Source organism: Sebastes umbrosus, chromosome 1, assembly GCF_015220745.1.
Source record: "Sebastes umbrosus isolate fSebUmb1 chromosome 1, fSebUmb1.pri, whole genome shotgun sequence".
Classification (NCBI taxonomy): domain Eukaryota; kingdom Metazoa; phylum Chordata; class Actinopteri; order Perciformes; family Sebastidae; genus Sebastes; species Sebastes umbrosus.
Genome location: NC_051269.1, coordinates 14,663,150 through 14,905,103, shown reverse-complemented (window position 1 = coordinate 14,905,103; position 241,954 = coordinate 14,663,150). Strand labels below are relative to the sequence as shown.

The window sequence follows — 241,954 nt, the reverse complement described above, 5'->3', positions numbered from 1 at the left end:
ATTGTTTTGACACAAACAAATATGCTGGTTTGATGGACTGACTTAAATTTTAGCCTCAAATTTTAATAAAGCATATTTTCAAATTTTACCAACTTCAAATACATTTTAAGGCCAAAATATATAAGTTTTACAGTGTACACAGAGGATGCATGTCTTTGCAAATTAAATAAAGTATTGACTGAGTTAATCTTTGCATGTAAACTATTAATTGAAAATCAATAGTATTTTTTAGAATCGATACAGTATCACAAAACATAATTTTGCAATTTTCGATTTGTTTTCTCTATTTTCTTACACCCATATCTATAGGTAAAAAAGGAGGGTTTTCATATAATCAGTTGCTGCTTATATTCTAAATAATACGGTAGAAAAACTGTACATGTACACTCTGTACATTCACAGAGTGGGATGAGCGTGGGGGTTATAGGGGCCCAGTTGGTCATTTATGCCCTGAGCCCCTCAAAAAGTTTAATCCGGCCATGTTAAAACCCTTCTGGAAAATGTGAATAATGTTGTTATGAGGGACAAAGTGTTAATATTATCCTTCATAAAGTATTAGTTTACAAGTTAGGGCTTACTCTGCATCCTTTTGGTACTTAACTCACTCTAATATCCAAGTGCACTATAGTGAGTTTACTATATACAGTAGTGTCCATGTCCCCACCATTACAATACAGTAGTATTTTCTGCTTTAGTTAGAAATGCAGCAGCACAGTATTGCATGCAGCCAGAGTGACAGGGTGAGTGTGTCACATCTGATGGTAAAGTGAGGCAGAGGGAAGGAGGGCTGATGACACAGAGCTGGCACACACACACACACACACACACACACACACACAGAGAGAGAGAGAGAGAGACGCACATTGTACTTTGTGCTGCTGGAGGAAAGAGGACGCGCGTTGCGCCTCTCCATCACATTTCACTTTCCAAACACTGACGGGAAAAAACAAAGAAGCCAGGATGTAGAAAAACAAAACAAGAAACAAAACCTTTAGAGACGTCCACAAATCCCGCTGTACAACCCAAGTCCTGTGGTCCCACAGACCGGTTCATTCTGCTCCATCACCCGCGTCTTTGTGCGCTCTGCTCGGTGCCGGAGTCCGACCGACGAGGAGGAGGAGGAGGAGAGGTGATGCTGCTCGCTGCTTCATCATCCCGCTGGATGGATCCAAGCTCTTCTTCTCTCACTTGTAATAATAACTGAGGACTCGGTCTTTACAGAAAGTCTGATTTTTGTTTGGAAGACTTGGGATTTCGTCCCCCCCTCCACTTTTATCGGTGAGTGTCTCCATCGCTCCATTTCACTCCATCCACTGCATTTCTGTTTTAGATGATGTTGAGGTGCGTTTAAAAATTTACGTTTTGTTAGGTGAACAATTCGTGTTGAAGTTAGTCAGCTGCGTGCATGGGGAAAAAAAGTAATTTAAGGTAGACCTACCAAACGTAGGCTATGTTATACAGTGGCTTTTTTTTTTTTTAAACATGTGTAAACAGGCAGTTTACTAATGTAATTTTCCACATTATAATAATATTTTTTTCTAAACGGATTTCAGGTCAATAATATTTTCAATTATAAATGAAAATACCATAAAAATGTTGTAATAATATCTCCAGTTAGATCAATCTGCAGCCTCTTTATTCCGATGCAACAGGTTTGTGCTGTGCAGACAGTCAGCCTGTCTCAGTTAATGATGCTATACTCAGGACAGATAGGTTTGTGACTTTACTGCTTTTGTTAGTTAACCACATTGTATTATTCACTTCACATCTAACTGTAGTTATTCTATATATCTTGAGCATGTGTGTGTGCTGCAGGTCCAAAACAAGAAGTGATCTGGTCCACAAATGCAACAAAATTGGTATCAGTCCCAGTGTGAGCGAGCAAACTGTTTCAGGCTTTAATAACCCTAAATAATAGAGTATGAATTCCATATTATCTGTACGTTGAGGCGTCAAACCCGGAAAACAGAGCTGAACTGAGATTAGACTTCACCTTTTACCCGCCCGTCCGGTTGCCAGGCACTTGGGCTTTTTAGTTGTTGCCATTTATCAGCTTTGTCCTGGAAATTGGATGACATTTTGGGTGGATTCTGGTGGATTTGGACTGAAAGCAGGGGAGAGTGACTGGAAATTCAATAGAGGAGAGGAAAAGCTCATTTGGAACTCAAAATGTCACGAGCTTCGTGCTGCTTCTTTTAGTGCCATGATGGCAAACACTGATAATTTGGTTGATCATCTAGTGTGCTGCTGTTTTCAGCTTGATGTTTCATCTTTTTTGTTGTGATATAACCCCTCAGATGTTAGTTGATCTCGAGGAGAGTCGACTCTGAAGGCGAGGAGGACTTCTTTGAAGACTTCACGATGTCAGGAGTAGCAGGGTGGCTCCCCTTTGCCAGGGCGGCAGCCATTGGCTGGATGCCCGTTGCCAATTGCCCCATGCCTGTTGCACCGATGGACAACAGCAAGAGAAAAGACGAGCTGATCATCCTCAACGTCAGCGGCCGCCGCTTTCAGACCTGGAGAACAACTCTGGACCGCTACCCCGACACCTTGCTGGGCAGCTCTGAAAAGGACTACTTTTACAACGAGGAAATCAAGGAGTACTTCTTTGACCGGGACCCCGACGCCTTCAGGAGCATCCTCAACTTCTACCGGACAGGGAAGCTTCACTACCCCCGCCAGGAGTGCATCTCGGCCTACGACGAGGAGTTGATTTTCTTCGGCATCATCCCTGAGATCATCGGCGACTGTTGCTACGAAGAGTACAAGGACAGGAAGAGGGAGAACTTAGAGCGGCTGCAAGACGACCAGGAAGATAACAAGGACATGAAGCTGCCCCACATGAACTTCAGGGAGACCATGTGGCGTGCTTTCGAGAACCCCCACACCTCCACCATGGCCCTGGTCTTCTACTACGTCACTGGCTTCTTCATCGCCATCTCGGTCCTCACCAACGTGGTAGAGACGGTGCCCTGCGGCTCCACCGCCAACCAGAAAGACATGCCTTGCGGCGAACGCTACACGGTGGCGTTCTTCTGCATGGACACCGCCTGCGTCATGATATTCACGGTGGAGTACCTGATGCGTCTGTTTGCCGCGCCCAGCCGTTACCGCTTCATGCGCTCGGTGATGAGCATCATCGACGTGGTGGCCATCTTGCCGTACTACATCGGCCTGGTGATGTCCAACAACGAGGACGTGAGCGGCGCCTTCGTGACGCTGCGGGTGTTTCGAGTGTTTCGCATCTTCAAGTTCTCCCGCCACTCGCAGGGCCTGCGGATCCTGGGCTATACGCTAAAGAGTTGCGCTTCAGAGCTGGGCTTCCTCCTCTTCTCGCTCACCATGGCCATCATCATCTTCGCCACGGTCATGTTCTACGCAGAGAAGGGCTCCAGCTCCAGCAAGTTCACCAGCATCCCAGCTTCCTTCTGGTACACTATTGTCACCATGACGACGCTCGGGTGAGTAATACACACACACACACACACACAGGTGCATGCACACACTGTAAGCGTCCTTTGTTTTCCCTTCTGCTACAATGTTTTTGTATTTTTGTTACAGAACTAAAACAACAGTATCTGATGTTAATAGATGCATTTTTGTGAATTTTTTTTTATAAATGTAATAATTTATGAAAAACACTTTGAATTTCAAATGAGCATTAAGACAGCCTGCCCCCATATTTCAGTAGGCTACTGCTTATTTGAGGCAGCCAGTGTGAGTAACGGTGGGAAAGTGTGGCATTTATCAACCGGCACAATCACTCATGGCATTTTGTCTACCTCACTTAGAGTTCACCAAATAAAGACACAGTGGTTGAATACAAACAATACAATCTGGTGTTAAAAAGATGCCATGCATATTTATGTGTGCATTAAGGACTATTGATTTGGAGCTATATTTAGTGGGGTTTTTTTTCTTTTTTTAAATAATTGTTTTGCTTTAGAAATATTTTTTTTTCCTTTTCAATTTTAGCCTTTTCAGAAAATGATGCACAACCTGTAGCCTGACCTAAAGACACAGAGCAGGGCTGGACCATTAGGATTAAATTATACTGATGTCAGAAACAGTTATGGTTGGTCAGCTTAACAAATATTTTTTCCACCTCTGCACTGCGAGCATAGGAAAATACTGAAAATATTGAATATCACGATATTTTGTTTTCTGTAGGGCTGTCAAAGTTAACGGTATACCGTTTTTTGTGGTAATCGCAGTATTAAAAAACATGAAAATAGTAATATCGTGTAAATAATCCAGCCACAATATATCGTGTTTAATTCAATTCAGCTCTTGGTTTAACTGACACCTGGTTCTCCCACACGCAGTAAATAAAAGCTTGTCGCAGACATGACGTCATACATACATAGTCACAAACAGACTATAAAGTAAACACACCATAAGCAAGCGCGCGTCTTGTCTGCATGATTCTGTCAAAATGACGACGAATGAAAAGGAGATACTTTATCGCCCTGCTCAAAACGTAAACTCTGCAGTGTGGGAATTCTTCGGGTTGCACAAGAAAAACAAAGTCCTTCTTGATACTGCTCCAGTGTGCAGGGAATGTGGGGCTACAGTATTAGCCAAAGGAGGTAATACTTAAAATATGCTGCATAGTCACCTTCGCAATCATCATGCCGAACATTTTGCCACCACAGAGCGAGTAAGTTGTAATGTTAGCATAGCTATAAACATGTCAGTTGAGTTACATGAGTACAACGTTAGCATATCTTGGTTAGTGAATGACTACGCGAGCTGACTAGCTAATTTATGTGCTAAGTAAAGCACTTAATTGACTTAATTGAGGTCTGTTCAACAAGACAGTGACAGCTTGTACTTTTCTTGTAGTCAGGCAGCAGCGTCCAAGAAACATGAGAAATCATCAGTGAAAGAAAAAGGAGCAGGTCAGCTAAGCCTATTTATTATATTGTATTTGTTTATTCAGTTAAGACACTCACTGCCATGTAAAGAACACTGTTATCCGTTGTTTTGGAAAGAAAACAAACAAACTTTGGACCAAATAAAGTTAAAGATGTATTTGAAGTGATTGCGTCATTTTTTTTAATGATATCGCGATAATATCGTTATCGTGATATCTTTTTGCCATGATAATCGTATTGAGAAAAATGTATATCGTGACAGCCCTAATAATACCGCGTTAACGCAAAATGGTTTGACATGTGAATGAAAATGGGTTCTATGGGTACCCACGAGACTCCCCTTTACAGACATGCCCACTTTATGATAATCACATGCAGTTTGGGGCAAGTCATAGTCAAGTCAGCACACTGACACACTGACAGCTGTTGTTACCTGTTGGGCTGCAGTTTGTCATGTTATGATTTGAGGATATTTTTTATGCTAAATGCAGTACCTGTGAGGGTTTATGGACAATATTTGTCATTGTTTTGTGTTATTAATTGTTTCCAATAATAAATATATACAAACATTTGCATAAAGCATCCCACTCCCATGTTGATAAGAGTATTAAATACTTGACAAATCTCCCTTTAAGGTACATTTTGAACAAATAAAAAAATATGCAATTCATTTGCGATCAATCATGGACAATCGTGATTAATCGCGATTCAATATTTTAATCGATTGACAGCCCTAGTTTTGTGAATCTGTATCAATTCTCAAAAAACACTGTATAAATTTTTAATTAATAGCTAACATGCAAAGATGAACTCAATCAATACTTTATTTCATTTACAGCAAAGAGATGCGCCCTCTCAGTGTATGTGCCCTCTCAAAGTAGTGCCGTGATGTTGGATGTTACACGGACTGAGATAAATGCAAATGCAAATCCAACTGTTCTGATTGCATAAAAAAAGTGAACTCTCCTTTACTTAGATTTTATGAATATCGACTTCATTCATATGGTGGTGTGTTTTTATACTATGACAGTTAAACTTAAAATTAGGTGAACAATTCACAATATATCGCCTTGCTTACAGTATCTCAATGTATTGAATGTTAACCCCTGTATCATGATACATATCGTATTGCCAGATTCTTGCCAATACACAGCCGTACTTTGCACCCTTGTGACATTTAGATGACACAACTCCTTATTATCTTTGGATGATCACTGGTTCAGTTTCAGAAGAAAGCATTTTTTTTGTACTGTATTTCTGTATTTCTTTTCTCATAATTGGGGCCACACCAGAAGCACCATATTTATGGCCCAGGCGTTCAGTGTGGAAATGCCTTGTGAAGAATTAATTTAACTGCATTATAAAGTCGGATCTCTGTCTGCTGTGTGCCTGGAGGCGAGGTGTCCCATGAGATCTCCTCTGTCACCTTTATTACGATTCCCCTCCGCTCTTAATCTTTCACACAAGCTCACTGAGATTCGGTGCCGTGAATGGCAGGGTGAACTTGAAAGTGCTCCCGAAGTTTGGCTGAGTGAAGTGTTATGAAGGCACAGTGGAAGAATAGTTCCTAAAAATCAGTTTTTCACTCTAGCTCTCTCTTTTGTAGTTAATGCTGTATATTTAAATGCAAAACTGCCTTTTGGAATATAATGGCATGACACAGAGATAAAGTTGGTGGTTTCACTAATTCAACTGAGCAATAGATATGCATTTCTGGTGATGAATTACTGTCAATATGATAAGGCAGGAAAGCATTGAGGAAGATGGGTTCACATTTTTTTTCAAGTCTGTCTTAAAGCCCACATATACATACGTTCATTAAAAGCATTGTTGGTCAGTGTAGTTCTTCCTCCTGTCCATTCAAAGTAAGTGATGAAGACACGATGGTGGACAGAATCCACAGTGCTTGTTTTGTGTAAAAATGCATGCTTAAGTTAAGTTAGACAAATTAAGTGGATGCTTGTATTTCAAAGTTACATTCTCCAGCTGTAAATAATGATTTACATTATCAAAGAATCTATTTATATGAGTAATTGATTGGCGTAGAAAATTTCAGAGAATAGTGAAAATGCTTATCACCATGAGCTGAAGCTGATGTCTTCACAATGTAAAATTCTGTGGTAACAAAAAAACAGAATCTCGCGCCAAAAAGTCTGAAGCTTTGGAAGATATCCTCTTGATTTGTCTAACTCCATTACTTACAGGTATTGTATTAGTAAAGGGCTTTGTACAGTAGCAACAATTATATTAACTCCATGTACATAGTGTTGTGTTAGTATTGTTTAAAAATGAAAAACCTTGTTTGATACTATTTACGATCGTCACTTTCTCTGCAATAGCAATTCAATACATTTACATTCTGTATCCATACTACTTTTAATTGTCGGTGGCGAAGTCCACCCTTTCCGCACTGGATTTTAATTGCTAACTAGGACTGAAATCTCGAGGATTATAACTTTAAAGGTTCTCTGTATGATATCCAGAGCATTAATATAGCAGCAAACAATTATTTGCTATGTAAAGATATAGAGGAGTAATGTCTACCTGAGCAGAAAATGAAGTCACTCTGTGTGTGTTGTAATCCGATCTACTCACCATGTTGAAAGCCTTGCAGAGGCAATAAAAATGCTCTCAATCTTGCGTTTAGAACCTTTGAGGCTTGAAAAATATGAACCTATCCTTTAACAATTATTGAGGATGTACATCGCCCAAAAAATGTAAGATAAAATATCGTTGAAGACACTTGTTTTTAACTGATTTATCTCTCCAAATAGGACTGCGGTCTGAGAGCTTTAAAACCTGTTAGTATTGTGTCAAAAGCTCTCTATTTTCTACTGTGTTCGTTATTGAGAGGGATCTGCTCAGAGACTAAGAATAATAGACAGGCTGTCATGCTGCACCTCATTTGACCCATAACAAGATACCTAATGATGTGACCTTGTGGCTTTTTTTCAAACAAAGTATGTTTAGTTTCCTCCCTATTGTGAGTGACGTGTTTGGCTGGCAGACTTGAAACGTTCTCTCCTTTTTTAAGGTGACATTACAGTATTATTTCAGTCATTTATTCTTCAGGTTATAATCAGGGTGTCAAAGAAATGGAAACCAAATGAAAAATCAGGCATTGATAACCAGACCAGAATAGCTCTATTAGTACCTCTAGCATAAGGGCTTAAAAGGCTGCCTGACCTTACCTGTGCTACTGTATTTGTGTACTGTATGTATGTGTGTGTGTGTTGTAAGTGTTATAAGGGCATCTTTTGTATCACACATACAAAAGGATAGATGGAAATGCCAAGGTGAAAGCATTATGTAAATCGTGAACCCTGAACAATGTGTTAGAGCGTGGAGCCATTATGTCCGACACACAATAGGCAGCAGCACTGAGAGTCTATCTACAGCTCCGACAATACTGATCCTCATACTGTAACTAACCAAGGACAGTCAGTTACAGTCAGGAAAAGTCTCAATTGATGCGTGTTCAAGGCTCCCATAATCATTATGTGTGTTCAAAATCGGCATATTCTCTCCAAACAGCCACACAGGTCCACCTTTATTGGAAATGGTAAAGCCCAGCAGATGCTGTTATAGACATAATTATGTAACAGATCAAATATCTAAGAGCCAAAACCAAATCAAAGAGAATAAACTACTGTATGTTCCAGCCGATTAGACTGTTGTCAGGCTATTAAATAGGCGTTATCAGTCGCTTTATGACCCATAGATATGGGTCAGTAGGGGCCTACTACACCCACTAGTAGGTTTTATCATCTATTGACATGGTAGATCACCGAAAGAAGGTAAATGGTAAATGGACTTGCATTTATATAGCGCTTTTCTAGTCTTCCAACCACTCAAAGCGCTCTACACTACATGTCAGTATTCACCCATTCACACACACATTCATACACTGATGACAGAGGCTACTAAGGTGCCAACTTTGCCCATCAGGATCTAATCTGAATACTCATTCACACACCGATGGCTATGCCTTCGGGAGCAATTTGGGGTTTGAACCACCGACCTTCCGATTGGTGGACAACCTGCTCTACCCTCTGAGCCACAGCCGCCCCCTATAATATAATGTAAGGTATAAAAGAACACGACAACGACCTCTAGCGACCGTAGTAATTACGACAGGAGCAGACGCGGAAGTCAGCTGCTGCACTATAGACAGCGTGAAACTCCATAAGTGGTAGAAATCGGGGACGATGAAGATAGATAGGACACAGAACACAGTACTTTTGCCCAGGAGACTGGAGTTTGCATCCGGTGTGAAACCAACATGTGTAGTTGTCTCTGTGTTTGTAGTTATTTGAACCCAAAATATGACATTATCCCTAAACTTAACTGTTTTTTTGCCTAACCCTAAAGAAGTTGTAGTTTCGTTGCCTAAAGCTAAAGAAGACTTTCTGTTTGTGTTCAAAACTTAACTTTTTATTCAGTTTTACAACATGTGAGATTGTGTTGCTTTTAAGTTTCACTCTTACTTTTAAAATGAAGTAGGCCCCTATTGACCCACATCTATGGTGCTTATTGTGGCTGATAATGCCTCCTTAATGGCCTGATAAAAGTCAAATCGGGTGCATGTTCAGACTTTCTGTGCTCTTCTGGTGCAAAGATCTGTTTTCTGCTTTTCCAAACATGAAGTGACCACATTTCTTTGAGACCCAGAGTGCAAATGGCAATAAACAAGAGGAAAGTTCAGATTGTTTGGGATTTTATACACACAAAAATCAATAGGGATATTTTAAATTGGCATTTAAGAAACGGGTATCATTCTTTATCTGTTTCTGTACTGACAATCTGAATATGACCTGCACAGTACTCAGCTGTTTGCAGCACCATGCGCTGTAACCTCCTTTGATCCAAACAAACCAAAATCACAGGCGTCCCCCCCACAAACTTAGAATAAATATATAAAAGACAGAAACAAACGCGTACAGTCTTTGTTATGCAGAACTCCAGCCCACGCTAACACAACAAAAGCATGTAGGTGAAAATAAAATATATATTCAAATAGCGTACTGGTGCTTAGTGCAGTACGTGCCCCCAACTTCCTCTTTAATGTGCAGTAAGAAAGGCTAATCTGTGCATAATTACAACTGCAAGTGAACAGCCAGCATCTTCTCATGAGTCAGTGTTCCCTCCTGCCTGTCGCTTGTCGACCTGTTCACCTGCTGAAGGGACATATGCTCAGGTGATGAGGTCACCAATATCCCATCTGTCAATGCACATAAAAAGCCACAGGGGGGGGAAAAATCTCAGAACTGCAGTACATACATACAGTACAGTACATAAAACAAATCCCAGTGATTATATCCGATTCAGTTTTTGCTTCCTTATTACAAAACCCTGCAAGCTTTCATCAGATTTGTTATTGATGTACACAAGACGCTAGAGTATGTTTTTGGCTCACCACCATATTTCTTTTAAATATTTTATTTATATTATGTTTTGATGTAAATCCAAAGCATTTGGCAACAAACACATTCACACCAATTTGCTGTAGAACACTTTGCATTGTCTATCCATCATTGTTACCCCAACCCCAGCTGATGCATCACCAAACTTAGACGTTGCTTTAACCTTTGCCTAACCCAACTTAAAGAGATACTCCACCAATTTAGTGTTGGACTTTAATAAATTTAGTGCTTATGAGAGACAGATTTGAAAAGGATAGTCAAAACTGACGCAGCAGAGATCGAGATATTTGGACTTAAAGTCCCTAGTCTAGCAAACACTGGATCCCATAATGCAATCCAAGCAGAAACAATTATGGCAACCAACTCCATTCACATACGGTCATGTGGTAGCAACCTGTCAATCACAACGTTCAAGGCTCTTTCATTGTCATTTGTCCTTTCCAGCAAAGCAGTCATTGGCAATGAAAATCTTTGGTCTCAGGTTCCTTCAACAAAGCTCATAAAATATGAATATACAAAAGGGGAAATAAAAAACTCATCACTCTCAATATAAATATCAAAGTGTAGACAGAAATGTAGTATGTATAGAGAAGTAATATAAATATATATATATATATACACACACAGAGGTCTAACAGTTTGTAAAACAGTATGTAAAGTATACAAAGGTAAAGGTAATAAAGGTAACGGTAAAGGTAGCCATTACTAAATTAAGTGAACATCATGACGTGTTGAATAAGACTTGAAACATGCGATTGAGACCATAAACTCATGTTTACGATGCTTACTGAATTAATAAAGTGAGAAGTAGGGTCATTTTCTCATAGACTTCTATACAACCAGAGGAGTCAGGTTTAAATATAGCAGGGAGTAGCGGAACATAAGGAAACAGCCACAGTGAGCTGTTGGATTAAGAGTGTGAAGCCACAGGCGGCACACCTCCAACTCCTCAGCAAGGTAGTTAGAGAAGCCATCCCTGTTGAATGGGTGTGTACTCCATTATCTGTGTCCAAATGTGGCCTCTGACAGAAATACACACATTCACAAATAAACAAACACACATTAATAAGTCATCAATTTATAGGCCTGAAAATGGATATCTTTATATGCAGTACGATGTAAAAAAATATAAACGCACTTGAGAAGACATTCTGCAACAATAAACGTCTGACAGCTGACAGTCAAGCCTGTCAACATTTTGATCAGATGAATATATATTCCCAACGAGCACACACACACATTCATATGCTGATTCATTCACACACACACACACACACACACACGCATATAGTTATTGCCTTTGATCTTGTCTCGCCTTTATGTCCTGCCTCTCTGCGTCCTCTCTGTGTCTGCGTGAGCCCAGACAGCGCAGCAGTTCTGGGTAATGGGCTGGAGCTGAGGGAGATGAGGAGGAGGAGGAGGGGAGAAAGGGACTGACTGGCTTTATAATCAGCCGCTTTCACTGTCCAGGAACAGGGGTGTTAAATCAACCTCAGGTGGCTGATAAAAGGATCTGGATTGAATCTCAGCGAGGTGCGCTCCCCGCGGCTGCCTGCCGGTGCTCGCCGCTGTTGGAGCCGGCCGGATACTCGGTCATTGGCATCAGTGGGACAGGATCCAAAAGATTGATGAGGAAGGAGAAAGCCCTCTCTCTCCCTCTCTTTCTCTCACCCTTCCTCCTCTCATCCCCCGTGAGCCTCCCAGGGGAACGGTTATTTTGAGAACAGGCTTCGTGTTTGAAAGGGAGTTATCTGTTTTAACTATAATCTGAAACACGATTCAGGCACAATGGATGGTCGTTTTTTACCTGCGTGACAGGTGCACTGGAAGCGAAGGTTCGCTGGCACGCCACCGGCTCTCCCAAGTCTCCCACGCCTCTAAAAACATTATTAACCCAATAATGAGAGAATTATTAATGAGGTGTGCATTGGAATCTGACTCTGGTGTTATAATTAGAGTGATTCTCCCAGTTGTAGAGTCCTGGTCCTGGACGGAGGCTAGCAGAAAGTGAGAGAAAATGTTGTTATGCATGTAGGTCATGTTCCCATCTCTGCCTTAATCAGTGGCTATATATAATCTGCTTCTTTCTTCAGAGAGACTTTTAGCTCGCTCCCCTCTGCGTTCTCTGCTCAACATCTCTATTAGTCTGTGTGGACTTGGCCCAGGGGCCAAAGAGGGAGGTCAGATGAGTCGGCTTCACAAGAAGGGTTGGTCAAAACGAGAAGGAAGTGGCGAAGTGGAGTGAGAGGGTTAGGGTTAAACAAAAACAGAACTTTCTTTCTTTGACTCTTGCTTCAGTTTTGTTACAGTTTCCACATTCATGAACCACACGCCTACTGTGTGCACATGCTGCAAGTACTTTGTGCGTTTTCCTACGAATGTCCAGCAACATTTGTCAATTTCTGCTCGTTACATACATACAGTCTTTTCAAAATAAGCTGCTGTCTTCATAGGAAACAACTTGGTTAGGTTTAGGAAATGATCGAAGTGGCGTTACTTAAGTACGTAAGTTACGTGATAAATCAATGTTGACTTCTGGTTTCACACTGGATACGAACACCGATCTCCTGACCGAAAAGTCCACCCAACCACCCCGACCTCATCAATACACAGCGTTTGTCGCTCTTTAACCTGGTTCACGATTATGCAGATTACATACAAATTGATTTTATGGGATATATAGCAATTACAGTGCATTGCTTTTCATTGATATAGCTTAGAACAGTGTATGAGAACAGCCTGATTATTTTCATAACAATTAATCTAGCAAGTCAATCAATCCATTAAGATAACACGTCTGTGTAGGCAGACACCCAGTGTAGTATAAACGGAAGACACCGTCCTAAGAAAAACAGCAGCATCAGCAATTTTAGCAAATGCCCTAAACCACACGTTTTACGTTCAAGTGACGAGGCCTTTCACCTGAAGCAAAGCCGGAAGTAATGTTGTGTTGTTCTAGTAATTTGATTGGAAGGTTTTGGAAGGGACGGACATATGATGTTGTCCTGCTGATAAAGGTGTCAGTTCAGAAAGCACTTTACAATGGAGCTGTTAAGCAGAACCTTGTCCGAGTCGTCTGTTTCGGAATTTTCAATAATAATAAATTTTAATCAATTGTTTAATCAATCTTCATCCACGTTCAAAAATAGTGAAAAATGCCCTTCACAAGTTCCCCGAGCCTAAAGAGACTCCATCAAATGGTTGGTTTTATTTAAACAACAGTCCAAAACCAAAATGTATTTAGTTTACAGCAATACGAAACAGAAAGAAACAACAAAACTTAAATAAAGTGAAAGAACACCGTGTTATGTTTCTTATCACTTTAACGTTTATATTTAATTGCATTTATTTTATTTTTACAAAACAAATATTTTTGTTGGGCTAAGTACTGTAAGTACTGAAACATTCTGCTCATTGAGTATGTAGTTGTATAACAGCTAAAAAGGCTTTTGAAGCTGTTATTAAAAAAAAAAACTATTTTTCATGTGAAAGAAGGTTATATTAAATGTTGTTTCATACATTTGTATGAATTAATTGAATTTGTGCTCATTCAAAGGCAGTGTAATGAAATGCTGAAGGACTTTAAAACAGCTCAGTTATTTTTTTTATAATAAAGAGGTCTTTGTTTCCCTGGCACAAAAGGGGAATAAATAACAGCAAAAACTAAATAAGCAACAGCAAAAGCATCAGTATCGGCATCGGCTATCGGACAAATTATTACTTTAACCATCGGTATCGGCCCAGAATTTCACAATCGGTGTATCCTTAAACTTTACATTTGACAAACTGTGAATGTTCGGCATTTGGCTTGAGGGATAAATCAATTATCGATTTTATTTTCTGTCAATTGACAAACCATTTCAGCACTACATACAGTATGTGCTTAAATTAGGGCTGTCAAAGTTAACGCGATAACGCATTAACGCAAATTTGTTTTAAGGCCACTAATTTCTTTAGCGGGCTCAGTTTTAAAGCTAAAGTGAATATACTGGTATCATATGAAATTATAGAAACTAAGGAATCCATTGGTACCAAGTCAACCATGTCATACTAGCTTGATGTGAAGGATGTTAAATAACGCTCCATACCTGCGCTAAATTTTGGCGAGAAAAAACTGTCATGGCCATTTTCAAAGGGGTCCCTTGACCTCTGACCTCAAGATATGTGAATGAAAATGGGTTCTATGGGTACTCACGAGTCTCCCCTTTACAGACATGCCCACTTTATGATAATCACATGCAGTTTGGGGCAAGTCATAGTCAAGTCAGCACACTGACACACTGACAGCTGTTGTTGCCTGTTGGGCTGCAGTTTGCCATGTTATGATTTGAGCATATATTTTATGCTAAATGGTTTCTGAACAATATTTGTCTTTGTTTTGCATTGTTAATTGATTTTCAATAATAAATGTATACATATATTTGCATAAAGCAAGCATATTTGTCCACTCCCATGTTGATAAAAGTATACTTGACAAATCTTCATTTAAGGTACATTTTGAACAGAGAAAAAATGTGTGATTAATTATCACTATGGAGAATCATGCGATTAATCGTGATTAAATATTTTAATCGATTGACAGCCCTGGTTTAAATGCAGTCAAATATGCATCCACATAGAGACAGTATACACACACACACACACACACACACCGACTTTTTTTTCATCTTGTGCGTCAACACTGCTGCTGTTTAGTTTGAACTTTTGGAAACTGGCATCTTTCAACAACTGATAAGCTGAGATCTGTGTTTTGAAGTTTGTGTTCCTCAATAATCCTCATTTTAGTAAATAAGGTGAATTGTCTACCTTGTCCATTGATCTCCATGGCACTGGGAAACTACAATAAGAGTGTGGAGCAGTGAGGTTGGTGACAACAAAGGAAGCAATAATCTCAGGCTTGGATTTGATGAAAGGAATTCTTAACTGCGTTCTTAGCTCGACACCCGGCTCTCAGTAAAGGGATTAATTAACACTGGCTAGAACAAAGCAGCTCATGTTGGGAGTTAATCAATAGTCTGTTTGAATATTTTAGGTTTTAAAGCGTACATGCGATATCTAAAGTATGCTTTGCCTGTTTTGATCAAAATGTTGTATCTCATTTTGTGAGAAAAAATGGATTGATGTGTGTTTGCCTTTTGATTTGCTTGATATGCAAATGATTTTCTATTTCCCTAGTATGTGTGTGCTGCATGTAATGTGTTTACAGTTAATAATGGATAATTGGTAACAGAAGTGAGGCGTTTTGATGGCCAATTAATTCTGGAATGACATACATTGTTGTGTTAATAATTCAGGATCTTTGCGCCGCGCTGGAACAGAACTGGGATGTCAAGCCGCATAGTTTGTAAGTGGGAATGCACAAATCACCAGAGGTTGCATATTGTGCTGCTTTTTCTATGGCAGCCTGCTTTCAGATAGAATTAATGGGCTATTTTGCTTCCTTGCTGAACCCCTGGGGTCAAAACGAGTGCAGCTTGTAGGAAATTAGAAATATTCCTGCCTTTATCGGGCCAATATGCTCTTGGAGCCAATTTCCCAACACAAGGCTCTTTAATAGAAACCTTTCTAATGATAGCTGTGGAATTTAATTTAGCTCCAACACGGGTTCATTTAACACCTAAACTCATTTAAAAAGAATTAAACTTGCAAAGGATAGTGGTGTCTGGAAAGCTTAACGACCTCTGTTCCTTCTCGCTATTTCCCTCTCTCTCTCTGACTGGTGTGGTAAAATGACGAATGCTGTATCCCAGTGTATCATGTGCTCTCTCTGCTGATAAGGCTGCAATGCTTTTTATTGACAGTGACCTGCATCAGTACTGCCGTCAGTTACCCTTTTTGGGTCGAGCAGCAGTGCAACATGTGCACGAAAATCACCTGTCGTATCATCAATTCGGGTGCCTGCCTCTGCATGAACCCTGATGTTGACACAGTGGTCTCACTGACAGCAGTAGCTCGGATAGCGGCACAAAAAATATCGCAATACTCTGGCCTCAGTTCAGCCTCTCGGGCTGATGTATTTTTGGCAAACAAGTCTCCCTTAGAGCACTATGCAAGTGGTATCATCTTCTTTTTATGGTGATAAAGCAATTTTTCCAAGGTGAGTAGGGGATGTGTTGACTTACAATGATCAATTAAATACCACACACACATTTCATTAAAGCAACAAAGAGTATTCCAGCATGACAAGTCTAATCCAAAAACATCTTATGGAGCATTTTCTGTATACAAAGTTCAATATAATCAATGCTTTGAGGCGCCATTATTCTCCATCAGACCTGCTTGTCAGATGGTCATGGTGTCTGATAAATATTTATTAGTCACTTCTCAAAATCCACATGAACCCCTCTTCACATTGGCATAAATTAGATCCACCACACAGCACTTATTTAAGAAAATATGTCACCTTCAAAGCTGGTTTGTTTGTTACTTCCCTTATTTCCTTCTTCCAAAACATTAGTGAAGGACACCGGGAGTAAATGCCAGGAGTTGAGTTTTTATTAAAACAAAATAATGACTGGTGTGTTAGGTGCATGCCAAATTAACCAGAGCACACAAAGCCAAAGCCTCCTAAGTTACCATGTGACTGGTTGCTGACAAGCAATGTAGCATTGGAATCGCTCAGCAAAAAAACTCAGAATCTGTTGGCACGTTAGCGTGTTGTTCACTACTGAGCCTGTATGACCTAACCACAGACGCTTGCCTTCTTCATGGACTCACGCTAGTGCTCCGCTGCATGAATATAAGGGAAACACTAGAGTGAATATTTGACATTATTTTTTACATTACTTTTTTTTTTCGGCCAGACGGGGGTTCCCCGTTGGCAACAATTATAGGGGAAACACTGAGTAGTTATCATTACATTTTAATTTTCCTCAAAGCAGTATTAATTGAATTTGTTTCATCACTTGGGGGCAGCAGAACAAGCTGTAAATGCCAAATTGACAATATAACCATATAAAGTTGTTATGGTGATGTTAGCAAACCGTTGCTTATTTACATATCCAGCAGACATGGAGTAACATTTGCACTAATTTGGAGTTATGTTTCTGGCTACCTGATGAATCAAAGTCCAATATTCACTCTCTTTTTTGCTCTGGTTTGGTCTCCACCAACGTCTGAGGGAAACCTCTGGCTCTTTAGCTGCTAAATGCTCAACTATGTTCATCAGCTGGGACCAACCATGTCATACTAGCTTGTTGTGAAGGAGTAAATAACACCATCAATTTTGGCAAGGAAAAACTGTCATGGCCATTGTCAAAGGGCTCCCTTGACCTCTAACCTCAAGATATGTGAATGAAAACGGGTTCTATGTAGAACCTGTCTGATGCTTGGTGCTCGGCAGGTAACATACAGTGGATTTATCAGAGCTCTTTTGCTGAAAGCAGCTACCTGAGGCCTGTACTACGAAGTGAGTTTAACATATCCAGGGTATCGTCTCGTTATCTGGCTTAACTAACCCTAACAAATGTGATCCCGCTACGCGGTCCTACAAAGCTGGTTATAAACTCTGTAAATCAACCCAGGGCTTCTCCATCTGGCTATGAGCGCATTCACATGAAAGGGGCGGTGTTTGCAGCATGTGACCAATCACAAACATGGTCTACAGACTTGCAGACAGACAGGCAGAGCGGCAGATTTTACAAACGAAGAGCAAACTATATCAGACAAATATGAAGAAGTTAAACACATAATCCAAACTAATAGTAACACAGTTGAAGCTGCCAAATGCAGGAAGGACAGCTGGCAAAAGAAAAAAATGCCCATGTGTGAATGCATAAATTAGCAGATTTAATAATTTAACGGAATACTCAAAAGTCAGATATAGTCGTCTAGATGAGGCAGTGGTATTATAAAGAACTTTCAGAAGTGTAATGGATGAATAGACTACACTTCACTAACTATGCCCTTTGGTAATGACATAGTATTTCAGCCTTCTTTTACCTGCGTCCCCGTCTCCAGCGGTGTGAAACAGACTTGAGAGCAAGTAAAAAAAAAAAATATATAAACATAATTCAAAGTGGTAAGCACCCACAGCATACAGCCAGCTGTCCGTCCTGTATTTGTCAGTTTAAACTGTGTTGTTTTTAGCCTGGATTATGACTTTAACTTCTTGGTATTTGTGTAATATTATCATACGATTCTCGCACCGAGCTGTGATTGGTCAGTAGGCAGTGCTTTCATACGAGTTGATCTCTTATCTGGAACATAACCTGCTCCGGAGCAGGTTAGCTGTTCAGTATAAGTTACCATGGTGATCTACCCCGGTAAGAAGTGAACCACCGTCGTAGGACTAAAAACCAAGGTCAACCCTGAAGTTACCTCGCTAACCGCAAATCTTGCTTCGTAGTACAGGCCTCAGCTGTGGCTAGAAACAATGCTGATGAGAACAGTGAGACTGAACTAAAACAGTGAAGTTGTGAGCCGTAAAACCAAAACAATGAGCTGAAGTCAGATAATGATTTGGGGTTTGTCACTACGAGTGACACCTTAAACATTACACAAAGTCATATAATCTATTGTTAATACAAAAATGTATAAGTGCAGCTTTAACCACTATGACATTTATAGAAATAAATAATGAAATTGCAAATTAACTTGTGCACCAACTAATTTCCCAATGGATCTTCTCTGAAGGTTTTTCCTTTTAAAACAGTTGAAGTTTCACACCATCAGTGTAATAGCTTGTGAAGTTTTGAATTAATTTAGTGAATTCTTTTATGTTCACATTCATCTGAAAACAAGCAATTCCGGCATCAATGAACAATCCTTTATCCATCTTCAGAGCGATCCAGCTTGAAACGGCCGAACTGTTCACTCTCTCTTCCTGCAGTCACTGGACTCCAATTTTTTTTTCTTTCATCTATTTTTCTCTTTCTAACTCTAATTGTTTAGGACTTTCCTTCTGCCAGCAAGGTATAATGATTGTTTTTCATAATTGACTTGCAACACACTGCAGACTGTACAGTAAACACCAGCAGCTTCATTTGAAAATGTTCTCTTCATACTGGGGCTGTCAACGTCAACAAGATGATAATGCGTTAACACAAATTAGTTTTGAGGCCACTAATTTCTTTAAAGCATTAATACAACTTGCAGTTGTTTGGACTCAGTTTTAAAGTGTAGCGTGAAGATACTGGCATCATATGAAACAAAACAATTTAAGGAATCCATTAGTACCAACCATGTCATACTAGCTTGTCAAGAAGGAGGCTAAATAATGCTCCAAACTTGCGCTAAATTTTGGTGAGGAAAATCTGTCATTCAAAGGGGTCCCTTGACCTCTGACCTCAAGATATGTGAATGAAAATGGGTACTACGGGTACCCACGAGTCTCCCCTTTAAAGACATGCCCACTTTATGTTAATCACATGCAGTTTTAGAGAAGTCATAGTCAAGTCAGCACACTGACACACTGACAGCTGTTGTTGCCTGTTGGGCTGCAGTTTACCATGTTATGATTGTTTGCTGTGTTATGTTTCGAGCATATATTTTTTATGCTAAATGGTTTCTGGACAATATTTGTCTTTGTTTTGTGTTGTTAATTGATTTTCAATAATAAATATATATATATACATTTGCATAAAGCAAGCATATTTTCCCACTCCCATGTTGATAAGGGTATTAAATACTTGACAAATCTCCCTTTAAGGTACATTTTGAACAGATAAAAAATAAGCGATTAATATGCGATTCATTTTGATTAACTATGGACAATCATGCGATTAATCTCGATTAAATAATCTAATTGATTGACTGCTTTACTTCATACATGTCTGAACATAGCAGCAGTGGGACCTGTGCTTTGTTTTATAATAAACCTGTTAAAGTGTCTTCTCTTTTTTACCCCAAATCACTTAGTGGTCCTTTAATTGTGATTCTGTCATATAAACAAAACTATTGGTGAGAAGACTAGCAGCCTCTACATTTTTTGCAACTGGGTTGGATTTTGTTTCATGTCAGTTTACTTGCCGAAGTTTTTTGGCTGTAATCAAGAGCTGTTACCGACTTTGATCTCTCTTTTTGCTTTCCACATCAAACGCAGAGACGGAGCTGCTGGTGTGTGTTTGACGGAGGATGCCAACTTTGAAACAAGAAAACAACAGGAAATTGTATTTTAAGGAACCACAAATCGACACATATAAGCAACCTTTAAACATACTGCTTTTCAAGTTTGTCTTGTTTGGTAACACTGTTTGGTTGCTTGTTTTACATATATCTGAAGTTGTCCATGACATTTTTCCTTAATTTCTTCATCTTCCTTCGAGAGAGTAGGCTGTTAGCAGAGTGGCCTTGGAGCGGAGGCGCCGAGACTCAGATGAGTGTGCGAGGGTGCGTTTGTGTGATTTGAATGAGTAACGCTAAGGTAGACAAAGGGAGGAGAAGTTAAGAGGGGAGATGATGTGAAATGTATGAGGGAAAGTCAAGAAGAACAAAAGAAAAAGAACATGATATATGATATAAATATATCTTTACAATGTGATAGTGGTAGGAAACGGGAAGAGATAGAGGAGAATGAAGAATGGCAAGCGAGTAGTAGGAGGGAGGTGAAAAAGAAAAGGAAGTGAGTAAACGTCAAATTAAAAAGAAAAGGAAGGAAGCCAGTGAGGAAGACAGAGGACGTGATGCTATCTTATACAGTTTCCAACATGCTATCTCAAGATGTTTGTATTGGGGCACAAAGGAGAACCTTGAATGACACGGCATGCTCTGTACCCCCGAATGAGCGGGTTATTTTTAGATACTTGGCCCTTATCTCACTACACAGCTGGCAAGGGTTTAGCTGAGAGAAAGGTAAAGAAAATGTACTAATAACCTTCAGTGAGCTGTGAAGGAGGATACAGACGGGGAGTGGAACTGTTACAGTTTCTGAGAGGACAGTCAAGGTTAGGTTGATCATATAGTGAAAATGAAATGAAGTTTATGAAAACATTGAGTGAACCAAAAGAAACTTTTGATTGTTCTGTTTTGTCTAAATTCAAACTGATATCAAATTACATGTAAATGCACGTTTCACCTCCTCTACCTATCTAGCCTTAGGGGTGCGTATGCCTACCTGACATCATAAATAATACCAGTATGTTTATGTTTTCCATTATGCTCCAGGGTATAGTCTCGTGCCTTCCTTTTCACCTCACCTTTAAATATCAATTTATATGCAGCCGGAGTTCCTCAGATGTAAAAAAAAAAAATGTAAAGTCTATGTTTTCTTACATTTCTTTGAATCAAATATTGATTCCCCTCCCTCCAATATCACAACTAAAAGTGATGATGTAGCTATTTTTCATTCAAACATTCATGAAGCAAGAGATGAGATCCATTAACCGAAATGAGCTTTGTGATTGGATGGCAAAAGCTATCAACATTTGTGAGTTTGTTGTAATGAAGGCACTCAGTGCATTCATATTCATAATTTATATTGGGTCATCATCAGGGAATGACAATGGAGAGGTTACTGTGATTGCTTGATGGACTTGAGCTGCCGTTTGTGGTGTTAATTCTGCATTAGACTGGCATCATAAAACATTATCATATCATAATTAGACCCTAATAATACTTTTTTTACCTGTAGTTTGTGGTTTGATAAATGGGGAGAATGTTTTTATGGAGTTCAGCTCTGAACCAAAGACAATTGTAGTCTAAAGAACAACTTTATAAATGTTGTTGGTATGGCTGTCGCAATATTGCAACCCAATATCACGCCAAAGCATGTAATAGACCTGCCTGTCCACCACAGGACAGCGTGTCAGTGTCACGTTTTGCCTCACAGAGAATTGAATATTACAGGCGTGTATGAATATGCAGTACCAGCCGGGGGCAACAAAACCACTCACTTAGGGTTCGGCAACAAAACCAGGTTTTGGGAAAACATCATGGTTCAGCTTAATATAAGTACGTAAACTAAGTAAAGACGTATGGTACTAAGTAATACCCGTCGGTACGGAAACACGTGACAAACGTCACTAACTTGCAAAACAAAACACTGGTCTCGATCACAGGTTCTCCGCATGAAAGACCTGTGTTTGTTGGACCCATCCACCTCCCCACCCGCGGACCCTTAAGTGGTCTTTCTTATTTTATATACTACGTAGTTAGCTCAGAAGTTAGACTTCCATCACTACAAATCACGCGACAATCGTCTTGTGACAACCATCACTACAAAACACTGCACCTTCATGCAGCCGTGTAACATTCACGTCTTGACAACACAAAACGTGACACTGACAGCTTTCTTCAGGTTGCTGAGACTTGAAAAATGTTTCATTCATCATTCATTCATCAATCACAATGGAGGAGGGGCGGGACAAATATCACAAAGACCAATCGTCATATAGGCTACAAGTGCCAAACAACAACATAGGCCGACGGGTCCGTCCTCTCTCCCTACGTGGTTCGGCCTTCCCTTCATCCAGAGCAAGTACTCTACCTTGTACCATCATTTTTACTTCTGCAGATATTCAGTATTATAGCAATCAGATGCAGCCAAAGCACAAAAACACTGTACCTCATTGCCCTTCTGTGTCTTGCATTTAACAAACAAGTATTTTTGTTTTAAAACTGTCATCTTTGTCATTTAAAAAGCAAATATATACCTAATAATAGCCTAAAAATAAAGCTTATTTATATAGCACTAAAATCAGGATAAATGACGTAACTTGTCAAAAAAAGGCAATAATATTGTATATTGCACTGTTGAGCCGGTCATTATCACCGCAGGGGAAATCCATTCACTGTCACAACCATATTGTTGAAGCTTTGACCGTTTAAAACAATTTTTCTTTTCCATGCCTCTTGGAAGTAGGTGAAGTTTTGCCAGAAATCCCTACTCTGTCATGTCAAAATTAGTAATTTGTTAATTTTATTAACAGAAAATCATGAGGAATCACTCACAGATTTAAGCTTTATGTTTCTGCCTGTTGCAACAAAGGTGGATCATAAGACTATATGATGATATGTGTGAATAACATGTTTAGGTTTAGTCACAGTGAGATACTGAGAACCTTTTTTTTTCTTTTTTCTTTTACTCAAACTGATTAATTAATTATCAAAATAGTTGGCGATTAATTGAATAGTAGACAACTAATCAATTAATCTATTAATTGTTGCAGCTCTACTGCCCAGTAACGACTATCTCAAATCAATATTTCTAAAGACACAGTCAGTGATGGAGAGAATTATTATTATTACTAGCTTACATTAAGCGACAATATGTGACTGACCATGTAGGCTATATCTTACCCAAGGTAAACTGATCTTATAATGTGTAAGGCACCAAAAGATGTGAATGTTGACACATAGAGTAGAGCAGTGGTATAATGACTGTCCTTAGTGCTGAAAAGTGACATCTCTCGCCCCCAATGAAGCCAACACACTGCTGCACCTAACAGGAGAAAGCATTAATGTGCAAACTCTCTCATGAATCTAATAATGGATATAACAACCTGCACTGTTTAAACACGCATTTTTAGAAGCTGAACTGTCCGAGGCACAGTGCAGATGTAGCAATTAGCGTCACGAACAAGCTTTTTTACAGTTGCCATAAAAGCTAGATGACTGCCCAACTGCCTGACCTGAATTTGATGTTTCGTGCCTCCAGCTGTGTAAAAAAGAAAAAAGAGCAACCTTTTTTTTGTGAGCCAAATTGGAGAGAACAATGACACTGCTTTTTCAACATGAAAAGCACTGACAAGTGAAAAGCTACTGAGGAATGAAACAGATGTGTCTCTCAGATGTGTTGCTGCTGAACCTGATGATTGCAGAAAAAACCTGGTGACCTTGAATGCAACATTTGGAAAGATGAAATTCAAAGATAAATTGGGGTAGTGTAGGAATAAGTCATGCTGTGTTCTTTGTGTGGTTCAGCTGAGTATTCGGTCGTGGCTGTGGACTATTATATGAGCATTAGTAATGTAACTAAAAAAGACCACATTATAAACGGTATTTCAAGTTATTTAGTCCCATGTAGCCTTGAATCTTATAAAAGCAAAAAACATTAATGTAAAATAGATTTCTTGCAGTTGAATGATGTTGAATGATGAATGATGAATTTGATTCTCTTGTATTTCTCGCATGATCAGCATCTCATTTGCATTTTCTTTCCATTTTTCTATGGAAGCATCATGTGGTCTTCACAAGAGGACCTAATTCACTGTAAACGGCACTGTATCTTCTTACAGCAGGAAAAAACTCAGTTTTTTTTACATAACCTGTATAATATCTGTTTTGTCTCTATTCCTAAAGCAGATATATTGTATATAAATACAACTTATTTCTACATTGTAGACATTAATGTCTGAAGGCACGATGTCAGTAATCAAACAGTCCATGATTATATTAGTTTGCGGTGTCGTGATTCACTGACAAATGTCTGGTGACACTGATGCCAAGTGTTTTCTTGCAGTGCATCGATAACAAAAATTCAAAGAAAAAAACCCAAAAACAAAACACTAGACTTTCACTGATTACCATTCAAACAGACCCAATACCTCCATGAAAAGCTCCATGATTGTTATCCTCATACAAACAGGCCTGCAGCCCCATTCTGGGCCACACTCAACCTGACACGTTGCTCTTGAACAGCTCTAGATGCCAATTATGTTGACATCTCTGGGCTATGATGACCTCTCTGTGTATTCGCAGAATAAGAAGCTTTGCCAAGGCTTGTTATCCTCACATGAGCACGGTTACTGTCTTCACAATTGCTTTTGTGTTTAGAGTACAACCATTGTTTCTGAATAGAGAAACAGTGAGAGAAGCTGAATGTTTCTGTTTAGCCACTTTTGGAGTTAAGGGCGGGTAGAGCGGGTAGAGCAGGTTGTCCACCAATCAGGAGGTCAGTGGTTCGATCCCCGGCTCCTCTGGTCACATGTTGAAGTGTCCTTAAGCAACACACTTAACCCCAAATTGCTCACGAAGGCTTAGCCATCGGTGTGTGAATGAGTATTTATGGGCAAAGTTGGCACCTTGTATGGCAGCCTCTGCCGTCAGTGTATGAATGTGTGTGTGAATGGGTGAATGCTGACATGTAGTGTAAAGCGCTTTGAGTGGTCGGAAGACTAGAAAAAAGTCCATTTACCATAAACTTAAAGGAATAGTTTTGGTGTTTTGAAGTGGGGTTGTATGAGGTATTTATCCATAGTCAGTGTATTACCTAGACGGCTAGCACGCCCCCAGTTTGGAGAAACTGACAAGAGTTACCGCACGGGAGCAAAGCAATGTACTGCTGTGGACGGGGCCGGCAGCAAAACGTATTTTAGCCACCTAAAAGAAAGACCCACCTAAAAAAAATCCAATATAATTTAATTTAATTTAATTTAATTTAATAATTTAAGTGTACGCTCTATTTAGAATATTTTCCAACTAAACTGAAGTGAAACATATCTGCTGTATATTGTTTTTGTCAAGTTGGTGGCCTTGAAGAGAGCATAGATAAGTTTCACTTTCAGTTCCCCGTTGGAAAGGGCTGTCTGACGGCAAGATAAAGCGGTGAAAATATTCTAAATATAACGTTCACATAACTGATATTGATTTCTTTTAGGTGGGCCTTTCTTTTAGGTGTCTAGATTATGTGTCGCTGCCGTCCCCGTCCACAGCAGTACACTGCTTTGCTCCCGTGTCGGTTCTCCCGTCTGTTTCTCCAAACTGGCGTGCGGACTGTCATCTAGGTAATACACTGACTAAGGATAAGTACTTCATACAACCCCACTTCAAAACACCTGAACTCTCCCTTTAAAGTTTGTATTCCTTTTAACATTTTGTTCACCATAAAGAGGCAGGTTTGCCGAGGATAATAATGGTCCACATTAAAATTATGAGAAGCAGTATTAATCTCACAGTCAGCTGGAAAACATTTGTCACATGAGTTAGGGTTAATATTTGGTGCACAGATTCATATTTGATTTTAGATTTTTGATATTGTGAGGTTTTAGTTCTTTGCCTATTCATCATGATACATTTTTGATGTGAAAACCTTCACAGATTACACAAACCTCACAGGCATTTTACAAATATGCCTTTGAAAACCCCTCATTATACTTTCTTTTAGTTTTAGTCTTTTACTTTATTGTTTGAGTAATTTTCAGTCAGTGTTTCTGCACCCATAAAATACTGTAAAGTTGTAATATTGAGAAGCTGCTATTTTCACAGAAAGTTAACGTTATTATCGTTCAATCTCGCAGTATTTAAACACCCACACTCCCTGACGCTCAACATCTGGAAGTCCTTTTATTGGATTTGTATGTAAATTGTTCATCATGTTCAATGATTTTTTTGCCATAATCTTCTTTATTGATTTGTGCTGCTGTTGATGCATGCCATGTGTATACGAGATGTTTTCATTTTACTCTGGTCAAAAAATAATTAATTTATAGACAAGCTGGAAAAGAGTAATCACAGCTCCTGTTATGGATGAAACCGCCCCTGTCACAGACACCTGCTGACCACATGTTTACTTAGAAGATGATGGCTCTTATTATGTCAGAACTCTGAGATCCATAATTGCATTTTTCGTTATACTCTGCATATACTGTATGCATGTTGATTAGAACAGCCATTAATCTCTTTCTAGGGTATAGACATTGATTATATTTAAATCCAGTGTTAGTGACTTAGTGTCAGTGATGCTTATGACCAGGGCCTGTGACACAGAGTGAGATTATATGTAAACGTACCTTATAGGGACGCACCGATACCAATACTGGATCAGATATTTGGCCAATACTAACTCAAATAGCTGGATCGGGTATCGGTGACATTCGGGCCGATCTATTCAATCCAATTCTATGTTTATATACTATTAAACATTATATATTGGAAATTCAATTGCTGTTTAAGTTTTTACCATTTTGTTGCTGTATTAAAAAAGTTTAAACTTGATTTGTAATTCCTGTTAATTTTGAAGATTTTTTTCCAAGCTGCTAGTGCAGGATTTAGTATTTAAATAATAAATAACAATTCAGTATATTTACTGTATATCTGTGTATTTATGTGTTACATTTTGTTTTACAAAGTTAGGAAGTAATATTTAAGTTAAGCCTGATGTTGCCTTACATATAAAAGAATGACCCAGTCACTTCCACACAGTGAGGTATAAAGTTTATTAATTAAACACTGGTATCGGATCGGTGCTCGGTATCGGCTGATACCCAAAGCCCAGGTATTGCTATCTGTATCGGGATGGATAAAGTCAGATCGGTGCATCCCTAGTTATAAAGGAAATATAAAGCTTCAAAGCTTCAAAGCTTTCCGACCATCCAACAGACACTTCTGAAGAAGCATGACCAGCTTTAGAGTGAGTCACTGTGGTGAACGCTGTCACGATACACGTGATTGTAGGTATCTTTTACCTTTACTGTCTCTAATGTCAGTCAGGTAATGACTTGAGTTTATTGTGATGTCTAGAGAGATTAGACAAAAATTAATAGAGCTTCTCAGGAGGGGATGAATAATGCCGCCCACATGCTCAAATTCCTCTAATGGCCAAACTTTTGACAAGTATTGAATGGCATCTATTGAATTCAGCCTGGTAACTTTATTAAATCCATTTAGATAGTTTAAATGTCAAGCTGAAAAGCTGTAAAAAATGTAGCTAGAAGGATATTAAATCTCCCACAGGCAGTCAGTTTGCCCCAGCCCAGACCTCAGATGAAACCAAATGGCTCGTCTTTACAGCAGGAAAATGTTTTATGCTGCTCTGTGAGCCACTTTCAGTACTCATCTGTGCTGAAATCCCACACTGGGTTGAACTTGGGTTTACTTCTGGAAACCTAAAAATATCGTCCCACGAGAGCTGTTCTTTTCAACGTTCTCACGTCTCTTTTGTTGCCTTATAACCACAGCAAATATGTATTTTACCCAGCCAATAATCAGCCTTGCAAACTGTATTCAACAAAGAAACATTTGTGTGTCTGTTTCGATAGGTTTGGTCTTGTGTTTTCCGTAACCATAGCATGTGGAGATGAATTTGGAAAAAAAAATTAGGAAAATGAGACAATCCACAGAAATTACCGCAACCCTTTCAAATTCATTAAAACGTAATTGTGCGGTCGACTGGAGATAATGACAAACCAACTGGAGGAGTAAATTGACCAAGTGAAGTGCATATCAACTTTGGATTTAAAAGAGCTCCCTGCATTTCTGAGTAGTTCATAATAAATAACAGCTTGGGCCGGCAGATTGGTTCTCCTGTGAGCAACAGATTAATCATGTGCCATGACTGTCCAGTGCATTCATTTTAAATATCACAAGCCAACAATAAAATGTAAAAAATAACAGGTTTTCACACATCACGTGACACTGATGGTCTTTTGTGTAGCTGCAGAGAGCTGGATGATGTAACAGAATGTCTGAAACGTTGCATGATAGTTATCGATTATTACACAATAAAAGCATCCAGTGTTAACGCCTGATATATTTATGTATAGATTTATGCTTTATAATGACTTTATATTGTCATTAGCGATTTTATATTTTATCATTTTGGGTTAACATTACTCTATTTTGGAGCGAATACTAGTATCTTATTTGTTTTGTATATAATGACATAGGCAGAATTCCATTTCACAGCAGTACAGAAAAGTATTTTTCAAATGATTTAATCCAGAGATACGACAACCAACTATTAATATGTTACTTTTCCAATTATTAGCAATAAAAACAGATTATACTATCTTTCCAATATTTATATCTATACAGGATTCAACATTAATGTTTTTTTCTGAAATATACTTGCCCAATGTAAATTTTTACTTGCCCCAATACAAATTGGTTCATTATTAGCGGTTATCAAATAACAACAAAGACTAAAGTTAATTGTCATGTTTAATCTTAATTTAAGTAAATTAATCTGGAGTTTCGCCCACATCCTCTAAAGCCTAAAGTGTGTGTTTGTGCAACGTTCGCAGGTGCAGCATTGCTGGAGGCCTCGTGCCCGCCATTGTTACACACATAGGGTCTGTCAACACGGCGTGCTTTAGCGAGTATCCGACAGACCAGGTGTGTGTGTGTGGCGGCAGTGAGTGTGGGTTTGCCGGTGGCGTTATAGCTGTGAAAGTAACTGTGCAGTGTGTGTACAGTTTATTTGTCGGTGAAGAAATGCTACAACTCCTCCGCTCAAGCGAGCTCAAGACCGGAGCCAACTTCCTCTATCCTGCAACACCGGCTCAGACTCACTTAAGGTGGGCTGTTAAGGTGGACCAGCTTTTTTCTTAAAGCGCCAAGCCGCTCCTCTAAGTTGTGCTCAGCTTTTTACTTAATTATTAATATTTCTTTTAACCGTTTACCGATAGCGTTAATCGGTTAAAATTCTTAATGTCGGTTAACGGTTAAATGGTTAATTATTAACATCCCTCATATACGTTCTTTACTCGTTGGCTGCTGCTCCCAGCTTTCAAACCGGAACCAACATTGCGGCTCATTATGAAACTTTCAGCGCCAGAATTCCCTGATTTGCATGAAGTAGTCTAGACAACAACTCACGGCCAATAGAGCCCTGTCCCTCAAATTGCGCCAGCGCACTACCATAATGCATTGCACGACTGCTAGACAATGAATGGGAAGCGTGGAAAGGACAGAAGCTATAGACGTGTACCATTAGTGGATTTAACAATACAGACATGACCACTAACTATTTGTATAAAAATTTAGCCACAAATTCACAGACTGACCTTACACAGTCCCGCCATATATACTTGGTTTTGACCGAGTCTTGTTTTAGCAGTGTGCGCTGCTGTAGAATATGTTAGAGGTTCAGAGGTCGAATTTTAAAAAGCATCCTTTCCTTTCTCTTGCTTTATAGCCCTCAAATATCTTTCTGTTGTTTGGACTAGTTCTGTACTATCTGCCTTTCACATGATGGCTATGGAGTAATTTTAGGTTTCATCACTGTCTCTTTCTTCTCCACCCGATGTTGTCACATAACACTTTTAAAGCATAGATTATTTGCGGTGCCAATGATTTACAGTTGTTGTTTTCACCTCTGAAATCCAGCACTAGAAATAGACTTGGTGCTATTGAGGGCACAATAAAATGAAACATAGTTAATTTCCTGTCATTCTATAGACACATTTTTTAACTATTTAACCACACTTTTCTTGTATTTTTAGACCAGTGTCCAATTACGAAATCGTAATACTTCATGTACTTCATGGTGTACCAGTAGGCATACATAACAACTCACACCAGTAAAATCATCAGCACTTTGAGTGAACCCACCCAACTTGCATCGTGTAACTGCTTTCTAGCTGTACGCTTCTGTCTCATCAAAATGCAGAAGTTCATTGACCTGGAGAGGCGATATAACTCCCATATTAGTCTCAGGTTTTTGCTTTCAGGGCCATTACACTTCTTATTAGTCTCATTATATTATTGTGTATTCTTGATTTGCTTGTTTGGACACCACTGTGGTTTCTGATTTTGTCTAAGTGGCCGATAACGAGGCACCAATGTCAGTTGCACTTTTGGCTTAATTTAATGGCACTTTTTAGTGGCAAAGGGTCAAATATAAAGAGCTCACAGAGTGCGCAGAGTGCCCCGCTGCTGCTGCTCCTGCTGCTGCTCATGACATTGTGTGTGTGCACAAGCCTGTTTTACTTCCATTTATTCTCCACATGGGAATTACTGTTTGTCAATTCTTCATAAAACTCTTCAGGAGATTGCGTGGATTTGTTTTCCGCACGGCCGTCCCCTCACATCTAACAATGATTGCCACTATTGATTTCTTGTTTTTCCTTCCTCGGGAGAGCTCATCTCTGCTTGTTGTATCTGAACCTTGTTTTGTTTTAATAATTTAAGACGGGGGATTCGAAAGATGAAACTGAAGTTTATTGAGGAGTAATAATCGTGGTGGCAGATGTCACTCAGTTTATGAAAGATAAAGTTTAGAGTTTAAAAAGTTTTTGTTGTCCTTCACATTAAAGTTAAAATCCATTAGATTTCAATCATACACTAAATGGCTATTGCAAATGCAGACCTTCTGAAGACACAATTATTAACGCCACATATACAGTATATGTATCTCATGTCATTCAGTGTAGCCAGACCACAGACTCAGCTCAGCAGGCCTGTGACATGAGAGTTTTTTGGCACAGCAGACATTGGAAGAGATATCAGACATGCATCAATCACTCACTCATAAGTAAATGTAAATAATTAATGTGCTAATAATTGTGGCATTGTGAGTAGCTATCAACTATCAGACTGTGATGGACTGTCATGACATTTTGTACACACATGCATGATCCCCAGAGGATGAATCCTAATGATATTGGTGATCCCCTGATTTTTCCTCTAGTACTACCAGTAAGTCAAATGTTAAATGCGTCCAATATTTTGGTTTATGACCAAACATCAGCAAAATGACTGACATTCCCAACAGACTCAGCTGTACTTTATGTTTATTACTACTTAGTAAGGCTGTCCAAAGACCAAAGAAATTCTTAGTTGGCTAACACTGGTACGATTTTGTTGACTGACTTGACTTGACTAATCGATTGATTTAATTGACAGATCTGTAAAACTGAGTTTCTCCACAAAGAATCACACAAAAGCACCACTTTAAATATTGTGTTTACCAGAGATGTACTCATTTCATACGTTTCTTAGAAATAAGTCATTCAGCATTTATTTCATTTTATTTTACTTATCTTATTTACTCATTTTACTAAATGTATCTTACTTAATTGTTATTATTTTAGGCACTGGTGCTAGAAATAGTACTTATTATTTTATACACTTGTATTTTATACACTTGAACTTGTTGTAATTTTGTTGTAATTTTCAGTAATCTCTGGCACAAGAATTTCCTTCGGGGTTAATAAAGTTCTATCTTATCTTATCTTATCTTATCTTATAAACAAAAGCATAAAAACACAGACTGTGTGTAAGAGGTGGATGTAGTCACCGTGACGTCACCCATTGGTTTGTGGATTACAGTTTTGAAGCTGATGTTTTGAAGTTGCCATCTTGGTTATTGGCCGTTGCCATTTGTTTGCAACCAGAAGTGACACGAGAGGGTGGAGCTAAGTACAACTGAATGCTGAATAAGACATTTTCAGGCGACTAAAAAGGTTATAATTAACTTTCATAAACTGAAAACACACTGTGAAAGGGTTAACGTTGTAAGACAAAAACACGGACAACTCCCAGACCGGACAACGCCGTGGTAGCGACCTGTCAATCACAAGGTAGCCCCGCCCTAAAGCATACCCTGCTTTATGACCTATTTGACTCTAATCGGAACCATAATTTACCAAATGAACATCATGCTGTATTGAAGAAGACTTGAAACTACTGATTGAGACCATAAACTCATGTTTACAATGTTTACTGAGGTAATAAATCAAGTGAGAAGTTCATTTTCTCATAGACTTCTGTACAATCAGACTACTTTTTGCAACCAGAGGAGTCGCCCCCTGCTGGCTATTAGAAATAATGCAAGTTTAAGTCACTTCTGCATTGGCTTCACTTCTCATAACTTCATTAAATAAATGTCTTTTCCACAACATGTTTTCTTTTAATATAGTTTCACAAACATTGCTTACTGTGTCCACATAACCCATAATACATCCAGTGTAATGTGTAATTAACTGCACTTATTCTCTCCTGTTATTTATACAACCTTCTCTTAAAATGCATATGCAGAAAGGACATCTGGGTACTCCACTGATAGCACACAAAGTGTGCCTCAGATGTCTCGTCAACTGTGCTTCCAGGCTGGTGTGTCTGTTTGATAAATAAAGCACACAGAAGGGGCAGAACACATCTAAAACAAGACTTAGTCAGTCTGGGGCCGTACTCACAAACATCCGGAGAATACTCTAAGAGAGATCCTAACTTAGCCTAAACATTTATAGCAAGGAGTCCTAGCTTCGGAGTGATTTAGGAAACCTCTCAGAGCAACTCTGAGCAAAAAGGGACAGAAGCTTTTATCTTAGTGAGGAAGTGGGGTTGACGCTGTCGCTAGGTATGATGCATTCTTTTAAATAGGTATGATGGTTGATCAAACAAAAAAGAAAAAAAATAGCCAGGAAAGCCATTTCCACTTTCACATCAAGGACGACACAAATATTAGCGTTCCGTGCATTTCACCGAAAATTAAAGTTTCGCACCGTCACACAATCATTGATATATAACTAGTTTTGCTATAATAAACCCACACTCAACTCTACACACTGGAGATGGGCTCATTATTATTCTAAGTGTGCAGGTCTGTGTAGAAAAGTCATAATGTGGTCACATTTCATGAAGCATGTTATTGTAACGAGTGTAAATGCTGAGTTTATTGCACTGGTTTTCATCATTCATGACTGGACTGCATCATATGTAGCCTATGTGTTTATTATTATGTGATACATGCATGGCTTACAGTTTACTTTCGGGGCTGTGTGGATTTCTGAAGGAAAGACAGTGAGTTCATATGCTTCCATTGATGGTAATAACAATAATAGACTAGTTTGAAGTATTGAAGCTTCATTCATAACCTTGACACTGTAATTATACTAACTTACAGAAACACTGCGTGAAATAGTCCACCTTCTCTCTCCCTCACATACACAGAGAGCAACTTGTCGGCTGGCACACACCTGTAACGGGGCGGTCTAGTAGCAATCAGCTCCATAAAACAGAATTATGACATCGACATCCGAGAAAATCTATTGATCCTGTGAGCAAAAGTCATTAGTTTGTTGGGTGGTTTGTTTTTATCGGCACCTGGAATTCACAAAAGTTTTGGATTCTGTGTGGATAGGCTCATACAGATAATGAAGATAGGTTCGGATTTTTAAATTGATGTTTGATGTATTCGCACAAATTATTCACATTTGGTCTGAAAAGAGCTTTACTGATCACATTTATTTACCGTGCTGGTAATTTTAGTATTTAAAGTATTTTATGAACTCCTTGTCATTCAGCATTTGGTGAATATTTCTCCTACCTCTTTGTCTTTCCACCATTTTCTCCTCTGCTTATGAACCTCTTAAGCCTTTTAAAAGTCCTCCTCCCTACTCCCAACAGCTTTTCACTTTAGGAGCCCTCTTAAGGGCTTTGTGAATAACTTTTATCTTTACCAGGATCTATTCTTAACTGTGAAAGGAAATTCTTAGAAAATGTCATAATTCTAAGGATTATCTCAGAATTAATTTACTGGAGGAACTCTTTGTACTAGGAAGCTTTATGAATAAGTACCCTGGCCTTTATTGGGCAAATTAAGGTAAAACTACACTTTCAGTTAGAGAGTATAGGATGCTTAATGAGATAGGATAATAATTTTGAGGTTGCAATGATGATCTAATCAACCAGTAAACATTGCTCAGATGTAACTCAGAATTTTCTTAAATAATGGGTAGGCCAATTAATGTCATGCAGTCATTGAAACAATCTGCTCAATATAGCGTAGCATAAAGTCTGGGTGATGTGCATCATTTAAAGCGCCCCACCTGTTGAAACAGTGACCTGTGAAGACTCCTTCTTCTCGTTTCTGGAAATATCTCTCCTCCTCATCCTGTTCTCCTCGGCGGCTTTGCTCCTTCATCCTGGAAATCCTTGACATCCTTTTTATGAGGTTACATGAGAGCTTCACTCACCTCTATATTTAGCTGATGCTATAATGACAAATCTGTTGGGCTGACAGAATTCAATTACATAAACATAGCGTTTTCAGAAGCAGTATATTCTCCAGAGTGATTTCTCCAGCTCTCAGTAGCTCTTACTACTGATAAATCAGGACTCTTAGGATGGGAAGTTTGTTGTGGCAACACAGTTTATTCTGTCATGTGGTCCTCACCTTCAAGCATCCCAACTAAATATGTATCTATTGTGCTCTCAGAGACATCGACTTTCAAGCCATTCCCTTCATCTGTTACATACTGACTTAAGTCTCAAATGTTAATGTAACTTCACTGAGGAGATGCAGTAGTTGGTACATAAATGTACCCAATTAGTACCCAAGTTGTCTCGCTGAGCCAGACTCACTCACTGGTCCACAAGCTGAGGGGTCTTCACCATTGGGCAGGGAGTGTGCTGACTGCAGTGAGTCCGTAGACAGAAGGCGTCAACATCCCAGGCAAGCTTTAAAAGCTTGTAGCTACCCAAACTGTTTCTTTATAAAGACTTGCTTGATGCTTTAAAACAGCACTTAGATCCAGGAGAAATACCAGAAAGAGAGGCGGGGGAGACGAATAGTGCAAATGCCAGAGCATAGTCATTCCACACTGAGCTGGAGAGTTAAACAACGCTGAGAGTCTACAGACATGCTAGAAGCTTTGTGAGGCTGTACTTGGCCAAAGCAATGCTTTGAGCTGGGCTCATACTTGCCAACCCTCCCGATTTTCCCGGGAGACTGACGGTCGGTTTCATCCCGGTGTCACAATTCTGCTGCAATTCTCCCGATTTATTGCACTCTTTCACATCTTTTTGTCCTTTTCGTCATCTCAACATGTTTCTGGCACTGTACAGCGTGTATTAAGCCATAAGCTCTACTGTTTCAACCAAGACGCCAGTAGAGCTACACCAAATGTCTTTTCCCGGAGGAGGAGAGCTGCTCGCGACACTGTGCTGTGGTTTGAGCTGCGCTCGCAGCACATCACAACTTCACAACAAAGCCGGCGTGGCGCAAGCCATTGGAATTAACGTGTTTCAGAGCGCAGTGGTGCCATTGTCGCATCGTGTCTTAAAAGGGCCTTCAGTGAGTGAGAGAAGGAGAGAGAAATGGAGAATAATAAGAGAAAGAAATAGGTCTACTCAAGCAGGGGCAACAAAATGAATGAATGAATGAAAACTGATGAATATTAGCCTAGTTTATACCAGAGATTCACACGAGTTCACACCAGGGGGGCAAATTATTCAGTTTTCTTTCCTGAGAATTATAAATAAAATTAAGTGATAAAAAAAACATTTTGGTTTTGAAATCCTCCCTATTGTTGAGGTCTCAAGGTGGCAAGTGTGCCTGGGCTTTGGGTATCGGCCGATCCGATACGAGTGTTTAATTAATAAGCTGTATGCCTCACTGTGTGGAAGTGACTGGGATCATTCTGTTATGTGTAAGGCAACATCAGGCTTGACCTAAATACTGCTTTACCAACTTTGCAAAACATGCTGATGTTTTGTAGGTATAATGTTTACCAGGTTCACCTTGTTGTTCATCTTAGTTTAGCATATAAGCATGCTAATAATTGCCAATTAGAATATACATGATGTACAGCAGAGGCTGATGGAAATGGATCATAAACAAAAGTATTGGACATATTGCAATTTTGACCTCGATGTTTTTTTCAGCCAAGGATCCATTACGAAATAGAGAATATAGCGGGGACCCCTTCATGTGTGTCCCTCAGAATAGGTCAACATCCATAATGTAGCCTATTTTGTACACTTCTATAGTGTAGAGAAATGCATTAAAAAGATATTAGACATGTATTAAACATATTGTAAGAGTTATAGATTTGTTAGATACGAAAGTTATCTATGAACTATTTTATATATAGATTTAAAAATTATTATGGAGCCTTTTGTAAAAGAAAAACAAAAACAAACTTTTATACCATGATAATTTAAACCCCTTGTTATTGTGCCACAAACCCCACTTTGAGAGTCACTGCTGTAAGAACAACAACATGAATATCTGTACCAAATTTCTCTGCAATTTATCCAATAGTTGTCAAGGCATTTTACTAAAAAAGGAAAAAGTCAACCTGGTGGTGAAAAGAGGAAAAGTAATGGGATCACCAAATTCAGTAGGATTCACCCTCAAGGGACCATTAATCCAATAGTTGTTGATTTATATCTATCTCTGGACCAAAGAGATGAACTGACAGATCACCATAGAGCCACATCACTAGCATGGTCAAAAAAAAATATACAACGAGGATGCTTAATAATAACACAGCATATTTCTATATTTGTAGACTCTGCACTACCTAAATTTGAATGTATGGAGATACTTCTTTGAGGACAGACCTTTACACATTTGAGGGCATATAGGATTTGAAGAAGGGTGAAAGAGTGAATGGAATAGAAAAATTTAAATGCACATGAAAATACAGTGGAGCTGCCAGTGTGCACGTCAGTCAAAATGTGCCTACAGGCAGCTGCTGCCTCTCTTCGGCCTTCACAACTGAAATACTCATACTGAACCATTTCTTTCACTGGGCAATGCCTCTCCTAGGACCACAGTAGCAAGGTAACCAAATGTGTTATTTCCTCCCAAGGTCATTTAATTCGAGGTGTTCATGTACATGCGTCAAAAAGACCGGCTGCACAAGGACATCGTTTTCATCTTTGGAGAAGTGCACTGCTTTTAAAGAGAGGAATGCTCATGACTAATGCTCTGATAATGTATTCCTCCTATCCCCACACGTCTTTGTCCACAATCCTACGATAAAGTCGTTTGCAAATTCCCTATGGTTGAATCATAAAAAGAGCACAATGAAAGTTCAGCATTTTTTATAAGGTCTTTGTAATCTTCAGTTGCTGTGACAAATCGTACGGCAGCTAATGGGGTTGTTTTTGTCAGAACTGCCAGAGAAAAAATTCACCTCAAACATTCAAGGAATATGATCACTGGATTCTTTTCTAACATGTTTCTTTTCTAGAGTTAAAGTCAAGTCTGAATCACTATGCAATTTGACTGCAAGTGCATATACCTGCTGTGTGCGTTCCCATTGTCATATATATCTCTTTGGAAATTGTTTCCACAACTGTAATTTCAACACTGGAAGCAAAGACAGTAAATGTATTGCTATTTGTGCATACCGTATGTAAAACATCGGAATAGAAACACACTGTCACATAGAAATAAATCACTTCCATTTCTTTTAGAACAATGTTAGACACCATAAATATAATAACTGATCATTTGCAATGATGAATTCCTGAAACCGTTTACATCAGTTTATTGCAACTATTGTGCAAAGAAACCTCACATCTTTCTTGTATGGTAATCTGCTTCACAAAACCTCCCAACGCTGTAGAATGATCCCTTTATTTATATATATATATATATATATATATATATATTATAATATATATATATATATATAATATATATTATAATATATATTATATATATTGTACTTTATTCAATTTAGAAAAAAAGTGTAACGTTTCAAACCCAAATTGTTTCTTTATCAGGTACTGATGTATCTTCAATTTTCTAAGGTATCTGATGATTTTCTTATTCAATTTATTGCAAATGTAATTAGGATGTTGGTATAAGATGTTGGTATAAGGTTATCTTTACTGACTACACCACTAGCTGTGGCTAAAAGAATAAACTGTAAAGGTTTGTGGAAATGAGTTCATTTAAATTGAGTAGACTAAACTGCACTAACGTCACCGCACAACTCAAGATGTTTGTACGATTTTTGGCAAGAGTTTGTCATGTAAGGGTTACAAATACCTTAAATTGACATTATAGCACTATATTGATTTACTCTGAGTTTAATTAACCCAATGTGTTTGTTTTTAATCACCTTTTCACAACCAAAATATCTAAGAAAATTGTAAGGAATGGATTGAACAATGTGTTTGTCTGGTCTAATGTCATTCACTAACGTTAGCATGCCTGGCTACAGCAGTAACCGGCGCATTACTTCCAAGGCCAACACTCAGGATTTAATTAGCTAACTACCTCAAATTCTTTTCTATGTAATGGTGAAACATATATTTTTTTAAAATACTAATGAAGCATAAATCTGACCTAGGGCTGTGCACAGGGCCGCCGCTCCCACCACGCGCATCACGCGCTGTGTGTGTACGGCACCAAGTGCCAGAAGGGGCACCACAATTATGATCATCATCATAATAATCTTAAAGACGAATTATTTAAATTTAAGATGAAGCACAAAGGCACAACTACAATTGGCATCATTAGACTATTATAGGCAATACAAAGTTACACACATTTACTCGAAAATAAAAATAAAATTAATTATGGTGCCCCCCTCCTCCATCATCCTGTGGTTTGTTCAATTGAACCTGACAAACTCGAGCCGGCTTGTTCAGACCGCCCGCGTGAGCAGCGTGTGGCGGCTGCGTTACCAGGTGTTTTTTATTTCAGCGTCCATGTTAACAGGTTCGAGCAGCCACACTGCCCATCTCACGCGCGGCTCGGCTGCGTGTCAGCTGCGTCTCTTCTAGAGATTCGAGATTCGCCTATTTTTGCCGCGAGCCGCGAGGTTCACAGCAACAACAGACAGTGAAAGTGATCGTTGGCACCACAAAGCAATTACACCTAGGGCACCCAAATGGATAGCAGCGGCCCTGGCTGTGCAATGTGGCCAAAATATTCTATCCCGATATACGTCATTTCATATCTCTATAACGATATATATCACGAATCATCGCATGTTTTCTGGTAGTTCAATGTATAAATAGTCTTTATGAAATAACTACATGGTAAAGCCTATTTTTGTATACTCCTGTGTGAATTAATAAAAAAAATACAATAATTTTTCTCATTTCATTCAAGAACTTTAGTGCAAAATGAACATAGTAGAGAGAAAGAGTAGAGAGAAATATATAAATAAATAAATATGGCTTAACCTAGACAGCAAATGTAATATGAATCAAAAACTGATAAATGCATTTTACACGAGAGGTGGCAGACATTAAGGCCAATAATGATTTATATAAACACATCTTGGTCTGAATCAACTGCATGTAAGGTGTATAAAGCCTCCATAACCTAAATGGTAAATGGACTTACATGTATATAACGCCTCATTCACACACCGATGGCACAGCCTTCGGGAGCAATTTGGGGTTAAGTATCTTGCCCAAGGACACTTCGACACACCGGACCACCAACCTTACACTGGTGGACGACCTGCTCTGAGCCACAGCCGCCCCGACCTCACTGATTATTATTATATCATTGGTTCATCGGAATCTTTGCCCAATGATGCCAAAAACATGTTGCCTACTGAGGCTTTAATGGCAACAGGTAGCTTGCACTCCAAATATGTCTGTAATGGAGACCGGCGTCACGGCTTGTAGCAAACTTTGTGGAAGATGGTTTCTGGTCCGTATCAGACTTTTTGTAGCCAAACGACAGAAGTTTTATGTACTTTTACGTACAAGCTCTTTTTGTTTTGGTTGGGCTGAGTCTGAGATATGTTGTTTACGCATGTTGTTTCCTCTCCATATTAGTAGAACAGTGCCTCTATGGTTTGCTCCAGCATCGCTTCCACTTGCAAGGATCAGAGAGTCCAAGTGAATGAAATATTGCCATAACGCATTTCAGCCGGTGTTTTTTTGACATTGCGATATAGAAAAATATATAGGCTACAATAGACATTTTTATATTGTCATATTGCCTAGCTCTAATATGACCTTGTTGTTGTCTATCCAAGTAACCTATATGTATTTCTATAGTGAACATCTGAACGGTATTATGTTAGAAAGAAATATCACTCTGAATATGTGCTGTGCTAGATTGGTAAGCTTGTCAGGCGTAGCAACCGTAACTAAGGAGGCAAGACTTAGTGAACGGAGCACGGGGACACCAAAGTTCATTAACTATTTAGTGACAGAAGGTATTAATTGACAAAGATTAGGGAGATGTAAATCCATCTGAGAAGTGTACACAGCCAAAATAAGCTGTGGTGGTTTGGATGTGTCAGGGCCAAGATTTTAATGTTCCAGTAACTCATGGTGATCCCAATAAGACCTCATCATTTCGAGGCTTTGTCTATGCTTAGACTTTGTTCAAAAAAATATCTTGTTAGCACCAAGTCAGACTGGAAGAACCAGGGCAGCTCTTCAAAGTCAGGAGTCACCATGGAGACGAACCGACTCAGTCTAGATTGTCTCCCGTGGCCTTTTCTCTTCTGTCATTGTCTCTTCAGACGAAGCGGCAGCACAATGCTTCATTCCCTTGAGCTGTCAGCAATGTGTTCCTCTACTGTCCTCAACACAATCGACAGGCTGTCTTGTTTGGTGCTCATCCTGGAAAACCTTGTGACTGTGGGAGCTTTGGCTCAGATACAGTAACACCATTGCCATAAGAAATGGTCTTTTAGACATCAATTTTTAACAGAAAATTGGCAATTATCTAGTGCTAGGGCTTTTATTGTGAAAGGTAAGAACGGACGGAGTGGATCCAGTCTGCACTACCTTTGTCAAGGTTGAAAGGAGTAATAAACTTTGCCGTCTTGGTTCGGGCTACGGAGCCTCCATGTTGTTGTTTCATAGATAATGGTGCAACTCAACCTGTTTATCTTGATTAGTTGATGCCTTTATTCGCGGTGTGAAAGCTCAGAAAATCTACCTAGTTCCCGCAAAAAATTGTTTGTTTTTTCGCCGTGTAATATTTGTGTTCTGTGTATGATACAAACAACGGTTCGGAAAAGACATATATATATATATATATTTATATATATTTATATATATATATATATATTTATATTTATATATATTTATATTAATATATATTTATATATATATATATATATATATATATATATATTTTGGCGAGGAAAAAAATGGGTTCTATGGGTGCCCACGAGTCTCCCCTTTACAGACATGTCCACTTTATGATGATCACATGCAGTTTGGGGCAATTCATAGCACACCGACAGCTGTTGTTGCCTGTTGAGCTTTAGTTTGCCATGTTATGATTTGAGCATATTTTTTTATGCTAAATGCAGTACCTGCGAGGGTTTCTGGACAATATTTATCATTGTGTTGTGTTGTTAAATAATTTCCATTTCTATTTTGCAAGGCCACCATCGCTGCATTCAGTGCTTGGCGTCGCCCAAGACGATTGTGATTGCTTTAAAGAAATGCAAACAAGTCAAAGTGTTTTTCTTTCTCCTTATAGCAGAATGATAATGTGTTGAGCCAGACCTTTCTTTAGTGCTGACACAGCGCAGTGGAGATAGGTCTGGCGCCACAACCCGATATCATGCCAAAGCGTGTAATAGACAGTGTATGAAGGTTCAGTAGGCTACCAGCAGGGGCAACAAAACCACTTACTTAGGTTTAGGCAACAAAATAACTTAGTTAGGTTTAGGAAAAACATCATGGTTGGGCTTAAAAATACGTAAACTAAGTGAAATACGTATAGAAAAACAACGTAACATAATATAAGTACGAAACACACATCACAAACGTCACTAAAAAACACATCACAAATGTCACTACAAACATGTGACAAACGTCACTAACGTAGCTTACAAAACAAAACACTGGTCTCCTGGCTGAAAGTCCTGTGTTTGTTGGACCCATACACCTCCACATCTGCCCGCCATAAACCGTCTTTCTCCCTTTTTATTATACGTCACTAGCTCTGAGCGTAGACAATGCATGCGGATGCATTTACATTGCAGTCAGTACAGACTACATGGCATGACAATGACACACCTAAAGCAAGAACGGCATTCACATTACACGCTTTTGCCTTGCGCATTATCGTCTCATTCACATGCCTTTTCATGCGGCCGGGCTGGGCTATGCGCGATCATGTCTTGATCCTGTTGATGTATCAAGCCAATGATGTTGACAGCACCTCACTTAGAGTGAGCTGCAAAATGAGCCATCTTTTCTCTGCATACCATTCCACCATTAAACACACCAGGAGGATACATAAAAGGCTCCTCTTTGTGCAGTTTTCTTGTGTTGATAGCCGTCCATGAGACTCTGGGGGATATTTAGCAAGGCTGACGCAAATTACTGCCAGGGGTGCAAAGTTTTGTCAATGCAATTGTTCAATTTAGCAGGGTTTTTATGTAAATGAGCCCAACAGCAGTTCATCTGGAGGGTAAAATAAGGCATTTTCTGCTACTGAACCTTGAATATTGGTTGTAAAGACACTTTTAGTTGTGAAATTGAAAGTATGTATTCATCATGGAAGAGGAGGGCAGTTCAGGAAATAGCTGAATGGCCTCATATCAGCTCAACAATGTGGGAGATTTTTTATATACTCTTTTGATTAGATTATTGCTTGAAAACTATGTAACAAAACTAGTCAATAAGTATTACTAACTGCTTCAATCCTAGCAGGAGGCCACTGAAAGAAACAGACAGGTAAAATCAAAATAACAGGTTGTTGCATGCAATTTAGTTTTGTGGTGCTAAAAAAAGAGCTACTTAGAGCAACAAAAGTGAGTGACTCCCGATAGCTTCCAATTTTAATCTGTGATTCATTACAAAGTGAGAAACTTCTGTTGATTTATGTTCTTTGATTTGGGAATATAGGAAACAGATTTTGACTTTCATATCCTTTCTCACAATAAGTTATAACTCAGTATTTTTATATGGGTTTGTCAGTTTCAAGTGTTTAATTATTCAGAACTCAGTTTCGGTGACTAAATGTCCAACAGATTGCTTACTTAAAGCTGCAGTGGTAGAATTAGAGCAAATCTGAAAACAAATCATGTGCCTCTGTGTCCTCCTGTGTCCTCCGATTTCCTCCAGTGTTCTCTGGTGCTCCTCATGGCATCTGCAAGATTTCACAGACCGGAGGAACTACGAGATATTTCTGAAAACATTTGAGGATAGATTTTTTTATGAGGAGGTGCAGAAGTCTAGTTTTCTCTCAGAGCACTTGAATTACAATATGCTGAAAGGTTATTATGGAATTTTTGCCCAATGATGTCAAAAACATTCTGCCTACTGCAGGTTTAAATCATTAAATTGTGTTAATTAGGAACATTGTATGCTAATTTGCATATATTTCCCAGCATGCATTGCATTAAGGCTGAAATTCTCCAAAAACCCTTATTTTTTTGGACTCTTGCACTTCAGATACCTCCTGCACCCTTGTCATGTAAGGCACTTGAGTCACAAGGGTCATATTGACTGTTTACTGCCTAAAGAAGGGATGCAAATCCTTTCATTCATCCACTGTAATTCTTTTGAGTACATATTCAGAACACTCAATGGCTGTGGTTTGCATCATCCAGGCCACTTCAGTAGGGCCGCACATGTTGTTTGTTAACGGTCCTTCATTGTGCCGTCTCATTTGATACAGTAAACCCCACCTACAGTATCTGGTGCTTAAGTGCGTAATGGTTAAGTGGTTGATGATGATGATGGCTTGGCCCTTTTTATAAGTGAGCCACAAGATGACCACTCGAGCACAATGAATGTTCCAGGCTTTCAAATGAATGAACTCGTTGAGCCCACCAACTCCCAACTCTTCACTCTGTCTGTCTGTCTGTCCATCTCCCTGCCTCCCACTCCTTCCACTCCTAATTCTGCAATTACACCTAATTTACTCTCAAATCATGTATCATCACGATGAGCCAGTGGTGCAACAGACTATAATAAAGCGGCCGATGTTCAGAAACACATTAGATCTGACATTTAGCCTTCCATGAAACTACAGAGGGCCCGTTTCAAACAACAAAACAACAGCAGGGATATTAACTGCTTCAGCTGTAGATCTAAATGATCTTTGCTGTATTCGTATCCACTCAGACAATTTAGTATGTGGTGCAGGGATCAGGCAGAGAGCCCATAATCCTTTGAGCCTCGAGTATGTACTGTATGTCATGAAATGCTAATGCAATTCCACTTAAGGGAAGAGTTAAACTTAACAATGCCTGGTGCCGTCACATTAAAACAGTGATCCGGAGAAGGACTTTAATGATAATGATTCTGTGTGTCGACATCATTGATGGATGTCCACCCACATCCAAACAGGTGGCAGCTATCACAACCTCATCAATAACATGTTTGCTCTCTAATAATGTTTGCATTGCAGAATGAGATAGAAAGATGGATGCACTGTGTATGTATTCACAAAAACATCACCATAAATCAAACTAAAGTTCCAACCACACAATGTAAACACAAATTAGGACCACTGCCAGGCATCACACGCATTTTTAAGATGCCACAAAGGCTGAGATCCTAAAGAGCAACAGAAGCTGTTAACGCCAACAGAAGCAATTAATTCTGTGACCTTCAGGCAGTTGTGTTGTGTTGCATTCAAAGACTTGTGTGGATGAGCTGAGACCATCAGGGCTTAGCTAAATATGTGTGTGTGTGGTTTAATGTTGACATTGTTTCTTTTGATTTTAGAGTGGATATACTTTGGTTAATTGAAAGTTTCAGTTGGGATATAATTAGTTATTAAAGTGTACAGCGACATTTATAACCTCAGGGTTCACATTTGCCCATAGTCAACAAGGTCCACAAAAGCAAACTTAACGCCGAATCAATTTTTTATTTTAGCCAGTGCACTTGGAGTTTAAAACATAATGAACATAATGAAATAAAACAAGACATAACGTGCAATCAGGGCTTAGAACTAATGACTGTTTTTTTTTGTTTTTTTGCTTTTTTACAACACAGCAAGTTAATTGGCTCTATAATAACAAGAACAAAAACAGAATATAAAGAATAATTGCCTTGCTGAAGAGCAGAAGTTGTTTTTTTAGGCTGATTGTATACCCCAGGTCATGCTTATGTGTCTCTGGTACCAGCAGAGTACAACCAGGCTCCTCACTGCTTCTAATAGAAAGAAAATGGGCGTTGGTGGATATGACTGCTTTTTTCACACTCACAATCCACTTTCTCCACTTATAATAGACCACTGTGGATCATTGGTATATATAGTACCATACAGTATGCAACCAATGGAATGAATTTGCTGTTTTTCCCTCTGCACAGAGCGAAAGTATACACGATATATACTAAACTATCACCGCATTAAGTGGCCGTTTTTGATTAGGGACTCTTTGTTATCAGTTTGATTGCTTGATATGCAGTTTAAGGGTGTATGCAGCAATGTTGAATATCTAATGCTTTGAACAGCACATATACTATCAGTGACTGCCTGAAGAATGTACATACATACATGTATGTTGACAGGTGAAATACAGGATCTACTTGATTACAAATGTCACCAAAAATCTATATAGCCTAGTCATTATAATCTAATAAGAGTTTTCAAGAGCTGTGTGGATTTGCACATGAAATAATCAGCACAGTATAGTTTGCCCTTTTAATGTTTAATTTGTGCACTTTTTAAATAATTTGTTCATGATAACACAGTGCATATTGTGGGAAACTGCACAAATTATTTTACCTGCAATTGGTGGTGTAGTTTGTTTTTAAACCTAACGTTGGCTTTTATTTCTAGCGATTGCATTTACACTTCAAAAATCATAAATGGTGTTCATTTGTGGAGATTATCTTGCTGAACAAAACTTGTAAGTATCACAAACGTTTGTTTGCCACATTATTTTTTGCAATAATCCAAAACCCAATGGAAATATCCCATTGGCTTTTTGTCTAGGGAACCAGGGTGATGCTAACTTCTGGGTTGGCCTACAAAAATATGTCATCCCTGCACTACCCTACTGCTATGATGATAAGAATTTTGATACAAAATAAATGTATAATGTGCATGTATAGTGTAGTAGAGTAGTACTGCACTATTATGCTTTACTTTTAGCAATGCAATGATTCCCCTGTTTCCAATAGTAAGGAAGGAAATAATGAAACACCATATGTGCCCTAAATTTCAAAGCTCATCTTGAATTCCATCAGGTCAATTACAATCTCAGGGGCCGTATTTGGAATCAGCCATAAGCAGCTGCAAAACAACCCTCCATATGACAACAAAAGATACTGAAATTTAGTTCATGGAGTGATCATAGAACACAAAACTCAATGGAAACCGAAAAGCCTCATTGCTGTTAATTAAAGTGCTGCAGCCAAATAGGCCATCTGTTAATGTGATTTTAACTCTGCGGTGTACATACGCTATCATGGTGTTAACACAAGGCCTGTGTCCCCTGGGCTGCAGGCAGAGGGCTGAGCCAGATGAGTGCCTGATCGCACTGCTCAGTGGTCCTCCAGAGACCTGCATGAACACTTGGAGTTCACATGAGTCCAATGTGGTCGGAGTTTCCATGTGCACTCGGCCGTGACTGCTTAGACCGAGCGCCTCGACTCCTCACGAACTCCACGTGATTCAAAACCCAACGGGATGTTACGTGTTAAAGAAATTAGATTCATAATCCTGTGTTCTTGTAGTTAATATCACAGCTCAGCTGCACATGCTTCAGACAATAAAGGAGAATGTAACCAGTCATATATAAGGCTTCTGGCTGAAAGTGAATGAGATACTATAGCAGTCTCAGATATGCTGTGTAATCTGATACAGAATATACTGTACGCTGCAGGATAGTGGAAGTTATGCTCAGCTTTTGAATAATGAATGTAGGCTGAACTCCAAAACCTAAAATCAGTCTTTGCCCCATGTGTGAGCAGACAGCAGGCTGCTCTGTAATGATTACTAAAGGATAATATTCTGCTTGACCCATCTGGTCAACTACATTATGTATGTATTTATCATAAAAAAAAAGTGAGGGAATACTTATCATTCAAACTTTTGTCTTAAGAATTTCTGAATAGGTACTATAGAATATCTGATCTGGAGTTGCTTGCAATAGTATAGTGCCAATCAATACTTGGAGAAAACTTGGACAAAGAACTCTGGAGAATAGAAACTCTTGTTAGCTCTAATAAAACAGAAAAGACTAAACTAAATCAATGTGTCTTTATTATTTAGATGATATTTAATAAACTACTACATTGTTTTTTAAAAACCTTGATGCGGTGGCTTCCTCCTATAGAAAGTACCCAGTCCGTTTTAAGCGTAAGCAGGCGTTCAGACCGTAAACAGCCCTGCTTTAAAATAATGCAAGGGGGCTGCGCTGGTGGGGGCATGCAGACTGTATAAGAAATGGACATAGTCACCGTGACGTCACCTAATGGTTTGTGGACTGCCGTTTCTGAAGCCTCGAGTTCGGATGTCGCCATCATGTTTTTTTGCAACCAGAAGTTGGTGGAGCTAAGGACAACTGAACACTGAATAAGACATACTAAGGCAACCAAAATGTTACAATTAACTTTCATGAACTGAAAACACATGTGAAAGGGTTAAAGATGTAAAACGAAAACACGGAGAACTCCCAGACCGGACAACACTGTGGTAGCGACCTTTCAATCACAAGGTAGCCACACCCTAAAGAATACCCTGCTTTATGGTCTTTTTTACTCTAAATGGGACCATAATTTACTAAATGAACATCATGCTGTATTGAAGAAGACTTGAAACTAGCGATTGAGACCATAAACTCATGTTTACAATGTTTACTGAGGTAATAAATCAAGTGAGAAGTAGGAACATTTTCTCATTGACTTCTATACAATAAGACTTCTTTTTGCAACCAGAGGAGTCGCCCCCTGCTGGCTATTAGAAAGAATGCAGTTTTAAGGCACTTTAGCATCGGCTTCATTTTTCAGAACCGGAGTTTGCCCACTTGGGGCCTGTCAATTCAGGTACTGGTGAGACACAGTTTGATCAGTACAATGAGTTCGAAGGCTTATCAGACACAACACAGCTCTGAGATAGAAGTTTACAACTCTGGGAAGTCATCATGGTGGCAATTTTTGTATCTTTCCTGTGGAAATACATCTTATGAAGTAATACCAGGCATGTGTGCTTGCACTTATTTGATTGGCCAGCGCCGGTTGACGTCACCTTGCAGTCTGGCAAAAGTTGTGCCGGGTTCAACTTTTTTCCCAGATAAACCTGTGTTTTTTTAGTGCAAGGCTACATCACCATCTGTGATGATGGTCGTGGTCCGGAGTCCCACAGACTAGAACCTCTCTACCCGTATAGTGCTACAATACGTCAACAAGGTTTTATCTCTTGGACTTGTTTTCCATTATTTTATAATAGAGCAGTGTGTATTTATAGTATGCAGAATGTAGGGGCGTTTGGACCTTTTGCACACATACACACTGGAAAATAGAAATACTGGAGAAAGAACCGTTTCAGAAAGTTAATAATCTTGACCACCACATTCATCTGGGGAATGTCTTGTATTAAAAGAAAGAATGAATTGAATTCTGAGAAGAGATATGCAGGTGAGAAAAAATGTAAAGATTATTTCCCCTATGACTTCTACCTCCTCTGTACCGTGTGTGTGCTGAGACTAATTCCTGTTGCCCTGTGTATACAATAACCAATAAGGTATTCATTCCTCATCCTTTGCATCCACTAGAGCCTTGATTTAATTGTGGCACGTTGCAGAGTTTTTCACCTGCCCAATGGAGAGAGAGGCGCAGTTAAGTGGCTGGATGTAATTTGTGGAATCTGCAGTGCTTCTGCTCGCTCTGTTTGATTGCGGTAAACAAACGTCTCTTTCAGTCGCTGACAGCTGGACACCAAAGACGCCCCCAGACAGCAAAACAAAGGTGATTTGTAAATTACAGGGCCTTGTTCTAGGTGGATTGCACTCAGTACTTGTGAGTGGTGGCAAAGGTTCACCGAGTTATTTGATTTCTGTGGTGGCCGCATGCCTCTCAACAGAGCGTTGAACAGAAAGTTCAAATGCTTTTATTGGATGCCATTGCCTGTGACAACAATGCTAAGCCCTTTGTATTGTGTCATCACCACTGGCGGAAAGGGTCTCTCTGTGTTTGTGTATTTGTAGAAAAACAGTAATTATCCCACAATGAAAGCCTTCATTTAACAGGAAAATTTACCAGTTGTTCAACTTGAACTAACAATTGGGTTGCTTAGGTAATATAGTCTATGGGTGAGGTCGGTCCACCGCTTTGTTCCAGACTGAATTATCTCAACAATTATTGGATAGATTGCCATGAACTTTTGTACAGACATTCATCACACCTAGAAAAGGAATCTCACTGACATTGGTAATCTCCAAAATTTTCCTTTCGCACCAACATGAGGTTTTTGGTTGTAGTGAAATATCTTGGCAACTAATGGATGGATTTCCGACAACTTTGGTACAGGTACCAATAGCACCGAGAGAATTCATCTAAATTACTTTGGTGATCCCCTGACTTTACCTCTAGCACCACCATGAGATTCACCTTTGTGTTTTTTTGGGAAATGCCTCAACAATTATTGGATGGATTGCCATGAAATTAGGTCCGGATATTCATGTTACTCTCAGGGTGAATTATAATAACTTTGGTGATCACTTCACATTTCATCATTAGAACAAATTTTAAATTTGAACACTTTGGTGTATGACCAAATACCTGTAAAACTAATGACTTTCCCATGAGCCTCAGGTGTCAACAATTACAGGTTGTGAGTGAATTCAAATATTTTGGGGTGTTAATTGTCTCCAACCTCTCCTTTAGCTCACATGTCGGCCGATACAGAGTAGCCATCCGTTACCAGTGTTTAATTAATAAGCTTACTGTGTGGAAGTGACTGGGATCATTCTTTTATGTGTAAGGCAACATCAGGCTTGACATAAACATTGATTTCCTAACTTTGTAAAACACAATGTGCCCAATAAATACATATATATATAAATGTATCTAATTGTTCTTTATTATTAAAGTAATAAATCATACACCAGCAACTCGGTAAAAAATCTTCTAAATTAGCAGGAATTAGTATACAAACATAAAATTGAATTGAATAGATCGGCCCCATTGTCACCGATATCCGATCAAGTAGCGGTATCGGTGCATCCCTAAAAAATTCTGCTTCATCAGAAATCTTGTCTACAGAGGCTGCTAAGATGTTTCTATATTCTAGGATTTTCACTCATCTGAACTAATGTTTAACAAGCTGGTCACAGGCCAACCATAGTATGCTGAAACTACTTAAATCACTAAACAAACAAGCACTTAAACACTCAACAAAAAATCTAAGCACTTCCATCACTGCCGGATTCCAATAAAATATGCAATCTTGTGCTTGGTTTATAAAGTCATCCATGAATTAGCTCCACCACCACTTGTAGCCGATATAAACAGAACAATCAATACTAATCGTGTCACTAGGGGGTCTATAAGAGGAGATTGCTCTATTATGTTGCAGATAAGTGCCTTTAGCCAGTCAGCCTGGTCTGTCAGAAGTTCAGGAGAGTGGAATATAATTCCAGTTCACATCAGACAACTAAACACTTTTAGATTTATCAGTTACCAATTAAAACAATAGATGATTAATACATGCACATGTCAGCACTAAACTCTCTTTTTGCTGCTGCTCTCTATACTGTATGTCCTTCTTGTCTGCAATGTTGCAAAGTGTCACTACTGCGTCTACTGCTTTTAACTACTGCGTCCTCTTCCAACCTTTAAACATTTGTTTCTGTTTTTATGTATTTTTGTCTCATTCTGGCATTTTTTATACTGTGTGTATTTATTTATGTGCATTGTCCCTTCTTTCAGATAAACGAAACTAAAAAAAATCTTTCTGTTTACTGCTAATTAGCTCATTTTATCATGCTAACATGCTTAATTTAAACATGGTAAAAAGTCTGCTAATTGTCAGCGTGTCTGTCATTGTGAGCATTCAACGCGTTCTCATCCCAGCTCGTCACATACTCTTTTTGTCTTCTCGCTTTGTCAGACCCCTTGGCGTCAGTTTTCGGTCGCGGTAAGCATGTGCTTAACGTTGAGATTTAAACTAAAACACTTGCTTAGGTTTAGGCAACAAACCCACTTACTTAGATTTAGGAAAAAACAACAGGGTTGGGTGTAAAACTACTATTTGTGAAATGTAAATGAGACTTAACGTTGTGAACACTGGACACAAACAAACAGCTGATTGTAATGTGAAAGTGAAACTTAACACATGGGACAGGAACAGCGGTCTCCTGAATGAAAGCCCTTTGTTTGTTGGACCCATTTGTTGATACCATGCTAAATTTAACCATTTTTTACCATTCGAGAATTGATAAAAATGATCAATTATCCCTTCAAAATACCACATTAAGCCACCAAGACCTTGAGGAACACCATAGAAAAAGCCATGCTGTGATGTGGTATCAAAAACTTTTGACATTTTGAGATTTCTGCAAGAATCTGTTCTGGAAACTGTTCAGAAACCAACATATTGTCAATCTAAGTAGAAAAGCCAGACATCCTCTGAATGTTCTAGGTCTCTAGTTTGTGGCTGTAAAGTTTCATGAGGCTGTGATTATCCTAGAGAACAGGTCATTTTATACAGTGAGGTCAAGTTTCAAAAAATGGTCTCACTACAATTAAATGGCTACTTTGGGGACTAATATCATCACACATGAATATAATTGGGCTCAGCTTTCTAGTGATACCCAATTTATGTAATTCCAAGACTGTTTAGGGACCCCAGTATGCAGAAATATTCAAATACACGATTTTTGAATGGGCAAAAATAACACATTTATACTATATGCAAGAAACTGCATGGTTTTTGCCCCAAACTGCATGTGATAATCATAAAGTGGGCATGTCTGTAAAGGGGAGACTCGTGGGTACCCATAGAACCCATTTTCAGTCTCATATCTTGAGATCAGAGGTCGTTATTTAGCGTTCTTCCCGACAAGCTAGCATGACATGGTTGATACCAATTCCTTAGGTTTTCTAGTTTTACATGATATCATTATCTTCCCTCCACCTTGAAAACTGAGCCCGCTACAACCTCTGAAAGACAGAATAGTGTCTGGGCCTGCCGGCGGGCCATTAGAGTTTTAAGGAGTTAATATTGCTGCGAATGGGTATACATTGTAGTTAATTGAAAGCCCTGTGCATTTCCTACAGGCGCTAAAGGGTGCCTTGTGCATTGGTATCACACATCGATGAGCGTGACAAAGCTTCGATATTTTACGCCCTGGGGGCATTTTGCCATGCTGACATTAACATTTTGCTCAAAACAGCGCTGTGCCTAAGTAGAGTCTCCCAGAGCTGCTAGCATGGCTGTACGCTTTGTTTAACTTGCCATTGCGGTCAAAATGCAGAGTACATTCTGACCAGAACTGACCCCCTGCTTTCATTGACTGCACTGAAAAACATTTTACTGATAGAGGCTGTAGTGGAAATGCAGAGAAACGGGGATCTGTGCTTTTCTGCCTGCTGCTAAAGGTTGAGGTCAGTTTGAAAGGTCATGAGGTGAAGCCTCAAAGTCTGAGAGGGACTGGGGGGTAAGTTGGGCTCTAGACTCCCCTGCTGAGGAGCACAGTGGGTGGAGAGCTCTGAATAGCTGGAACATGTTCTGCTCTCTCTCACTAACCCCAGACTCTGTGAGATGAAAGCCGGGGGATGATGGGAGAGAGTCGTGGCTTAAGTACGGAGCTTCAGAAGGATCGATCACAGTATAGTTCTGACTGTTGTGCTGAAACGTGTGATTTTTGTTTCCTTTTGTTTTACTCTTGGCAGTCGGGCCGGGCCGTGCCAACATTTTGCCGTGTTATACATTGAAATGCGTGGAAGTTCCTTTATCTTTTTCCAGGCTTATTATTTCTATCTCATATCCGCGTGCCTCCAGCTATGGCGGAATGGATTTGATCAAATCTAGTCTTCTACTCACTTTTTTCTTTTAGCCCCTTCTCTTCATAAAGCATCACCTGCATAGCCTTCCAGTTCCCCAACTTGTCAGCGAGTAAGGACTGATCTCAAGAGACAAGAATGGACACCTTGTTCCCTGTCACACTTCAAAACAGGAGTCTGGCAGGGTGCCAACTGAAAGAGGTTTTTTTTGTATTTCTCCTCACAAGTACCTCAGAACTATAGAGCTCCAGTAGCCTGCAGGCTCTCTTCAAGAGTCTCAACCTATCCATATTTGAAGGACTTGGTGCAAACTATAGAGTGTGTGGGTTTTCACTCTCTGATCTCAACCCCGGGACCATCATTACCTGACTGTTGCTCTGTCAGTACAGAGAAGAGCAACTACTGAGTGGACAGCACTGCTGTTCCTGTGAATGCTGTGAACGAAAGTTACAGTCAGTGAATAAAGGTAGTTATTAACGCCATGATCCATGTGGAAAAGAGGATGGTGCAGACATAAAGTTAGATTTTTGTCTCGTCTGAACATACTACATACTTCCAGTAATCTACAAGCTTCTCCAAATGTTCAAACAAGCTCTTCTGGCAACAATACAACACACCCTGTTTGGAGGAGAAATGGCTCTGCATGTGACCCTAAATATACCACACCCCAAGTACGGAGGTGGAGGCATCATGGTATGAGACTGTTTCTCTTCTCATGGTACCAGCAGAATCCAAATTATCAAAGGGAAGATGAATGGAGCCATGTATCGGGAAATTCTTATGAATTTGTTGCCACCCACCAGGATGATGAGGATGATGAGGATGATGAGACGCAGGTGGACCCTCCAGCAGGACAACGATCCGAAACACCCTGCAAAGGAGTTCATCAATTGGTTTCAGAGGAAGAAAATGTTGTTGTTGTTGTTGAACATTGTGGAAGAAACTGAAGATGAAGATTCACCAGCGGGCCCCCTGGAAGCAGGTTTAAGGAGGCTTTTCCATCAGGGCCCCGGGCCTGGATCTGAGTGCATTTGACCCCTAAATCCAGTTGGTTTGATTAGAGTGCACCGTACTCTGGCACGGTTTGTCGATCTGTGCCCTGGTCCACTTGAAACGGTGGTTTTGAGAAGGGTTCATGTATACTCAGGTACGGTTCACATCAGGTGTGAAAACCAACTGTACCAAAACACAGAAGTAGAATGCTATATAACACGAGTTGAAGTCAGCAAGTAGTTTTGACAGGGCAGGCTTTTTTCAACGCAGCCGGTCTCCTTCAAAATATGCGTATGTGCGCAGTACTCTCCAAGCTCATCCTCTGAACTGCACGGCCATGGGTGATAAAGCAGGATGGCAGATTCGTTCTTGTCTCCAAAATATAAACAATTGTTGGCAAAATGCAAAAGTGGACTCGCATGGGCTTGGGATCCCGGATTGGGTAGTGCTTTTCTTTACTGTAGCGACAACGTACATGTCACATAGACGATGACGCAATTGTACCTAGGTATGAACAGTGTTAATTTCATTAACGAAAAGTACGCCCTTTTTTTTTCCATGATGATGATGACATGGCACCGACGTCATTAAACACTAACGGTGATGATATCAAACATGCAATATCGTTGACAAAAAAAGACAAGACTGAAATGTAGTTTCAAAAGTTAAAACTTTATCAAAATCTCTTTATCAAAACGCGCTGTGGCGGCAGCGCTCTGTCCGTCTCTGTCCTTCCTGTCTCAGACCTCAGTTCTTACAATTGTGCTACTATAATGCATAAAGTTGGCAGATTGCGGGTCGTTCGGGTTGTTGGGCAGGCGGATTGGCTCTCATAACGGACCGGCGGCTGCAACTGGAACTCGCATCATTAATGAGCGCAGTCAGGAGGACTCGAACTAACTGCAAAGCTACATTCATAATCATTCAACCTGTGTTTTTCATCAGATAATGACAAGATACAATTTTGTGTGAAATAAGTTTGACTAAAATGACATAAATGTCTAATATAATCTGATGACTAAACAGGACTAAGATTAAATAAAAAATAGCTGACAAAATTAAGAGAGAAAACATTTTGACTAAAATCAAATGACTTGTCGGCGACTAAAACTGGACTAAAACGGTTTGAGCTGTCGTTGACTAAAGCTAGACTAAAATTAGACTAAAACTATATAGGATAAAAATGACTAAAATGTAACTAAAACTAATATGGATTTTCGACTAAATCTAAAATAGCTTCCAAAATGAACACTGGGTTCGCTGAGCGGCGGGGGAGTGGAGAGTGGGGGGGCAATCACACTCGGGCACTCGGGTACAAATCAATCGTACGTTATATGAAAACGCCCAAAGACCTTCTGTGTGGAAGAATGGGCCGAAATCCCACCTGAACACTGTGAGAAATAGTTTCTTCGTACAGGAAGCGTCTTAAAGCTGTCATTGCAAACTACAGTAAGGCTTCTCCACCAAGTATTAAATAAATACTTAAAGTTAGCATTTTTAATACTTTTTCCTGTGTCAGTCCACTCTATTGCACATTTTTGTGCAATAGAGTGGAGTTGCCGATGTCTGGTGTATATTTCATGTGGATAGCGGTACTAGAAATATGTTTAATGAAAAAAATGTTGACATGTTGACTACATACTTCCCCCCTATCTAAATTCATAACACCCCCACAGTAAGCATCAGGCAGGTCTTATCCATCCCCATGGTCTTCATTGTTTGTGGGTCTCACTCTGATTTTTACCCTTCATCCTGTTTGTATCCGCCTCACCTTGCCTGCATTCCTCCAGGTGCCTGCAGAACACATCATGATATGTGACCTCTACATGATGACATTATTGGATATAATCAGTGTGAGGCTGTGCAAGCATGACTCACGCTTGCACAGGTGCACACACACTCGGTATGTATTCTGCAGGGCTTTAAGGTTACTGCATTGGCTGATACAGTAGGAGTAATTTATTTAAGAGACATACATTGTGTTGTATGATGGACCTCATTCATCATGTGTAGAGGCATCTCCTGACATGCTCTATGATGCTGTTTGTTTGTCATACTAAGTACAAGTAAATAGATTTAGTAGGTGGTTTGTCTCAGCTGGGAATTTCAGGAGAAACTGTTGTTGGGTTTGTTCATAACAGAATACACACATGGTAATGTAGTTTTATCTGATCCATTGTGGTGTTGTTAGAGTCAAGCGAAATTGTGAATTTAGTTATTGGTTGTTGTACTCCATCTAAAGGAAATTCGTAAAGAAAGGTTCAGGTTAGCTTTGTTTTTGATCGGACAGGCAGAGGATGATCTGAGCCTGTTAAGTTTATTAAGATTCACAGTCTGATTATGATGAAAGTTCCTTCAGACATGATTCAACAAAGGCCACATCTACTGTAGTGCATTGCATATTGCTTGAGGCAAGGGCACTAAGTTTAGTAGAGACTGGGGCTACTTATTATTTGATGGGGAGAGTAAAAAAATGTTTTGGCTGGCTTATGAAAATTTCAGAAACATCTTGTAGTGTACTGTTTAGCTGTAAAGGTTAACACGATAATAAGGTGTTAATGCAAATTAGTTTAAACGCCACTTATTTCTTTAACTTCTTTAATTTATTAATACAATTGATTGATGCTGGCATCATATGAAACTAGAAAACCTAAGGAATCCATTGGTACCAACCATATCATATGTTTATAAATAACGTTACGATGTTACGCTAATTTTTGGCGAGGAAAAACTGTCATGGTCATTTTCAAAGGGGTCCCTTGACCTCTGACCTCAAGATATGTGAATGGAAATGGGTCATAGTCAAGTCAGCACACTGACACACTGACAGCTGTTGTTGCCTGTTGGGCTGCAGTTTGCCATGTTATGATTTGAGCATAGTTTTTATGCTCAATGCAGTACCTGTGAGGGTTTCTGGACAATATTTGTCATTGTTTTGTGTTGTTAATTAATCATATTTGCCCCATGTTGATACGAGTATTAAATATTTGACAAATCTTCCTTTAAGGTGCATTTTATCTGCTAAAAAATGTGCGATGAAATATTTAAATCTATTGACAGCCCTATTATTAATATTACATTACATTTCTGCCAATAGATCCCCCGAACTTTTATACACCGTTCTTTTAAAGCTACCCCTAAAGTATGTACTGTACATAAATAGAAAGATATAGGCCTAAAGTAAAACCGGAGAAGCAGACATCTTTATTCCACACATGTACAGGATCAAATTTACATCTTCTTTCCTGGTTGGATTGCTCACATTTCCATGCTATTACATATTGCTCTCACTTTTTTTTGGCAGTTGGATGGACTCATAGGGAGAGAGTGATTGCGAGGTGAAGAGAGTGAAATGAAATACAAGGTGTGAGACCAAGTCAAGAGAAATGCTGACAATCATAATGACACCAATAGGAAACCCGACTGTAATTATATTCACAATTGAGTTGTAAGACATCATGTATAGACCTATAGCTGAGCAAAAAAATAGAAATCAACCAGTATGCAAATAATACAAGAAAATAAGCAATGTTTTCTGTTGGCACAGAATTATCACCCTCATGGAAAATGTCAAATATAATTTATTCTGCCTCTTCCAGGTAGCTTGGGGAAGCTTTGCTGCCTAATATTTAAAACCTATCGCAGCTGAGCAGATGTTTGCCCAGGGAAACAGCAGAGTAAATATTGTTTGTTTAAAGGCCTAGTACACGGAGAGACAAGCACAAACAGATGGTAATAGTCTTGGAATTACCTAAATGTACGCCTAAAACTGACATCATAACAAAATCCATGTCTGGGGTGCAGTTGTTGTGCCTCACAATAAGCTGGCTAATGCATTTGTTACTGATTTGAAATGTCTGCTGCTATCACTGCCAATGACCCCATCTGACTATGCAGGTTAGGCTCAGTATCCGTGAAATATTACACTGCTCCAACTGTCGTCAGGAAAATCACTCCGTCTGATTTCTCAGTGTTAAGTTCAGATATTGAATTTCAGATGGTCTAATGTGATATATTTAGATGTTTCATTAAAGTTAAAGGAATCTGAGAATAGGCTCCAGCTGCTGGAAAATCCAATTTGTTTTTTCTTTATGACCGACTGTCCGCAAGTTATCAGATCAGATTCCAGGCATCAGACACAATTAACCTACACTGTCTGCATTGATCGCTGTGGGTAAGATGATGTGTATGTACATACTTACACTAGTGATGTGTTTTCCTACTACTGAACAAAAACGGCATGATCCAAACTAGAAGAAGAATGACAGAATGAAGACATTTAACACAAATATCTGCTTCAAACATCAGTAACAAGAGAGTAAGGTTGGGCGATATTGTTAAAATCAGTATCACAATATTATGTGATATGTCAAATGTATGCAAAATTGCATATACAATACTCAAACAAGTGTTCAAAGCAATTGACTCTACATATTTGTCAAACAAATACTTCACTAACATTGGTTGGATTTTAATTGCTGTAAATCATTAATTTGGACAATTAATTAATATAAAATGGTAACATGACATGTCTACCCTAAGTGGGGTGGATAAAATATCAGAAACACAGTATAACATAATACAATTCAACAGCACCACAAACTAAAGCCTCCAAATTGACCACAACTTTGAATCAGCAGACACCTCTCTAAAACACTTTCAACAAAAACTGAACATTATAACCTGTCTCTAAAGATGTACGACGCGTCTCCACTTCCTCCCACTGGACAGAAGTGAAGCCAAAATGTCTCAGATACGGGATCTGCCATCTTGAGATTTTGACGTCATTTGGAGCCAGAGTCAGCGCAGTAGTGATCGGGGGGCTGGAGCCGCGGTATCGAGGTCCCGCCCACACACCCGCCTGAGCCAATCATGAGCCGAGCACGGTCGCAGCTTGTTAGCGGGAGAGAATTACAGCTGCCATTCATTACGTCTCACCACCTTTTTATCGCATCAAATAACTAATTAAAAACAAACTTATCAGAAAAATTAAGACTTGAACATACATCAGCGTGATAAGAAGAACCTAAAATGACAGAAACCATCTTTGGAAAAAAATTATTTGGCACATATCCCATCCACTAAGATGGAGGGGGCGGGATTTATGACCTATATTGCAGCCAGCCACCAGGGGGCGATCGAGATGTTTTGGCTTCACTTTTAAGGAGCTGTCATGTCGTCCATCTTTATATACAGTCCATGGTACCTATAGTTTTCTGCCTGAATGCAACATGCCCCCATTGACGGACTTTAGCCAGACCATCCATCATCAAATTCACCCTCATACTCTCCCATCTGATCCCTGGCATATAGACCACCTTTAAGCTAAAGGGCTGACACCCCTAGGTGTCACAGCTAACGCTAGTTCAAAGAGACAAAATCCTGTGGGGGGGCCCGGAGAACCCAGGCATCTGCTCCATCTCATTCTCTTTCATCCTCACACACAAACATGAGAACCAGTTAACTCTACATATCCAAATAATTCACATGAATTGTTAAATGTCCTGTTCAACAGTTTACATTTGTAAATTTACCAGTGGTTTCCAAACTTCTTCTGCCGTGTCCCCCTTTGGAAGCCACAAAATTTCATGCGGGATGGAAGCACTATATTTTCAATCGAACAATTTTTTTTCCTCTGCATGTTAATGAGCCTCATGGAGCCACTAGTTTAGCTATAGACTTTTAGTCTTGTTAATTACTAATGAGAATATGTTTCTAAGATAAGGTGGGACTTAATTGATACATGTGGGGTAGATAATATTGCATCAGGAAAAGTAGAAATACAACACTTAAGCTATAAGTCAAAAGATTTCAATAAAATAATGAAATGATAAAAATAAGTCGAGCAATAGTAGAACATTCATAACAGTTATGTTAAATGTGTGCAGTAAATTTCAACAAAAGAGTGTAAACTAAATCTGTATTCTTAGTAAAACTGGACAGTCAGATAACCATGTTCGGAGAGGTTTTAGTGTGGGGAAAAAAATGTGAATTATGCCGCTGTGAAGAGTGTAGATTTACTCACATTTATAAATGTTTCAGTTTTATACTTTAATAAGGGAAAAAATGTCCCCAGTATGCCCAAGTGCTCGCACAGTACATGTATGTTAGTAAGTCTATAAATATATAAATGTAGGTGTATATATCAACATATATAAAATATTATATATATAAAATAAATAATAGGGCTGTCAATCGATTAAAATATTGAATTGCAATTAATTGCAAATTAATCACACATTTTTTTATCTGTTCAAAATGTACCTTAAAGGGAGATTTGTCAAATATTTAATACTCTTATCAACATGGAAGTGGGCAAATATGCTTGGTTTATGCAAATTGATGTATATATTTATTATTGAAAGTCAATTAACAACATAAAACAAGGACAGATATTGTCCAGAAACCCTCACAGGTACTGCATTTAGCATAAAACAATATGCTCAAATCATAACATGGCAAACTGCAGCCCAACAGGCAACAACAGCTGTCAGTGTGTCAGTGTGCTGACTTGACTATGACTTGCCCCAAACTGCATGTGATTATCATAAAGTGGGCATGTCTGTAAGGGGGAAACTCGTGGGTACCCATAGAACCCATTTTCTTTTACATATCTTGAGGTCAGAGGTCAAGGGATCCCTTTGAAAATGGTCATGATAGTTTTTCTTCGCCAAAATTTAGCGTAACTTTGTTGCATTATTTAGCCTTGTTCGCGATGAGCTAGTATGACATGGTTGGTACCAATGGATTCGTTAGGTCTTGTAGTTACATAGTATCTTCCCTTTGTAAAACTGAGCCCGCTACAACCTCTGAAAGATCGATTGCTTTAAAGAAATTAGTGGCGTTACAACGATTTTTTCGTTAACGCGTTATTATCACGTTAACGTTGGCAGCCCTAATTAATACCCATAAACCTGAGCACAAACAAAAATGTATGCAGACTATAATAATATAGTAAATATAATGTGGAAAGAATATTGGTTGTGAAACTGAAGAGGCATGGATACATTTCTCTTATATTTGGTTCTCCAGATTGAAGGTCTGTTAATGAAAGCCTAGTTGGGCTGTGTATCTCATAGAATATAATACCTTTTAAGAAAAGAAGAAACATCTCTATTACACACTGCAGAGGTAAAATGAGTATCCTATCCAGTGTGTCCAAGAGGAAATATCGTTTTTGTTGCTGTTGTTAGCTGGTACTGATTCTGCTACCACTTTTGTCTTCATGTTCAAAAGATCTACGCAAGGAGTGGAGGCCTTGTGTTGTTGTTTTTTTTCATCTTTGTATGAATTCAATCAGCCCGGGCGCACGATTTACTGAACCAACAAAGGGAAACAAAGATGTATTAATTAGGAACATCAGAGGAGAGAAAGTCATTGCTGTTGTGAAAGAGCTGAAAGGATGCCTGTGGGTGGGGTGCACTTCTTTATTAAACCTGAGTGATGAAAAAAAGAATTTGTTCCACACACATCAGAAAAGGTTGTGTTCGTACTCTAATTACACATGCAATGCTCAAATATCTCATTAAGCAGTAGAAAAGACCAATATCTGAATATCTTTGAACCACTTCTTTTTGATATCCCGTCCATGCACGCTATTCATCGACTGTGGAAAATCCTTTGACAGTGCTTTTTTTGGCGTTTGAAGCAAATAATTTTTTTAATATTAAATGAAAAAAGCACTGAAATACTACATATCTCGGATAGTATGCTCAAGGTTGACTTAATGATGAAATTTCTAGCAACATTTTTTTATGTATTTTTTGACCCCTGTGGAAGAAATTCACTTAGTGATATTTTTCATTCATGCCTAAAAAAAAATTATATTTCCCTTTCTTCCCTTTTCTCACTGCATTAGTGGACCCAAATACCAGCATTTTTTATTTTAACAACACATTTTTCAAGCTAGTTTGTTGCCTTTTAGTTGTACTTAAAGCAGCAGTGGGTAGAAATGGAGCAAATACAATTGGAAAAAAAAATATTTTTATAAAATGGTCACTATATCCTGACAGTAGTGCATGAGACAGGTGAAAAAAAAAGCATGTGCCTCTGTGTCCTCCGGTGCTCCTAATAGCATCTGCAGGATTTCACAGACCGGAGGAAAACAACCAATCAGAGCCGAGCTGGAGCCTGCCATCTCTGAGCAGCTGTCAATCACTTGCGAACTCTGATCAAACGATTTAGATCGATTTTTTAAAGCCTGAAAACAGAGCCATGAGGAGGTGCAGAAGTCTTGAACTACAATATGCTGATAGGTTATTATGGAATTTTTGCCGAATGATGCCAGAAACATACTGCCTACTGAAGGTTTAAAGTGGAACAGTGTCTAAAAGGAGTTTTAAGTAGTAGGGATAATTCTGTTTTGTTTATAAAGCCGCTGTTGTTTGTGCTGTTCAAGCACGATGCTCTCATTTCTTTGTAGACTTCTGTTCCCTCATTAGTTTTGTCCCTCATGAAAAAAAACAACAACTAAACAACTTGTACTGTTATCATTTAATTAGATCCTATCTTCGTCTCTAGACTTTAATTAAGATATCTTGTTCTTGGACCTCTTCTCTGTTTTGCTGAATTTTGTTTGGGTGCCTAGTAAAGTGAAATAGAGGTGTCCTAAACAATCCCGTTGATAAGTCCAGGATGTCAGTACTTACGTCTTATCTGGATTACTGGCTTTATAACTTCTGTTACCTAAATGTTAAATTGTTTGAGTGTTTTTCTGTCTAATGACACATTTACTACGTCTTTCTCTCAACAAAAGATGATTCGTCACAACTCGCCCCACATTTATAACGTATAGCAGATAGTAGAGAGACGAAGCAGATTGAAACAGAGTGATCACACAGTTAACCTATCCCGCTGTGCCGCTTCTGGCAAGACGTATAGTTTCAGTCATGGGTGAGCACAGAAAAAAATAAAATTAATTTAAATGTATTTCGGTGAGTCATAGTTTTTAGCACTTTTACCAGCATTGTTTGAGGAAGTGATAAGTGTTACTGTGGCAATGACATCTCCATTTATGCTGTCAAATTCAACATTTACATGTACACAACAGCAATAACAACGGTCCTCTGATGGTTCCGTCTCTTTTTTCAAAATGCTAAATTTTTCTGTCAAATGTTTGTAACAAGCCTGGACTTAATTTACATAACGTCTCCAAGATTAACTTGCATTTCGACTGCAACATTTGTATCTCTTCTTTATATCAGTTGATTTTTAGTTCCACTTGAATCCAAAGCAATACATATTATACATCTAGGTAGTATCAATGCTAATACTCTACTTAAGTATAAACTGAAGTAACTGTTGTTGAAACAGTGTTAAAGGGACTCAATGTAAGAAATTGCTTGTTAACAGTGACACGAACGAGCATCGATTAAAACAGTGTGGCAGCACACACAAGAATGAACGTGATTGACAGGCATCATGTTGATATTGATCGTAGTTTTGGTCTATGCTTTATGCTCACTTCAGTAGTATTTGCACAGTAGTATTTCTCCCCCCTGGCCCCGCCCATAGACTTTACATTGTGATGATGTCACAGATTTTTAATTCGCTTTTCTTGGCTCAAGGAAAGTTTTACAGATATAAAACCTCCATGGATCAAAAAATCATAATAAAAAGAGTCATAATTGACCTTCTCTGTAGTTCGAGGTGTTTTACAGATGTCTCTTTTACAATGGTGGACTATGGGGAAAATGCTTTTTGGGTCGCAGGGGGGTTTATCACTGCAATACCGCGAGTGACCACCGCTGAGCAGCGGCACTGTATCCACATACTATTATACATCCATGATCCACCCAGACCTACTCCCTACGTGAACTGCATTATGTCACCTGACTTCCTCCTTTGTTACTGTCATAATGGCTACAGCCACTAGAGTTCTTTGTCACTTCAACATAAACATATGTCGTTTTGGGGCACTAGCTGAAACAGCTGTTGTCATCCTTCTCGGTAGGACAGTCAATTTGTTGCATGTCTAGTCATCTATCTCTTTCCAAGTTTTCTGTCTGTATCTCTACTGTCCAAAAAATGAAGCTGTAGTTTTATTTTCGTCATTTCAAATTCTGCCCGCCTGAATATGCAAAGCCGGTCCAAAAACATTTTCATTATATGAAGAAGCAGTCGAACACAACCAGTTGCACTGAAACGAAATACACCTAAAGAGACAGAGCAGAAGTATGCATACCGGTATATGTTTATGTACCGGCACTTTTTTTGTTAAGAGAAAAAAAGTTACCAAAGCAGGTGACCGTCACAAGGCATGTAAGATTGTAGTGATACAGTAAGAGGACACATTCATTACTTACAATTAGTAGTTTCTCTAAAATCCTCTTGACATCTTGGGTGGATGCTAATCAAATAATGAGAAGTCTGTGATTAAAGCTATCAGTAAAATTACATATTTCATGCAATCCTGCTACATAACAGCATGCATCTGCTGCCCCACACATAAATCTATTACAAATTTCATACTTAATTATAATTTAATTAGTGAAGATTACTTCCTCTTATATAATGACAAAATTAAATTGGTGAAATTAGCCACAGCAAGAATTAAATGCTGTGAATTTAAAGGTGTCTGAGAGATGTTTCTCAGTTTTAAGATACTCTAAAAAGAAGGATACACGAGATTTATAAGCTTCTCCCACTTGTTGGAATATTGAAGTGACTTTTAGTTGTAAAGGCTGACAAAGTTAGTTACAAAAATAGTTTCTATTTAAGGGTATTTCTCTAAAATTGCCCTTAAGGGAGAATAATTATATTTTTGTGGCTGTGATATATGTGTGATATTTCACTCCAAATGAAAAAATCCATAATAAAGCAAAGTTGGAAGTGTTTTTTATCCATCCATCCACATGTATTCAGTCTAGAAGCGTCTCAGTCAAGGCTTTGCTTATGCCATCGCCCCACTGTGAATGATCCCTGCGCTCCAGGATACATTTGAGGCCAATCACTCTTTACCTGCTGCATTATACAAATACCACATTTGTATCCATCTTTTCATGCGGACTCCTGAAGTGGTATGCCACTCCTCCTGAGTGATACAACAGTAGCTCCTTTGGTCTCTCGAGCCTTACTGGCAGCCTACTTTCTCCTGTAACCTACTTAGGAGGCTTTTTAAAAAGATCCCAAAGAAAGCTTTTTCATTTCTGTTCTCTCTCTAATGGAGCCGGATGGAGAGACAGCTGATTGGAGGTTGGACGTGAGGAGGGATATATTGTAAGAGAGGTAGACACGTGGGAAGGTGGTTAGTAGAGGTACAGTATGTGATTGGACAGTAAAAATGTAAATGCAATGGCTCTCTGCTAGGGATCTTGTCAGCTAACTGGAGGTCAAATGCAGGCTGTTCTCATACACTGTTCGTAGCTACACCTATGAAAAGTGTAATCCCACAAAATCAATTTGTATGTAATCCACATAATTGTTAACTAGGAAGTATAAAGAGAGGCAATAAACCTGATTCTGATTCTGCAACAACAAACTTTTCTTGCTCACTAAACCAGATGTCTCATCTTCTGTAAATCCACTCTCAATCATTAAATCTTGGCAGTTTAACACATTTTCCTTTTGCAGCATTGTGCATTTCAATTAGCACTCGTCTCACAGTGATTCTTTTAATCCTTTATTGCGTGTCACCTTACAACTGTATACTAAGAGACAAACAATGTTATAGCTTTCATATTATTTTAATCCTCTGTTTAGGTTTGTTGACGCGGCCCGTTAACGTCCTTAGTTATGTTCAGAATCTTGTATTTTGAAGAGGAAAACTTGAGCAGCTGTTTGGAGAGTCTTGTCCAGAAGGCTGGCTGTAATCCAGTAAACCACGTCTTACTCGATACTGATCAGCTGAGCTGCGTCTGGTTGACCATCTGTGGTGGGTAACAGGTCCCTACTCTCTGACTTCCGTCCTCCCATTTTTTTTTTTTTACGTTTTCCTGCCAATACTTCTCTACCCTATGAGTCAGCGGAGTTGTATCTTGTATTAATGCAGCTACAGTGGCTGCCTGACAGTAGTCTGGTAGTGGCACAGGAATATTTTGAAAGAGAAGCTTGATAATTGAAACTTGAAACGTCATAACACAGTTTTACCTTGACACCCAAAGGTAGTTGATAATAATAATGATAAGAAATGTAGCACTTTTCTGGAACTCAAAGAAGCTTAGTAGATAATAGGGTGCTCTTTTGAAGAGTATCATTGCAGCCTGTCTAAGAGAGAAATTGAAGGTTGTTGGTTTGAGTCTTTAAAGCGAGCGTTTTCTTCAAAAAACAATTTTGTTATATTTGTTGAAATTCTCATTACACCCCGGCAGCAGTCAATAAATGAAATGCTGATATCTTGTATCTGTGACTGTCGCTGGACTGTAATAATCCCATCTAAACGTTTCATTCGACCTGCATGCGTGTCTACCTGTCTGCCTGTGCGTACCCTGCTCGTAATTTTGGGGGAGTGGCTTTGGAGGGAGGCCTGAACTGACGGACTGTCAGTGCTGCGACATTCTTGCTAGATTTAGTGACTTTTGGAACAAGTACTGCTTGCTACTTTAATAGGAAAAGAGTTGGCAACACTGGCTGGGTTTTTTGGTTTTATTATTTTCTTTTAATTAAAAAAAATAATTTGAAATCTACTGCTAGGTTCACACCAACCCTAGATTTAAATTGGCTCAGAAAAGGGTGAAGTGAATCAATGACCCACTCGTAGAGACAGATACCACAGAGACAGAGCATGACAGAGTTGTGGGATGACCTTGACTTGCTAGCTTCTCTCTGCCATAACAAGGAAACATCTGTTGCTTTGGATACTATTAGATGCCTTAGTTGTTCAGCTGTTTATTGGTGCTTTATGTATTGATTTCTTGTAAATGTATCATTATGTAGAAAGACTTATGTTTTTAACCACACTAACCATTTTGGTCCAGACTGAAATTTCTCAACAACTATTGGATGGATTACCATGAAATTTGGTATAAATACCGATGATACTCATAGTCCTAATGACGTTGCTGATCCCCTGACTTGTCCTTGTCCTTGACTTGACCTTCATTGTAAGGTTGACATTTTTTGTTTCAGTGAAATGGATTGCCATGATATTTGGTACAGACATTAATGTCCCCCTCAGGATGAATAATAATCATTTTAGTGAAACATGCACCTTTTTATTTGTCCAATATTTTGGTTCGTTTGGATCAGCCTCAGCTGTAGTTTGTGTTTAATGCTAAGTAGCAAATGTTACCATGCTAATACGCTAAACAAAGATGGTGAACATGGTGAACCTTAAACAGAGTGTCTATTTGCACCCGGGTAAGAATAGTCACACAGCAGCTATCCAGCTTTTTACACTTGGCCAACTTCAATACTAATATATAGTAATAGTTAGCTAGCCGAAGGGCTTTCTGTCTAAAAGATTTAGTAGTAGTAGTCGTAATAGTAGTATTTATAGGGAGGAGGTTGTGGTGGATGAATGGGTCAAACTCTCAGTTGACTTATTATTTTCTGTTTTTTAATATTATTATTTTCAGTTTTCAGTTGCAGTTTGGTTAGGTTTAGACAACAAAACGGTTAGGTTTAGGAAAAATATACATACAGTACATATACACTATCTAATGTGTGCTTGAGTCAGGTGCAAATAGTATTGTTGGCTACTGACACCTGTGTGCTAAGCATCAAACCTGCTAAACATCAGCATGTTAGCTTGTCAATTATCTAGTCCCCGGGCAGTAGAGGATAACAAGTCAACGTCGTTTGAGCCATGCTTTATTTTTTATTGTCCATTTCCACTCCACACAGCTGGTTTGGGATGGCCCTTAATATGACAAATGCGCCATTCAAACACATAAACACAGCCGGCGTTGATTAAGCTATGTCACACTAACAGGCATTCTAGCTGGCATTAGGCTTTCCCTCAAAATGCAATTGCTAATGCAAAATACTTGCATATCAAAGCAATTTGTAGGACAGTGGGTTGGCATGTCATATCCAGCTGTCCTTTGATATTATGTCAATTTAATCTGGCTCCTGCACAGTCAGTGCAGAGTTTGTTATTGCTCCGGTGACGGAGCTCAATCACAGAATTACCAGATTGGCCCATTAGGGAGGGAATGACAGGACAAGCACTTCCTGCTTATTAATTGCCACATTTTCATTTCCTTGCCCCCGATACGACACAGGAGGCAAGTCCCCCAGATCCACCGCTAATTGTGTTGCAATCCATCACATCATGGTTGAGGAAATTCGAGAACCATTGATCAAGAGCTACAGCTCCTTCCACTGGATACCCCCGTTTATTGGATTTCAGGCCAGGAGAAGGAGAAGCAGAACTCAAGCAGAGATGAGAAACTAATTAGTTGTGGCTTAAATCATTGGCTGAAATTATGACTCCTTTTGTCCAACATTAGACTCACCAGATGTCACATGTTCTCGTGTTGGAAAGTTCACAATTAGAAGGTATAGAGTCCACAATAATTTATCACTGGGTGGGAATACTTCCTGACTGTAGGGACATTTAAAGGGACTGTTTGTAACTTTTTACACGTATAAATCTACCGGGTCGGGATCCCATGCGCGCTCGTATGTGCGCGCTCCCGTGTGACTGGAGTCTCTGCTCCTCTGCCTGCTTGCCTTCACTCACACACACCGCGCGTTCTCACTGTCTCGCTCCGCCTCTACACGTGCATGCGCGCTCACTCCACACTGCAGAAGAGTTAGTTGCTCTGAGAATATCTAGTGAATGTTCAGTGGACGTTTGTGCAGAAATAACTGCTGCAGCTGCTCCAGACCAACAGAGGTTTTCCTTGTCTTCTGAAGTGACGGGGCTCCGCAGCGAGAAACGTTATTGTCTCCGACCGTGTGCTGGTGTCTCCCTCCGGCCGTGGTCGGGAGACGATAACGTTTCTCTTCCTGCTTCAGCCCCTGCACCGACCCGCTTTTCCGGGGCTGAAGCAGGAAAAGCCAACACTAGGATCAGCATTGATTCACGGAGAGACCTTCGCCTGGTCAGCTAACATTACTGCCAAGCAGGTGAAATATAGAGTGATATTGTGGTTTTAGCTGACGTGTGTCGCCTCACTGTTTTGAGCGATGCTCGTTCATGTCTATTTAGAGCGAGCACAAGCGCGAGCCCGACGCTGACTTTCGTTGACTTAACGGCCACAGGTGTCGCTGTTAACAACATTTCTGAAAGTTACAAACAGTCCCTTTAAGGTGGAAAGGGCTCCTATGTGTGTGCACTGTATACAAGAATGATCATTGGTAACCAGATTTCATTTTTAAAATGTTTTTTTAATGATGTAGTTATTGAAGGAAAATGCCCGTTGGACCATACAACAGGACCGTTTGTTTCACAGTGACAGAAAGATGTTTACACTGAAGTCAAATGATAGCCTTTACACTAATAATAATCTGGGTTTCGTAGATATGCGTGCCTAATATACATGGATAATATAGGCTATCAAGTCCCCAGCTATAGAGCCAAATAGACTGGGGAACGATGCTGCAGTGTGTATTTGAATGTAATGTGATAGTACAAAGGAGACCACTGACAATATATCTGATTCAAAAGGTGAAGAAGTTTTGTCCCGAAAGGATTTTCTCTCAAACAAATCAGTTTTTGATTAAAGCATTTACTGAGTCTTTGCAAACATTTGGTCAGTTTTTACTCAGTATTTCATCATTTTGGAAACATTCCAATCCAAACATGCAGAAATATAAATTATTCAGCCCAGATAAGTCCTTCTGCCGTTCACTGCAGTCATATACAACGCAGTAAATCCTCTGTTCACCAGGAGGAAGAATGAAGCCTATTGAACGATGCTGTATTTTATAGCTGTGTTTGTAATGGACTCCGGCAATAATCTGTTATTGTCCTCATCCATTGAAATGCAAGGTTTAGCAGGCTTAAGGTTTCATTGTAGTCTTTTTACCACAATAAAAAAAAAAGTCAATACCATTTCTGTTGTCTGGCTCAGCGCTGATACACAATTGTTCCTGAATGTTTTGCTGCTCCAGCACTTCTCTGAGTTGCAAACGCTGCTACGTCTCTGCAGACGAGTGAAACACAAAAGACAAATATGAATTTCCTGTCACATCCTCAGGACACTATGCTTCATTACTTCTGATGATTGTGTAGGTGAAATTGTCAATAAAACCTGTCTGACGTGAAGAAGCCTGGGCTGCATTGACAAACAGAGGCAAAGAGCAGAAAGCACTGATTCAGAGTTGGATTAATATCCATGGGGGTGGTGGGGAAATGAAAATACATGCAGCATTTTACAGATTTAAAGTTGTCAGACTGATGTTGTGATCACTTGATTAACAGACATTTGCCCTCATGCAAGAACATTTGTGACTGTCAGATTCAGCAAGTCCTGACAATAACTGCACAAATTAGCTTTTTATTCCTCTATGGTATATTTATTTGACAGCTATAACTACTAGTTATTTTGCAGATTGAGATTTTACATAAAAGCTAGGGCTGTCAAAGTTAAAGCGATAATAAAAAAATCGTAAGATGCGTTAAAGAAGTGAGTGGCGTTGACACAAATTTGTTTTAACACCACTCACTTCTTTAACGCATCTTTAGGTTGTAGCAGGCTCAGTTTTAAAGTAGAGTGAAGATACTGTTATCATATGAAACTAGAACACCTAATGAATCAATTGGTACCAACCATGTCATATTAGCTCTTTGAGGCTAAATAACACTCCAAATAAAACAACATTTTGACGATGAAAAACTGGCATGGCCATTTTCAAAGGGGTCCTTGACCTCTGACCTCAAGATATATGAATGAAAATGGGTTCTATGGGTACCAATGAGTCTCCCCTTTACAGACATGCCCACTTTATGATAATCACATGCAGTTTGGGGCAAGTCATAGTCAAGTCAGCACACTGACACACTGACAGCTGTTGTTGCCTGTTGGGCTGCAGTTTGCCATGTTATGATTTGAGCATATTATTTTATGCTAAATGCAGTACCTGTGAGGGTTTCTGGACAATATTTGTCATTGTTTTGTGTTTTTAATTTATTTGCAAAAGTAAATATATACATACATTTGCATAAAGCAAGCATATTTGTCCACTCCCTTGTTGATAAGAGTATTAAATACTTGACAAATCTTCCTTTAAGGTACATTTTGAACGGATAGAAAAAATGTGCGATTCATTTTCAATTAAACGCGATTAACTATGGACAATCATGTGCTTAATCACGATTAAATATTTTAATTGATTGACAAATTTTCAAAGCTTAAACCTGAATTTTCAAACCTTTTCGGCTTAGTAGTAGTTTAGCCTTAGTATTTTTACTGTTGATACTTAAGAATATTTAGCTAACAATACTAATACTTTTATTGGAGTAACATTTTGAATGCTGGACTTTTACTTGTAGTGGAGTGTTACAGTCTTTTATTGGTACTTTTACTTAAATAAAAGATCGCAGCACTTTTTCCACCACTGGGAATACCACCTGTTCATTTGATCATTTGCATAATCAACACCCGTAAAATGTCTATGTGAGTCTACCTTTTGTTATCCATTTGTGGGCAATATTCATTCATAAAAATGTCAACCAAATATAGAGATTTCTTACTGCAGCAGAACTAAAAGACCTGTTGCAGTTTAGCCGTGTCAGTAGTCGTATTAGGGGGTTTGGAAAAAATGAGAAAATATTACAACAGCTGTCAACGCTGTGTCAGTGCAGAGCCATAAGGTCACAGAAATAAAGACAGAACAGTTTGATACGGAGTAAGATGCCAAAAATGTCTTGCTAAAGCAAATCGGTCCACGACTTAAATGGGAGGCGGTGGACGGACGAGAAGATATATCGCATGATGTTACACTGGTGGTGCAATGAAGACTTGCATTAAGACCCTGAGGCAGCTGTTGGAGTGTGACAACTTCTGAATCGTTGCCATGCTAAAAATAAAACGTTTTAAAAAAGACTACTGCCATTAAGATCTATAAAAAAGAACATTGTTGAATCTGTCAGTAAATCAGTTTTCAGAAACATTTAAACTCCAAATTAATTCAAATTAAGGCGATATAATTCTCAAGTCAAACAAGTGTTTTACCCCTGGCAGACTAATTTGTACATGACTCATACAGTACAGACTTGATCACCTGAAACACTTCTGAATGTCGTTCGTACCGAAGAGAAAATTCTAAATTGGTGAATGTGACAAGTACTTTTAAATCTCTCCTACGTGCCACTTAAGAACAAATCTGTTCAGACGAATGGTTGTATTTTTCAATTTTTTATTTAATTATATAAAACATCAAACCATGACAGATAGGACCTAACAGGACACGACAAGACAGAAACACAGACAAATTAAAACAAACAAAAAAGACAATTACATACAACATGGGAGTTCCAACATGAAGTGCCGTTTCCAAAGTGTGCAATATCTGAAAGACTTTGTCAAACTACTTTACTGATCGATAGGCACATTAAAATAAACAATGATCAATGTTACACTTACATACCTGTAACTGCAAATCAGGTTATAGGTTAAAGAAGGCAAATTTGTCAAGGTATTTCCTGGCTCAGAATGGCCCTTGGGGGTGTCAATGTACGACAGTAAGCATGACCAGTCCGCATACAGTAAAGTCTGTATTCCTTAATTGACAGCAATCTATGCATTTCTCTCTTATTTCTGACCATTTGATAAACAAAAATGTCTATTATGCTGAGTAAATGAACCCCAAATTAAAGCTGAAGTCTGTAACTTTGAGCACATATGATAAAAAAGTTATTTAAAAAAAACAAACAGTCACTATATCCTGACAGTAGTGCATGAGACAGATAATCTGTTAAAGAAAAGCTCCTTTGTGCCCTCCGGTGCTCCGAATGACATTTGCAAGAGTTCAAGGGCTGAAGGAAAACAACCAATCAGAGCCGAAACTAGTGAACTCTGATCAAACGGTCAAACTAGGCAGCACTGATCAAATATTAATCAATATTCTGTTACTGTAATGACTATTTTCTCACCTCAAATGTTTTCAGAAATATATTGTAGTGTACTGTTTAGCTGTAAAATGAGAGAGTTTTTTCCGGCCGGTGGGAGGTGCTTGGTTTTTGCTCGACTGTTTCGAACATGGCGGCCGGATCACAAACAGCTTAAAGAGCTGGACAGCCTGACTCTGGACAGTAAAACAGAGATATGATGGGTGGGTGGAAGGGGAGGATGGATGGGACAAACAAATAGGGTTTTAATACCGCTGTCCGTGTCCTGTGTGAAACCAACAATGTGTTGTTTACAAACATAGTTATTGTAACCCAAACCACGATCTTTTCCTAAACCTAACTAAGTGTTTTTGTTAGAATTCACAACGTTAATTACGTGATTACTGCGACCATAGTGGAGCATCATAGTTTGATGCACAAGGCTACCTAGTGCGTTAGAAAGTGAGCCACCTCCCCTCCCCAAAAGCCCAGTCTGCTCTGATTGGTCAGCTGGCCCGCTGTTGTGATTGGTCAACCGAACCAAACTCTTCGGACTCCTCTCCAGCTCCGCTCCAACTTGCTTTGTTTGAGGGCGTGTCAAACTAGCCGCTAGGCAGGTATTATGCAAATGTGTTACTTGGTGATCACTACACTACGGAAGAAAAGGCGGGACTTCAATCAAGGCGTTTCATGCAGTTCAGGAGCAGTGTTTTTGTGGGGGAGAGTAACTTCCTTTGGTGTGGACTTTGAGCTTTGTAACTTTGAAGACCTTTTCCATGCATAAAAAACGCTATAACACACTAAATGAAAAGGGAAAAAGCACAAAAGCATAATAGGTCCTCTTTAAGCAGGGAGCTGAAAAGGCTGTATGCTTGCGGAACCATTTACTGGATGAATAAAGGTTAAGAAAAATAACCTTCATTCACTGTTTTTATTTTCTGCTGTTGTGCAGCTATTGGTCTCTCATACATCATCCTTCGGCCAACAGTGAACCTCAGTTAAACAAGTTTTATGCATGTTTTTGAATAAACTCACTGCTCTGAAGGTCACGGTCTAACCTGCCCTCTGTGGCAGGTTCAGCCTTGATGTTAACGCTCCCTGTTGAGATAGTCCAGCTTCTAATTTAAACAGCAGCTCACACAGGTCATGATGGATGGTGCTTTCTTTCCAGTGGCAGCAGGTCACACGGACTAATATCCCACATCCCTCGTGAGCCTTTGTGTGTAATAACAGACATCGGGTTGTGTCTTTTCCTTGTGTTTAATCCAAACCCACCCCCTCGTTCTTTCTTCCCTCTTGTTTCTGTGTTTTTCTCCCCTCTCCTGCTCTCCTTCAGTAGAAAACAGAAAGGTGAGATTGTGTGTAAATATCAATACAGCAGGTTGTGTACACCTTGCAATCCCCCAGGAAAGATGGTCAGGTCAGCCATGGCTCATGTTCACTTTCTTGAGGTTTAGTACAGCAGATTGGTTTCTGTGTTGGCTCGTTGCAGATGAGAGGAAAAGAAAAAGTCGTAAGAGCAACAAACAAGACCACAGTGGTTCTGCAAGGGGTGTTTGACCTGTGAACGCTGCTTTACCTGCAGGGAAAGGGAAGTGTATGAAGTGATGTTTAATCTTACTCAAAATCCAAAGGCAGCAGCTTTCAATATAACTATAAAATTCATGTGACTTTGCACTCAGTTCTAACTCACAAAGGCCTCAAATGGTGAAAAACAAAATCAATTAATAATGCTTTTAACAAACCCCTTATTAGCCAAATTTATATGGAAGAAGAAATGAAGGTGAACTGTCATAATATTGTAAGCATCCATCGCAGTGTACAGACAGACTTCCTGGTTCAATTTTGATCTACTGTGATCAAAGTTTTTTTTGGCGCACAGTTCTGGTGGGAGTAAGGGATTATTACTAACATGACAGTTCATATGTTCAGATTTACCCTGAAATTAAGTGGTTTAAATAGAGACTCTGCATGTCTCTTGCCCCATCGAACTTTGCTGTAGCAATGTTGCAATCTTCCAGGTACCTTGTTATCATGATAGGTAGAAATTATTGCAAAAACTACAAAACATTACACCCATGTTGTAATAAACTGAAATTGTCTGATCTCGGTATTCACAACTCTCCTTGCCAACTGTATTTTAAAATTAAAAAAAAATAATAGAGTAAAGTAAGAGGAATAAAAGATCAACTAAATGACAAACAATATGAATAATTATTATAATTTTATCAATAATTTAACATGAGTTTAGATTATTTCCGTGTATTTAAAAGACATCGCAAATATCTGCTCATTGCCAATTTGTTGGGTGATTTGTTTGAGTGCCTGGCAAAGTGGATTGACATTCTCCAAACTCTGCACTTGTATCTACAGTATAATGGGATTAGCCCACACTGATTCTCGTAGCATACTATCAGAGCCATTCAGATTCAAGGCAGATTATGTAAACATCATGCTAAGAGATCTCCTATTTAACCTGCAGTGTCACACAGCAAGCATCTCCGACAAAAAGCAATCAGGATTCAGCAGCTTACAACATATTCAGGAGATTTATATGAAAGTGTTTTAGTTAATCCTGTAAAGACATGAAAGGATCATCTATCGTTTAGCAAATGGCTACTTAAACTTTACATGTGCAACTCATTCACCTAAATTCATTGTTGTTTCCTTGTTTGTTACTTTGATGAATAAATAACCAATTAAATTAGTTTTTTCAGATCAATTTAACCTCATTACAGCAAATATGTCTTAATTCTCACAACACCAGTACGATAAGAGGAAATTTGGATTAAGCTGTCTCTCTTTATTCAGCAAAATCCAGCTGAAAAACAACGCATGAGTTGGTAGAATCCTTGATGACCTAAAGCAATAAATCCAGCATTTTGTTGGTAATCTTTAAATCAATTGCACCAGATGGACACCAGAAGCATTTAACTGTTGAGAAAGTGTAATGACGTTGAAGAGTAATGAACTAAAAGTTGGTACAAATGAACATAAACTTTTTGAACATAAGTTTTTGCTCTTCACATTCTTGCCTTAAAGTCTTGCGTTGTATTGAAGCCAGTGGCGTTTTGTGATGGTCCAACAGAAGTTATAATTCATAATGGATTTTAACATATACATTGGATGCTTAAGCTAGGTTTATCCCTCCCTGTTGCGAGGTTGCGCAAGCAAAAAATGACATTATTATGAACGAACTGCCCACTGCGTGCATGGAACTTTTTAGACATGACTGCCACAAAAACTGATAAAAGCAAGTTATTTGAATTAAGAAGTAAAATAATAAATACATTCTTACTATTAATATGTCTCAGGATTGTAGAAAGACTGACAATTAATTTTAAATTGCTTTAAAAAAGAGTAGCTCTTAAAAATCTACAAGTAAATATTTTGCCAGCCGAATCAAATTATTTACAGGATATTCATCATTTCAACTTCTGTTACATTATAATTGGGCTATCAATTGATTAACATATTTAATCAAAATTAATCGCATGATTATCCATAACTAATCATGATTAATCGCAAATTAATCACACATTTTTTATCTGTTCAAAATTTACCTTGAAGGGAGATTTGTCTTGTATTTAATACTCTTATCAACATGGGAGTGGGCAAATATGCTGCTTTATGCAAATGTATGTATATATTTATTATTGGAAATCAATTTACAACACAAACAATGACAAATAATGTCCAGAAACCCTCACAGGTAACAACAGCTGTCAGTGTGTCAGTGTGCTGACTTGACTATGACTTGCCCCAAACTGCATGTGATTATCATAAAGTGGGCATGTCTGTAAAGGGGAGACTCGTGGGTACCCATAGAACCCATTTTCATTCACATACCTGGAGGTCAGAGGTCAAGGGACCCCTTTGAAAATGGCCATGAGAGTTTTTCCTCGCCAAAGGTTAACAAGAGTTTGGAGCGTTATTAAGCCTCCTCTCCAACAAGCTAGTATAACATGGTTGGTACCAATGGATTCTTTAGGTTGTTATAGTTTCACATGATGCCAGTATCATGACTTTAGCTTTAAAACTGATCCCACTACAACCTCAGAAAGATTGATTGCGTTAATGCGTTAAACAAATTAGTGCCGTTAAAACGAAGTTGCGTGAATGCATTATTATCACGTTAACTTTGACAGCCCTGATTATAATACATTTGTTGTTCCAAATATTTGACTCCTTCCTTTACAGGGAAAGGCGCTAAAGTATGTCCATAAATATTTGATATTATTACAGTTAATTGCAACTCCTACTCAGCATTGAGGAGTTGGAAGTTTTGTTTATGGCGTTCTTTCGGTAACACTCGTTGACTTCTTGCTTTTTTGCTGAATATTTTGTTTGTACGCCCCCTTGCGTTTCTGAGAATACTACAATGAACAACGCGTTGAGCATAAACGCCATTATGCGTGCTCGTTGCTCATGCGCCAAGGCTTTACATTCCTGTCTTTCTTGTTTTCTTTAACTTGTCTTCTCTTTTCACATATCTTTTCAAAATGCTCCGCTTTCAATGCGTCAAAGTGTAGTTAATTTGTTATGATGTCTATCCATTAAATCAGCTCTGGGACCCATCTGTAGCATTAGCAGCCGGCAGTGACCCTCCATCTTCAATCACAGCTGCTTTCTCCACCGATGTTATCATTTGATGTTATCCAGCTGTTTTTTGTTTGTTAAAAGACCATGTTGCACATTTTTTTGTGTTTTCTGGATGCATCCATAATTAACGCATTAGCTATTAGTTGACCCATGCATTATTGTGCATGTCAAATACCAGCTGGTAGGGAAAATTAAAACATATTTGCACAAAGTTAAGTACTGTAAAAAAAAAAAAGTCACCGCGTAGACTGCAAAGAATAACACTAATGTGGTTTGACTGTCTAATACGTTGTACTACAATAAATTTATGCACGAGGATGTCAATATTGGGGAAAACATTAACACTTATACAATATAAATACATTAAAACACTGTTCAATAAAGCTGCAGTGGGTAGAATTGGAGCAAATATGATTAAAAAAGTATTTTTTTAAACGATCACTATATCCTGACAGTGGTGAATGACACAGGTAATCAGAAAGAAATCATGTGTCCTCCGGTGCTCCTAATGGCATCTGCAAGATTTCACAGACCGGAGGAAAACAACCGATCAGAGCCGAGCTGGAGCCTTGCCGTCTCTGAGCAGCTGTCAGTCACTTGCGAACTCTGGTCAAACTAGGCCGCGCTGATGAAATATGAATCAATATTCTGTTACTATAATGCCTATTTCTCGCCTCAAATGTTTTCAGAAATATCTTGTAGTGTACTGTTTAGCTGTTAAATTAGAAAGTTTGTGACCCGGCAGCCATGTTGAGATCAGTTGAGGAAATACCAAGCACCGCCCACCAGCTGGAGCACAGCCAATAGGAATGCTCTCTCTCTCTGAAATGACCTGTGATTGGTCAAAGTCTCCCATCCCGGGCTAGATTTCTTAAAGCCTTAAAACAGAGCTATAAGGAGGTGCAAAAGTCTAGTTTTCGATCAGAACTCTTGAATTACAATATGCTGGAAAGTTATTATGGAATTTTTGCCCAATGATGCCAAAAACATTCAGCCTACTGCAGGTTTAAGTTAAAATATCTACTTACTGTAGACATGTTGATCGTTTTCTTGGCATGTCCTCTGTAATTGGAGTTCATATTCAAAACTGTCTCAAGGACTGGATGGACAAAATCCTACCAGCTCTCGAAACATTGTGTAGATTTTGTGTGTGTTGATTGATGACTTGCATGTCCAGTAACGCTGGTCGATTATGGGTTTTCTGAGCATTTCCAGGTCATACAGGTGATCAATCTTCAAGAAATAAGTAAAAATGACAAATTACAGTTGTTAGATCTTAACACCTGTCAGAGCAAGAATAGCACAGGCCCCCCTATGATTAAAAAAATATTTTTGTCCTTTAGCTGCTCTCGTGTTAACAGTCTTTAATGTACTTCATCACAGCTATAACAACGTTTGACTTTGACGTTTGATTCTGCCGCTTCCAATTCTACTTCCCATAGCAGAAATCATTCAGCCAGATTGATTGCTTTGGTTTCACAGTGCCATTTTGATGCAGCACGTGCAGTCCAATAGCCTACTGTTTTTACTTCTTGGCCCTCACAGATCTCTCAGGAGCACGCTATTCCTTTCACGTGTTGTGGAAGCTACAGCTGAGTTTCTTTTAATGAAGAGCAAAACAAGCAAGAGATTGGAAAGGATAAAACACATGACTGAATAAAATCCCCTGCAATTGATTTTTCCACTCGCTTAGGCCTCTTTTTCAAACTGTGGCAGATGGAAACAGCAAAGTAATGAATCCCTGTAGAAGACCATTTACCGGGGAAATAGCCCTTCTGCTGTGTTTCGTGCCTTGTTGTATCGTTTAACTACTCTTTCAGGCTTTTACTGAATAATTCATTGTTTACTTAATTTACTCTAGACTTGCCTGTTTCTCAAGGTAGATCATATCAGTGTATTGACTTGAAGAGGCTAACATCTCCTGTCCTTTCATCAAGACAAACCATATATTCACTGTATTTGCTTATCTGGGAGACAAGCACCTTCCTGACCTGCAGTATTTTGCATTATTTATACACAAACACATTGACTTCCTAATTAATCCTACACATATTTGAATGATTTTCTAACTTTTGACATTTCATACTGCAGCTGCCCACTGCTGTGTGAAACTGATGCAAATTTATAGATCTGTTTATGCAAAATACCGCCATGGGATTAGCCCAAATGCCTCACGAAACACTATAGAATGCTACAAATACATAAAAGATATAATAGTGTTGTGGTCTGGCTCGGCACAACTTGGAAACAATTACATATACCACATACACAACAGCCGTAAAGGGCATGACATATAAGTAAAAAAACAACAATAAATAAATCATTTTTAATTGGGGAGTTGAGGATATCCATGCGAACAGATGAGTCATGTGTGTATATTTGGCAACAGGGAGTCCATATGGACACCATGGGTTATTAGTTGTTTATTAAACCATTTGTCACCCAGCTCCTAGGGATGATCCACCTCATGTACAAAACACATGGACTATTTTTTATCCTTAGATCCCTGCATCAAATTTTGACATGAGTTTTTTTAATGATGTATTACATTGCTGAACTCTCCCACTGCTTTGAAAGCAGGGGGCACCATCATTTTAAGGTTTTAGTTTCATTCTGCTGTGTATTGCACTTGGATTATTTTCACGAAAAGACGTTCATTTTGAAAATCAACACAATGACTAAAAAGACGAGTCTAATCATTCAATCCAAATATTACCTGTTCATTTTCAAGTAACTTTTCTTAATACCAGCAGTCTGTGAAACCTCAGTGCTAGCACTGTTTATGTAAATGCAACTTACCTGTTTTGACCAGACGCTGGTATTGTTTTCACTTTGTGAGTCTGTGTGTGTGTGTGTGCGTGTGCGTGTGTGCGTGCGTGCGCGCGCGTGTGTGTGTGTGTGTGTGTGTGTGTGTGTGTGTGTGTGTATGTGTCATCATGGTAAAATGTGGTCCTGGAGACACCTACTGTAGGGAACTACCACAGAGGCGGTTTTGTATACTTTGCCAGTGTTTATATTTCTGTCTGTCAGACAGATTTTGGTGAGACTTAATTTTACAGGTCCGCAAATTTCATGGTGATTAGGTGATATTTAGTAAGTAACCTATTTGAAACTTTTTGGAATTACTGCCAAATTACCCCAATATTTACCTCAAAATGTATCAAAAATTACTTTATTATAAACATTATTTAATAATTGTATGCTGAAATAGCATATAATGGTTATAAAAGGGCCCTTAGGCTTGAGAAGCGGCTGTGCGCTGCTCTTCATAGGAGGTGGAAAACTAAAACTAATTGTGGTCCAAGTAAGGGCGCTGGAAGTAGGGGGGAAGGAAGTGGCCTTTACATCCCTGGCCCGATTTGGTATTATGGCTGGTGTGATCTTATCGCATGGTCTGTAATTTATAACGAGTATTAGGGCCAAATAATAAAAAAAAAATCTTAGATATCGAGAATGAAGTCATAATATAACGAGAAAAAAGTTGGAATTTAATGAAAATAAAGTCATACTATTTCAAGAAAAAAACCCGTCATAATATAATGAGAATAAAGTCATAACTCCACAAAAGAGGCAATTTCCTCTAAGTCTGTGTGGTTCCTTCTTTGGAATGAACGCAGTTTCTTGCACAATTTTTCCAGGTCCTGATACTTAAGATAATGTGGTGCTGATGTGCCAAAAGATTAAGTATTTTGTTTTTTTGTGAAACTTTCAAAACCATCACAAGATGCTCCACATTCCTCATTTTCATACAGCTGCTCCTCTATTTCCCTTCTAAAATAACACGGAAAATTATTACTTTATAATATTATGACTTTATTCTCATAATACTACGACTTTTTTCTCTTAAACTTCTGGCTTTATTACCTCCGCCAAGGCCGAAGGCCTAGGAAGGAGGTTATGTTTTCACCGGCATTGGTTTGTTGGTTTGTTTGTTTGTTTGTCCGTTAGTAGGATTACTCTAAAAGTCTGCGATGGATTTGAATTAAATTTTTTGTAGTGTTGGGTTGTGGCGGGGTTGGGTGATCCGAATCATAATCTGGTCAGGAATATTTTTAAAGATTTCGATCAGCCTGAGCATTAAAACCACAGGGTATAACACATGCACAGTGTAACTGATGATGCGTTCATGACGCGTCACCCTGCCTCTTTCCTTCTGCCAGCAGAGAGAGAGACAGAGAGAGCGGGGGGTGAAGGGAGGGGGGGGGGGTTGGACACCTGTATATTAACATTAAACTCGGTGAAATTACATATTGAGTTCGGCCAAAACACACTTGGTGATTGTTGAAAAGAGTAAAGATGACGGTTTAGGTGAGTTTTATTTAGTTTCTGTCCAGTTTGAATGAAGTGTTTTACGATGCTCCGCTATGTACAGCTGATCTCAACATAAACAAAAAGACACGGGGATGATGGCGCAAGCTGAACGGAGAGGGGGGCGGAGGTCTGCGCTCTCCGAGTGCCATTCTAGTTCTCATAATATTACGGCTTTTTTTCTCGTAAACTTATGACTTTATTTTCTTTATTCTCAGATTTATTTACTTTTCCTCAATGTGGCCCTAATACTCCGTCGTACTAGTTGTTTCATATTCTTCTTTTTATTTTTATAGGCTTCTTATTTTTTTTTTGTATTTTCAAACTGACTTTGTTTCCACTTTTGTAAATACTGGCATTTATTTGTCGTTTTAATTTGTATTTATTTTCCTCTAATTATTTACTGCTTAATTTGTATTCATTTAGTTTAACAGTGTTTACTGGTTGACTGATTATGAGACAGTTTGTGCTCTAAAATTATTGACAGATGTGCTACAATATTTATTTTTATATGCTATGAGACAACTCTAGAGAGTTATTGTGGCGGCAACAATCTTTCGTCCCAAAGATCGCCAGCTAAACAGCAGAAATACTGCGTTCACGTTACAAAGTCATCTACAAAGAATGTGCGCTTGCACGTATTTTATTGGCCAATGCAGCGTCTTGTCGTGTGGCGTTGCGTCTATGTGGCATGGTGCAAAGGTTCAGGGAATGGCAGATTATTTTTCATCATAGAAATGATCAAATCAAATCATCAGCAATTATGTGGCAACAAGTTAAGGGGTGATAATAATTATAACTCTTTTAAAGAGCTGTAAAAAACAACTGTCTGGTCTTCATTAGTGGACCTTTTGATTACATGGTGCATTTAAACTGTATAATGAGAGAAAGTGGTTGCTCACAGACTGTGAATGAAGGTGCAGCTCCAAAATGACCTTCGTTTCTGTCTACATAAATCACAACTAACTATTCATCAATGAAATGATTTGGCGTTCCTCCATTTCATTTAAATACGACACCCTGTTGTGAACTTACTCACTGCAAAAAGCAAAGTTTTGAATATCCCACCGTATCACAGTTGTAATGATGTTTGACACATCACAGTGAGTATGAAGTGTCAAACCTTTTTTTCAACAAAGCAGTCAGAGACACAGCCAGGAGAATGTCATCTCTCATCGGCTGACAGACAGCGAGCGGAGCGAACTGTGAAATCATTTGTCTGATTGTCTGGCAGCCAGGAGTAGGACTCAGCAACAATAACAACAAGCCCTGTGGTCAAATCTCCATCGCTTGTTAATAATCCGTCATATTTCTTACTCTCTCCCTTCTGTGCTTGCAGTTCACATCAGCCTGCCTGCTATGAGCTTTCAAACAACACGAATAAAAATTTTTACTCAAAATGGAGTATGAGTTTTGTGTATTAGGAGAAAAAAATATATATTTTTTTATTGCTGCAAACATGATCAATAACTCCAGAGAGATCCATCATAATTGTCATTTTCCAATTTGTACTTTTAAAGCAGCAAAGGGTAGAAAGTTTGAGAAAGTTTGTGACCCCGCAGCCATGTTGAGATAAATTGAGGAAATACAAAGCACCGCCCACCAGCCGGAGCAAACTTTCTCATTTTACAGCTAAACAGTACACTACAAGATGTTTCTGAAAACATTTGAGGCAAGAAATAGGCATTACACTAACAGAATATTGATTCATATTTGATCAGCGCTGCCTAGTTTAACCGTTTGATCGGAGTTTGCGAGTAACTGACAGCTGCCGTTGAATGAACAGCCAATAGGAACGCTCTCTCTCTTTGAAATGACCTGTGATTGGTCAAATTCTCCTGTCACAGGCTAGATTTTCTAAAGCCTGAAAACAGAGCCATGAGGAGGAGCAGAAGTCTAGTTTTATCTCAGAACACTTGAATTACAATATGCTGAAAGGTTATTATGGAATTTTTTGCCCAATGATGCCAAAAATATTCTGCATATTGCAGGTTTAAGGGTATTTTTTGCTGGAGATTATTTCACTGGGATCAGTTTAAGCATCATTTGCCCAACGATGACAAAACAATGTTGCCTACTGAAGCTTTAATTCTTTGTCATAAATAGGAAAAAGTTGAAACAGCATGTCAATTAATAGCAAATCATTAATTGCGGTACTGCATCATCTGTGCTCCTCTCTACTTTGTAAGAAAAAGGATTTGAGCAACATCACGTTCCTCCCTCTCACATGTATTTGTTCAGGCAGAGCAGAAGGCTGGGTGTGTGATAATCCCCCAGCTCCTCAGTTTGTGGGTAGTAAGCAGGAGGTAAGTCTAGCGATTATAGCGCCTTTCAGCATGGAGAGTAGGAGCTTTGGGCCCAAAAAAAACAAAAAAAAACTGAAAGTGAAAAGCACCCACCCACGTCTGGGCAGAGAGCGGCCCTCAAGAGACACAGTGGTCAACAGTGCATGGGGCTTACCTGTCAAGAGTCTCGTTGTGTCGAGAACGCAGTGGAGGGGAAACTCAGTGGAGCCAAAGAGGCCAAACAGCCGGAGAGGAAGAGAAAAAAGCGTCGTCTGACAAGAGCACGTGTTTAACCGAAACTTTGAGGATCAAAATCACGTGCTCGATCCGTTTTTTAAAGTGGCCCTTGAGGAAATCGGTCTGTCGAGGCCTTTGGTTCTAAGAACAGTGTGTTATACAGAATATGCACTCATCTATCCTTTTTGTCTTCCTTGTTCAGTGTTTCTTTTATATTCGGGTGCACTGCTGCAGAATTAGGAGTGCTGCTGCTAAAATTTCATACATTAATCATTAATAATATCCTCATGTTGTCGCGTTTCACAGAGTGCAGGGCTTAAGTGGTGGACACACTACCCGCGTCAAGAGCGCGTGGCGGCTGCGTGGCGTGTTGTTTCTTATTTCGGCATCCATGTTAACAGATTAGAGTGGACACACTGCCCGCATGAGACGCACGTCTCGCGTCCGTCAGACGCGCGTCTATTTTATAGAATAGAAGGCTCGCCTATTTTTCACGCGAGCCGCTCGCGTCTCAGCTGCATGTCCCAGCAGCAACAGACAGGGAAGGTGATCTAGTGACAGTAAATTAACATCATATCAGCTACATAATACAGTTTCCATGTCTAGACATCTGTAGAATATGTCACAGACAGTGAAAGTGATCTGTTGACTGTATATAAACTTCATACCAGCAAGACTTTACTACAGTTTCGAGGTCTATCTGTAGAATATGTTACTGAGATGAAAAAAAGTAAAGACTTATTTTTAAATCAACACTTCCTGCTTTCATTTCAAAATAAAAGCCCTCAGGCGTTTTTTCTATAGACAGAATCCCTTCATTTGTTAACACGAGGCTTTTATTCTGAAATATGAGCAGTCAGTGCTGTGGAACATGCAGTCACTTTGAGAGCTCCAAGAATTGATAAAGTTTGGAGTTTAAATCAACACTTCCTGCTTTCATTTCGAAATAAAAGCCCTAAAGCGGGTTTTCTTTGCACAGAATTCCTTCATTTGTTAACACGAGGCTTTTATTCTGAAATATGTGCCGGACAGTGATGTGGAACAAGCAGTGACTTTGAGAGTTCCATGAATGAATATAGTACTGAGTTTTAATTGTGGATTATTACTATTATTTACTAATTACCACACGTTTCTGAACCTTTCTCTGTCTAAAATAAATATAAATTACATTTATCATGAAGTTAAATGGCCATTAAAAGGCAAACTCTACGCAGAAAGAAAGGGCTGACAGCAGCAGCAGAAACACAGCAGACACACAGCCGACACGCAGCCGACACGCAGCCAACACGCGTCTACTGTGAACACCAGACTCCTGCATCACGCAGAACACCACGCGAAGCACCCGCCACGGGCTCCTGACGTTGGTAGTGTGCCCATGGCTTTAGCCTCTCCACACACACTGAGTGCAGCAGAGCAGAGACAGGTGAAGTGAAAAACGTTGTCGGTAGCTTGCCGGAGTAGCACTTGGATTCAGTGTTTTTGTGTTTTTAGCCGTGCTAGACCAGAGAATATTTGGTTAAAACAGATTGGTGATGCTGTTTTGCCCTCATTGTTCTTCGTGAAGTTTGCTGAAAGTATTGTAGTAGCCTCGTGCGTTTTACGTTGAGTGATCGCTGCACCGCAGTCCGTTTAAAAGATAGCCTTTTAATTGCTTTTCAGCAACCGGTCACATGGTAAGGTAGGAGGAAGTTTGGCCTTGTGTGCTATGATTAATTTGGCATGCACACACACCTGTCATAATTTTGTTTTTACCCAATTGTGCCCAAAGACTATAATTACTATGATGAGGAAAACATTTGTTCTGATTGGGCAAAAGTCTTGAAATTTGGTATACAGGCATACTTTTGGCAAGTATCAGTACGACTTTTACATTTTTAGATCACATGAAAAAAATCACACTTTTATTTATAGTAAAAGTCAGGATTTAAAAAGCTAATATTGTGTTTATTAAATGTTTTCCATATGAGATATTTCTTCACACTGCATTTGTGTGCATATCTTTGATATTCAACTTGTTATGAGTTCATAGATACCAAATACTTTATTGTGATCAGTGTAGTTTTTGAGATACAGACATTTTCTTATCATACTATATCTAGTATTTGGGCACATTTTTCTTAAAATATAATTACACCAAATTAAATTAAACATTTTTTAGTTGCGGGCACAAAAGGGTTAATGAAAACTCAACTCCTGACATTCAGTCCTTTGATTCTTCACCACTGTTTTAGAGGAAGAACGTACCGGGCGATCCAGCCACTAAGTAGTCAACCTAAGGGAAACACTGATCTAATCACTCTGTTTTTCTCTCAAAATGGCACCTATCATGCACCAGCAAACATTGTTTCCTATTGCTTCACATCACACTACTTGAACTTGATGTCAGCGGCCTATACAGGAGAAGATATCCGTGTCTTTCCCCACCGCTTACAAGTTCGTCCTGGAAGTCTGTATTTTGAAATCAATTTGTTCCACTTAACGCCATCCTGGCCCATGGCTTTGGCCAGCGAGTCAACCTTGGCTTCTTCCTGGCCCCGGATCCCACTGGCATGGCTTTGTTATCCCCGGTCTGAGCTGCATAGATAGCAGTGGTCCTATCTCTCTACCTCTGGCCACCTGTTACAGCAGCCAGTCACCTGTGTAATCGAATTATCGGAAGGCCAAAGGAAGCTGAAAACAACAGGAGTTAAAATATGGAATAAAAGAAAAGGAAAGCTGCAAAGGCTAACACTGTCTGTAATCACTTCCTTATTCACTCATTCACTAGTATCTTTATGAAAGAGACTTAATAGTTGCTCTAATTAATGATAAAGGTGATATCAGTGATTTCTTTACAGCTTGTTTCCGCTGCCCACAAACAACCCAAAAATCACTAGATGCAGGTTTAACTTAGTGAGCAATAAATTGAAATTGACTATTTTGTGCCCTCACTGACAGGTGTAGTGTGTCATAACTGTGATTTTTGCATTTATTAAATACAGTTGTACAGTGGGATTGTTGGCAAAAACATATTCAAATAAAATATAACAAAGTAAATACAGTGCTCTAAAATAGGGAGTGCTTTCGGACACGTAGCCAAAGTCAGATCAGGAAGAATACTTTTGAGACCTGCTGGAATAATTCAACCTTGCTGGTTGTGTATGGTGATGTACAGCCAGTAATTATGTTTCCTTTAAAACTGTATAATCGTGTTTTTAAATGAAATTCAGAAATTTTGGCAAAATAAAATCTGTGCATTTTTCCACACTTTGTATATTAGTTTTCATATAAAAAAACATTTTGTATACAAAAGTACAGGAAAACATAAACAACATATTTTTTTGTTAAGGAAACAGACAAACAAAATCTAGTATAATAAGATAATCCCCATATTAAAATAATAATAATATTAATAATAAAAAAGAATGATAATTAAAAAACAGACCCCAAAAAAAAATCAACAACAAAAGACAAGGTGTGTGTGTGTATCTGTATGTGTGTGTGTCTTTATGTGTGTGTGGCGGTTTAGAGTAAATTCTATAGCAAATGATGAAAACAAACCATTACAATCTCAAAGCTGCTCAAGCAGATATGTTATGTGCATTTTTCTTTTAACTACCTTTTAAAGAAACTAATTTGTCATCACATTCTTTCTTATAAGAGGATGTGACACGATTACATAATGAATTGAGCACCAGACGCTTTGATGCTTTGATACATGATGGCAATTAAAATTGTCTCTTCTGATCCAAGTCAAGTTAATTTAGCACGTGCAACAACAACCGGAACGGACCAAAGTGCTGTAAAGTTAAAGTGAACAGCGAGTAAAATATCAACAACAAAACAAGAATAGGTTGCAATGGGAAAATACATGGAAATATTATAATATGTGCACAAATCTACAACAGAATAAAACGTTTAAGAGCAATTTATAAAAGTTTATAAAATACTAAAACATTTCAGTATTAAAAGCACTAAGAGCAACCAAAGGCCATTGAAAATAAGTACGTCTTTAGTTCTCAATTTCAAGGTAATTTGGTTTTGTGTTGTCAATTGCCTGTCAATGTGTGTTAATGGCAATAAAATAAAGTATTTTCAAATACCAGTTAGAAGCTTTTCACCACAGAGTTGATATGTTCATCAAATTTTAAAAGTTTTTAAAGTTTTTCTTGAGTTGAGTGCCGAGTCAAAAGATGACACCAGGAGGATGGACCATGTGGACCATCTGTACTTGGAATCGTGGCTCCAACTGTCACCGCCTCTTTATTCCTGGATTTTTCTGATGAGAGTCAAGCAGCATGAAATTAATGCTTTGTCTACAGTCTGTCTAATGTCAAGGTGTATTCCAAAACACTCTTTTTTGATATGCCAGCTTGTCTGCTTCATCCACCGTGCAAAGATTTGTATTCTCTCTTGCATTTCCACTCAGGTTCTTTCATGCTCAAATTGTAAATGGGCATAACAACAAGTGGATGGAAACATACCTCGCATATCAAGTCAACACCATGTATCTATTTCAGCACCTTGTCTAACCTCGTCTTTCTCATTTCTAGGTACGGAGACATGGTGCCAAAGACGATCGCCGGGAAGATCTTCGGCTCCATCTGCTCCCTGAGCGGCGTGCTGGTGATCGCTCTGCCCGTCCCAGTTATCGTCTCCAACTTCAGTCGCATCTACCACCAGAACCAGAGAGCAGACAAACGCCGCGCTCAGAAGGTAAAAGTCAGTGTCGTTAATTAATTCCATCTGCTCCAGCAGGGAGATTCATGGGTTATGTGTGGGTCAAATAATTGTTTACGTTGTGCACATACATATAGCAGTGCATGCTTTCGATTTTCAAAAGGCCAAAGTACCACAAGGTTATTAGATAGTATTACGTTGATGAGAATCAATGGGAGTTTGACGTGTTGAGTAGAAATGCTGGCTCGGTGAATACTAATGGTTAAACCTGAAAAACCCTCCTGAAAGATCATCAGATCATTAAAGTAATGACAGAGTGTTAAAGGATCTTGATGACCAATGATTTCGTTTTTTTATCAAAAAGACATTTTACCAACTTAAAAAAGGTGATAGTGAAAAGAGTTGACCCCAATTAGGAATCGCTGTCCTTTAACCTACATCATCCCACAGTTTCCAACACCATCAAACACACACACACAGAACATTTTTTGCCCTTCACACCCACATTATTCAACGTCCTTCCACACATGCACACACACTCCCTATCTCTCTCTCTCTTTCTCTCACACACGCACTTTAAATCCAAGTACTAAATGTTCGCTATCCACTCACTACACTCACCCAGTGGCTTGACCTTTCTGCGGGTCTAGATAAGAGCGCTATTAAGTTAGAGAGCAGCTGCTGATAGCTAATTGAGGAGGGAAACGTCTGGTTTGAATCCATGACGATATACGACTCGTAGGTGTCTGGTTTTTCATTAATATATTGCTTTGAATCAGCAGAAGTGAGGAGGAAATAAATGGTAAATGGACTTTATAAAGCTCCTTTCTAGTCTTCCGACCACTCAAAGCGCCTCACACTACATGTCAGCATTCACCCATCCACACACACATTCATACACTGATGGCAGAGGCTGCAAAACAATAACAACAAACAAAAAATCAAAGTAGGTTTGGATACCATGAAGAAAAAGCACATTAATGACGGTATTTGTTTTACACATGGTTTGACAGTAATCATGAAAGGCTACACAGCTGCATGTGATGGATGGAAATTGTTGGATAATGCACTAAAAACAATTTATTAAATTGTTAATGCAATCAAATTAAGTTTCCCACTTTTGAAGAAACTTATAGTTTTAGTTTTTTTTAGGGTAATCACCTAAAAAAGAAGTGCGAACAAGTGTTGTAAATCACACTGCAAATAAGATGTTTTTTTATAATTTTATTTTCCAAGATGTGAGGCACCATCGTGACGTATATAACCAAGGTAATAGGTAAGAAAGAAAGAAAGAAAGAAAGAAAGAAAGAAAGAAAGAACACACAACCACATAAAAAAACCCACTATTAAGGTTAAAAATATTATATCAGAAATAATAAAAGCTAACGTACAAAATACACACCTTCATGCCCTCCAACCAACGCACAACCTTCCATCCATGTATACTTTCAAATTCATATTATTCACAGTTCTCTCTCTCACTTGTTCCATCACTGACTTCCCTCCTCCGGTCGCACAATGGTACAAGCTGGATAACCTTCAGTATTGTATACCGTTGGGGAAGGGTGAATTCTAATAAATAAGAAGCAAGGATACAAGTTAAATGAACAAACAATAATTTTATAAACATAATACAACTTAGAGGAGAGAAACAAATCAAAATAAATAAATAGGTAAATACATGATAATAATGCTGATAATAAAAAAAAAGGAAATTGGTTGTTGACTCCTCCCAATATCTATTAATCCATTAGCAATATATTGCCTATCTGAATATCTGGATTAGTGTACTTTTTATAGACTGCTACAGGAATAAAACCCAGGAATGAATTAGCATTTTAGCACTTCCGGTTCCCTCGTCTCGAAGTCAATGGGGTTTTAGAATTAGATGCCTGAAATAAGGTCTGTGGTTAACACAAGCTTAAGAGATTTTAACGTTTTGTTCTACGAAATATAATACGTCAGTAAATATCCAACTCTTGTCTTGAAAAAGGCGGCTGCTAACAAGCGGCTAAATGAGACTACTAAACGCCTTCACGCCGACTCGTCCATCGTTACAGCCTCGTTGTGTGTGCTCGTGTTCATGTAACCGTGGTTTGTTTATAGCCCAACGTTAGCTTTTTCCTCTGGCGATTGCATTTACACTTCAAAAATCATAAAAACAATGTTCATTTCTGGAGATTATCTTGCTGAACAAAACGTGTAAGTACCATAAACGTTTGTTTGCCACAAAGCTTATTTTTTGCAGTAATCCAAACCCCAATGGAAAAATCCCATTGGCTCTTTGTAGAGGGAACCAGGGGGATGCTAACTTCCTGGTTGGCCTACAAAAATACATCATCCCTGGAGCGCTGAGGTGCAATATCATCTTATTTTGTGTTGTCAATATTGACCTCCACTTTGGTCCACAATGTACGTCCATGATTTCCTCTGGTTTTATATGTTAACTGCTCCGTTACTTTTACTTGTTCCATTAGATCCCTCCATTTCTCTACACCAGCGCTTAGTTTCTGAAACCAGTTTTTTCCTATAAGTTTAAGAGCAGTTATCTTCATTATTCTCATTAGGTAATTGTCTTCAGTTCTGACTATCCCCTTTGGCAATTTCCCTAACAAAATGAACTCATGATTCATTTTGAGGTCCATTTTCAAAACAGATGATATCTGTAAAAATATTTTAACAGGACAGGACCATAAAATGTGAACAAATAAGATTTCCACATAACTTGCTCTGTGACGCCTTTAAAACTTGTAACCTCTTCATTGACTATTAAATATTGTTTTGATATCGATATTTGTACATCGGCATTGATGAACTGTTGCTTAGCAACAGCTACTGACAGCAGGAGAGACCAGCAGAAGTGCTGGGAGGACAGACATCTGTCTGAATAATATATGAGGAGGCTGTTGAGTTTTATCACTCATCTTCTACAAAACAACAAGTTAAGCCAAGAATATTATTCAATTGCTGAATGATGAGCATCACAGATGTTCTTATATTGCAATATATACTATATAATCTTGAGTTGAAATAATTCAACAGCAACAAACAGTTTTGTTCAAGAGAGTTGCATCTTCGCTCTAGCAGCATTTACGTTGGCCATTTACTCTGTGCATGTTTCACAAGCTATTGTTTGATGTGGATCTGAGGATTTTCCCTGAAGGACATTTTTAATTGTCCTAATTTTTAACAGTGGTTTAAAACATGTTTTAAACCACGACGGGACAGTGAAACTCTTCAGTAAGACTTAATGAAGTTCTTTTAGAGTTAACGTCTCCTCTGGTTTATCTGCCTCATTAAATTAGTGAAGAGAAACTCTGGGAAGGCATAACCCACTTTAACTGAGGAATTAATTTATAAAAGCATTATTGAGACGTTAAATGAAATCAAAAAGAAATTACGTTTGAATGCAGCTTTTTTTGCTGCAGTCATGGGGACCAGAAGTGGAAAACGCTGATGCACCAGTATCAACATTTTTAAGACCAACACTGGCCGGATGTGTTTTGCAAACTAATATATTAAACTTAACACTAATCCCTGGTATAGTTCTTTGAAACAGTGGGTCAGACTGTAGCATTTACTCAAACAGATTAGTGCATCTTTGTTCTCTAGATCATGCAGTGGTTCCCAACCATTTTCCTACGGGACCCCTTTTTTTAATCATTGAGTAAACTGACGACCCCCGACTAAGTGAAATATTTTATGGATATCTTATATTATATTCAATGCGTAACAATAACAGTACAGAACAACTGATAAACTGTACAATTAAGCCAAATAGTAACGCAATAACTGCAGGAAGTTTGTGTAGAAGAAGCAATTTGGATGAATTTTGAGCAGATTATTTCCTGTAAATATGCATCAGAGATTAGTATTCATGTAATTTTTAGGGACTTTTAATACAGTTCTCTGTATTGTGTATTTTGTTTTAACAATCATACATACTTAATAGGCTTCTTTCTTGACATATTCAGTGTTTTCTGCTCCCTGACGCTTAGTCGTTCTTCTATCAGTTCTTTGTTTTTTTTTAACTGCATACTTTTCTAATGCAGGACGAGGCTGTTTAACAGAGAGGGAAGGCTCTGTGAATATAGCTTGTGTATTCCTTGGCTTTTGGCTCGGCATGAGTGTTGCCTATTTTAATCCTTTTTCCTTTCCTATTTGTCTTTATGCATTTTAATTTCCTGTTGGTTTTAAGTTGTTCTTAGTGTTTTATTTTGTTTTTGTTGTTTTTATGTTTAACTGTACAGCACTTTGGTCAACTTTTGTTGTTTTTAAATGTGCTTTATAAATTAATTTTGATTGGATTGGATTGGATTTTGATTGGATCCTGTGAGATTTGGTTTATATTTTAAATAATAATCCAAACTTTAAAAATATCAATTTAATTTAGTTTTCTTTACAGAAATGAATACATTTTTTGAAAAAAAAAAAATTTTGAAATTGTCTTGGACCCCTTAAAATCAAGAAGGCCTTGTGACCCCCCCAGGTTAGAAACAAGTGCTCTAGATTCTTTGTAATCTTCTTACACAGCGACAATGCTTTGCCAACCCAGGAAAGTACAATACATTTAGTTGTTTGTTGGTGGAAAACCTTGAGCTCAGCGTGCAGGAGTTGCTTTGTTGGATTGGTCTGTGTAATTTTCTGTTCTTACCTTGCTTTTATGCCCACAACTGTAAAAGGTTAGCGAGTCACCAACACATTTACTGTGCACCTGTGAGCTATTTTTCTTCACCACTGCACAGAAAACCCCTATTATAGCCACATGTGCCCTGTATTTTTCCCTAATAGAATGAGAACAGAAAGAAAAGGAAGAAAAGATTTCTTTTATATTAACCCTGTTCATCTGTCTTTCCTCCTTCTATTACTCCATCTCTCCTGGCCTTTCCTTTAGGTCTCATTCGTCTTCATTGTTCTCTAACAACAGGCTGCTCCAGGCTCCCATTACAATTATGTAGTCAACTGGGGATTTGACTTTACAAAAAGGTCTTCTCATGTACCCGTTGTAGCTCCACGGTCAGAAAATAGAAAGTAGAGAATCTAAATTGGATTTAATGATAGTCGTTCCCTGCTAACTACTGCATAGTGAGGGCCTCAGTGCAGAGTGCAGTGTCTCCTCTTCATGTTCAGTCACCCACGGATTGTATAACTAGCAGGAGGAACAACCCCTGATACTAATGTGCCTAATTCCCGAAAAGAAAACTTCCCCAGAAGAAGAAGAAGAAGACAGTTTTCTTTTTTTATTACAGCACAACAAAGCGGTGCATCGCAGTCACCATCAGTGTCGGTGAGTGTCGAGGCAGTAAATGAACTGAGGTCACACCGGTAATGGGACAGCAAAGTCAAGTGGAGTCGCACTGAGACATGGCAGGATGTCGAGTTAAAAAAAAAAAAGACCAGAGACGTGAGGGCAAAACAAGACGGCAGGAGCAATAGAGTAAAGGGAGAAGGAGGTCGGACATGAGGGCGAATGAGAACACAAAGGAGACGGTTGGAGAAAGCCGAGGGAGAAGGTCTGAAGGAGAGAGGCTGATTGGGGTAAAAGGAAAGAAAAAAGGGAAAAGGTCTCTATATGCAGTAGTCTGAATGCTCACTTGTCTGAGAGCTGAACATTTCATGCCTTTTTCCTCTGGACTGCTGCAGTCTGACTGTCGGCTTGTGGATGGTAATGTTAGAGCATATAGGCTTGATTTGCTCAGTCAACCAAGACCACAGATACAAAAAAGTAAAATCACTAGAATCCATCATCACTGGGTTCTGGACAGAGTGTCGAGGAGGCCCATTAGACCCGTCTCTGAACAGACTGTAATTTTAGAGTAATTTACCTCAGAGAAGTTCTCTAGCCATGAAATACTTCCTCATCACCCTCAGTTGTAGCCCAGAAACTTAAAAAAAAAAACAATGAGACACACAGTTACACTTGGTGACAAGTTTCTTCATTATGAACATGGGTACTGTGGTTTATTTAAGTCAACACAGACACCATCTTGCTGCCGTGAATACTCACTAGCACCGCAAATGTGTATTTATCCACAGGTGAAAATAGTCCCCCAGAAATGCACTTTACTCCTGTTTGAGTAACAATTGCTAAAAACTACACTGCCCAGCTGTAATGCCCAATATTACACATAAAGGTCAGTTTACTCAAAAATAGTTGTATAATGTATTTTGGTGCTGGGGGAAGTTTTCTAAAGTAAATGTCATAATAATAATAGAAAACCTACGTTTGAAAGACGAGGGAAATACCAGGCAGGATGGGTCTAACTTAAAGATGCTATTGGTTGCATAGGAAATCTATGATCCAGAGTCTTTGGAGCTAAACCAACATCAGGTAGGGAGTAGGGACATTTTGGACTCCCCTGCACTGATTTTGACCATTTTCCCAACTTTATTGAATGTAATACAAAATTACTGGAATATCCCTTTAAATTGACCTCTTCAGTGGGAATGAATGGGCTTTGGGCTGATAGCTACAGAAAGGGGAGACAAGTAATAATGAATTGAGAGGGACAAACTAACCCATTGTTGCTTTTGTTTTGTTCATGTTTTTTGACAAAAAGAGAAATACACCAGCCTTATCCTTTAAATTTTAACTTGAGACTTGATGATGATATGGCATGACTTGACTTGGTATAGAGAGCCCCTTCCAGTGGACCCCATCGGACCTTATTTCGGAACAAATATGAATGGTAGTCAACGGAGAGACATAAATATCTTTTTATCCTGAATTACGCCACAAATCACATATGATGTTTGTCAATTTCTCAGTGAACTACATCTCTCGCCTCGGACAATATACGTCACCAGCCAACACTAGCTAGCTAGTTAACGTAGCTATGACCTGGCACAAATGAAACATTATCTTATGTGTTTAATCCAGCGACTCCTGGTCTTTTTATCAGCCAGGAAGAGAAATAACGATCAAGACCCGTTGCTTTTGTGAGTACATCCCAGTATGAAACACAAAGGCATCGTAGCTTCAGAGAGAGAGCTGTAACTACGTGACTTTTGGGTGTGTAGTCTTTCTAATTACGTATTTTCACAGTCTTATACTTCAACAGTTTTACAACAAACTTTCTTGACTTGCAAAATTATGTTTTAAATTGAAAAACATCATATGTGTGATTCATGGCGCAATTCAAACGGCATCCAAAAAATATTTACATCTCTCCGTTGACTACCGTTCATATTTTTTCCGAAATAGGGTCCAATGGGGTCCACCGGAAGGGACGTGACTTAGGTTCTCTATTACACTTGTGACTTAAAGGTGCTCAATACGAAATTCAGAGCGCATCTATTGCTTCCACACAGCTCTCAACATGGTGACGGCTGAGCCGGCAGCTAATGTGACTTTCTGACATTGTCTGCTGAGGATGCCATTACTCCTCTATATGTTCACATAGCAAATAGTTGTTTGCTGCTATATTAACGCTCTGGATATCGAATTTAGCACCTTTAAAACTTGTGTCTTAAGACTTCACTAAACTCGCTCACACCTCTGGACTCCAAACCGATTCAGAATTTCATCAGCTCAGAGTAAAGTTTCCGTAGACAACCCTTTGGGTTCAATGGAACTTCAGAGAAGAGGAAGTACTCATCGCCACATCAGTAGGATCAGAGTTATTCTTTCATATTCTTTCCTTTCCTTGTGTCAAGTCGAGCTTTTGATCAACAAGAAAAGCAGGAAGGACTCGACAGCGCTTTCCCTTTCAAATTCATTCACGCTTTAGCGGAAGCTACTGTAGGTAGAAAGAAGACGGTTGTGTCTCCCCCCCACCCCCCACCCCCCTTCTTCATTTCACACACTGTGCACGTACATACACAATCATTATTATTACATCTTCAGTCTCCAGCATTCCTCACAACTTCACAGGTACCTACAGTCTGACGGACAATTTCTGAGGCATCCAAACTTAATTCTGTTACTTTTGATTTGCGTCTGGGAAGCAGATATTGCTCTGCCTGTCTCCTGTTTCTGAAATGCATTTATCGGGAAGAGAGAGAGCAGCAGGACAAGGTTAAAGAAATCTCTCACCTTATGTGTCCAGAAGCACTTGAGGCAGCCGTATAGAGTCGTCCTAATATCCTCTTCATTTTAAGAAATCCCCAATACCATTTCTCTCTCATTTCCTGTCTGCCTCTCTCTATCTGCCTCACTCTGTTCAGTTATCACATCTATCTTTTGGAGGAGTTATCACATTTATCTTTTTGCTACATCTCATTGTACTGTAGACAAAGAGGAGGTGGAAAACCGGCTTTGAAATTGAACGTGATTTTATATTCAGCTGACGCATTTTTGTAAACTCCTCAGCATCTTATGGGCAGAATCAGCACTAATGCAGTAAACCGTCCACTGGTTGCGTCTCAGTTGCTGACAGACTACATCAGCAGGTGGGCTTTGCTTCAGTTTGTGGTTATATATTTCTTATTCTTTTTCTGATGATTTGTTGTTTAGGTTGAATCTTCATTATCCTATTTTGAAAGGATGAAACTAAAATCTTTTGGAGGCGTTCTTCATTGTTTTTATTCGGATCCTCATTAGCTTCCACAAAGTGGTTGTTGGCCTTTACTGGAGTGGATAGAAATAAACGGCAATTTAGAATAATGAGAACAGGCAGAACAAATCCAATAATAGCATCAGGAAATACAAAGACTGACTCTACGGATGAAGGGGTAAACAATGAAAAAAAATAATTCAATGAAAACAAAAACAGTATTAAATCACATCTAATTACATCTATGTGAGATTCATCTGCTTTTTGTCTCAGTGAGTTTTTGAAGGAAAATCTGCTTTTTTCCATTGTATAATAAATCTGATACCTTGTTCTCATGAGGGCTGCAACTAACAATTACTTTTACGATCAATTAATCTTTCTTTGCAATTATTTTTTTTTATATTTCTTTTGTCTTTGACAATTAATCAATTGGTTATTTTGTATGTAAAATGTCAAAAATAGAGATAAAAAAAATCCATCACAAGATATTCAGTTTCCTAAAACATAAGACAACAAAACGCAACAAACATTCACGTTGGACAAGTTGGAACCAGAGGATCAGAGAATGTTTGTTTTTTTTATAACATACTGTATGTGCTTTTGCTAGAAAAATAACTTTAACGATAAACCGATAAGCAAAATAGTTACGAGTGAATCCCGTCCACATACTTTTGGCCAGTGTATGTTGATGAGTAGAGTTCTGTTCTCATACATAAAGAACTTCTTTGTAAAAACACTCTGATATTGTGGTTGTAAAAGCAGTACATTAGTAGCTGTGGAAATTACTACAGAGCTTGTGTGATGAGTTGGCAGATTCTCACCATTAAACACTGCATTAGTCATTTTCTGTGACCTCCCGCCCACCCTGTCTGATGCTGTGACCTCTTCTCTTCTTCCCACGCCCAGAAAGCCAGACTGGCCAGGATAAGAATATCCAAGTCCGGCAGCGCCAACGCCTTCATGCACAGCAAACGCAACGGACTGCTCAACGAACTGCTGGAACTGACGGTGAGAATAACCTCTGACCCTCTGAATGCCAACAAACACCAACAACAAAGTGGGCGTCATGATTACTGGGAAGTGATTTCAAATGTGTTCATTAAAAATGACACGAAATGTCATCAGATTGTAATTCAGTATGAGAGATTAATCATATTGTTATTTGTCAAACACCCTTCTACTAATTATTTCAGTTCACTGCAATTTCCCATCTGCAGTAAACACACACACACAAACATCTACACACTCAAAATGACAAACAATTACTGCTATAATTAAGCAAAGGACAATTTAGAAGTCATTTAGAAGCTATACAAGAGCAGCAGAAGTTGGAGTCATCACATTGTGGTTGTTTTAGAGGGCAGAGGTGATAGCAGAGGAGTTATGCCTATAATCCCCCATGCGGGCGTTATCAGTGTAATCTCACAAAGCACTTTCTTTAGTTGTCTTTCAGTCCTAGACTTAATTTAATCCCCGTCTGTAAAACTGGCAAAGTCAGACAACAGAGGTTGTTTTTACTTTCATTGCTTGTTGTGTCACTCTTGGTGATAATTAGATGGTTAGTGCATTAAAAAGAGAGGCTGAAGTAAACTTCAAAATTGCAGATGTGAACAATGAGGAAGCGGAGGACACTTAAATCCCACACTCACCCAGACTCCTGTTCCTACAAAAGGTGCAGACTGTTTCTGTCTGTCCTCCTCTCTATGATTATAGACAACTGCAGTGTTGTTACATTCTTGTCTTTTGTCACCGCCATACTTTAAACCTGCAATAATTGATTTTTGTGGCGACTCAGGGGTAGCGAAAACAAGTTGTAAACACAACACTTAGAAAGTTGATATATGGTGACGTTGTGAGCAAATAGTTGCATATTTACACATCAGCAGCAGACACCGAGCAACATTAGCATTATTTAAAGTAGAGCAGGACCTGGATTTTTGGGGCCGTTACCGATAATAGGGAGTATAAAACTTCCGATATCAATATATTGTCCAACAGTTCTAAAGTTAGAGTGAAGATACTAGCATCATAGGAAACTAGAAAACCTAAAGAATCCATTGGTGTCACAGTAGCTTGTCGCGAAGGAGGCTAAATAACTAGACTCCAAAGTTACGCTAAATTTTTTGCGAGGAAAAACTGTCATGTCCATTTTCAAAGGGGTCTCTTGACCTCTGACCTCAAGATATGTGAATGAAAATGGGTTCTATGGGTACCCACGAGTCTCCCCTTTACAGACATGCCCACTTTATGATAATCACATGCTGTTTGGGGCAAGTCATAGTCAAGTCAGCACACTGACACACTGACAGCTGTTGTTGCCTGTTGGGCTGCAGTTTGCCATGTTATGATTTGATCATATTTTTTATGCTAAATGCAGTACCTGTGAGGGTTTCTGGACAATAGTTGTAATTGTTTTGTGTTGTTAATCGATTTCCAATAATAAATATATACATACATGTGTGTGTGTATATAGCTAGCTCACTAATTAACTCATTATATCTCATTTGTTATTAATTATACACAAATATAAAAGTGACAAGTTGTAGTTTTACGGGGAGTTACCTGAGGTTACCATGAAATTGCCAAGCAACGAGGAGGTCTCTACCAAAAGATACAGCATGTAACTCCCCTTCAAACCATAACTTATCATTTTTATATTTCAGTTTGTGTATGGATTCAAATGTATTTGATTTTAGATATTAACTTTAGAGTATTTTGAACTCTGAACAGAGCCAGGCTAGCTGTTTCCTCCCGCTTTTAGTTTTTATGCTAAGCTAAGCTAACCTCCTCCTGGCTCTTGCTCCATACTGTACTTAACACACAGACACAAGGGATTGGTCTTCTCATCTAACTCTCTGCAAGAAAGCAAATAAGCATATTTCTTAAAATGTCCAACTATTAATTTAAATCACGTCTTTCTCTTTATCTCCACTACTTGCAGACATCAACCAACTTTCAACTTTTTAATGTAAGCCTCCACCACCATGTTCTCCTCCATTTTTTACTCAGCCCTTTTTATTTTATTCTCGTCAACGCCATGGAAAAATGTGTTTGGTAATGCATGAGCAAATTGCCTATATCCTTCCCATCCAGTCCATCACTCTTGCTTTCAGTGACACACTCCCCTCCTTGCAGATGGTTACTAAAATGCATTTGGATCTAATCGAGTCCAGTGCGAAAGCTCATGGGTGTCTGGAAGTGGTTAGAATTATCATATAAATGCCATCTGTGAGTGCTGAGCGACCCACATCCCTCTGCGTGTGTTTGATGAGGCTGCCAGAGTCCTGCCGCATCAAATTACGGTGGTGTCACTGCTGTCAGTCAGTCAGTAGCGCTGCGTGGGTCTGGGGTGGGAGTGAGTGGGGATATATGACAAAGTGACTCTCTCAACCTATAGTTAGATTAGAAGTTCTGGTCTGCTGGTCTTTTTCAGTTTTCCCTGAAGGCTTTTCAATTTTCTGACAGACATTTATTTGTTACCCAGATCACAGGCTAATTATCATAGAGGGTGATTTATTGATAATCCTGTCAAGTTTTATTATAACCTTGCATAGAAAGACCTTACAGCTCTATCCCTTTATGTGCTGTTAATTTAATTTTCATTTTTCACTTTAGAGTGACAGGATTTATTCCAATTTGCCCTCGTGGTTATCACCCGATCACTGCTCATATCGCTGTTTTTTTGTTTTTTTTCCAGTGATTCAACTTGTCTGGTGAGAAAAGTCTCCTCCATTTAAAGGGACTGTTTGTAACTTTCAGAAATGCTTGTTAACAGCGACACCTGTGGCCGTTAAGTCAACAAAAGTCAGCATCGGGCTCGCGCTTGCTTGCTCTAAATATACCTGAACGAGCATCGCTCAAAACAGTGAGGCGACACACGTCAGCTAAAACCACAATATCACTCTTTATTTCACCTGCTTGGCAGTAATGTTAGCTGACCAGACGAAGGTCTCTCCATGAATAGATGCTGATCCTAGTGTTGACTCTCCCTGCTTCAGACTCCGAGGCTGAAGCAGGAAAAGCAGGTCGGTGCCGGGGCTGAAGCAGGAAGAGTAACGTTATCGTCTCCCGACTGCGCCCGCAGGGAGACACCGGCACCCGGTCGGAGACAATAACGTTTCTCGCTGCGGAGCCCCGTCACTTCACGAGACACGGGAAACCTCTATTGGTCTGGAGGAGCTGCAGCATTTATTTCTGCACAAACGTCCACTGTACATTCACTAGATATTCTCAGAGCTACTAACTCTTCTGCAGTGTGGAGTGTGCGAGCGTTCACGTCTAGAGGTGGAGCCTTACGTCTAGAGGTGGATCCCATGCGCGCTCGCATATGCGAGCGCGCATGGGATCCCGACCCGGTAGATTTATACGTGTAAAAAGTTACAAACAGTCCCTTTAAGTCAATACAAGCCATGTAAAAATCAAAGATGGCGGATCTGTGACTAAAATGTCCGAGCTCTGGGAAATAATCATGCATGATACGGTTCTGGATACAGGCTATTTGATGAGGTACCTTGATTTGTCAGGTATTAATAACTGGTTGAGCCAAAAAGAGACAGTCCCATCAGGTAATTATGTCTATAATATAAACTTGAAATTTCAGAAATGTGTCTATGCCACAATGTTTATCTATAATGGAGTATAAAATGACATATATATGATACATTTTATCCATATCACCTTCTCCTACTCACAGCGTTAGGAGAAATTAAAGAGCATTCTCCATCAGTTGAGTAAGCTGACTTCCTCTCTTCACTTAAGATGTAATACAAGATATGAAGAGAAACTTCCTCAGTGAGGATAACACATTTCAGATGGATTCTATCAATGAGCTTCTTCCGTTACATGAAAATACCCTTGAACCTTGCCACAGGTCTCAATCTCTAGCTATACGATGTATCTAACAGAGCCTCTGCCACAGGGCTGATCCACACATTAAGACATCAGAAGGCGTAGTTTTCTCATGCCCACATCACTGTATTGTTCATGTGTCTGGAATCTGAATGAGAGTCCTTGGGCTGGATCGCCACCCACCTAAATCCTTTGAGTAACAATGTGCGCCGTGGGGAGGGAATTAATTTGTTTTCAGTTTTCATGTTTTTTGGCAATTGTGATTACTTTGAGACTAAGCTATATTGGAGCCGGAGCTTTGAAACCAAGTCCCGTTTGGAGAAATACCAAAAAAATGGTTCCATAAGTTTCTGTTTTTCTCAACTCTTCTGTTTTTCCTCTATCTGATGCTTCATACATCAATAACTGTTCAGCTGCCTGGAGCATCACATGGCGCTCAGTGGTACCTACTTAGATAATTAAGTAAGAGAGCTGGCAACAACACCGCTTTTGGATTTTATTAGTTCAGTAAATTCAAAGGGGGAGTTATTTTTTCAGCTTGCTTACACAAGGAACCAAACTAAAGGCAATTACAGTATTAATGGCACAAAAGATGCACAATAGAGACAATTAATTTTAAACAAAGCACTTGCCAAGGCTGAGGGATCAATTCACACCGAGCAGAAATGTGGTCCGTTATGTAACTAATTTGCTAGTAAGTTATTTAAAAGCAAACAGCAGGAGTTGTTGGCTACCTGCTCATAATGGAAATGAGAGTGGAATCAATGAGCACGAACCAAGATAGCCCAGTTTAAAATGGGAGACACGAAGCAGAACCAAAGTATCACATCTGACTTTTAATTACTGATGACAAAGTTCATATCAAAGAGTCATTTTCTGCACAGAGTTAGAGGCTTTAATGAGTGACGAGGATGCACCAACAATGTAATTTGTCAACATTCATCAATTTTGTGTGTGTGTGTTTGTCTGTGTGTCTTACTAAGGATACAGAAGAGGATGAGCAGAAGCTGGCTAAGTCCATCTCTCTGTTAGAGAGCCAACACCACCACCTACTGAACTGTCTGGAGAAAACCACTGTGAGTACACTCCAACACTTCTCTATCTTTGATTCACCTACATTAATGAGGTTGAAATGATATGGTAATTGTCATTTAAGTATTGAATCATGATAATAACGTTTTATACCAGAGGAAAAAAAGACAAAAAAAAAAGCTTTGCGCACAACATGTACAGTACTGCCGGGTCAGAGGTGCTGGCAACTGCAAGATAAACGCAGAATAAAAAAAAAATTAACCACAAGTGTTTGTATAGAAACTGCCAGTGGTAAAGGAAGTACTCAGATCCTTCACATAAGTAAAAATACTAATACCAACCTCTAAAAATACTCAGTTACAGGTAAAAGTCCTGCATTGAACATTTAACTTAGATAAATGTATGTAAGTAAAATCAGAAAACATACTCAAAGTATTAAAAGAAAAATGACTCATATGACAGTTATACTATTATATCATTAGATTATTATTATGCGTACATTAATATAAAAGCATCATTTTACATTTGAGTTGGTTGAGGTAGAGCTAACTTTAACTATTTCATATAAATGACTGCAACTAATGATTATTTTCATTATGAATTAATCTGCTTATTATTTTCTCGATTAATCGATTGATTGTTTGGTTTGTTAAAATTCAATAAATGCCCGCAGAGCCCAAAGTGACACCTTCACAATGCTTTGTTTTGTCCAACCAATAGTCCAAACCTCAACATTATTAAAAATAAATTCTAATTATTAGAATAATTAAAAAAAAAGGAAATGCAGCAAATACTCATATTTGAGAAGCTGGAACCATGAAACTGTGATTTTTGCATGACTAAACAATTATTAAAATAGTTGCCCGTTAATTTTCTGTCAAAGAATTACTCGATAATGGTTTCAGCTTTACTTGTACATTTTTATATGTTTGTGTGCAAAAACCTTAAATCTTAATCTTTAAATGAACTAGTAACTAAAGCTGTCACATAATTGTAGTGGAGTAAAGAGTACAATAATTTCCCTCTGAATTGTAGTCAAATTATAAAGTGGCATGAGAAGAAAATACTTAAGTACCTCAAATTTGTACAGTACAATGTACAATACTTGAGTAAATGTATTTAGTTACATCCCACCTCTGGAAACTGCACAGTCAACGCGCAAAAATGTTATGATTATGGGTATTTCCTTATTTTTTTATTAATAACTCATATAATGTGTTTTTTTTTCCACTGTATTTTGTGTATATATATATATACCGTGTATATATTTTCATTTATTTTATCCTGTATCGATTGTCTGAGATACACACCTGTATGCCATCAGCCTAATCACTGCACATACTGTGTTGGTGTGAAGTCAAACCTTTCACCCACTGCACGATACACATTGCTCTTGTCAGTGTCAATAAAAGAGCCTTCACCATATTTTTGCGGGTTGAGTGACATTTCCTACCACTCCCAAAGTTGCTTCATCAGAAGCTTGTACTTGACACTGATTTTCCCGGTAGCTCCCAAATCCTCCAGAGCACATCCAAGAGAGTCTCCAGGTAGTTTCATTGCTGTCAGAGATGTCTATCGCCGTGACAGTAATGTTTTCCTTCTCGTCTAATCCTTGCCTCGACATCAGTTGGATGCAAGACACAAATTCTTGGCAAAAATGCCTCAATTGTTTACATAGCAGTTTGATAAGTTTCAGTGGAGATTTTGTGAAAGTAGAGATTGATCCCAAGTCTGCACAGTGATTTGAATGATATGGACGTTCTGTGATTCAGTGTACTCTTTTAAGAGCTGCTGTTTTGCAAAAGGTTTTTGCGTCAAAATACATAGATTTGTATAGAACAGTGACACTGGATCCACTCTCCATTCAGCAAATATACTAAGTTTTTTAATGTACTCTTAGTTTATTATTATAATCATTTCTTTAGTGTATTTATTTGTAAAATTAGAAATAATATCACTAAGGCATCGTCTTTTATTTACTTCATAGTCTGTCTCCTCTCTGCACCAAACCCTCCCTGTGTATTTAAACCACCATCCTGTTTCTTCTCTCCAGGCTCATGAGTTTGTGGACGTGCAGATGTTTGAGCAGAACTGTTTAGAGTCGGCGTTACAGACCTACCCGTCACGCAGCCCCTCTATATCCAGCCACGACAGCTCTGTGGGTACCTGCTGTTGCCGCAGGGCAAAGAGAAACACTCCTCTGCCCAACGCCAGCCTGCCCTCCAGCCATCCCATCGCAACACACCAGGGCCCCCTGCAGGAGCTCAGTGCCATCCACATACAGTGTGCTGGCCAACCGTTACACACCGCCAGGTAAAACTAAAGGAGAGCAGAAACACACAGCAGCAGCAGAGGGAAGGGGGGAGGCTTTGCATCCAGGTTGTTCGCTGAATTCTAACAACTTTGTGAGGGGCAAAGAGTTTACAATTTAGCTGCTCACAACATTTCCACTTAAAGTGTAAGTTCAGGGGTAGATCCATGTAGATTGTTTTGCTTTTATGTGCCAAGGTTTTGAGATCCAGTATCCTCTGTTCGCCTAACCTGACCCTGTCAGATGTTTTTTTTACACATAACCATCTGAGAAACCGTCATTGGAAACTGTTTGAAAAAGGGCAGGCACTTTTCAAAAAACACTTGGCAGGTGATTGGATGAACCTTCTGTCAATCAAACTAACCAAAGCGAAACTAGTTCCGTACTTTGCTCTTCTTTCAATGAAGAAGTACTCGCCAGTTCTGATATAATTTATGCTATTGCAACATTTGCGCTAACTGGTCTCAGATCTCACACACATAAGCCACACCCCTAGCTACCAGTAGCTCCTCAGAGGACGCTGATTGGTCCGTTGTCTGGTTTGCCGGACACTAACACATTACTTGAAGCCTGACAAGATGGATTTTCGTGCAACATTTTGATCCCGCGATTCTCACGTGACAACGCAAGAATGCTGTGCAAGGTTAACTGCAGACCTCCAAAGCATTTAAAAGTCACATTTGAAAACCTTATAGTAGTTTTTTTCAGAAACAACATCCTAACTCTGGATATTAAACTGTATTTTTTTTTTTGACTCACAATTTCTGAGAAAAATCCCCTAAGATGGTTACTGTGGAATAGTGAGTTAACTCAATGAACGTCAGAGGATAGGCAACATCTGCTTGTCTACCCTCCTTTAATTAAGGAGATGATGAATGAAATTAAAACAACATCCCTGTATAAGACACACGTCAGCACACCTCTCTGTGCATTCAGAGAAAATTACATTCACTTCCTTTTTTGGAGGGGGTAAACGGGTAAAAAGTGTGTTATTTCCAGAACAATCAATAGGAGGGGGGGGGGGGGGGGGGGGGGGGGGTGGGGGCGACTGTAGAAACCTTGTACAATATCATCTGTTCATATTTTTACATAGTCTTCGTCTCTGTCTCAATTTTCATATTAAATTAGATTTATTAGCTAATGATATGTTGCCTGAACTTGCATACTACTATACAACTATTTACTTTTAAAATAAAAAAGTAAACCTAGCAACTTTATTAATAATAACAGTTCATGATATGTTAATTAAAACTATGACACAGTAATATAAAATTTCACACAAAATGGTTCACTTTCTTATCATATAGGTATGTTGAATATTTGTTTTTCAATTATTAATTAATGGCTCAAATGTGACGTGTTCGTGGAATAGTCTGGGTGAAGAAGTATGCCTGTTATGTACTTCATCTTGTAGACAGTGGTAACTCAAACATTACTCTATGCACTCTGCACATGGCCTGGATAGATGAACATTCGAAATTTGTACATAGTTTCGGTGTTTTTCCTTTTTCTCTAGTCGTTTGAACCTCAACCAGAAAACCAATGAAAGTGGCTGGATCAACAGCAAAGGCAGCCGGATTACCACGGCGATCATCAGCCTCCCATCGCCCCCCGCTCTGGCCCCTGATAGCGATGGTCTCCGCGGGCCCCCACAGAGGAGGCCGCCGCCACCTCCAGGTCACCCTCCTCCAAGCATCCAGACCACAACAAGCTCAGCTGGCAGCAACATTGTAAAAGTCTCTGCTCTGTGACTCTCTGGACGACAGATGTAACTCAGCTCAGCAGGAGGAAAGAAAGGAGGAAGAAGAAGAACAAGAAGAGGAGGAGGAGGAGGAGGCAAAGCAGGTCACACTACCTTTATGGACGCACCATGTCCCGTATCAAAGGGTCAGCAGGAAGAGCGCTGTACTCCAGAGGAGTTTAAAAGAAGACAGATGATGAGGAGCCATAACTGAGGTAGAGGATTGTAGATAATGTGAACCGAGAATCACGCACTCGTCATGTCGTGTATGTACTGTAGATACGGACAGAGTCGCTGCATTTATAATAGTTTCTAACAGCAGTACAGGTGTTTTACAGCAAGTGCTGTGGAAAAGATTGAAAGACATTGTGCAATTAGCATATCCGTACATCAGCAGATGCTGTTCGACGTACCACAATTTCACAGTAAATTTAAAGTGAATTCACAGTGAAATAGTGAAACGGATATTTTGTCGACTTTAAATGTGTTTGAAGAAAGACGAAGTGTTGAGTGTCTTTACTTGAATTTAATTGGTCTCGTTTGTGTTATGTGTCGTTTGTCTTAAGTATTTTGAGGGAAAAAAACAATTGAACTTTTAGCTTTTCTTTACAGCATCATTTGAAAAGTCACGGTACCGACGATGCTGCTAATATCATATCGCTGAAATGTGAGTTTGATGGGTTTGAGACTGCAAAGAGTGTTTTTTTTTGTTGGAAAATTGTATCTATTCATTGTGTCAAAGAATCAAACCAAACTGTGCTTTTTAGTTGCTTCGTGTTTAAATGTCTGACTGGAGATGGATTGCAGGGAGTGAGGCTGACCTGACACTGTCTTCATGACTTACTGTACAGGCTTTCATACTGAGATGAGACAGAGCAGTGGGTCTCAGCTTGAAAGTAAAAACCCTCCAGATGACCACAAAATGACTTTCAAGTGAAGGTTTATGATTAAAGGACAAGGCCGGTGTTATTCTATTTTTTTTTTTTTTTTTTTTGTCAACCACTAACATGAAAAGAACAAAACCAGCCGTCTGTGTTAGTCTGTCTCTCAAAACTTTCTGATTTTCGCACCCAAGACCCAAGCCCATTTGTTCCTACTGAAGACACAAATTATAGAAAGGCATCACAAAACAGTTTTTTTAAAACAGCTTAGCAACACATGGCCATTGCAGTTTCTAGCAAACGTTACTCAAACAGGAGTAATAGTGCAGTTATTTAGGACTATTTTCAGCCGCGGATGAATACATATTTGAGTTCAAGTAACAGCAGCAGGACGGCGTATATGAGAAATAAACTGCAGTGCCCGTGTTCACTGTAATGAAAGAACATGTCATTCAGTGAAGCTTACTGATGTGTTGTTATGGAGGTCTACTGCACATAGGCTTTGGCTGCCCAGACAATACTTGTAAGTAGGATTGATTCATTGTTGATTTTGGTGTTTTCATTGGATTTGTTGAGGAAAATATAGACTATTTCCAGTAATGAAATGATATCCAGTTTATATAAATGTGATTGGTGGTTTTTGTCCCTGTGGAATAATTAAAAGTTGCAGCTGTTATGCTGCCTCTACTCGCCGAGTGTCGTGGGCTGAGAGGGAGACGAGAAAATGATAATGTGCGTATTCATTGTGAGCATGAGTGGGCATTTTAGGCATTGAATACCAAAAAGGTTGAGCACCACTTTCATATCAAGCAACCAGTCCTAGAACATTACAGGAAGGAGGCCAATTCATGTTCAACCCAGATTTTTCAAACTAAAACTGAAACTAAAAAGCTACATGAAAGCTGATTATTTGTAGAGCTTTAAAAAGGAGAGAACAAGGGTACAATATGCAAATGTAAAAATGTTTTTGGGAAATCCAGTTGCTCTTCTTTTGGATGAAAATTGTATTTTGTCATCTTCTCTCTCTCTCTCTTTTTCTTTGAATAAATTCTAACAAAGCAGAAAAAAACAACATTGGTTGACTTCAGTTGTACCATTTATGTCTTGAGTTAAACTATCAATGAAGAGATGCTGTTTCACAGCTGACTACAGCGTGTTCATGAGAACTTGAAAATATCTTTTCCTTTTTAAATAATTGTGACAGTTTCTAAGTTTTAAATGTACTTTAAAACTTTTAAGTTTACATGTTTTAAAGAAAGCAAGTAAATGAGAATACATAGGAATACCAGTTTGACAGAATAATCCCAACTCAAGGTCCTCTTTTCTAGCTTTTCCAGAGCTTTTAACTGTATAGCACTGTCTTTCATTAACAAATTAGCTTTTGCTAAGTTGTCATGGAGACGGATATGTTGACATGCATAAAATGTGCTTTTCTTTTTAAGTCAACATGGATAAGAAGTACTAAAAGTGCTGTTGAATTAAATAACAGCTACAGCGCATGCAGAGCCTGCACTGATGAAGACCATGTGATGTGGTTGAAAGCCTCAGCAAAAGGCATTAAGAGGACCTTGAACTGGCTCTGTTCTATCAAACCATTTCCAAGGTCAATTAAGAACTTTAAAGCTCAAGAATAGGTGATTAATAAGCAGCTCAATCATGATAGTCTCAAAGATGATCACAAGATGGCAGAAGTGATGCAACAAAATGATGGAAAATTATTCCAAAAAGATTTGTTCTAATCCGGCTCGGAGCCCTTCTGTGTGGAGTTTGCATGTTCTCCCCGTGTTAGTTTGGGTTTTCTCAGAGTTCTCAGGCTTCCTCCCACAGTCCAAAGACATGCAGGTTAATTGTTGACTCTAAATTGCCCGTAGGTGTGAATGTGAGTGTGAATGGTTGTCTGTCTCTATGTGTCAGCCCTGTGATAGTCTGGCGACCTCTCCAGGGTGTACCCCGCCTTTCGCCCAATGTCAGCTGGGATCGGCTCCAGCCCATCCGCGACCCTAAATAGAATAAGCGGTTACAGATGATGGAGGATGAAGATTTGGTCTGGTTTATGGCCTTACTCCTGCACTCATATATTATTTATTTTCCGCTGCACATTGTTGTTCATTTGAAGTTGATAGACGGCCTGGTGTTTGGAATAGTTTGTGACTACTTGCCAAGTGTGCTCTGGTTATCTGTATCAAATAAACAATGTGTTTATTTGTTTTTATTGTTTTTTTGCTAAAGTGGAAACTATGATTAAACTGTAGTGTTTTTTCGATCATGAAGCACCAAGTGAAATTGTTTTGGCTGTATCGGTATACTTTGTGTTGCATTCCTGCATTTTGTTCTCATTTTAAAACGGAGGTGAACGTATTTGTGCCAAAAGGGTCACTTTTCCATCCTCTGTAAGAACAACAAAGTAGTAGTACACTTAATGCTGCTATATAAAAAAATTACAAACCCTATAGATCATTTTTCCTCTCACTGTTAATGCTGAAAATAACGAGCGTCCACTCCGTCGTGGTGTTCATAGCTTGGATCTTGGTTTACACAGTATCTACACATTAAGGCTTTTTGCCGTATCATAGATCACCACCATGCTTCAACAACAGAAAGCACTTCTCTCACTGATGATTACTCGTTGTCATTATATGATTCACTTGACTTCAAAAGGCATTGTGGGGGTCAATTTTTTAAAAGTCTTGGCATTGCTGTTTGTGTAGTTTCTTATCTTTTTATTCTTTTGAACTGAGCTTTTCTGTCTGTTTGCTGTTTACCGTATTCTGTCAGTTTATTTGTTATAACAGCTATGAAGTGTCAGATGAGAATTAAAATCTGCCACAGCAATCGAGTGTCGTCTTTCTTCTCGCTCCTGTCACTGACGTGGAAACGTTTGCATGTATAAAAAGGTCCCCCTTTTTAAGAATGGGCACCACCACCCAGGCCCTGGTTTCCACAGGCACTGTCCCCGACCTCCTAAAAAATAATAATTTAATGGAAAAAGAAACATTTCAGGGTGTTTAGCCTGTGCTTTAAAAGTCCACAAATCTTCGATGAGTAAAGGAGTAGATACCCTTAAACTACTATATATCTGCTTCACATAGACATCATATGTACTGTAGAGTTCTGTACAATACTGTACTAGCCCTGAAAACTATTATTTCAGGTTTTTTGTTGCAACATTATGTCCCACATTAGAGGTGGTGGAATGTAACTAGTATATCATGATTTCTTTTTTTCTTTTACATTTTTATGACGTATACCGTGATTATTTTTTTATGTTATTTTATGACACACTATACTATGATACTATACTACTACAATGTATTGTTTTGGGGGTTTTTTTATGACATACTGTACTGTGACTTTTTTATGTTGTGCGGCATGCTGTCGGGATTTGGGATGTGTCAGGAATCGGAACACTGTTGGGTGTCAGGTATGCAGTCGGCACACCTTGGGGTGTCAAGGACACTGTCAGGTGTCAGGGACACTCTTGGGATACTGTCAGGTGACAGGGGGCTCTTGCAGGAAGCTGCTACCGCTTCAGCGTTGACTCCGCTTCAACCATACCAGTTCTCCATCCAGAACACTGTGGCTGACTTCTTGTCTCGCAACGTGGTTGGCGAGCCTGCCGGAATGGGTGAGAAGTTTGAGGGAGCTGGAAAGCATCCCCCTCACTCAGGTGAAAAAGACACACACATACACATTGACTGTGTAAAATGTGACAAAACAGACTAATACAGGAAGTTCATGTTTGTTATGTTGTTGCTTTTATTTTGGGGAACTACTAATCACTCTCTTTGAGGTCTACTTCCGGGGGCGTGTTTTCATGAAGTGCACACCTGAGAATGTAGCCACAGAACTCAAGCTGATGTCAGTTACCTTGTTACGTAAGTAGTCAAGGAAGAGAGAGGTGAGTGGGTAGAGTGTTCTTCGTTAAATTTGCTATTGTTTAGAATTTCTTCAATTGATTATGCGTTTTAGTTCATTTGTATTAAGCAATAATCATGTGTATTTTGTATATAGAAGTATGGTATGGGTAAATTGTAAATATATTTCCTAAATTGAATGTGGAAGTGTTCATGTGCCAGCTGGTAGAGACCATAGCTGGGGATATGACAGCTGGGAAAGCAGTGTATAGTGTCAAAGAGAGAGGGTGCTGCTAGAATCTGCTACACCTCTGAGGCTGCTTTTGTTATCCATCAGTCTGCTACATGTAGATGAGAGCTGCTTTACACCTGCTTTACACTGCAATCCAGAAAGCTTTCATTCCGTTTGTAATGATATATGACTGATGAATAATACATTTTTTTACATTTTTCGACATATTTTATTGCTTTTTTTTTTTTTCCTTATAGATATACTACCTCACAAACAGAAAACAGTTTGTCACCATCAGAGACTCCAGTTCCACCCCATTCAACCATGGTGTACCTCAAGGCTCTGTGCTGGGACCCCTCCTCTTCACCATCTACATGCTCCCCCTTGGTCAGATCATCCCCTACCACGGTCTCAGCTTTCACTCATATGCTGACGACACACAACTGTATCTTAGCACCAAACCATCCACCCAGCTCCCCCCCACAGTCATTTGTAAACTGCCTGCATGCAATAAAAATCTGGATGTCATCTAACTTCCTAAAACTCAACAGCAACAAAACCGAGCTCATGGTTGTGGCTCCCAAGGCCCTGCTCTGGAAGGTTGGAGATCTACACCTGGACGTTGACGGCTGTTCTTTCTCCCCATCCTCAGAAGTCCGCAACCTGGGTGTCATCCTGGAACCCAACTCTCTCATTCCAGTCTCACATCAGGTTATCCCACCAAATCCGCTTTCTTCCATCTAAAAAACATCTCTCGTCTCCGGCAATCACTCTCCGACTCCGTGGCAGAAACCCTCATCCATGCTTTCGTCACCTCCCGTTTGGACTACTGCAATGGAGTTCTGGCCGGGGTTCCTAGCAAAGCCCTATATAAATCCAAGTTATTATTATTATTATTATTATTACTACTATACGGTGACTTTTTTAGACATACAATATAATTTTTTTTTTTTACATACTATACCATGACTTTTTTATGACAGAATTATGCCGTGATTTTTTCGACATACTATAACAGACTTTTTTTTTTTTACATACTACTGTATGCTGACTTTTTTTCAACATACTATACTACAATTCTTTTTCGACACACTATACCATGACTTTTTTCGCCTATTTCCGACATACTATACTATGAATTTTTTGCGACATACTATACTATGAATTTTCTTTCAACGTACTAAACTATGACTTTTTCAACATACTTTAGTAGGACTTTTTTTTCGACATAATATACAATGACTTTTTTTTTTTTACATATTATACTATTACTTTTTTTTGACACACTATACTATGACTTCTTTGACACACTATAATATGACTTTTTTGACACACTATACTATGACATTTCATTCAACATACTATACTATGACTTTTTTTTTGACATACTATATTATGACCTTTTTTTTTACATACTATGCCATGTTTTTTTTTCCGACATACTATACTATGACTATTTTTTGACTTTTTATTCAACATACTATCATACTATTGGGGCAATTATCATAGCCAAAATAATTCATAATAACGATAATATGTTTTATATTGTTTAATAAAAACAAATAAAAATAATGTTGTCAGTCAAATTCATATTTGTCTTTGTTTTTTTGTGCGTTTGTTTGTGTTTTTCTTGGAAAATGCATTACACTCAAAATATGAGGGTAGGGAAATGGAAAGAGATTCTGTGGCCATAACAGTAAAATATAAAAATGGCATACTATACTATGACTTTTACGCTACATACTATACCATGTTTTTTTTCAACATATGATGCTATGATTTTTTTATATGGCTTGGAGGGCACACAATAAATGAACATGTAAGTCATACTTTTTGATACTGCTAATTTTCTGACAAGCCATATATTATATGCATGGCGCATGTGTGACTCATACTCGTGCACGGGCTCCTCTAATTCAATGTCCTACTGATCTTTTACATGAGAAAATTCTTCATACAGTTCCAGCTTCGTGATTTCAGCTGCACCGAGAAGTTTCTCCTCTGAATGCACACTATATGTAATTCGCAACAAAAGGTGCTGTAGTGCAGTTCCCAGAGTAGTGTAGAACACTGTCACATATTTCTGCATAATAACTGTCCAAGACCTCATAGTGGTTAAATAAACATGTGTGTTGGAGCTGGCTTGGATGGTCAATTTCACAGCCGTTACACTGTTTTTTTGGCCACCTCCCATGCAGCATCCTTGAGACATCTCCTCAAAAAGTCTTTTATCACATCCAGACCCTTTTTGGATAGGCGCGGTTCCTCATGAGGGCTAGCTGGGCATGTAGCAAAATGTTCACCCACAGCTAGTTCACCTTGAGATCCAGTTAAGCCTATCACAGCTGGTGTGGACATCAGCTCCACAGGTCCATCCACAGCAATTTCATCTTGGGGCCAGTCAAGTCTATTACAATCGGGGTGGCCGACAGGATACTTTCTGAAAATCCATATTGCGTCTCCTCATCGACCCAGGTGCACAGTTTGACATCTAAAAAACATCAACATTTGTATTTAAAAACGAGAATAAAATATACACACAATATATAATTGTAAAGGAATACACACAACCTACCATTTGTTATTAGTAGTCGACATGTCTGATGATTTTCGGTCTACACATGGCAGGAAGGAGAGCAGTTTGCAGACCAGTCGAAATATCCTCAAAAACAAGGCGTTTTCTAATACTTTCATAAGCAGAGACAAATCTGTTTCTTTTGATAGCTTCGTCAACTTCACTAAACATCCTTTGCATAGTCCGCCAGTCACACCACTGAATAACATTTTCAACACAAGACTTTTACTTATAATGGAGTATTTTTAGAGTGTGGTACTAATAACTACGAATTTGTACTTAAGTAAATGATCTAAATAGTTCCTCTACCACTGCACATTAGGAACCAGTCGATATAAAGTTACATCCTTGAAAGTAGTACACAGTCACAACTATATGGTCCAACAGTATCTGCACTTATGTAGACGTCTCACTAGATGGCAGCATGATACACAATTCATATTTTGTCTAGGGTACAGGGCAATCTGAAATAAACACATTACACAAGCTTTTATTTTATTGTCACTACTGGGTCCCTAGCTATTCAAACATTAAGGTCAAAGGGAGAGTTAATCAGTGATTACATCCAACAACAATGTGTCTCAATAACTAGCATGCTGGAATGCTACTTTTTCAAGATAATAATTTCTATTTACATACATTATTAGACATTGGCATCATTCATTACATTTGGACACTATGTCAAGAGTAATATTTAGCACAGTAAGTTTATGATTGTTTAGCACAGGGAGTTTTTTGGTAAAAATTTAATTATTTTGTTCCAACATTTTATTTTCCAGATTTATAATAACAAAAAAAATATACACAAACACTGACAAGGCAGGACAGGTTTGTGTTGGTAAAATAAGAATTTGTGTATACTCCTATTTATCCCTATAAGTTTATAAAAAAAAAATGCATGTAATGTATTGAAAAAAGTTTAACACAATCTGAACTTTTTATTATTATTTTCAGTGTGAAACAGAATCCAAACTGTAGTCCCAAAATGATGCCACATTATATGACCAACACAAAGCTTAGCAAAGGACAAGTAAAAACAACATCTAAATGTTGCAACATAAAATGATGCACAAAGTCTAAGGGGAGTTACGTTTCTGACACACTTCAACACTTTCATGTATTTAACCAGGTGTTTCACTGTCAGGTCATTCCTGGCCATAAAAGTGACACCGATCATTCACAGCTTGTTATCCATCATTAGTGGTTGTCTGGCTCGTGTCTTCTTCACACGGAAGGACTGGATGACTCAAAAAGACTATGACTAACTCAGTTTGGAGCTAAAAACCCACACATCAAACTCCCTCACAAATTAGCTTCATTGTGGGAGATATTATTCAAGCAGGGCATCAAAATACAGCTACTGTAGATTGTTTTTAATTCTTGCTCAAAGGATATACTGTATGTTCCATATCTCTGAACGTCTATAACCTTAATTAGTTGCCATTATAATAAAATGCCTAAAATTTATACAATTAGAGTTTTTAAAAATGTGAAAAGCCAAAAAAAATATTAAATTAGACTGATGTGTAATGTGAGCATGTTTGACTCAAAACTGTCTCTCTGCCACTAAGGGCTTTCAATCGATTAAAATATTTAATCGCGATTAATCGCACGATTGTCCATGATTAATCGTGATTCATCGCAAATGATTCACACATTTGTTATCTGTTCAAAATGTACCTTACAGGGATATTTGTCAAGTATCTATGCAAATGTATGTGTATATTTATTATTGGATCATTTAACAACACAAAACAATGACAAATATTGTCCAGAAACCCTCACAGGTACTGCACTTAGCTTAAAAGATATCCTCAAATCATAACATGGCAAACTCAAGCCCAACAGGCAACCACAGCTGTCAGTGTGTCAGTGTGCTGACTTGACTATGACTTGCCCCAAACTGCATGTGATTATCATAAAGTGGGCATGTCTGTAAAGGGGAGACTCGTGGGTACCCATAGAACCCATTTTAATTCACATATCTGGAGGTCAGAGGTCAAGGGGCCCCTTTGAAAATGGCCATGCCAGTTTTAGCCAAAATGTATCCCAAGTTTGGAGCGTTATTTAACCTCCTTCATGACAAGCTACTATGATATAATAATTTTTCAGGTTTTCTAGTTTCATATGATGCCACTATCTTCACTCTAGCTTTAAAACTGAGCCCGCTACAACCTCCGGAAGATCGATTGTATTAACGCATTAAAGAAATTAGTGGCGTTAAAACAAATTTGCATTAACGCGTTATTATCTTGTTAACTTTGATAGCCCTAAAAAAAAGCATCACAAACTACTGCCACACTGTGTCACAATGCAATGGAATTGCAACTTTTTTATGCCTCGATTTGAGAATTGACAGTAGAGATGTGACAGCATGACATGCATGAATGTCCCAGAAATGACATGCAACTGAGGCCACCGGCCGGATTCAAACCCAAGACAGGCAGTTCATGGTCAACACCTTTAACCTATAGGTCACCGGGATGCCCTGAAAAAGCTACTTTTAACACAAATTACTGTAGGTCCTGTGCTGACACATCCCGACCTTTAGGTGGCAGCGTGCCAACGTCTTTGGCAGACAAAGACTATTAAGTCTGCTTAAAAAGAGACAGAGTAAAAAACTATGTTCATATCAAAAGATCAATAATCAATACATATTGGCTGTATAAACATAACAGTCCATTAGAGCCACATACAGTACAGATATAGTTATTGTTAAGCTGGTAATGCAGTCATTTTCTATACTTTATTTACTACATTAATTATGTCATTACTGAGTTCATAACCTCCAATTCATAACTTTTTAACAGTTGTAGGTAAAACAGCGTGAACTCTATTTATAAAGAGAAAATAATGGTAATAGAGTTTAATAAGAAAAAAATAATCATAAAAAGTATGTCCTTAGAACATTTCCTCTTACATTTAAACAATGCAGGTGAATTATATTGTCTGTATTCCTTCCTCTTCTCTTTCCTTCTTTTCATTGCTGGATAATGTAATGTCTTCTAAAATTAAAATGAATATGGCTGCAACTAACAATCATTTTTATTATTGAATAATCTGCCAATTATTTTCTTGTTTTATCAATTAATTGTTAGTATATTCATTTGGTAATTAATTAATTATTAATTAATTGGTCTATAAAATGTCAGAAAATTCAGTTTAATGCCCATTGCAGCCTCTCAGAGGCAAAAATTATATTTTTTGTCCGACCAACGGTCAAAATCCCAAAGATATTCAATTTACTGACGTAAGAAAACCAGCAAATTTTCACATTTCAGGAGCTGGAACCAGTGGATTTTTTTGCATTTTAGCTTAAAAAATTACTTAAACAATTAATGAAATCACAAAAATGTTGCAGATTAACTTTCTGCCGTTTGACTAGCCTATTGCCACCTCATAAATGGTAAATAGACTTGCATTTATATAGCGCTATTAGTCTTCCGACCACTCAAAGCGCTTTACATTACATGTCAGCATTCACCTATTCACACACACATTCATACACTGATGGCAGAGGCTGCCATGCAAGGTGCCAACTTTGCCAATCAGGATCTAATGTAAATATTCACACACCTAATGGCTATGCCTTCAGAAGCAATTTGGGGTTAAGTGTCTTGCTCAAGGACACATTGACACAACCTTCCGATTGGTGGACGACCTGCTCTACCCTCTGAGCCACAGCCGCCCCAAGGAATTAAATATGTCTGGCTGATGATGTAATAGAAAGTACGGAGTAATAAAGCAATAACTCAAGTTATTGGATTCCTCATATTCTTTCCATTATCATTCATCAGTCTCCTTGTGTGAAGCGTGAATAGTTGCTGGTTTATGTAGCAGGATAACATAAAAGACGTCAGGAACCTGATATTTAACAGTTTAGGAATGACTGTTATTACATTAACTGGAAGACATTGCATCACCACAGTGCCAGGTCCTGTTTCTCTTAAATCGAAAAACATTAAAGCATCAAGTCATCTTCTATTCAGTTATTCTCAATATTACAGTACAGAGAAGTGACACAACATCAAGGGATAACTGCTCTCACATGCAGAGGAAGACCATTAATAGACCTGATGCATAATTTACATAAACTTTAAACAAGGTTGACTAGTCCTGAAGTCACAAGTAGGGCTGTGTATTGGCAAGAATCTGATGATATGATATGTATCATGATACAGGAGTTACAGTTCAATATATTGTGGCGATATATTGCGTTTTTTTTAATCTAATTTTGGGAAAGCTGTCATAGTATAAAGAACACACCACCATATGCATGAAATCTGAGTAAAATAAGTAAGTTTTTATGCAATCAGAACAGTGGGATCTGCATTTGCATTTATCACAGTCCCTGTAACAAAACCACAACACAAAATGAACCACTGTCTGCCACACATCTTTGCATGTAAACTATTAATTAGAAGTCAATACGGTGTTTTTGAGAATCGTTACATCACAAAACATTGCGATACCAAAGTGTATCAATATTTTCTTACACCCCTAGTCACGATTACCTCTCAGTTCGCACTGATGGACCTGAGCAGGTGAATTCATATATTACTTTGTGATAAGGTTCCCAAAAATGTATCTATCACTCAAAAGCGATTTGCGAGCATTGCCTACGCAAACAACACAAATAGTGGCAGCATCACGTGCCATCACAAATGATAGTCGCTTGCAAATTGAATATAAATGTGCGAGTCCTACAGAGCTCGTATGTTGTCCGTTTGTTGTTTGATTTTATCAGTGAAACTTGTAAAAATGAATGAGAGGAAAATATCTCATACTACAAATCACAGCTTACATGTTGCAAATTTGGTGCAATGGGACCCACATGCAACTAGTGGTGGCAAAGTACAAACTTTCTTTTTAAGATTTCCAACCCAGAGCGTTGTTTGGGATGCTGAAAAAGCAGCCGAACTGATATATAGCAGAGGATAGTTTTACTCTTAGACAAAAGAGTAATTTCATTGTTTCCCAAACCTCATAGTTTAAATTTAATCTTCTGTTATTTTGTCCAGACAGCAGGGATACGTAGCAGTTTCTGTTTACAGCCAAAACACTGGCATTGTGTGTGTGTGTGTGTGTGTGTGTTGGAATGAGATCTATGATAAAAACACAGCACGTCATCATATCATAGAGAGGTTTCATTGCAAGGACAAGCTTCGTCTATTCTTGGTAGTTTGATTCATTTTTGGCCTGAACACAAAAACATGAGGATAACCAAACAAGTCATAACATACATGAGTTACATAAAGAAGATAATACTACAGTGTAGTGTGTATGTATGTATATCTATATTGAGAGAGAAAGAGAGTTGGACAGTTGCTGCTGGTGCATGTATGTTTCAGTGCTGAGTGATCTGAGGAGACACTTCCTAATCCAGTATGTGCACATGCTGACAGCTGGGAGGAAGCGGACACATGCAGGAGAAGCAGCTGCAGGTTGGAGGTCACATTTGGGATTAAATTGTTCCGAATCATAAAGCAGCCTGCTAAACGTTACATTAGACCAATGTGTCATCATATCACTCCTGACTGATAAAGATACAAAGTACAGGGTCTTCACACTCAAATGGGCTGATTTAAAAAGGTACAGTGTGTAACATTTAGGGGGATCTATTGGTAGAAATGGAATATAATATTAATAAGTATGTTTTCTTTAGTGTATAATCACCTGAAAATAAGAATCGTTGTGTTTTCATTACCTTAGAAGGAGCCTTTTATATCTACATATGGAGCGGGTCCTCTTCAAGGAGCCGGCCGCCACGTTTCTACAGTAGCCCAGAATGGACAAACCAAACACTGGCTGTAGATAGGACCATTCACTTTTTTCACATCGGCCAAATGTAGTTCTCCTAGATGCTTGGCACACGGGAGAAGTTACATTCGGTTGCAATCTGCAACCTCACCGCTAGATACCACCAGATCCTACACACTGCACCTTTAAATCTAGCTGAATATGAGATTCATTTATGTCTGCAAATAATATATTTAATTTCTGCATGAATTTGTGATTGTTATGTTTTCAAGCTGTTCTCATACACCGTTTGTAGCTATTGCTAAGGAAAATGATGCACTGTAATTCATTTACATCCCATGAAATCAATACGTAAATTTTAATCCATGTAATTGTGAACCAGGAAGTTTAAATGAACGACAAACGCTGCATAGGGAGGAGGTCGGGGTTGGTTGGGTGGGTAAAAAAAATACCAGGCTTTCACCCAGAAACATTGATTTATTTGTCCCGTAACTTCTGTACTTAAGTTACGCCACCTTCTGAGTTATTCTGACCCAAACCACAATCTTTTCCTAAATCTAACTAAGTTGTTTTGTTGCCTAAACCTAACTAAGTTGTTTCCCGTGAGGACGACCGTTGATTTTGAAAAGACTGTATGTATGTAACGTGCGCAAATTGACACGTGTTGCTGGACATTTGTAGGAGAACGCACAAAGAATGAGGAATAACTTTTTGTAAGATATCATACGAACCGTTGTATAAAAGATAGAGAATGTGTTCGTGAATGTGTTATTCAATGGTTAGTTAATAGTTAGTTAAACATTAGTGAATGCGTCATTGAATGTGTTAGTGAATAGTTAGGTACTTTCTTGGCTAGATAGATACTTAGTTACCTAATTAGATTATGGAACTGCTTTGAAAAGGAGCCCATCAGAGATGGTTTAATGCCCAATAGTTGGTCAGCTCAATATGCTGCTGTGTTGGTTGGTTGGTTATACCATATCCATGAAAGAAGTTCTTTAGCTGCAGTAAAATTGACACTGAACAAACAAAGAGTTATAAATCTGCTGTACGAACATAGCAGAGAAGTCTTTTAATATTCAAAGTGCTGATATGATAATAAAGGATAACCAAATAAATCATACAAGTCTCTTTGTCTCTATGAGCAGCTAAGTTATGCTAAGATGACATTCATTTTCCCAGTTTCATTGCTTTTGGAATCTGAATTAGATCTATTTCTCCTTCTCTTTGCTTCTGTCCTTCCATCTGGGATGCATCACCAACATCAGGCCTGATATGAAATTTTCCAGATGACAGAAGCAGGTCAGAGGGCGCCCGGTTTCCTGACTGTCAGCTAAAGGTCTTCACTGGACAGAAAGCAACTGGTAGAAAAGAATACATTTGGATTTTGTCATGTATGTGATGCATTTAGGGATGCTAATTTTGAAAAATGTTCTTAACCGATAACCGACCCTCGTTAACCGATTATTAACCGTTAACCGACAAGATTTTTGCCTCGCATGAAGCGGTGCGCCAGCTGCAGTGTATTTTAACCGATAGAGTTAATTGGTTAAAATGCTTAATGTCGGTTAACGGTTAATTATTAACATCCCTAGATGCATTATGTAACGCTGTACTGGACATTATACAGTCTTACATGTATTTTTGCTTTATAAAGCTGGGTGTCTTTTGAAATTGTTTGATGTAAATGTCAATACGATAACAGAGTTTCAGTTTTTATAAAGGAGCCAAAATTCTCAAAGTCTATATGTTGTCTAAACACAAGCAGGCATGAAAGGGCAACATTTTGAATCAAATCTTTAACTATCCGATCAAAAAACTAAACAAGATTACATTCAATGCTCGGCCAATGCTTGACACCCCGTTGGGCTTTTCTGTGAATTCACCTAATGCTGCAGGGACATATAGAGAACAGAATAAAATAGATTACATTTTCATAATGTAAATATTGTAGTTGTTTGGATTATTTAAGGAGTTTCCCTTAAATGTCCTTCCTTCCTTTTCCTTTCAGCAACACAATCATTTCGTGGTAAAACAGGCCTCATATAGTTTCCTGGACATCTTCAGATTGGAGGAGATGCTGTGAATGTTATATACACTGCATGTGCTATACCTTTCACAAATGTCAAATCTATATTGCGAAGAAGGGAGTGATAAACAACTTCCAGATGGGTTCCTTGTATCTGCAACCTCTTCCTTCCCCCTTGCTAATAAAGCATTATATCCGTTGTCACGCAACAAAAGCCTGTGGTTCAGGTGTTTCCTCTCTGACCGTTAGTGACGGTGGCCAGGAAACTGGCCCTATGGCTCGTTTCATAACACATATGGTTTCTTTTAGACACATCCTCCTTAAACTTCCTCCTTCAGTCCAGTGAGCTGCAATAGTGGCTGCAGAATCTATTGGGTCAGTGTTATGGGATAGAGCAAGGGTCTGCAACCTGCGGCTCCGGAGCCACATGCGGCTCTTTAGCTCCTCTCCAGTGGCTCCCTGTGGATTTTTTTAAAAATTAGTGGAAATGAATAACTGTTTTTTTGTTTACATTTTCAATTTTATTTATCATTGTTGTAGGTCTATGGTATGACGGAGTATTCAATTCAATTTATTTTTATATAGCGTAAAATCATAACAGAAGTTATCTCGAGACGCTTTGTATTAGGGCCACATTGAGGAAAAAAAAGGAATCTGAGATTTCGAGGATAAAGTCATAATATTATGAGAAAAAAGTCGTAATATTATGATAATAAAGTCATAATATTATAAAGTAGTAACTTTACGTGTTATTTTCTTTTTTTCTCGTAAAGTTACGACTTTATTCTCCTAATATTACGACTTTATTCTGTAAATCTCAGATATTTTTCCCCTCAATGTGGCCCTAATACTCCGTAGTACATTGTCTCTTTGGCCCTCACTACATTAGACTTATATACTCTATACTTAGACTATAAACTGTGTTACCTTCATCACAATGCTCAAATGTTTTGCAGCTCCAGACAGACTTTTTTGTTTTTGCCTAACATGGCTTTTTTATAGTAAAGGTTGCAGACCCCTGCAGAGACATTTACTTTTTTATGCTCTTTCAGTTGCCCCAACTACCTATATAGTCTTTCAGATTCAAATATGTCCAGATGTTTTCTCTCTTCATGATCTCTGTGAAATCATCACAAGCTGCAGTGGACAAATCTAGGCTACTCGTCCATAATAAATGAAGGATTCCCAGTTTGAATGAGGTTTAGTGTGTCCTGAGAGGCTCACTCATTGGAGGAGATTGGACGAGCAACGTAAGCGCTCCTCTTGAATGGGAAAATAGCAGAGGGGGAAAAACCACACACACACACAGCAGGCTGACAGTCGCACTGAGACACACACACACACACTCACACACGGACTGAGTCTCCTGATGTAGCCACAAGAAGAGGACCTCATTATCATTTTTGTGGAGTAAACGCATCTTCGTCATCAGGAGTTGTTTTTTAATTACAGGATCCGCGTCATCTTGAGCCGTGCGCGCATTCCTCAGCAGGATCCAAGCATCTCCAATCGCACATGATTTCTGCTCTCCACGAGAGCGTTGTTTATTAATTTCCCTCTGCCCAGCAGAAAGCTCTCATAGTCATGCTTGAGCGGCGACTGGCGAAGCGTCTCATCTGAAATTCTTGTATTTCAAAAAAGAAACATGGACCAACAGCAGCTCTCCAAACCAGAATGCAAAAACATGGATGCGTGTCTGAGGCGACTGAAGCAGGAGCTGGTATGTTATGTTACTGTACTTCTACTATTGCAATCAGCACTGAAAGATGTCCTTCTCTACTCAGTTAATGTGCATATTACGCATTTCACTGTGCCAAATTGGCACGCTTATGTGCGCGCAAAACAAAAAAAATATAAATGAATATCTCATAAAAAAACCTCAGATGTGGTGCTTTCTTTGCATATTAATTGTCTTATATTCTAGTTTTTTTTAGCTTCAGTTGGGGGTTGCATGTGTTTTCAATCGCATTAATCTGTGTATAGGCTTAAAGCTCTGAGCAGGCATGTGTGTAGCCTACATATCCTTCTCTCTGTCCACAACATCTGGGACAGATGTTTTAGGCTTAACAGTTTCTCCTCTTCTGTCAAAGAGGACAGCACTTAGATGTCAGATGGTTCCAAAAAAGAAATATGTGTAAGATTTGTAGTGAATTGAATCATGTGTTGCAATGGACTGGAGCTGGAAAGAGAGATCCAGCAACTATTTTTGATAGTCGAATAATCGTTTGATTTACTTTTAAAAGAAGAAATGCCAAAGAGTTTGCTTTGAATGTGAGGATTTGCTGCTTTTTATCTGTTTAATATCCTTGTAAACTGAATATATTTGGATTTTGGACTGTTGATCGAATTAAACAAGACATTTGAAGACCTCACCAGGAGCTCTGTGGGAACAGACAATTTAAACACAAATCAAAATAATTGATTAATCATGAAAATAATCAACCGATACAGAACATAATGGTTAGTTGCAGCCCTACAACATACTACTGTGAGGTCTTGCTTTAGTGGAGTGAGGTGAAATTGGCAGTCACAGTGAGTTTCATCACATTATTATGCCCTAAATTAATCTGTCAGTCTCTCTTATTTAATGTGTTCACACATCTCCTCTCCTCTAATAAACCAATGTGTTTGACGGTGGCACATTTAGAGTGCTATATCTCTTACCCCATCCTTGAAATTTAAAAACAAAATCTGGAAGCTGCACCCTCACACCCAAATCATTTGGCAGTGACACACCACAGACCCATTTTTCAAAGGAGCCTTAACTGGCACAGACTTCATTTGGAATCATCTTCAAAGCAGACACAGATTTTTTTGATTTTTTTTTTCAATCCAGCCACTGGCCCGCAGAAAAAGCCTCGCATGGCTGCGTGTTTTGCAACATGATCTGCTCTGTGACTTCTGTGAATTTGCATCTCCAAATTAGCCACACGTCTGTGAAGTGGCACTTGAGATTATAGGGGAGTAGAAGTCGATGCCAGGAGGACATGTTGTGTTATATCTGCCATATCGCAGTTTGGTAACATAATGGAAAAAAGTGTCGCGCCATGCCGGGGATCAAACAGGAGAACAGAGAGCAGATGCCGGATAAAAAGCCGAGGCAGTCTCCCCCTGCAAAGGACCATGTGGGATGCAATCTGTTGTTCAGAAAAGCGAGGGGGTGTCTATGCCAAGGTTGTCACTTTTCTTTCCACTGTGACGGATTTTTCATCCAGTGCCCACTGGAGAGCGGTAAACCGGCTCCATCTGCAACGCAGAGATCACAAACATAACAACCAACTAACACCTGCTGCAGGGTCGAGTGGTTCTTCAATATCACTTGTGACTATAAGGTGTAATTTGTAGTAAATGGTCTAAAACGTGCAAAACAACTGGGACGGTCATTTAAAACCTACATCACAGTCTTTGAAGCATTTTGCAAACCAAGCTGCTGTGTTAAAGACAATTTTCCAGTTTCAGGAAGCCATTGGTTTCCATTCGTCTCTATTGTATGAAAATCAGTTAGCAGACTGTTGAAATGAGCTTGAGTATTGTAATCCATCATACTCCACATCAAGTCTCAGTTAATTTTGTCAAAGATACAGTACATCATCGTGATAATGCAGCTTAATTGCAGATTGATTTGACTGCACTACATTACCCAAGCCACAATAACTTTGACAATAATTAATGCAGACCTGATGTTCAGTGTAATAACTGCACAACTTAGGCAAGTTTCTCTGAGCCTGATGATGAGACTGAATTGCCATTTCATTTCACTGTATTAATCTATGTGTGTTTATGTTAGCCGTTTTCTGTTTGGGAGGGTTTTGCACTAACCTTGCCTTAATCAGTAGTAGTAGTAGTGAGTGACGTGTCCATCCAGACGATGTCATTTTTACTTAGCAAGGAAGCTACGGTATTGGTCTCTAGGCAGTTTTTCACATCAATCAAAGAAATATGCAGCTTTTAAAAGTTCTATACGTTTCCATATAAAGAGCATCGATATTATCCATGCTTGTCATCTTTTTATGGCAATTTTTCCATCTCTATATTTCCTGCTGTTCGCAAAAAGATGATGTCTTTATTCTTAAACCCATTTTCAATGTCATTAATGAGCACAATAACAAACCTCTTGGAAACTCTTAAAAGGTGCTAAATGCAAGATTGGGAGCATTTCTATTGACTCAGCATGACTAATGGCTTGTAGCCAACGGTGCTAACAGCGCTAACAGTGAAAACAAAGGCAACACTGCTGACAGAGCTAACAAGAGGAACTGGCATGCATTTGAAATGGTTACCAACTTTGTGACGCACACATTGTTTAAATAAGGAATGGAAACTTGAAAAAAAAAAACTAGTATGGTCCTTTAAATGTTCACCTTGTAGTTTAGTTCACAGAAATGTGAGCATGGCATTCAAAGCCTGTGTAAAAGTCACGTAAATTACAACTGTGAACGCAGTGCCCCCGCAGTTCACACCCTGAAACCCAATGCACCATCCGCTCTAAAAGAAGAAGACTGTCATACGAAAGTGTGAACACCGTGTCAGGGGTCGGGGGGGTCAGTCTGTGTGGGGTAGTGTCAGGTCATGCTTGAACATTTGACCCTTGACACGACAAGGTCTGGGGCTATTTCTCCCGACTGCTGAGCACATCCAACACGCCAGTGATGCTAAAACTCAAAGCTGGCAGATTACTTTCCAAGTCAGTTCAAACTGTATCATCGTTTTTCATCTTTGTAACTGAAAGCAGAGTTTGTTAACAGGCTTGTTGGCTCCCATTTGTTCCTATAAAAAGCACAGCAAGGCTCCATAGAAATCCTGAGGATATAATGGTAACAATGACATATTTTTAAGCTCACGCAAGACTCATTATCCACACAACAGACAAAGAGTCATGAAACAAAAACATAAGCCCTTCCTGCCTGCTTAAAGTCGAAGAAACAAATACTGACATGCCTTTGAGTCATCTTGTCTAAATGTAGGGCTCACACCTGCATTTCAGACACTAAAGCATAAGTCAAACCTTTTGGTGTCATCACTATTGAAGCTGATTCGATATGAATCATACTCCTTTATCCCTCTCGCACCTGAGGCACATTTCAAAAACATGACTGTCAGCTTGGAATTCAACACCAAAGCCAGCAAGTGTGAGGTCATGAAATCTGAGAAAAATAGTGTATAGTGTAGTGTGGAAAGCTCGTGTGCCTCAAAGTTGCATGTTCTTTGTTACCTTTAGGGTGTGGGATCAGAAAACTGCACACAACACAAAGAAGTGTAGTGGTATAACTTTAATCTCGTTTGTTTGGTGCTTCCCTCATGGCTCCTGTTCTCCAACCTGCCCTTCCTTCCTCTCAGCTAAAATTGGCCTATAGCTCTTGGTGGCAGCTGAGGGGTTTTGCCTGGGTGATCATTGTGTTTGAGTTATAACCACTAACCTTTTAACAAAGCCTGTTTATCATTATGAGACTGCGCGCACATAACCTGCTTTGTCACGGTTCACAGAATGGAAATCACTGCTGTAGACGTTTAGGATTTACTGTTTCCAGATACACTGGAGTGGTTAATTATGCTGCTGCTGCTGCTGTAACCACACGTGACCCCGCTGGTCTGAGATCGAGTTGTGTCTCTTCTCTCCTCTGTTTGCTTTCATTTGAAGAAATATGTGGATTATTTCTCATGGGGTGTCGAGGTCTAGGTCAATATTGTGCTCTCTCTCATGTTCTTGTCTTTGGGCCTTCAAATGACATTTATCTGACGTTATTGCTTTGTCTGTGGCCAGAAGAAATTGGATTTTTGAAATTGTTCCGCTACCAAAATGGAAGATGTGTTGTGCAATGCATTAAAGCAGCAATAATTGATTTTTTGGCCACTTGGGGCAGTGGAACAAGCTGTAAACACAGCATTGACAAATTATCACTGTATGAGTTGTTTTGGTGAACATGCCATCGTACAGATTGCCTTTTTATACATCCAGCAAACACAGTTACATTAGCATTTATATGGAGTTGTGTTTCTGGACAGAGTCAAATATTCATTCTCTTTTTAGCTCCGTCTTTGGTCTCCTCTAACTCCTGAGAAAACTATCTGGTTCCTCAGCTGCTAAATGAATGATCCATGATGCGAATGATCCATACTAGGATTGGAACGGTACGTGTATTTGTACAGAACCGGTCGGTATAGGACGTTCGGTTCGGTTCGCGACATCCTTTCGGTATGCCGTTAGCCAAACAGCTGTTTATGTCTACTACTCGCAGGCACGGAACAGAAACTCTGGAGCGTGAGTTTTACTCTGAACGTTTTTGGCAGATCACCATGAATGGTAGCAGCGTTGTAAAGGCGCAGTAGCTCATGATGTTCGAGCTAATCTGACAACGATTTGTGTCAAACTGTACGCCGACACTGTTCAACTGAAGTCGGGTTTATATGTGGACACTTGAAACATTTAAATACGACGACATCACCCGAATGTGTCGATTAGCGGAGCGAAACAAAAGCAGACTGGACGGAGAGTCCGTTCCCCCACAGCGATCAGGCAGCTTCCCACTGCAGATTCATACCGTGCCAAAGTCATATCTCATGCTGTAAGAGTGTTTATCGCTGCATTTACGACCACACTCGATCGTAAACAATACAAGCACTGACACAAGTAGTGAGGGATTGGAAACTGGAGAGGGTCAACAGCACAATCCCTGTAATGTGTTTTATATTTATTAATTATTCTAAATAACACAGTGGTACAGAAATCCAACCGTATTCCTTTCCAAATACTGCACTTTTTGAGTGGAAAAATTAATCCTTCAATTAAGAGCTGATAATCAGGGAATTGAGACATACTGTTTGTTATACTGTTGTTGTTTTTTTTGTTTGTTTTTAGCATAGTTCTGGTTGAGCTTATGCTTCAATTGATGGCCTGCCAGTTGATGGCCTTAGTCTATAATTACATCATATTTATATGAAAATAAGAAAGCTGCATTTTTGTTTGCACTAATTACTGCAGAAGACCTATTCTTTCAATTAAGATTTGTCAATGAAGAAGTGTTTATGTTCCTTATGTAAGCCATACTTTTTGTTAAGGCAAACATTTATCTTATTTTTGCCAAATAAATGAAAAGAATTTTGAAATCAGAAAATGACCTCCTCGCTGTATCATAAATGTACCGAACCGAACACCGTGATCCCAAAACCGTGATATGAATACACAGACAGAGATTCCTTCTTTTATAGATGGATGATGATGCTGCTACAGCGACACCTATTGCCCAAATGGCACCAAATTTGTCATGGTCACAGAGACAGACAGCACAAACTTCAAATTCCAAAATGCTCTGTATTCCACACTGAACAATTGCGCATGAGCACATTACGGCGACATGTACAGTATATACATGACACATTACTGAGTTTCATAATGCATTAATGGAGGCCCACTCACTCCTGACAAATCCCTGAACTCAACGAGCTTTAAAATGCTCACAATGCTTCACAAAAATCAACCCACTCATCCTGAGAGCTTTTGATGTTAGACTAAGAAAGTATCCGGAGTTTCTGCAAAATGAACGTCACACTTGATGCTACAACTGTGGGCTGGAGAATTGACCGTGCACTTTCACTGCCCACACACCAGGCGCTGACGTCAATTGCTGCGCTATCAAAGACCTGTCTAATGATCATTGCTTCCACTGAAGATATTCAGCCAGGAAGATAACAGATTGGGTCCCAGATTTTCTCCAAATATCATCTGCTAAAGATGATGATATGGATCCTAATCATCGTGCGTCTGCCACAGCAGCATCACGTAAATGAGCTCTGGCAGGAAACGAGCTATTAAACCACCTCCCATCTCTGAAAAGGCCGTCAGGGAGTCTTTGCTGGGCAGCAGGTCATAGAAGCAGTGATAAATTTGGTTTAAATATAATCTGTTTTAAAAGGGACAGTACACCTAATTCTCCATTTCCACTTAACTCTGGCAGATAGTTTGGGTTTTATTTGCCAAGCGCTTGGTATATCTGTCTCTGGAATTTCTGCTGCTACCCCAGTACAACAGGAGGTGAATGCAATTTTAATCTCTTTCCAGAAACAGTGTTCCCGTTGCGCTGGTTAACCCACAGGACTCTGTGTCAAGAGTTTTCACAGGGACTTTTTTTTTGTTAGAAAGTAGTTGCAATGAAAAGTGTTCACGTTGAGGTCTATAGATTATCCAATCCTTGCTTTTAAAAATGACCTACATAAGCAATCTTGGAGTCAATGCCTCTTTCGGCAGGATGGCATATAGTTCGTCAGCGCCTTCCAAAACAGTTACAAAAATTGCTTGTGCAACTTTAACTCTGACCCTTTAGGTTTCCTAAAATTCAGGAATTTATAATGAATCACAGTGTATACTGTAGCGTGATTAATGCTAGCCGTATCCGAGAGGGCAAGTGTCCGCACGGCCTAAGTGGCATCACATCATCATACACGGTCGGTTTTTGCCTGTCTGTGCACCAAGGCTGACCGATGAATCGTATTTTCATCGTCATTGCAATATGAACGTGCGCGATAAACACATCGCAAAAGGCTGTCTGAAACGCGATGATTAAGAAAAATCCGTGGCTAAAGACTAGTATTTATTATCACGCTGCATCCTCTCTCTGCTGTGTGTCGGAGCTCTCCACACACACAAACAGCGAAGTCAGTGAGAAATAGTGACACTAGAGCAGCATATCAACATACTGAATATAACGGGTATAAAAATTTGGGTTCAAATGTGGATGTCTACACTTAACGACCAATTTGTCATGACATCATTCAGGAGGTTTTTATGTCCCTCACTCTTTCGTCAAACATTATTCACACTTCTTCCTCTCCTGAATGTGACCCTGAGGACATTTGGACCAAACAGAGTCACCATGTAACCTTTTTGTGAAAAGAGGCATTCATTGCCGTGTGCACAGTAATTTATTTCTCTCGGTGAATGCTCCACAGCTTTATTGCCCTCTTGATCGCGACCTCGGGGCTGTCCACGGCGGTCTGTGGCGTGTCCAGCAGCTCGGTCACAGAGACCCTCTCTGTATCCCCCGGACAAGAGACCCCATTCCCGTCCTTGACCCACACAGCCCACCATTCATTTTTAATTAGGGGGTGGAGGTGGAGGGAGGGTGGAGTACACACTAGCTGCTGCTGCTGGCCAGCTCCTTCTAAACAGGAAGACCTTTTGGGTCTGATAACCTTGGCCTCACTGTTTCCTCCCCCTCCAGCCAACAACAAATAAACAACAACAGTCAACGGCCAGTATTTTTTGTTTGTGCGTTTATTTCTCACCCAACAATCCAGTTAATGTATATCAGTGGACACAAGTGCACCGGTACGTGCCTTATAAAAAGACACTGACTTCATTCAAGCGAGGCGTGTTTGGACATGTGTGGATGTGTGAGCTCAGTGTGTTTGCACAGTGAATTTATTTTTTCCCCTCCATAACTGAAGGAGGTAATATCGAGGCTGAGGCAGAGAGCTCGAGCTCCACAGACAGCATTGATTTATTTATACTTTGTGGTATTTAATTCACTTGCATGCATATTGAATTGTATCTGGATGCACCTTCACAGCACATGGATCTTGACATGAGGTTATAAAATAAAGAAATCACCAATCATTTTTTTTTCTTTCTTTAATTATAAAATGGCCAGAACTTTTTAATAAGCCTCCATTCAACATTAATTCAAGACTGCCAGCCATTGTTCTTAAACTTTGAAGCATTCAGCCTTTAATTGGCAATTATGTCTGGTTGGCTGGCATCACTGCAGAAGAAGAAGAAGAAGTAGTGGGGGATGAAGGGGGAGAATCTGGACAGCCCCCGTTTGTCTTTCTTTCATTCATTCAGCAGATTTTCACTCCACTTGCTTTTTTCAAAAATAATCTTTTTATAGAAATACACGCTTGATGGATCAAATGGCTGAAATGGTTTGGAGGCTTGAGTTCAAAAAGGAGATTTAACTAAACTCAACAAGACTGGGTTAATGATGCCAGTGTTTCTGGACGGTATAGAAATTCCCTGCAGTCCCAATTTCATCCCAGTTCTCAATTAAATTAGATTAGACAGACTTTTTTTTCCTCGTCTACATTTTATTCTCGGTTAAGACCTTAAGGTGCTCGTGTAGGTCCTGTCAGGTCTGCATCCTCTGTGTCTCTGCCCTAATGAGGCCCTGAGCTGATTCACACATTGTAGAAGTGACACATCTCAGGATGAACAACATCTGTGTTTAAACTAGAAACCGCCGCGGGACGTTATTTTAAAGTTGAGCATCCTGAGCAGACGGCAGAATGAATGTTGAAAAGGCTGACATATTTGGGCCACAAAGTTCAGCCTTGAAATGGCAGCGGCGGAGTGCCTGGAGTTAGTTGGCATGGTAAAGGTGGAATAATAGGGTTAGTTTACCGCTGTTCTTCTGTTTGTTCCGCAGGGCACAATATGAATTATTAATGTAGCCTTAGAATAGAAACGCCAGTAAACAACTCAGTGTGTTTTAAACAACCAGGGGGAAAACGCCTGCGCTTTTGAGTATAACGGAAAAGTTGCATGTGAGTGTTAAATTAGGGTGTTTTTGGTTAGCATGTGCAAACAGGTGCGGCCCTTTTAGGCTGCAGATAATGTTTCAAAAAACAGATTTAATACATTTAAGTGGTCCAGATTTCACCAGCAGTTCAGAGTGAGGTAATCCCTCAGCTGATCCCTGCATACACTTCACCAAAGCCACATTCAGCCTCTGAAGATGGAACGACAATACATAACTCAGCACGTCATCTCGTCTTCAGACTTGTTGACCTTTGATGTGGAGGAAAGTAAACCCGTAATTATGCTGTGCTCTCTCCCAGCCTCTCTCTCCCAGCCTCTCTCTCCCAGGACACAGCCAATTACAGCTAATGAAGTCAGCCATATGTTGAAGGCACAAAAGACAAGAGACAACCTGATTGTGCTAATTACACGTACCTTCGCTGCCTAATTTAGCGAACCAACGGGAAGCTCAAAGGCTTTTGTTCCCAGCATGTGCATTGATAGGCTTATTATCTGATCTCAGAGGCTGTTCACGCCCCCATGCACGTATTCAGCCATATGTTAGTGAGAGTACAGCGTTTTAACCCAGGGGTTTAATGTTAATGGTGCAGCAGGGTATTGGATAAGTGTCAAGGTACAGACCATGTGAGTATACAGCGCTGAATCGATTAACAGCAAATGAATCAACAGCAATGCTGATGATCAATTTAGTAAATTATCAAGGACGAATGCCAAACATTATCTGGTATCAGCTTCTCAAATTTAAATATTTCCTGCTTTTCTCTCCATTTTATATCATTCTAAATAGAATATCTTTGGTGTTAGACAATTATCTTTTATAGGTTAAATGATTATTATTATTATAATTATCTGCAAAAAAGTCTAATGATTTATAAAATTGATCATATTATTATTATTATTATTATAAGAAAAAATAAAACATACATTTTGCCTTGCAGAACACGGGGGTAGCTGGTCTACCGCTGCCTCGATTGGTTAGTTTCTTTGTGCTATTGTTTGACTTTGGTGAATTCGAAATAACCAAAGTCGCACATAACGCAAACAAACCAACCGATCGAGGCAGCGGTAGACCAGCTACCCCCGTGTCCTGCGAGGTAAAATTACAGTTTTTTCCCGATTGAGTCTGGTTGCTTTGGCGAAATCATAGATAACGTCAGAAACATGGACTGTATAGCTGTCTCACTGCAAGGTAAACCAGTGAAAATAGTCAAAATATAGCATACACTTAAACTGATATTGATTGTTTTAGGTGAGCCTTTCTTTTAGGTTTATAAAATATGTTTTGCCTTCGGCCCCGTCCACAGCAGTACATTGCTTTGCTTTCGTGCGGTAACTCGTGTCTGCTTCTCCAAACTGGGGGCCTGCCGACCATCATCTAACGTAGGTAATACACTGACTATGGATAAGCACCTCATACAACTCCACTTCAAAACACCCAAACTATCCCTTTAATTCTCAAGGGCACATAAATGTCTGCACCAAATTTCATGGCAATCCATCCAATAGTTGTTGAGACATTTGACCAAAAAAACAGAAATCTTAACCTCATAGTGTTGCTAAAGGAAACGTTGGGCAACAACCAAAGTCAGTAAGCTTCATTGTCGGGGGACCATGACTGTCTGTGTAACATTTCATGGCAATCCATACAATAGTTGAGATATTTCAGTCTGGACCAAAGTGGTGGACCGACACGACATTACCATCCCCAAAGACACATTTCACTTCAGAATTCAATATATTTAAACATATTGGGAGGCTAACAATAATTTTGCAATATTTGCCTGTTATCTTATGGCTAGATTTTTACTTTTTAATCTAAATGTAGCCCAAGAATTTTTGTTATCGACGACATTTGTCTGTTTTCCCAGAAAACCCTCGTTCTGCAACAGTCTCTTCTCTCACGGTGCTTATAGGTTGCTTTGTTTATGATGCTGTACTGTCAGTTGTCCAACGCAGCTTCTTTTCCCACCCTTGGGGTCAACACAATCACTGCTCCCTCAAGATTAAGTATCACAGCCTGGAGATGTTACACCAACCCCCCTCCCTATATAACACCCCTCATGTGTTCTTATGGCATCATCCATAATTAAATACATCAACAGTTTTCTCTTCGACATCTAAACATATGGCGAGGGATCCCTCCCCTTCTTCCATCCCTACTCATCCGGCTGACTCTCACCGTCCCTCTCACTCGCCGTCTCCCCTCTCGCTCTTCTAATTGTCAAATCTGTTTCCGCCCGAGTGACCCCACCCCCCCACCGTTTGGGGATTATAGTCTAGACGGGCAGCGCTGATTGGCTGTCACGCCCAGCGGTGTCCCCCGATTGGAGAGAGATACATAAAGACCGAACTGTTTGAAAGGTGAGAGACAGTGACAGACTGGCAGAGGTGCAGACTGACAACTACAGGGAGACAGACAGGGATATATTTACCTCTGGCTTTGTGACAGTTTATAGAAGGTAAGGCGTGGGTTTCGATTTCTAAAGACTTATATTTGTTTTACTTAGTAAGGCCTGATTTATGTGCAATAAACTGCAATTATGTTTAGTTGATGCAGATTAATGACATATCCTGACAGGTTTAGAAGGAAAAGAAGTGTTGATCAGTGTTGTCAGCAGTAGGCGTGTTTTAGAAATTCAAAACCAACGGCTTCCCACAGACACCGGCACGTTTTTCAAAATTCCTTGCATACTTCCTCTCGTCTTCCCACGGACGTTTTTTTTTTTTTTTTTTTTTTAAAAAGGGAGGCCTCCCGGCAGGTTTATTCTTCAAATCAGTTATTTGCCAATGTGAGCATGTTCTTGAATGAAGATAAACCTGTTACATCAAGAGAACGATTCAACGGTCTGGGTCAAATGATTCAAGCCTACAAGTTAAGACACAGGTTAGGATGCTGCCTCTGGGCTTTCTGTCTGCCTTCAGGAGAAGACGGTTAGCCCAGATCACATGACAGAGGCTCTTAGACAGATGAGAGTAGAAAGAGAGAGGAGGAAGAAGAGGAGGAGGATAAAAGCAGAGTGTATGATTACTGCTCCACAGAGGGAAGTAAGAGTGAAGACAAAGAGCTCGGAGGAGAGAGCAAATATAGATTAAAGTAAATGGATGGAAAAGGGTGATAGAAAGAGTAAAAGACTGAGAAAAAAAAATGGAAAGCTGGTCTGTTTTACAGCTGTCATAGGTTGGATCCTCGTACGCAGGCCATATGGGAGCCAGGCCTGTCATCCAAAACTAGGTCACATGACCCATAATTAAACAAGGTGCGCAGCCTGAAACACAAAAAGAGAAGAGTCTAACCGACACAGAGACAAACAGCAGGACTATTACGGTGATATTTATTCATGAATACATGGATTTAATGCCTTTGATACTGCCAGTTGATGGTGTTTAATAGGATTTTTGCTGGTGCTGGGATAAATGATGAACAAGAGGGGGGGTAAAGTGAGGAAATCACTCTTTGATGGATGAGATGCAGGACGCTGAGGAGTCAAATGATTGAAATGACGACCTCTACAAGGTCTTCAGCTGTTAAACCGAACAGGACAGTTTCGATTTTTTGTCGCTCATCATCTCTTTATTAATCTCTTCATCTCTCTATCTCTCTGTCTCCCTGCAGCTGTGTATGAAAGAAGCTGGAGATGGCCTCCACGCTCAGATGAATTCAATGATGGGAGCCCTTCAGGAACTCAAGCTCCTTCAGGTCCAGACAGCGCTAGACAACCTCGACATTTCTGGTCGGCCCATTAACCGAGGACTCCCACATCCAGCTCCTCCAGAAGTATCAGTCACAGCGGCTTCAACCTTTAGCCAAACCATGCACGAGGAGCCCAGCCCAAGCCCGAGCCCGATGACAAGTTCAAGGCCGTCTCTGGAGAGCAGAAACACCTTCAGCCGAGAGGACAGGAGCCTGTCTCGTAACAGAAGCAGCCTGGGAACCTCATCTTCCTCGGCATCCAGCCTCGAGAGTGAGAGCGAGGAAAGTGAAAGAAGCGCACGGAGCGCGAGAAGCGAGAACAACCTTGAGTCTATACCCAAGAGGTGGTCGGGATACTCTGCCCCGCAGGTGGATTTCTACGGACCAATGGTGGGAAACCCTCCACCGGAGGCCTACCCTCAGCCACAGGCTCCCCGTCGTGCTCAGGCAGTGGACCTGCCTGGGATCCTGTACAGCCTCTCCAGAGAAGGCCCTTCATTGGACAGTGACTACTCCCAGGACAGCACAGATGACACCAGCGACTGGACTTCTTCTCTCATGAGCCGCAGCCGCAACCGTCAGCCCTTAGTGCTGGGCGACAACGTCTTCGCCGACCTCGTGGGCAACTGGCTGGACCTGCCCGAGGTGGAGAGGGAAGAGGGGGAAGAGGAGGAGAGGAGGAAGAGGAGTCAGGAGAGCATAGCCGACGGAGGGGCTGACAGGCCGGACACCCCAGCTCACCCTCTTCGCCTCAGTCGCTCGCAGGAGATCTGCAGGAAGTTCTCGCTAACCACAAACATCTTCAAGAAGTTCCTGCGCGGCGTCCGGCCCGACCGGGACAAGCTGCTCAAGGAGAGGCCCGGCTGGATGGCTCCTGAGCTGACAGAGGGAGACCTCTTCAAAAGGCCAAAGAAAGCGGCTCCCAAAAGTTCAAAAGGCAGCTTCTACCTGCCCTTTTGGGCAAATGGACAGCAGGGCAAAGGCAGGCCGTGTCCTCATCTAGCTGAAGCAGAGAGGAACCACCACCACTTCCCCCAGGTCCACCAGCAGCCATTTGCTGGGATTTATTTAGACAGGAGACAGCCAGAGACTGGTCTGGAGAAAATGCAGCCCTTGTTTGACTACAACACAGCTGTGTGGGTCTGACAGGGAGTCTCGGGCCAACAGGCTGCCAGTGATGCCAAACTGAGTGAGTGACAGGTGCTGGGGGGATTTGGGCTGTGCTGGAGGGGGAACGAATGAATGACTGAACCAGAGGCTTGGATACAGTTATCTTCCAAAAATGAACCGATGAACTTCACACCCACAACGAGATTATCAGGGCAACATTTTGTCTGACAATCCTAAACCTTGTTTGCAGTGTGTGTCTGGGTGTGCGAGTGTGTGCTGCAGAGTGTCTGAGACAGACATTTTCAGAGAAACCTATGCTGCAAGTTTTGTATTATTCAAATTTCTTCTTATATGTGTGTGCATGTATGACTGCGTTCTCTGGGTGTCTTAAAAGACGGTACTTTGACATCTTTCTCAGAATGTCGCCATCATTACAGATCTTTATAAAAATAATCCACGGACTTTTTTCCACTGCTATGCTGCAGGACTCTCATACATCTCACTTCTTTGCAACTATGAATAGAAACACCAACTGTTGGATTGCATGGTTACCGTTTTTTATAAGTGATGCTACAAACAGCTGTTACTGAACGCACTGCCACTAAACACAGTCATAAGCTCACTTTTGTTTCCAACAGGCCTGGACGCCTTGGAAACTCAGGTTTAACAAACTGAACCCGTCGGTCTCATTCGCCTTTGCTCAGGGAATGAATGTTACACAGGAGTAAAACTATGAGACACTGCCGCATTTAAATGGGTTTAGAGAAGTCTTGCCTCATCTCATCTCGCCTATAAAAGACGTAACAGCAATACAGTGCATGTCTAGTTCAAAGATTGCACATTCAACTTTGAGATTTGTCCCTCGTAATCAGCAACGTTGTGCTTGCCGTCATGTTAGAAATGCTCGTTTTTTCTTCTCTGCCGTGTAGACATGGCACATGTTGAGTCAACTGTCAGTCCGCAGAGAGAGGAGGGTAAAGATGGCACAGCCAACCATGAGTACTGACTGACTGAATGCCATCTGGTACCCGGTCGTTATGTAAAGCTCGTTCGCCACGGCCTCGAAGAAGATGCAAAACGGGCTCGTTTAATCCCAAAGCGTTGAGGATGAACTGAATTATGATGTTACATACTGTATATACACACATACACATACATCACATGGCTGTAACAGTGATGAGACAGTTGAGAGTGGAGGTAAAGACCCGTAATCTCTATCAGACAGGATCAACGTACAGAACATTGTACATATTCTTCATCAACCAAACGGCAGCAATAACGAACATTTACTGTAATATCCAATCGCATGGTTTCATTATACTGCACAGATAAATACGTCATAGTAACATTACAATAAACAATAACGCCACATGTGTTTTTAAAATCACAAACCGATGAGTTAAACTTACAGTATCTATTCTCTTATATCATAATAAACAGTTTCAGTGTTTTTCATTTCAAGCAGCATCATAACGTTAATCAAGTTAAAAAACAAACTACAGCTTTCTTCACTTAAATATCAGGATTCCCTCAGGATTATAGATGACACTGCCCGCTCTGACCCAAAATACTTTGTTTTTATAGAGGACCACTGTTATGCAAGGACAATCTGATACTCTAACTTATTATTGAAGTGAAAAAAACACAGTTAATTTCATTCAGTTTTCAATTGGGATCCCAGACCAATCAACTTAACCAGCAGGGATTAGGCCTGAGGTCTTTTGAGTGTCTTGGCCATTCGATTCCATATGGTGTTGTCTCAGTATTCAGGTCAATACATACTGTACATTCAGAGGGTCCAACACACACAGACAGTTTCTGCTACGATGAGGCACAGTCTGAGATGTCATCATACAGTGTGTGTGTATGTAAAATGTTTATTTCTTCCTATTTACAGTTGTCTAAGTGTCATTTTTCAGCACTGTTGTTGATATTTTTCATCAGGGTTCTGCGAACCCTCAGTAGTGATTCTATGTCATGTGCACTGTAAAACTGTCACTGACTCTTTGTAAATTAAATCGGTTTTCAAAAAGAAATGTTGCTCTGCGTCTTGACTTTTGTTGTTTTGTGCATCAAATGGTGAATCTGTTGTCGCTGTTGCTGTTAGTTGTAGTAATGTGGAGCTGAAGCTTTACAATAAGCATTAGACAAACAGCATCCTGGTAAATATGTTACAGCAAAGAGGTCAAAATCAGTCTCACAATATTAATATAAATAGTTTCTCAATTTACAGGCATATCATGATATGGAAAACGTATACTCACATTAGGGCTGTCAATCGATTAATATATTTAATCTCAAATAAATCACGCATTTTTTATTTGTTCAAAATGTACCTTCACAAGGAGATTTGTCAAGTATTTAATACTCTTATTAACAAGGGAGTGGACAAATATGCTGCTTTATGCAAATGTATGTATATATTTGTTATTGGAAATCAATTAACAACACAAAACAATGATAAATATTGTCCAGAAACCCTCACAGGTACTGCATTTAGCATAAAATATATGCTCAAATCATAACATGGCAAACTGCAGCCCAACAGGCAACAACAGCTGTCAGTGTGTCAGTGTGCTGACTTGACTATGACTTGACCCAAACTGCATGTGATTATCATAAAGTGGGCATGTCTGTAAAGGGGAGACTCGTGGGTACCCATAGAACCCATTTTCATTCACATATCTTGAGGTCAGAGGTCAAGGGACCCCTTTGAAAATGGCCATGCCAATTTTTCCTCGCCAAAATTTAAAGTTATTTAACCTCCCTCGTGACAAGCTAGTATGACATGGTTGGTACCAATGATTTCTTAGGTTTTATAGTTTCATATGATACCAGTATCTTTGCTCTAGCTGAGAAAACTGAGCTCGCTACAACCTGAAAATCGCAAATTACATCAATGCGTGTTAACGCGTCATTATCGCGTTAGCTTTGACAGCCCTAACTCACATATATTAGAATCACATTCTTGACCTCACCACAAGGTGCATTGGGGATGCTGTTCTGTAGCTTTTGATTGTATCAAGCGATCTGCTGCAGATGACATTAAGTCATCACCAGTCACCATATTTACACTTAATATATTCATAACACAAAATAGAGTAAAAATAAATAAATAAATCAACTAAAAAGTCAAAAAGAAAAGAAATAAAGCAAAATGTCAGACTCTAGCAGCCAGCACTTGCTTTCAGCCGTAGCTCTCAGTCTGATTTGTTTCTGCTGTGCTCTGCGTCCTCGCTACAGTAAAGTGCTGCTGCATGACTAATAGGTTCATTGAGGGCGAAGCCAGCAAGTCACTCACTGCCTGTGCATCAACGGTGCTCTAAATTGATTCTAAATCTGTACAACAACTCCATCAGGGTCTTCAATAAATAAATAAAAGCAACGTGAACTCTGCAGCCCTGCAGTTTATCACAGGCTCTTCATGACATTCAATCCCTGAGATGCTTTTTATGTGATACACATCAAACCACATCAGTCAGTTCATCTTTCTTTCCTCCAGCACTTCGTACTAGAAAAGCAAGTAATACCTACTGCAGAGGTCGCGGGCTGTTGTAAAAGATATCTGCTCTACGGTGTAGAAATAACTCCCTAGCATGATATGCTGTGGCTCTTTTAGAGCGGAAACAATTAATATATTAATTGATTAATCAATCAGCAGACAACTCTAACTATTTTTATAATAACTTAAAGGCTTACTTCAGTATTTTTCAACCTTATTTCCCCATGTTTTTGTGTCTAAGTGACTGATGGGGACAACAATTTCTGAAATTGGTCCAGTATTGAGGGCGAATGCTGCAGACAGCAGCTGCTCACAGGCTGCAATATGGTGCTATGGGGGCAAGCTGGCACCACCATTTACGTCCATTAAAAGTGCTTGTTTTTGCCATGACAGGCTCTGATATTATCATAAGTGTCTGACAACATATGGAAGTTTGTTTCGTGGCTGCCAGTTACAGCGTTCTCCATCAATACTGGACCAATTTCAGAAATTGTTGTCCCCATTAGTCTCTTGATACAAAAAAATGGGGAAATCAGGTCCAGGTCCAGTTTGAAAAATACCAGTTACCCTTTAATAATTTAAGTCATTTTTTTCTATATTCTACTTTTTTTTACTATTTTCTGACATGTTTTAGACAAAGTCATTCAAGAAAACAGATTTTAATTAAAAAAATTCAATAATGAAAACAATCATTAGCTGCAGCCCTAGACTAGTTTCTGTTGTTGCTACTACATTACATAATCTTATTGTATGATTGTTAGTTAGACATAAGTAGGCTTTTAGTTCTGTGTGAGGTCATTTGAGACATACTCAGTCAAAGAGATGCATAAATAAATCAACTTGATCTTGGAATAAAGAGGACGAAAACAAATCTGGTTTTAAAACAAAGCCTTCCCTGCTGCAGTTTGCAGGGTTTGTAGAAACTGGTGTTTCTGTAACATCAGTATTTGTAACTCAGACTGAATCAACAGAATTCAATGCTGATACTCAATCATTTCTATTATTTTTCAAATCGGTAAAAATGGCAACTTCTCAAATGTGATAATGGTTTCAGATCATTGTAAATTGAATATCTGTTGACAAAACAAGCAATTAGAGAATGTTTTCATTATTTCCTGACATTTCACAGACGACAGAATTCATCAACTACTCAAAACAACATTCAGCATGTTAATCGATATTGGAAATAAATAATAGCAGCCTAAATTCAAGAATGAAAAGCCATAACTAACGTCATATTCTGTAACCTATGTGTAAAGTGAGGTCTAACATCCCCCCCTACACACACACACACACGGTATACTATAATATATATAATACTATTTATCTGCTGCCAAAATGTGTTCAGATCAATATTCTCTCAGCTTTAACAGCATCTCAGCAACACATTACAACTTTACATAACGCTGCACGAACAGGTCAGTGAGCATTCAAGATTAGAAAAAAGAGCTAAGAATAATCTGTGTGTGTGTGTGTGTGTCTGCGTGTGTGTGTGTGTGTGTGTGTGTGTGCGCAACAACAGCTGCAACTGTAGTCCCTTCTCTTCTGGCTCAGTTTCCCCGGGGTTCCCAGTAGTGGACGCTGACTGCTGTCTGACCACCGCCTCCTCCTCCTCCTCCTCCCCCCATCCGTCCTCCCTCCCTCCCTCCTCCTCCTCCTCCTCTCTGGTCCCAGCTAGTCAGCTGTCGCTCTCTCACAGCCTCACAACACTCCCAACCCAAATCTGGGGCACGCAATGTCCGAGTGCAGCAGCACAGATGTACAACTTTACAATTCAGAGAGTCTGCAGAGCTCAGGACTGAACACAAAGACCGGGTCGTGTTACGATTCAGCAGTCAACTGTGACTTATTGCCTGAACGTAATGATAGTGGGCGCATGTGACGATCATATAAAAAGGGATCATTATCATAAGTGGGGGGAGGTGAATAGGGAATGCAGTGCATGTATGTGTGTGCATGTACGTTTCTGTGACCCGTCTGGGTCCCACTGTAGGCTAATTTCCCATTAAGCGCTCATCTTTCAATAAGCCCTCAGCTGTGTAGCCACACGGCTCTACCTTGGCCCTCAGGAATGCGCTCACATTTCACTTTTTATAATCGTCAGCAGCTAAAAGTCTAGAATCGTCACTCCCGGTGCGGCTTTCTGCGAGGAGTTCCCACAGGAAACACGAGACCTCTTCCCACACGCACTCACACATGCTAAAGCTAGCAAAAAAACCATAGGTCATTTGTAGTAGCACATAAACACCCGCACCCTTTTTGGAAATGAAAGGCTACATCTTACAAAGCCACAAAAGCAGAGACAGATTTGGCAGCGAGATAAATGCAAGAGTTAAATCTAGGGCGAATTATTTGGGATTGAACATCTGGCCTCTTTGCGGTGCGATGCTTATCGTACGAGATAAGTCTCACACTCTCTTGTTCTGCTAATGCATGCAAAGTGGAACTTCACTGACACGAAACAACTTTGCATTAAACATTATTAACCCACGCTTGCAATGACAGGTGAAAGGGGGGCGGCTTTACACCAGAAATGCATTAATAACGCTTTAAAAAAGGTTCATCGCATGAACATAAGCTCTTAAGTCATTATTGCATGTACAGTTAAACATGTTACACACGTAAAATTAATGTGCCAGAAGGTAAGATTATGAGGGTATAGTATATGCATGATGAGATGCATGTAAGTTTGTAGATTAATAAGAACATGCAACAAGAAAATTATTCTTCTTAGATCAATATATGGCAAATTTATGCAAAATTATGTAATTACAAATAAGATAATAAAATGATCGGCAATGCAATGAACTACCTCTTTGCATTACATCCGGCAACGGTTATTCTTTTGATGATTGATTTATCGTTTGAGTCATTTTCTCAAGCAAAAATAGCGAAAATTTACTGGTTCCAGCCTCTCAAATGCATGGATCTGATGCTCGTCTTTGCCTTATATCACTGTAAACGGAACATCTTTGGGTCAACATGAATGCATCACCTTTGGCTGCAGGTTTTTTAAAACTATATTCTGACATTTGTTAAAGAAAACTATCAATTGATGAATCCATAGTGAAAAGAATCATCAGTTTAAAGACAATATAACATGATAATTATTGAGTTACTGCACAGCCCTAATTGATATTCTTGTATTATAATGTGCACAGGCATCTTTTTGCCATTTAAACTAACATTACACAGGCAGTGATGCGAGTAGTTGTACAGTGGATCTGCAGTATGTCTTGCTGGACTGCCATTTAGTGAGCAGGATGCACCCGTTGACCCTCAATCAATACGATAACATGCACCAGAACTGTTCTCTAATGTTCTTCATGAGTGGGAAAAAAATTCTTATCATAGAAGAAGTTGAGTTTAGAGATGGATCCCTGCAGCGCTGAATATTTCAACCTGACAGAAAACAGCACCAATTTTTTTTCCGTCCGACTGCAACATGAAGCTCCCTGCGGAGACCACCCTCCTCTGAAGCTATGATTGATGTCTTGAGGTACTCCGACAGGTGAACCTAATACACAGGAATGTTTCCACGCTTTCATCTCCTTCCTGCCTGCCAGTCTTTTGTGAATCTGAGGAATTCAACGTGTATTTGTACAAATGCAGTCTGACGTTGCTCTAACTCTACCGCAGACTGGCAGAAGTGCTGTCGCTGCTGTTGTTTCAGCCTCTCCGACTCCTGCTGTGTCCTGCCCATGTAATCTTCTTGGGGGGTGAAGTCAGACACAGGGATTGGTTTGCAGCTGGGGTTTATTCTATAGGTGAAACACTTAGTTAATTCATTGTTTAGTGGATAAACAGTAAATTAATTGGCAAAAATGTTGATGATCTACTAATCATTTAAATCATTTATTAAGGCATAATGACAATCACTGATTGCAGCTTGTCAAATGGGAGGATTTTCTGCTTTTCTCTGTTTTATATCATTGTATCTTCACTGACTGTTGGTCAGAAAAAACAAGCAATCTGCAGATATCACCTTATATGCGAAATTGAGACAGACACCATTTTGAATAATAACTCATTTTGATTAATCCAAAAAATTACAGAATGATCAAGAGGAAAATAATCATTAGTTGCAGCCGTAATGTAATGCTGGTTCACTTGAAAGTGAACTAGTTTGCACATTAAAGTTAATTTCAGGTGGTGGCTAATAGTAAAAACAAGGGGCAGCTTCTTCAGTCTACTTTTGTTCCACTTTAATAATAAACTTGGACAACAACTCTAACGTGAGCGGTAATATACAGTATTACAATACATCTAGTCTGATTCCCCGGATGCAGACTGTGGGTAGCCTATGAGCCTCCCATTGGCTGCCTATTTCAGCCGGCATTTCTCCTTCTCTTCTGCTATCTGCGCTTTTTGCAAGGGCATCGTCGCTGCATCCTGTGCTTAGCGCCGCCCAAGACGATTGTGACTGGTTTAAAGATATACAAACAAGCTATAGTGTTTTTTTCCCCCCTATAGCAGAATGATATTGTGTGTGGAGCCAGACCTTTCTTTAGCGTTGACACAGCGCTGTGGAGATAGGTCTGGCTATAAGAGACTACAGTGCATCACCCTCTGCCAGGCTAAACCGTTACAAACATCCATCCATTATCTGTAACCCCTTATCCTTAGAGGGTCGTGCTTCCTGCTGAGATTGGACGAGAGGCAGGGTCGTCAGTCAATCACAGGGCTGACACAGAGACAGACAGTCACACCTACGGGCCATTAACATGTCTCTGGACTGTGGGAGGAAGCCGGAGAACCAGGAGAAAACCAACGTTAACATGGGGAGAACATGCAAACTCCACACAGAAGGGAACCAAGATGGCCAACGGGTACAAACCTGAACCCTCTTGCTGTGAGGCGACGGTGCTAACCACTGTTACAAACAGCTACAGGCAATGTTACAGTATGTTGTTCCCATTTTATACTAGAGTAGAGCTGAAACAATTAGGAAATAAATCAATTAGTCGGTTGACAGAAAAATATTTGGCAACCATTTCGATAATTTATCAATTAGTTCAGTTTGTATGTTGGTATTTTTCTTGTTTTATCTTTTAAACATACTTTAAAAACTTATTTAGAAATGGGGTTTCATCATGACAGTTGAACAACAATTCATCATGATCAGCGATGGATCTTGGGTCCATAAATATAAGGATTTGCTTTGTAAATTGATTATATTTTGATTTTTGGTGATTGGCCAAAATCTCCAATGAGCACCCAATGGTGCCAAAAACATGCTGCCTATCGCTTTAATCTTTAGTTGCACCACTATAAAGATTTAAAAAATACAGCTACCATCTAAGCTCACATTAGCTGCAGTGACAGTGTGGGGAAAAGACGGCGACTAATTTGTTTCTGTTTATTCCATTTCTGTCAACGGTAGCAGCGTGAAGCCTGCCGTCTCCCACACTGACAACATATCATTAAGTGCCGTTTCCATTCGCTGCTTCTCTGCGATAATTTAGGAGATCATCTCATCGCGGCGGCCTCAGATCAAGAGAGCCTGCAGAGCCACGGCGTGGAGCTTTTTCTTCCCTCCCCCTTCTTCATCAGCGTCAGATCGTCCGTCATCATTAAACAGGAGCTGGTTTCCTGCCGCCCCAGTCAGAGGGGAAGACTCTGCCACCTCCAACATGATCAACATAGACTCAGATTAGAGGTGACCACCCGCTAATGGCTCAGCGGCCGTCGTTTAAACCTCGCCACCCCCTCGGCAACAAAAGCATCAATTTTCATGAAGCCCCTCCAATCCCCTCCACTTCTCTTAAACCCTTCAAACAGTAAATAATTGAGCTTTGTACTCAGCCGGTCTTATCTCTGCAGGGTGTTGCTCTCATGAAGTGGCTGTTTGCACTCACACTCATTTAAACACCAATGGATAAGCTAAACACACACACACAGACACACAAACTCCCTCCACCCTCCACCCCTTGCTCTATTAATTTCTTCCTTTCTCTCTATTCCTGTCATTCCTGCACACACACACACATCGCCCCAGGGGGTCTGCCTCTTCCCTGCTTTCATTAAATCATAAACTGCGGGCCAATGGGAGCTCTTCGTCATCATTAATCCAGATTAAACACAAATCTCCAGTCCTGACTCACACCCACAGACGGTTATTTAACGCCGTTACTCAACATAAGTCATCATCAGCGGCCATATTGTACGTCTGTTATTGGGGACATCTTTTTAGAAAATGTGTTTTTTTCCACAACAACTCAAGGTTTTTTAAGGTCTGTCCTTTTCCACCGTTTGCTCATAAATTGATTCATCTGACATTTTGGAGAGAAACAGTCGCTCCAAACCCAAATAACCAGTCTGTCCCTGCTGTCTCCCCACATTTTCCTCCACGTCTGTCTCAGTGCCAGAAGAGATTTTTTTAAAAGATAGGAATGTGTAGTGTGGGAGAGAGAGATGCCTGTAGTGGGTTACTCATGTTAATGTATTTCCAGGCTGAAGCAGATTGTTGCAAAGTCTCTTTGGGTGTATCGACAACAGCAGTCTGCTTCATGGATTCATTATTAGGTTGTAGGGTTGGAGTTTACTTTACACAGGGAACTTTAGACATGTGATAATGGACAGATAGCTTGGAGAAACAGACAGGAGCACAGCACTAGAACAAAGACATGTACTGCTGTGGACTGGGGCCGGCAGCAAATCATATTTTAGTGTTGTTCAAATACTATCTATCCGCTATCTGTGGCTGTCACAGGACTGTTATACGTACGGCTGCACAATTAATGGCAATTTTATCGAAATATGACCTACTTTCGAAGTGTCGAAGGCCAAAGTGTAAAACTAATATTTTGTGTGTGACAAGACCATGTTGGGTGTCTGGTGTGGTAGCCAGTATTGCAGAAACATAAGACTTCTCTAAAGCCGATAAACAATATCACCTCTACTGTACACCTGGTTTACAATGTGACAGTAGAAAACCAACCAAAACAACTCAACAGCAGTCCAGCACATAATACTCTATAACATGAGTATTCACATTTCACCACTGTGTAAAATCAACAGCATGGAAGCATCATAGCTCACTGAGCCATAAATAAAAACATAAACAAAATACTGAAGCAGACAGCACATGCTATTAAACAAGCAACAGAAAAGCAAAAATTAGCAGCCAAGAGAAGCCAACACATCAGTTTTAGCAGCCTCATACAGCAGCTGTGATATCAACAAGTAGGCCTGGCTACACAGCACACACTCACCTGAGCACCAGCAGCTGCTTCTCACCTATGAGAGGTGAAGATCAGCAGCAGCAAACACAGTTATTCCTGCACAACATAATGCCGAAGCTTCATTATCAAAGCATGTCAGCATGTTAGCTCCATCAGCAGCATCAGTAGAAGCAGCAGCAGGTGTTTCTCAGGTGTGCAGCAGCAGGTTAATAACAGAGCAAGGGGGGCGGGGCTCTGACGCTCTGAGATCAGAGGGGGCGTTTGATTTATGTCTCAGCAGGTAGAGGAGGTCATGTGCAGAGTCTAGTTCAAGTTGTCTTCCAGTTTAGGTTTCATCAGTGGTGGAATTAAAGTAGGTAAAAGTAGCAATACCACAGAATAAAAATAATCCATTACAAGTAGGCTAAAAGTAAAAGTACAGAAGTATAAGCAACAAAACTGTAGGCTACTTAAAGTATCAAAAGTGCTAAAAATCCCATAATGCAGATTGGCTACTGTGAGTTGTCTGTTATAGGGCTGTCAATTGATATATTTAATCGCCATTAATCGCAAATTAATCACAGTTTTTTATCTGTTCAAAATGCACCTTAAATGGAGATTTGTCGTGTATTTAATACTCTTATCAACATGGGAGTGGGCAAATATGCTTGCTTTATGCAAATGTATGTACTTGTTTATTATTGGAAATCAATTAACAACACAAAACAATGACAAATATTGTACAGAAACCCTCACAGGTACTTCATTTGGCATAGAAAATATGCTCAAATCATGGCAAACATGGCAAACTGCCATTTTCATTCACATATTTTGATGTCAGAGGTCAAGGGACTCCTTTGAAAATGCCCATGCAAGTTTTTCCCTTGCCAAAATTTTGCACAAGTTTGGAGCATTATTTAACCTCTTTTTCGACAAACTAGTATAACATCGTTGGTACTAATTGATTCCTTCGGTTTTGTAGTTTCATATGATACCAGTATCTTCTCTCTAGCTTTAAAACTGAGCCCGCTACAACATCCGAAAGATTCATTGAATTTGTAGCCAACAGAGAGAGAGGCAAACATCATTCTTTGTACTGCTTTGCTTTTTCCTTCCATCCTCTCCTCTCTCACCCTTCATGTGGCCTCAAGGGAAGGACTCACTAATCATGGCCCCAATTCTGTCTGGTATCACAACCACATCCTTTTCCTCAGGACTGTGTGGCCCACAAAAGTCCAAAGTCTTTCCCATCATGCATACTGGAACGTTGGTTCTGCAACACAGACTCTCCTCGGAGAGGGGGATGAGGAACAGAGAGGAAAAGATGAAGAAGGGAGAGAGAGGAGGGATGGATGGACTCCTTGGAGATCCCAGGTGTTTAAACAAGGCAAAAGTGATACTGTATCTCCGCTCACTGCTTGACTAGGGTAGGGCCAAAGGTTTTACCCGTTTGGAAAGATTTTAAAAATGTTGGCCACCCTGGACTTCTAACCCCCGAAAGGCACAACTAGACCACACTGTCAACCATCAGACCAATGAAGTTCCTAAGTTAAATAGTTTTCAAGTTCTGCTCTGGAAACGAAAGTGTGACACGCGGACGGACGGACGGAAGGACACTATATACCCCCGACTACGTTGTCGCGGCGGTATAAAAAGGTGTCTTATTACACACAAATACATACAGCTTAGCATCAGGAACAGAAGTGAAGACATCCAGGATTTTAAAGCAAAATAAATGTTTTGCTTTTTAAGAAGCCGGTTCAATATTTGTTCAACATTATTCTCCTGAAACTCTCTTACCTTCGTTGTGACTCAGCAGTTGTGAATCAGGTTTATTCATTCACTCTGCCCTCTTCAGGGCCAAATGTGGGGTTAATAATTCATAAAGGTGGAAGACTGAATCAGAGTTTTAAAGTTTCAACTCTTACCCGGCTAAATAATGAACGGGTGGTGCGATTTTAAAAGCATCCAGAGACAAAATATTCTGCTCCTTTTTTGGCCTTTTTTAAATTCACCTTAAGCCCTGCAGCTGACCCGCCTACACTATGCACACCTCCCTCTCCATTGCTTTCATCTCCCATCTTTTACTTTCTCCTTCCCCCCCTTCTTTCAATTCATCCTCTTTCCCTTTATGTCCACCCCCTTCAATTTCCTCCTGCAGTTACTCCTCTTTTCTCTGTCTCCGTTACTATCTCTCCTGTTCTTCATCTCGGTGACGGACCATTGTGCTTGGCAACACGGTCGCCTCGAGTCAAAACAACACACACAAAATGTCTCGGCTGCAGTCTGATGAGCACTGATAGTCACAGCTGAAATGTCACGGGTAGAGCCTGCTGCTAACTCTCAGCACATCTATTCCTCCACACTCCACGCTGATAGAAAAATTAAATTGAGAGCTTAGAGTATCATCCGTCTGCCGTGTCAAGTTCTGTCTCTATTACATCCAAGTATTTTCATGCAAATGATGATGTACCAAATTAGAACAGCTTAGTGGAAACTGCACAGTTTGATAAAAATGTCTTTTATATTCCCAAGAAGTATTTTTAACATGCTTAATGCTGAAGCAGACGTCTTTGTCTGCAAATGGTGATGAATACACATTAGTGGTATACTTCTTCATGTTGTCTGTCGGGGGAGCTGCTATAAATAAGCCCATAAATATGCTGATAACGGAAAAACATCTACATTTCTGTACTTTCTTGCAGTTTTTAAAAAGTTTTTCTCCCCAGTTGGATAAAACCGTGGAGGTTTTGTATGGTGCCATTAAACAATATCAAGGGTCTGAATTCAACTAAAACCTGTGTTTTCATGTCTCTCTCCATCTGGACTATACAGTACATAATCTAAAACGTCAACTTTAAGAATTATGGAGAACAAGGGAGACAAACGAGAACAGGATAATTAGGGTGACTTTGTTGATAATACAGTGATACAATAAGAAAACATTCAAGACCAGGGCCAGTGCAAGGACGAAATACAAGACCCACCAGCAACATTTTAAATATTTTTATTATTCTATCTATTAAAATGTATTCAACAACAGACCCTGGTGGGGAAATATGCAATGCCTGTTGTGTGTATTGTTTTTATGCTACCACTGTAAATTCTAGATTCAGATTGGCGGAAAGGTATGGATTAACTTTTAGTAACCAGACAGTATAACCTGACACCCATGATGTACGTGTTTGTTTGCAGTCCGTGCCCATATTAAAAGGAGAGTTTGGGTGTTTTGAAGTGGGGTTGTATGAGGTCCTTATCCATAGTCAGTGTATTACCTACACTACAGGAGATGACGGTCTGCACGCCCCTAGTTTGGAGAAGCAGACCCGGGAGCAAAGCCATGTACTGCTGTGGACGGGGACGGCAGAAATTTTAGCCACCTAAAAGAAAGGCCCACCTAAAAACAAAAATCCAAATCAGTTTAAGTGTACGCTATATTTAGAATATTTTCACCGCTTTATCTTGCCGTCAGACAGCCCTTTCCAACTGGGAACTGATCTGTATAAGTGAAACTTATATATGCTCTCTTCAAAGCCACCACACTTAGTTGATAAAAACAGTTTAGATAAGTTTCACTAAATATTACTTATCGAATATTGTTTTTTTTTAGGTGAGCCTTTCTTTTAGGATGCTGGAATACATTTTGCTGCCAGCCCCGTCCACAGCGGTACATTGCTTTGCTTCCGTGCGATAACTCTTGTCTGCTTCTCCAAACTGGAGCATGCCGACCGTCATCTACTGTAGGTAATACACTGACTAAGTACCTCATACAACCCCACTTCAAAACACCCGAACTATCCCTTTAAACTCTATAACAGCGAGGTGTGGCTGAAGAGCTTGGAGCTAAAGGTTTATTTTGCGTAAAACTGGTAAATAAATGGTCAATGAGAACCTCAACAATTTGATTTCAAACATGTTAAATATTTGCTAGAGTCTGGACGTCCAAATCAACTTAAAAATATATGAAGCTTTTGGAAGTAGCTACAGTGAAGCTGATAGCCTGCGGGTCTGGGGGACAGCTGCAGGGGGAGAGGAGAGAGGGCAGAGACACACAACAATAAAAATAAAAAGATGTGGAGGAGAAGTCTCGTGTAAGAGAGGGAAAGAGTCAGCGATAGAGTGCTAGCAAGTTTAAATCAACCGCATGTAAATATATTGAACATGGAATCTGCCTGTAATATACCATCATGTTAGTAGAAACAAAACACATTTTTTCTAAAACCAATCAACAAATAATGAATTATATAAAAAAAAATTAATATGGTTTCCATGCACCCGTAGCACAGCGTGAGTGTGTGATTGTGAAAGAACGGCTTCATTGCACTGAATATCCTCATTGCAGTCACTGTGTGCAGACGGTCTGGGTATGATTGACGTATTGCTAATAAAACGTTTGTGTTGCATCAGTTCAGAAGGTGAGAAACAGTTTGCAATAATGTCGTGAACTTTCGACTCTTTCTTTCTTAAAATTGTGATGTGCCGGGTTTTTTTTGACCATCTCTTCCAACCTGCTGTACCATTTAGCGAGGAGTGTAAGCAGAAGCAAAAGTGAACAAAAGGAGTGGGAAGAGACGGAGGGAAGCATCTCTGCCCTTTATTTTAGTCTGAATACGAGGAGGGAGAGGAGGAGGAGGAGGAGGGAGAGGAGGGTGATGGGATGAGATGAGACATCCAGCACTGCCCTTGAGGAGGAACAGCAGTACTGGGGAAGCCTGATGAGAAGTGGAGGGCAGAGTGTGTGTGTCACTGAATGTGTGTATAAAACCTCACCCTATTCTAAATTTCATTTGCACACACTAATTAAATTAATGAGACTAAATAAAGCACTTCAAATTTGAAGTGTGCACACGTGATTTTCCACATAGCATGTTAGCAACATCAGTATATGCATGCATGCACACATACGTGTGTTTGTGTGCAGAGAGCAGGGTAATGAATGACCCTCAGTTTACCTCAGCTTCTCTCAGCTCTGTGATTAACCACCCCAGATATATCCCAAATTAAAGATGTGGGTTTCAACTTTAACCCCCATGGAGCAGCTCGGCACGGCACGGCCAAGCCCAGGGCCTGGTGCAGCTGTTGCGGCCTGGCGATTAGAGGGCACTTTGATTTGATCCAAAACAAACCCAGTGTGGTGAGCCTGAGACTAAAGTAAGAGACGGATACAGCTGGCGATGACCCCCAAAATAGTCGTAAAACAAGATTCCAACACACTGTTCGACATTTTCAATACAGTTGCACGGATGCAAAAGCTTGTCATATAATTAAGTAACATATTTGCTTGTCAGTGAATGCGACTAATATTTTCAACTTCGTAAAATTGAAATGAGGTTGTGTTTTTCCTGATTGTTTGTTCCTTTGTTTGCAAAACTTACTAAAGGAAATCAGCTGGATGGAAAGCCAAATAAATAGGGACCATTTTAGATTTTGATCCGGATACGGGATGCCCTGATGGTAAAGTCTAATATTGTTTGATTTCCAAGTCGGCTGGTCAACCTTGCATTTCTGTGCCAAAGTCAAACATGAGGGTTTGACTTTGGCTATGTTAATATACAGATTCTGCAGCTTTGCAAGTTGAAACTGTTTGTAGAGGCCTTCTTGTATTTCAGTAGCAACTGTATTTTGTCAAACTGCTGAGAGGAGCTGCATCTTTACAAGGATATTCTATTCTAGTTTATCCTGTTTTGAGTAGAGCAGTGGTTCATTTTCACATGGTCAAATTCCATGCTGTCAAAAACATTTTCTGGAGTGAAATACTGGACCTAATATATACTGTTCTGCCTGAGACAAACATTATAAAGTATGTAGTCCTGCTCCGACTTATATAAGCTGTAATAATTAGGTTCTGATCCGGATTTAGGGGGTTTTGGCGGCATAAATCATGGAAAAGTCTAATATTCTGGATGTCCGAGTTGGCTGGTTTACGAGCTACTGTGTCAAAAAGTCAATCTTAGTTAACAAATAATAAAACACATGAACTGTTACAGAAGCTGCAGCTTTGCTGATTGTACATGGTCATTTTGAAAACTAGTCTATTTTGACGATGATTTTTGGATGAATATTTCTTTTGAATCTGTTTCTTTGCCAGAAAGCTTGATGGCTCGAGACCATCCTGTAATTTGAGACTCGTCGTTTCAATCAGCTAATGTGAGTTCACTCAAAGGAATACGTCCTGTCAGAGTAAATAGCCATACAGCTCACTGGAAGTTGATAAAAGCTTCAGCTAAATGCTTAAAATATGAATGCATCTTGTGAGAAATGTATTTTTCATTTGCATGCACGGTTAGATGTAGGCGATATGAATCAACCCATCGTACAGTATCTGGTTTCTAATATTAACTCATATCACCAGTTTTCAGCACAGCAGATCATCAGGTTCAAGTGACTGAATGGTTTCTCATATTGTTTAAATCAAATCAAGTTTATTTATGTAGTCTAAAATCACAATTAGGTCTCTGTCTTTGCAATCTATGCAACATACTGTCCTCAGACCCTTGATTCAGATCAGAAGTTGTAGCAGCGTGTAACTTTGAAGCTTTAAATGTTTGATTGACTTAATTACCCAGAAAGCATGTAGCATGACATCAGTAAAGAGCACAATCCTTCAGGAATCACTTGCAGTGAGATTATTTGGAGATTCGCTAATTAGCTTCAATACATACAGTATCTGCCTATGGACAGAAAAGATTCAATGCTAATTTAAGGTCTTATTATTAAAAATTTTGTGTGGACAAATCATTTAAAAATAATACATCCACAGAGCTTTTAGAAAGGTGCTGAATAAAAGTATGGCTTTTCCTGAAAAAAAAAAAAAAATGATGATTGTGAATTAATCATTTAAAAAAATTTGACGGGTCCAAAATGAATGTTTTGTTTATCTCCGTGGAACATATCTGATGTTTGGTTCCCTCTTCTAACAAGGCTTTTGAGCCAATAGTAAAATGACGTTGGTATCTCGTGGTGTCTCTGGGTCGTCAGATAGTGTAAAAACAAACGGATAGATGGTTGAGATTGACAGTAAGTGCCTGGCAATGACTTGTTGTGAAGTAAATGCAACGGAACTCACTCCAACCAACTGGGTGAGTTTGTCATGTCTCAGATCAGTTTCCCTATTGCAGCCCCAAAATTCATATTAAGCCCCATGTGGCTTATTGTTCTGTGTCTATTGTGTATGTATTTATTCAGAGACCATTTACAGTATGCCATGTAAATGTCCACCATGTCTCTTTTTCAGCTTCTTCCATCCTGTCCTTTGTCCGTCCATTCACCATGAAAGTTCAGCACAGCAGCGGCCATTAAACATTTAACGGCTGACTTTTACTAGTTTCTCAGAGCAACAAAATCCTTTTCCCTCTGCACATGAATATGCAAGGAGACTGTGTCAGTGCATGAGCGATATGAAGGCAGACCAGGGCACGGTTACAGTGCTGGCTGAAAGCCGCTGTTGTGTAGCCTTACATCACATCATCTCCTGGTGCAGAAAGGCACACTACTGGAACACTAACCCATTAGGCTACAATCTCTGCTGGCTCTTTTTTCTGTGTCACGGCTTCCCTTTCTGTGTCATCAGAGCTGGAACGCATGCGGAGGTCCCCAGATGGGTGAATCTCTCGACTTGGATGCAGAAATATTGGTATTTCTGTCACTGCAGTCCAACACTCTGCAACAGTGACAGGATTTCCAAACAATTCTTGGTGAAGCTGCAAAGACCCGCTGAACTCTAGATGTCTTTTTGTTTCACATCAATGCTGTGTCTCCCGTACCGCTCAGAATTTTTTTTTTTTCTTACAAGGTTTTGTGCAATACGATGTGACAAGACATACTGTAGTTTAATATAAAGACATCACAACAAATATATCACTTTTAAACTTAATGTAGCCTCATTTTAACCTATATGCCTAAAACCATTTAGATCTCTTGCCCAGTAGTATAGTAAGCATGTAGGATGTATAAAGAGAATCGGATACAGCATTTGAGGCAGGGCCCTGTTCATTCCTATGAAAGTTGCTGTGGCACATGAAGCAAAAAACGTTTGACTTCCGAGTATAACATTTCTCAGATCTTCCGGTGATCTTCAGCATCCATTGAGCCCATAGAGCAAGCGCAGTAGCGTTTTCCTTTAACTCCACCTCCCAGCCCTCGGTGCCCTTTCCCAATATGAGTCTATGGGAAAAAGTATTTTTGGGCCCAATGGGATCACGTCCACCGTTTGGCCACTATGTAAGATTTGCTTCAAAGCCCGGCGCTCTTCCTGGGAGCTTGAGTCGGACGAAGAGTCTGCAGCCATGCTAGCAGCTCTGCAAGGCTGTGTATCTGTGCTTTGAGCTAAATGCTAACATAAGCATGCTAAAATACTCAAACTGACAAAATATGCTGATGTTTAGCAGGTTTAATGTTTAACATGTTTACTGTCTTAGTTATGATTAGCACTAAAGTACAGCTGATGATGGGAATGTCATTAGTATTGCAGTATATAAACTTGTGTTTGCCGCAGAGCTTATTTTCTGCAACAATCCAAAACCCAATGGAAAAAAACCCATTGGCTTTTTGTCGAGGGAAGCTATCCAATTCTAATTTTCGGGTTGGCATACAAAAATAGTCATTCCTGCAGCACTCTAGTAAATATATTATTGCTGTAAATTTTCAAATTAGAAGGAATTAAGCATTTGTAGGGGGATTTTTGTGCTAAAATACTCAAAATGACAAATTATGCTGATGTTTATCAGGTTTAATGTTTAACATGTTCACTATCTTAATTTAGCATGTTAGTATGCATAGTTAGCACTAAAAACAAAGTACAGCTGAGGCTGATGTCATTGGGAATGTCATTAGTTTTGCAGTATATGCTCATAAACCATGATGGTGCTAGATGAAAAGTGAAAGGATCGCCAACTTCGACCTTGAGGGGAACATGAATGCAATCCATCCAATCTGACATTTCACTCCAAACATTTCAATCTCATGGTGGTGCTAGAGGAAAATTTGAGATGAGGATTTGGATTCATCATATGTGAATCATGAACTACTAGGCCATCCAATTCTTGTCCAAAGTGGTGGACCGACCCACCGACTTTGACATCCCTAGAGCCACACCGCTAGCCTGCCTAAAAGTCCAAAGAAATACGAATTTCATGCTATATCAAGACAATGAAAAGCCCAATTGATATATTTACAGTACCAAAGAGTCTTGTGATCAATATAGCCTATGGACTGATGGCGCTTTACAAAACAGATCAATGAGTTGGTTAGACTAATCCATCAGCCACGAGCTATCACGAGAGTCAAATGAGCCTCATTGAGCCACAGATACACAAAAACTGTAAACACACAGAAATCATATGAAACTACAGGACAAATTAAGGTCAGTTTCAAACATTAACCGATGGGAGCAGTCCAGCAACATCACAGTGCGTTACTGTTGTGTGACTTGCTCAGAGGCACAACAGTAGTATTCCCTATGGGAGAGCATTACTCATTCATACACTCCCCCAGTTTTTGCCAGTTGGTGTATACATCTCCGTCACAAGCCCACTGTTCTAACCTGTGGGCTTATGTTGCCCTATTTACACAAGAAAATGAGTCGGAACATTTGTGTTTTTGCTCGTAGCTGAATTTAATTAAATAGGCCTATATATGAAAAGCTGTGTGTGTAGCTGTCATACCAGTATAGAGCCACATGACAGCAAACTCAATGCCACAAAGAAATGAAATTACAATGCAAGATTTTAAATGTAACCTAATAACTTTTGTGATCCCTTTACTTTTCATGTAGCGTCACTTCTGGTTCCCTCGTCTGAAAGTTAATGTGTTTTTTTAATCGCTTTTTTTCGTTAGATGCCTGAAATAAGGTCTGTGGTTAACACAAGCTTAAGAGATTTTAACATTTTGTTGTTCAGTAAATACCCCACTTGTGAAATTTCAAGATTTTATATCTTATAAAGAGGCGGTTGCTAAGAAGTGGCTAAATGAGACTACTAAATGTCATCACGCCGACTCGTCCGCCTTTACAACCTTGTTGTGTATACTTGCGCTCATGCGACCGTTGTGTCATGGTGGTGTATTTTGGTTATAGCCTAACATTAGCTTTTTACTTCTGACGATTGAATTCAGACTTCAAAAATCCAAAAACTGTGTTCATTTGTGGAGATTATTCTACAGATCAATGGAAAAATCCCATTGACTTTCTGTTGAGGGAACCCGGGTTGGTCTAGAAAAATACGTCATCCCTGCACCACTCTATATTATTTTGGTAAATTTTCAAATTAGACGGAATTACACATTTTTTAGGAGGGATTATTGTGCTGCACTAACACTCTAAGGAGCCAAAAATAGCAACATCAGGCTACCATTTATTAATAATGGATAAAAGGCATTTTTCTCAGGAGTTGGCGGGAATCTTAAAGAGGTCAAACACTTTGATTTCCAAGTTAAAATCTCTCGCAGGTGTAGGCTTCTTTTCCCTATACATCACTTTAAGCAGGTTTTTGTCTGCATCCTTTTGTGAGCTAAAATAGAAAGATCCAGGCCTCACCTGGCCTGAGATGCTCCCCGCTGCTGTGTGTGAAGAGAGAGAGAGAGAAAGCTTTATACACACTTGCTTGCCTGCATGCCCGTGGCTGTATGTCCTCATAAATGTGCAAGTACACGACCATGTGTGTGTTTGTGTGTTCACTGCATGCCCATGTCTCTCTGTATGTATGTGTATGTATGTATGTGTGTGTGTGTGTGTGTGTGTGCGTGCGTGCGTGCGTGCGTGCGTGCGTGCGTGCGTGCGTGCGTGCGTGCGTGCGTGCGTGCGTGCGTGCGTGCGTGCGTGTCGGTGGAGGAATCCGGTCCCCGAGGGGCTCGTGGTGTTATAGACTGTCCTGCTGCTTTTATTAACCAGTTGCTCCTCGGGGCCACATGAAAACACAGTTGAGCTTGTTTTCAGCAGACGGAGCGTCACAGAGTCGCTGATGTCCGACCCTCGAGGGTCTCACCGCCTCAAATCATCGGTCCCCAGGGTCAAGTATTCATTTTTATATTGTATTTTTTAGATATCAGACACATACAGTTGCTTTCATTGGAGGCCCAGGTCAACCTCAGTGGGGGAAAACACAATTATTCAAGTACTGTTATCAGGCCACTTTATACTTAACATAAATATTCTATACATTTATTTGACAGCTATATTTACTACAGTTTTACATATGAAACATAAGATCAGCTTAGTAGTAAGATTGATAAATTCTTAAATATTGAACTACCCAACTATATGTTAAGTAGGCCTAATTAAAGCTTAAACACTTAGTTGATTAATCAGTCTATCAACAGAAAATAAATCATCGTTCCATCTCGACCAGCTGCAACATTTAAATGCTGCTTACTTATTAAGGCATCAACAATATTATAATAAGTATGAAGTACGAAGTACAGTATGAAATGGACCATTCTGCAAAATTAGTACTTTATCTTTAAGTGCGTTGATAGTATTTATGTATTTGTACTTGGGTAAAATTTAAACGCAGGACTTGTAATTAAGTATTTTTACATTGTAGTAGTTTTGCTTCTACTCTAGTAAAGGATCTTACCAGAGCTGCAATGATTAATCGATTAGTTGTCAACTGTCAAATTAATCGCCAACTATTTTGATAATCGATTAATCAGTTTGAGTACATTTTTAAGAAAAAAAGCTTCTAAAATGTGAATATTTTCTGGATTCTTTACTCCTCTGTGAGAGTAAACTGAAGATCTTTGAGTTGTTGACAAAACAAGACATTTGAGGACGTCATCTTGGGCTTTGGGGAACAACGCTGATCAACATTTTTCACAATTTTCTGACATTTTATAGACCAAACAACTAATCGATTAATGGAGAAAATAATCAACAGTGAAAATAACCATCGGTTGCTGCCTTAGATCTTACTACTGTCTCTACTGTCAACTTCGTATCATCTAACATCTACTAAATATGACACCTAAAAACAAAGTCCTCCTGATCTATGATTGATTGTTGATGCTTTCGTTTGTTATCCTTCCTCTCGCCTTGCTGTGTTTTTTATTTTTTAATACCCACTCCATCATTGGTGAATCTGTCTGATATCATTTATGCATCACATTTGGATGCGGTGGCAGATGGGGTGTTTTCAGTGCTCATCATGTCTCCAGCAACACTGGAGCAGAGAAAGGCGATTGCAGCACAAGGTGCAGGAAGGACATGTGACATGTGAGTGTAAAAGCGTCTCCCTTCCCCCCCTCGACGCTCCTCCAGCCTCTCTGTCTGAATTAAATGGGCCTTGTCTTCTCCTCCTCATCGCTGTAAACACTGTAAAAATGAATGACAGACGCACATTATTCTTCACCCTGAGAGCTCCCTGTTGTGCAGACAACTCTCGCAAAAAAATGTTGTGTCATTTTGTCATTTTCGGTCCAAAAACAATTACTTAGCAGAAGCATACGTGTTAATAATAACAGCAGGCTGACAGATGTAATTGTTGCTATTAACATTTTTTGTTTTGAAAAGGAGGCACAGAGTGTCTTAAATATGACAAGTCCTCTTTGACTGGATACACTGAGCCTATTTTGGTGCCTGTCTGTGGAATGATTTCCATTATGTTGCAGAGAAGCCACACACACGCACACAAAGCAAACCGAAAATGCTTACATGCACACAAACAAACTAATAGACACATACGTCAACTAAAACATTAATTAGACCCACAAAAATGTCTCAAACTCCACTCGCATGCAGATGCACAAGCACAGATTCACATTCATTAAACACACAAGCTGAAATATTCCCTTTGGTGAAGTAAAAGCAGAGCAGCCGGCTGTTTGGTGTTTATTTACAAAGCAGGAACCCGGGCCATAAACTCAATGCCCAGAGGCCCAGAGAAAATGACGAGGGATCTGTGTTCGTCCAAACCTCTTTCATGTTCACTTGTATTTAACGAGGCAAATACCAAACGAAGGTGGTACTTCAGGCGAAGGAGGAGGAACCGGATGGTGCGTTGCTCTCTTTCAAGCGACGAGCTTGTGGTCGGCGATGGTCCCGGCGGCGTTTCGCTGTGCTCTGATGATTTTACCAGATGACACAGTTTTAAACATCAGTGCATCTTCAGCAGAGACACACGTGCACGCATTGAAAGGCGGGGAAGCATTCATATGCTTATTTGGGCCACTAAAGCCAAAAAAAGGGGGGAAAGAAATCAAGTTTCTTCTTTCATGCCCATCGAAGCCAATTTGCATTTGTGAGCATGGAGAAGAAAAAAAAACGCTCATGAGAACACAGACACCAATCAAGGATTTCCCCCAGCAGAGCCTTCTTCATGCTTTAACATTCAAATGAGCTTACAACTGAACTGTCTGAACAAGAAGATGTCCATTTCCCCTTTAAATCGCCCTCAGCGTTTCCAGTGTGCTCCCAAAGTCCCACTAACATTTAGTGTGTGTGGACGAGCAGCAGGGGTTGTCTCTTGCTTTTACATTATTAAGTGAGTCTTCAGCTTCAGGAGAAATGTGCTCTTGCAGTTGCAGATTGAAATGCAAAAGGAACGAGTTGTGTTTGATTCTACATTAGTATTTTGAAAATGTTGAAAATGTTCTAAAATCATATAAATTCAGTGTCTTTACATGTAGTAGTATCTTTGTTATCATTAGCAGTCGGTCCACCACACTGATACAGACTAAATGGCTCAACAACTACGGGATAGATTGACAGGACATTTTGTACAGACATTTGTGGTCCTCAGAGGATGAACCCTACTGACCTTGGTGACTCCTGACTTCTCCTCTGGCGCCACCAGCAGGCTGACATTTGTGGTTTTGAGGGAAATGTTTTGACCACAATTGGATGGATTCGAAAAACATTCATGTTCCTTAGAGGATGATTTTTAGAGGATGATTTTTTTGGTGATCCCTCAACTCTTCATCAAGCACCACAATCAGATCAAAATGTTCAATTGTTTGTTCTAATATCTACAAAACTAATGACATTACCATCAGCCTCAGCCGTACTTTGTGTTTAGTGCTAGTTAGCATACGTTAACAAAGCTAACACACTACATGATGAACCTAGCCCCCCAGGAAGAGCACCGGTCATTGATCCCAATTTTCGTAGTGGCCAAACGGCGATACTACAACTTCTGTGTTCGTCACGTGATGCCATTGGGCCCAAAAAGACTTTTTCACATTGACTTACATTGGGAAAGAGATGTCTGTAACTCAGCGGCTAATTTTTTTCTGGTGAATCAACTTCCCAGTATGAACACTTATAGTCCTTATTTAAAGCATTAGGTCCTAAAAGTTGTAAAATGCAGTAATAGCTGAATCCAGAGTTATTTCCCTTCCTCTGTTCATGTGAATGAGACCCAGACTGAGGCTGGAGCGAGGGCTGGGAGGCAGAGTTAGCAAGCCGTGACAACTCCGTGACGGTTGTGACCCCGTGACCGAGCCATGTGACCGAGCGGACGTTACTGCGCCTGCTCCTTGGGCCCAATGGATGCGGAGGATCGCCGGAAAAACCAGGTACTTTTCCACTCGGAAGTTGAGCCATTTTGGCATCATGCGCCACTGAGCAACTTTCATAGAAATGAACGGGGCCCCGCCTCCAACGCTGTATCCAGTTCTCTTTATGCATCCATGTGATGAACGTAATAAACATTATACTAGCAAAACATCAGCATACATGGTGATAGCATGCTGAAGTTAGCATTTAGCTGACCGGTGTAAGTACAGCCTCACAGAGCTGCTAGCATGGCTATGGCTGGTTCAGACTACACAATATCAGCCCGACTATAGCCCGACACTAAAGTCGTAGGGTGTCGGCTCAGATTGGGAACGACAATGAGTGTTGTGCGTGACAATTGATCGTTTTGTCCCGTGTAGTGTGTCATAGTAGCAACCAACTCCGCGTCTGGGATGCCTCATGACGTGCCAGACAGAAAGTCTAGCATGTTTGATCTTTTTTTGCCTTCCACAACGTATTCCGTCATGGTCGTGACTTTGACCAGTAGGAGCACAGCGCGCTCTTCCATGTAAACTTCCACGCACTGTAAACAATGGCGAAGCGAAAAAGGAACGATGTTGGTGCTGGGAGGTGGAATTGTGAAATGGAGGAAAGATTTGTGGAGCGATGGCAATAACACCTCAGTCTTTTTGACTCTCGGTTTGACAGTCGGTTTGAAGAACCTGGAATATGATGTTAACATGTGCGGATAGGAACCAAGATATCGTGACATGAAAACACCTTACCCATCATATGAATATGATAAAACGCAGAAGAAGACTCAGAATTGGGATACTAATGTGAATGTAAATGTAGTTGTATTGAGAGTATTAATTTAATGAATCTCCACGCTCAGCCTATTAAATAGGTTTAATAGCTTTTCAGAAAATGAAATAGCACAAAAACATCATGTAGTGAGCAAAGCAGAAATGCCATGCAACTGCTTGTGTGTGTGTGTGTATATGCATAAGTCAATGTCTGTCTGCTTAGTATACCTTCAGCCTCCACAGAGCACCGTATCTCATCATTATAAAGATAAAGACGTGATAGGAGAAGACAGATTGACAGGAAGCCCTGAAGGCTCAAACCAGCCGGTATCGACCTTCAAGCCACCGAGTAGGAATAACAAGCTCACCTGAACCCACACACATCTATCTATCTATCTATCTATCTATCTATCTATCTATCTATCCATCTACATATCTATCTATCTATCTATCTTATATTCCAAGCAGTTCCATATGTGATTAGTAGGTTCAGCAGTTGTTAAACCTAACATGCCACACACACACACACATCCCACTCATCAGTATGCATGAGTGCACACTGCAAGCATTTATGCTATTGTACAGCGACACACACAGACATGCACACACACACTCTGCACAGCAGGGATCTCCGGAGGTATTACACACTCAGAGAGGGAGGTCTGATGTAGGCAGGTCCTCTCCAGTGGAAGCAGATTTGCTGCACCTCGATGCAATACGTCCAAACATTCAGACAGCATGCTGGGCTCTGATATCAAGGCTGGTCTTCCACTAAGTAACTGAGAGCCACAGCAGGACAGCGGGACACAATAACAGCATCAACAGTATTATGCAATCCAGTGCAACAGCCCTGCAACAAGTAGTACTCCGACTGTGAGGTTCATCATGGTGAATATTTGTTGTGTCAGAGAGGATTTGATTCTACTCCGTCTCTCTGACTGCTGGTGGTCTCGTTGTTTTGGAGAATATTACATTCCATATAGGTATTCCTTTTATTTTGTCCACCGTTTATGTGTGCCCTGAATGAAAGCAGCATCATCACCTGAAGAAACAGGTGGCCTTATGCAAACAAATGACTATGTATTTGATATTTTGGGTCAAACTCAACTTATATTTGCACATTAATGGGGCAGGTTAGGTTTTGTTGATCGCGTCCAGAGACTCAGACCAGTGATTACTTTTTCAGGTGTTGAGATTTCGAGCTTTCAAAAATCATTTGAGGCCCACAACTTCAACTTTCTTTCCCCTGCTGTACACAGATGTGAGTGTTTTTTTGTATTGTTAGCTGCTCAAAACACGGTTCTACACAATGAGCGAATTTTTTCCATGTGAAATTTATTGTGCAATGTCACAGTCTCAGGCAGCGCTGATATAAGCTAAAGGATGGGAAGCTGTTTGCATTTTCACCAAACGAAAAAAGAGGAAATACAAAAAACAAACCAAATATAGCAAACAAACCAACATCAAACCAATAGGGTGGACTGCACAAGCGTAAGTATAGTGTAGCAGGCAGTTGGACCAGGTGAGCTGACTCTCGCTGATGACCTGACTCCGCCCTCGAGACTCCTGCAGGAGAATCGTCACAAAAGATTTATTATAGCAAAATTCTTGAGAAAATTAAATACTGTATTGGCCTGAATAGAAGACACAGACTTTCTTTTCTGGAAATTAGGGTATTTCACATTTTAATAACTTGATTCAATTTGTCAGTGCCTAATGCTCAATGTTAAATGATTGCATTGCTGAGTGAAACCACTCACTTAACTCACAACTGGGATCATTTTACGGTGAGTTGAAACAGCTCAAGAGTGATCAGCCATGAAGTCATGTTGTGATCAGGTGGCTTTACGTAGGATTTTATCAACCTTAACGTATTTTCTATTTAATGTTCATCTTTTACATAATTTTTTATGCATTTTAATTGCAGTGCACAGTCTGTTAATTTTTGAAAGCCTATCTAGAGCAAAATTACCCGAGGCTGTGAATGGTTTTGTGGTCTGTGTTCAATACCTAATATCACACTCATACACACACAAAAAACATGTAATAATATTTTGCATCATGATATACCAACTCTTTTGTCACTTTTTCACAATATGTATATTTTGATTTGATTTGATTTGATTATTATTATGTCATGCATAAATAATATGCCCAGCCCAAACAGGCTTACAAGACACCATTATTTAGAAAATAAAGAAAAGACTCATTATAATGTCTGTTGAATAGAGTTACTACTATGAAAATGTGACTTTATATTTGTTACAGGGCATTGCACACAGTACACATATAATGCACTTCTTTATTCACTCATAGTTGGCCTGTCTGGACACTGGTGGTCTTTATATGGCTTCAGACCTGCACACATGTGTCATTCACATGAGGAAACAAATACATAAATACCGTCATTTTTGGACACGTTTTCTTAAACTGCGTAGGTGTTTTGCACATGTAGTATTGTGTATCCATGTGGTCTGACAGTGCAGGATCATCTATCAAAATCATTCCCACTCCACAGCTCCTAAGTGACTATCCAGCAGCATTTCATCCAGTCTTTGTTACATTGCAGGAAATTAGGGCCACTCAGGCCACTTAATGCAGACAGCAGCTGTGGATACTCCGTTCTTGAGAGTCCCTTTTGAAAGAAATATCAACCTGCACCATTTCAATAAACCCCAACACAGCCTTTGAGAAGCCGGGCGCTGTGTTCAGTTAGTTATTGTTGTGGGGAAATGGCTGTTCATCTGGGTGATATTTAGCTGTGGGTCCTTTGGTGTGTAATCATGCTCCAATAAGCAGCTCAGTATTCAGTTCAGTCATCTCTGGTTGGGTAGTAGAGAGCCACATGGGGACGAGGAGATGATATTCTCATTATTGAGAGAGGGAGAGTGTGTGTATGTGTGTGTGTGTGTGTTTGTGTGTTTGTGTGTATGTGTTTGTGTGTTTGTGTGTGTGTGGTTGTGTGTGGAGGAGTGGTGATGAAGACTGAGCTCTGTGATGAGAAGCCAGTTGGCCAAAACCTTCCTCTTCCTCCCACCCACTGACGCACGGTAGAGACACAAGAGTCCAGTGACGGATTTCATATAAACGGATTTCCTTTCTGATTTTGACAAAAAAAAACACAAAAGAAGTCCTCTTTGTTTTATTGTTCTACTGTCAGTTTAATCTGTTATGAAACTCAGTTGTTTTGTACTGCGTCACATCAATTTTCTATCTTGAAAAGTTTTTTTTTTTTTAACGTAACCTGCAACCCAACAAGACAATGTAATATTAAATGCTCCTTGGCCTTGGAAGTAACGATCGTCGGGAAGTGAAGAAGAGTTCAGTTGTATCGTTAGTATATCCAGCATTCAGCAGCAAAACTGAAGAGCAGCAGTCTGCCCGATGCAGACAACATGCTGAGCCTGAAGTCCCGCCCCCACTGCTGAAGAAAGTGCCGTTCGCTTGTTCATTCAAAGATTATTAATATTTAACATGTCACATGTCCAAATTGCACCAAATTCGAAAAAGCACTCCCTTGGGTTCCCAGCAATACACCCGCCAAGTGTGACGTCGATTGGATGAATGGTTCTTGAGATATGCGAATAACACAAAGACAAACAGACAGAGATTCCTCGCTTTATAGTTAGATTAGCACATTAAATGTGGTGGATCTGACAGAAAAAGGCAAAAGCACTACCTGAAAATAATCTGAATACTTTAATGAGTGTTAACTAATTAAAGAGATACTTAAATAGCTTCTCATTGAGGAATATTTTCCTAGAAATGCCTTAAATTTTGAAGGGCAAACACTCTTGAATCAATTTTCCCATAATGTAAACATATTTTTTCACTGCAGGTCACATTTTCTGGTGTTTTTGTTCCTATTTCACCAAAGGCACAGTGTAACTAAATGGCAAACCCCAGGTGAGGACTGGATGTGTGAGCAATTATACATCAAAATGATTTTCTGGGGGCTGATTTATCTCCACTGTGCACTCCGAGCAGATTATGAAACCCAGTCAGATCACAATAAATCCTCTATTACACAAGCAATGAATCTCATCAAGGAGTAGAGCAGGAAGAAAAAAAAAAGATCCAACCATCCATCCGTAGAGTCGTAGAGTCTACCTTGTGTTGAGCCGAGGCTGAATACAGAGCAGCCCAGGGAAACCTCCACAATCCCAGGCAAGATATTCATTACAGCCACAAACCTTCAAGTCAGCAGAAAAGGAGAGTAGGATTCAATGAGAGAGCAGCCATCTCCAGTGGCTCTCATTTCATGCTCCAAGCCGCATTTCCCCGGTTGTGGAAACCCCCCCCCACCCCTCAACCCCCACCCTTGTTTTTCCATTGTTCCTGCCGTTTTTCCCCTCGATGTCGGCCCTCGAACGTGACTGCATGCAGAGAGTGGCCATCACACTCAGGGGGGTGAACCTCTCCTCCATGAGCTGCCAAGAGGAGAGGGACAGGATTTTATCACCTCACAAGAGCTCTATTTGAGGGTGTGTGCCCTTAATGTGGTTTCATCCATGAGGAAAAATGCTCCTGTATCTCTATGATATAAAGCCATGTAATAATACGAGGTCCCCCACCAACCCCCCGCTCTGCTGTTAGGGTTTTAAATCAATGGCAGAGTGCTCTGCAGCCGTGACTCCAGTTGAAGGTGGATAATGGCTCAGAGATTCAACACACGCAGTCAATTTGCTATCAAATTTCCTTCCTTTCTTATCCTGTTTTGTTCTAATATCTTGATGGTTTAATGGCTGAGAGCTCTTTATATATATACGACTATATGACTAATAAAGAGGGAAGCATGTTAAATGTGTACCGACATGCAGACTCCATCTTCAGACTCTCTGTCTGCAAACAGCCAGATGTCAGCAGCTGCCTCATCATGAAGAATGTGTTTCTGTCTTTGAGTACCACCTCAGGGTCAAAGCTCATTTATTGTAGAGCCCGGCTGGTTATACACGCGTTCTGCAAGACAAAATACACGTAATGCACGGAAAACCAGAAACAAAAAGTCTACATCAACGAGTGTTGCACCAAGAAATAATCTTATAAGACCAAAAGGAGAGCACACGTTACGTCTATTTTAAAGTCTTTATACTGGTTAGTTTTCATATTGATTTTTTAATTATTTTATTAGTTTATAAGGCGCTGCATGGCGCCTTATAAACCAGACTACCTCTCATAAATGCATTTGGTTTATGATCCTCTGGTTCTTCTCTTTTAATTGTTCCACAAAGCAGAACAAAAAGATTTGGCGATGCTGCTTTCAGCCGTTGTGCTCCCAGCCGCTGGAACAGCCCTCCAGTGGATCTGAGAAGAGCTGAAAATATTGATATTTTTAAACGTTCAGCTATTTAGTCTGTCTTTCATGTAGCGTTTTACAATTTTAGCGGTTTTATTATTTATACTTTTTTTATACAGTATTTTAATCATTTTGTTTTATCAACATTTAACTACTTTGAGTAACTGTGGTTCATTATGACATTTTTCAATGTATTTGTCAATCGCTTGTAAAGCACTTTAAAGTCCATTTGATTTGTTCGAAAGGTGCTATATAAATAAAGTTTGATTGCAAAATGTTTTGCCTCGATACAATTTAACATGGCATCTGATGGTGAAGAGAACCGATTTTGATTTTCGGTAAACGCAACTCTCCCACCCGTTATACAATAAAGATATCTAGGAGATTACAGAACAAGGGAAGACATTCATAATATATGCATAAATAGATTGGATTATAAAACAGATCTGAACCCAATTAATCCCATTGATTAATAAAGACACATACACAACAACAACCGAAAACATAAAGGAAAAACACTTCTGATTAAATCATGAATAAATGCAGTGACAGAGGATATTTATTAAGTCTCCTCCACCACCATGAATGACTATGCAGGCCAATGACCTGCTACTATATCACAGAGGGGGGGGGAGACAAGGTCAGATTAGCAAAGAAGAGGGGACAGCAGAGAGTGGAGTGAATTGATATTGAAACATCACTAACACCATTGCAGCCACCGCCTCGTCTCTAATGACTAGGCACATGCACACACACACACACTCATTGTGGTGTGTAACATGTGGGAGCTGGTGACCAAGAGGGAGAAAATGAGGTAATGATGACACCGAGAGAGGAGAGCCCTCTTCTAATGAGCTATTGACATTTTCAGAGGAGACACGCTCAGCAGCTTGATTGAAAAACATCTCATGAATGATTTTGCATTTAAAACTAAAAAAGATCGTCCAAACATTGGCATCCAAATACAGCAGAAAAAAAAACTGATTACCCTGACAAAAGAAGTTGGGACGTTACAGACGATTGAAGAGATGAAAAAAGCAAAAAAAAAAAAAAAAAAGCAGAAGATCAGGTTGCAAAAATGCAATGCTGGATGGATCAATAATGAAATCATGCACCCAGGAGGAGGAGCGGCTCCATCAGATGGTGTTAGTTTGTACGAGATATGATTTGAATCCCAAATCTTTTCAAAAGACAACATCAATAACTGCACAGCCTTGAGAATTCCCATAAGGGCCATTTTTATGCCTCTACAGTAAAAGCATGGAGATGTCTTGAATAATCATACAAAACACAAACTGTATAATCAACATCAGTGATGTTGTTTTGTTATGAAGTGCTCCAATTTAATGAAGAAGAAGAAAGAGGTTTGCGCACAGTGTGTACGACAGAGCCACATTTTCTATAATTATCACTGCAATCTGTGTTGTTTGAAGTTAAGCCTGATTACAAACATTATTAGTTAGTGTATGAATTGATTTGCCCTCTTTGGAAACTTTTTGCTGAGCGTGTTTCACGAGTCTGATGAATTGCTCAGCAAAATATGTTGTTTTGGGCAGATGTTGCTATCAGATCATTGGTCAAATATGTTTTTGTGGTTTTGTGGTTGTTAGCTGTGCTAGCAATGTGACTCTATGGAAGTCAATGACGGTCTTCTGGTCTGTTGATTGGGCCTCCACTTTGGTCTAGACTGAAATATCTCAACAACTGCTGCATGAATTGCCATGAAATTTTGGACATTCATGGTCCCCAGAGGATAATCCTATTGCCTTTAGTGACCCTCTGACCTTTCCTCTAGCGCCATCATGAGGCTCACATTTGTGAAGATTGACATTTCACAACAATTATTGGATAAAATAGTCATAAAATGTGATACAATCATGTCCCTCTCAGGATGAATTGTAATAACTTTAGTGATCCATTAACTTTTCATCCAGCGCCATCATCAAGTCAACATTTAAATTTGGTTTATTACCATATACCTGCAAAACGAATGACATTCAGCCTCATCTGCACTTTTTATTTACTTCTAGTTAGCTAACATTAGCATGCTACCACGCTAAACTGAGATGGTGAAACATGGTAAACTTCAGTTTGTAAGCATGCTGACATTAGCGTTTTGCACAAAGCGCTGCTGTACAGCCTCACAAACATGTCGTAGCTGTGGACTCTTTTAGTCTTGTTGAGTGTGCAGTCACAACCACAGACATTTGTGGTTAGGTTTTTTTTGTGTCTTGTGCTGTAATTTGATCTTTTGGTGCATCCAAATGCTTGTATTTGTGAGTAATCGTCCACTTTTTCTTAGAATAACCATCAGAAAATACTATCACATGGCCCTCATCAGTCTTAGAAGTCTCCCACTATAGCCTAATTACTTCCCTTTGTGCTGTGGATGAAATCATAACAGCTGCAATACTTGCAATTCAAAACAGATCCATCTCCATGGCAGCTGAGCAAACTCCATCAGCTGATGAAGACTTTGTGATACGGTTTAAAGCGCCGTAAAAAGCCAGGCTGGAATTGTTTTGTCAAAAGGTCGAGAATGAACTCATGCTTTCCAAAAAAAAGTTGTTAAACTTGCTAAAAAGAACTTGTTACAGTCATGTTGGCGGGAGGAGGCAGTAGTGATAGAAAAAAACGTTATAGTATCAGCGACAGCGTTATTAAAGGTACAGTGTGTAGGATTTGGCAGCATCTAGTGGTGTGATTGTAGATTGCAACCAACTGAGTACCCCTCCGCTCAGTCCTCCTTTTCCGAGACTGCGGTAACGTGAGCCGCTGAGTGCAAACCCATGGTAACGGCGTTCGCCTCGCTCAGAGGTCATCCTTACTAAATAACAGTACTTTAGGAGCCACAGAAGTAAGACGACGGCTGGCGGTACCACGGTTTTGCACTTACGCTAATGTTGCTTGCGTTACTGCAGTTTCACAAGTGTGTCAGAGAACTACGGTGGCCTTCAGGTAACATAAAAGCGTGAAAGGCTGTCTGTAGAGCCAGTGTTTGGTTTGTCCGTTCTGGGCTACTGTAGAAAAATGGCTGACTCCGTGAAGGGGACCCACTCCCTTTGTAGATATGAGGGGCTCATTCTAAGCTAACGAACACACAATGATTCTTCTGTTATTATCTTATTCACATGTGGAGATTCTAATGCCAGGTGTGAACAGAAGTACTTAAAGCTGTCCACTTGTGTTCGGATCATTCAGGACACCTGTTAACGCCATGTCTGAACAGGGCCTTGGTTTCAAGTGATTATACACTAATGAAAACATAATTATGAATATTATATTATATTTCTGCTAATAGATCCCCCAAAATGTTACACGCTGTTCCTTAAGGATAAAGTCAAAGGCTTGTGTAAATGTGTAAATATTATTTATTGTATTATGTTACATTTATGTTGGTTGGAAAACCTCTTTTATGATGGATTTCAGTCTGTATGTTTGTTGAATATCTGTATAAATAGCAAAAAAGATATTACTCATTAGGAGGCTATAACCAAAAATGTATATTCTGAATACTTTATTTTTTGTGGAAACATCTCAGCATAAATCCCCTCTAGTTTAAATTGGCTTTCACCATGAATAATCGCTGCATCTGTTTGTCTGATGATCGTGATGAAACCACCTCTTGAAGGTGAGACGATGGGAGCCATTTTTCATTCACTATCAGAGGCTGTGATGCATTAGTTCAATCTCTACACAGACACACAGCGGTGCGGAGACGTATCACTAAGAGTAATTGACTGGAACTCAAGCCAACAGACAGGACGGTCCCTGAAGAGCGGCCGCCACTCTGGTTTTTAAAGACATTAGCATTGATTTTTCAATGTTCTTTTGTCATCACAAAGTGTACAGGCCGTGAATCAGGACGCTTTGCTGAATGATGCTTCTTTTACAGGTGAAATACTTTGTGAGGTTTCATATATTTAAAAGATTACTTGAAGTGTGCAGCATTTCAAAGGGTAAAAGAGTAACTGACCAAATTAATACAGTAGAGTACAATTAATTAAGTAATTATAGTACATTTTATTTAATAAGAGATCAACGTCTCTTTTTCAAGAAGGACCTGAGAACAAGATGCACACAACCAGCATATAAAAACAACAAACCCAGACACCCAACCACAAAACTAGACTAGCAAAAATACTATTCATAAAAACAGCATGGTAAATCTTTAATATCCAAGAGAAATCAAAGAATCTAGCTTGAGGGCAGTTCAGAGTTCAATCAATTAAAAATGTGCAGAGTATCTGAAACCAGTTCTGCCAAGGTTAATATACAGTACATATTGAAAATCTAAGGTTTGGATCATGTACTGTAGTTAGTACAGGTTGGTGACCAGCATGAGGAGGAGGTGCCAGGCTGTTGTGGCTGAGTATGGATCTTCCACCGCTACTGAGGCTCCTGATGGTGTATTAAATGAATAAAGTGTAAAATAGCCAATATGTCTTGTTTGTTCCTTGTTACTGATAGAGTTCAATCATCCAATCCACCAAACAACTCAAAACAAGAGTCAGTACCAACAGGAGAATACGCTGTTTACCATTGGCAGAGCATTTTCGCAAATTTTTCATGGGCGCTACCCACATAATCAGCTGTGCTGCTCATCCCACAAATGCATGATCCTTTCAAGTTGGACATCATTGTGAAGGTAAATATGCCAATTAGCATTGTAACAACAGAGAACTAATCCACCAAACACAAGTTTCCAAACTTTTTTTCCCGAGTTTACATAGTCTGCCATAGAACGCAATGATTGACCAATTAGAATCGAGTATTCAAAAGCGCTGTGTAATAAAAACAATTACTATGTAAAAGTACAACAGGTTAAACTGTTGCTTATCAGATTTTAAATATCTGATATAATATCAAGACTGAAATACCTCCAATTGTCCATACACCAGCTGTCAGAATTAAAGAGTCACACTGCTGTCTAAACAGTGAAGCCTCAAACCTGTGCAGCTATATGTGTGAGTGTAAACACAGACACAGACGGCCTGTGTAAATACAGGTGGAGTTTGCCATGAACAAATTGCCTCTTATTCCTTTAGCAAACATAAAGGAATACCAGAGGGAGAAAACATCATCCATTTTCAATTAGGTGCCACTGCTAATGAGAACTGAAGCCCTTTATTTTAATTACAAAACTGCATGTGCACAATCACAGGCAGGCAGACTATCCATGTTAATAGAAAAATTATACATTCAACAATTTATGGAGGGAAAAACAAAGATATGAAAAGTATTTTATACTGGAACACACAGATGTGTTAACATAGCAAAGATATACTGTATATGGGATAAACTGTATATTTAAGAAAATGTAGACCAGAAGTAGTACCATCTTGCACATAAAATGCATATTTAAATCCTCATTAATTTGAGTCAGTTATGAAATACATACAATGAGCTTTCTTTAAGTCACAGAAGGTAATATTATAGACACGTAAACAACAACAAAATGAGCAGACAAACACAAGAAATGGTTGAGAAAAACAGACAAAAGGAAGAGAATGTTTCCACATGTGCATCACTGTGAAACATGCAATATGAAGAAGGAAAGGCAAACCTGGCATTAAAATATATGGAATATTAGAGAATTATATATATTTTATATTACCTGAAACATCAATACAGCATCAGCCTACATCATCAAAATAAATAAATTACAGACAGGAAATGGCAGATGATGAATCCTCGGAGGGCAAACGTAACCTTGCACTCCAAACTGTCAATATTCCCCTGACGGTGAAGCTCATGTTCACTCCCTCTCCAGAAAATGCATTAGACACAGATGATATCCTGAGCCCGGGCCTTCAATCTATCCCACACAACCACTAATCTGTTAATTGATCTGGCGAGGGGAAGGAGAGAAAGGGTGTGTGTGTGTGTGTGTGTGTGTGTGTGTGCAGGGGAAAGGGGGATGACATTACAGAAGAAATATATAATCTTTTATAATAGGTTCAGGGACCTTGAGTGGATGAAAGCTGGCTGTTGTTCGGAGGCCCTCTTTAAGAATTCATCCATCCAAGTTTTATTGTTGCAAAGATCGTTTTATGCTCCCATTTGACAATAAAGATCTCAAACTGTGTTGAAGAGGTAATTCAGCTGCTTAAAGGGGGGAATTTTTTGACAGATAGTACCACTTGGAAAACAATATATTTGACAATGAAGAAAAAGTGTTCAGAAGACACTGCATACATCACGCATTATTTGGAGTTAGTACAGTTGAGGCTGATTAGAATGTCATTCGTTTTTGACCAGATGATGGCGCTAGATGAAAAATCAGAGGTTCACCAAAAGTTTTTACCATTGGGCTACCTCCTGGTCTGAGAAGTGAAGCCAATGCTGAAGTGCCTTAAACTTGCATTCTTTCTAATAACCAGCAGGGGGCGACTCCTCTGGTTGCAAAAAAGAAGTCAGATTGTATAGAAGTCTATGAGAAAATGAGCCTACTTCTCACTTGATTTATGACCTCAGTAAACATTGTAAACATGAGTTTATGGTCTCAATCGCTAGTTTCAAGTCTTCTTCAATACAGCATGATGTTCATTTGGTAAATTTTTGTCCCATTTAGAGTCAAATAGACCATAAAGCAGGGTATGCGTTAGGGCTTGGCTACCTTGCGATTGACAGGTCGTTACCACGGCGTTGTCCGGTCTGGGAGTTGTCCGTGTTTCTGTCTTAGAACTTTAACCCTTTCACAGTGTGTTGTCAGTTCATTAAAGTTAATTATAACCTCTTTGGTCGCCTGAAAATGTTTTATTCAGCGTTCGGTTGTCCTTAGCTCCACCTTTTCGTGTCACTTCTGGTTGCAAAATACCAAGATGGCGACAGCCAAAATGCTGAATTCAAGGCTTCAAAACAGCAGTCCATAAACCAATGAGTGATGTCACAGGGACTACGTCCACTTCTTATATACAGTCTGTGGTTTTTACAAGTCAACCTGAGGGGGGGCAAGAAAGTCTGTACCACATTTCATGGCAATTCATCCAATAGCCGTTGAGACATTTCACACAAAACCAGAGGAAAAGCCAGCCGGAGGATCCCCAAAGTCATTAAGATGCATCCTCTGGGGGACATGAACCTCTCGGCATTTCAATCCATCTAATAGCTGTCAGGATATTTCATATGTAATGAATGTGCTGAACATCTCAATCTAAAACCATGGGCGTTAATATGCCGTTATAATAATCTCCACTCTTGCTGCAAGTCAGCCACAAGAGCATGAATGAGGTCGGGCAATAAGGGTTCCAGCTCTACCCAAAGGTGTTTGATGGGGTTGAGGTCAGTTTTTTTAAACCAGGAGATCCACTGTTTATTAAACCTAGGCTTCTGTATAAAAAGGAAATTTACTCCATAAAAGACAGAGGCATTGTTGGAGTTTCATCCTTCATCAAGAGCAGATAGAGGCATCAGGAAACAACAGCTAACACACACCAGGTGTGATGGCTTTAATGTAAAAGAGAAAGCTTGAAACTGCAACAATGCCTCAATCCTTTTTGGAGTGACTCTGCTGTTACAGATGAGTCCTTCCACACTAAAACCATCTCTTTATGAACCTCCCTTTGTTCATCGGGGTATAGAGTGCTCAAGGGATGACATATTTTGTAGGCCAACCAGGAAGTTAGCATTGCCCTGGGTTCCCTGGACAAAAAGCCAATGGTATTTTTTTCCATTGGGTTTTGGATTATTGCAGAAAATAAACTCTGTGGCAAACAAACGTTTACGATACTTAAACGTTTTGTTCAGCAAGATAATCTTCACAAATGAACATCATTTTTTATGATTTTTGAAGTCTAAATCTAATCGCCAGAAGTAAAAAAGGCTGTAAGCCAACTACACCACGGTCGCAAGAGCGCGAGTATACACAACAAGGCTGTAAAGGCGGAGAGTTGGCGTGATGACGTTTAGTAGTCTCATTTATCCACTTGTTGGCAACCGCCTTTTTTAAGACACATTAAGGCTTCAAAATTCTTGAATGGGATATTTACTGATGTATTTTATTCTCTTGAGCTTGTGTTAATCACAGGCCTTATTTCAGGCATCTAACTAAAAAAACATTTAAAAAATCCCATTAGCTTCCAGACGAGGGAACCGGAAGTGCTAAAATGTGAACTCATTTCCGGGTTTTGGGACTCACTCCTGTAGCACTCTGTTATCATGTTGAAACAGTTAGAGGTCTTCCTAACTGTTGCTACAGAGTTGGAAGCACGCTAAAATATTATTGTTTGCTGTAAAATTAAGATTTCCAGACTACAAAGGAGCCTGTACAAATCATGAAAACAGTTCCACACCAAAGTACACAAACAGGGCTGTCATTTACTTTTGGCCATACAGTGTAAAAGCATGTCAAATATGAAGCGTATTTTAACATGTTTTATACAAGCTCCAATAGCTGTGTATACTAGTGAGGATCATATTTTGAAAGATCCAGAAAGAGAGTGCTTTGATTTGACTGGAGCCCACCTGGTACCAAACAGCCTTCCTACTTTTCCGAGGGGACCTGGGAGAAGCTGAAGAAAACCTCAGACCGGGGGAGTGTGAAGGATGACGGCAGGCATTATTTCACAGAGAGGATAATGAATGCAAAAGTGTTTTGGTATTACTCCGCTTCTCAACCACTAAAGGGATTAAGGGCCCGATCAAGGCTGCAGTGTAGGTGATAAGAGTCGAAAAAACAAGAACAAGAAGTGAGTCACACACTCTAATCCCTTCTCCACCGTTCTCACCAGCAGACATTTAGCAGCATCCTCCTCTGCTTGACACGTCCCCCTCGGAGACATAAGGAGCTTAGATGATGCAGCATATTTCTTTTTTTTTCGCCTCTAGGCCTAGAAAAAATGTTTAAAAAAACTTGAAGACGTGCTCATGCTCATGGCCTGCCTGCTTATTTTGACTCCCAGACACTGGTGGTTGGGGTTGCCACTTGTTACCATACGATATATATGATATGATATACATTTACCATACCATTTGAGGTAGCTATCTCTTTAATGTCTATGGCTACATTAGATTATTGTAGGCAAAGTTGTGAATCAATGAGCACTTTTATGATCTTTGCAAGTGCCTTGATTTGTCATGTATTTAATTTGCTAGAAAAAAAAAATGTTGTGAGGATTTGCTGATTTCATTAGCCTATCTTATGTGACCGTTCATTTAATATCTATAGGTTTTAGACTGTTAGTTGGACAAAACAAGTGATTTCAAGACTTCTTACTATATTTTATAGACCAGGCGATTAATCAAGGAAGTATTTGGCAGATTAATTGATAATGCAGCCCTACATCATTTTTACACCATAGGCCTATAACGCAGTATTTTGATACAAAATGAATAGCTAACTATTGCGTTGTCCACCCTTAACAGGCAGTTACAGCACCTATCGATCAATAATTTAGAAATATAACCTTTAAAGCGAGACTATATAACTTTTGATGAACTGCAGCCACTGTTGTGGCTACAAGTGACAATCTTAAGCTTATGTTAAATGCAGCATAGTGTAATAACATTACCTAACTTTAACCTACCGGTCATACCAGACAAAGTGAGGCTGTATTAGTAAAGCCTCTGATTGTGTAGAAGTGAATAAGGGTGTTTCACTGCTTATGACCTCAACTTTTCATTTGTAAGAGGAAGAATGTCTCTTTCTTCTTTCAAAAAATTACAGTCTTGCTTTAAGTGTAACTGTAAGCACATTTGCATATCCTGGTATGAAAACACAAGTTCATAAGTGATTATGTAATACAAGTTGAATATAACAGTTATAGTAAGCCTGTTATCTTATGCAGTTTAAGCTGAACTCAAACTCAATTCATCCCTGCTGTTTAAGTGGTACGAGCAATTAACTTCTTTTTTATTATTCATTATTCAAGAATAACGATTGTTATTTCAAACAGAAATCATGTTGAATTTATTCAAGGTAGCCTTCAACCTTTCATCTGTTCTTATTTTTAAATCCCCCCCCCCCCCCAGCTTTCCTTTGCATTTTGCACTGGAAATCAGTGAGAGAAGATTAAAGAAAATCCTGTCTTTCAGGTGAGAAACTAGAATTAATCCAGGCTGTGGGGGCTCAGTGTACAAAACCCCAGAAACTCTGTGGGGTTTGCAGGCGATACTTTATACCATCCTTCCGTCTTTATAGGCTAATACCCACAGTGTTTTTGAATAAAGACGAATTATCATAAAAAAGATGCACTAATTTCATTGTGATTGATTGTCCCATTATTCCACATTATATAACTGAGTAGGATGGAGGCTTTGAATCACTGAATCTCACTGAATGTGTGAAACATTTCTGTTCAAATACTGACACCTAGTGGTCATTAAGAGTAAGGCAAAACATTATGTGTAATATGGAGCATCATACACTTAAATAGGCTAGTTGTACTGTAACTGTACAGTGCATATACTGTAATACAACACTGTCTTCTCTATGCCATCTGTTGATCAATGAAGAGACTAGTTTCACTGTATAAATTAAATTCTTAATAGCTGACTAAATGTCCCCATGTTGTTCCATATAAAGTTTCCAACCCTTTAAAAAAAAAACACCTCTTAATTTCACTCTTCTCAAATGAGTCAAATCTGCTTTGGATAAAAGTTTAATTCACAAAAATACATTGACCAATATAATGAAAATGTACTAAAATGTACTTTAATAATCCATAAAAGCTGGAACATCATTGACAGAAAAACACAAGAAGCATTATTAGAGTTGGTTTAGTATAATATATTTCAGCTTCAAGAGACATAGAAATCAATCCGTATTTTTCCCCATATTTCTTCTATAAAAGACCCATTTTTTTCTGAAGCATTAATATGCAAAAAAATGGCATTAGAATATATTATGGGAGCTATGAAATCCCAGTGACTGAGTATAAAATTAAGTCACATCAGAGAGAGATATTCGCAGAAGAGAAGTCCATGAACAACAGGGCGAACAAAGAAAAAATATATATAATAAAAATAATAATACATATTATAGACCTTGATCTATCATCACTGACATGACAGGCATGGAGAATAGGTGTATGGCTATAAAAAAATTCTCACTTTTCCACTTGATTTCACTTGAAAACATCTACACTTAATAACTGATGCATTTTTTTCATGCTCGTTTTTGAAGAATATTTATAATCATACAACTAAAAAGAGGTCAACTTCCATGTCTTTCAAATACGATATTGATATTGAAAAAGATGAAAAATACTGAAGTTCTAACTTTGTTTTCCTTCTTTTTAAACGCTGTTATTTTCTTTTTGTTAAACTGTCAAAAAATAAAAATAGGGGGGGGGGGCTGCTCTCTGGCCATGTAGGCGGCTCATGGGCGCTTTTTTTTTTTTTTTAAACTTTCAGAGGCTTTTATTATCATCATCATCATCATCATCATCATCATCATCATCATAAGTTTGTGGTGTTTGTTGGTGCAGAAAATGGAGACTGTCCGTTCAGGGTTCACACTGAAACTGAGACACAGAGGAAGGTCCTCGGAGGTGAGAGACCAGAGTCTTCTCGCTCTTACTGTCTTTTCTTTCTCTCTCTTTACTCTCCATCTCTCTCTCTCTCGCTCTCTCGCTCTCTCTCTCTCTCTCTCTCTCTGGTGTAGATCATCCTCGTCTTTGATAGGAGCAGTTCAGTCAGCTGATTCACCGTTTATGGCTGATGGAGGAGGGGTTCGGGGTGGGGGGGGTTGGTGGGGCTGTTGGAATGCTGGCACGTTCCAATCAGGGCAACAGTTCTTCATTACAGCATTTCTGCAAGACAGCACAGTGGTTTAGTCTCATTTTATAGCCTGACTAGGAGTTCCACAACACCATCTACATGTTGCCAGTGCCCTCTAGTGGCCAGTCAGTGATATTACAGTTGTAGGAAGAGTAGGAGGGAAACGCAGTAGGAGAAAACAGAAATCAGGTACACTATTTATATATAAAGCAACTCAAGAGTAAAATTTAGATTTTTAAGCTGCCTTCACATGATAAGAGATTTGCTCTTCGCTCACCGTGAGGTAGGGCACAGAGCCTTTTTAGAGGCAGCAGGTGAAATATCTCCCCGAAAAGAGCGCAAGGAATGCCATTCACCATTTCTAGGCAACAACAGTTGCACCTGTTCTCATGGGTTGTGCTTTGAAAGGTCAGCGGCAGCCGAGGTCAAAGTTGACATAATTTGAACTTCGAGCGCAGCGCTGCAATTTCGAGTGGTGCGCCACCACAAGGGCAGCGCTTCCGCCTAGTCGGCACCGCTTCCGCCTAGTCGGCACTAGTCGGCACCGCTTCCGCCTAGTCGGCACTAGTCGGCACCGCTTCCGCCTAGTCGGCGCTAGTCTGCACCGCTTCCGCCTAGTCGGCGCTAGTCGGCACCGCTCTCCCCATCGGAAAACAATGGCACAGTCAGCGCAGAGCGATATTACCACTGATCATGTGTAGACAGCTTAAGGGCGAAAGATGTATTCTTAATTCTTACAATCAAGATTAAGTCAAGTCAATTTCATTTACATAGCCCAATATCACAAATTTGCCTCACAGGGCTTTACAGTCTGTACAGCATATGATACCCTCTATCCTTAGATCCTCGATTCGGATAAGGAAAATCCCCCCAAAATCCCCTTAAACAGGGAAAAAAATAAAAGAAACCTCAGGAAGAGCAACAGAGGAGGAATCCATCTTCCAGGATGGACAGACAGGCAATAGATGTCATGTTTACACAAGATGGTAAACCTACAGTATTGACACTCAATACGACCAATTTATAGATCGATTGTAATAGGGCGGCAACTAACCATTGTTCTCATTATCGATTCATTTGCAGATTATTTTCTCGATTAATCGATTTAATTATTTTGTCTATAAAATGTCAGAAAATAGTGAAAAATGTCTATCACAGTTTCTCAAAGTCCAAGGTGATGTCCTTAAATAAGTCCAAAACCCAAAGATATTCAGTTTAATATGATATAAATCAGAGAAAAGCAGGAAATCTCCATATTTGAGAGGCTGAAAACAGCATTCTCTTCCATTTTTGCATGAAATTGATTAATCGATTATCAAAATAGCTGCCGACTATTTGTCTGTTGATCGACGATTAGTCCACTAATAGTTGCAGCTCTAGATTGTACACAACATGAAGACTTGAAGACTTGGAAGAGGTACCAAGCATAAATGTCCCTCAGTGTCAAGACCTGGTCTCAGCTTTCAGATCATTAAAGAGGACTCTAGGGGTCTCCTGAATCATTTACCGACAGAGGCACCTTCCTTTTGGACTTGTATGATAAGTGTATAAAAAGATACAAGGTCTGCGCTAATACCCACACTACATCTACACAATGTAAAAAAGTTCATGACATGATGGATTCAGCATGTATTCATATTAAGTGTGATTCTTTCTAATGTTCACATCAACTGCACTAATCTACATCAATTACAAAATGTGCACTAATTATTGTATTAGCTGAGCAGAGACATACAAGCATTTTATTGAGTTTGAAAGACAATGAATAACAAAACATAAACAGGATTGATTAAACTGATTCTAAATATATTAACTCGTCTGCAAATTTTAATGAAAATGTGTAATTTTTAGGTTATGGCCTCCGGTTTTTACCAATAGCAAAGCCTGAGGGCAGAGCAGAGACAACAGTCCTGCAAGTGCATGTCCAGCTGTCTCTTTGAGTGGTAGGCCTGCTATCATCAAACTGGACAGCGAGGGCAGTTGACTTGTCTCAGGGTGTCCAGGTAGAGCTCTTTCACAGCAGACATGTTGACTTATTGTCATTAGCAAGGTTAACGATAGCTGCAGTTCCAAGGCCATGCTGTTATGCGCGCTGCTGCAGCTCACTGGCATGACCAACTGGAAGGTAGCTGTAACTAATGCCAATGGTTTCACCTGTGCTTTTGCTGCTGTGACAGTCTGCTTTGAAAAGAGCTAATTGCTGAGTCTGTTAAGAGAATTACATACAAAACTCCCAGCTGGAGTAACATCCGAGTTAACTTCTAGATTTCAAAGTTTAAAAGACAACACAAAGCTCAATTACCAAGTCTATAAACTCCTCATGGCGTCTCTAAAGTGGCGCATTGCGGTGATAAAACAACATGTGGGCACATCTGACTCAACTCTGTGCACAGTTAAAACACCGAGGGACAAAAAGGACACCTGTTGCTGAAGGTGCCTAAACGAGTCTGAAAAGATGCCTGTATGATCTGTCCAGATTTGTCTCAAATACATAGTTACACTTGGATTTTTGAGGACACACTGTGTCTTTTATAACCCCCCTGTATCCAGCATGTCCTACAAAATCCAGTGTTGGAGCCAAATGCTTACTTTAAATTTGTTAATATAATATTAGCAATATTTTGGTTTTGTTTGTTAATGTTAATATATGAATTATCGCTATGGAAAGTGTGTTTTTCAGTTATTATTTTAGTGATTATTAGCTAATCAATGCCAGCTGGTTGGCTTGATAGACAAGTGACTGCAGCGCCTTTGTTTTATCAGTTCATCAGGGCATTGAGGGCGAGAGGGTTCTCAGGTATGCAACCATACAGTTTTAGACTGCTGCTAAGCGCCAAATATGAGATGAAAAGTGTCTGATTGCACGGCAACACACCGGCCTCTTCCTCTGCTGTTCCGGTAAGGCTGATCCGTTTTTCTGTGTGGAAAATCTTGGAAAATGAACAGATGGAAATAAGTAAAAGTTGTGACTCTTTGGATGCTTTGGGCACGTCAAACTCTAGCGCATATCGTGTAGAATCATAACAAAACTACGCAACTGCAAATACTAATAGTCTGCATCTTCAGAATCAATATACTATCATATCAGGTATCAGCTCTCTGTCAATTTCTGTCTGTCCCAGTGAAAACTGTGAAAGCACACTGGAAAATGCCCATGTTGTACAAAGTCCCATTAACTCACTCTCTCTGTCCTGTCCGAGGCTGGCACTGTACCCCCTCTCTTTCTCTCTCTCTTACAGTGTATTGTGAGCAGTGGAACAGTGGGGCTGTAATCCCATTAGTGTTGGTTCATTGGGCTGGCCAGCGTGTGAAGGGGGGGGGGGGGGGGGGCAGACAACGCCCCGGGGCCTGCTGACAGAGGCCCTACTCTCACACACTGGACCACTAACTGACCAACACAGATGGATTCAGATGAGGAACGCAGTGGGTGGTTTAGTGACCCTGATGTCTGGGCCAGGCACAATGGTACTGTCTGTTTCACTAATCCTGCGTTATCTGTAATATCAAAGTTTTATCCCTAACCCCCCCGCCCCACACACACAAACGCCCTGCAAGTTAAAAAGTGAAGGTAGATGTAAAATCTCTACCGTTGGCTGGTTTGGCAACACAGACAAAACTTTTGTAAACTGTGAGTTGTTCAGCTACACCCACTCTAATTTCTAAACAACAAAGAGGCTCCGTTACTGACACCAAACACACACTTTTCTATGTTACATCTATACACTTTTAATGAACTGTTTATGCTTTATATTCAATGCTAGCACATGGCACAAATACCACACAGTCTACTATAGAATGTATTACTCATCTGTTTTGATATTAACTGGCTTGTATGCTATAGGGATGCTGACGCCAGATCTTAGAGGATGAATAAAGTGATCAGAGGCAATAGTCTTTCTCCTGCAGCAAGTACTGATCCAGAAACAATACAGGAGATTCAGCAGAAGAGGTTCATGTTTAGATACTGTCAGCAGAAAATATAGTTATTATGATTATGTGATACTGAGATCCTTGTAAAGAAATTATTTGTCCACTTAGATTAAGAAAAAAAGGGGGGGTCAGCAACAGGACAGCAGCCCTGGTAAAGAGTGAGCATCTAGGACATTTCTTCAGCATGGTTGACGCCCACAGAAATGACAGCTTGTACTGAAGTCCTCCATTCGAAGGACAAAGTCTCCCTACTCATTTTGCCACCCTGCTGGACAGCAGTGGGTGTCAAACAAAAAGCTTAAAAAAATTCAGGCAGCAACAAATGACGGACGAAATGATGAACTCGAGGCTTCAAAACAGCAGTCCACAAACCAATGGGTGACGTCACGGTGACTACGCCCACTTCTTACATACAGTCTATGGTTGAGTTGAGTCAAGTCGAACCATGCAGTGGAAATGAGGAATTAGTTACAATATTTGTAACTTTCCACTGACAATCCGACAATCACAACCCCAGACATGGCTTGAACTTCTCTGTCAAGCTCCGTTTCTATTCTTCACACAAAAACTTCCTTTAATTTTAGTGTGTACATCCAAGTGCAACACCATGAATGCCTTTGAGGAGACACTGTCCAGCTCTTCACCCTGTCTTAGAGGAGTGGACATGAGGAACAGTTCTTTCCAAGCAAAGTGACCCCTTCAGGCTTATATCTTCAATGTATGGAAATACTGAGGCCCAGCTTAGTAATCTCCGTCTGAGGCGGGAGTCACATCATGAGATCTCACGAGATTTGCTCAACTGACTGAACCTCAACTCATCTTTCCAAGAAAACTTTCCACATCAGGGTGGAAACATTCTTACTGTGACTTTCTAAGTGGGCGAGCGTTGGGTTAAATCTTATCAACAGCTTCATTGGGTTTTTGGTTAATGTGACCAGCAGCTAAAATTAGAAGTGGCCAATATGAAGATATATACTGTGAGATAATAGATTTGTCTCCCTGGTGAGCTACAAGTCAAAGCTATTACGGTCAATGTTATAATTCAATGATGTATTGTAATTTTGGCTTTACGGGAACCTTATACCAATGTGATGAGGTACCTTGATTTGATCAGGTATTTAAGTTACTAAATGATAAAAAAAGACATATATAAGCTATTTCGTTATATATACAATATATTTATAATAGTTTCTCAGCTGAATTTTCCAGAAAATCAAGATACATAATGGTCTGGGATTCCAAGTAGATGTATCGTGACATTGCCAACCTCCAGATGAAATAGCATGCATATTTAAGACAATTGTAGAAAAATGTCCTTATAATTACAACAGAAGTGGAAAAAAAAATGCAACTAATATAATTCTAATAATGCAACTACCAATGTTTACAAAAAGGGCTGCCAGGATAGTAGCTCTAATGTATTATTAAGCTGCAATCCATCACCTAGTATGGATGAAGATGAATTATTGCATCACATACAGTAAATATAAGTAAAGACCAGTCTAAAATTAATAAACTATTTTCACTGTTTAGAAGGATTGACGGGAATAAGCAGCCTGGTTTACGGAACGTGTCTGTTTGCAGACTTCCTCATTCCCGGGTATCCGGCCAAACTGTAAAAAACGTGAAAAAAGAAGAAGCGATTCTGATTTTCCTGGGAAACAACCTGATGACAGATCTGGATTTCCTCAGACTTAACCAGCTGCTGCAGTCTGCTGAGGTCCATGTTTAAATCCAGCCATCGTACAGTGACTCATTCATTCAACAGCAATGAAAAAATTGCTAATGAAAGCACTTTTCACACTTTTGAAGGCTGACTCACGGGACGTTAGCCTGCCCCAAAACATTTAACTAATCGGCATCAAAGAAATGACAAGTGCAGTCATTTTTAGAAAGTGACAAGACGGACAAGGGACATGTCCCATACATACAAGTTATGAAAACGATGTCTGACTGATCTGTTGTCATGAGGAATAGTTTCTCTTTGGACAGTGACTACATGTTTAACCCAGGATAAAGAAGACTTGCACTGTTCAACACCAGATGCACTGGAATAAATACACACAAAAAAAACTTTTTAATATATATATATATATATACTGGGTCCAGTTAGATGAATCCAGGTCAGGTGTTAATTAGGGCTGTCAAAGTTAACACGATAATAACATGTTAATGCAAATTCGTTTTAACGCCACTAATTTCTTTAACGCAATCGAGGTTGTAGCGGGCTCAGTTTTAAAGCCAGAGTGAAGATACCGGCATCATATGAAACTATACAACCTAAGGAATCCATTGGTACCAACTATGTCATACTAACTTGTCGCCAAGAAGGTTATACAAGGCTCCGAACTTGCGCTAAATTTTGGCGAGGAAAAATCTGTATCTGTTGCACCCCCATCTGCCTGGAGGGGGGGCTCTCTCTCTGAATTGCACCTCAAAAGGTTTCTTCAGTTTCACTTCTGTGCTCTTAGAGAGCTCAATAAAGGACAGTAACCCCTGCTGACACAATGTAATATCGGGCTGTACAGATTAATGTGACTGCAGGCAAACAAACTCATAATAGACTGTGATGAATGATAAACTACAGCTGATGTCACCTAAGATGACATAGAAAGATCACTGCTATTATGTACCACTAATTAACCTGACAGCCGCCTATGAATCATGACCTCATGATGAATAGGTAAGCTGCTTTTAGACACACACACCTGGCTCAGAGCTGCTGCAGGGGCTGGAGGGGGGTCTTTAAAGCAGGACACAGTTGGATTTCTTTTTCGCCTTCTTCTTTTCCACTGGCGTTTTCCTATTTATCTGTCTGACCAGGTCATAGAAGATCTAAGAAAGACGACAACAAACAAAGGAGAAAACTCTCAGTGATTAAATGTGACTTAATGCAGTGGTAAAATTATCTCTCCTCTATTATTCTTACACACTGTGGAACCTTCACTTGAAGCCTCATCACTTAATGGACTGATGCAAACGTTTACACACAGTAGGTTTAACAAGGATAATCCAGTTGAGCTCATTAAAAACTGCATCTTAGATAAACCATACTGGCTTTTGTTAACACAAAATAAAACTTTGATGATGTCACTCTTACAATTAGGTCAGCATTTAAATACATCCCTGAGAGATAAATGTAATATTGTGGCTGGTTTTTGAGGACTAGTTGTTGACAGACAACATGGGCAGGGTCAACAGTGGTTTGTTCCTGTGTGTACTCACATCGAGGACGTTGATCTTTGACTTAGCAGAGGACTCTAAAAAGGCACAGTGGTTCCACTGTCTGGCCAGGTTCTGGCCCTGCTCCTTCCCCACCACACGCTCATCCTCCAAGTCGCACTTGTTCCCCACCAGGATCATCGGCACCTGAGGACAAACACAAGAAAAAAAAGTTTGTGATTTTATGTCATAAAATAAAATAAACTTGACTTCACACATGCAACCAAAATATAGCATTCTCTCTTTTAAAATATTTAATTTAGAGAACATTGTGGCAAAATGAGTACATTAATAAATACAAAACTGTCAGCACCTAAAAGAGGAATTGAAGCAATGAGAAAAGCTAATCAAACACAGATGTGTCTGGCATTTATTGTGAGTGGTAAGCCCAAAGGTTCACAAGTAAGCCCATAAAAAATAAATAGAGAAAAGGAAGGAAGAGGGGGCAAGTAGAGAGGAACATTTGGTAAAAGAGGAAAATTAAGAGTTAGATGATAGAAAGGAGAATAAAGAAAAGTAGAGGGGTTAGAGCAGAGAGTGAAATGGGTGATGGAACAATGTTAGTGGGTAGGGGTGGGAATCACCAGAGCTGACAGTGACAGTTTTGGCAAGGTAGCATTTGAAATATTTTTGACACTAGCACCAACACGATACTAAAGTTTCAGCAAAACATTCCCAAATTATACTTTTTAGATAAACCTTTGAACACATTCTATTAACAAAATGATCCAAAATCTGCAAATGCATCAGAGTGCATGTTTGCATTCAATGGCTTTAATGTGCATTTTGAAGTTTTGCATAAAAAAAAAAGCCAGAGCGGAAAAGCCAGAAATTCGACATAAAGCTTGGAAATTGTCTTGAAGGGAAAAGGTGGTATATCAAAGTCAAAATGCAATACAAAGTGATGGAAACGGATTTGAATAAACAGGCACTGCAGTGCCTGCTGTGCTTCTGTAGACAAAACGCTTTAAGTGGTCAGAAGACTATGCTCTATAAGTGCAAGTCCATTTACCATTTACCAAAGCTTTGAGTGGCATTTTGTTGCCACTCATCTTCATATGCCTCTACATATGAATATCAGTATGTTCAATAAATTTGTTCCTTCATTGGTTGCCACCTACACCTTAAAGGAACAAATATAACCTCGTAGGCACAGTCCTACTCACACATGTTTGCTGAGCATACTGGTGACATTAAAGTCTGTGAGGGTCCAGTGCCAACGGTGGACATTGGGACTGGGACATACTTGGATTTCCCTCGGGATCAATAAAGTTACTATCTCTCTATCTATCTAGTGAGAGTAATAGCAACACAATATTTGTCAACTAATGCTCAACTCATGTGCATCCTCCAAGTACAAGAGTGGAGACATGATTATTAACAGCTAAGCAGTCTACTCATTTCAATCTGAAGCCTGGATTACAGCTTCACAAATACAATCAAGGAAATCAATCCATCCCTGTGGGAAGGCAAAAAAAAATCATTTAGGTTCCACAACAGTGACAAAAGAGATTAAAGAATCAATATGGACTTGCAATGAATGCAGTTTCTTTTGGTTTTGTTTCTTTAGAAACGACATCCTAAACTGAGAACACAACCATAACCACTGACATGAAGTGCAGCTGTTTGTGGAATCTCCCAAAACACCTAACACTTCTTCTTTTGTGCCCCGACTCAGATATTTTAACAGCCAAGGTCAAAAAAACAAAAAACTCTCTGAGGAAGAGAGAATATTGTGGGCCAAACTTCTGCCCTGACTGTCACAGTGGGCAGCGTCGGGGGCAGTCAGGGTGTCGGGATGCGTCTCATCCTGCCTGCTGTTTCCTGACCGTCTATCTAGGGAGCACGCTGGCCCGGAGGAAGTCGTGGCAGCCCCGCCCAGCCAGGATAACATCGCTTTCCTTCCTGAATGTTTTCGAACATTTCAGCTGGATTCCACGCTCGGGCTGCTCTCTGGAATTACATGATAATGTGAGACTGTGTGTCTGGATTGCGTTCATTCGCCGTTTTAACTTGGCTTTACTATAACACCCACTGTAAAACTGTATGACAACAGAACAAGGCTCATGTTTAAGGAAGAGTTCCGTATTTGGTCTCAGTTTTTTTGAAGGGGGTTCACAGGATATTTGTGTTTGTGGTGCAGCTTAACAAGCAAAGGACATAATCAACTAGTGGAAAGTTTTTGCAGGCAGCACAACAGGCGCCAATAATATATCAGCTGGGGAAATCTATTTGTGGTGGGGACTGCAACAAATAAATCCATGCATGGGAAATTCTGACTTCGCTCCCATATCCTGGTCCAGAAACAGCACCCAGACGTGCCTTGTTGATCTGGAAAAACTGGATATTTGTAAGCAACATGGTAGTACCCCGACATGTGGCAACTTGCTTAAACTTGAGACCTTCTTCCACCCACAAGTCTACTGTTCAGAGGTCGTTTTTGACAGTGGTATGGCCACGCTCCTCCAGAAAAATGTAATACTTTTGAAGGCATAGGATGGATATTCCAGGGCCCTTTTTTCTTTTCCTTGCTCTCTCTGGGCTGTGGGGCAGACGACAGGAAACTGCGATGTTTAGATTAACCCCATGGAGGTTGCTGCTTGATGTTTGATATCCAAACAAGCCCTCGCACTGGACGGCTGAACGACATTTCTCCCAGGGGTCCTGGGAGAACCGGTGGTATGCCCTCCTAACACAAACTCTGAGCCAAGCTGGGATGAAAAAAGGATGGAGAGAGGGGACGGTAGAACGGAGGTATGCAGGGAAGAAAAAATGTTCAGTGTCAGCAGCACACAGGGCAGCATTAGCATACTTGAAGAATCCACAGAGAATCTCTTCAGACGCTGTTAACATGCTACAGACAGGTCTTGTCCCGCCCACAGTGGTATGATCGGATTGTGGGGAACACAGAACAGGAGAGTATAGAACAGGGGAGTATAGAGTAGCTTAAATGAATGGAGCCAGTCGTTCCAAATGGAGCGGTGACGCATAAGCATGGAGTCAGGCATTAGTACCGTCCGAGTCACACAAGCGAGAGACGGAGATGGCCCAGAAAAGTCATAAGACCTCTCTTACATAAGAACTGTGGAAGGAAGTAAGGGGAGTGAGCTTTTCATACACTGCTGACTGCTCACTCACTTTATTCTTCTCTCCTATAACAACATTTTTAAGGAGATGGAGTTTGGCCCTACTGTGTTCAACGTAGAGTCATTAGAAGGTTTGTTAATTGAGCTTGGCGTTATCAAGTGCGTCTGTACATTTTGCCAGCTTTGCAGTAAATGATGCATGGAAGAGCTGAGAATGAGAACAGCTGCAGCAGCAACTTGAATGTCTGCTTTAGCGATAGCTTGAACGCTTTCTCCAAATAAGAAAACGGTCCTCTTGGACGGAAAAAAAGAAAACATGTTAAGCATTTCCTTTGGTCGTGCAATCCTGCAAGGGCCAAAGAAAGATAAACAGATGTCACGGTCATCGTAGGTAAAAGGGATGAATCACCAGTGGACTGATAGCTGACAGTAATACTCAGATAAGCACAAACTGGGGGATATATTCCGAGGGAACGCAGTTAGAGAACAAAAGGACGTCAACTGTTTTCTTGCACGTTGAGGAGCCACTGATCCTGCAATCCATCTGTTAGCCTGAGGCTAACCTCAGTTCCCAAACCACGTAGGCTCTAATGAAGCACCGCAGCCTCACGATCCAGTGTGTTTTTGATGAGCTGAGGCTTTCCTTGCACATCATCCCTGACAGTCCAATCACACGCACAGAGTGCCAGACCACAGGAAGACCACAAGGAAGGCCATAGAGAAGAGAAGAGGAGGGGAGGCACAAAGAGGAACAGATATAGAGGAAGGAACAGAAAGATGGACAGAAAAGAGTGGTATGAAACTTCTGCGCCAGGCTGCAGAGGGGCTTTTTAGATGGTTGAAGGGGAACAGCAAGAGAGCGAGGGAAGGAAAGAGTGAGAGGGTTATGGTAACATTCATTCCCTCCAGAGATCACCAAAAAAGGGCATCTGAGATCCCGCTGACGCACTATCTGGCCTACCAGAGAGGGGACGGAGGGCTTACTCACTCTGCAGCCTCACAAGTTACCAGATACAGAAAAATGGAAATGTGTTTCTAACAAACAGCAAACTGGGAAAAGAATGACATAACACATCCTCTTTTTATTTGCACTGTTATAGATCCAGGCTGAGGGGCGGAAAACCACATCGTATGTGTGTAAAAAGCAAGACTATGGGTTTAAAATCCATTAATGGGGCAAAGACATTCCCCTACTTTTTACTGGACTCTTAGCTAAGTGGGGACTTTGGCTCCATGTTAAACAGATGAAGTGATCAAACCACAGGGCCTGCGGGACGCTAATGTTGGCTAATGTTAGGCTACGTACAGTACACAAGTTTCACTAAGTGCTCTCTCATTGTTTTCACTCCACAGGCAACACAGAAATGGCATTGTGACACCATGTGCATTATGTCGAGGTAATACAAATTTGTAATTACTGGCATAAGATGCAGTGATTATTACAGTGTTAGATGGTATCCATAGCAACAGTGCAATCAGGTCTCGAACAATGTAGGCGGCTGAGAACACAGAAGTGGGGAGCTTGTAACCTATCTGTACTGGTTTTCAATATCTGTGTTTCTACAACCCGTTAAGCCACGATATGCAAAATAGAAATAAAATGAGAAAAAGTTGGGAATAGCTGATGTGAACTTGCTTGTAAGACGCTGTATACTTACATCCTCTGTGTCCTTTACTCGTAGAATCTGTTCTCTCAGGTCCTGGAGGTCGTTGAAGGTGGACTGTGCTGTGATGGAGTATACCAGGGCGAAGCCTTGGCCGTTCTTCATGTACAAGTCCCTCATTGCCGTGAACTGCTCCTACACAGCGGGAAAAATAAGAGACCATGAGCTCTGTCATGTGTTCTCAGGCATTTTATAAACATTTATTGTAAAAGTCTATTACATAGAACAGAAAATCACAATGTTGCTGAGATTCAGTACAAATAGTGACAGATTTAATTGCTGGATCTCTGTCAAGTCTTCCCACAGCACACTCACACCATTGTGCAGTGTGGGTGATCTATCAGCACCCTTTGATTTTCCATTAGAAACAAGCATGAACTTGTATGTTGCTTCTGCACCATTAACATACATACAAATACCTTACACACACTCTGCTAGCATACTTGTGCTGGACAAAAGAGAGAGCCATTCCTGTGTGAAGAAGACTTTGAGTCAACAGCTTTGCTGTGAGGCTGGACTTAAATGCTCAACTTCATCATGATAACACGCTCATAATGACGATGCTAACATGCAGCCATTTAGCAGGTATAATATTTAACGTGTTCACCATCTTAGGCTACAGCCACACTAATACGCTTTCGTTTTAAAATGCATAACTTTTGCTACATTTAAGCATAGTGTCCACACTACTCCGGTGTTTTAGAGCCCGTACAACGGAGACGTTTGAAACGCTGCTGAAGTGGGGGTCGGGGTTGCGTTTGCGTCTGGACAGGGGAGAAACGGAGACCTTTGTAAACGATGGCGCAGACACCCACGTTTGTTTCTTGATACGGTCTTATAAGTCACGATGTGTCCTTACCTGATTCGTCACACCCCTATCACGTGACACTTTTCCAGAAGAAAACAAACAACATCAGCTATGATTACTGCTACTGCCAGTGGTTAATTCAATATGGACCTTGTTGTCTATGCTATCAGCTGTTGTGCAGTTACATTTTTTCATTTTATAATGCTACTACTGCCTACATGCTCAGGAGGCACGCTGATAATAGAGCAATTTGCGAACGGCGTGTCCAGCAACTTTATCTGCCCTACGGAGCAGACGCTTGAAAGCACAGTTTGTGGCTTCGAGGAGAGCGATGGACATAAAACAAAGGGCTTTCCTTTCGTTATCCATGCTTAATTTGTTCTGCACAATTATTGTGAAGTTCACAAATAAACCTGTAAATGAACAAAGCCTAAATGCTGCTCTCCAGTATGACAAGGACTTCGAGCCACCCGGCAGAGCTACGAGTGTGATAACAGACACCAGCAAAACCGAGAGGAAACAAGTGAGACGTGTGTTGACCAAACTTTGATTAAAAACGCAGTTTTAAAACAAAAACGTATTAGTGTGGATGTAACCTTAGTGTGGCGTGTTAATGTGCTACCATTAACTAATGAGCACTAACTAAAGTAACATACAGCTGAGGCTGATATGAATGTCATTAGGTGTGCCGTTATTTGGTCATCAACCAACACCAACCACACCCAAGTTTTGATGCTAGATTAAATATTAAGGGCTAAGATAAATGACATTTCTGTTTTCACTCAAAATAAATTTCTGTGGAGTTTTCCACCACCTGAAATGTCAGTGTTCAATACGGGGACTCAGGGGTCCTTCTACACAGCAATACAGGGTATCGACAAAAATGTCTGTGGTGTGGAATTCACTTACTGTGCCTGCTGTGTCGAGAATTTCAAGCATACATTGCTGCCCATCTACCTCCACTTGCTATAAGAGAAAAAAGAGGCAACAGATAATGTAAAGCTTCATTTCAGGTCAATGAACACATCATATTCCATATCTAAATAATACTGCATACAATAAAAACCAAGAGAGACAACTAACACAGAGGAAGAGTTGAGATAGAAGCAGGATATTATAATGCATGTAAAGTCAGAGACAGAAAGAAATGAAAAACAGGAGGGAGAGAGAGAGAGAGAAATAGAGAGACGAACTGAGTTAGACGAGACAAAACAAGAGCAAAATATCATGACGTGAACCTGCAGAGCAGCTGCTAACAATCAGCTCATTCCTATCCGGCTCTCTGCCTCCCCCTTTCTCCCCTCTAGGGACACTCACCTTTCTGTACGAGTCTTCTATTGTAGGGTCATATTTTTCCACAAAGATTCCCTGTACAAACTGAACTGTCTGTAAGAGAAGACACAGAACAAGCCGACGTCAGATCAATGTGACCTCCTGGCCACAAGAACAAAACATCCAGAGAGGCAAAAGTGACATGTGTCCTTGCTTGTGTTATCACAACAACTCGGTGGGGCACTGAAGAGGAGGATGCTCATGATGTTGCCAGTCAGACCAGCCAGGATGCAAGAAAAAGGCTGATCATCTTACAGGCTACGTTCACATTACAAGCAAATGTGGCCCATTTCTTCTGCTAAATTCGGCATCATGTTTCACTCAGTAGAACACTGATTTAATTAATCAAGAAGATACAACAATAATAACTTACAAAAATGTGTAAACTGCGTCGTCAAGGCAGACGAGAATTATCTGGGAAACATCACGTTTATTCACTTTACATGGAGCTAAAATTATTATGTTAAATCGTGTTCGCCAGATGAGTTCATTTCTCTTTATGAGTCGTAAGAAAACATAAATTATCTTTTAATAGGAGTAGATGTTTGTCGGTAAGCTTCGCTACGTTTAATTTAACAATATGTCAACGGAGGTTTTCCTCCAACAGTAGGAAACAGTTGAAGACTTTATTTGCCTCGTTAGTCATTTAAAATGTAAATTAACTGACAAACACACGTTTCACAATTCAGTCAGTTCCTCTGATAAATTCGTCATGTTTCACAAAGCAGAGCCGTGCCGCGAAGCTTCGAATACCTTCGAATATTTCTCCCCAAAGCTTCGAGAGCATTAAGCCCTGTAATGTGAACGTAGCCAAATACGCACGTGACATACATATGCAAATAAAGAGGTCTAAATAAGGACTGTGCTACATTAAGCACTGTGCTTAATGGAAGGTTTACATTAGGGGTATACAGAGTTCAACTGATAATGTCTTAACGTCTAAACATGTCAGCCTGCCAGTTTGAGGGATTAACCTGACTTCAACACCTGGTCGAAGTCAACTAAGCAGGGCATGCAACATTTCACAGACATTTATGATCTTCGGACAAACCTTGTAATGACAACAAGATACTTAAAAGTTCAAGATTTTGCTGTTCTACATCAAAATAGTGAAATTGGAAAATTGGAAATTGATTTCCACGTCTAGAACCAATGGCAAGCTTAGAAATGGCATGTACTGTATGTCAATTCTTGACAAATAGATGGGAACTATAGACACAGACAAGCTTGCAGCACACATAGCTAATCTGTCTAAAAGAACTGTATAACACTGGGCTACAGGATGGTAGACCAGGACACTTTGTCAGGAAACAAGCATGTTACCAATAAATAAATAGTTATAAGAAAAGCAAAAAGGGGAAACAGACAGTTTCATCTGTGGTGTTGTGGCTCCCCGTGACAAAAATGCCTTAAATTATTTTTACAACATAGTTCTCTCCAAAGCAAAATCTATTTTTTTTGCAGCTAAAATGACCAACAAAGAGTTAAGGAAACACACTTCAGAGGTGTTAGATGTGAGGGGGGGGGCAAGAAGGGGTTCAGGAGTGAATACTCACCAGAGCGGATTTGCCCACACCTCCAGAGCCTAACACCACTAGCTTGTATTCACGCATGGCGGGTTTGCTTCACCGGACAGCCCAACAGTCTGCACTGGACAAATGGGGAAAAGCAAAATGGGACAGACAAGATGAGAAAGGTGCAGAAATAGATAAAAAGCAAAACAAAAAACCAAGATCTAACTTTTGAAGCAAAACAAAAGGATTTTTTCCACTTCACAAAGGAAGGATTCTAGTCATTCCTGGAGGTTATGGACAAGAAGCAGCACAACAATGGAGGGAACACCCATAAGTGGAGCTGCTTCAGGGTGGAGGAGGTGAAAAGTATGTGACCCCTTCTCTAACACAAACCAGCTGTGGTGTGTACGAGCGTAGGGGGAACTGAAGGGGAGATGATGCATAGATCTGGCAGATATTCCTCCTAATGACACCATCATCTGGCCTTCACACACCAAAACACACCCTGCTGTAAGATGTTTTAGTCACTCACTCATTCCTGGTATTGCAAGACAGCAACATAGTTTCAGTGTTTTTGACTAATGACAGAAAGCAGCTGAGGGAAGTGGAAACTGAGATGGGGAGGAATTGTGAAATTACTGGAATATCCCTTTAAGGGATGCAGAGGCTTCAAATCATTGGCACACGTTGTGGCGTAAAGTCAGTTGGGTTAGCCAACTGGGTCACTACGAGTTGGGCTACAGCGACGGAGAGACTGCTACACTGAGGGTTAGTTGTGGCGGGGTGAAGTGGGGGATTTCTGACTCTTTGTTAACTTTCTGGCTTTACATCAAATTATATTTTTTGTAAAAACTGATGCTCGACAAAAGACAGATTTAAACTACAAAACCTAAGCTTTCCAAGAGGTAAGAAAAACAGCCCTACTCTGTGACGATTTAGTTTAAGAAATAGGAGAATTTTCTCAACCCATAAAGAAACGCTTAGTCCTTCAATTTAGAGCTGCAAAGATTTGCAAATTAATAGGGGTGGGGGGAAAAAAATAGATACAGTATAGTATCGCAATATTTCATGTGGCGATATTGTATCGATACATGGACTTCAAGTATCGATCTTTTATTAGCCTCTTAACAATCCAATGACCGCTATTCTGTCTGTCAGACGTTGCAGCAGGCTCAGTCTGTCATGTTAGCTAATAACATGATAGACGCTCCAAAAGTTACACTAAATTTTGGCGAGGAAAAACTGGCATGGCCATTTCCAAAGGGGTCCCTTAACCTCTGACCTCAAGATATGTGAATGAAAACTCTGAGACGAACAGAGTGATAATGAGGCCCCACGTGGGGCCTCCAATTAAAGCTGATGTAGGCAAGATTGGAGCAAATATGATTAAAAAAGGTTATTTTTATAAAACGGTCGCTATATGGTGACAGTAGTACATGAAACAGGTAACCTGAAAAAAATCATGTGCCTCTGTCCTCCGGTGCTCCTAACGGCATCTGCAAGAATTCACAGACTGGAGGAAGACAAGCAGTAAGAGCTGATCTGAGATCTGCTGCCCATCTGCTGTCTATGAGAGCCAGCTGTCAATCACTTGCGAACTCTGACCAAACGGTCAAACTATGCAGCGCTGATCAAATATGAATCAATATTATGTTACTGTAATGCCTATTTCTCACCTCAAATGTTTTCAGAATCATCTTGTAGTGCACGGTTTAGCTGTAAAATGAGAAAGTTTGTGACGCCGCCACAATTGTGAAATCTGGTGAAGGAACGCCAAATTCCGGTCACATGACCGGAGCACAGCCAATAGGAACGCTCTCTCAATGAAATGACATGTGATTGGTCAAAGTCTCCCGTCACGGGCTAGATTTTCTAAAGCCTGAAAACAGAGCCATGATGAGGTGCAGAAGTCTAGTTATCTCTCAGAAGTCTTGAATTACAATATGCTGAAAGGTTATTATGGAATTTTTGCCCAATGATGCCAAAAATATACTGCCTACTGCCACTTTACCCAATTAATCAATTAGCTGATTGGAACAATTTATTTTGATGACCCATTAATCGTTTTAAGTCCGTTTTTAAGAAGAAAAAATGCCAAAAATTCAAGTCAAGAAAATAATTATTGGAGTAATCAATAATGAAAATAATCATTTTTGAACTTCAGTTCATATGAAAAATCCCTAATCACCAAAGTTGGATGGTTCTTTACTTACAAAAACTGTCATGCATTTCTTTTCAATTTTGTGTTGAGATCATTTCCCCCGTTAGTATAGTTCATAATCATTTTTTGTGCCTGTTCCTGCACTGAAAATTAAGATTAGCAGATCAAAATCAAAACAGAGTAATACTAAATCACAGTGGACTCAGGTAAGGTCGGCAACACCATCATTTTGGGAGCTACAGTAATCATCATCCTTATGCCTAACTGTACCACATTTACCAAAATACTGATAAAGGATGTAGCTGTGGCTGTACCCAAAAATTCTGAGGGAAAAACTGACTCTAGGTTTCAGCGGTACATCAGAGGAATAACTGGCCAATAATTCCCAAACCAAACAAAAAAGATACAGCTCGTCATGGGTTGAAAAGTGCAGTATGTTGGCATCAAGGGCTGTGTAAAAAATCAGAAAGTGGCTTCAAGTTAAAATCAGGTCTCAAGGGAGAAAGTATAGCCTCGCTTGATAATCAACCCTTTTTGCAAACCATTAAAAAGCTAATCGTCGGCAGCCATACTGGGAAGCAGATGATCCCCTCCTACACTGTTCTTTTTACAGCACACTCCATCGAAATACCCAGGGGGGTGGACAAAGAAACTAAGGACCTCCAACTTCAATCACAAGCAGTGACCATGTGGGATATGAAGCCTGGACTGTGAATAATTCATACTCAGTAATCCTCTACACACAAAGAGAAGTTCTCCTTGCACGATTAGGGAGGAGCCATAAAGAAAGAGACCAGGGCTGCACGAGTGCTAATGCAAACAGTCCCTGCGGCACTCTCATGTAAACATTCAAGTTCAGAGTCAAGTGCATGCACAGTGTCACACACACGATGTCATACAGACAATGTCACACTTAGATTTAGGCAAGGCCTCACTCTTCAGCTATCCACATGCCATGCTTCTTGTTAGGGATGTTAATAATTAACCGTTTAACTGTTAACCGACAATACGAATTTTGGCCGATTAATGCTACCAGTTAAAAAGTTAAAAGAAATATAATTTTTTTTTAAAAAGCTGAGCAAAACTTGTCAGTAGAATAGCTGGTCCACCTTAAAAGTTAGCCCACCTAAGTGAGCATGAGCCGAAGTTGTTGCAAACTTTGGGGCTAACGACATTTATTTTAATGAGCAGGTAGCTGGCAAGACACAGGAACTTGGCTTGGGTCTTGAAGAGCTGCAGCATTTAATCACTGACAAATAAACTGTGCACACACTGCACTGCTACGTTCACAGCTATAACGTTACTGCTAACTTCATAATCATCTCTCTCTCTCTCTCTCTCTCTCTCTCTCTCTCTCTCTCTCTCTCTCTCTCTCTCTCTCTCTCTCTCTCTCTCTCTCTCTCTCTCTCTCTCTCTCTCTCTCTCTCTCTCTCTCTCTCTCTCTCTCTCTCTCTCTCTCTCTCTCTCTCTCTCTCTCTCTCTCTCTCTCTCTCTCTCTCTCTCTCTCTCGACCGGACACTCACTAACGTTACGCCGGGATTGCAAAACACTTGTGGAAACCCTGACAGAGTACACAGGCAGACCCAAAGCTGACAATCTCACAGCTAAACTAATTGATGTGGTGGACACTAAAGTGGCTGCATGCATCCACGACAAAGCACACAACATCGTGGCTGCTAACTCTCCCGGACAGGTGAACTGGGGACTCAGTTATCTGTTTTTCACATACAATACAGCTGCCGATAAATGATGGATTTAACCCGTTTGTGCATCGGCTTATCGTTTCAGACCTGATCGGCTTGTTAGGCACTTCAACCCCAGCACACCTGCTTGCAGCACACTAACCTTGTGGGTTAACAGTTCAGGATCAGTTAACGAAAGTCGGCTATGACTCAGAAGAAGAAAAAAAATGTAAATTAGCAAGCCTAGTTCTTGTGTGAACACTGTGGACTAACCCCAGCTAAGAGAGATGACGTCCAGAACCCGCTCCATGACAGATTACTATGTGACTACTTCAGAGGTCGTTATGGAGGACGTCTGCTCCTCCAAAAAAAGTGCAGTCAAATTTTGTCTGTGCTTAAAAATGCTCTGAGGTGTGCGTCTAGGATTTATTGTTTTCATTTTTTACCACAAAAATAACTGAAATTTGAAAACTAAAGGACTGGTCCCGGTTTAAACAGATTCATCTCCATTTTACAAGAAATTATTATAAATTCAATGGTTTCTTCTCATGTTAGAGGTGGCACTCTTCCTTTCAGGAGAGGCTGGGTGCCACATGACAAAATGATTGGGAACAGCGACATTCATTACATAAACTGGTGTACTCTCCCCTTCTAGAGCAATACTCATTTGGGAAATGAACGTCAAAGTTAGTTGTTTTGTTACCAACTTTTTACATAGCCATGTCACCCTCTGTTTGTCACTGTGTGAAGATTAGCAGGTAATGTGCTGGTAAGCTGACGATGAAGCTCAACTTTTGCCGACAAATAAAGACAATCAAGTTAAAATGCATCATTGAGCATTAACCACTTACAAAGGCAAGACTGTAAGTGGGCTTATGTCTTACTGTGCTCGAGTAGAGGGAAGGACAACATTTCACAGCTCGAGTGTGTTAATTCGTGTCTCGAGAATGGCAAAGTGGACGACGCCTGCCAAGACACAAATACCATTCTCCCAAACTCAAATGACATTACTAATCAACACTCAAACTAATTCTGCTTCATATTCAATGAGTGAACAACACCTTTAAACTCTGTTCTTACTGAGCTTCCCACTCACAACCGTAGCATTTTCTACAAACGGCAGAAAGGATGCTCTTGCTTTGACACATTTTCTACAAACTTTCATACCAGGAAAAAGTACACACACCGCTGCACTCTCTCAACCGCCTGCCTACACACTCACAACGCACACAAACACACACACACACACACACACACACACACACACACAAGGCCATTTAAGGATATCTGCCTTTTAAAAATCAAACCTCTCCCTCTTTCCACTGCCCTCAACTACACACTGTCATTCCCAACAAAACAAACACGCCGCTGCCGTTCCTCTGCTCTCGTAGTAACCCCAGCAAATAAGGAGCGAGGGAAAGCCACATGCCACAGAAAACATGCTCCACCATGACATCACTGCATCACTCACCCTCTACAGCCAAAGGTATGTATCCATCTAAGGCTGAAAATTGGATGAGGTGGTGCCGCTCGCAAGAATATGCAGCGAACGTGTCTGGATGCACTGCGTCTCGAGCTAGAGGAAACTGAAATTAGGGAGCAGGAGGCTTCACGGCTAAACTACAATATTCAGGATGCATTATTTCCTGGAGTAGTGACGCTAATCCAACAGCAATGAAGCTGTCATAGCGCCTGACTCAGCAGGGCCGTGTGATTGACAGCTGCCTTCTGTATCTTCCAGCCAGTGCGGATGGTGAAAATGCACACATCCGTTGGTTAAGCTAGCAGCAAGATGATACCGACTCGTGTGTCATCTTCTTATGTGCTTGCTTGTTGACCCACATGACAATTACAGGAGCTACACTGATAAAAAAAAATAGCCCCTTGAGGTTTTTTTTACGGGTAGAAAAAAACAGGGTGAGATAATAGTAGCTCTGGTGGAGTGTTTTTTAATGTTGATAAGCTCCTGGTTACTCATTACCTTCACCACAACCACAGTTCACATCACTTGTTCACACTGCGCTTAGCATAAGAAACCCACTAACTTTAGGGGAATAACCCAGAAACTACTGTCAGCAGAAAACCTGTCATAGAAAGGGTTCCAGTAAAGAAGACAGAGTGCTTTACTTTACAGCTAACTTATTTACCAATATCCTAATAATGTCTTCAAAATTTCCGGGAAAGAACTACATTATAAGTGCTAATTATAGGGGGAAACGAGACTATTTTAGTTAGTTTCTGTTGAGTTTAAAAACAGCTGTTGAAATTCAGAGGAATTCCCCTAACAGTACTGCTCTATTTTCAAGTTGATATGTATTCATTTTAATTAAAATGTATTATTCAATTAAATTTGATATTAGTAAGGCTGTCAAAGTTAACGCGATAATAACGCATTTACGCAAATTTGTTTTAACGCCACTAATTTCTTTAACGCATCAATGCAACTTGCGATTTTTAGGTTGTAGCAGGCTCAGGTTTTAAAGCTAGAGTGAAGATATCTGGTATCATATGAAACTAGAAAAACCTAAGGAATCCATTGGTTCCAACCATGTCATACTAGCTCGTCGTGAAGGAGGCTAAATAACGCTCCAAACTTACGCTAAATTTTGGCGAAGAAAAACTGGCATGGCCATTTCCAATAGGGGTCTCTTGACCTCTGACCTCAAGATATGTGAATGTAAATGGGTTCTATGGGTACCCACGAGTCTCCCTTTTACAGACATGCCCACTTTATGATAATCACATGCAGTTTGGGGCAAGTCATAGTCAAGTCAGCACTTTGACACACTGACAGCTGTTGTTACCTGTTGGAATTGAGTTTGCCATGTTATGATTTGTGCATATTTTTTATGCTATAAATGAAGTACCTGTGAGGGTTTCTGGAAAATATTTGTCATTGTTTTGTGTTACTAATTGCTTCCAATAATAAATATATAATACATTTGCATTAAGCAAGCATATTTACCGACTATATTAAATACTTGACAAATCTCCCTTTAAGGTACATTTTGAACAGATAAAAAATATGCGATTAATCGTGATTAACTATGGACAATCATACGATTTATCGCTATTAAATCATTTTATCGATTGACAGCCTTAATTATTAGAAACTTTAGTCTTCATATGTTAAACTGCATGAATGCCCGTAATCAAATTGCACATTTTTGCATGTTCAGCTGACCTGTTGTGCGTTAAATAACTAAAACAATAGCAAGTAGTTAATTGGAATTAATTATTTGGAAGTATCCCAATTGAACCCCGTCTCTAATTAACCTATAATTAGTGCCAAACTACATAGTTCTTTCTAGGAAACTTCCGAGTAAATTAGGAATTTACGAGCCTATAAAATAAAACCTTACCACCAGTGCTTAAAAAACGAAATGCTGTGATTTATTAAGAGCTGATCTTCACATGTGATAGATAACACTACATTAACATCTTTCAGGTAGGACTGTCATTCGATTAAAATATTTAAATCGCGATTAATCGCATGACTGTCCATAGTTAATATCAAGACTTATGAGGATGTTTCTGATGTTAACCTTTACGACAATTTGACATTTACTCATCTCACTGAAGACAAACTTCCTGCACAATCTTCTCAATCAAAACTATGCCTGATGAGGAAAGAACCGAAAGCTCCCGTTATCTACTCTCATAGCTCTTACATCTCTTTTCAGGTCCGCTACAACCCTGAATGCCCCTCATGAGTCAGAGCAAAACTGCGCCCTGGCACACAAAACTTTTGCTGTGACTTAATTATGACAAAGATCTGTATAACTGACAAACACCATCAGCAGAATACATCTGTGTCGCTGGGGCCTTGACCTGTAACCACATCCTCTTTCCAGAGCACAAGAAGGCTTCATGCTGATAGGATGGAAAAGGAGTAGCTACCTAACTAAAATAGCCTCTTCCAGTCTCTGTTCCTGTTCAAGACCCCAGACAGAAAGGCTTGGTTATAGAAGTAGGGGAGGAAGTGGGTTTGTAAGCCTGTATCTCATCATCAAACCTGGGCTATATGAAGACATTAAGGGTACAGGATGAGGCACATGTCTCATTTCAGTTAACACAAGATGGAAGGGGAAACAGGTCTACTTCACTTCACTTTTGATAACCTATTAGATAGAATAGAATAGAAAGCTTTAATGTCATTGTATTAAATACAACGAGATTCACAGTTGCCACTTCTGGTCAGTGCTTTAAAACAAATACTTGACAAGACTAAACGAGGCAGATAAAACATATAACAGGTAAAAACACACACAGTTATAAAGCAAATAAAACAGGTAAAGAAGATGTAATAAATAAATATAAACAGAAGTGTTACACTAGAAGTATAAAATTAAAAAAAAATAGATGTAATGTAAACAGAGGTAATTGCACTTGTAAAATAGGTAGGGTAGATGTAATAAATAAATATAAACAGAAGTGTTACACTAAAGGTATAAATTATTAAGTAGATGTTATGTAAATACAGGTAATTGCACTTGTAAAATAGGTAGTGTAGATGTAATAAATAAATATAAACAAAAGTGTTACACTAGAAGTATAAAATTAAAAAAAAATAGATGTAATGTAAACACAGGTAATTGCACTTGTAAAATAGGTAGTGTAGATGTAATAAATAAAATGTAGACAAAGGTAGTTGCATTTGAGGTGTATATTGCATCAAGGATATTATGCCCAGACAAATGTATTTCACATTCAGTGTATTAATATTGCACAGATTTATTGTTTGTTCAGTGTCCGTATGGCGTATTATTATATTATATATTATAATATTATATTATATTATTATATTATCTGTGTGTTTATAGTTTTAAGGATGGAGAACACACCAGCAGTAGCAGAAATAACCTGCAACAGGCTGTGACATAAAGCATGGCCCCAGACAAGAGAAAGTCATTAGAGGTTATCTCACTGTGAATCTACCTAATTTGCTTACAGCAGTGGCATAATGCTTATCACTCCAGGTCATGCTATAAATCCCTGCAATCTGTGTCTGTGACTGACTACACCACAGAGCAGCAACTAACACTCCCATCGATGCATGATTATTATCATTACACCCTTTAGCTTCCATAACATCAATAAAACACCATAACCCGCTTACAGATAAACACTTAATCTTTAATCCAGGCAACCTAGACCAGCATGAACATCCATAAACAATCTGGTTTCACACCAGCAGCAACTACACCACTAAGTCCCGTTATCAAAGCTCGTTAGCATAATGCGGCTAACTAGCTAGCTTTAACTAGCCAGTGAACAAGGCCTATGGAAAAGAGGCTGAATCACGCGTCATCAACGCAGCATATCTCCGGGGCGTATTGCGCATGCGTAGTAAAAATCTGTCCAATCGAAGCGCAGCTTGAGTTACACTGCGCATGCGCAATACACAACACAACAATGCCGTGTCCCAGCCTCCTTCTATAGCCCGTGCCAGCGACGGGCCGCCGACACTTAGCAACCGTTAGCTCATTAGCACGTATGCTAACACATTCCTCTCCTTAGCGTATAAAACACACAGATATGTTGTCATAAAACACAGCACATTTCACAGCTCAAACGTCAAGCTTGGCAAGGCTTTAAATGAACCCTTATCACGATGTACTAGCTGTGTAAAGACGGAGTTGTTGCTAACGTTACCTGCCCTTCCTTCCTTCCGCCTGGTGGCCTTGACTACTAAAATGGGAGTGCACTCTCTCCGGTTTAGTACTTGCGGTACGATTTCTCCTCGTTTATCCGACACATGCCGTGCACACCCGGCTGTGTCTGCTCCTTATCCCGTTAAGTGTCGACGCGACGTGCTCACACGCTAATAAGCTTATTATCTGACCGCGTTTTCTAGCCTGTATGTAGTAAAGTTTGGCCGTTTTCCACTCACCGTTTCTCGCTCGCTGTCTTTCGCCGCTCCGCAAGTGTCAGTTCTCCTCCGGCCTCTCGCTCTCTCTCTCGCGCTCTCTCTCTCTCTCGCTCTCTCTCTCGCGCTCTCTCTCTCTCTGTGTGTGTGTGCAGCAGCAGACGTCACTCCAGACTATTGCTCATTTTTCTTAAAAGGGCATGACACAGACACACCGACCACCAGACCATGCAGCATCATCTGCATGATAACTAACTAACGGGGCTGCTGCACGGTGAGGATGATGAGAGGCAGGAGAAACACACACTGGTTGTATTCATTATTATTACTAATGTATTGCAAACACAATTCATCCAGTTGAGTTGTATTTTAAACAATACAAAAAAATGATTAAATGATTAAAACTACATAGTCAATGAATAAGAGCTGTTTTTTTTTTATTTTGTTCAAGTCAAAATCAAGTCTCAAGTCATTGAGGACAAGTCCTTGTGAAGTCACAAGTCATAAAGCAACTTTCTAGTCAATTTCAGGTTTCACACAGACTAGACATTATTTCAACATTTTCCTTTAAAAGCTGTTAATATTGGGGTTTTTTTTTGCTTATAGAGCTGAAAAGATTTGTCCATCAATCAAATAGTAGATAGATCTACAGAAAATGTATGATAACGGGGCTGCACGGTGATGATGAGAGACAGGAGAAATACACACACACACTGTTTTTTATTCATTATTACTAATAATACATTGCAAACACAATTCATCCAGTTGAGTTGTAAAACATTGCACATTCTTCAATGATGAGTTACTTTATTCCTTTCAAAATGCAAAAAAATACTAAAAGAAAAAGTATTTTTTGTATGTGAAGTGATATCACTGATCATCATTGCATTACCCAAGATGGTTAAAACTACATATTCAATGAATAAGAGCTGTTTTTTTTGTTGTTTTTTTTTTGATCAAGTTAAAATCAAGTCTTAAGTAATTGAGGACAAGTCCTTGTGAAGTCACAAGTCATAAATAAAGCAACTTTCTAGTCAATTTCGGGTTTCACACAGACTAGTAGACACTATTTCAACATTTTCCTTTAAAAGCTGTTATTATTGTTTTCGGGCAATTAGGGCTGAAAAGATTTGTCCATCAATCAAATAGTAGATAGACCGACAGAAAATGTATAGACTTTAATGATCCACTAACTGCAAAAAGATGCCCAAAAAGTCATAGGTTCCTCTCAAATGTGAATATTTGCTGTTTTGTCTTCGTTTTTTAGTTATTATTTTGTCATATCAAGTCTCAAATCCTTGGGGGCAAGTCCAGGTGAAGACATAAGCAACTTTCTAGTCAATTACAGGTTTCACACAGACACACCATTTCACAATTTTCCTTTAAAAGCTGTTAATATTTGGTTTAAATACAGATTCAAAGATTTGTCTATTAATATTTGGTTTAAAAATAGTCGATCAACAGAAAATTAATCAACTTTGTGTTCTTTAGACCTCTATGATAGCATATTAATTATTTTTGAAGTGTTGGTTTGATAAATTTAGATATTTAAGCATGTCAGATTAGTTGAATCGTTTGGGGCCGGTCCAAATGTCTCAAATCAAGTCTCAAGTCCATGAGAGCAAGTCCAAATCAAGTCTTTATACGAAACTTTCATGTCAATCTCAAAGTCTTCACATAAGGTCTCTGAATACTGATCTTTAAAATGGCGAAAACCCTTTGAACAGTTTCCTTTCAAAGTTAGTGTTTATTATATACTTGAAGTTCTTTGAATGTATGGACCTACTTAGAAGTGACACAATTGGGTCAATTAATCAACTAGTCTACCAATAGAAGATTAAATGGCAGGGATTTGTATCATCGATTGATTGTTTGATTATTTTTAAGTAAAAATGCCAGAAATAATTGGTTTTAGTTCCTCAAATATGAATATATGATGGTCCACTATGATGGCATACTGAATATTTTTGCATTTTAGTTTTGAAGTGTTGGTTGCACAAAACAAGCACTGTCAAGATGAAATTGCCAATTGGGAAACAATGTGCGTTTTTCTCAATTTTTTGACATTTTAAAGACTAAATGATTACTTGATTATTCAAACAATACTAATCGATAAAGTCTTTTAACGGTTAGTTGCAGTACCTGACCTTACAATCAAGTATCCGAGATGTATGTCTTACTGCATTTATTCTTTATTTTTCTGGATTTCTTTTTCTGGTTAAAATATTGGGACTTGATTTTGCAGTCAAATCTCGTTTAATTTTTTTTTATTTTTGTGACTTATACTCTACTAAAGTCCCAAGTGTAAAGCTCTGCCATGAAATAAACAATCCCTGACCCCACATCAGCAAACTGGTGACGTTGAAGTTGCATCACCCACCAGTGTCCTTCACCTGTCACACACAGAGTGAACTTCAAACAGATAACAGAGGTGTGCGTGTGCGTGGGTGTGTATGTGACACAAACGTGCAAGAATGTGAGAGGAAAGTGTTCCCTTATGCGGCTTTTGTAAACACATCCTAAAAGAGTCAGTTACACAATTTTGGTCTGGTCTGTATATGCTTGTGAGGACTACCCTCTAGTGGGGAACGAGCAGTCCTGCCCAGGCAGCATGCATTATGGGTGATTGTAGTAAAAGTACAGTATTGACATCCTCGTTCATTATCTGCTTTTCACAAGCCAGACCAGAACTAATGGTATACACTATTCAACACACACTTAACAACTTATTTCTTTATTGTACCATAGTCTATCATACAGATTTCATACAGTATGGATCGATCCCTTGCTCGAGTTTCTCCATTCATTTTTACTGCCTAAGCCATCCTTTGTCATTTTTCCACACCTTTGTGTTGAATGTAAAAGCACTGTCACATAAAATAGGACAATCTGGTACAACTCTTTACAATCTACAATAAATAAATCACTTTAAAACAAACCAGGAATAGCATGGTGTCTGATTGGTTGTTTGCCTTCATAACCCTTATTAAAATCAAATAGAAAGAAAAAGGCCAGCCAAATGTCAGTGGCCAGCCCAAGCAGGGGACAAAATGTAAGGCAAATAAAGACTAAAGTGAATACAAGCAGAAATCCTTTACTGTATATACACATAAGTATACCATACTTATAATTAATGATGTTTCATGTGTGACGTGTTTTTGCGAGTTTTAACACTGTCCAGAGCTCGTCAGTCTTGACCTCCCACTTGTTGGGCTACATGCAGTACATACTGTTTATGAACAAAACAGAAAAGCACACCTCGTCCCCACAAACAAACAAATCTCACCACGTGTCCGAATTTAACCAATGTAAAGGTGAAACAGATGCACAAGACAAGGCTGAGAATGGCAAAAGGCAGATCTGTACATGGCTCCTGTAAGAAGGAGAATGAAGATGTATTTTGTCCTTCACTTCTCTGACACAGTCCATAAAGTTGGGTGCAGTTGCTATTGTTTGATGTATGGTATTTTACATCTCCATCTCTTCTTCTTCTTCTTCTTCTTTGTAACTTCAGCAAGGAATTCAAAAAGGCCTAGAGGATAAGAGGTGGGGGAGTCCTCTCACTGGTATTGTCTGTAGTCTCCAAAGGGAGGTGAGGGCATGGGAGCAGGAGCTGGTTCCTCTGCAAACTGGGGCCCTGGAGAGACAGAAGAAGTCAACTTCAGAGTGAGAACAGCTGTTAGCAGTTAACTAAGTAGGCAATACTATAATTTACACCTGAGCGGAGTATCAATTTCATATCACATACTAATTCGAAGCAGATTTTTACTATATTGTGTAGCGCTGCAACGAAGGTTTATGCTTTTTATCAATAAATCTGCAGAGTATTTTCCCTTAGTGCATAAAACCAATCAGAAAATAGTGAAAAATGTCCATCATGAGACCCAAGTAGTAAATTGTCCAGACAACAGTCCAAAGCCCAAATACATTCAGTTTGCTATCACAGCAATAACACACATTATAACCAGCTAGAACCTGTGATTTTTTAGAATATTTGCTTTAAAAATTACTTTTTATTAGTTATCAGAATTGATTAATTTTGTGTGGATCAATTTTTTTTGATATAGGAAAAAAAGAGTTATACAATTGAGTATACTCGAAGAAGTGAGTACGCATGCAAACACTTGAGTTTTGAGTATGATGTTGACGTTAACTATTGTCCCCCACATGTGAGGGACAGTGGATATGGAGGAGCTGCTCATAGCTGGAAAACGAAAAACAACAAATTGTAGGTGGTAGTGCTGAAAGAGCTCCATGAACATCAGAAAACAAAAAATATATATTTTAATCTTTAGAACAACACTCACTGTCTCAGTAAACAATTTGGGACACGTTATTGGAAATGAACAAACCTCTTTCACAGCAGACATTTTGACTTGTTGCAGCAGAACATGCAAAGGTGTAACTAATAACATTAACGATGTCTCGCTGTCCTAGATAGAACACACTCGTTATTAATGTTAATGATTACACCTGTGCTTTTCCTGCTATATGTTTAAATGTCTTGCATAAAAAAAAAAACATCTTAAAACCCACTGGTTAAACTGAAAATATAAGGCGGTTAAGCTAAAAACTTTTACTCAGCTTGTAAAAAAATAGATATTCAGTATATCACACATGTATTACAGCTGGTATTAATATTGTTATGCATTGGGATTGGATGCGTTTTTTTTCTGTAAAGCACGCCAGCAGGTGGAGAGGTGACTAATGTGTCTACAGTTAAGTCAACAAAGACAAACTACAAGCAGGTGCATGGAAACCAGAGGTGAAATTGCTGTTACAGCCGGTACTTTTTCTTTGCCACAGCAGAGGTCATCTTTCACAGCTACGGGAGGCATTTATACCTGGCTGACTCACTGAGCTCTGATCTTTAGGTTTTAATAGCTGGTGTAAAGGAGGTACATTTATTACATACAAGCTGTATTCTCTGTCTATACAGTATCCTTTATGTCTCCTTCAATCATTCAAAGACACAAACATCTAATATCAGAAGTATTACTCACCAGTGGGGAACTGTGAAGAGGCGAACCTAGTGAGCAAGATTCCAGCACCCTCTATCAATGCCAGCAGGATACCTCCCATGGCTGCAGAGCCTACCATGGCTACTGGTCCGTCTAGGAACAAGAAATATTCATATATTAACATAGATAAGACATAACAACACATAAGAAGTAGATTAAATGAGGAAGTTGAGATGTTACTGTATACTAAAGATCACCCCCTGTTCGATTTTGATCACTTTTTAAACACACAAATGTAATGTGTAATAAATATGTATTTAATTTAGGTGGAGCCTTGCTGGGAATTAGACAAGGCCACCAAAGTCCATGTACTGATAAGGTGTTTTCCTGCCTCAGCAAGTGCAACAAATGAACAGGACAGTGAAAAAGATGTCAACAATTCTGATCTGTGTACTCCCAGAGTCCTGAGAAGAGTTTTAATCAGACAAAAAAAGTGAAAACACCTGTGTGAGTAGATAATAGGTGTGTAGGGTCTAATTAGAACTTAACCCAAATGAATCAATATGGTATACAGTATATGTCCTCACATGCAGCACAGTCTCAATACTGGACAACTCCCGTTACTCTTATTCAATGAGATTAATCTTCATATTGCCAGTTTAAATACTGCAAACAGGCCAAACTACTGACTAACAGCAGGGCAAGAATCCGCAAGATTCTGCTGAAACTCTAAAGAGAGCCGGTCAAAATAACACTGCTATCTTATAATCATGTGTGGCGCCGGCTGTACGGTTTGTGTAAAGTTTGATTATTTGTTTATTGGATTAAATCAAGTGACAGAAACAAGAAAACGACTAGTATATTCGTTTCGTCCTCCCCGCCACCAGGAGATCGCCGCGAGGAGAGCGTATGACAGCTCCGGGAGATGGACCTTGAGTGGACCCGAAGAACAAGTGAGAGCTGCTGCTCAGCAAGCAGCTGCTCAGAGACAGCAGGGAAAAACAGTGTGTAGTGTAAGCAGTGCTGGCGGGGCGCGCCGCACACACCTGCGTGAATATATCGGCAATCGCCGGTTGTTGGGCTGATGCCGGCCGGTTGGAAAACTTTTAACATATCGCCAAACCCTAAAGCAAACACATATCCACTCTTTCCTAAACTGCAGCCATTGAATAATCTCACCGATACCTCTTTGCACACTCTGTAGTTTTGATAATTCAGTAGGTTTACTTATAAACTGTGTTCAGTGTACAACAGCAACAACCCTGATTGCCTTTTGCATGAATGTGCCATCTGTTGACTGTTAACTGCCAGCGTCTTCTAATCTTACTCACTTCTTGCAGCTAGGATAGCTCCCGTCATGGCCCCACTTGTGATTGAGTTCCAGGGATCCTCCTTCCCTCGTACTTTTACTAAACCACAGTCAATCATGGAGAAGAGGCCGCCCCATACTGCAAAGCTTCCTGCAACCCAAGAAAGATTCACATAAGTTCAATAAGACACAGTTATAGGCGATGCTTCGCACTTTGTTAGGGCTATTTTGCCATCATTGTGAGTTATACCTGACCCAAAATGTATTTCTTTAGTATCAAATACTCAACACCTGTAGGCTTGAACAGTCATCAACATGATACCAAGCTGATTACAGCCCTTGTTCTTTGCAAAGGAGAAAACAGAGAGTGAATGTTTGATACTAATTATAAGTTTTTTCACTTTCAGGTAGATACTATTTAAATTCAGCAGTTGTCCTCACCTCCAAGCTGTGGGGCTCTGGTCTTGATGGCAGTCATGCTACCTCTCATTCTGTGGCTCATTCCCTACAAGAGAAAGCAAAACAAAACACAGCTCAATGGAAAGTCCTTGTCAACTCAGGATGTATCTACATTCTTGATGAATGCCAAAACTGCAGATTATAACAATTTAAGGCATGAAAAAAGCAAGTTCCCTTGTAGTGTCACTGAAATCGCTGAGAGGATACCACACTGCTAGAGTTTAGAAACGTGTTACACCAAATAAACAGATATCTTTTAAATATGTACTCTGTATATTCCAATTTCACCTGTGTTAAAAAGCCATTTTTCTGTTTAAGACAAACACAGACTGTGGTAACATAATATTAGTGCATGTGCAGGACACGTCTGTGGTTGAGTGATTGTAACAACCACAGCGGACCTGAAGTGTATTAAAATCACTGGTAGAAGCCATAGTTGTTGAGGCCTGTGCATATATTATTTCAAATTATGCTATATACCAAAATACTAGCTATATTCCTATGTGTGATACTAATCTATAATATATCTTCAGCAAAAAAGGGTTAGAAGCTCATTGGCCTGGAAAAAAAACATTAATTTATAAAAAACACAATCTTGGTTTTAATTTAAATGCCATTCATTTTACTGTTCTTGTTGTTTCTTATGTGAATTTGTGTTTTAACATCAAGCCTTTTAACATTGCATTTCCTCTTATTGTCGTAACTTGTTATTAGTATAAAACCTAATATGTTTTAGTTTTACTATAGTTCCAAGTGAAGTCGAAGGGCAGAAAATGTGCCACCACTTTGGCTGACAACAGAGGTCGATAAAAGTCATTGATTATTTAGTACACTGATCAAATCATGTAAATGTTATCATACAATAAAGCTGCTAAAACAATGACATCTACAGAGAGTTGGATGTGCCGTTAATCATCTGACACATGCATGCTCTGACCAAATGTCAAACCAGTCCCATGTCATATGATCTGAATAGCGAAGTCATAATTGTTGTATTTGATTGAGACAATAAAGCAAAGAACAGTGTTAAGCTATATGACTGAACTTACCGAGGGTGAATTTCTGAAGCCTTTCACTGCCTGAAATATTCCTCCTCCAATAGCTCCCATGGTGAAGGCTCCCCCACAATCGTCCACGATCCTCCAGGGGCTAAAAGCACAAGACAGCCATTGTGAGAATGTACAGTACATAGTATGTAAATGCACTGACATGTTCCAATATCACGATCCCATAGATCTCTGATTGCAGGTTTAGTCTTGATATGCCTCAGGAGTACGGATTGGAAGCCAAGGGTTATTGTAGAGAAACAAGCACTCTCTTATTATTGTTAATAAGGAAAAAAAGTTATACAGTTTACTTGTATCGTTTAATTTGGACAAAGGATTTTTTATAACAATATGATTATATCACAGTTACACTCAATAAACAAACAGATAACTAACTACAGGATATCTGTCCTCGCCGTTTACTTAGTTTAAAAGGCATCTCTTCCTATTACTCTTTCTGACCTTAAATTTGATGTCTTAAAGGTCCCATATTATGTTAATTTTCAGGTTCATACTTGTATTTTGTGTTTCTACTAGAACATGTTTAAATGCTGTAATGTTAAAAAAAAACTTTATTTTCCTCATACTGTCTGCATGTATATACCTGTATTTACCCTCTGTCTGAAATGCTCCATTTTAGCGCATTTTGACAGAATTGCAACATAATTGCATTGCTAGGCGTCAATGTGTACTTCCTGTCAGCTGATGACATTCATATACACTGCAACCAGGAATAAACTGGGACACATTTAGAATGTTTACGTTTAAAAATGTGTCAAGGGTTTAAATATTGTATATTTGTGACATCACGAATGGGCAGAAATCCTGACAGCTTGTTTCAAATGCAGAGTTTCTGAATACGGGCTGTGTGTATTTCCCTGTGGATTGAGTGTTTCGATACTTTCACAGTATTTATATAGGACTTAAGCCTGCTTTATAATAAAAGAAACATGAAAATCTCACTTTTTTATAATATAGGACCTTTAAGTCACCACCACATAATGAGCACACACTCAACAATTAAAAAAGCAAAGTAAATTGAGAATAGTTACATTTTAATTTATTTTAAAAAGCTACTTGTTACATTAAAGCTGCAGGCTAAATAAAAGCAGTGCATAAAGTCCTTTCTAGAAGATGTTTTTATTGCCTGGTTGTTGCACCATGTACCAGCTGGTCTGGTGATCACTGAAACTGTATGATACCACACCATGGGTATAAACCACTAATGCTAAACACTGGCAAAATAAATGATCTTGACTCCACAACGACACAGTCAATGTCATCTACTGCTGTTTCAGGATGAACTGGAGTCTCCAGGTCTCCTCTCTGCAGCTGTTGTGCAACACTAGAACAGATGTTAGCACACAGGTGGCTAACTCAGCTAGCTCACCCACATGCTAAAGCAACATTAACTGAGACACTGAACAGATTAAAACGCCCCTTTGGAGCATTGACACTCACTGTATATTATATATCACCTTATCCACTCTGTGACTGGACTCAATGAACTCAAGGTAATGCCATGTGGGCGAGTAAAGCTACAAGGTCACACACTAACAACGTGAGTTAGCATGGATGGTCTGATGCTAGCTCGCACCGCCATTACATCTCTATGTAGAGTTAGCATCGATGCTAACGACAGGTTAACTAGCCGGATTAGAGCTGTTTCCTGTTAAACCACATGCTGTAACTTACATATAGTTATACACACTCACAGTGGTAGCTACTTTAAAGAGAGGACTTGGTAAAACACGGGGTGAAAATGATGATTTATGTGGTTTATAAGACTCACCATGGTTCTCTGGCATACTCCTCCATCTTGTTCTTCTGCTGTTCCCTCTGACGTAACGCTGATCGGCCAGCTGACGTAACGACAGAACGTGATGCCGTAAAGGAACGTTCCATGTGTTCTTATGCAAAGTGACACTCACATGCTGAAGAGGTTATAGCTGGAGGGAATAAGATGTTACATTGATAGAGATATTTGCATAAAGCAATCATATTTGAAGAAGAAAAAATGGTCAGGAACTAAGCCAACTTTCCTGCATTTTATTAATTAATTCAAACAATAGATAGATAGATAGATAGATAGATATATAGATAGATAAATAGATAGATAGATAGATAGATAGATAGAAACTTTATTGATCCCGAGGGAAATTCAAGTTTCCAGCATCACAGTTCCATAGTGTAAAACATATTAGTAAAAAGGCAGGAAAAAAGTTAGTAGTGCAAAGTACAAAGAAAACAAATTGTACCAGATATAAAAAAAATACAAGGAGATGAATAAAACTGTTAAAACTGAATATAGTGCAGGGTAACAGCTGTGATACAGGACTATTAAAAAATTGAATGTAGTGCAGAAGAGACTGTTAAAAATGAGTATAGTGCATTATTATCTGTCCAAATAGGTTATTCTGTGAGTTTTAGCATTAAAAAAAAAAAAAAGTGTTGGGACTTCGGGGACTCCGTACTCACCAGCAGTTGTTTATTCTGTGGTTAACTACTGGCAGTTTATCCTGGGGGTACAATAGCTATATCTAAGTAGCAGTTAAAGGAGGTGAACCGGTATGTTAAAGGAGGCACGCTTTGCTGAAAGTTTCTATCAGAGATTCAAGCAAGAACTTGTCAAAGCAGAATTTACAAAGAGCTTTACAGGAGGAGAAAAGAGACGGGGGAATAAAGTGGACAGAGAAGACAGTACGCAACATTTAAAGATATAAAAATCCAAAGAAAACAAATGGTTTTTATGATTCTTTTTTAAAAGTGAGCACTAATTTGGACCCTTGTGGGAACCTGTTCCAGAGTCAAGGAGCAGCAACAGCAAAATAACAGAGATTAATCTATAATAATAATAATAATAATAATAACAGCAGCAAGAAATAAGAAGAATATTTTCCTCAGTCTGTGATAGATGGATGGCACATGGAGAGGAAAGCCAGGGATCTCTGGTACTGCACAGGAGGTGACTGGTTTTACATTTTGAGCTACAGAAGCAACAACATCACACTGATTGGAAAAAAAATCTACTGTGAAATGAACTAGGGCTGTCAATCAATTAAAACATTTAATTGCGATTAATCGCAAGATTGTCCATGATTAATCTCAAATTAATTGCACGTTTTTTATCTGTTCAAAATGTACCTTAAAGGGAGATTTGCCAAGAATGTAATACTCTTATCAACATGGGAGTGGACAAATATGCTGCTTTATGCAAATGTATGTTTATATTTATTGCTGGAAATCAATTAACAACACAAAACACTGACAAATATTGTCCAGAAACCCTCACAGGTACTGCATTTAGTATAAAAAAATATGCTCAAATCATAACATGGCAAACTGCAGTCCAACAGGCAACAACAGCTGTCAGTGTGTCAGTGTGCTGACTTGACTATGACTTGCCCCAAACTGCATGTGATTATCCTAAAGTGGGCATGTCTGTAAAGGGGAGACTCGTGGGTACCCATAGAACCCATTTACATTCACATATCTGGAGGTCAGAGGTCAAGGGACCCCTTTGAAAATGAACATGACAGTTTTTCCTTTTGTCTGGAGCGTTATTTAACCTCCTCCTCCGACAATCTAGTATGACATGGTTGGTACCAATGGATTCCTTAGTTTTTTTAGTTTCATATGTACCAGTATCTTCACTCTAGCTTTAAAACTGAGCCCGCTACAACCTCCGAAAGAACAATTGCGAAAGAAACAAATTTGCGTTAACGCGTTATCGCCCACCAGCTCACTTTTGCCCTGGGGCCCCGTAGCAGGTTAATTCGGCCATGTTACAGAGAGGAAGTCAACTTAAAGGGACTGTTTGTAACTTTTTAAGCATATAAATGTACCGGGTCGGGACACATGCGCGCTCTCCTCCTCTGCCTGCTCGTCTTCACTCACACAGCACGCGCGTTCTCGCTCAGCTCGTCCACCTCTAGACGTGAACGTGCGCTCACTACACACTGCAGGAGAGTTAATTTAGCTCTGAGAATATCTAGTGAATGTTCAGTGGACGTTTATGCAGAAATAAATGCTGCAGCTCCTCCAGACCAACAGAGGTTTCCCGTGTCTTGTGAAGTGACGGGGCTGCGCAGCGAGAAACGTTATCGTCTCCAACCGGGTGCCGGTGTTTCCCTCCGGCTGCGGTTGGAGACGACAACGTTACTCGCTGCGGAGCCCCGCTGCCTTAGCCGGGGCTGAAGCAGCGAGGCTAAGACAGGAAAAGCCAACACTAGGATCAGCATTGATTCATGGAGAGACCTTCGTCTGGTCAGCTAACATTACTGCCGAGCTGATAAAATATAGAGTGATATTGTGCTTTTAGCTGACGTGTGTCGCCTCACTGTTTTGAGCGACGCTCGTTCAGGTATATTTAGAGCGAGCAAGCGCGAGCCCGACGCTGACTTTCGTTGACTTAACGGCCACAGGTGTCGCTGTTAACAAGCATTTCTGAAAGTTACAAATAGTCCCTTTAAAGACTAAACTAAACTACAATATACCTGATGTAAACACCAAACAAACAAATGTGAATATAGAAGAATATCCACTGAGCTTCTTCCTGCATACAAATAATCACCAAGTTGTCCTCAGATCTCCTTTGTTGGCGCTGAACAACCAGTAATCTCAACATTTTCATTCCTTCCCCTCTTTTTCCTCCATCTGAGATCAGTGCCGTCGGTCAGGGGAGCAGCTCCAGCCGAGAGACAGACCGCTGGCCTGCAGCCCATTATTAGGAACGAGAAAGGAATGAATTGCAGAGCAAGCTTTCATTGAGAAATGCCCAAATATAGGCATTTCATGGATGCAGAGGCTGAGGCAGGGAGATGGAGACATTAACTGGCCTGCTGATGCTGGTTGGTGGTGGAGCTGTTCTCAGGATGATGGCTGCCTCACCAGCTGGAGGATAGACGACACGACACAGCTCCCACTGTTTCTTTACAAGTTTAAACATGTAATGTAAAGAAATGTTCTTGATTTCTGGTTGCAGAAGCACCGGCATGTAAATGAGTATAACGATGGAGAGATTCTTCAAATGAACTTCAGTTGTCAGGATTCATATGCAGCATTACAGGAGTCCTTTACATCTATTATATATGCTGCAGGTTAATTGTTGACTATGGATACATATCTATATATAACTCTGTGTATACTATAGATATACAGTATGTGCAGTATATATATATATTAATACCTTGATTTATCATACTGAAAAATATTGCAAAAGTCAGTTTCATTTGACATATACTGTACATACTCTCCTTAATGATATCAGCCAGGCATAACATCACACTTGTGACTTGCTGTTGCAAACGTACCAGAATCTTTTATTGAAGACATACAGGCTCCATAAGAAATGCATGTGTAATCAGATATGACAGAGAATCCTTTATTACACCGTGCACACATGAGTGCCCCTCTCTGATTTTTGTTTATCACATTTAAGTTCCTTTAGAAATGACATTCACTTAAAAGTACAGGAGGGTTGATATAAGCCAGTAATTGTTTTTACATATCCCCCTAAGGGTAAGACATGTGGATGTATTACATTACACGTTATGTAAGGTATTCAAACACCCAGGCTAGAATGATTCTGTACAAAATATAACATCAGATACTGAAGGACAGACATTTGCACTTCCTGATAAAAATGCATGATGTAATTATTTCCGTGCTTAAAACTCTTTCGTCATGCACCAGGATTCCTCTGGGCTGCTTTCCAATCCGATAAACCCTGCCTGAGATGTCTTGAGATTTGGCAATGAGACACACAATCAACCCACCTTGATTTTCTTACCCAGATTTTCTTAAGTCAGGCCGCCATGTTTGTTAATTCCCTGATATTTCCGCCATTTCCCAGTTTGAACAGATAACTTATGTATAAGTATAAGGTGGATTCCCTCTCCACAAATAAATAAAATGGTCAAATTAATGTCCACTACGTAACTGATAAACTTTTTTTGTATATTAAAATTTTATAAAGAGTTATCTGAATGTCTTATTAAGAAGCTCATCGCTCACGCCCGCATTCAGATGCATACACGAGCCAACGTGTTATATGATCGGCTTCATTATTATCTAGTGCAAATAACCAGCAAAGCGGCAAAATGTACGGAGGACAAACAATGACAAAACTCAAGCCCCGCATCACTCATTCTCCACAGAGTCCTTTTGGTCCAGTGTTTGAGGGGAGAACTCATAGTGAGGGCTGGTCATCCGACCCGATGGGCATCTCATGTTGCACTTTCTCCATCCGTCCCACAGCGCAGTTCTTCGACTGCATCCGGGGAGCGTAGAGTTTATCTCCTCTCTCTTCTTTATCACTTCATATTCCAACACGAAACATTACTGCAACCACTTTGGCACCGGCACCTGTGGGAAAAATAAAATGCAAGTACATGAGGATATATCGTGGCGGAGCTAACCTGTCCATAAACCCATCTTACGTACCTTCTTGAGTGCTTTCTTATCGCTTCCTCTGATCGAGTCAAGCAGTTGGTCCCTTGAGTTCGTACTACCGCCTGGGCTTTTCCCGTCCATCTTCCTCTTTGACACCGGGGTCAGAGAGTTCCTCAAGGAGTCTACATTCAGCATAGGAGGCGGAGGAGGCGGAGGTCCACCCCCGGGAGGAGGCGGAGGTGGCGGTGGAGCTAGACCTCCAGATCCTCTTTTAGGAGTCAGCTTTGGTGACGGCATCGGTGACGGTATGGGAGAAGGTTTGGGGGACGCTCTGGGCGAGCCTCTCAGAGATCCTCCGCCGCCAACCTTGGGTACCTCCAGCGTCCCCTTCTTCTCCCCGTTGGCCTGGGCCAGCTTCTGCTCCTGCAGGCGCTTCTGCCTCTGTCGGTCCATGTTGCGACTCAGTATGTTTGTCGTGGTCATCCTGGGTCCGGCCAACTCAAAGTGGTAGCCCAGTTTGAGCAGGGTGGTGTTGTCTTTCAGGATTTTGGTCATCTCCATCTCGGTCTTCCCGCCGCAGATGTGACGCTGGTTTTGGAAGCGCAGCTCGGTCAGCGTGGAGTTGTGCGGCAGCGCCTGGATCAGAGACAGGATGCCCTTGCCGGTGAGATGGTTGGAGTCCACGTTGATGCTGGTGATGGTCTTGTTGGCGCGCAGTGTGCCTGCGATGGCGTAAGCCACGTGGTCGTCGGCGCGGCAGTTCGCAATAGCAAACTTCTTAATGTGGGTGTTCTTGTGCAAAGCCTCCGCAAACTCAATGAGCGTCTTCGTCTTGATGACCTCCGAGTTGTTGACGTTGAGTTCGATGAGCGAGGGGTCGTTGCTGCGAACCTGCTCCATCAGCTCATCAAACATGCTCGAGTCTTCGTCCTCCTCCTCTTCTTCTTTCGCCTTGCTGTTTGGGGAGTTCTTGGCCACACAGTTGCCAATTTCCTCAGGTTTTTTAACTTTTCCTTTACTCTCCTCTTTGTCCTTTTTCTCCTCTACTTTCTTCTCCATGCTACTCTTCTTCTCCTTCTCTTTCACGTGGTCGCTGTGGTTAACCAGCTCTTCTCTATCTGTTCTCTTCTCAGCCTTGTCATGCTTCACCTGCACCTCGCCCCTCTCTGACGGTTGTCGCTCAAGTTTGGCATCGGGCTTGTTTTTATCTTCAGCTTTTTTCTCCTCTGCTTTAGGGTGCTTCTCTTCTGATTTACTCTCCGGGGCCGGACTTTCTTGCGCCTTGCTCTGCTTCTCCAACATTTTAGAGACAAGTCCTTGTGTCCTGAAGCCCTCAGATCTTCTCTCTTTTTCCTTGGGCACGTCCTTCTCCTGTTTCTCTCGCAGCTTCGAGATAAGGTCTTTGGTTTTGCTCTCGTCTTTTCTCCTGCAGTCTTCTTTCCTCTCTTTGCCGTCGTCCTTTTTTTCCTGTAGTTTAGAGATCATGTCCTTTGTTTTGCTGCCTGTGCTCTCTCTGGCTTCTCTCCTGTCTCGTATCCTACTGTCCTCCTGTTTCTCTTTGGTCTCCTCTTTCACATCAACCTCTTTGCTTTCCTGCTTCCTGAATCGACTCGAAAGCCGACTTCGCTCCTCTTTCGAACTTTCAAGGCCTTTGCTGTTTTTGTCGTCCACCTTGACATCTCTGTCACTTGAAACGCTGGCTTGTCCCCGTGGCCCTACTGTCACATCGTCATTCCCTTCCTGGCTCAGGCCCCTCTTCCTCAGATATTCCTGCTTCCGGCTCTCCTTCTTTGGGTCACCCTGCAGGAGAACGAATATGAGAAGTATGAGTAGCGTTATGTCAGACATTTTTTGGGAGTATCTGTACTTTATTTGAGTTTTTATATTTCTGTCAACTTTCACTTTCATTCCACTACATTTCCAAAATATAATGTATACTTTTACTCCGATACATTTCCCCTAAGCATCTTCGTTACTCGTTACTATTGTAAGCAAGCAGGTTTGTCGAATCAATGATGGGCAAGTGCAAACAAAGTGCTCTCAAAGCCATAGTTAACATTTGATTCCCGCTCAAGTCCAGGCAAGCTGCATGTCAGATCATGCTATTTGCTACTTCTGACTACGAGGGAAGGAAAAACTGGATTTAGTTTTTTAAATCCTTTAAGTTGTGAAGACATTTTTCTTCAAGTGTAATGTAGCCTCCATTAAGGTGATGTTATGTTAAGAGGAATAAACTTCATAAATCTCAAAATTCTGACTTGCATGCTTTTTTATTGACAGCATTTACTTGTACTTTCAATACTTAAAGCTGCAGTAGGCAGAATATTTTTGGCAGCATTGGGCAAAAAATCCATAATAACCTTTCAGCATATTGTAATTCAAGTGTTCTGAGAGAAAACTAGACTTCTGCACCTCCTCATGGCTCTGTTTTCAGACTTTAAAAAAATCTAACCCGATGGGAGACTTTGGCCAATCACAGGTCATTTTGAGAAAGCGTCCTATTGGCTGTGCTCCGGCTGGTGGGCGGTGCTTGGTATTTCCTCAACTGATCTCAACATGGCTGCAGGGTCACAAACCTTCTAATTTTACAGCTAAACAGTTACACTACAAGATCTTTCTGAAAACATGCATTACAGTAACAGAATATTGATTCATATTTGATCAGCGCTGCCTAGTTTGACCTCTGATTGGTTGTTTTCCTCCGGTCTGTGAAATCTTACAGATGCCATTAGGAGCACCGGAGGACACAGAGGCACATGATTTCTTTCAGATTACCTGTCTTATGCACTACTGTCAGGATATAGGGACCGTTTTATAAAAATATATTTTTTTAATCATATTTGCTTCATTACTACCCACTGCAGCTTTAAGTACAGTAAATACAAACACTTCAAGACTTCCACCACTGGTTAAATATATGCCAGTACCAAAAACAAACATTTATAGGGTTTAACCAAAAAGCAGTGTCAAAGGATGTAGTGCACTAAACCACCGTCTCTTGTTCTTACACACATACAGTATATAATGCATGGCATGTATTGCATGATGTAATACCTAATAACCCATGAAAATACTGTATTCCTTTACTGTCAAACAGCTCCTCGTCCATCTGCTTGCTGTATACACACACACTCTCCCTGACACAAAATGGCATGCGTGTTTACAGTCAGCGAAAGGACAAGGAGACATTTTTTATAGTGCAGTGGATACATTTGCAGTGCGAGTGTTTGATTTGTGAGTCTCCATCTGTTTTGCCGTGCGAGGCCGTGGCCCTGGCAGATGTATCCTTAAAAGGCAGTGAGCGTAGGAGCAATCAACCAAGGAATTCCATCAGGCCGGGATTAAGGAGCTCCGCAGGGCCTCCGCTCCATCGACTGAAGTGCCTCTCCTTTAAACACACGAAACTGCAGGAAACCCTGACACTCAAAGCAAGGAGGGCTCTTTTATAGGAATAAATGAAATGGTTTGGTGTTTTGTCTGATGCTTGTGAGAAGATGATTAAGAATGTGAAACGCATGTAAGCAAGCCTCAGAGGGGGACAAACAATATTTCTTGGCACAGAAGCCAACTCTGCACTATTTATGAGCTGATGGACTCAGGGGGCATGAGGTCCAGTTGGTGCTTTGCTTCAAGCAAAATGAAAAATAGCACATGAAAGCTCTCATTAGAATACCTCAGGGGACAGTGGATGTTACATAATGCTGTAATTTATCAAGTCACAAGTGCATACATTGTGGTTTGATCATCTAAAGTCACCCAGCTGCTCATTTTTAATAAAAACTGGTCAAATACAAACATCTTAAGAGAATAATGTGTGTTAAATCAAATACAAAACATAAAGATTCAATTAGGCATCCACAAACCTCAAATGACTGCTCCTTCTCACTGAGCTTCCCTTTACGGTCAGTCTCCCGTCTGCCGTCCAGCTTAGCGTCCCGGACGTTGTTGCTCGTAGATGGCTCCCCCTGGTCGACGACCTTCCCATCCTCCGGCTTGATTTCTGGCACTTTCATCATGTCCTTCTCCAGCTCCTCCACCTCCTCGGGGGAGAGGGTGGACAGCAGGTTGTCCAGGTCCGGGTCCTCGCTGACCTGACGACCCGTACGGGTCAGGCCTCTCACCTTTCTCCGGGACATGGTTGCCTAAAAAAATATCTGGGGGAAAAGGCTACGCCTGTGAAGAAGAACAGAGGAATTTCTTTGGAGGTGCTGATGGTGTTAGCACAGTAAATCCCTTTATTTCAATTCTGATGTATTTTTTCTTAGTATTCCCATAGGCCAAATCTGTTGTCCTGCTGTCCAGTCGCGTCCCGCTCACCAAAAAGCCACCAGAGGCATCAATCCTGGTGCAGAGAGGCTGGACTCTCAGTCCTGCAGCGAGGGGTACCAGTGATGAACTGCAAGAGCCTCGCATCATCAATGTGGACCGAGAGGCTGGGACATTCTTCAAAATCCTGTGAAAGTGCATGTCCATATTTAGTTCAGGGTCCACACTCCTTTAAAGGTAATGGGAAGGGCTGGAGTTTACAGAGATGCCAGAGCAGAGTTACACAGACTTCCCATTACACAATTCATGTTTATATTGAGACCAGGTCCTAATTTTTTGTTTTGTAATGAATCTGATTGTAAGCGTTTAGAGTTTCACATTCGATTTTATGCCACAGTGAGAACATCAGTGTTTCTGTTTTTTCTAGTGTCTTGAATCAACACATTCCCAACATTTTGGCAGAAAGAGAACAAGTTACAAATATAGTTTTGTTTTCACAGGAGCTTAATATAACACCAGTGGGCCAGTCATTTAGGGGGAAACAGATGAATTATGTGTTAGGTATCATACTTATGAGGCTGTGCTAAAAGGCTGATGCACAATAAAGGATCATATCTGGCTGTTTATTACATAAATGGCACTAAAATTCTGATGCGTGGTAGATTTTAAAGCCACACCAATCACAAATGTATTAGATTAAAAACAAATTACTACCTGAAAGTATCCAAAAAGTTGTTTAAAATTACAGACTGTGAAGGTGATTCGAGAATAATATTCTGTGAAAGGGACTAAAATAAATAAATAAAAATTCAAAACAAAATGCTAAATAATAATAATAATAATAATAATACAAATATTAAAAACAAAATAAATGAATTAAATAAAAGAAAAATGGGTAAAAATTAGAAAACAAAATATAACGGATATAAATTCAAAGATTAAAAAATATATAAACATATGTAAGTATTGAAATACTAAATGTATATTGGCCTGGTGTGTAGATGAGCTGTGGAATTTCTCAATATATAAAAATGTAAAATGTACATATGTTACAGTTGTAAGGCAAATGATACATTACAATCTTGTATAGCTTGAGCACAAATATGCAAATGACAAATAATAATGTGTTAATTACAATCAGTATATTAAGGAGCACACAGTTCCTTTGGATTCGATGTTAGTTGTGATAATGAAATGAATAAATTCTGCCAACCATGTGAACATATTTAACATTGTTCGGAGGTTAATATGGACATCTAGTGGTCAAAATGATGTCAACACATACTAAATGGTGAACACATACTTACAGCCCTTTCAAATGTTTTATAATTAGATTTTTTGATGACAAGAAGACACAGCAGACGGTTGTATTTTTACATTCCAAAGTTAAAACTTTATGTTAATAGAAATAAAACCCTTTTTCACTCACTTTATATTACAATGTCATACCATCCATATGACGACAGATGAAACGCCGTATATCTAGACAAGCTTATTTTGCCGTCAGTTCCAGTAAACACACTCATGGAGTTGGTTTAGAAGCACAAATTAACAGAAACATCATTGAGCAAATGTTATGTCAAACTACATATGAAAGCATCCTACAAAGAAAAGTCCAGTGTTCTCTTTGTGCTTTACAAAGGCTCAACAAATCTGTACAAATGGACGTCGCCATCGGAGGAAACAATTTACGCTGTAAACTAGCAGTAATAGTTCAAGATACAGCGGTAAGTCTCGAGGAAAAGCTCAGACTTGTCTGATCAATCAGCATGATAACGGTGTTTTTAACGTCCAGATACATTACACCCGAATAAAGATAATCATCACCTATTAATAGTTAGACAGCTAACTGTGCAACACATGCTGGTCATGTTTTACAGTTCATACATTTTACAAAAGGGCACAGGGCTGATCCAAAATTAGATCCAATTACAGAATCATTACAGGTTACAGGCCCTGACCTCACTGGAGCCCAAATCTGTACGTGTACATTTAAAGGAATAGTTTGACATTTTTGGGAAATATCTGCTTTCTTGTTGAACAACACCAGATGAGAAGATTAATACCACTCAAACAGCTAGAATTGGTATTGATCTTCTCTGTGAGGGGTAGAAGTCACAGAAATGAATTGATAAAAATGGAGGTGATGAAAATGCATGTGAATTGAAAAATGGAGTGATACATTATCAAGTGATTTGATTCATTTAAATCTGATTTGACTAAAACAGTCGTGATACGATGAAAACTAAGCCTTGTTTCACCATTTTCACCATCTTACATTCATCATTCACAACACTAAATTTTGATTTATCATTTAAGGAAAGTGGCCTCAAGGGTGGAAGTAACAAAAATAGTTTAAGAAAAGGGAAGTAGTGATGAAAATGCGTTTGAATTGACAATGGAAGTGATGAAAATGTATTGAAAAATAGAGTGATAAATTGCCAATTGATTTGATAAACTTGATTGAAACAGTGCTGCTCTGATAACACCCAACTGACATTTTCTCATTTACAGCAAACAATTTTTGTTACTTCCGCCCCATCAAAAACCCGTATTCTTTAAACATCCATGAGCATTATCACTCCATTTTGCATTTCACATTCATTTTTACGGCTCCATTTTTAAATTCACATGCATTTTCATCACCTCCATTTTTATCAATTATTTGTTGTTACTTCCACCCCTCATACTTCTCAGTAACGCTCAGCAACAAAGCAAATATATTTCCCATAACTGCAAAGTACGACTTTAGAGCGCAAAATCTACTTTTCCAACAGTAGTGATTTTTGGCGTTGTAGCTAGTCCACAAGGTGAGAACCCATTCACAGTAAAAGGTAACCTCAATAATAGTAATAATAAATACCAAATGGAAAGATGCCAAAACGTCATATCTTGTGTTACAATAACAATACATTATGTTTAAAATAACTTGTTACAATATCATAAAATATTCAGCTGAAGAACAGATTTACAAAATATGTATTTAAATAGTTAATCTCTTTTTTTTTCTCCTCCTTCATAGTTAATTATTGTAAGGCGGGACATTTTGTTTGAAACCGAGCAGCATGACCTGCAACTCCCCTGACCTGATATGTTACAAGAATATAAACATTTAACATGACTTTCACTGGAAAAAACATCCTACCTGGCATTATGGTATTAATCTAATTTCTAATTCATTTAAAACCAGAAAAAAAGAAGAGTGAGAGGACAGATAACTTTGACTGGGGTAGCATGCTGAGATGTTACATTAGAACGGTGCAGCTAATATACTACCATGAAGTAAATTAGTCGAGTCAGATACAAAAAAAGAAGAGAGAGACAAAGTTGAAACTAACGGGTGACTAAAAGGCTTCTTACACAGAATTAGGAGTACCATAAAATACTTTAGGCCATCTGAAAGACAGCATCCCACTGCCTTTGTCACCTTTATAATCAAACATGCGGTTTGTTTTTCACTTTAGCCTCTACCACATTACAAAAAAAAACATCAAATACAGAAATAAAGACATTATGTAATCATATTCGGAGAGTGTGGAGAGTGTGTGACCTGGAATGTAGCCTTAGGCAGTTGTCAATTTAATCAAATTTAACAAACATTTTTCCCTCTAATAAATAAAAAGGAAGTGCGTTATAATTTTTTTCTGACTCCTCCTCTGTAAGGTAATGAGCCCTGTCTTTATAGGTGACACCCTGTCATTGAGGTGAGAGTGTTTCAGAGCACAGAGAGGCAGCGCAGAGCCAGATACTTCCTCATTTTGGGGATCATGGTGTGACGGCCTCTGCGAAACCAGCCGGGAGCAACCAGGTGTCAGGTTGCGGAATATAATTTGACTTACGTAAATACTCCAGAAAAGTAGGACAACATTGTAAATGAACAGAAAAAAAACCTTAAAGTGCCTCCTGCTAGTCGAACTGTAGTGTTTATTTGAGTGTTTGAGTGTGAAAGAGAGTGTTGCTGCCTTCTCCTTTTGAAGCAGTCCTTTCTCTCAGTCGCTGTTGTTTTCCCACTGTGTGTATGTGTGTGTTGTGTGTGGTGTGTGTGTGTGCGTGTGTGTGTGTGTAGACAAGCCCATCAATGACCAGGATACTGAGGTGGAGAGTAAGGTGGAGGGGCTGAAAAAAAGGAGATAAAAACATAAAATAAAGTCAGAACTTCATACTATGACGACGATATGTTAAGAATCGTTTACAAAGAGAATCATCAAATTCAGTATGGATTCATACGATGGCGTATTAGGGCCATTGTAAGTAAAAATATAATTATTATGGAGCCGGGGAGGGGAGTAATATTCAGAGAAGAACTCTGACTCTGTATTAAAGTCATACATTTATGTGAAAAACTTTAGATATTCTCTGAGATTGACGTGGCAAATTTACGAGAAAAAACAGAGCGAGGCGAAGGTCCTGAAAGATACATTTACGTTTTCTTAATGTGTTCTTTTATGAACATAAGTATTAATATTATAGAAGTTACAGGAAAGTAGAGACAAATAACTTTTATCTTTGACTTCCCGAAAGCGTGTCTTTTATTTCAGCGCAGTTAACACTAAAAAAAACAACCGTGGAGAGGATGTTATTCCAAACACACTGCGTTACCATAGTTACACACTGACATTTTTAACTGTCACTGTCATTGTGAAAGGAAAACAACACAGAAAAGGCACATAACATAAGTGCTTGTGTTGAACCACAGATTATGGTGAATTATGTCCTTAGAGTTTGCTGGGGAGAGGGACGTCTGGTATACCCTGCTTAGCCTGCTGCCTCCGCTAACCGGCCCCGGATAAACAGATGAGAATGGATGGATGTCCTGAGAGTCCGCTATAAAATATAATGTAGGACTATATGTGATATTATTACACGGCTGTGTTGAATACTCAATTCTGATTGGTCAATCACGGCGTTCTACGGTCTGTAATTTCTTTATAGCAGACCATTGCTATGTATAGCAGACCGTTGCTATGGGCGCAGTTCTGATGTCGGACTCTGTCAAGTTATTGATTTCTTAAGTAAGTAGCAGTGTAATAAGCGGGTTAATGTACAGCTAGCGGGTCATTGTTGTGAAAGAATCCCCTTCAGGGCGATGAGAGACCCCTCCGCGGAATGACCGGCTCGCTGTACATTATCCCTTATATAATAATATATTTTGCGGCTCACGTTACCGCAGTGTTTAACGGTGGAATGAGTGTTGATAAAGTTGATCCAGCCTTGCAAAGGGAAGCGATGTGGTTCTTAACAAAAACAACCCACTATTTTTATTTACCACGGTTTTGTATTCCACTATTTTCAGAGATTTTTTTCTCGTAAATTTACAACTTTATAATCTTGCATATTTCTGAGTTTTTTCTCGCCAATTTAGGATTTTATAATCTCAGGGAATGTCCAAGTTTTTTTCTCATAAATTTATGACTTTAGTCTCTGAGTTTTTTTCTGTAAATATCACCCCCCTCCCCGCTCCATAATTTTTTTTTTTTTATCTACAATGCCCCTAATACGCTGTCGTAGGATTCATCCTCAAATTCATTTCACAAATAGTTGTTGAGATATGGACTAAAGTGGTGACTAACATTGCCATCCCTACTGTCTTTAGAAGAATCATTAGAATTAAAAGGGTTAATGCCCTTTGCAGCATGAAATGTGGAAATTCCACAAAATTTCACGGCAAAATGCCTTTTAAATCACGAGATATCTTGCATCAAAGTTGACCTTTTCAGCTGCTGGTGGTGCTAGAGGGCTGAGTCCAACATCGAGAGCCTTCACCTCTGAATGTTATAAGTAAATTTCATGGCAAATTGCCTATTAGTTTTTTATATTTCTTGTGAAAATGGACCTGATGTTAGGTGCTATGGGGAAGATCATAGGGTCACCCAAACGCCCTGTGGAAAATTGAATATCCTCAATAGATTTTATGGCAACCTGTCCAGTGGTTGTTAAAATATCTTGTTCAAAGGCCTTAAACAAACAACATCTCCATCCACCATTCTCTGCTGCTGCAGGGCAATAAACACAAGAAGCACTATTTGTCTTTCTCCCTGTGTATCTTGGCTCCAGCAAGGGGTTTTGTCATATTCAGTGGGTGGATATTACACGAATAGAGACACTTCACTTTCCCAAAAGTAGGTAACACAGTTTGTGTTACATATAGTATACTGGCACATTGTTTGTTTGCATTGATTTATGTGCAAAAAAATAGTTTTTTTTTTGCTAGTATCTAAAGCTACTCTTACCCTGACTGTATGCAGGATCCATCAGGTGTGGCGGATAATGTCCAGGCTGCATCATCGGGTAATGTGGAGGCATGCCAGGGTACACGGGCGCCATTGGATAATGTGCATACTCAGAGGGTCCCAGTGGTTTTCCGTAAGCGTCGTACATTGGCTCCACTGGATAGCTGGCCATGGGGATCTGCTGGGCTGTGGGCCAAAAAGCACAGACTGCTGTGAAGCAAACTATAACCCTCATGGTTGTCTGCACAAGAATGGCCATTAAGAGCAGAGGTCTCACCATCGTAAGGTGTCCTGCCCCTCTGCTGCCTTCTCTGGTAGAGGTAGCAGCAGGAGCACATGAAGCAGCAGACCATGGTCGCGATGATCGCCACAAACAGGAGGATGGAGGAAGCGATGCCGGCTAAAGTGGTGGGGCTGAGAAGAGAGAGACAGAGGAGGACTCAAGTTACAAAGCATGTCTTTCCTTACTTTGATCATCTAGCCTCCTGCCTCAATCTCGCTAATTACAGAACGTCTCGCTTTAGAGAGGGTTTAAAGCAGAGATGGCTCTGAAGCGTTTGATTCAGACACGGTATTTACCACGGACTGACCCTGAAACAGCCGAGTTAATGGCATACTGTACACCCTATATCTCTCTCTGTCTCTCAGACAGACTCCCAGATTCCATCATCTCACAGTCTCAGTGAAGCAACAAAGCCCTCCATTTCAGCTCAGCCTCCGCCGCCCACTGATCTGATCTCCCGCTGGGCTTAATAAGCTGCAGGTTGTCTGCTCGCTACTGGATAGTGATGGATGGTTTCCAGCGCCGTGGAGGGAAAGTGCCATGTTGCATTCTCTCTCAGGTACAAGCTTGCTTATACCAGCATTATTATTGACTAATGAGAACATAATTTACGCTGTGGGGACCAAAGCAGGGTCATTAAAGAGTAACTAACCCCCAGAGCTTTAGCTGAAAAGCCTTTATGCTGGAAATTCAAAAAAATGCCTCGAGAACGTGAAAAATATTGCCGCGTCTAACGTCGTTGTGTTTTATGGATACAATAATATAAAATCTTTTGGTGTCGAAATCAGTGATCTCTTAGCTCAGTAAATGTGTAAACCTTTTATTAGAGTGAAAGTATTTTATTAAGATATTAAAGCATTTACGCTCAATTTAAATTCTATTTGAGAAAGTTTGTTCTTAACCTCGGGAACAGCATACGCAACATTTTGCTTCCACAGTCGGTAGAGAGCCTCACATAATTACATACTGTAGGCACATAAATACATTATACACCACAACATATCTGTGAAAGTATAATGTATATAAAGTATAATGTGTACTTTGTATGGATGGATTTATGTTCATAGATATTTGAGGATGCTTCTGATCTGTGCAGACTGTGGCCACAAATGTCCTCTAGCAGGATGTTAAAGTATCTGTCTGGATATGTGATCCTGCAGCGACAGCCTTGAATTTGTGAACACATACACTGACTCTTGGTGTCCAGTAAATGAATAAATAAGTCATTAAATTAAAACCCTGCTGCTGCTACTGCTGCTGTTGCTGTTGCTGCCCCCACCTGAACTGGTAGAGCATGCAGCGTTTCTGCTCCCTCTCTGTGATCATCTTGAAGGCGTCCAGGCAACAGTAGCGCCGGTGGCAGTTCCCACAGCAGAACGTGATGAGAGGGCAGTCGAAGCCGTTGTGCCAGGTGCCATTTTTATCCACGTACCACAGACAGTCCTCGTTCGCACCAACTGCAAATTAAAATACATATAATACAAAAGTGTGAGAGGCGGGATGACACTACGGGGAGGATGATCAAAAAAGAAACAAAGAAGCAGCAGGCCATCCTTACGATACCTCAGTTATACCGACTTGCTGTAGTTTCTGTTTTATCACACATTTTCAAAGTGAGAAAATTCTTGATTGTTCACTTACAGATACTGCTTTGTTCTGCCTTCAGGAGAAAATAAATATTTATTTTGAACATGTACTGGCTCTTTACAGCTTCCTTATTCCAGGCCAAACACAGTCACAATGCATTATTTATTTACTGTGGCAGAGGTTGAAAACTGATAGTAAGATACCTAGGATTTAAAGGGGTTGCATGTCTGAGATTAAAAATTAAAAAAGGAGTCAATTTATTAATTCTAGGACTTCAGGATCATTTTCATTATCAATTATCTGAATAATTTTGTTCTATGAACCAATGAATCGCCTAGTCTATAAAAGCATCAGAAATGGTAAATAAATGCCCTTCATAATCTCCTACAGCCCAAAATGTTTTTTGCTGTCCGTCCAGTCCAAAATATTAAATATATTATGATGTGAGACAAAGCAAAGCAGCAAAATTCTCACATTTAAGAACCTGAACCCATCTATGTTTGGTATTTTTGCTTGAAAAATGACCTAAATGATCAAATCCATTATCAAAAAAAGTTTCAGATTTATTTGCCACTGTAGAGGACAATTTAATCAACACTTGTACACATGATCAACTTTTGTTCAAAAGCTAGAAATGAAACCAAACTCAGATCTGTGATGTTGTAGTTCTGCAGTCTCTTGGGAGACTGAAGTTCACATACTGACTGAGAAACATTCGGCCTACTGTCTTTCATAAGAATAAATACATAGTGAGTCCTAAATTGAGTTGGAAGGAGCTGGTGTGATTATGTTTTCCCATAACATAGAATTTAAAGGCACACTAAATTACAGTCTGGTCACAACAGCCACATGTGAGCAGAGCAGGCTGCTAAAAGTCACACCGACTTGTACATTTTACAGGAGTGTTCTTACGTCTGGGAGAACACTGATACATAATGTATCTTACAATCTGACTGAATACTGTAAATTACACCATATTTAACCTCAGAGAGCTGCTCTTCCTTGTTGGATTTCTCTAAGTGTACTAAAATGATCCATTAGAAGATGTCTGCAGTGAATTGTTGAGCAAAGATCTGTGTAGACTTGGCTCCTGAAAGACTAATTTTGGATGATGACCTTTGAGAGTTAGCATTGAAGATACTTATTCTGCCATTTGATATAAGCCTTAATATCACAAAATCTATCATTGCGTAGTATTAGTATTGTCTGGTTGTTTACATTACTGTCTTAAACTACTGCTTGACTCTTAACTTGTTGAATAACAGTTAAATAAAAACAAAATAACAAGAACTATTTGTGTGATATTATTGTAATATTGTGTTATACATATTGCCTAGCTGTAATTTTTATGAGAAAAAACTTGGTGCTTAAATATAAATTAAAAAAAAGCAGTACTAAAATATATGCCTCATCTTAATAATATAAATTGGACAGACCCTCTGCAGATATACACCAATTAGTTTGCTGACACCCTCTTTTTTTTAATTGTATTTATTTATTTTTTGTTAATACATATATATTTAATATTGTTATTTATTTAGTTATTACTTTTTTTCTGTTGTTAAGAGTGTTGGTAAGACACACTCCTCTGTAAATTGTAAATTTGTACTATCTCTCATGTGGAGAGTTGTGTTTTGCAAGATAAAAGCATAATAAAAACAGTGTTCAAAAATAAATAATATAGATAATTCTCTCTTTTTTTGCATTAAGCTCTGCTTGTTTAACTGTTATTGCCAGCTTGTCAGACACATAATATAAATGACTTTTAAACTGAAATAACCTATATAAAAGTGCTATAGAAATACACTTTGATGGATTGATATAAGGCTTGAATTATATATTGCAAGTTGTTAAAAGCATAATAGAAAAGTGTTAAAAAAATTAATAATATAAATAATATTAATCATTCTCTTTTTTTTTGTATTAATCTCCAATTGTTTACTTATTGCCAGCCTGTCACACACATAATATAAATGACTTTGAATTGAAATAACCTATATAAAATACACTTTGATAGATTGATATAAGGCTTGAATTATATTGCAAGTTGTTAAAAGCATAATAAAAACAGTGTTAAAAAAATAAATAATATAAATAATATTATTCATTCTCTTTTTTTTTTTTGCATTAATCTCCAATTGTTTAACTGTTTTCTTATTGCCAGCCTGTCAGACACATAATACTAATGAATTGAAATAACCTATAAAAGTGCTATACAAATTACACTTTGATAGATTGATATAAGGCCTGAATTGTATATAAACTGAGTTTAAGATATTTTTGTAATTCTTTAATTTAAAAAAAACAAAAAACAAAAAACAAAAAACAAGGTATTAACAATATTAGCTAGATAGCTAATTTTACCTATTTTTTTGCAATTTAAATAAATAAATAAATTGATATAAGGCTTGAATTATATATAAACTGAGTTTAACATATTTTTGTTATTATTTAATTTAAAAAAAATCAAAAACAAAGTGTTAACAATAATTATCTAGTAGCTAACTTCACATATGTTTTGCAATTTAAATAATGATCTTGTCAACACACAAACAAACAAACAAACAAACAAACAGAGAGGCAGTGAGACATGTTGACATGTTGACATGTTGACATGTTGACATGTTGACACACAGAGGACAAACAGGCTGCTAGCATCATCATGGCAACAGTAACATGGTGACAGTTAACATGGTAACCGGGTTAGAACCGTTAACAGTGATCAAGGCCTGCACATCAACATGGAGGTTACCCGTTACCCGTTAGTCCCGTTAACCGGACAGAGAGCAGCCTGGCATCACGGTGACCGCCGGGATGCTGCGGGCCGGTGCCTGTACCGGCTGATAGATAACGGATTAACCCGGTAGCTAGCCGCTGGAGGCCTGTATCTGTATGTAGATCAGTGTAATCTTACCGGGAGACGAGCAGAGGACGACGGTCATCAGAGACAGAGACAGAGACACCGTGATGAGGGACATGTGGCCCGCTGGAAGCAGCAGCATCCTCATCTCCTCCTCAGTTATAAACCAAGATACACGATGTGTTAAAAGAGAGCAGTGACTGAGGGAGGATAACCGGATTAACGGAGGTTCACAGACATTGTTATCTGTCCCGGTAACAGTAGAGGAGACGAGCCGTTATTCATCCGTCAGTGACACATCTCTGTGACGCTGCTCACAGGGATGAGGAGGAGGAGGCCTTCACGGACCGCAGGAAACCTCGGAGACAAACAAGCTGTCTGTCAAGAAAAGCCATTAGCTTTTGGAGATCATAGGCAGTGGTGGAAGAAGAAGTAGGCCTACTCAGACTCTGGTAGAGGAACAATGGTCTAAAAATACTCACAGGGGGTCGTTAAGGGGAGATAAATGTGCAATAACATGCTGATCACTCCGTGCAATAATTATATGATGCTGTGCAATAATTATGTAATTATCTGACGGATACTTTGTGCAATAATCTGTCAAAACTGTCATCTCATCAATATACATATTGTATTTTTATATTTTATTATCTTTTATATTTATATTGCACTATCTCTTTTTTTATTGTATTATCTTTTTTAGCACCTATGGGATTGTCACAATCTAATTTTGTTGTACTACACGATGACAATAAAGGGCTTGAATCTTGAATCTTGAATAAAAGGTCAACAGTAGGTGTCACATAGAAGTGGTGTGCGTCATCTGAAAGCTGGCAACCTGAAGATTAATTTGAAATGCTGCTCAGCACTGTGTGTCAAGTTGTTCTAGTAATTAATCAGAAATATCAACATGAATTAATGAATTAAAATAAATTGTAAAAGTGTATGAGTTTAGAACATTATGATGGAAGTATATGATGACTATTCCCATGCTCTATTATGTCTCATAAATTGTTGCAGCAATTTTTTGGGATTGATATCATTTGTTATACAGATTTGGTGCTAAATTTAACCTTTTTTTATTTTACCATTCGAGAATTGATAAAAAATTCTCAATCCCTCCAAAATACCACATTAAGACACAAAGGCCTTGAGGAACACCATAGAAAAAGCCATGCTGTGATTTGGTATCAAAAACTTTTGACATTTGGAAATATCTGCAAGAATTGTATTTTTCGGCGATTCGATGGCGAGCACTTCTGTTCTGGTAACTGCTCATAAACCATCTTATTTTCAAACTACATAGGAAAGCCATCCATCCTCTAAATGCTCTAGGTCTCTAGTTTGTGGCCTGAAAGTGTCATGGGGCTGTGATTATCCTAGAGGTCACCACAGGTCATCTTATATATTGATGTCAAGTTTAAAAAAACGGTCTCACTACAATGAAATAGGGCAAATTGGACTCATAGGATCCACAAGAGTCTCAACTATACCGTGATACTCAATTTATGTAATTCCAAGACTGTTTAGGGACCCCAGTATGCAGAAATATTAAAATAGTGCTTTGACTTGTTTAAAGATGCAGACACTCATTTCTAGAACATGTTAAATATTTTAGAGACAAGTTGAAATATTCAGACTGCACTGCAAAGGATTTAGTTACAGTCAGACACGTCTTTATAAATTTGGAGGTTTTTGCAGATTAAACATTATAACAGTGTCTTCAGTCTCCTGCCATCTGGGAAGAGATACGTACCAGAGCCTGCTCCACCAGCCTGGGTAACAGCTTTATACATCAGGACGATGAACTCTCTCCCCTCTGCTACTGCAGTAGATTTTGAAGGCTGGACTGGACTTTTACTTGTACCAGAGTATTATTGTAGTATTATTTTCACTTTAGTAAATGATCTGCATAATTCTTCTACCACTGAACTCTGGTACCAGGGTGCAGGAAACATAATATCTGTAAAAATGTTTAAAACAAGAAACTATTACAACAATTTATAAAGGATTTATTTATATTTTGGGACTTCGGGGGGCTATCAAACTACATCTAATAATATTGAGAAATAGGTTTAGGTGTGATGTTGAAATGGTTATGTATATTTGAATGAAAACTGAGGTGGTTATTATTTGTTTAGCTGGCCTGTAGGTTAGAGAGTCACTCATGTTTCCGAGCAGCAGTGAATGCATCTTGAGAGGTCAGAGCGCTCCCCTCCCTGATGGAGACAGAAGAGTCTGGATGTGAACATGATGCAGCCTGATGAAGAACAGTGAAGAGGAAGTGTAAAGGCACTTCCTGTGGTGGTAACATCGTAAAGACAATACATTTAAAAAAAAGAAAAGAAAAATTGTTTAAAGGTAAAAAAATAAAAAATATTGTTAGGCATCATTTGCCCGACTTTTACAGGTTTGACTGTTAAATATAAACGCACAAACACACTTCCAATCAGCTTTAAGGCTATTTCTGAGACTTTTTTTGAGTCAGTCCATCTCTGTATTAAGGATTAATGATGCATACAAAGAGAAGCAGGCAGCTAACAGCTCCCTCTTGTGGAAAGTCTGTTAGGGCTACATTGAGGGGGGAAAAAAATCTGAGATTTTCTAGAATAAAGTCATAATATTACTAGAAAGGAGTTGTATTTTAATGAGAATAAAGTCATACTATTTCAAGAGAAAAAAAGTTGTAATATTACGAGAATAAAGTCAGAACTTTACGAGAAAAAAAGTAATTTCCTCCTCCACAAAAGAGGCAATTTCCCCATCAGGTCATTGTGGTTCTTTCTTTGGAATAGACGCAGTTTCTTGCACAATCTTTTCAAGGTCCTGATACTAATGATAATGTGGTGCTGATGTGCCAAAAGATTAAGTATTTCATTATTTGTGAAACTTATACTAAAGTATAATTTCGCAGGATGCTCCACGCTCATTTTCAAAAAATCACTACTTTATAATATTATGACTTTATTCTCATAAACCTATGACTTTACTCTCGTAATATGACTATATTTTCAAAATCTTAGATTTCTATTTTTTTCCTCAATGTGGCCCTAATACGTAAGCGACACCTTTATCATAGGTCATTTTTAACGTCATTTTGACTCATCATAGCAGGAAAAGCACAGGTATTACTTAGGGCTGTGTATTGGCAAGAATCTGGCGATACGATACGTATCACGATACAGGGGTTACGGTTCAATATATTGCGCTATATTGCAATTTTTTAAACCTAATTTTAGGAAAACTGTCATGGTAAAAAGAACAGCACCATATGCATACAATCTGAATTTAAAAAGTCTACTTTTTCATGCAATCTGAACAGTGGGATCTGCATTTGCCTTCATCACAGTCTTTGTAACATAAAACATCACAGCACTACTTTGAAAGGGCACATACACTGAGAGGGTGCATCTCTTTACAAATGAAATAAAGCATTGACTTAGTAACTTGCATTGACTTGCATGTAAAAATCGATACTGCATTTTTGATAATCAATACAGTATCACAAGACATATCGCAATATTCAATATTTGCTTACACCCCTGGTGTTACTGATAACACTGTTGTATTAAAGTGTGCCTGTAAGTCATGACAGTGAGGCAGCGTGCACAATATCAGGACCCTGAAACTGAGGCAGCTAAATGGAATTCAGCCATCGTTTAATTGTATTATTTATACCTGTGATTTTCTTACCGTGACATGTCACAATGTGTTCTCTGTAAAAAACAATTCTCAATGAGTTCATGGAGCTTAATGACCTCATACTATTTTTGGCACAGCTCCTCAAACTTCAACCGAAGAACAAGAGAGGTCTAATTAGGCAGAATAAGTGAAAAACACCTGTGTGGTGCGTTCAGGATCTTTAAGACCCATGATTTAATGAATCCCTTTGATTTTCAAGTGAGACATCGAGGCTCTGCCTTGAGTATAAACTGTTACAACTTATTTTGGGTACATTTGTATAAGTTGCTTTATTCAGTGTATCATGCAGTTAATGTGTTTTTTTGTATTTTGGCCACTTTCTGCTAACAAATGTTACCATAAAAGATTAAGGCTATTTCCACTCATGCATACCCTTTAACTGGATATTTCAAGTGGTCCTTTTACTTCAAAGGTAGATTTATACCCCCAATGCTAAAATGTAGCATTATGTTCAAGCTTAAAACAGCTTTATCAGTAAATACATATATACACTATAAAACAAAAGTATCAGCAAATTATTCTATTGTATGGATTAAACTTTCACTGCAGTTTTATCATTCAACTAACAAAAATGCTTCCATCATGCAAGTGTTAACATCTGTCCCAATGATACATCACACCAGGACATGAACACTTTAAGCATTATATAAACATTTATTAAATGGTTTATTATAAGTAAGGGATAATGTACAGCGAGCCGGTCATTGTTGTGAAAGAATCCCCGACAATGACCCGCTAGCTGTACATTATCCTGCTTATTACACGGCTACTTACTGAAGAAATCAATATTTTTACACAAAAACGGTCCACCAGAGTCCGACATCTGAACTGCGCTCATAGCAACGGTCTGTTATACATAGCGATCGTCTGCTACACATATCAATGGTCTGTTATACAGAAATTAAAGACCACTGTGATTGACCAATCAGAATCGAGTATTCAACACAGCCGTGTAATAACGCACTATAATGTACTTGCAAGCAAATTTAAGTGTTTATTAATGTATTTTTCTACAACTATAACTCCTCCTGTGTGCATCCATAAGAGGAGGCTGCTGTATAAATGACTAATGAATGACGTTATACAAAATAAAATACAATTTTAACTAGAAAATGCATTTCCTGCTGAAAATGCGTGAGAATGCTGACAGCTGAAATTAATTGCAAAGCATTGCTGAAAATACAGAACTGAATTGTGAAACTGGCAGAGTTGAAAGCTGAACTGCATGACCCAAAAAAAGGTAAGAGCTGAAATACATTGCTAGAAAAGCAGGAAGCTAAACTGTAATACTGTCAAAGGAAGTTGAAATTAATTATCTTGTTAGACAGAAAGTCGTTTTGGGGTGGAACAAACCTTTAAAACTGTAAGTCATTAGACACAAAGTAGTATATTGCTGGAATAAACTTTTAGAATTATAGGTACTTGGACAGAAAGTAGTATATGGGTGGAAAATAGCAGTAGTAGCTGAAGGAGCAGGAGCAGCAGCAGCAGTAGTAGAGGCAGTAGGAACAGCAGCAGTGTAGTAGTAGTAGCAGCAGCAGTAGTAGTAGTAGTAGAGGTGGTAGGAACAGCAGCAGTAGTAGTGGTAGTAGCAGCAGCAGTAGTAGTAGTAGTAGAGGTGGTAGGAACAGCAGCAGTAGTAGTGGTAGTAGTAGTACAGGCAGTAGGAACAACAGCAGGAACAGCAACGTAGTAGTAGTAGAGGCAGTAGGAACAAAAGCAGGAACAGCAGCAGCAGTAGTAGTACAGGCAGTAGGAACAACAGCAGGAACAACAACGTAGTCGTAGTCGTAGTCGTAGTCGTAGTAGTAGTAGTAGTAGTAGCAGCAGCAGCAGTAGTAGTGGTAGTAGAGGCAGGTGGAACAGCAGTAGTAGTAGAGGCAGTAGGAACAGCAATGCTGAGTCAGCATTCCCACAATAACATAAAATGTCTTCATAGAAGTTAGAATTGGTAACAAATACAGTACAATAATAAACAATAATAAATGTCCTTTTTT

General features: G+C 39.5%; 6 protein-coding genes and 1 long non-coding RNA gene across 12 annotated transcripts; 2 read left to right on the top strand and 5 right to left on the bottom strand.

The window, feature by feature from the left end:
* The first annotated feature begins 382 nt into the window (after positions 1-382).
* Positions 383-111,709, top strand: LOC119495701 (potassium voltage-gated channel subfamily D member 3-like). The gene is made up of 7 exons (XM_037782433.1): positions 383-1,278; positions 2,298-3,461; positions 89,443-89,605; positions 98,971-99,072; positions 103,896-103,988; positions 105,998-106,257; positions 107,772-111,709. The coding sequence occupies exons 2-7, from the start codon at positions 2,362-2,364 to the stop codon at positions 108,004-108,006; spliced, it is 1,953 nt and encodes a 650-aa protein (XP_037638361.1). The 5' UTR covers positions 383-1,278; positions 2,298-2,361; the 3' UTR covers positions 108,007-111,709.
* Positions 111,710-124,287: 12,578 nt separating this feature from the next.
* On the top strand, positions 124,288-140,695 carry inka2 (inka box actin regulator 2). The gene is made up of 2 exons (XM_037784248.1): positions 124,288-125,047; positions 137,472-140,695. Exons 1-2 carry the CDS (start codon positions 124,973-124,975, stop codon positions 138,693-138,695), a joined length of 1,299 nt encoding a protein of 432 aa, XP_037640176.1. The 5' UTR covers positions 124,288-124,972; the 3' UTR covers positions 138,696-140,695.
* Positions 126,120-149,568, bottom strand: LOC119496738. The gene is made up of 2 exons (XR_005208797.1): positions 149,401-149,568; positions 126,120-126,573 (listed from the first exon to the last, which is right to left on the bottom strand). It is a non-coding gene; the product is annotated as an uncharacterized LOC119496738 (long non-coding RNA).
* A 30,936-nt stretch (positions 149,569-180,504) lies between these two features.
* LOC119490802 (ras-related protein Rap-1A-like) lies at positions 180,505-207,030 on the bottom strand. Of its 5 annotated transcripts, none has more exons than XM_037774295.1 (8): positions 206,886-207,030; positions 197,192-197,280; positions 195,621-195,689; positions 195,213-195,269; positions 193,490-193,630; positions 188,749-188,892; positions 188,232-188,358; positions 180,505-181,625 (listed from the first exon to the last, which is right to left on the bottom strand). In XM_037774295.1, the coding sequence occupies exons 2-7, from the start codon at positions 197,246-197,248 to the stop codon at positions 188,269-188,271; spliced, it is 558 nt and encodes a 185-aa protein (XP_037630223.1). In that variant the 5' UTR covers positions 197,249-197,280; positions 206,886-207,030; the 3' UTR covers positions 180,505-181,625; positions 188,232-188,268. The 5 variants fall into 5 exon arrangements, with proteins under 5 accessions (XP_037630223.1, XP_037630231.1, XP_037630245.1 ...); XM_037774303.1 differs by having other exon boundaries at positions 197,192-197,285; positions 206,886-207,000; XM_037774317.1 differs by lacking the exon at positions 206,886-207,030 and adding an exon at positions 206,648-206,805 and having other exon boundaries at positions 197,192-197,285.
* A 2,549-nt stretch (positions 207,031-209,579) lies between these two features.
* On the bottom strand, positions 209,580-216,583 carry timm17a (translocase of inner mitochondrial membrane 17 homolog A (yeast)). Its single transcript, XM_037770616.1, has 6 exons — positions 216,429-216,583; positions 214,640-214,739; positions 213,573-213,636; positions 213,154-213,282; positions 211,865-211,975; positions 209,580-210,498 (listed from the first exon to the last, which is right to left on the bottom strand). The coding sequence occupies exons 1-6, from the start codon at positions 216,539-216,541 to the stop codon at positions 210,422-210,424; spliced, it is 594 nt and encodes a 197-aa protein (XP_037626544.1). The 5' UTR covers positions 216,542-216,583; the 3' UTR covers positions 209,580-210,421.
* Positions 216,584-219,936: 3,353 nt separating this feature from the next.
* On the bottom strand, positions 219,937-225,501 carry lmod1b (leiomodin 1b (smooth muscle)). 2 transcript variants are annotated; one of them, XM_037770591.1, is made up of 4 exons: positions 225,347-225,501; positions 224,893-225,202; positions 221,081-222,829; positions 219,937-221,002 (listed from the first exon to the last, which is right to left on the bottom strand). In XM_037770591.1, exons 2-4 carry the CDS (start codon positions 225,163-225,165, stop codon positions 220,976-220,978), a joined length of 2,049 nt encoding a protein of 682 aa, XP_037626519.1. In that variant the 5' UTR covers positions 225,166-225,202; positions 225,347-225,501; the 3' UTR covers positions 219,937-220,975. The 2 variants fall into 2 exon arrangements, with proteins under 2 accessions (XP_037626519.1, XP_037626512.1); XM_037770584.1 differs by having other exon boundaries at positions 224,893-225,462.
* A 1,162-nt stretch (positions 225,502-226,663) lies between these two features.
* On the bottom strand, positions 226,664-236,771 carry shisa4 (shisa family member 4). The gene is made up of 5 exons (XM_037770603.1): positions 236,310-236,771; positions 233,088-233,265; positions 231,803-231,939; positions 231,526-231,711; positions 226,664-229,411 (listed from the first exon to the last, which is right to left on the bottom strand). The coding sequence occupies exons 1-5, from the start codon at positions 236,401-236,403 to the stop codon at positions 229,371-229,373; spliced, it is 636 nt and encodes a 211-aa protein (XP_037626531.1). The 5' UTR covers positions 236,404-236,771; the 3' UTR covers positions 226,664-229,370.
* Between the last annotated feature and the right edge of the window lie 5,183 nt (positions 236,772-241,954).

Bases quoted from the DNA above. Each gene is read 5' to 3' on its own strand.
- LOC119495701 (XM_037782433.1), top strand. From the start codon at position 2,362: ATGTCAGGAGTAGCAGGGTGGCTCCCCTTTGCCAGGGCGGCAGCCATT. The intron at 3,462-89,442 runs GTGAGTAATACA...TCTCATTTCTAG, and splicing joins GTCACCATGACGACGCTCGG to GTACGGAGACATGGTGCCAA. The intron at 106,258-107,771 runs GTAAAACTAAAG...CTTTTTCTCTAG, and splicing joins CAACCGTTACACACCGCCAG to TCGTTTGAACCTCAACCAGA.
- timm17a (XM_037770616.1), bottom strand. From the start codon at position 216,541: ATGGAACGTTCCTTTACGGCATCACGTTCTGTCGTTACGTCAGCTGGC. The intron at 213,283-213,572 runs GTGAGGACAACT...CTTGGGTTGCAG, and splicing joins CAGAGCCCCACAGCTTGGAG to GAAGCTTTGCAGTATGGGGC. The intron at 211,976-213,153 runs GTGAGTAAGATT...TCTTGTTCCTAG, and splicing joins AGCTATCCTAGCTGCAAGAA to ACGGACCAGTAGCCATGGTA.
- shisa4 (XM_037770603.1), bottom strand. From the start codon at position 236,403: ATGAGGATGCTGCTGCTTCCAGCGGGCCACATGTCCCTCATCACGGTG. The intron at 231,940-233,087 runs GTGGGGGCAGCA...CTCTCTTCTCAG, and splicing joins TGCATGCTCTACCAGTTCAG to CCCCACCACTTTAGCCGGCA. The intron at 231,712-231,802 runs GTGAGACCTCTG...TTTGGCCCACAG, and splicing joins GGGCAGGACACCTTACGATG to CCCAGCAGATCCCCATGGCC.
- lmod1b (XM_037770591.1), bottom strand. From the start codon at position 225,165: ATGTCCCGGAGAAAGGTGAGAGGCCTGACCCGTACGGGTCGTCAGGTC. The intron at 222,830-224,892 runs GTTTGTGGATGC...GTTCTCCTGCAG, and splicing joins AGAAGGAGCAGTCATTTGAG to GGTGACCCAAAGAAGGAGAG. The intron at 221,003-221,080 runs GTACGTAAGATG...TTTTTCCCACAG, and splicing joins ATAAGAAAGCACTCAAGAAG to GTGCCGGTGCCAAAGTGGTT.
- inka2 (XM_037784248.1), top strand. From the start codon at position 124,973: ATGGACCAACAGCAGCTCTCCAAACCAGAATGCAAAAACATGGATGCG. The intron at 125,048-137,471 runs GTATGTTATGTT...GTCTCCCTGCAG, and splicing joins GGCGACTGAAGCAGGAGCTG to CTGTGTATGAAAGAAGCTGG.
- LOC119490802 (XM_037774295.1), bottom strand. From the start codon at position 197,248: ATGCGTGAATACAAGCTAGTGGTGTTAGGCTCTGGAGGTGTGGGCAAA. The intron at 195,270-195,620 runs GTGAGTGTCCCT...TTTCTCTTATAG, and splicing joins TAGAAGACTCGTACAGAAAG to CAAGTGGAGGTAGATGGGCA. The intron at 188,893-193,489 runs GTAAGTATACAG...GTTTGTCCTCAG, and splicing joins GAGTAAAGGACACAGAGGAT to GTGCCGATGATCCTGGTGGG.